Source organism: Mauremys mutica, chromosome 15, assembly GCF_020497125.1.
Source record: "Mauremys mutica isolate MM-2020 ecotype Southern chromosome 15, ASM2049712v1, whole genome shotgun sequence".
In the NCBI taxonomy this organism is placed as follows: Eukaryota; Metazoa; Chordata; order Testudines; family Geoemydidae; genus Mauremys; species Mauremys mutica.
The window spans coordinates 1,598,462-1,872,871 of NC_059086.1; the positions used below are offsets into that span (position 1 = coordinate 1,598,462).

At 57.5% G+C, this 274,410-nt stretch overlaps 14 protein-coding genes, 2 long non-coding RNA genes and 1 pseudogene across 26 annotated transcripts in view; 8 read left to right on the forward strand and 9 right to left on the reverse strand.

The window, feature by feature from the left end:
* Window positions 1-2,964: 2,964 nt before the first annotated feature.
* Window positions 2,965-13,944, reverse strand: LOC123350071 (cytochrome P450 2F3-like). Its single transcript, XM_044988424.1, has 10 exons — window positions 13,801-13,944; window positions 11,526-12,217; window positions 10,651-10,813; window positions 9,302-9,451; window positions 8,647-8,807; window positions 7,735-7,911; window positions 5,849-5,990; window positions 5,341-5,528; window positions 4,102-4,243; window positions 2,965-3,216 (listed from the first exon to the last, which is right to left on the reverse strand). The coding sequence occupies exons 2-10, from the start codon at window positions 11,700-11,702 to the stop codon at window positions 3,035-3,037; spliced, it is 1,482 nt and encodes a 493-aa protein (XP_044844359.1). The 5' UTR covers window positions 11,703-12,217; window positions 13,801-13,944; the 3' UTR covers window positions 2,965-3,034.
* A 1,913-nt stretch (window positions 13,945-15,857) lies between these two features.
* On the forward strand, window positions 15,858-20,340 carry LOC123350075 (cytochrome P450 2C29-like). 6 transcript variants are annotated; one of them, XR_006573705.1, is made up of 5 exons: window positions 15,858-15,994; window positions 16,257-16,419; window positions 16,976-17,125; window positions 18,897-19,037; window positions 19,983-20,340. XR_006573705.1 is itself a non-coding variant. In XM_044988428.1 (4 exons), exons 1-3 carry the CDS (start codon window positions 16,386-16,388, stop codon window positions 18,968-18,970), a joined length of 258 nt encoding a protein of 85 aa, XP_044844363.1. In that variant the 5' UTR covers window positions 16,288-16,385; the 3' UTR covers window positions 18,971-19,037; window positions 19,983-20,340. The 6 variants fall into 6 exon arrangements, 5 of the variants coding, with proteins under 5 accessions (XP_044844363.1, XP_044844365.1, XP_044844366.1 ...); XM_044988428.1 differs by lacking the exon at window positions 15,858-15,994 and having other exon boundaries at window positions 16,288-16,419; XM_044988430.1 differs by lacking the exon at window positions 15,858-15,994 and having other exon boundaries at window positions 16,288-16,419; window positions 19,988-20,340.
* Window positions 20,341-31,773: 11,433 nt separating this feature from the next.
* On the forward strand, window positions 31,774-40,010 carry LOC123350072 (cytochrome P450 2G1-like). The gene is made up of 9 exons (XM_044988425.1): window positions 31,774-31,999; window positions 32,930-33,092; window positions 34,245-34,394; window positions 34,482-34,642; window positions 35,431-35,607; window positions 36,627-36,768; window positions 37,072-37,259; window positions 38,214-38,355; window positions 39,696-40,010. The coding sequence occupies exons 1-9, from the start codon at window positions 31,823-31,825 to the stop codon at window positions 39,875-39,877; spliced, it is 1,482 nt and encodes a 493-aa protein (XP_044844360.1). The 5' UTR covers window positions 31,774-31,822; the 3' UTR covers window positions 39,878-40,010.
* An 8,858-nt stretch (window positions 40,011-48,868) lies between these two features.
* Window positions 48,869-66,003, reverse strand: LOC123350070 (cytochrome P450 2A13-like). The gene is made up of 9 exons (XM_044988423.1): window positions 65,778-66,003; window positions 65,184-65,346; window positions 63,002-63,151; window positions 62,152-62,312; window positions 55,320-55,496; window positions 54,644-54,785; window positions 52,645-52,832; window positions 51,500-51,641; window positions 48,869-49,776 (listed from the first exon to the last, which is right to left on the reverse strand). The coding sequence occupies exons 1-9, from the start codon at window positions 65,955-65,957 to the stop codon at window positions 49,595-49,597; spliced, it is 1,485 nt and encodes a 494-aa protein (XP_044844358.1). The 5' UTR covers window positions 65,958-66,003; the 3' UTR covers window positions 48,869-49,594.
* Window positions 66,004-68,089: 2,086 nt separating this feature from the next.
* Window positions 68,090-80,965, reverse strand: LOC123350067 (cytochrome P450 2A13-like). The gene is made up of 9 exons (XM_044988420.1): window positions 80,735-80,965; window positions 79,981-80,143; window positions 77,796-77,945; window positions 74,241-74,401; window positions 73,784-73,960; window positions 73,220-73,361; window positions 72,157-72,344; window positions 71,051-71,192; window positions 68,090-69,586 (listed from the first exon to the last, which is right to left on the reverse strand). The coding sequence occupies exons 1-9, from the start codon at window positions 80,912-80,914 to the stop codon at window positions 69,405-69,407; spliced, it is 1,485 nt and encodes a 494-aa protein (XP_044844355.1). The 5' UTR covers window positions 80,915-80,965; the 3' UTR covers window positions 68,090-69,404.
* LOC123350076 lies at window positions 69,263-96,061 on the forward strand. Its single transcript, XR_006573706.1, has 2 exons — window positions 69,263-69,352; window positions 95,876-96,061. It is a non-coding gene; the product is annotated as an uncharacterized LOC123350076 (long non-coding RNA).
* Window positions 95,630-110,376, reverse strand: LOC123350069 (cytochrome P450 2A13-like). The gene is made up of 9 exons (XM_044988422.1): window positions 110,126-110,376; window positions 109,515-109,677; window positions 106,448-106,597; window positions 105,229-105,389; window positions 102,616-102,792; window positions 102,277-102,418; window positions 101,575-101,762; window positions 98,800-98,941; window positions 95,630-96,119 (listed from the first exon to the last, which is right to left on the reverse strand). Exons 1-9 carry the CDS (start codon window positions 110,303-110,305, stop codon window positions 95,938-95,940), a joined length of 1,485 nt encoding a protein of 494 aa, XP_044844357.1. The 5' UTR covers window positions 110,306-110,376; the 3' UTR covers window positions 95,630-95,937.
* Window positions 110,377-116,552: 6,176 nt separating this feature from the next.
* On the reverse strand, window positions 116,553-125,577 carry LOC123350074 (cytochrome P450 2G1-like). The gene is made up of 9 exons (XM_044988426.1): window positions 124,898-125,577; window positions 124,367-124,529; window positions 123,587-123,736; window positions 122,148-122,308; window positions 121,592-121,768; window positions 120,275-120,416; window positions 119,457-119,644; window positions 118,800-118,941; window positions 116,553-117,841 (listed from the first exon to the last, which is right to left on the reverse strand). The coding sequence occupies exons 1-9, from the start codon at window positions 125,072-125,074 to the stop codon at window positions 117,660-117,662; spliced, it is 1,482 nt and encodes a 493-aa protein (XP_044844361.1). The 5' UTR covers window positions 125,075-125,577; the 3' UTR covers window positions 116,553-117,659.
* Window positions 125,578-129,003: 3,426 nt separating this feature from the next.
* Window positions 129,004-137,867, reverse strand: LOC123350064 (annotated as a pseudogene).
* Window positions 137,868-146,754: 8,887 nt separating this feature from the next.
* On the forward strand, window positions 146,755-155,071 carry LOC123350488 (cytochrome P450 2G1-like; the record flags this gene model as incomplete). The annotated part of the gene is made up of 7 exons (XM_044989104.1): window positions 146,755-146,923; window positions 147,083-147,243; window positions 148,245-148,421; window positions 149,967-150,108; window positions 150,608-150,795; window positions 151,089-151,230; window positions 154,920-155,071. Coding segments are annotated over 7 exons (1,131 nt in total), but the record flags the coding sequence as incomplete, so codon positions are not given.
* On the reverse strand, window positions 154,288-165,298 carry LOC123350066 (cytochrome P450 2G1-like). Its single transcript, XM_044988419.1, has 9 exons — window positions 165,091-165,298; window positions 163,361-163,523; window positions 162,724-162,873; window positions 160,347-160,507; window positions 159,879-160,055; window positions 159,487-159,628; window positions 158,765-158,952; window positions 158,404-158,545; window positions 154,288-155,581 (listed from the first exon to the last, which is right to left on the reverse strand). Exons 1-9 carry the CDS (start codon window positions 165,268-165,270, stop codon window positions 155,400-155,402), a joined length of 1,485 nt encoding a protein of 494 aa, XP_044844354.1. The 5' UTR covers window positions 165,271-165,298; the 3' UTR covers window positions 154,288-155,399.
* A 19,157-nt stretch (window positions 165,299-184,455) lies between these two features.
* LOC123350063 (cytochrome P450 2G1-like) lies at window positions 184,456-227,089 on the forward strand. Of its 6 annotated transcripts, none has more exons than XM_044988414.1 (10): window positions 184,456-184,824; window positions 185,522-185,652; window positions 186,425-186,587; window positions 187,123-187,272; window positions 187,432-187,592; window positions 188,593-188,769; window positions 190,323-190,464; window positions 190,964-191,151; window positions 191,446-191,587; window positions 226,012-227,086. In XM_044988414.1, the coding sequence occupies exons 2-10, from the start codon at window positions 185,632-185,634 to the stop codon at window positions 226,335-226,337; spliced, it is 1,470 nt and encodes a 489-aa protein (XP_044844349.1). In that variant the 5' UTR covers window positions 184,456-184,824; window positions 185,522-185,631; the 3' UTR covers window positions 226,338-227,086. The 6 variants fall into 6 exon arrangements, with proteins under 6 accessions (XP_044844349.1, XP_044844346.1, XP_044844350.1 ...); XM_044988413.1 differs by lacking the exons at window positions 184,456-184,824; window positions 185,522-185,652; window positions 186,425-186,587; ... (4 more) ...; window positions 190,964-191,151; window positions 191,446-191,587 and adding exons at window positions 218,082-218,160; window positions 218,816-218,946; window positions 219,718-219,880; ... (4 more) ...; window positions 224,197-224,384; window positions 224,676-224,817; XM_044988411.1 differs by lacking the exon at window positions 184,456-184,824 and having other exon boundaries at window positions 185,316-185,652; window positions 226,012-227,089.
* Window positions 194,749-204,513, reverse strand: LOC123350068 (cytochrome P450 2G1-like). Its single transcript, XM_044988421.1, has 9 exons — window positions 204,304-204,513; window positions 202,586-202,748; window positions 201,943-202,092; window positions 199,562-199,722; window positions 199,072-199,248; window positions 198,680-198,821; window positions 197,958-198,145; window positions 197,596-197,737; window positions 194,749-196,041 (listed from the first exon to the last, which is right to left on the reverse strand). Exons 1-9 carry the CDS (start codon window positions 204,481-204,483, stop codon window positions 195,860-195,862), a joined length of 1,485 nt encoding a protein of 494 aa, XP_044844356.1. The 5' UTR covers window positions 204,484-204,513; the 3' UTR covers window positions 194,749-195,859.
* Window positions 227,090-229,354: 2,265 nt separating the features above from the next.
* Window positions 229,355-243,853, forward strand: LOC123350489 (cytochrome P450 2B4-like). Its single transcript, XM_044989105.1, has 11 exons — window positions 229,355-229,422; window positions 231,696-231,843; window positions 232,429-232,677; window positions 233,710-233,872; window positions 234,623-234,772; window positions 236,176-236,336; window positions 237,211-237,387; window positions 238,188-238,329; window positions 240,381-240,568; window positions 241,625-241,766; window positions 243,546-243,853. Exons 1-11 carry the CDS (start codon window positions 229,355-229,357, stop codon window positions 243,725-243,727), a joined length of 1,770 nt encoding a protein of 589 aa, XP_044845040.1. The 3' UTR covers window positions 243,728-243,853.
* A 3,764-nt stretch (window positions 243,854-247,617) lies between these two features.
* On the forward strand, window positions 247,618-259,074 carry LOC123350065 (cytochrome P450 2G1-like). Its single transcript, XM_044988417.1, has 9 exons — window positions 247,618-248,095; window positions 249,710-249,872; window positions 252,675-252,824; window positions 253,317-253,477; window positions 254,637-254,813; window positions 255,601-255,742; window positions 257,009-257,196; window positions 258,071-258,212; window positions 258,430-259,074. Exons 1-9 carry the CDS (start codon window positions 247,916-247,918, stop codon window positions 258,609-258,611), a joined length of 1,485 nt encoding a protein of 494 aa, XP_044844352.1. The 5' UTR covers window positions 247,618-247,915; the 3' UTR covers window positions 258,612-259,074.
* Window positions 259,075-265,326: 6,252 nt separating this feature from the next.
* LOC123350293 overlaps window positions 265,327-274,410 on the forward strand; it is a 16,121-nt gene continuing 7,037 nt past the window's right edge. Inside the window, exons 1-2 of the long non-coding RNA XR_006573744.1 lie at window positions 265,327-266,227; window positions 267,539-267,645. This is a non-coding gene — a long non-coding RNA (uncharacterized LOC123350293). The remainder of the gene's footprint in view (window positions 266,228-267,538; window positions 267,646-274,410) is intronic.
* LOC123350292 overlaps window positions 272,058-274,410 on the reverse strand; it is a 7,079-nt gene continuing 4,726 nt past the window's right edge. The window contains exons 4-5 of the mRNA XM_044988789.1: window positions 274,348-274,410; window positions 272,058-272,685 (exon numbers count right to left, since the gene is read on the reverse strand). The exon at window positions 274,348-274,410 is cut by the window's right edge and continues 49 nt beyond it. Coding sequence (XP_044844724.1) covers window positions 272,381-272,685; window positions 274,348-274,410 — 368 coding nt within the window. The 3' untranslated portion in view covers window positions 272,058-272,380. The remainder of the gene's footprint in view (window positions 272,686-274,347) is intronic.

A 274,410-nucleotide genomic window follows, 5' to 3' on the forward strand; every position in this document is an offset into this window, starting at 1 on the left:
TGACCTCCGCAGTCGCCTGAGCCATGGGACTCTGGGAGCTCTGCTTGTGTTTTGGTTTGGGTTTTTTTAAGCCCATTTCTAGTCTTCACGGTGGCAGAGAAAATGTGACGTACGAAACCGGAAGCCAAAATATATTCTATACCCGACGCTCCTCATTTCTGTTAAGCCGACCTTGCCATTTGTTTGTGTGGTTTTGTGGTCCCAGCGTCATGCTGTCTTTGAGTTCTGCACGACTGGAAAAAAATGGAGTGGCAGGTGGGGCGTAGCGCCCAGGAGCTAAGTGAGCCTGACCTCAGCTCCACCTCTTCTCCTAGGCTCTAGTGTTTTAAGCGCCGTGGAGTCCAACCGGGTTGGCTTGTCGGTGTTCGCATGCTATGAATGTCCAATAATAATCAACAGACCGAGCGTTCGTATAGTGCGTTTGATCAGTCGCTCTCAACACACTTTACAATGGAGGGCAATAGCATCGTCCCTGTTTAACAGATGGGGAAACTGAGGCAAAGAAGTGGGGGAGAGAAGCGACTGCCCGCGGTCACCCAGGAAGCCAGGGGAAGAATCCCACGTCAATGCTTTATCCACTAGGCAACACTGCTGCCCATAAGAAAACATACTCCATGCGTAGGATATAAATAATTAGCTCCACTATTGCCAAGAGACAATTATGTAAGTAGTCTTGTAATTCCACACCTAGGCTTCGTTAAGCTGTTGCGTGACCCCCGCGATACCGCCAACATGCCGATGTACACCCAACCCTTTTCAAATATTACTCAACGGCTTGGCTGGCTCCCTGTTAAAACCACTTGAGATGGTTTGCTTCTTTCACACCTTTGTCCTGCTGGCTGGCTCGTGTGGGCTGCAGGTGAACGTTATGTAAGCTGGGTGCTGTGTTCCTAGTTCAATAAAACTAGGTTTATAACGCCAGGTAGTGTTTCCCCTTCCCCTGGGCTGCAGAACTGCAGGCTCATTGATTTAAGCGGGGGGAAGACAGGTCACCATGGGGGCAAATAGGACCGATCGGCTTCTGCAAGGTGGTAGATTGAACCATGCAGCTCCTAGTGATGCTGGTAGAGTGGGCCCATGTTTTAAAAAATAGGCTTCATTGACTGTATAATCAACCTGGTTGATTAATGAAGATGTGCTATGGGATGCGAAGCCAGTCGATGTTACTGAGTCAGATTGGCTAATATTTGTGAATCACAATAGCAGACGAAGGACATCTTTTTTTATACTCATTGTAAGGTTAACCTGTGGAACTCACAGCCGCAGGATACTGTTGAGGGAAGCAGGTGACATTACTGGATGCTGTACTCTTCCAGACCATTGCTGGAATAGTAATAACCTCGTTCTTTTCATCCGTAGCTCTCAACATCTTTTACAAAGGAGGCTGGGATCATTGTCCAGATGGGGAAACTGAGTCACAGACCAGTGAACTGATTTGTCCCAGCCGGCAGAGCTAGGGCTAAAATCCATGGCTGTAGAATAACATTGTACCTTTGATAAAGGAAGGCTAATGACAGATGTTCTTATTGCCAGGACAGTCTAACTCCGCTATTAAAACCAAATCTGGCCGACCTCCTGGCCTCATTAATGTCCAGTGGGGCTGAAGCTGGGATTGACGTGCCCAGGCTGCGTGGGGCGAATTGGGCAGGACGTAATTTTCTCCTCAACAAATATTTTTGAGAGTTTGAAATCCCCCCGCTCAAATCAGGATGAAAAGTCGAAATCTCAAACAAATCTTTGCAAACTGAACCCCGCCCCCCCAACCCCATTGACTTTTGTGTGTTGTTTTGGGCTGATCAAACCCGTTTAATCATTTCAAAACACTTGGACTTTTTTGGTTTTTGGGTCTAATCTGCTTCAATTTGGAAAGGAAAATAGGAAACCCGGGCTGGTTTCTATAGAAAATGTCAAACCGTTTAACCGAGCTCAACCCCCCCCCCCGACACTTTTATTTAAGTCAGTAAATCCGTCAAACCCGACCCTGCCTTACCAATTGTTTGGACCAATCGGCATTTTTCAATAGAAGGGAAAAAAAACCAATTTGTCAAAAAAGTCCCACCCAGCTCGCTCAGTGGCGCCTCGGCCAGAAGCCCAAAGCCCTTGAGAGGTCAGTGTCCCACCGCACACCCAGCGGGTGCCAGGCAGAGATGGCCCCACAGGACTCCCTTCTTGTGCGGGGCTGGTCCATGTGTCTTCTCCCATCCCCCGGTGTAGGGGGCTGCACACAGCCCTATATCTATTCACCGCTTCCCCAAGGGCTGCTGGGCGGCAGAACGTGAGTTAGAACCTGGGCTGGCTGAAACTTTTCCTTCTCAACATAGGGGAACACCAGGGTGCATCATGGGAAATGTAGTCCTCCTGGGGAGATTGGCCTATGGAGGGATGGGGGCCCATGAGCCACCTGAACTACAACTCCCATGAGGCACTCCTGACTCAACATATTTCTGGTTTTGATCCCCTCCTCCCCAAAATCACACTTTTCTGTGGGAAAATGTTGATGACACATTTCACCCCCTCCCCTCTCCTTGTCAAATTTTCACCAGGGAAGTGGGGGGGAAATGTCCATCTCTAGTTAGAGCAGCCCCGAGGCTGCTCTGAGATACATAGGGTCCAGAACACAGGCCCTGCCAAAGGTTTGAAAATCTCTGTGCGACGTCCCAGGTGACTACTAGACCCGTGTCTGCTGTGAAAAGGCTGCTGGGCCTCACTGCAGACGCTCGGGGAGCTTGCGTTGCTCCCGGATGAGCGGACAAATCTCAGCCTGGGAGTCTAGCGCGGTTGGACTCCATGGGCAGAGCTCACAGGCGGGACCCCCTGGGGGGGGCTGGCACGGAAGGGGGATCCCCCAAGGGATGGTTTCAGAGTTGGGGTGCAAGACCGCTCCTGTGGCCTCGCTGACGTTGGGCGTTATGGGGCTTTTCCCTGCACAGCCCTTCAGGAAAACCCACCGAGCGGGATGCGAGCTGGCGAAAGGCAGGTCACTTTATTGGGGAGCGAAGGGGGGGAGCAGCCGGGGGGGGCTGGGAGGCGGAGCTCAGCGGGGAAAGAGGCAGAACTGGTAGGGCCGCGGGATGCTCCCCAGGCCGCTGGACTCGGGCGTGATGTCGATCTCCGCGGGCGCCACCAGGGCCTGGAGGGTGAAGTTCTGCAGGATGGCGGTGAGGAAGATGAACAGTTCCATGAGGGCCAAGCTCTCGCCCAAGCAGACCCGCTTCCCTGTAAGGGAGAGAGGCCGAGGCGCTGGGGAAACGGAGCCGGCCTGCCCGGCCTCACCCCAGCCCCAGCCGCCCGTCTCCCCGCCGCTCAGTGACAGCCGCGAGCCCTGCCAGGGGGGAGGGTCCACGCAGGGAGCTGGCCTGGGGGGTGTATCATGGGGAAATGTCCGGGGGGGGGGGGCCGGGCGGGGCTGTGCCAGCGTCAAGCCTTGGCGAGTCCCTGGAAGCTGCTGGGGCGACGCTGGCGTCAGTTAACGGGGGCGGGGGGCATGATCCTGCGTGGTGACAGGAGGCTGCTCCTCAGAGCTGTGTCCTGGCTCCCAGCCACCCCTGCTCTAACCACCAGCCCCCACTCCCCTCCCAGAGCCGGGGAGAGAACCCAGGAGTCCTGGCTCCCAGCCACCCCTGTTCTAACCACCAGCCCCCACTCCCCTCCCAGAGCCGGGGAGAGAACCCAGGAGTCCTGGTTCCCAGCCCCCCCCCCCGCTCTAACCACCAGCCCCCCTTCCCCTCCCCTCCCCTCCCCTCCCAGGGCTGGGGAGAGAACCCAGGAGTCCTGGCTCCCAGCCACCCCTGCTCTAACCACCAGCCCCCACTCCCCTCCCAGAGCTGGGGAGAGAACCCAGGAGCCCTGGCTCCCAGCCCCCCCTGCTCTAACCCACCAGCCCCCACTCCCGTCCCAGAGCCGGGGAGAGAACCCAGGAGTCCTGGCTCCCAGCCACCCCTGCTCTAACCACCAGCCCCCACTCCCCTCCCAGAGCCGGGGAGAGAACCCAGGAGTCCTGGCTGTGGGGGGGGGCTCACTCTGCCCACAGCAATGGCAGAGGCTCCTGCTCTCCAGTGTCCTGGCGGTGCCCCCGGCCCGGCTCTGCCCCAGTGGCGCTACCTGCCGAGAAGGCCATGAAGGCGTCGTTCCTCCGGAAGCGCCCGTTCTCGTCCAGGAAGTGGGAGGGGTCGAAGCAGGTGGGGTTCTTGAACTGGGTGGGGTCAGCCTGGGCCGTGCACAGCAGCGGGATGATGTTCAAGTCCTGCGGAGCCGGCAGGGGGTGCAGCCATGAGACCCAGATCTCCCGATATTACTGGGCCCTTCCTGATATTAGGGGCTTTGTCTTCTAGAGGCGACTATCTCCCCTCCCCCCGCCCGTGACTTTTCACACTTGCGATCTGATCACTCTAGGCCGGGACGAGGGCTTGGAGATGGCCACATGCCCTGCAAGCGGGCTGCGGGGCTGGCTTCACCGCCCCAGGTCAGCTCGCTCCAGCCCACAGCGCCTCCTGTGGGCTGAGCTCTGCCACCAAGCCTACTGCAGGTGGGGCAGGGAAAGGGGGCGTGGCTAGTGAATGGGGCGTGGTTGGAGAAGGTGGCGTGGCTAGTGAAAGGGGCGTGGTTTGATAAGGGGCGTGGCTAATGAAAAGGGGGTGGGGTGAATAAGGGGGCGTGGGTAGTTAGAAGGGGTATTGTTGAAGAAGAGGGCGTGGCTAGTGAAAAGGGGTGTGATTGGGGGAAGGGGCGTGGCTAGTGAAAAGGGGTGTGGTTGGAGAAGGGGGCGTGGCTAGTGAGAAGGGGTGTGGTTGGAGAAGGGGGTGGCCAATGAAAAGGGGTGTGGTTGGAGAAGGTGGCGTGGCTAGCGAGAAGGGGTGTGGTTGTAGAAGGGGCGTGGCTAGTGAGAAGGGGTGTGGTTGGAGAAGGGGGGTGGCCAATGAAAAGGGGTGTGGTTGGAGAAGGGGCGTGGCTAGTGAGAAGGTGTGCTCGGAGAAGGGGCGTGGCTAGTGAGAAGGGGTGTGGTTGGAGAAGGGGGGTGGCCAATGAAAAGGGGTGTGGTTGTAGAATGGGGCGTGGTTAGTGAAAAGGGGTGTGGTTGAGGAAGGGGTGTGGCTAGTGAGAAGGGGTGGGGTTGTAGAATGGGGCGTGGTTAGTGAAAAGGGGCTTGGCTGGTGAAAGGGGTGTGGTCAATGAAAGGGGGTGTGGTTGGAGAAGGGGCGTGGCTAGTGAGAAGGGGTGTGGTTGGGGGAAGGGGTGGGGCTGGGGTGCCCTCCCAGTCTGTGATTTCAGCCCCTGCAGCCGTCCTTGCCCAGCGCAGGTCAGAGCAGCCCCCAGGCTCCCGCGTGGGGGGGCCCCACCTACCTTGGGCAGCGTGTAGCCGCGGAACTGAATGTCCCGGGTGACGGTGTGGGGCACGCCCATGGGGACGATGTCCGCGAAGCGCTGGATCTCGTGGAGGACGGCGTCCGTGTAGGGCATCCGGCTCCGGTCCTCCATGCAGGGGCTGCGGTGGGGGCCGATCACCCGGTCGATCTCCTCGTGCAGCTTCTCTGGAGGGAAGGGGGCAGGGTCAGGCCGGGGCAGGGTCAGCACCCGATATAAAGGCCCAGGGCCAGGAGCCTCGCTGGTGTTGCTCCACATCACGTCGTTGCAGCCTGCAGAGACGCCGGCGGGGGACCCGGGCCTCCCCTGGGCGCCAGCTCAGATCCGGCCCCACTGACGCCCATGGAGCTAGGGCTGGGGACATTGAACCAGCAAGTCTCTTTGGGTGAGTTACACACGTGAGCCCCTCCTGCCCCCGTCTCCCCCCCACCTACGCTGGGATACTCCCGGCCTCTGGGAATTCTTCATCCCTCCGCCCCGGGGCTACCTTCTATCTCAGGGTGTCGGAGTAAGATGCGGAGCCCGTATCTCAAGGTGGAGCTGACGGTCTCCGTCCCGGCGAAGAACAGGTTCACGGTGGTTTTAGACATCGTCTCGTCGTTAAAGTGTGTGTTGGGGTTGTTCTTTTCCTGTGGAGGAAGGATGCGAGAACGTTTAGTGGGTGTGTGGGTGTGAGACACCACCACGTACTAGGATTCTCTCTGGGGGTGTGTGACCCCATTGGGGGAGATTTCCTACAGTTAAGTGAAACTTTTCAGCTGCAACTTTTATTCGGCAAACAGGCCGCACTGAAGCACCCGGCCACTTTGCATCGATTTTACCACGTTGGGCGTTAAAAGAACATCGGAGGGGGAAAGTCGCAACGTTTCCTTCGTTTTGGTTTGAAACGACTTTGTTTCAACACGTCCTTTAATTTTAGGAAGGAAAAAACATGTAAAGTGTTTGATGGTCAAAATCAAAATGAAAGGAAAACGTTCCCGACTTTTCGATTTGGCAGGAAGTTTCAATTCTTTTCCTCCTGATTTCTTTCAAAATTGCCAAGAAACAGAAAAATCTGTTTCCCACCCAGCTCTGTGTGAGGCTCCTAAGCGAAGTGGGGCTGGGTGTGGGGCCTGGAGCTCTGGGTTCTGGCGTGCGATTGGCTTAGCGGGAGGAGCTCTCCCTCTGCATCACAGCTGACCTGCTCAGCGGTGCTGTTGACTGGATCAGTTGTACAATTGAGGGCCTCTTGCGTAGAGATGGACAATCCCCCCCGCCCCCGGCAAATAGTCGCCTTTTCAGGGCACCAGAACTGTTTGCAAATTTCGGTTGAATCCAGCAAATAGTTTTGGCCAAAAACAATAAGATTTTTTCCCCAGGAAATGTTGAAACGGCTCATTTCAGCTGTTTCAGAATGGGTCACTTCGATTTTTCATTTCAAAATGGAGTTTCATTGAAAAAGAAGAAAAGGCAAAGACACCTGAAAATGTCCTGAAACTACATGAAACAAGACTAATAAAAATGATTTGGGTTGAATGAAACATTCAGTTTGACCTGAAACTATTTTTTTTGTTTGTTTCAGCAAGAACAATTTTTAAAAAATCCAGTTTTGGTTTGAACCAAACCAATGTTTTTTTCTCGTTTCAGGCCCTGAACCAACCGTCAGCTCTGCTCTTCATGGCTTGTGCTCGTGAAAGATCGACTGGTGTTTTCTTGCAAGTATTTTGCGACCACAGTGACTTGTCAGATTCCAACTCAGAGAATTCTGTGCAGCCTGCTGCCATCCCCCGTGTGCATGGAGACTCTCTCTCTCCTCACCCCCCACCCCCCAATCCCTTTTTAAATCCACCAATTCTTTCAAATGAAGTGGAAAAGGACCAGCAAACCCCAACCAGTTTTTAAAACCCAACCCAGCCCATTCAAAAAATAGTGTGGGAGCTTCATAACTCAGGTCCCCCTGCGACTCCACTAAATTAGGAACGTAGAACTAGAAGGAACAATTAGGAACATAAGTTCCCTGCTATCAAATTCACCCATCTCTGCTTCAAATCCAGCCCACGTGAAATCCTAGAATCTCAGGGTTGGAAGGGACCTCGGGAGGTCTCTAGTCCAACCCCCTGCTCAAAGCAGGACCAACCCCCAGACAGATTTTTGCCCCTGGGGAAGATGCGTCCTGGCACCCTCTTTTGGCTGATCCAGCGAGAGGGTAACAGCTTACTACTGCTGCCAAGGAATGGGATTGTCCCGCAGCTCAAGTGGTGGAATTCTGGGCTTTGGGGCCGGGTTGAAGGTGTGTGACCAGCAGTTGGTAGTTTGCTGGGAGCGGCACCCTTTTTGCTATTGTTCGGGCTGGGGCCAGCTCGGGGGGGTTCTCCTGCTGGCCAGGATGGCTACCTGCTGGATTTTGATGAGGAAGCAGTCAATGAAATCCCGCGGGTTGTTGGGATCCAGGATCTCTTTATGCATCTTCAGCTGCTCGCCCACGAAAGCCGCCAGCTTCAGGTAGTTCTTGTAGATTTGCCTGTGGGGCCCGGGGACGTGTCTCATGATCTTGGGGAACGTGAACAGCAACTGGAAAGAAGCCGGGGGGAGGGGACAGACCTGTTAGTGGCTCTGTTCTCCCGGGACACAGCCAGGGGCCGTGTTCCCGTCTAGGGACAGCAGCGGCGCGTGGATCTCCCACCGGCCCTCGGCTTGAGGACTCGTGGTCATGGCTGTTCTGGCCAAATCTTGATCAAGGGTTTCTGGGCAGACTGGGCTGGGGTCCCTGGCTGGAGAAGCAGAGTAGGGGTAGCGTGGTCGTGCGACCGTGCTATGGGGCATGAGTGAGACTGGAATCCTGTGTCCAGCCTGGGGCCCGCCCTGCACACAGGCCGTGGAGAGCGGCCAGAGGAAGACGACTCGCGGTCTGGAAAACCTGCCTCGCAGCAAGAGGAAGTGCCATGTCTGTAGCTTCTCCAAGAGAAGGCGACTGCAGCACGGTCCGTACGTACCTCCGGGGGGGAGATTTCGGACCGCGGAGGGATCGCTAATCTAGCAGACAAAGGCTGAGTGAGCTCTAAAGGCAGGAGGCTGAAGGCAGAGAAATCCAGACAGGAAATAAAGAGCAAACATTGAATTGTCAGGGTGATTAGCCCTGGGGATGGGCTGGTGTCTCTGGCATGGGGAGTCTTTAAGGCAACCCTGAAAGACACCGGCCAGCTCACCCATCAGGTATGGGCTGGATGCAGGAATTGTCAAGTGAGGGTCTCAGGGCTGTATCGTGGGCTGGGAGAGGAGCCCCCCCCATTCCGAATCCTCTCTCACCTGCCCCCAGGTGGAGCTCATGAGTTTCCAGTTGCTGTTGATCAAGTTGAGCAGAGTGAGGAACGTCTCGTCGGTGTATTCGAAACGCTCCCCGAAGACCAGGGTGCAGATGATGTTGGAGCCAGCGCAGCTCAGGAAGAAGGTGGGGTCAAAGGCTTTGCCTAGAGGGGAGAGCGAGGGCCTGCTGTTAACCCCAGGCCTTGTGGCCTCAGCTGTCTCCAGGGATCTCAAAAGACCCTAAATTAATTTAGCCGCACTTTTCCCTGGCAAGCAGGGGTTCCCACTGCCTGTCAGATGGGGAAACTGAGGCACAGAGCCGGGCACTGACCCAGCCCAGGTCACAGAATCAGTGGAATGGAATCCGGTGTTCCTGACTCCCAGCTCGACCCAGGAGATGACAAGCTGTACCCAGATGCAGAACCCAGGAGTCCTAGGCCCCTCCCCCTGCTCTAACCACTAGACCCCACGCCCCTCCCTGAGCCGGGATAGAACCCAGGCGTCCTGGCTCCCCCTGCCAAAGAACCTAAGTAGGTTTGTGCAGACTGGGGGCAGATCCCCAGTGTTTGCATCAGGATGCAATGTTTGGGTCCTGGATCTCTGGGTTTCCTGGTCACTGCCCCTCCCCTGCCCGGCTCATCCGTGAACGGAACCGAACCTTCTGTTTTCCGGAACTCGGACACCAGGTACTGGGCCTCCTCCTTGATCCGCTCCTCCATGCTCCTCTTCCCCATGCCGAAGTTCTTGAAGGTGGTGATGGCAAATCGGCGCAGCTGCCGCCACCGCTCCCCGGTGCCGTAGACAATCCCTGGGCAAAGGAAATTCAGTGCTGATTATTGCAGAAGCAACACGCAGTGGACAACATAATCCCAGCTCTCCATACACAGCGATCAGGTCTGTGGGCTGTTACCACGCAAGACAGAGATCTTGGAGTCACTGTGGATAGTTCTCTGCAAACATCCACTCACTGTGCAGCGGCATCAAAAAAGGAAACAGAACGTTGGGAATCATTAAGAAAGGGAGAGATAATAGGACAGAAAATATCATGTTGCCTCTATATAAATCCATGGGACGTCCACAGGTTGAATACTGCAGGCAGATGTGGTCGCCCCATCTCCAAAAAGCTCTATTGGAATTGGAAAAGGTTCAGAGAAGGGCAGCAGAAATGCTGAGGGCTTTGGAACGGCTGCTGTGTGCAGAGAGAGTAATCAGGCTGGCACTGTTCAGCTTGGAAAAGAGACGACCAAGGGGGGATATGACAGAGCTCTATAAAATCATGACAGGTGTGGAGAAGGTGAATAGGGACGTGTTATTTACCCCTTCACTTAACAAGAACCTGGGGTGAAATAATTAATAATCATCAGGTTTTAAACAAACAAAAGGAAGGACTTCTGCACCCAACACGGACAACTTGTGGAACTCCTCGCCAGGGGATGGTGTGAAGTATAACTGGGCTCAAAAAAACAACTAGTTCAGTTCCTGGAGGACAGGTCCATCAACGGCTATTAGCCAGGATGGTCAGGGACACAACCCTGTGCTCTGGGTGGCCCCTAAACCTCTGACTGCCAGAAGCGGATGACAGGGAATGGGTCACTCGATAACTGCCCTGTTCTGTTCATTCCCTCTGAAGCAGCTGGCACCGGCGGCTGTCAAAGACAGGTTACTGGACCAGACAGATCATTGGTCTGACCTAGCCTGGCCATCCTTAGGCACCACACACTAGACACCACTGCTTTCTGTGACCTGGGGATAGAACCCAGGAGTCCTGACTCCTGGCTCCAACTCACTGGACACCACTCCCCTTCCTGACCTGGGTAGAGAACCCAGGGGGCCTGGCTCCCGGCCCCCCCTGCTCTAACCACTAATGAGCGAGGTCTCTCTGAGGAAGGGGAAATGGACGGGGAATCGTCCGTGATCGCTGCCCCGGGGTTTCACACCCGTCTGTGGTACGATTCCAGAGCCAGGGGCCAGGAGACTGAGCCGTGTGGGTGTCCGCCCGTGCCTCACCATTCCCGTGACTCCACATCTGCACTGCCGGGAAGGCTCCTCTGCCGCTGAACTCCTCGGCCTTATCGATCAGGGCTTCCTTCAGCACCTTGTACCCAGAGAGCACCACGCAGGGCCGGGAGCCCAGGTGAAAGGTGTAGATCGGGCCGTAGGTTTCGCTGAGCTGGACGGAGTAAAGGAAGGCGGCTGTTAACCCCCGGCTGCAAGGTCAGCGCTCAGGGCGCGTGGCCGGGAGTCAGGACACCTGGGTTCCTGCCACTTACGTGCTGTCTGACTTCGACAAGTCATTTCCCCTTCTGTTTCTCCTCCTACCCTTTGTCTGATCCGACTGCGAACTCGCTGGGAGCAGGGCCTGCCCCCAATGCTGTATCTGTGCAGTGCTGGGGGCCTGGGAGCCAGGACTCCTGGGTTCTCTCCCCAGCTCTGGGAGGGGAGTGGGGTCTAATTGGTGGAGCAGCGGGGGCTGAGAGCCTGGACTCCTGGGTTCTCTCCCCAGCTCTGGGAGGGGAGTGGGGACTAGGGGTTAGAGCAGGGGGGCTGGGAGCCAGGACTCCTGAGTTCTCTCCTCAGCTCTGGGAGGGGAGTGGGGTCTGGTGGGTGGAGCAGCGTGGGGCATTCTCAGAGTCTAGGCTCCTGAGTTCCCCTGCGATACTAATAATAATTCAAGCTGGGTGACAAAGAGAATTCCATTTTTGAGACAAAGGGTTTTTGTTTTGCTGAACTCCACGAGGGTTCGGCCCCCAAATGCCTGTGAGGCTCTGGGCCCAGACGCCCGCCTTGAGGTCGCGTCCGGCCACCCATTTCTATGAGTCTATGAAAAGCCTCGTTTCTGCCCACTCGAACCATAATACCGAGCAAACCGAGGCCCGGCTCACCTTCCGCAGAGACTTTATCAGCTCCTTCACCTCCACCTGCAGCATGTTCCCCAGGAACGGGACGGGGGGCGGCCCGGGCGGCAGGTTGCGCCAGCTTTTCTTCTTCCGGGTTGAGAGCAGTAACAAGCCCATGATGCACATTGCCAGGAGGATGCTGAGGGTCCCACTGGAATCCATCCTGGAGCCGGCCTGTCTGCTCTGCTGCTCTTCGTGTTAGTTAGACCCTGGCTGATGCTGGCATGAACCCTGTCTATATAGCCCCCCGCCCCCAGGGGCCTTGCTGATAACGCCCCTCTTTGCATCACAGCTCTGGGTAAATCATTGCAAACTCTGCTGGATGGCGAAATTTGGAATTTCCCCCCGGGGCCCCTTGCACCATCCATGGTGACCACCTGGAACAGCTCCTCAGTGGGGGCTTGAACGCACGACCTCGCTCGCAAGCCTCCGCGGACTGAGCTGAGGGAGCAAGACCCGCCGTGTCCTCTGCATGGTGGACTCGGTTGCCTCGGCTCCGGGCGAGGGAAGGACTCAGCGTGGGCTGAGGTGTGTTTCTATGGTGGGTGACAACGGGCTGGGGCGTTAGTCACCAGTAAGGATTCTGCCACACGAGCACTTTATTCACTATGGGAGGACCAACTACCACCAGCTCCTTCGGTGCGTCACTGGCTCGCTCTGTGCCTCAGTTTCCCCACCTGTAAAACAGAGAGTATAGGCTCCCGCGTTTGTCGGTTCAGGATGAAATCTCTTTAGGTTGGAGTCTGGCTGTAGCCAAACGGCGTCTTGAACTCGGTTGGAGGCCTTAGGCGCTACTAAAACAGTGCACGGCGCGATCTGGTGAAAGAAATAACAAGATCTTTACAGACGGGGAAGTGGGACACAGAGAGATTCACAGCGGGGGCAACCTGACAGCCAAAGGCAGAGCTGCTCGTCCATCGTATCTCACCGCAGCTGGTGTCCGGAGTTCACTGCTAAGCCATTTCATAGGAGGGAGGAGGGTGATTCTACGGCCAGACACCACCCCTTTCCCTTCCGTTAATGGTTCCACTTTCCCCTGCCCTCAAGTGGCAGGAGGGGACATGCGATTAGATTTTTAAAAAATGGTAAAAAGGAAAAAAGTGTTTTTTCACCAGTTTTTCTGACCTGTGAGTGAGCTGAAAAACCTCCCTTCTTTGCACAACTCTGCTCAGACCCAGAGTGGGGTTTGTTTTAGCAGGAGACCAAACGTTTCAGAGCAAAAGGATTTTAGCAGCACACACGTCTGTCTCCCCTAGAGCGCTCCCTTCCCCGAGGGTAACTGAGCAGGGCCGGCGTCTTCAGATACGCCCCCCGGGGCGTCGCGCGGCGCGGGCCGGGCCCCACACTTGGCCCCTTTGACTCCTTTTTGACTCCCCACCGACTTCCCAGTGACTTCCCCGAGCTCTGCCCCAGCAACGTAACGGCTGAGCAAAAACTGACTCCAGCCTTCACTACTGGGCCCATATTCAATTGTCTCCCAACCAAGGGGGGGGGCTCAGGGTGGAGTTCGGGTTCCTGGGACCCCCCCCTTGGTTGGGAGACAATTGAATATGGGCCCAGTAGTGAAGGCTGGAGTCAGTTTTTGCTCAGCCGTTACGTTGCTGGGGCAGAGCTCGGGGAAGTCACTGGGAAGTCGGTGGGGAGTCAACAAGGAGTCAAAGGGGCCAAGGGGAAGTCAATGGGGAGTCAACAGGAAGTGAACGGGACATCAATGGGACATCAACAGGAAGTCAATGGAGCCACTGGGGAGTCAATAAGGAGCCAACAGGAAGTCAATGGAGCCACTGGGGAGTCAATAAGGAGCCAACAGGAAGTCAATGGAGCCACTGGGGAGTCAATAAGGAGCCAACAGGAAGTCAATGGAGCCACTGGGGAGTCAATAAGGAGCCAACAGGAAGTCAATGGAGCCACTGGGGAGTCAATAAGGAGCCAACAGGAAGTCAATGGGGTGTTGACAGGCAGTGAATCGGGAAACCCACCTGGAAGTCAGCGAGACCCTGGCTTGGCTACGGGCCACAGGATCCCCCACAATGAGACCTCGGTCTTTGCCGGGTCCTCCAGGCTCTACCGTAATACTCTAATAGCCATAGTGTAATTAACACGGCTCTCACTCTTGAGCAATGTTTCCCTACCGAATCGCTGGCAGAACTGACGCTGGCAGGAGACGCCCGCTCCAGCCGAGGCAGGAAGATAAAGGGATCCGGCGGGCGAAGCTGTAACTGCAATAGTCTGGGCGAGCGGCCCAGCAGTTAATTATTACCTGTCCTGCCACCGGGCAGCTCGGGCAGCTCACCCGGCCGGAGAGGCCGAGCCCCATTCCGCCATGGAGCTGTCTGGAGTCCTTGCTCCGCTCCTGGGGCTCTGCAGCTCATGCCTCCTGTCGGTTGCCTTGTGGAGAAAGGTGCGAGCGAGGAGGAAGCTCCCCCCGGGTCCCACACCGCTTCCCTTCGTCGGGAACATCCTGCAGCTGGACACCAAGGCACTGGCCAAATCAATCCTGAAGGTGGATGACCATTACGCAGGGCCAGACATCACTTGGGAGGGAGCAGGGTCTAGCGGTTAGAGCCAGGGGCTGGGGGGCTGGGAGTCAGGACGCCTGGGTTTTCTGGGTTCTCACCACACTTGTGGGAGGGGGTAGGGGCTAGTGGGTTAGAGCAGGGGGGGCTGGGAGCCAGGACTCCTGGGTTCTGTCCCAGCTCTGGGAGGGGAGTGGGGGCTGGTGGTTAGAGCAGGTGGGGCTGGGAGCCAGGACTCCTGGGTTCTCTCCCCAGCCCTGGGAGGAGAGTGGGGGCTAGTGGTTAGAGCAGGGGGGCTGGGAGCCAGAGCTCCTGGGTTCTATCCCAGCTCTGGGAGGGGAGTCAGGTCTAGTGGTTAGAGCTGAGAGTCAGAACTCCTGGGTTCCTCTCCTGTCTCTGGCAGGGTGGTGGGGTTTAGTGATCATTCCAAGTCACTTTGCCCCTCTCTTCCTCAGTTTCCCCAGCTGTCAAACTGACCACACCACCCCCTTCCCTGAGCGCTGCAAACCCTGAGGTCTGCAGAGCACTGGAGCCCGTTGAAGGCAGGGTACCTCGCCGCCCGGGGCTGGGGAGAGCCAGTCCGCCTCACAATCTCAGAACTTCACGTGCACTAATGACACACGTGTAAGGATGGAACAGTGACTTCCAGCCGGCCAGAGCCTATCCCCCGATACTGCACGCGGCCTGCTTTAGATGCGAATCCCAGTTAGACGCGAGGAATAATGGGGGTTATGCCCCCCCCCCGGTACAGAAGCTCACACCAGGGTTCATGTGGGACCCGGCGCAGCTCATTGGTTCTCTCTCATGGCCGGGCCTAGGATGGACGTTTGCGATTCTTTGCAGGGGTGGTTGCTTGGCTCAAGCGGTGGAAGTTTGGGCTTTTGGAGCCCGGCCGAGGTTCCCCCTTCAGCCTCCCCAGGGGTGACCTAGGTGGGGGCTTTATTGCCTGATTGTGGACCTGACACCCCCCCGGCCATGGTCTCTTACTACACCTCCACGGGGCCTGTCACCTCCGTGTTACCGTAATACACCCAATAGTGGTGACGATCCGTGCGAGGATCTGGCAGCTCTCCGTGCGACCCGTCCAATTCTCCCCACCGGGCTCCCGGAGGAAAGGAGCCGAGGCGTTTCCAGCCGGAAATGAAGGTGCAGAATGGGCGAGCGTGGCAAACGCAGCAGGAGACGGAGCGAACCCCTCCAGGAAACGGCCCGGTCCGGGCACTGGTTCGCGGCTGGCGCGGACACGCAGGGGACTGCCTTGGGCCCGGTAATGGCTGGAGGTTCGCTTTGCCTCTGGCAGTGCCAGGACTCCACCCCCAGGGAGAGGCAGGCCCTGCCGCCGGGAGCTCACAGCCAGAGGAAGGGGTCGTAGATTCCAAGGGACCCCGTCTCGTCCGGCCCCCGATGGCACCGGGCAGAGAACTGCCCCCGCAGAATTCCCAGGGCAGATCTTTTACAGCAGCTGCCAGGCTCGATGTAAGGCCGCCAGGCCTGGAGAACACACTGCGCCCACTGGCGGGTTGTGTCAGCCCCTCCTCGGCTCGCTCGTTGTTAAATATCTGCGCCCCGTGTTGGTACCGATGGACCGGGCTCTCCTGCGCTTTGCTAGGGTTTCCAGTCCGTTGCTCATTCTCGCAGCTCTTCTCTGAGACCCTCCAACTGATGAGCGTCTTTCTCGAATTGTGGGCACCAGAATCGGACACAGGATCCCGGCTGCGGTCATACCGGGGCCAGACACGGGGGAAATCACCTCTCTGCTGCCACTGGTGAATCCCCCGTGGACGTGTCCCAGGATCGCACGAGCCCTTTTGCCCCCAGCGTCGTGCTGGGAGCTCACGTTCTGCTGGTTTTCCGCCCAGATCTTTGCCCGAGTCCCTGATCCCCAGGAGAGAACCCCCCAGCCGGTCCGCATGGCCGACGACCTTGGTTCCTACATGTGTATGTTTACACTGAGCCGTGTTAAAATTCAGAGTGCGCCCAGCTCCCCAGGCAATCCGGATTATTCGCCCTGTGTTACAGAGGGGGAAATGGAGGCCCATGTACTGGATGTGACTTGCCCAACATCACAGAGTCCAGGTCTAGCCGCAGAAGCGCGCGGCTCACACCCCCACCCAGCACGCCAAGTGCCGGTTTTGGAGAGCAGCTGCTGGGGGCCCCATGGCAGCTCCCCCACCCCGGACTTTCCCGCTCTCTGTTTCAGGTCTGAGACACGTATGGCCCCGTGTTCACCCTGCATCTGGGCTCGCAGCGGGTCGTGGTGCTGTGCGGCTACACGGCGGTGAAGGAAGCCCTGGTTGACCATGGGAAGGAGTTCGGGGGAAGGAGGAACATGGCCACAGCTGCGAGGATCGTCAAAGTGTTTGGTGAGGAAAATGTTCCTTCCCGGCAGAACGTGCCCAAGCTAGGCGGGTGTGATATGGAAGAGACAGATGGTCTAATAGCTAAAGCTGGGGGCCAGGACTCCTGGGTTCTGTCCCCAGCTCTGGGAGGAGAGTGGGGGCTGGTGGTTAGATGAGGGGGAGGGGGTTAGGAATCAGAGCATCTGGGCTCTATTTTCAGCTCTGTCATTGACTCCTTGTGTGATCTCGGACATGTCACACTGTGCCTCAGTTTCCCCAGTCTCTAAAACTGGGGTAATGTTAGTGGCCTCTTTCCCCGGGGAGATGCGAATCTTAGCTTTCATTTTTTAAGGCTCTGCTGATGCTCCTCACTCCTGACCTGCAGCACCCCTGGTATCCCAGCCCTGCCCTCCCCACATACACAGCTCTGCCGGTGCCCCTCAGTGCCGACCTGCAGTGTCCCCCTGGTATCCTGTTACGGATCTGTTTGGGCCTGTCCCTTGGCGATCCCTTCCTGAGCATCTCCCGGTCAGCGGGGGACACTTTGTCCTGCTTCACCCTCCCTCCTCCCCCCCCCCAGGACTTATCTTCGCCAACGGGGAGCGGTGGTGGCAGCTGCGTTGGTTCTCCCTCACTGCGCTGCGGAACTTTGGCACGGGGAAGCGGATCCAGGAGGAGCGGATCCAGGAGGAGGTCTGGTGCCTGGTGGAGGAGCTCGGGAACACAAAGGGTAGGTGCTTCCTGTCTCACCTGCGGTCACCGGAGCCCCCCGTCCCAAGCGCCTCAGCCTGCTCGCTGGCTGTTCAGCTCTGCTCAGATCTCCCCATGAGCCAGTGGAACTCACTGCCACAAGCTCAGCAGCTCGTGTGGAGAAGGCGACCAGCCAGGATTAAAGACAGCCAAGTTCAGAGCAAGTCCAAGGGAGGACGGATGGGCTCTGGGCTGGGACTCAGAACGCCGGGGCCGGTTCCTGCCTCTGTCACAGGTTCTTGGTCTCTGCCTCGCTCTTGGCCTCATATCCCGACTCTCTGCAATGTGGATAAGAACCCCGTCCTTTGTCTGTTCACACTAGGAGCTCTTTGGGGCAGGAACTGGCTTTCACTGTGTCTGGGCAGCACCTGAAGTGACGGGGACCCCTGTTCTCTGTCACATTGTGTGCAGCGCCCGGCACGACGGGGCCCTGATCTCGGCCGGGGTCTGGGCGGCGCCCGGCACGACGGGGCCCTGATCTCGGCCGGGGTCTGGGCGGCGCCCGGCACGATGGAGCCCTGATCTCAGCTGGGGTCTGGGCGGCGCCCGGCACAACGGGGCCCTGATCTCGGCCGGGGTCTGGGCAGCGCCCGGCGCGACGGGGCCCTGATCTCGGCCGGGGTCTGGGCAGCGCCCGGTGCGACGGGGCCCTGATCTTGGCCGGGGTCTGGGCGGCGCCCGGCGCGACGGGGCCCTGATCTCACCCTGTGTCTGGGCAGCGCCCGGCGCGACGGGGCCTGGTCTTCACATTGGGTGATGCTGTCTTGTATCGTAACCCTTGGTTCCTGTCACTCCCTCTTGCTTCGGATGGAGCCTCTGTTCTTCCTTAAATCAAGTGTCTTGCGTTTTATTGTAAGGGCTCCCTGGGTGGCCTGTTACCTGGGTGTCTGAAGGGAAAAGCGGTGGAGGGGCCGGGATTTCCGTGAGGAGCCGGTGTCGGGGGCTGGCTAGCACGGGGGACTCGGGGACTGAGGGATTGTTCATCTGCCAGGCAAAGGAGGAGAGGCCTCGGACGGACCCCAGGCTGGTGCTGTTTGGGTGCTCACACCTAGCCGGCACTGGCAAGGTCCCCGTCGCTCGAGGCTGGGGGGGGTCGCAGTCCTGGGTACCCCAAGAACTGTCCCAGTCTCTGTTTAGCCCTGTGCTCCTCGCCCGCCCCCCAGGAAAAGCAGAACCCCGACACCGAGTTCACCACCGAGAACTTGGTCATGACGACACTGGAGTTGTTCTTCGCCGGGACGGAGACGGTCAGCACCACCCTGAGATACGGGATCCTGCTTCTCATGAAGCACCCTGGGATAAAAGGAAACAGGAATTTTTGATGAACGTTGTGTTTAGTCAAAACTTCCATTTTCCATCATTTTGATGGAAAATTTGCAACCAGCCCTAATGCGACTGTAACCCACACCCACGCGGTCCCCTCCAGTGCTGACTGAGGGAGCTGCACCTTTTAGCATTCTCTGCAGGGACTTTGTGCCTTAAGCTCCAGAGGTACCAGGTTCAATCCCCATGGCTGGCGACCCACACGATGCCCTGGCTGTCCCGAGCTGGTGTCCATCCTCTGCACAGGCGGGTGATTGCTCGGCTTCACTGGATGTGCACAGAGTGAAGGCCAATTGCTAAGCAACAGGGGATGGGCCATGGGGTGGAAATGATTGGAAGATGACCCTGGGCTCCCCCACGTCTAAGGGTAGGATGTGTTGGCTCTGGCCACATCCCGTCATCTCCCAGGTGTTTTTCTCTGTTACCAGGGCACCACCATCATCCCCTTGCTGAGCTCAGTCCTCCAGGATACAAGTCAGTTCAAAAGCCCAAACGACTTTGACCCTCGGCATTTCCTGGATGGGAACAGCACTTCCAGAAGAACAGTGCCTTCATGCCGTTCTCTGCAGGTAAGATATGTGGATCCACATTCAGGAGTGGGTGATGCCTAGTGGTTAGAGCAGTGGGCTGGGAGTCAGGACTCCTGGGTTCTCTCCCCGGCTCTGGGAGGGGAGTGGGGTCTAGAGGTTAGAGCAGGGGGGGCTGGGAGCAGGACTTCTGGGTTCTGTGCCTGGCACTGGGAGAGGAGTGGGATCTAGTGGTTAGTGGGGGGGGGGTCTGGAAGCCAGGACTCCTGGGTTCTGTGCCTGGCACTGGGAGGGGAGTGGGGTCTGGTGGTTAGAGCAGGGGTGGCTGGGAGCCAGGACTCCCGGGTTCTGTTCCCAGCTCGAGGAGGGGAGTGGTGGCTAGTGGTTAGAGCAGGGGTGGAGCCCAGCCGTCCGGTTTCCCTGCTCTGACTGTGCCCTGGTCTCTCTCAGAGCTGGGGCTGGAGCCTGGCCCGCATGGAGCTCTTCCTCTTCTTCCTCACCGCCGCCCGGGCGCCCTCGACGCCAGCCCCGTGCAGAGCATCCCCCACCCCTACGAACTCCGGCTGCTCCCGCGCTAGAGCGCGCCCGGCCCCCGCCTCGAACCCCCTGTGAAGCCGAGGGCCATGGGCAGCGCCGGCACCCCTAGTTCAGGGAGGCTAACCTCCTGCCCCCCCCTCCACCCAAAGCCCCGCCCCTTCCACTCGAGGCCCCGCCCCTTCTTCCTAAGGCCCCGCCTCCCAGCACCCCTTCTGCCTCCCCACTCTCGCTGGCCAGCTGGCCTGTCAGTGCAGCCCCGAACCCCAGCCAGCCTGTCGGTGCCAGAGGAATCTCAAGGCCTGGCCAGGGGCGAGCCCTGAGCCCGGGCCACCCAGAGGAGCTCTGAGCCCTGCCGAGAAGCCCCTGGAAGAGACACAGGGTAGCAAACAAACCCTCATTAAGCAAACTGCTGACTTGTGTCGCTTTCCTTCCTTGGGGTTCTCTGGGCAGAAAAGGACGAGGACGTTGAATTTGATTTTTGCAGCGTAAGCGAGACGAAGGGGCGGCGTGGTGAGATTTCTACTGGCCCGTGTCGATTTCGCTGCCCACACAAACCGATGAAAAGACACGAGCATCCGAATTCCCAGCAAGAGGCTGCGTGAGAACTTCTGGGAGTGCGAAGCTGCAGATTTGCAGGGCGTAAAGCTTTGAATCTCATCAGCTGTTGTCATTAACTAATCATTGTCTGCCTCCCCCCACACTTCTTTCCCACAACTGTGAACATTTAAATTGATACAACCAGGGGAAAATGCGTAAAACCCAGCAGCAACTGTGAAGAGTTACATTAAATAAATTGCTTAAAAATAAATTTAAGCACCAATATAATCCATCATAAATCTAAAAAAATTCTGCTAAACCGAGATCTAAGGTGGCAAAAATAGCATCGGGGTTTGGGGGGTTGGGGACCGCGGACGGGAGAATTGGTCAGTACAACACCCGGCCAGGTTTCCGGAAGCCAGTAACTCGAGCGCAACAGGGATTAACACGTCTCCTCGCCCACCAGCCTGGGAAAGTGACTTTGGTTAAGGTTTTGACTGAGTCCCTCACAACTGGGCCTCACGTGGGCTCATTGGTTCTCGGCTCTGGATTTTGCTAACATCACAGAGGAGAAAACCACCCGAAGCTAAAGCGTGAAGACAGTTTTGCCACCGACTTACCCAAGCCCTCCTGCCCCTGGCAGCTACGGTGGTCAGCCTCTGAATCTCCCTCCCCAGCGATTATATCAGCCCAGGTGCCAGCAGGTCGGTCCCTGGGTCAGTGGTTAGACACTGAATAAACTGGACTTTGCACTGATCTATTACCCAGTGCAGTGACATATTAACCCCGTGCGTTCTCGCCTGGCCACCCCTGCCAGCTGGGTCGTAGCACCACTTGGAAGCCGGAGGGAGTAGGGCAGAGATCTGGGAGCTGGATGGAAGGGGGTGGCTGACGCCTATTAATTACCTATTAATGGGATCTGTCTCCTGGATTAAAGGTTGAAGGAGCTTTTGTTTTTCCTCCCCCCTTAGATCCAATTGATCAGAGTTGGGGCACTTGTGTGGCTCTCCCTGATACAATAGAGCTGTTGGTAACAAGGATGGTGTCCTAATAGGTTTGACTGCGATATCCTTCCCTTGCAGTAGTAATGCCCCATGGGCTAGGCGAGCATTTGAGACTTGCCCATCTTTTACCCTGTTGGACAGTGAGAACTGAAGAGGAGTGTGCGATGAGTGTAATATGATCGGGCTGAGGCCAATTAGAAAAGAAAAGTGTTGTATGGCCCAACTGGTTGCCAATAGATACTTTTCACAATTATCATATTTGAGTTCAATTGATGACATTACACGTGAGGCATAGGCCACAGGTCTGATTTTCCCATGCCTTTCTTGTGAGGCCACAGCTGCCAACGCATTTACACTCACCGCTACCTCCAGATGATAGGGTATTTCAGGATTTGGTGTGATCAACACCGGAGCCTTGATAATGGCCTGTTTTAGTTGGGATACTGCCTCCGTGTGTTGCTCAGACCATTCCCACTGTACACCTTTCTTTAGTAGTTGGTACAAAGGACCTGCAATAGAAGCAAAATTAGGGATGAAATCCCTGTGGTACCCAGTTAAACCTAGAAAAGCTCTTAAAGCTGTTGGTTCCTGTGGTAAAGGCAATGTTTGGATTGCATCCATCTTCTGTTGCGCTGGGGTTCTACCCCACTTTGTCAAGGTGAGGCCCAAGAAAGAGACACAATTAGCCATTAGCTGGGCCTTGGCTGGATTGCACTTTAACCCTGCTTCCTTTAGAATTTGCAGGAGCTCGTCAAGTCTTTCTAAATGCTCCTTTTTCATCTGTGTTGCTAAACACAGGTCATCTACATATTGAAAAAGAACATTTGGTTTAGAAAATGGTGACAGTATCCGTCTCATTTGTGCATGGAATAAAGCTGGAGAGTTTTTATATCCCTGGGGCAAACGTGTCCAAGAATATTGCACTCCCTGAAAACTAAATGCAAAACGGTACTGTGAAATGTGTGCCAATGGCAATGTCCAAAAGCTGTTACTGATGTCTAATACGGGAAACCGTACAGCCTCTGGATCAAAGGATTTGATTAGATCTGGCATTTTGGCCACTGTGGGGGCACAAGTGGGTGTGACCTGGTTTAGGCGTCTGTAGTCTATTGTGAGACGCCACGAACCATCCGGTTTCTTAACAGGCCAAACAGGTGAATTTGCAGTGGAAGTACATTTTCGTAGTACTCCCTGTGTCAGCAAAGACTTAATAGTCTTTTCTATGTATGGATTTGCTTGTTCTGGGTAAGGATACTGTCTTTGGGCTGAAATTTCTCCTCCTTCTACAACAATAGTGACGGCCATGCATCCACAGTCATGTTTGTGTTTAGCAAAGGCATCTGCATGTTTGTACAGTAATGCCTGTAACTCAGGTTGGTCTGCATGTTTAGCCACTATTTTGTCCAAATCATACCCTTCAGGTTCAGAGTCCTCCACTGGAGATACCATGCCACACTCAGGTATGACTACTGGAGAGTCATCCTTTTCCTGTTCTACTGAAAGACACAATAATTGGTTACACAAATCAAGAACACATCCCTGTTTGTATAAGAAATCAGTTCCCAACAGATAATTCTTTGGGTCTGCTAATTTCATCAGTGCAAAGGTATGATCCTTTCTTAGGTGACCTATTTGTACTTCAAGGGGTGTAGAAAGTGTGGTAACAACCTGATTACTTGCAAAAGTTGCAAGTGTCGTGGTACATCCTGATGATAGAGGAGAGGATCCAGGATCTTCGACATGGAGAATACTGATTGCTGCTCCAGTATCTATAATGAGATTCCTGTCTAGTCCCTCTATCACTGCAGATATTGTGGGTCTTCCACTTGTATCTCTGCCTACAGGGTTATGACTACACTCGGGGTTGTTTGACGTCATACAGCATATGCTGACAGATAATCTAGGGGTTCTTCCTCTATCTCCTCAGAGGCAGCCAATTCTGGAGGAGTGGCTGTCCACTGGGGAAAAGAGGATGGATCAACGGAGGCCACTGGACGGTTCAAGGTTGCTGGGCCTTGGCCTTCCATCATCAGCTCATTCACACGGGCATGGAGTTCTCGGATATCCCGTCATTGAGCTTCAAGCGTCTGTTGCACTGTTCTAAACATTCCTACAACTGAGTCCACAGTTTTGTGCAGAGGCGGTGATTTAGATCTCTGCAGACGTGAATTGTTCTGTGCAGCATCTGAAAAGAAAGGAACACGATCCCGGGCTCCTGCATAGGATCCAAACGCATAACCCTGTCGAGGGGCCTGGCCACTCGAAGGTCCAGGGTTATTACGTGGGTTAGGGTCATTTTGCCAGCGTTGATACTTAGGGAATTTAGGAGTTCCTCGTCCTAATCCTGGTTGAGGTCGAGGTCCCTCAATCCTCACCGTGGGATTAGTTTGTGGTTCCTGAAGTACTGCTACCGGGGCTCCACGCCGACCTAATTTATAGCCTCCCTGTGCATATGCCTTAGCCAATAAGGCTAATACTTTTTTTAAAGAAATATCATCAGTTATGTGCATATTAACCATTTCCCTTAACTGGGGAAGAAAGTTATTAACCAGCAAACTGATGTATGGCAGTTCCTCTGTTTCCTCTTTTATATGACTCCGCCAGGCTGCACTTAACTGCAGGTGAAACTGATGTGGAGTTTCATTAGGTTTCTGCTTTAAGTTAGACAGAATACTGCTTTAAGTTACCAGGCGCTAAAATACGGGATGTGGACCTGAGGTTGAAAAGGATCCTGAGAGGAGCAGGTAAGAACCCTTTGGTCATCCTTCATGTAGGAACGAATGACACGGCTAGATTCTCGGTAGAGAGGATCAAGGGAGACTATGCCAGGTTGGGTAAGACGCTCAAGGAAATTGAGGCTCAGGTGATCTTCAGTGGGATTCTACCTGTCCCTAGGGAAGGGCGCCAAAGGGGTGACAGGATCGTGGCGATAAATAGTTGGCTGAGGGAGTGGTGTTACAAGGAGGGCTTTGGGATGTATGGGCACTGGGAGGCTTTTGGGGACAGACAACTGTTCTCACGGGATGGGCTCCACCTAAGTAGGGAAGGAAGTAGACTTCTAGGAGGGAGGCTGGCTCATCTGATTAAAAGAGCTTTAAACTAGACACTGGGGGGAGACGGTTGGGAGAGGCCCTGGTGCACTCCACGCCAAATTTATACATTGGGAGTGAGAACAACAAGATAACAACAGATATAGCCAGAGGGGGACGGGCAGGTGTAAGGAAGAGGGGGGGGACGGATACTAGATCGACAGGTCATACTGGTAGTACTGTGTCCCTACCGAGTTGGGTGAAAAGGGTGAGAGGAGCCAAACAGCAAAAATTAGGATGTTTGTTCACCAATGCGAGAAGCTTAGGTAACAAAATGGAGGAACTGGAGCTCCTGGTCCGAGAATTGAAACCGGATATCGTAGGAATAACCGAAACATGGTGGAACGGTAGCCATGACTGGAGTACAGGTATGGAAGGGTATGTGCTGTTTAGGAAAGACCGATGCAAAGGTAAAGGTGGGGGAGTAGCATTGTATATCAATAATGAGGTGAAATGTAACGAAATAACTAGCAATGCAATGGATAATACGGAGTCTGTTTGGGCAATGGTCACATTGGGGAAGAAAACTACTAGAGCCTCACCAGGGATAGTGATTGGGGTGTGCTATAGACCGCCGGGATCTAGCCTAGAGATGGATAGAGAGCTCTTTAATGTTTTTAAGGAGGTAAATACTAATAGGAACTGCTTGATCATGGGGGACTTTAACTTCCTGGATATAGATTGGGAAACAAATGCTAGTAATAATAATAGGGCTCAGCTTTTCCTAGACGTGATAGCTGATGAATTCCTTCATCAAGTAGTTGCTGAACCGATGAGGGGGGATGCCATTTTAGATCTGATTTTGGTGAGTAACGAGGACCTTGTTGAGGAAATAGTTGTAGGGGACAACCTTGGCTCGAGTGATCATGAGCTAATTCGTTTCAAAATAAATGAGAGGATAATCAATATTGCATCTGAGACTAGGGTTTACGATTTCAAAAGGGCTAACTTTACTAAATTAAGGCGACTAGTTAGGGAAGTGGACTGGACTAACATATTTAGGGATCTAAAGGCAGATGACGCCTGGGGTTACTTCAGGTTGAAGTTGCAGGAGTTGACAGAGGCATGTATCCCGAGAAAGGGAAAACGGCTCGTAGGTAGCAGTTTTAGACCGAGCTGGATGAGCAAGCGTCTTAGAGGGGTCATTAAGAAAAAACAGAAAGCGTACCGGGAGTGGAAAATGGGAGGGATCAGCAAAGACACCTACCTTATTGAGGTCAGAGGGTGTAGGGATGCAGTGAGAAAGGCAAAGAGCCGGGTGGAGATGGACCTAGCGAAGGGGATTAAAACCAATAGCAAAAGGTTTTTTAGCCATATAAATAGGAAGAAAACCAAGAAGGAAGAAGTGGGACCGCTTAAAACTTTAAACGGAGTGGAGATTAGGGATAATCTTGGCATGGCACAATGTCTGAACGAATATTTTGCCTCGGTCTTTAATGAGGCTAATGAAGGGCTAAGGAATAGTGATAGAGGGACTGATGGGAATGAAGATATGGGGGTAGACATTACGGTATCTGAGGTAGAAGCCAAACTTGAACAGCTAAACGGAAGTAAATCGGGGGGCCCGGATAATCTTCATCCTAGAATATTAAGGGAATTGGCGAGTGAAATTGCAAGCCCGTTAGCGATGATTTTTAATAAATCTCTAAACTCGGGGATTGTACCGTTTGACTGGAGATTAGCTAATGTAGTTCCCATATTCAAGAAGGGGAAAAAAAGTGACCCAGGTAACTACAGGCCTGTTAGTTTAACATCTGTAGTATGCAAAATCATGGAAAAAATTTTAAAGGAGAGAGTGGTTACGGAGCATGAGGCCGATGGCAACTGGGACAGATTACAGCATGGATTTACGAAAGGTAGATCGTGCCAAACCAACCTGATCTCCTTCTTTGAGAAAGTAACAGATTTTTTAGACAAGGGAAATGCGGTGGATCTAATATATCTTGATTTCAGTAAGGCGTTTGATACGGTACCGCATGAGGAATTATTGGTTAAATTGGAAAAGATGGGGATCGAAATGAAAATCCAGAGGTGGATAAGGAGCTGGTTAAAGGGGAGACTGCAGAGGGTCGTATTGAAGGGGGAACTGTCGGGTTGGAGGGGGGTTACCAGTGGAGTTCCTCAAGGTTCGGTTTTGGGTCCGATTTTATTCAATCTATTTATCGCTGACCTGGGAACCAAGAGTAGGAGTGGGCTGATAAAGTTTGCGGATGACACCAAGTTGGGAGGTATTGCAAATTCGGAAAAGGATCGGGATATCCTCCAGGGAGATTTGGATGACCTTGTAAACTGGAGTATTAGTAACAGGATGAAATTCAATAGTGAGAAGTGTAAGGTTATGCATTTAGGGATGACTAACAAGAACTTTAGTTATAAGCTGGGGACGCACCAGTTGGAAGTAACGGAGGAGGAGAAGGACCTCGGAGTCCTGGTTGATCGCAGGATGACTATGAGTCGGCAATGTGATGTGGCCGTTAAAAAAGCTAATGCGGTCTTGGGATGCATTAGGCGAGGTATTTCTAGTAGAGATAAGGAGGTGCTAGTCCCGTTATATAAGGCGTTGGTGAGACCTCATTTGGAGTATTGTGTGCAGTTTTGGTCTCCCATGTTTAAGAAGGATGAATTCAAACTGGAACGGGTACAAAGAAGGGCCACTAGAATGATCCAAGGAATGGAAAGCCTGTCGTACGAAAGGAGACTTGAGGAGCTCGGTTTGTTTTCCTTAACCAAAAGAAGGATAAGAGGAGATATGATTGCACTCTTTAAATATATCGGAGGGATAAATACCAGGGAAGGAGAGGAATTATTTCAGCTCAGTGCTAATGTGGACACGAGGGCAAACGGATATAAATTGTCAGTCAGGAAATTTAGGCTTGAAATTAGACGAAGGTTTCTAACCATCAGAGGAGTGCGATTCTGGAACAGCCTACCGAGGGAAACAGTGGGGGCGAAGGACCTCCATGACTTTAAGATTAAGCTAGATAAGTTTATGGAGGAGATGGTATGATAGGATAACGGGCTTAGTCAATAGGTCAATTAAGTGCCACACTGGTAATTAGTACAATGGGTCAATGATAGGATATTGTTAGCCTTTTTCCAGAGGGTCTGGCTGGAGAGTCTTGCCCGCATGCTCGGGGTTCAGCTGACCGCCATATTTGGGGTCGGGAAGGAATTTTCCTCCAGGGTAGATTGGCAGTGGCCCTGGAGGTTTTTCGCCTTCCTCCGAAGCATGGGGCAGGGGTCGCTTGCTTAAGGAGTGGGTGGATCGGCTTATGTGGCCTGCATCTTGCAGGAGGTCAGACTAGATGATCATAATGGTCCCTTCTGATCTTGAATTCTATGATTCTATGATTCTATGAATTGCTTCTCCAGCTTGCCCTGGGTGCTGGTTATGTTCCAATAGGGCTACTGTTTCCTCAAAAGTTTTCTCTCCTATCCTATACTTAAGTGGCAAAGTACTCCACAATGCTCGATTCACTGTGAGTTGTAAGATTTTAACCCAATATTCCCTTGGTAAGCCAAACACTTTTGCTGTCTCTTGCACACGTTGTGCATGCATAGCAACTGAACAATCTTCCATCATTCCTACTTGCTTAGCTACTAGGTCTAAGGTCTTAATATCTGTAACAACTGCTACAGGACAATCAGAATTGGAACCTGCAGTTTCTTCTTCTGGATCTGAATCTGAGCTTTCATCTGAGCTTGAATCTACAATTTCTATTTCTTGACTCCTTCTACCTAGATTCACAATTTCCTCATCTGAACCATCAAAACTTTCCACTGGAGATAATCCTGGATATATAGGATAACTTTCCATGAAATGTCTATGACTTACATTCAGAGCATCTCCACACTGACGCAGGACATCCCTTAGTCCACTAAAGTCTGGTGCAGTAGGGCGTTCTACCGATACACCAGGTGATACCAGCATATACCATGGGGGTGTAGGGGACCCACGAAATTCTTGGGGTCTAGGCAATGTTGATTGCCCAAATGCCAATAAATGTCCACCCAAAGGGACTGGATCCTCTACTCTATATGGTGCTAATGTAATATTGGGTGGAGGAGCAGGAATTCTATTCCCTGGTTGTTGTAGCTCTCTTTGTAACTTAGAGATTACTACATCACATGCACTAGCTACACGTGTTACCTGTGATACGGCATCTTCCAATCCCTGAACAATGACCGATTCTAAAGGCACTGCTTCTTCACTAACAGAAGCTGGCATTAACGAAGAAGAGGATTTTTTCTCTCTCTCTGCTTCACTTATTTTCTCGTTTGTGTCACTAATCCTTTCTATGACACTTGTCTCCACCTCCTGTGGTGCCACCTCAGAACTTTCTTCTTTTATCAGCAGACTGTCAGTAGCTTCTGCACTGCCAATTTCCTCTTCTGACTCATCCTGTGGCTCTACAGATTCAATCTCCAACTCCGCTTCTAAAGGTACTGTGTCAGCCTGAGCTAATTCTCTTGTTTTACTTCTAGTTACTGGTACAGTAGATTTTTCTACCTCTGTCGGTTCCATCATACCAATAGAGATGGGAATCGATTCTTCAGCCTCCTCTACTATATTTTCTCCCTTTTCTAGTTATTTAATCTTTTCCAACAGCCGACCACGGTCTACCGTATAGGCTACCAGCATTTGCTGAACTTCCCTGAGTAACTCCATCTTTTTATCCAATTTCTTTCCCAATGAACTACAAGCCACAAGCAGGCATTCAACAGCTATTCCCTTACCCACTTTAGCTCTTTTCTTTTTCTGCTCCGTTTCTTCCTCAAATACATTGCTCACAAAACCCCACGGGTTTCTCTGCTCAGAAATCATTCCACTATTTCTCAGCTGTTCCAAACCGCCTCCATGTTCCTGAATATATTTCCTGGCAAAGTTTTCTAAAGCCAGACTACTGGCAACTCCGACAGACTCTACTCCTGCCCTTTCTTCACTTTTAACACTCTTAATACGAAATAGAGAATTCATCTCTATCTTTTTCTAGTATATTCACTAGAATAAATACTCTGTTGGTTTACTCTGACACGGAAGGCGTCCCTTCACAGAAACAACAGGAAATAACACCCCTTAACCGGTTTAACACTTTATATCTTAAAAGTCCCAAGTAATAGAGGGATTGGGGGTAAGTTCCCTCTCTTCTCTCGATGGCTTATAGCAGATCGAGAGGTCTTTCCCCTCTGTCGGGACCTACCAAATATCGGGGGAATACTGAGGCAGACGGATCAGAGGTGCAGTCCGGGAGAGTCCAGGGGACTGAGATAAGGTATCTTTGAACTGTTTAAGTTCTGACTGATTGCGGCCTTTCTGGCGGCGATTAATACCTTGCTTTGTCAACTCCCCCGCCACCACTAGTGTGAGTCATCGGATCCAATGCAACTGCTAATATCTTATCGGTACCATTCGTTATAACTTCAACCTTACAAAACCCCTTCAGCGTGCGTATCACTTTAAACAATATCACCTTTATATTCTTATTAGTCAAAACCTTAAGTTAAACCACAATACAAAATGGAAATACTGGGCTTGCTGCCAAGCCGCAGCCACAAGAAGTTAATCTTACTCTGTTTAAGAGTGACTCAGAGTTTGCAAATCACTGAAATTTAACCATTTACTTACGTTTCAAGGGAAAATTCAAGGGTCCAGGAATGCCTGGAATCTCTGAAAATTCCTGTCACACACTCCTCAAATCTCCTGCCCGGCTCACCAGCCTGTAGCCTGATTTGGGGTGGGTTAGTAGGGTCGGTGGAATTTAAACACTTAATTTAATTTTATTTGATAATTAATTTTCTAATTAATTAGTAATATTAATAATAATTAATAGATATTAATAATATGGGTATGGCTCGGCAATGTGTATGATCAGAAGATAAAGTTCGTCCTGAATCAGGCTTCACAGAGTTTATAAAAGGAGCTTCGGGGTATATGACAGGAACTTACACTGAGACAGAAATAGTCATCAAGACCTTTTATTAAAATCAATGAAACAATAAGTAAATGTAAAAATGTTAAAACAGTTCGAGATTACAAAGTTACAAAATATCATAGTTCTTTAAGAGATATATTTATGATAATACACTGTTATAAACTCACTCTGTGCAGTAGCACTTCGGGTGTTGTTCACACTTCTGACAGAGGAAGTGGATAATATGGGTTTGACTTTAACCCTATATAAACTAAGTGCTTTAAAAGGTAAAGCAGAAATTAGATTCCTTTATACTTACAGCTTTGAAAAGAAATAATACCACGGCCTATCAATAGTTAATAGCCTTTGTAGATGGGTAGCATCGATGCATAGATGGGGTGGAGGCAATGGGTAAACAGGAACAGATAGGTGGGTGTATCGCCTCCCTCATGGTGACTTGTTTCACCTTTTATAGAGCATTATTCGGAAATCCTTCCTCCTATGCCCAAATTTCATCTTTCCCCCCACAGAAATGTTAGGGTACACTTGTCTCATAGGCTAAGATGTCTGGGCGTAGGAATGACAGGTATGTACGCATTTGTGGTGTACTTGTTAGATTTGTGGGCAAAAATCCCTATTTCCACCCTTTACTGTTATTGGTTCAGTTAAAGGTCTCCAGACATCTGCGTAGGTATTTTGTCTTATTGTCACTTTTCTGAGTAAGGGTCCCAAAGGTTGCCTTCAGCGTCACAGGATGTCTGACCTGGAGGTATCTTGCATTTCAGCTATTGCAAATCTATAAATCTATAAACCTATTACATACTTAAATTTATCAAAAAGACATTTTATACAGACCAACAGATTAATCCTCAGGGCTACACAGGAGACATGGAAACAGGCCGGCACTTCGGGCACGGCAGCAACCCGAGTGTGTATCAGGTCTCTGGCAGAGAGGCCCCAGTTCTCAGCCACGTTCACCCCCCTGCCAGGATTGGTGCCCTGAGAATCTGCTCCCCTCTGCAGGCGCCTCCCCAACCAGTGTGGAGCTGGCATAAGGACCCTGCTCCCAGTGTATGTGTGTGGGGGAGTGATCGGGGGTGTACCTGGAACACACTGTGCAGTGGCTAGTCCCTGTCTCACAGGGGCCAGAGCATGAGTTAGAGCAGCCCTGAGGCTGCTCTAGCTTCCCATGGCCCAAGTGGTAAACAGCACAAAGGGGATTTAAAGCACCAGCTTCCTCCCCATTCCTAGAGTAGGAATAACTGAGACCTGGGCCCTGAGGTTAGAAGCCAGAACCCCGCAGGCGGGTCCTGGGCTGGGTGGGACTCCACAGGGCATGTCGACACTGCAAAAGAAAACCTTGGTGCAGCGCGTCCCAGGGAGTGGGGCTCATCCCCACGCCCCAGCCAAGCGGCCGTGGCTACGCGGCCCGAGCTCTCAGACCGGCGGCCTGGCATATTTTGGGGATGGTTTTGCAGTGTTAGACATATGCAAGAGGCTGAGGGGGGCAGCCACTCAACTTTCCCCTGGAGAAAGAGCCTGGCGGTGGGGTCGTGGCCATGGGGGGAATTTTGTAGCGACGCCAGCAATTAATATCTAACGCCGATTAGTGAGCCACCCGGGCGCATCAGAAAGGATTGCACAACCGCCCCCGGGCTGGAGCACACGGGCCTTATAACCCGGCCGTCCTGCTGCCGCCTCAGGGGTTCAGCGCCCGGGGACGCCCGCTGCCCACCGGATCGTCTCCAATGGAGCTGGTGTCGGCCTCCCTTCTCCTCCTCCTCGGCCTCTGCTGCATCCTGCTGGGCTCGGCGTGGAAGAGCCGGAACCAGCCAGGGCAGCTGCCGCCGGGCCCCACCCCCCTGCCCCTGCTGGGGAACGTCCTCCAGCTGGGCAGGACCAAGGTTATCCACTCCTTGGAGAAGGTGAGTTCTGATCCCCCGCTGGGGCGGGGCAGAGCGGCCCTGCTCCCCCGAGGCGCCGGGGGCCGAGCCCCAGCTGCTGGCGACTGGCCACAGCTCCATTGGGGGATACCTATGGGAATGGGCTGGAGGGAGGCATTGATCGGATGGAGGCAATCCAGGGATGGAGGCAGGGATGGAGGGGTGTGGGGAGGGATGGGTGCATGGGGGGATGGATGGAAGGAGGTAGGGATGGAGGGGTGCGTGGAGGGAGGAATGGATGGAGGGGTGCGTGGGGGGATGGATGGAGGGAAGGAGAGATGGATGGATGGATGGATGGAGGGGTATGTGGAGGGATGGGTGCATGGTGGGATGGCTGGAGGGAGGGACGGACGGATGGATGGAGGTGTGCGTGGGGGGATGGAGGGAGAGATGGATGGAGAGAGGGAGGGATGGAGGGTGCATGGTGGGATGGATGGAGGGATGGATTGATGGAGGTGTGCATGGGGGGATGAATGGAGGGATGGAGGGGTGCGTGGTGGGATGGAGGGGTGCGTGGGGGAGTAGATGGAGGGAGGGAGGGATGGATGGATGGAGGGGTGTGTGGTGGGATGGATGGATGGATGGATGGATGGACGGAGGGGTGCGTGGTGGGATGGATGGATGGAGGGGTGCGTGGGTGGGTAGATGGATGGAGGCAGGGATTGATGGCTGGCTGGATGGAGGGGTGCGTGGTGGGATGGAGGGGTGCATGGGGGGGGTGGATGGAGGGAGGGAGGGATGGCCAGCAGGAGAGATGGGTGGGTGGGCCCATGTTGCTCTAGCGTATGGAGGTTTAGCCATCGTTCCATGCGCCGGTCCAGCGGGACAGGCCATGGAGCGAACACAGCCAAGCCCCACCATGCTGATGGATGCTCAGAAACTCAGCCCCTTTCTCCCTCCCCGTCTGCGCAGCTGCGGGAGAAGTACGGCCCGGTGTTCACGGTGCACCTGGGCTCCCGGCGGGTGGTGGTGCTGTGCGGCTACCAGGTGGTGAAGGAGGCCCTGGTGGACCAGGCTGAGGAGTTCAGCGGGCGCGGGGAGATCCCGGCGTTCTCTAAGGATTTCAACAGGCACGGTGAGCGCGCTCCACCCGGGTCTCCGCCAGCGTCCCATGTGCAGGGGGGAAGGCAGCAGGGAGGTGTAGGGGGCAGGAGCCTGGTGACCTGGGATCTCTTCCCCTCTCGGCTGCTTGACATGGGCAGGTCGCTTTGTCTCCCCGCTCATGCGGCCCTAGGCGGGGGCCTGTATAAACCCACACCGGACCCAAAGGGCCTGCCCTCGCCATAGACACTCTGTGTATCGGCTCCGCGCCAGCCCGTCTGCTGGGGTGTGCGGTCAGAGGGTCCCAGGCCAGACGGGAGCACCGGGATGGTCCGCTCTGACCTCCTGCCTCCCTCCGGCCCAGAGACCTGCCCTGACTCAATTCCTATTGAGCTAGAGCCGAGCTGTCAGAAAAAACAGCCAGTGCCGGCTGCGTCAGAGGGACCGAACATCGCGTGGTCCATCCCCCGTCGTTCAGCCCCAGCTTCTGGCCGTCGGCGGCGAGGGGCACCAGGAGCCTGGGGTTGTGTCCTGACCCCCTTGGCTAATAGCCACCGATGGGCCCGTCCTCCAGGAACTGATCCCGTTCTTTGCTGAACCCCGTTGTACTTTTGGCCTTTACAACATCCCCTGGCAATGAGTTCCGCAGGCTGTCTGTGTGCTGCGGGGAGAAGATCTCGTTAGCAGTTCGTGACTGTAACCCAATGAAAAGTGTGGGGCTGGTCAAAAATTCCCTGTTGAAATTGTGATTCAGTGGCAAATGGGGTTTTTTTTTAATTAAACAAAATGTTTTGTGAAAAGTGTCTCTTTTCTGCAGAAAACAGAGATGGACTACATCTCCCAGGATGCACCATGGCAACACAACTGCCATGAGGTGCCACCTCCCCCACAGCAAGACCAAGGTGCATCCTGGGAGATGTAGTGTGGGCGTCTCCTGCGCTCATGGGCCGGGCTCCCTCGCTGCACAACGTCTCCCATGACGCACCAGGAATCGAAAAGAATTGAAGCCGTTGGGATTTCGGCTTTCTGCCAGACCCTTGACATTTCTGACAAAAGTGAAATTTTGTGTGTGTGTGTGAACAGCCTGATTTTCTGTGTGTGTGCGTGTGCGTGCGTGCGTGAGACCAGCCCGATCTCCCATCCACCGCCCGAAAAGCACTAAGCTTCTCCATCATCCGCTTGCCAGGGGTGGTTTTTGCCAACGGGGAGCGGTGGCGGCAGCTGCGCCGGTTCTCCCTCACGGCGCTGCGGAACTTCGGCATGGGCAAGCGGAGCATCGAGGAGCGGATCCAGGAGGAGGCCCAGTTCCTGCTGGAGGAGTTCAGGAAAACCCAAGGTCTGGCCAGTTTATCTCTCTCCGTTCCCCTGAAATATGCCCAGAGCATTGGCCCGGTCCCATTGCTCTGTCCTTCCTTTCCACTAGGGGCACCCTTTGATCCCATCTTTCACCTGAGCCGGGCCGTCTCCAACATCATCTGCTCCATTGTCTTCGGGAACCGCTTTGACTACGAGGACGAGAAATTCATCGCCCTGAACAAGCTCATATTCAAGCGGTTCCGTTTCGCAGGTTTAACCTCGGCCCAGGTATGGCCGGCAGGGACCCTGACCCCCGTCCATGGCATTTTCCCCCAGGCTTCCAGAACTGAACCGTCCACTGATCAGCGTCAACCCAGAGCTCTGGCTGGTTACAATCCCCTTCCGCCCTGTACAAAAATTCCCCATCCTCACTTCCTGTCCTAAACTGTTGCTGCTAAGCTGCTGCTGTGTTCCACCCCAGACATGGCTGCATTTTAGTGCTGGGCAAGTGAGCCCCATTTTCCCTAATCTCGGAGGCAGCTGCATCACAGCACTGTGTGGGGGCCCTGTTATAAACAGTTGCCACACCCCCCCCCCACACACCTCAGAAGTGGTTGTATTTCAATGCTGGAGGAGCGAAGCTGCCAGCTCCACCCCAGAGATGGCTGGATTTTTACCGATCGCTGATACCGTGTATTTCAGATCAAATCTGGGAAGGCAGGTGAGGCGGAGGGTGCGGCAGAAATTGAAGATGATCTAATATTTATTAAACAAAAACAGGCCAAAGTCACCCGTTGACATTGTCTAAAGTGTCTAGCTGGGACGAGTGGTTGTCTAATAATCCAATGCATAAAAGAGCTAACGAAGCACAAGCTCCCCTATGGGGCAGCAGCAGGATCAGAACCCCCAAACTTAAGCCCCAGAGCACAGGCCCCACCACTGCAGGGAAAGGGATGGCACCAGCAAGCAGCAGAAATAGTAGGTTGTTACCCTCAATGCGGAGCAGTCACTAGTGAGGGACGAGACCCCCTAGTGAAAGCTGAGCTGATTAACCCGCCGGATTCCCCTCCTTACAGCTGTACAATGCCTTCCCTGGCATCCTGGGGAAGATCCCTGGGCCTCACCAAACGGGAAGCAAATGCTCCCAGGAGATAATCAGCTTTATTTTGGAGAGAATCAAACTGCAGCAGGCGACCCTGGATCTCAACGCCCCCCAGAACTTCATCGACTGCTTCTTGGTTAAAATGGAGCAGGTAATTATCAAGGGGGCCTCGCCCAGAGCTCAGCTCGGCTCGACCGTAAACTGTGCCCCTCCCTCGCCAGCCAGGCTTGACCCCGTGTGCGGAGCGGAGCTAGACCTGCTGGCTTGACTGGCCGACTACTGACTAGGCCAAAAAAAAACAATAAAAAAATTCATTTCCGGCTGACCGCAAAGGAGAATTTTTTGGCAAACTGAAAACAATTTGAGCCTTTAATGCTGGGGCGCGCGGCCTGATTCACGTCAGACTTGTAACCTTTAGAACAAATGAAAAGATCAAACCACTTTGTTTTGAAAATGGTTTTTCAGAATTTTGTATTGGCTGAAACAATTGCGCAAATTGACCATGAGTTCGCTGCGTGTTTTGGTCGACCCCTGAGCTGCATTTCGGGGTGAACATTTCAGCCGAAAAGTTTTGCTCTGCTTGAGTAGCTGCTCTAAGAGTTCACTAGGGTCGGTTGAAAACCTCTCATTGGGATTTTCAATAAATTCCGGTTCCGACACCACAGATCGTTCTGTGGGAAACACCCGCTTTCCTTGAAACTTTTTCTTTTAATGAGGAAAAAAGCAAAACCCGGCCTCATTTTTTTGGCAGCAGGTATTTGACTTCAAACCTTCAGCTCAGCTCTCAGCTCCATGAGCTCCAGGAGTAATCCTGTTTGCTGGCAGCAGTAGTAGGTTGTCATCCTATCTGTGGACCAGCCGTGAGACAGGACACATGCTCTGCCAGGGTGTTAAATCAGCAGGATGGACCAATAACTGCAGCCACTGAGAATGTTATATCCTAAAGGAGGGACGTTTGCTAACAGGACCCTTTAGGGAGGCAACGTGGCCTAGTGGATAGAGCCCAGGACTGGGACAGAGTCTGCCACTCCTTGGGTCATTTTGGGAAGGGCACCTCCCTGTCTGTGCGTCCATTTCCCCATCTGGATAATGGTACCGACCCGCCTTGGGACAGAGGGGACGCGCTGGATAGGAGCTCGTCGGGAGGGTGATGTTTCTACCTTTCTCCAGGAGAAGCAGAATCCAGCTACCGAGTTTTCCATGGAGAACCTGGTCATGGCCACCTTCAATTTATTCTTTGCCGGGACGGAGACCGTCAGCACCACCCTGCGCTACGGCTTCCTGATCCTGCTGAAATACCCGCAGGTCCAAGGTGAGGCGGAGAAGCGGCCCTAAGAATGGCAGGAAACATTTCCCCGGCTTAGTCGAGATTTCCCCGTTCCCCTGGGGGCAACCCCCCCAAGAGCCCAGCTGTAGCTCCATGGATGTCAGGGCCACAGATCCCCAGCGGTCAGCTCCCTGCCAGCGGCCGGGCCACCCCGAGACCGTGGCGAGGATCCCAGGGACCAGCCTGCGTTATAGCTCAGGAACGGCCCTGCCCGCAGCCCCCGCCCAGCGCTGAGCTTTGCCCCTGCTGCGAGGCTGCTCATTCCCCTCTCTCCCGCCCCCCCCCAAGAGAAAATCCATCAGGAAATCGACGCGGTGATCGGGAGAGACCGAGTGCCCACCGTGGAGGACCGGGGCAGGATGCCGTACACGGACGCCACGCTGCACGAGATCCAGCGATTCAGCGACATCCTGCCAATGAGCCTCCCGCACACCGTGATTAGAGACACCCGGTTCCGGGGGTACCTCATCCCCCAGGTGAGGCCACCCGGGAGAGGGGCTGGGCACGGCTAAAGCAGTGATTGCCCAGGGGGAGCTGCGATCCGAACCCAGCCCGGGCCCCACTGCAATTGGTAGTGACTCTGGATTGACCCCTGGGAGGCTGAGATCAGAATCCAGCCCGGCCCCCCCATTGCACTGGATTGACCCCCGGGAGGCTGAGATCAGAATCCAGCCCGGCCCCCCATTGCACTGGATTGATTCCCGGAGGCTGAGATCAGAATCCAGCCCAACCCCACATTGCACTGGATTGACCCCCGGAGGCTGAGATCAGAATCCAGCCCAGCCCCCCCATTGCACTGGATTGACCCCCGGAGGCTGAGATCAGAATCCAGCCCAACCCCACATTGCACTGGATTGACCCCCGGAGGCTGAGATCAGAATCCAGCCCGGCCCCCCATTGCCCTGGATTGACCCCTGGGAGGCTGAGATCAGAATCCAGCCCAACCCCACATTGCACTGGATTGACCCCCGGAGGCTGAGATCAGAATCCAGCCCAACCCCACATTGCACTGGATTGACCCCCGGAGGCTGAGATCAGAATCCAGCCCGGCCCCCCATTGCCCTGGATTGACCCCCGGGAGGCTGAGATCAGAATCCAGCCCGGCCCCCCATTGCCCTGGATTGACCCCCGGAGGCTGAGATCAGAATCCAGCCCAGCCCCCCATTGCCCTGGATTGACCCCCGGAGGCTGAGATCAGAATCCAGCCCGGCCCCACATTGCACTGGATTGACCCCCGGGAGGTTGAGATCAGAATCCAGCCCGGCCCCACATTGCCCTGGATTGACCCCCGGAGGCTGAGATCAGAATCCAGCCCGGCCCCCCATTGCATTCACTGGGTGATTCCGGATTGCCCCGGGGGAGCTGAGATCGGAAAACACTCCCTTCGGCAGAGTCCCAGCGGCTCATTCTGGTTTCCGTTGCTTTCCCAGGGGACGTACGTCTACCCCCTGCTGAGCACGGTGCATTTCGACCCAGAAGAACATAAAGACCCCGAAGCTTTCGCCCCCGAGCGGTTTCTAAATGAGAACGGCAGCTTCAGGAGACAGAACGCCTTCCTGCCCTTCTCCGCAGGTGTGTCCCTCTAGGCGTCTGGGCTCCGGCCCGGCTCCTCCGTTTGCCCGGCTGTAAAACGGGGCCAGGGCTTTCCCGCCCCTCCTGCCCCGGTGTGGGGACGTGCTGGGAGGTGGGCGGGGTGGCTAAGGGTGAGGCTGTTGCTCTCAGGTTATTTGGGGGCTTGTGAAAATTCCAGCTCGGCCGTGATCCGTTTTTGCTCTTTCTACTGCTCTTTCTAATGTCGATCCCCAGAGCCCCGCGGGAACGTAGGGCCGGAGGGGAACCACGAGGCTCCCGCCTCTGGGGACTAGAAACTTTCTGCTCATTTCTAGCCTCTGCTGTTGGTTCCTGGCCTGTTCATCCCCATTTGTTTCTGGCCTTCCCCGTCCCTGGGTGTAACCCCCTGATGGATTTATACAGAGCGACCAGCTTCTCCGCAGCCTTCATGTTACTAGGCTGTTTAGCCAGCCCCCGGCTGGTTTCCACGGGGAGGAGAAATCAAAGCCAAGTCTGTCGTCAGTGGACAGAGAACACCCACAAAGTCCTGTTTCTGTGCACGCTGGAGAAACAAACAGCAGCAGGCAGTTTCCTGGTTCAGAAATATCCCCGTCTGCCCCTCCAGCAGGCTCTGTGCCCAAAAAGCTCTCTCTCTCTCTGCTTCCTCCCAGAGGTCCGTTCTCAGCTTTCCTTGCAGGGCTTGTCTACCCAGGGACACTGACCTGAGGCAGCCATCCCCATGGGGACCTATTCTGCACTAGCCGTTTCAGTCAGTGTAGACAAGGGGTGAGGGGTTAGTGTTGACCCTGCAATGCCCTTCGGAGCTGCCCTTCCTCCAGAAGAGAGGAGTCATTGCTCCTCGCACTCAGCACAGCCCGTTAGCCTTAACGAGCTCTGTGATTGTCTTTGTAGTAAGGACTCACCGGCTGGCAGCACCTGGCCCCGGGCTGATCTGTGGCTCCCCCGTCACAGAGTCTGTCGTTCCGTGTGCCTGGCTGACGGGCACCTGTGTCCTCGCTGGTGCCGGGCTGACCGGTGTGTGTTGCTAGGACCCCGGGGGGCAGCTCCCCTGGGTTAACGCTGGGGGGCGGAGCCGCGTGGATTCTGTCCCGTGACCAGTGGGAGAACTGGCCTGGCTCTGGTGCATGTGGCGGGGCAGGCGCTGGAGGAAGACGGGCGCTGGATGGCCCTCGCCTGCTTTCACACTGCAAAGTGGGCGGGTTACCCGCCCCGGTGGCACTTGGCTCCCGCCCAGGTGGGAGGGGTTACGGGGAAAACCCCCAGTAAGAGCCAGGGCTGCGGAGATTGTCCCGGGATTGCCGGGCCCGGCCGGTCAGTGCTAACGACGTGTTATTGCCCAGGGAAGCGGGTGTGCCTGGGCGAGGGCCTGGCCCGCATGGAGCTCTTCCTCTTCTTCACCTCCATCCTGCAGCGCTTCGCCCTCCGCTCGCCCGTCGACCCCCAGCAGCTCAGCCTGGCCCCCGACGTCAGCAATTTAGGGAAGGTGCCGCCACGCTACCAGCTCTGCCTCCGCCAGCGCTGACGGTGGTAGAGTTGCCAACTCTCCGACTGGAAAACACCAAACGCTCCTGCCCCGCCCCTTCTCTGAGGCCCCGCCCCCTGTTCACTCCATCCCCCACCCTCTGTTGCTCGCTCTCCCCCACCCGCTCACTCGCTCCTCTTCACTGGGCTGGGGGGATTGGGGTGCAGGAGGGGGTGCGGGCTCTGGCTGGGGGTGCAGGCTCTGGGGTGGGGACAGAAGTGAGGGGTTTGGGGTGCGGGAGCAGGTTCAGGGTGCGGGCGGCTCTTACCTCAGGTGGCTCCCAGAAGTGGCTGGCATGGCCGGCTCCTAGGCGTAGGGGTGGCCAGGCGGCTCTGCGCGCTTCTCCCATCCAGAAGCGCTGCCCCTGCAGCTCCCATTGGCCGCAGTTCCCGGCCAATGGGAGCTGCGGAGCTGGTGCTTGGGGCGGGGGCAGCGTGTGGAGTCCCTTGGCCACCCCTATGCCTAGGAGCCGGACATGCCGGCCACTTCCGGCAGCAGCGCGGGCCAGGCAGGTAGGAAGCCTGCCTTAGCCCCACTGTGCTGCCAACCAGACTTTTAACGGCCAACTCAGTGGTGCTGACTGTAGCTGCCAGGATCCCTTTTCGACCAGGCGTTCCAGTCAAAAACCAGGTGCCTGGCAACCCTAAACGCTGGCAAGGGGTCCCCGCAGCTGCCCTCGGCCTGTTGGGATTGTTATGTCTCAGATTCACCTCTGAAGGGGTTTTCTGGCCTCCCCCAGCCATTCTGTGTAAAACAGATTTCAGTTGTATGCTGTGCTCAGCCAGGCCTGGTGTCAGGACTCCTGGGTTCCATCCCCGGCTCGGGGAGGGGAGTGGGGTCTAGTGGTTAGAGTGGGGGTGCTGGGAGCCAGGACTCCTGGGTTCTCTCCCTGGCTCTTGGAGGGCAGCAGAATCTAGTGTGTTAGAGCAAGGGGAGGGAAGCTGGGAGTCAGGACTCCTGGATTCTATCGATGAAAGGGAGAATTGTCTAGTAGTTAGAGCAGGAGCTGGGATTTCTGGGTCTAGTAATTACAGCTCGGGGCTAGGAACCAGGACTCCTGGGTTCTCTCCTCAGCTCGGCCAGTGACCTGCTGCGTCACCTTGGGCACATGACTGCCTGCTTCCTCAGTTTCCCCCTCTGTAACACGGCCATAATGTTAGGTCTGAAGCCTTTCTCCACAGTAAGCAGCAGCAGCCACGTGAGGAGAGCAGCAGCCGTGAGCTAAGAAGCAGAAAGTCACATCCTCACATCCCATCTAAATTGCATCAGCCCCGTGTAATCGGGGGCCGTGGAGAAGGTGCCTGGCCTAGCAGTGTCCACCGCTACCAGCTAAAGACATCGATCTGAAGTTGTTTACAGAAAACTTTGGTTGAGAGCATCTGTCTGGCAAGGAACCGCTGGGATTGTGAAATCTGGCTTGTTCTGCCTTCACGGTCCCCACTGCCCTCCAGTTTCTCTGTGTGGTTTCTGGCTGGTTCTGCGATTGTTGTTCTCTGTTGTTTAACTCAGTTTGGGAGGTTGTTCCTGTCTCGTTTTGGAAAGTTTAGAGCCACTAAGGGGCTGGGCTGGGGTTGAGTGAAGAATTGTTTTGCTGTCTGTTAGGACTGGACGCAGAATTCGCTTGGAACATTTTAGTAAAACGCTTAGTGAAGGTCTAGTGAAGCAGGACTCACGTTTAGCAATTTAAATTGGGGTCCAAAAGAAAATTCTTTGGAACCAACTCCAGGCCCCAGCCCAAGCTCAGAGCTGCCAGACCTCAATCCCCTGCCAAGGACACCGGGCAGAAGCTGGAGTCCCCAGACGATCTAGTTGTGACTGGCCACTGGGAAAAGTTTGTCTGCCCTGTTGGGAGCGGCGAGCAGTGTATGTGCAGCGGGTGCCTCCTGCTTTGGTGATTGTTAATAAATAAATAGAGGTTTGGGATATTACTGTGTAAGGCTCCTTCACTGGTAAAAGGACCCTGATCTCGGCCAGGATCTGGGCGGCTCCCAGCGCGACGGGGCCCTGATCTCGCCCGGGGTCTGGGCGGCTCCCGGCGCGACGGGGCCCTGATCTCGGTCGGGGTCTGGGCGGCTCCCGGCGCGACGGGGCCCTGATCTCGCCCGGGGTCTGGGCGGCTCCCGGCGCGACGGGGCCCTGATCTCGGTCGGGGTCTGGGCGGCTCCCGGCGCGACGGGGCCCTGATCTCGGCCGGGGTCTGGCCGGCTCCCGGCGCGACGGGGCCCTGATCTCGGCCGGGGTCTGGGCGGCTCCCAGCGCAACGGGGCCTGATCTCAGTCGGGGTCTGGGCGGCTCCCGGCGCGACGGGGCCCCGATCTCGGCCGGGCTCTGGGCGGCTCCCGGCGTGACGGGGCCCTGATCTCGGCCGGGGTCTGGGCGGCTCCCGGCGTGACGGGGCCCCGATCTCGGCCGGGGTCTGGGCGGCTCCCGGCGCGACGGGGCCCCGATCTCGGCCGGGGTCTGGGCGGCTCCCGGCGCGACGGGGCCCCGATCTCGGCCGGGGTCTGGGCGGCCCCGGGCGCGACGGGGCCCCGATCTCGGCCGGGGTCTGGGCGGCTCCCGGTGCGACGGGGCCCCGATCTCGGCCGGGGTCTGGGCGGCTCCCGGCGCGACGGGCCCTGATCTCGGCCGGGGTCTGGGCAGCATCCGGCGTGACGGGGCCCTGATCTCGCCCGGGGTCTGGGCGGCTCCCGGCGCGACGGGGCCCTGATCTCGGTCGGGGTCTGGGCGGCTCCCGGCGCGACGGGCCCTGATCTCGGCCGGGGTCTGGGCAGCATCCGGCGTGACGGGGCCCTGATCTCGGTCGGGGTCTGGGCGGCTCCCGGCGCAACGGGGCCTGATCTCGGCCGGGGTCTGGGCGGCTCCTGGCGCGACGGGGCTCTGATCTCGGCCGGGGTCTGGGCAGCATCCGGCGTGACGGGGCCCTGATCTCGGCCGGGGTCTGGGCGGCTCCCGGCGCGACGGGGCCCTGATCTCGGCCGGGGTCTGGGCGGCTCCCGGCGCGACGGGGCTCTGATCTCGGCCGGGGTCTGCATCTTACCCGCAGAAAATGGCACAAAGGCCCTGTTCTCTTTGAAGGTGCAGTTTTCATGCAGGAAACCCTTGGGGTTAAATTTATCTGGGGGTTTAAAGTCCTTGGCGTCGAGGTGCAGAAGCTGGTGGCGAGGCAGCGGCGCGGAGGTGGAGGGATTGCCTGGGGCCCAGCAAGTGCCATGCCAGCGCTACGTACTTAGCGAGCAAGGCGCCGCTGGGCCGCTCGGGAGGTCAGCTGTGAGTGTAACGACTGATGACAATGAACCACAGTGATTAGCAAATAGCGAGCTGCAGTTAGCAAGTGCTCATTAACCATTAATGCTAATTACAGATAAAGCACCTTGTAGGCATGTGAGCCAGGAGTAATTACTGACAGTTGAAAATCAATAAACGATTAGGAATTTGAATGTATTCACAATTAATAAATCCATACCCTGCTAATTATGCACATCGGAAATGAATAATTATGGATTGTTAAAAAGCAATAATTATTAGCAATTAACAAGTATTCATTAGTAATTAGCGCTTAATAGACCCAATTATTAATAGTTAGCAATTAGTAGCAACTGTTATTTATTGAGCATGAATGCCAATAATAGAACGAATCAGCAATTAACAGGAGCATGTTATAATTAGGACTAAGTGAATGTAAAGCTTTGCTACCCACAGCAGGCACTGATCAGAGTGTTAGCAATTAACAGTCACTAGAAATGACCTCGTTAGGAATGACTAGGAGCAAAGCCCATAGAGCGTCACTCGCACTCGGGTCTCTTTGCCCACGGCAAGGTCAATAGACCCCTGTGGGTCTGGCTACGGTAACTGTATCAGCCGCAGCGCCGCTGGGGTCAATGGGGCCAGACCCTCTGCGGGTATCAAGCAGCCAGAGCTCCATGGGCGGGAGTGGGCCTAGCCCCCTGTGCTGGTGCACTTGGCTCCACGGACGTCGCTGAGGCAGACCCTCGGTGGGTGGCTGTTGGCACCGTCCCAATGGCGCCAGGCTGATTTACACTCGCTGAGGCTCCGGCCCCGGGATCTGCACCGGCTGGAGTTGTACTGAGTCCTGCGTGGCCCTTGCCAGCTGGCGGGAAGCCCCCCTGCCGGCGCACTCAGCCCGGCCGTGGATTAGTGCCGCAGTGACCCCGCTGCAGCTGGACGGTGCCACCCGCTTGGAGCCGACGGACACCAGGAACGCCGGCCCGAACGCCGCACTCAGCTGCAGAGACGCGAGCACCGGGGCGGGTACAGGGTGAGGCAGAGAGCGGGGGCATCGCCTCCACGCAGGGGATGGCTGGCCAGAGCGATGGGGGGGGATTTGATGGCATCGAATCCAAACCCAGACCTGCAGTGCACTCAGACAGGCGCCCCAAACCTGAGCCTTAAACACATCTGATCGCGCCTCAGAATCCATCCGTCCGTGCTAGAGCCATCACCCATCCGTTCCCATACAGAGCCTCCATCCATCCATCCATCCATCCATCCGTCTATCCATCCATCCGTCCGTGCTAGCCTTCCGTCCCCATTCAGAGCCATCACCCATCCATCCCCATATAGAGCCATCACCCATCACCCATCCATCCCCATACAGAGCCATCACCCATCCCTCGCCGCCATCCATCCATCCATCCATCCGTCCGTGCTAGCCTTCCATCCCCATAAAGAGCCATCACCCATCCATCCGCATACAGAGCCATCACCCATCCATCCATCCATCCATCCATCCATCCGTCCGTCCGTGCTAGCCTTCCATCCCCATACAGAGCCATCACCCATCCATCCCCATACAGAGCCATCACCCATCCATCCCCATACAGAGCCATCACCCATCCATAGCCTCCATCCATCCATCCATCCATCCGTCCATGCTAGCCTTCCATCCCCATAAAGAGCCATCACCCATCCATCCGCATACAGAGCCATCACCCATCCATCCATCCATCCGTCTATCCATCCATCCGTCCGTGCTAGCCTTCCGTCCCCATACAGAGCCATCACCCATCCATCCCCATACAGAGCCATCACTCATCACCCATCCATCCCCATACAGAGCCATCACCCATCCATAGCCTCCATCCATCCATCCATCCATCCGTGCTAGCCTTCCGTCCCCATACAGAGCCATCACCCATCCATCCCCATACAGAGCCATCACCCATCTATCCCCATACAGAGCCATCACCCATCCATAGCCTCCATCCATCCATCCATCCATCCATCCATCTGTCTGTGCTAGCCTTCCATCCCCATACAGAGCCATCACCCATCCATCCCCATTCACACCCATCATCCATCCATCCATCCATCCATCCATCCATCCATCCGTTTCCATTCAGAGCCATCTATCTACCTCCATTCACACCCATCAGCCATATATCCATTCTATCCTTCCATCCCCATACAGAGCCATCACCCATCCATCCGCATACAGAGCCATCACCCATCACCCATCCATCCCCATACAGAGCCATCACCCATCCATCCCCATTCACACCCATCCATCCATCCATCCATCCGTTTCCATTCAGAGCCATCTATCTACCCCCATTCACACCCATCAGCCATATATCCGTTCTATCCTTCCATCCCCATACAGAGCCATCATCCATCCACCCATTCCCATTCAACCCCATCATCCATCCATCCCCATACAGAGCCATCTATCTACCCCCATTCACACCCATCAGCCATCCAGCCATCTGTTCTATCCTTCCAGCCCCATTCACACCCATCATTCATTCATCCATCCATCCATCCCCATACAGAGCCATTTATCTACCCCCAGTCACACCCATCATCCATCCATCCATCCATCCCCACACAGAGCCATCACCCATCACCCATCCATCCCCATACAGAGCCATCACCCATCCATCATTCCCATACAGAGCCATCTATCTACCCCCATTCACACCCATCATTCATCCCTCCATCGCTGTGAGATGGGAACAATGGCTCACCCGTATTGCTCACCTCCTGGGCTTACCAGAGGTTCTTCGGGGAGGCAGGCGCCGGCGGGGCCCTCAGATGCTTTGCCTGGAATTTTCTCCAAAGGCCCGATCTGGGAAGTCCCCCTCTTTCAGAGCGCTGAACTGGCCCCCAGTGGGATGTGAACACAAAGGGTTGTTACAAGTTCTCGTTAAGCTCTGAGGACAGGACAAGCAGCAATGGGTTTAAATTGCAGCCAGGGCGGTGTCAGCTGGACATTAGGAAAAACTTCCTGACCGTCAGGGTGGTGAAGCCCTGGGATAAACAGCCCAGGGAGGTTGTGGAATCGCCGTCATTGGGGATTTTGAAGAGCAGGTTGGACAAACTCCTCTCAGGGATGGGCTAGATAACGGTGAGCCCTGCCGGGCGTGGAGGGGACAGGGCTGGACGACCTCTCGGGGTCCCTGCCTGTCCCACGATTCTCCGATCCTGTGTGCTCCTGGGCTGGCCTGAGTAGCAATGGGCTCAAGCACATGCTTAAACGCATTCCTGAATCGGGGCCTAAGGCTTGTGACCTGCTCATGCCCCACGTCAGCCTCCGGCATGGACTTTAACAGGTGCCCCCAGCGCTGACCCCACGGCACTGGGTGAATTCTGCCCTTATGATCACCTGCTGAGGGGGCCACACGGGATGAGGGTTAATGATTGATGAAAGCGCACAGATAAGAAAGGCAATGGCCCTTGGGTCATTCCCAGACCGAGATCAGGGCCCCGTTGTGCTGGGCGCTGCCCAGACCCCGGCCGAGATCAGAGCCCCGTCACGTCAGGCGCTGCCCAGACCCCAGCCGAGATCAGGGCCCCGTCGCGCCGGGCGCTGCCCAGACCCCAGCTGAGATCAGGGCCCTGACGCGCCGGGTGCTGCCCAGACCCCAGCTGAGATCAGAGCCCTGACGCGCCGGGCGCTGCCCAGACCCCGGCCGAGCTCAGAGCCCTGACGCGCCGGGCGCCGCCCAGACCCCGGCCGAGATCAGAGCCCCGTCGCGCCGGGCGCTGCCCAGACCCCGGCCGAGCTCAGAGCCCTGACGCGCCGGGCGCTGCCCAGACCCCCGCCGAGATCAGAGCCCTGACGCGCCGGGCGCTGCCCAGACCCCGGCCGAGATCAGAGCCCCGACGCGCCGGGCGCTGCCCAGACCCCGGCCGAGATCAGATCCCCGACGCGCCGGGCGCTGCCCAGACCCCGGCCGAGATCAGAGCCCCGACGCGCCGGGCGCTGCCCAGACCCCGGCCGAGCTCAGAGCCCCGACGCGCCGGGCGCTGCCCAGACCCCGACCGAGCTCAGAGCCCCGACGCGCCGGGCGCTGCCCAGACCCCGACCGAGCTCAGAGCCCTGACGCACCAGGCGCTGCCCAGACCCCAGCCGAGATCAGAGCCCCGACGCGCCGGGCGCTGCCCAGACCCCAGCCGAGCTCAGAGCCCTGACGCGCCGGGCGCTGCCCAGACCCAGAGACAGTCCCTGCCCCAAAGAGCTCCCAGTCTAACCGGATTCTCTTATGAAATTTCCACTTTCTTCCTGGGTTGGAATTGCTCCTACATGGTAATTCAGGTCACAGTCTGAGCCAATGGGCCTGATTCTGTCACCCTGGGGCCCCTCAGGGCCAGTGTAAAGGGGGTTTGATGTGGAGGAAACGGCCCCTGAGAATTCCCCCTGCGTGTGGGAGCTGCTGTAAGGGGCCTGCTCCCAACCCTTGGCGCAGGGGTCAGCTCAGGGGTGTGGCCAGAGCACAGGGCTGCGTGGCTATTCTGTGCTCCCCAGGGCCCACAGGGCAGGACGTGAGTTAGGGGAGCCCTGAGGTTGCTCTAACTAACACAAAGACCCGCAAAGGGGAGCTGCAGCCGCAGGGAGGGGTAAACGTGAATGAGGCCATGGCCTTTAGGGGTTTTTGTGGTGATGCAGCAGCAGAAGCAGCGTCTGACCTTTCACCCTACTTCAGAGGGTTTCAACCTGTGGGCCGCAGCCCCCTGGGGGTCCGCAGACTGGCTGAGATTTAACGGGATCCAAACCTCCAGCTGAAATTTTTCAGGGGGTCTGCAAATGGAAAAAGGTTGAAAACCCCTGGCCCAGTGCCATGTGAAAAGCACATGATTTGGGCATCACAAATCCTCATGATTTTCTGGGTTTGGCTCGCACCAGCTCTCCGTGCAGGCTGGCCAAAGGTCGGGGCGGCTGCTGCCAACACGTGGGGCCAGAGTGTCCTGCCCCTGGGAGCTGGTTCTGGGAACGTTCGCTGCCCTTTGCTAACATGTCCATGGAGCAGGGCCAAGGCACCCGTCCAAGGATCCACGGGGCTGATCCCCCCCTGCTCTGTGCCCGGGGGCGGCTCGAACACTGGGGGACGGTTTTCCAGTGAATAGTGAATTTGCCCCAGAAATGCAGAGTTGGGGGCAGCCAAACCGTCCATGAACTTGGGTCAAATTCAGTAAATAGTTTGGTCTGAAAAAAAACCTTGATTCCTCCCCCCCGACAAAGCAGCTGTTGATCCTTCCCAGCGCGTGTTTCGCCTTTTCATTCTGTTTGGAAGTTTGTTTTTCCATTTTGGGTGGGTTTTTTCTTGGTTTTTCATTCTGCTGAAAAAAATTCACTTTCAGATTGAAACGAACTGATCTCCCCCCCGCCCCCCCGCCCCTGCACTCAGCATCTCGTACACCGGGACAAAGTGAGCACAAAGCTGGACCCCTCTGGAGCGCGTTACGTTCCCCTTTGCACTGGTGCAAGTGACCACGCCCCCGACCGGGATCAGGGCCCTGTTGTGCCGGGCGCGGCATAGATCCTGGGGGAGAGCCCGTCCCCGCCCCAAAGAGCGATGCCTGCACTGCACCCTCGCTACAGGGGGCCATGAAGAGTCCCCCCTCCGGGCGGCACGGCCTTCCCTGGCCCCAGAGCAGCAACAATTTACTGCTGGCCGGTGTCAGCCATTGTCACCCACTCTCTGCCCACCTGCTCCGGGGAGAGGCTGGTTGGCAATCAACAATCTCTGCTCCGCAAAAAGTGGGGTCTGACCCACTCCAATTTATTAGCTAATTGAAAGGCGGCAGCGAAGCCAACTTCCAGGGGTGTTAGTGCAGGAGGAAACTGAACAGCGTCTCAGAGCGGCGCAGTGACCGAAACCGTGAAACCGGCCCTGCAGCCATGAGGTCGGAGCCACCCGGTTCCGATAACCCGCCTGCCCCAGACCGCGGCCTCTACGCTTCTCACTAGCGCGGCTCCGGACCGAGGCTGATTTCTGGAACCGAAACGTGACCGATTTCTCACTGCGTAGTCAGGGCTCTGCTGCTTATTCAGGATCTCCCGGTCGGGTGCGGTTTGCACCCTGCTGACTCCACCAGGAGAGCAGGGCGCTGGCTGCAAAGTCGGCCTCCTAGTGCGAGCAGCAAGCGGGTATTCCGGGGACCCCAAAGCACCGCGCTGCTCTGCCTCACGGCCTGGCTACGAACCTAGCAAGGGACTGGCCCAGCAGGAAACAGATTTTGGAGCAGCCCGGGCCAAGGACGGGAGGTGGGGGGGATGTAAAGGTGTCGGGGAGCCGGGATTCCCTGGCGCAGGGGGAAAATACAAGGTATCAGCCAGGCCTACGCGGCACGTTCACACAGCCAGATCCCCCCGTTAGCTCCGTTTCCTGACAGTGCCACTTCTCCACCTAAGAAAGGGCTGGTTCCTTTGCGTTTCCCCCTCCCCAAGGCTGCCCCGGGAGATCCCGTCTGCTCCTAGCGCGGGAGCAGGCAGATCTCGTAGCTGCGGGGCAGGGTGGCGAACCCGACCAGCCTCGGGGAGATGTCGATGTCCTTGGGCTCCACGGAGGAGCGGAAGCGGAAGTTCTGCAGGATGCTGGTGAGGAAGAGGAACAGCTCCATGCGTGCCAGCATGTCCCCGAAACAATACCTCTTCCCTAGGAGAGAGGCCAAAGCAGGCGTCATGGCCCGGCCGGAGCAGGGCGCCAGGGGCAGGTGGGACTCTGCGAGGGGGTCTCCCCCCTTGTCCAAACTCTGCCCCAGTCTGGAGCAGCGGCGGTGGCGACTGTTGGGGAAATTAGGCACCGTTCGTTTGAAGAACCGTAGAGGGGGCAGCTGTGCTGGGAGGGGTTAATGAGGCAGATCGTTGAGCTCCAGACAGTCACTGACTCTGTGAAAGCGGCTGGACGCTCTGAGCCCTTCAGCTGGGCGAACAACAGGGGAGAAAAGCCCCCCTGATCTGTTCAGTGACCCTGACCCGGGACGGACGGCGAGGACCCGGAGGATGGAGAAATAACACGCTCAGGAGGGAGATATTACAGTCAGAAGGGATCACTGAGATCATCTAGCCTGACCCCAGCTGCAGGAGAATCGCCCGCAGTTACTTCCGCGACTGAGCCCAGTAATCTGTGTTCAGCCAAAGCGTCTCTTGCGGAAAGGCAGCCAGCCTGGCTCTGCAGCGCCAAGCGCCGGCGACGCCCCCCCTGTTCCAGGGGCTAATTCCGCCCAGTGTTAAAAACTGGCCCGTTATTTCTAGTTGGGATTTACCACCAAGCTGCAGCTTTCGGTCTTTGGCTCCCGCTCGGCCTTTGCTGGATTAGGGCCCCCGCGGCTGTCAGAACCCTCCTCCCCCAGGCGGTGCTGAGAGACCGGGATCAAATCGCCCCTTAACCTCCTCTCCCCTGAGCTCCGCGGCTTCCCCAGACCAGTGCAGCCTGGTGCTCCTCTCCGAACCCTTTCGTTTGTCAGCACCTCCTGTGAGGCCTGGACACTGGAACCGGCCGCGGCGTCCCAGCCCCGGGCTCAGCAATGCTGCAGTCAGAGGGAACCTCCCCTGGCTGCTCCTAGGCCATATTCCCCACGGCGCCCTGGGCAGGAACCCGCCCGATCGCGCCGCCGGGAGCCTGGCATCACTGGAGCGAGGGGCACACGACCGAGCCTGGTTCGGAGAAAAGGAACCGGCTACTCCCGTGGGATGGCACAGATGGTAATTACCCCAGGTGTGTCCATCGGCCTCACCCGAGGTCAGGGCGCCACTGTGCTAGGCGCTGGACAGACCCCCGGGGAGGGACGGGCCCTGCTCACAAGGCCTCGATTCCCCAAGGGGCTGCAGCGCACACCTACCCCGGAGTGTGTGTGAACAGCCCCCTTCACCCCAATGGAGTGACACCGATTTACACCGGCTGGGGGTCTGGCCCCACCGACTCCAGTGGAGTGACACTGATTTACACCGGCTGGGGGTCTGGCCCCACCAACTCCAGTGGAGTGACACTGATTTACACCAGCTGGGGGTCTGGCCCCACTGACTCCAGTGAAGTGACACTGATTTACACCGGCTGAAGATCTGGCCCCATTGACTCCAGTGAAGTGACACTGATTTACACCGGCTGGGGATCTGGCCCCACTGACTCCAGTGGAGTGACACTGATTTACACCGGCTGAGGATCTGGCCCCACTGACTCCAGTGAAGTGACACTGATTTACACCAAGGGGTGATCTGGCCCCACTGACTCCAGTGGAGTGACACTGATTTACACCGGCTGGGGATCTGGCCCCACTGACTCCAATTCTCTGCACGCAGGGTGAGGTCTAGTGGCCGGGCCAGGCCTGGATCTCGCTGCTTGGGGCGCTGGGAACCGAGCTCTGCGGAGGGATTCCTACCTATTGAGAAGGGCACGAAGGCGTCGCTCTTCTTAAACTGGCCGTTGCCATCCAGGAAATGGCCGGGGTCGAAGGTGTCGGGGCTGCTGAATTGCGTGGGGTCATACAGCACGGATCCCAGCATTGGGTACACCTCCGTCCCCTGCGGGAGGAGAAGGCCACACGCAGCAGGGCTTAAACGCAGATAACCCACAGCACTGGGACAGGATTTAGGGTCATTCTAACCACGGGAGGCATTTGCAATACAAGCAAATATCAAAATTTGAGCGGCCAGGAGAGGCCAGAATCCAAGGTTCATATCTGGTGTCGCCCAACGCCTCTGCTCTAGCTACTGCACTCTGCTCCTCCCGGAGTAGGGAAGGAAACCCAGGACTCCTCGTTCTCACCACTGAACCATGCTGCCCCTGCATACAGCTGTTGTCCAATACTTGGACTATAAGCTCTGTGGAGCAGCGGCTTTGTGTTCTGTGCATGTACAGCACCGAGCGCGGTGGGGTCTGGTCCGTGACTGGGGCTCCGAGAGACTCTGGGAAAACCAACAGTAAACACAGGACACAGTGGGCCAGATCCCCAGCTGATGGACCTACGCTGATTAGTACCAGGTGCCTAGACCGAGATCAGGGCCCCCCTGTGCCGGGCGCTGCCCAGAACTCAACTGAAATCAGGGTCCCGTCGCGCCGAGCGCCACCCAGACCCCAACCGAGATCAGGGCCCCGTCATGCAAGGTACTGCACAGACATGGTGAGAGACACTCCCTGCCCCAAAGAGCTCCCAGACTAAACAGACAAACAAAAGCTCATTAACAGCATGTATGTTAATTTAACAGATGGGGAAACTGAGGCACAGAACAATGCCCAAGGTCACATGATGAGTCGGTGGCAGAGCTGGGAATTGGACCCAGACAGAGGGTGGGAGGGAAAGAGAGTCACTCACGGTCCTGTAGCAGGGCTGGGAACAGAAACCAGGTCTCATAAGACCCAGTCCGGGGCCCAGCCCGCTAGACCACATGACTTCCCAGAGGCAAGCAGAGAACCCAGGCATCCTGAGCTCCAGACCACCCCGCTGCCCGCTGCACCGCACGGGGGTAATGCTGAGCCCTGCACAGCCATGGGGCGGGGCGGGGGATGGACGCCCCAGGACCCTACCTTGGGAATAGTGTATCCCCAGAACTGGGTGTCCCTGGTCACCCGGCGCGCCAGGCCCATGGGGATGATGTCACAGAACCTCTGGAACTCATGGATGACGGCGTCGGTGTAGGGCATCCGGCTCCGGTCCTCCATGCTCGGGGCGCGGTTCCGCCCGATCACCCGGTCGATCTCCTCGTGGATCCTTTCTGCAGAGACGTCAGCACAGCTCAAAGGGGGGCCCTGTGCGAATCCAGGCTGACCCCTGGGGAACTGAGATCAGAATCTGGCCCTGCCCCCACTGCCATCAGGGGGTGGCTCTGGATTAGCCCCGGGGGAATTGAGATCAGAATCTGGCCCTGCCCCCACTGCCATCAGGGGGTGGCTCTGGATTAGCCCCGGGGGAATTGAGATCAGAATCTGGCCCTGCCCCCACTGCCATCAGGGGGTGGCTCTGGATTAGCCCCGGAGGAATTGAGATCAGAATCTGGCCCTGCCCCCACTGCCGTCAGGGGGTGGCTCTGGAGTAGCCCCAGGGGAATTGAGATCAGAATCTGGCCCTGCCCCCACTGCCGTCAGGGGGTGGCTCTGGATTAGCCCCGGGGGAACTGAGATCAGAATCCGGCCCCTAGAATTGGAATCTGAAATAGCCACACTGGCCCGGCTGACCCGGTGTTCCCTGACCATCGGCTTCCTTTGAATCACGATGGAGCGACACAGCCAGGACCCTGCTCCCATGTCAAACTCGCTGCCGAGCTGTGACTGACTGGCCCCATCCGGAGCTGGTGTAAATGGAGGAACCGCCGCTGCCCTCAGCAGAGCCCGGCTGATTTACACCAGCTGAGGATCCGGCCCTTTGTGGTTCCTTTGTCCCCCTGTGAGGTCGCACTCCATACGATTTCATGGAACTATGCTAATGAGGGTGAAGATGATGTAACTGGACTATGCTCCATGCGGAAGGGCTCTGGTGAGGGGTCGGGACAGAGCCCCCGCGTGGGGCAGCCTGTTTGTCTGAACGGACCAGGCCTGGATCTGGAACTGGGAACAGGAACTAGAACCCTGAGGCCTCTTGTCATTATGCAAAGTGGGGCCACTAATGGTGGCTTGGAATCGGCTCCCACAGGACAATTGGGTGTAAATGGCCGTTTACTCCCAACCCTTCCTGGGAGTCAGGCCGGAAGGATGGAGGGGGGGTGGGGGGGTCTCACAGGACATGTGACCGTGTCACCTGGTGCTGGAATCCATCTTAAACCTGGGGCTGTTCCATTGAGAAGGGGGGGCAGAGAGACAAAGGATCCCGCCTTGGGCCAAGCTGAAAACGGGGGTGGAGCAGAACAAGGGGGGCTGCAGCCATGAGAACCCCCCTAGGCACCACCTGAGCTGGGCTAACAGGGGCTGTTACCGGGGCAGGATCCGGCCAGGCTAGGGAGGAGTCTAGGCTGGGGAAGACACGGATTGGAGCATCTCTGAGGGGGAGATTTACCTGGATTCAGTTTCCTAACGTATTAGGCTCAGACTTGCGTGTTTTGTTTTATTTTGCTGGTGACTTACTTTGTTCTGTCTGTTATTACTTGGAACCACTTAACTCTACTGTTTATCCTTCATAAAATCACTTTTGTTTATTAATTAACCCAGAGCAAGTGACTGATACCTGGGGGAGCAAACAGCTGCGTATCTCTACCAGTGGTATAGAGGCCGGACAGGTTCTGAGTTCACCCTGTCTAAGCTTTATACCGAGTAAAACGGATTCATTTGGGGTTTGGGTCCCGTTGGGAGCTGGGTGTCTGGGTGCTGGAGATAGGTGACCTGCTGAGCAGTTTTTGGTTAAAGTCTGGAGCTTTGGGGCGTGTGGTTCACACCTGGTCTGGGTTGCAGCAGGCTGGCGTGTCTGGCTCAACCAGGCGGGTTCTGGAGTCCCAGGCTGGCAGGGAACACGGGCTCAGTGGTAGTCTCAGCTCACCAGGTGGCAGTCCCAAGGGGGGTCTCTGTGACCCAACCCATCACACCCCCTTCCAGTTACCTTCGATCTCTGGGTATTTCAGCAGGAGGAGGAAGCCGTAGCGCAGGGTGGTGCTGACGGTCTCCGTCCCGGCGAAGAAGACGTTGAACGTGGTCAGAACAATGTTCTTCAGGAAAAACTCGGAAGAAGGATTTTCCTTTTCCTTTAACAGAATGAGAGAAAAAAAAAATGCCAGGGTGCTTGTGAGAACTCTGGGGATGTGGCTGGGAACGGAATCTGTCCGGGACTCCAGTGCCCTGCACAGACACCAGGTCAGCGCCCATTAGTGTGGGGAGCTGCATGGACCCCAGCCGAACTCAGGGCCCCTGTTGGGGTGGGTGATAGACTGAGGGAGAATCCCTGCTCCAAGGAGCTCACAGTCTCAGAGGATGGCTCTCCATCCCCATTGTATAGGTGGGGAAACTGAGGCACAACGCAATGCCGTGATTCGACTAAGGCCACATGGGCGGGGGGGGGGGGTCAGTGGCAGAGCCCCGATCTCCTGAGGTCCAGCCCAGTGCTTTCACCAAAGCCTCTTGTTCTTCGCTATCTCTGGGGCTCGATTTCTCTGCCCCAGAAGGTTTGAGGCCTGAACTGACCCCGTTACCAGTTGAACCCCTGGTTACGATCGGGCCATTTGGTCTCTCAGGCCTGATGCCGACCAAGCTGAGCCGTCCCCTCCGGCAACGGCCGGTACCTGCTGCATTTTGACCAGGAAGCAGTCGATGAAATCCCGAGGGGCGCTGGGGTCCAGGGTCTCCTGATTCGCCTTCACCTTCCTCTCGATGAACTTCTCCAGCCCTGCCAGCTGCTTGAACGCTGCGCGCTGGGGGCCGGGCAGGTAGCGCATGGTGCCCGAGAACATCTCGTAGAGCTGGGGGGCAGGGAGAGCGGAGACCCCGCTGAACACAGGGTGGGTTGAGAGCCAATCTGTCTGCCTATACCCATCCCCAGCCCACCGACCTATCTATCTATCCCCACACACCCCTGTGACGGAGCGATTCTGGCGGGACCCAACTGAGAGTGCCAAATCAGGACCAATTGCTCAAACAGGGCAGTCACAGCCCTAGGCTGGGGTTTTTCCACCTCTAAGGCCAACCAAACCAGCCAGACAAAAAGGACTTTGGTCTCACCCCACTGGCTAACCACAAGTCACACAAGCAATTTCCTTAGACACTCCAGTCTCCCAGCATCACCACCAGTGCACTCGTCCTGGGGATGAATGGTTATGAAAACCAACACCCCAATAAAAGAAAACGGTTCCCTCGATCCCAAAGGACCAAGCCCCAGACCCAGGTCAATATACACATCAGATCTTACCCACAAATCACGCTGTTGCCAATCCTTTAGAATCTAAAATCTAAAGGTTTATTTACAAAGGGAAAAAGGTGGAAATGAGAGGTAGAATTGGTTAAATGGAATCAATTCCGTACAGTAATGGCAAAGTTCTTAGTTCAGGCTTGCAGCAGTGCTGGAGTAAACTGCAGGTTCAAATTGAGTCTCTGGAATACACCCCCACTGGGATGGGTCGTTCAGTCCCTTGTGTAAAGCTTCAGTTTGTAGCAAAGTCCTTCCAGAGGTCAGAAGCAGGATTGAAGACAAGATGGAGATGAAGCATCAGCCTTATATAGGCTTTTCCAGGTGTAAGAATCTCTTTGTCTTCACTGTGGAAATTTACAGCAAGATGGAGCCTGGAGTCACATGGGCCAGTCCCTGCATACTTTGCCGAGTCACAAGGCGTGTCTGCCTTCTCTCCATGGGTCCATTGTGTCCTTAATGGTCCTTAATGGGCCATCAAACAGGCTAGGCAGAGCTAACACCAGCTTGTCTGGGAGGCTTCCCCCAGAAGCACAGCACAAACTTGAAATACAGACAGCATAGAGCCAACATTCATAACTTCAACTAAAAATGATACAGACATACAGACAGCATAATTATAATCAGCAACCCAGAACCTGGTCTTAGACACCTTATATGACCCCTTTTACTTAGGATTTGGTGCCACTACAGGACCTTGGTTGCAACCCATGTTCTATATGGTCCCCATTTATATCAATAACGTCACACCCCCAACGCAAAATTGATGCAGGAAGGGATGACAAAACATCGCAGACTGCATCCCAAGAGCCCCCTTTCCTTGGGTCTGTCTCACTACAGCTAGTGTTGGGCTAGAGGCCGTACCAGTGTATAACCGAAATGGTTTATCAAAGTCCTGTTCAATAACATGAATGGATCTCTTTACAAACTCAAGGTATAACTTGGTTAGCTTTTGCAGCATGGTTCCTGTATGTTTCAGGTGATCTTGCCAAGAGCTAAAGAAAACAGCTACTTTATCCATACCAGCTTTGGCCAATGTTTTGAACCCAATTAACATTAAACCAATGTAGATATTGATGTTGTTCATAGTACAGGACTTTTGGCATTTAGCCATGAACGCAATATGGTAGTGTGCCTCAGTTTCCCCTTTCATACAGCACATCAGGTCTGGAATGTATTTTCCCCTGTGAAAAGTTCCAACACTGTTTACAGGCATTAACTGTGAAACATCAGTATAGCAAGGCCCTTTAACATAAAGTGTGTTTTCATGTATTCCTTTCAACATGTTCAAGGGATTTTCCAAAAGATTAGGCACATTATACATTATTACAGTTAGCATTAGCAATAACAACAAATTGATTGCAAGTGTCCATCTACAAACATGTTTGTCATGCCACACCCTTGGCTCAATACCATTGGAGTTTGGGCCTTTTAGGGTTAACCTGTGGCTTCCCTTTGCAAAATTCAGTCTTCTCTTTCCTTCTTGTCCTGCAGGATTAAACCCTGACTTCTCTTGCTTAACAGAATTCACTGGCTGATGGGGTGGGCCCTCTGTGCTAACAGCTATTAGCAAGTCTTTCTTCTCCCTGCCAGCCAAGTAATTCGCATCAACACAGACACTAGCTTTTAACTTCTTAGCTGCTATGGATTCCACGGCTGGACTTTGTCTAACAGAGATACCACACAAATCCCAAGAGTCTGAGGGTGAGAGCTGGCTTGCTCTCCCCTGCCGCCTCAAGCATTTAGCCATAAAACTGTTCTGCTTTGAAAAACCAGTAACTGAATCTGTCCTCAGATCCTGAAGCACAGACTGCTCACTTACCGATTCAGCCTGGAGACATTCCTGTCCCAACAGCATTGTCTCCCCAACAAGCTGGCTACACACAGCCAGGTGGTTATAGGGCTGCTCAACTTCCTTAACAGCTTCTACTCCACCTGAGACCTTTTCAAAGCTGCCCACACTGGATCTTTCAAAAGGAAAGTCAGTGGATCCATTCACAACAGAAAATTTCTGGCTGTTAGGAACTGAAACTTCCCTGATTAAATCACTTTTACACCCTTCAGTTGCAGTAAACTGCTTGCACAGGCTACCATGAGGATTCCTTTCCCTAGGAGCTTCTCTTAGCAGCAATTCACCCCTCACAGAAATTCTGCCCTTCCCCTCTCCACCTAGGGCTTGCTTTACAGGAACACTTCCCTGAGCAACCACAGCCGCTTTCTGGGTCTCACTTACATTTAGACTCACTTCAGGCCCAACAGGCAGATCTTTACACAATCCCCTTTTAGGCACACCTACAGACTTTCTAGATAACAGGTCAGAAGCAGTCTCCTTCCCTTGGCCATGAACAAGTTCAGGAATCTTTTCCTTCTTGCTACAAGTTGTCAAACTGTCAGTAAGTAACACCCTTAAATTACTTTCATGCTCTCCTTGTGCCTTGGCTAGGGTATCTCCCTGATCAGACAGAGTTGCTGCACCCTTTTCCAACCACACATTAGCAACTGGCAAACTACAAGCACCAGAATTGTCTGTTCTCTGGGATTTTGCTATGACACTAACTGGATGCAACCTAGTCACAGTGCCATTCTCCCCAGCAGACACAAACTCAGGACTATTCCCTTCCTGGGCTTTAGCTGTATTTACAACCAACTCCGAGACAACTGAATCACCCTCAACCATCACAGGCTGAAAGGCCCCTTCTGTTTGCTCCACAGACACAGAAGAGCCGGAGACACATTCTCCTTCACCAGACACACAGCTTGGGATTTCACTTCCCTTGTCCCAGCACACAGGGCTGTTCACAGACAACTGCTTGGAGACTGGGGTAGCTTCCTTCATAGGCAAGTCAATACTCCTGACAGAGACAGGCACATTCCCTCCACTGTCACATTTCTCCACACAGGAAACAGGTAAGGGATATGGACACTCATTTTCCACTATCCCTCCCTTCCCAAACTGCTGATTAGACAAAGCCATCAGCTCACAAGGCTGCCTAGGCTCCTTCAAACTTTCCCTTCCAGGCACATTGCCTCTCCCAACAGATAAGCTGCTGCTCTTTTCACTACACTGAGCTACTTTTAGCAAATCACAGTTACCCATTTCAGGTTTACTTCTACAAGCTGCACTAGCCAACAATTCATTACCCATTACAAATTTACCCTTTCCTTCCTCAGTTAGGGCTTTAACCTGACCATTTACTTTAATCTGCTCCTGAGAAACATTTTCCTCATCCATGAGATCTTTCTGCTCTTGATCTAACTCCAGATTCACTTCTGAGACATCAGACAGACATTCAGAAACTTCATTCCCAGACACACTGCTTCTTGGCACAGACAAACCTTTGGAGCAACCCACCTCAGGCAAATCATTGCCCACAATAGACACAGGTTTAAGATCATTCCTCTCCTGTGACTGGCTACCTGGACTGAACCAATCTTTAACATTTTCCCCAATTAAAAGATCTTTAGGCAATAACTTCCTGACGCCAGCTATCACTTCATGCTGAGCCCCATTCCACTCAAGGTGGATTCTGGCTAAAGGCACACGGACAGTAAACTCACAGAGGATCACAACATTCACACTCTGATTTGGTAAATAATCTTCCTCTTTGACCAGATCTGCTCTAACAAGAGTGATGTTAGAAGCCATAATTTGCCCTAAACAGCTTTTACCATTGACTTTTACACACTCTATGAATTTTCCATTCCCATTCCCATCCATAGCACTGGCACAATTTATGGGGCCACCCCCTACTGAACACACAGTAACAGCATTGACATAAAAGGTGGCATTGTTGGGGTACATTTGGTTACCCCCAGACAACTGCTCAGAGTTATACAACATACCAACATTGTTACAAACTGGACTTTCAAGAGGATACAGTCTCTGCTGTTCTTCCATTGCTTTTTTGACTTGGAGTTGGAGTCTAGCTGTCTCCTGTTGCATCTGTCGAGTTTTCTCCTCAGCAGCCAGCAGCTCCAGACGCCTCTTACGAGCTTTTTCTTCTCTCTTAGCAACTTCTTTCTTTCTCTCATCAGCCTCTTTCTCCATTCGAATTTCTGCCAGTTCTTGCTCATAATCAAACTGCAGGCTGTCTCTCAAGGCTTGCAGTTTCCTTGCTTTTCCTGATGCTTTCTGTCTCATGGTCACTGACCTTTAACCAACCAAACTCTCAATCCCAAAGTTAAAATTTGGATAGCGTGGGGTTCTGACCCAAAGCTTAATTGACCTGGTTCTGTGGATCCAAGCACGACTACGCCACTGTGACGGAGCGATTCTGGCGGGACCCAACTGAGAGTGCCAAATCAGGACCAATTGCTCAAACAGGGCAGTCACAGCCCTAGGCTGGGGTTTTTCCACCTCTAAGGCAAACCAAACCAGCCAGACAAAAAGGACTTTGGTCTCACCCCACTGGCTAACCACAAGTCACACAAGCAATTTCCTTAGACACTCCAGTCTCCCAGCATCACCACCAGTGCCACTCATCCTGGGGATGACTGGTTATGAAAACCAACACCCCAATAAAAGAAAACGGTTCCCTCGATCCCAAAGGACCAAGCCCCAGACCCAGGTCAATATACACATCAGATCTTACCCACAAATCACGCTGTTGCCAATCCTTTAGAATCTAAAATCTAAAGGTTTATTTACAAAGGGAAAAAGGTGGAAATGAGAGGTAGAATTGGTTAAATGGAATCAATTCCGTACAGTAATGGCAAAGTTCTTAGTTCAGGCTTGCAGCAGTGCTGGAGTAAACTGCAGGTTCAAATTGAGTCTCTGGAATACATCCCCCACTGGGATGGGTCGTTCAGTCCCTTGTGTAAAGCTTCAGTTTGTAGCAAAGTCCCTCCAGAGGTCAGAAGCAGGATTGAAGACAAGATGGAGATGAAGCATCAGCCTTATATAGGCTTTTCCAGGTGTAAGAATCTCTTTGTCTTCACTGTGGAAATTTACAGCAAGATGGAGCCTGGAGTCACATGGGCCAGTCCCTGCATACTTTGCCGAGTCACAAGGCGTGTCTGCCTTCTCTCCATGGGTCCATTGTGTCCTTAATGGTCCTTAATGGGCCATCAAACAGGCTAGGCAGAGCTAACACCAGCTTGTCTGGGAGGCTTCCCCCAGAAGCACAGCACAAACTTGAAATACAGACAGCATAGAGCCAACATTCATAACTTCAACTAAAAATGATACAGACATACAGACAGCATAATTATAATCAGCAACCCAGAACCTGGTCTTAGACACCTTATATGACCCCTTTTACTTAGGATTTGGTGCCACTACAGGACCTTGGTTGCAACCCATGTTCTATATGGTCCCCATTTATATCAATAACGTCACAACCCCTCTATCATCTATCTATCTATCTATCTATCTATCTATCTATCCCCACACACCCTATATCTATCTATCTATCTATCCCCACACACCCCTCTATCTATCTATCTATCCCCACACACCCCTCTATCTATCTATCTATCTATCTATCTATCTATCTATCTATCCCCACACACCCCTCTATCATCTATCTATCTATCTATCTATCCCCACACACCCTATATCTATCTATCTATCTATCCCCACACACCCCTCTATCTATCTATCTATCTATCCCCACACACCCCTCTATCATCTATCTATCTATCTATCTATCCCCACACACCCTATATCTATCTATCTATCTATCTATCTATCCCCACACACCCTATATCTATCTATCTATCTATCTATCTATCCCCACACACCCCTCTATCTATCTATCTATCTATCCCCACACACCCCTCTATCTATCTATCTATCTATCTATCTATCTATCTATCTATCTATCTATCCCCACACACCCCTCTATCATCTATCTATCTATCTATCTATCTATCTATCCCCACACACCCCTCTATCTATCTATCTATCTATCTATCCCCACACACCCCTCTATCATCTATCTGTCTATCTATCTGTCTATCTATCTATCTATCTATCTATCTATCTATCTATCTATCTCCATTCACACTCTCTATCCACCCACCGACCTTCTCATTTATCTATTTCACACCCATCACTGCTGGTCCCAGGTTTTCCTGTTCGCTGCGCTCCCAGCGTTCTCGCATCCCCCTCCGCTCCCCTAGCTAACCAGCGCTCCCCCTGATCCCGCAGCCCGGGGCAGGCAGATCTCGGAGCCGTGGGACGTGGCCTGGGGCGCCCCCCCCCGGCGTACCTGCCCCCAGGCCGTGGCGGTGAAGCGGAAGCTCTCGTTGATCATGTGGAGCAGGGAGAGGAACTCCTCGTCCTCGTAGTCGAACCGGTCTCCGAAGACCACAGAGCTGATGACATTGGACACCGTGCGGCTCAGGAAGTAGGTGGGGTCAAAGGGCAAACCTGGGGGGGTACAACCAGCGTTGGGTGGGGCACAGGCGAGCCGGGGGGCTGTGCCACGGACCGTCTCTGCTGCCACAGCCCCCGTGGTCCCCAGGGACCCCCTTCTCCATGATCTCGCAGCTGCCACCTGCCACGTGGACACACGCCTGTAAGCGCCGCCCTGGGCAAAGGGGGCCACGAAGCCGAGAGGCGAACACTGGACTGGTTCCCCCCAGCCAGCAGCACCATCGGTGCCTCTGCCCCACTCTGGTTCCCAGGACCGGGGGCATCTCAGCACCGCACCGTCTCCACCCTATTCCCGACCCCCCTTCTCGGCAGGACCGGGGGCATCTCAGCACCGCACCGTCTCCACCCTATTCCTGACCCCCCTTCTCGGCAGGACCGGGGCTCTGTCCTAGAGCTGGGAAGTGAACAGAGATCTCCTGACTGCCTCGCTTGAGCCCTGCCGGGATGACCCATGCCTCAGTTTCCCCACCTGCCTAATGGGATAATGCGTCCAACCTCCTTTGTAAACCACTTTGGGAGTGACAGTTAATTGGTGTGGGGTGGAGAGATGGCTGATTAACTGACGCTGTGGGGCTGGCCCCATATTGACCCCAGTGGAGCTACGGCCAGTTCACACCAGCTGGGGGTCTGGAGCCTCCCTGACTCCGTGGCCCTGGCACTGGAGGAACAGGACACAGACAAACCTTTCATGCCCCGCAAGGCTTCCAGCAGGAAATGCGCCTCCTCCAGGATCCGCTCCTCGATGCCTCGCTTGCCCACCCCGAAGTTCCTCAGCGTGGTGATGGAGAGTCGGCGAAGCTGCTTCGCCCTCTCCCCGTTGCTGAAGGCCACGCCTGGGGCGAGCAAAAGAGCAGAAGGAACCAAATAATGGGAGGGTAGCTAATGTGAGGCCAATTTTTTAAAAGGGCTCCTGAGGTGATCCTGGCAATTACGGGCCGGTACGCCTGACTTCAGTACCGGGCAAACTGGTTGAAATTATAGTAACAAAATTGGCAGACACACAGATGAACATAGTTTGTTGGGGAAAAGTCAACATATTTGTTGTAAAGGGAAATCATGCCTCACCAATCTACTAGAATTCTTTGAGGGGGTCAGCAAGCATGTGGACAAGGGGGATCCGGTGGATATAGTGCACTTCAATTTCCAGAAAGCCTGTGACAAGGTCCCTCACCAAAGGCTCTTAAGCAAAGTGAGCTGCCACGGGATAAGAGGGAAGGTTCTCTCATGGGTTGGTAACTGGTTAAAAGACAGGAAGCAAAGGGTCGGAATAAATGGTCAGTTTTCAGACTGGAGAGAGGTAAATAGTGGTGTCCCCCAGGGGTCTGTGCTGGGCCCAGTCCTGTTCAACATATTCATAAATGATCTGGAAAAGGGGGAAGCAGTGAGGTGGCAAAATTTGCAGCTGATACAAAACTAGTCAAGCTAGTTAAGTCCCAGGCAGACTGCGAGGAGCTACCAAAGCATCTCACAAAACAGCAGATGAAATTCAGTCTTGATAAATACAAAGTGATGCACATTGGAAAACATCCTCCCACCTGTACATACAACATGATGGGGCTGAATTAGCTGTTCCCACTCAAGGAAGAGACCTTGGAGTCACTGTGGATAGTTCTCTGAAATCATCCACTCAATGTGCAGCGGCGTCAAAAAAGTGAACAGAACGTTGGGAATCATTAAGAAAGGGAGAGAGAATAGGACAGAAAATATCATGTTGCCTCTATATAAATCCATGGGACGTCCGCAGGTTGAGTACTGCGGGCAGATGTGGTTGCCCCATCTCCAAAATGATACATTGGAATTGGAAAAGGTTCAGAGAAGGGCAGCAGAAATGATTAGGGGATGGAACGGCTGCCGTATGAGAAGAGATTAACAGGACTGGGACTTTTCATTTTGGAAAAGAGATGAGTAGAGGGGGATATGATAGAGGTCTATAAAATCCTGCCTGGTGTGGAGAAAGTCCATCAGGAAGTGTTATCTACTCCTTCTCATAACACTAGAACTAGGGGTCACCCAATGACATTAACAGGCAGCAGGTTTAAAACAAACAACGGGAAGTATTTCTTCACCCAGCGCACAGCCGGCCTGTGGAACTCCCTGCCAGAGGATGTTGTGAAGGCCAAGACCATAACAGGGTTTAAAAAGAACCAGATAAATTCCTGGAGGACAGGTCCATCAATGGCTACTAGCCAGGCTGGGCAGGGATGGTGTCCCTGGCCTCTGTTTTCCAGAAGCTGGGAATGGGCGACAGGGGCTGGATCACTTGATGATTCCCTGTTCTGTTCATTCCCTCTGGGGCACCCGGCATTGGCCACTGTCGGAGGACAGGACCCTGGGCTGGATGGACCTTTGGTCTGACCCAGTCAAGCTGCTCTGATGTTCTTATGAGGACTCAAAAGTTGACCACTCCTGAGTTTTGAAAGTTTATTGAGGCTTTTTCCTTCGGGGTGGGGAGCAAGTGCAAAATGCCAAATGAAATGTGGAGGGGGGATTTTTTAAAATGATGCCCCCCCCATCTAAATGAGAATCCCTCCCCCCCTCCAATTGAATTTGGACCCACTCCACAGATCGACGACTGAACTGAGACGCTCCCTCGCCATAGCCCGGCGGAGCTGAGCGGTGGCTCTGTCTCCCAGGATCTAGCAGGTGGGAGGCTGGTCCCTACGTCGATCGGTGGTTACATAAAGACAGATATTTCCAGGATTGCTGGGAACGGCCCAGCCAGCCCCCTGCTCTGCTCTGCCCCAAGCTATTGGGCAGGTCCCCAGATGGAGCAGGTCGAGGTCGGCATTTAGCAACTCTGACCCGGCTGGGAGCTGCCCCCTCTGCGCCCCCCGGGCTCGCTCCCCTCCCGCGCCCGTGACTGACCGTAGCCCTGGGCGATCCAGTCGAAGGTGGCTTGTTCCCCGCGCCCGCTGAAGTCCTCGGCCTGGTCCACCAGGGCCTCCTTCACCGCCCGGTAGCCGCACAGCACCACCACCCGCCGGGAGCCCAGGTGGAGGGTGTAGACGGGCCCGTAGCGCTCGCTGAACTGAGACGGAGACGCCGTGTGGGCCGGGGGGACGGAGCGTCGGGGACACACAGACACGGGCCCTGCCCCTCCTCACCCCCCACAGAGCACCCCTTTCCCGCCCCAATGCCTGCCCATCCCCCGCTCCCCCATCCCCATCCCCTGCCTTTCCCCTCCCTGCCACCCATCCCCCCACCCCAAGATCCTCCCTACCCCCCAGCACAGCCTGCTCTTCGCCCCTCCCCCCGGACACATCCCCCTCCATCCTGCACTGCCCCAGTGCCCCTCCCCAGCACACCACCCCCAGCCCCAGAGATACCCAGAGTCACTGAGCTTTAAGAAAGCTCCTAAAGGCTGAGCAGGTTGGCGGCTCGGAGGGGGTGTTGGTGGGAGCTGGAGAGCCCCTCATGGGGTCAGGGCTCCCTGGGATGTCCCGGGACGAGCCCACCTACCTTCATCAGCGACTTGCGCATGTTGCTGAGCTCGACCTGCAGCAGGTTCCCGAGGAGGGGCAGCGGGGTGGGTCCTGGGGGCATTTCCCCCCGGCCCTGCATTTGCCGCCAGGTGGAGAGGAGCAGGAGGCAGGAGAGGCAGATGACCAGGAACAGGGTGACGGCTCCCAGCAGATCCATGGCTGGCTGGGAGCCTCCTCCACTCCACTGCCCTTCTCCGCAATCCAGCGCTGCAGGCGGTTATATACTCGGCCAGCAGGGCTCTGGCATCGCTGCCTCTTGCACAACCCACTTGTGCAACTGAGGGTTGGCTTCCCTCCACCCCTGGGGAGGGCTGGTGGAACAAGGGATTCAGGATTCCCGGGACACAAAGGCTCCAGCAGAGTCAGTTTGTCCATCCTCCCATTGTAGAACTGATAAATGAAATTGTTTTTAATTGTTCACTTTATTAATGTAACGTCAGAAGTAAAGTTTTGTGAATGAAACAACGTTCATTCATAAAACCGGTTACCCCAATAACTGGCTAAATGACAATGAAAATGCTTGTTAAGAGCCAGAGCTGTTCAGTCAGCTGCCTTGGTAAGTTTCACTATCAGTCCAATTCCTGCTTAAATCACTGAGACTTGCACTGTTTCAGTATTGTAACTTCTGTTCACCATTTACTACACTTGCCTACATTGTAACTTCTGTTCACTGTTTGCCATATTATAATTCAAACCCCATTTTAAAACGCTCACTCCATTTTGTAAAAGCTTCCTCCAACCTTCATGTTTGCAAACCCTGCTGTAATCTTATTAGTTTAGGTTAGATGTGTGACTGAGGCATGGATGGGTGATGGAATCAGCCTCCAGCCCCAGCCTGTCCTGATGAAACGGAGTTCAAACCCCACCGGCTGAAGCTGCAGACAAGAGCCCTAACAAAGTGAGCAGAGTCCACCCTAAAGAGAAAAGGTGCAATAGAAGGAAGATCAAAGCCAGGTCCCAGGCTGAAAGTCACGCCTGCAATTGACGGGTGATCAATCACCAAACCCAGAGGCAGCAAGACCCATAGACTCTTGTTCAAACTAAAGCCTACAAAAAGGATGGGTGAGATGGGAGACTTTGGAGGGTAACATTCTGCTGCCAACATGGAAGGACATCGGTGCAGGCCCAACAGAGACCCAGCTCGTCCTTGTGCCCGGCTTTCCTGGCCAGTTACTGCCACAAGCTACGAACCCAAGCTGGGAAATCAAGCCACAGACTCAAGCTATGTCCAGGACTGGTAACTATACAGCAGCTGCAGAACATCTGATGCGTGTGTGTGTGTGTGTGTGTGTATAAGGATTAAAATATTAGTTATTGGTCTTAAATCAGATTGTTACCATAATAAATGTGGCATCTTTGTCTTGCCTCCAAAAAGATCCTGTGTAGTTTTGTCTGTACACCACCATCGGGCCACTCCCATCTTGACCAAACATCGTGCTCGGGGGTTGGGGGGGATACTAGCCACCCGAGCCCGGAAACGCTTCAGCCAAGGACATTGGACTGGAAGGAGTCCCCAGTTCCCCTGGTCTGCACCGGGAGTTACTGAGCTGTGCGCATTCTGGGCCTCTTCTCGCCTGGCGCTGCGGGAGGCGTAGGGGAAGCCAGTGGAATTCAATACAAGAAAGCAAGGGGCAGACAGGCAAGCTAGGCTGGGAAGTTATTCCCCAAGATGGCCCCTGAGTCTTTTCTAGAGCCGGGCGAAATGTTTTCAGCCCAGAGTAAATTTGCCCCAAAGTGCATTTTTCAGGGCACCAAAACTAGTCATGAATGTGGGTCCAATTCTGCAAATAGTTCCAGCCACAAAAAACCTGATTTTTTCCCCTTTAAAGTCGAAAGAGTTTGTGTCTGTCCGTTCGCAAGGAAATGTCCTGACTTTTCATTTCGAAACGGTGCCTTGTTCTGAAATGTAGCTAGATTTCTATAAAAAACAAAAAACGGGTTTAAAAAAAAAAACAGCTGAAAAATTAAACAATGAAAACTGGACAAACTGCGTTTTGGATGAAAAGCCACCCTGAGGAACTAATCGAAAAACGCTTCAAATGGCAGGTTGGTTTTTTTCATTTCAAGTTTGGGTGGTTTTTGGTCTGGGACAATTATTTGTCGGGTTTTTATTCCGGTGAGAAACTGAAAGAAAAAACCTCGGGTGAACCAGTGTAAACCGCCCGAGTGAGACCAAAGTCAACGGCGTTACTTCAGATTTACACGGACATAATGGAGAACAGAATTTTCCCGAGGAGCATATTCCTCCAGGCGGTCGCGAATACCGGGTAACAAAGGGGAAAGCGGGAGTTGCATTGCAGCTTTATTTAAGAAGGTGACCAGTGACGGATGCACACTCCAGTGAGAGACAGCGGCATGGTCAGATTCATCATCATCCCGGTGCTGAGAGCAAGCCGAAGTCCTGTCACTCCCACGCAAATGATCCCCACCCCATCTGAAGCCAGCTGGAGGGTACAGCTATGGGAAAAGGTTTCTGTTTGAAAGGGAACCTGTCGAATTTGCGGCCTGGCACAAACCTTCACCTCCAAATTCACCATTAAAGCTGTGGGATTTCAACACAATTCACTTCCCCGCCCCCTAAAGAGCCTGAACTGATAAGGCCCAAAATTGGGATGTTGGAAAGATACTGCGAATTTTGAAATTCGGCTGGCAACAGATTTGTTTGCCCTGAAATTCCCCCTGTTTGTAAATGCCCCCCCCCAATCTTCACAAAATCGAAAGATCCCCAAAGTTTCACACAATCTGCAAGATGCTTGGAATGGAATTGTGTGTGTGTGTGTGTTTGTGTGTGTTTGTGCGTGTGTGTGTGTGTGAGAGAGAGAGAGAGAGAGAGACTGAGCCCAGGGCTACGCTGCACCGTTAGGTCCACAGAAGGCAGCTTGTGTGGGTCCCATGATGTCAGTGTCCACACTACAGCCTTCGCCCCACAGATGTGAGTGTCCTACTACACAGACCTGCCTCCCTTACATCAGCTGTCTCGTCAATTGCACGGCAGGAGCAGTGAAACTGACAGGAAAGTCCCTTCCCCAACCCCACTCCCCTGGAGAGCTGGGTGGCTGGACACTGCTTCCGGCTGCGAGCCGGGGTGAGACGCCCGAGCAGCCCCTGCCGAGAGCCGGGCAGCCGTGTGAGCTGTGAAATGCACAGGGCTGCCCGGCTCCTAGCGGGGAGTGGGCTGGGGGAGGCTGAGACGCCCCGAGAGACGTGCTCCTGCTCCCGGCGGGGAACAGGGAGGGAGGGAGCTGCCAGCGGGGCAGAGAGACGGGGCTCTCAGCCCCCCACACTGCCCCTCGTAGGTGGGGGGAAGCGCCCCTGGTGAGGGTAGGGTGGACATGCACCATGGCTGTAAGTTGGCAACCTAGAGGTCGAGTTTGGTGGGTCATGTAGACGAACCCTCAGAGACAGTGTCTCGTTAGGGGAGATCTCGTTCCCTTGTGCAGCCGGAAAACAGCAGCCGGATTCCCCCAGGAGATTCACCCCCTTGGGTCCTTCTTCTGATGGGCCCAGTTCTCAACATGATACATGGCCGGGCCTTTCCTTCCCCACCCCCAGGTTGGTCCCTTCCCTCCCTCCCCAAGGCTGCCCCCAGGAATCCCGTCTGCTCCTAGCGCGGGAGCAGGCAGATCTCGTAGCTGCGGGGCAGGGTGGCGAACCCGACCAGCTTCGGGGAGATGTCGATGTCCTTGGGCTCCACGGGGGAGCGGAAGCGGAAGTTCTGCAGGATGCTGGTGATGAAGAGGAAGAGCTCCATGACAGCCAGCATCTCCCCGAAACAATACCTCTTCCCTAGGAGAGAGGCCAAAGGAGGCGTCATGGCCCGGCCGGAGCAGGGCGCCAGGGGCAGGTGGGACTCTGCGAGGGGGTCTCCCCCCTTGTCCAAACTCTGCCCCAGTCTGGAGCAGTGGGGATTGCTGGGGAAATTGGGTGCTGTTCATTTGAAGGTCTGTAGAGGGGACAGCCGCATGCCATTCCCGTGCTGGGAGGGGTTAGTGGTTTTTGCCAGGCCCGACTTTGACGGAGAAGCACTCACAGGCCTGGTTCAAAGGGTGGGTCGGGTGCTCTCAGCCCTGCAGCTGGGCGAATAACGGATTTTTCAGAAAAACTGGAAAAAACATTGTTTCGCACCGAAGTGAAATGAAACTGTTCGAGATTTTCGTCACATCGAACGGTTGGAAAAAATTTCATCTCGGCCCGACTGAAACATTTCGTTTTGACTCAATCCAAGTTTCGATTGAGTCAAAACGAAACGTTTGAGTTGAGCCGAGATGAAATTTTTATCAACCTTTGGCTTCGTTTGAAACATTTTTGACTTAAAAAAAGTTAGAGGAAATTTTGAACCTCTAACTAGTTTCTCACTGAAAAATGCAAACGCCTGGTTTAGAAAGTCTTGCAACGTTTTGATTTGTTCAGAGTTCTGGCTCCTTTCTTTCTGACACAAACAATTTGGCGACATCGATTTGTGACATGGTAATAAGGTAATTGGAGATATACCAATCTCCTAGAACTGAAAGGGATCTTGAAAGGTCATTAAGTCCAGCCCCCTGCCTTCACTAGCAGGACCAATTTTTGCCCTAGATCCCTAAGTGGCCCCCTCAAGGATTGAACTCACAACCCTGGGTTTAGCAGGCCAATGCTCAAACCACTGAGATATTGCCAATAAAGGTGCCAATGAAGAATTACCCCCATCGCCCTGTTTAATGATACTGAGCTGGGATGGACGGCGAGGACCCAGGAGGACAGAGAACTAACACGCTCGGGACCCAGATCCTCTGGCCAGAAGGGCCCATTGGGATCATCTAACCTGATCGGTCCCTGCTCACAAGGCCCCGATTCCCAAGGGGCTTCAGCGCACACCTACCCCAGAGTGTGTGTGAACGGCCCCCTTCACCCCAATGGAGTGACACTGATTTACACCAGCTGAGGATCTGGCCCCACTGATCCCAATGGAGTGACACTGATTTACACCGGTGGAGGATCTGGCCCCACTGACTCCAGTGGAGTGACACTGATTTACACCAAGGGGTGATCTGGCCCCACTGATTCCCGTGGAGTGACACTGATTTACACCGGCTGGGGGTCTGGCCCCACTGACTCCAGTGGAGTGACACTGATTTACACCACTGGGGATCTGGCCCCACTGACTCCAATTCTCACAATTCTCTGCACGCAGGGTGAGGTCTAGTGGCCGGGCCAGGCCCGGATCTCGCTGCTTGGGGCGCTGGGAACCGAGCTCTGCGGAGGGATTCCTACCTATTGAGAAGGGCACGAAGGCGTCGCTCTTCTTAAACTGGCCGTTGCCATCCAGGAAATGGCCGGGGTCGAAGGTGTCGGGGCTGCTGAATTGCGTGGGGTCATACAGCACGGATCCCAGCATCGGGTACACCTCCGTCCCCTGCGGGAGGAGAAGGCCACACGCAGCAGGGATTAAACGCAGATAACCCACAGCGCGGATGTTGGGGCACCATTCAGGGTCATTCTAACCACGGGCGGAATTTGCAGCAAAAGCAAATATTAAATCGCAGGAGCCTGGTCAGGCCACAATCCGATGGTCACGTCTCGGCACGTGTCTCCCAACGCCCTCTGCTCTAGCTACTGCACTCGGCTCCTCCCGGAGCTGGGAAGGGAACCCAGGAGTCCGGACTCCTCGTTCTCACCACGCTGCCCCTGCGGATTGACACTGAGATTGCCAGCTCTGTGGGGCGGCGTCTTTTGTGTGTATTTGTACCGCACCGAGCGCGGTGGGGTCCTGGTCCGTGACCGCGGCTCCTCGGCACGATGGGAACACAAAATACAGCCAGTAACTATCCTGGGCCAGGCCCTCAGCGGCTGTGCCTGTATTGATTACACAGCGTGAACCTCCTGGCTTTCCGTACCCACCGTGTGCATTTTAAGATGGCACTAGAAGTCAGGCTAAGGGTATTTATCCACATGGATGAGTGTTATTGTTAGGTGTATTACGGCACCTCCCAGAGGCCCCAGCTGCAATCAGGGCCCCGTCGTGCCAGGCGCTGGACAAAGGGAGCGATATTCCCTGTCCCAAAGGGCTTCCGGTGTAAATAGAAAAGTGTTGGAGAGTCCTTAACACCATTTGTTCATTTAACATGTGGGGGAAACTGAGGCACGGGGCGATGCCCTCGATCACATGCTGAGCTAGTAGTTGAGCTGGGAATAGAAACAAGGTCTCGTGAGTCCCAGTCCGGTGCCAGGCCCACTAGGTGACCCGACATCCCAGAGGCAGCATCGAGCCCGGTCCGCTGCCCTGTCTGCGGCACTGCGCCGGCCTCCAGAGAAAGCGACAGTGCCGAGCCCTGCACAGCCATGGGGCAGGGCGGGGGATGGACGCCCCAGGACCCTACCTTGGGAATAGTGTATCCCCGGAACTGGGTGTCCCTGGTCACCCGGCGCGCCAGGCCCATGGGGATGACGTCACAGAACCTCTGGAACTCATGGATGACGGCGTTGGTGTAGTGCATCCGGCTCCGGTCCTCCATGCTCGGGGCGCGGTTCCGCCCGATCACCCGGTCGATCTCCTCGTGGATCCTTTCTGCAGAGACGTCAGCACAGCTCAAAGGGGGGGGGCCGTGCTGAGGGCTCAGTGTGGGGCTGGCATGGAGCTGGCATGCAGCTCTGTGGCTACCTGGGGACACTGCCAATTCCACCAATCTTCCCGTGGGAGCTGAGATCAGGATCCGGCCCTGTCCCCACTGCTGTCAGGGAGTGACTCTGGATTGACCCCAGGGAGCTGAGATCAGGATCCGGCCCTGTCCCCACTGCAGTCAGGGAGTGACTCTGGATTGACCCCAGGGAGCTGAGATCAGGATCCGACCCTGTCCCCACTGCAGTCAGGGAGTGACTCTGGAGTGACCCCAGGGAGCTGAGATCAGGATCCGGCCCTGTCCCCACTGCAGTCAGGGAGTGACTCTGGATTGACCCCAGGGAGCTGAGATCAGGATCCGGCCCTGTCCCCACTGCAGTCAGGGAGTGACTCTGGAGTGACCCCAGGGAGCTGAGATCAGGATCTGGCCCTGTCCCCACTGCAGTCAGGGAGTGACTCTGGATTGACCCCAGGGAGCTGAGATCAGGATCCGGCCCTGTCCCCATTGCAGGCAGGGGTTAACTCTGGACTGACCTCGGGTGAACAGAGGTCAGAATACGACCCCTGGCATTTCAGCTTGCCATAGCCACACTGGCCCGGCTGGCCCGGCGTTCCCTGACCGTCAGCTTCCTTTGACTCACGATGGAGCAACACAGACAGGACCCTGCTCCCACGTCAAACTCGCTGCCGAGCTGTGACTGACCGGCCCCATCCAGAGCTGGTGTAAATGGAGGAACCGCTGCTGCCCTCACCAGAGTCTGGCTGATTTACACCAGCTGAGGATCTGGCCCTTTGTGGTTCCTTTGTCCTCCCTTTGCAGTTACCTTCGATCTCCGGGTATTTCAGCAGGAGGAGGAAGCCGTAGCGCAGGGTGGTGCTGACCGTCTCCGTCCCGGCGAAGAAGATGGTGAGCGCCGTCAGAACAACGTTCTTCAGGGAAAACTCAGAGAAAGGATTTTCCTTTTCCTTTAAAAGACCACAGGGGAAGAATTCACTGTGCTCACAGCCGCCAGCTGGGAGCAGCCCCCCCCCCGCTTCAGGATGCTGCACAGAAATGGAGCAAAAGACAATCCCTGCTCCCAGGCGCTTGCAGTGTGAGAGGATGGCCACCCATTGTACGGATGGGGAAACTGAGGCATAACACAATGCCGTGATTCGACTAAGGCCACACCGGGGGTCAGAGCCCCGATCTCCTGAGGTCCAGCCCAGTGCTTTCACCAAAGCCTCTTGTTCTTCGCTATCTCTGGGGCTCGATTTCTCTGCCCCAGAAGGTTTGAGGCCTGAACTGACCCTGTTACCAGTTGAACCCCTGGTTACGATCGGGCCGTTTGGTCTCTCAGGCCTGATGCCGACCAAGCTGAGCCGTCCCCTCCGGCGACGGCCGGTACCTGCTGCATTTTGACCAGGAAGCAGTCGATGAAATCCCGAGGGGCGCTGGGGTCCAGGGTCTCCTGATTCGCCTTCACCTTCCTCTCGATGAACTTCTCCAGCCCTGCCAGCTGCTTGAACGCTGCGCGCTGGGGGCCGGGCAGGTGGCGCATGGTGCCTGAGAACATCTCGTAGAGCTGGGGGGCAGGGAGAGCGGAGACCCCGCTGAACACAGGGTGGGTTGAGAGGTGATCTAGCCATCCCCGGACACACCCCTCTGTCTGTCCATCTCTCCCCACTCAGACTGTCCACCCATCGCTGCTGGTCCCAGGTTTTCCTGTTCGCTGCCCTCCCAGCGTTCTCGCATCCCCCTCCGCTCCCCTAGCTAACCAGCGCTCCCCCTGATCCCGCAGCCCGGGGCAGGCAGGTCTCGGAGCCGTGGGACGTGGCCTGGGGCGCCCCCCCCCCCCGGCGTACCTGCCCCCAGGCCGTGGCGGTGAAGCGGAAGCTCTCGTTGATCATGTGGAGCAGGGAGAGGAACTCCTCGTCCTCGTAGTCGAACCGGTCTCCGAAGACCACAGAGCTGATGACGTTGGACACCGTGCGGCTCAGGAAGTAGGTGGGGTCAAAGGGCAAACCTGGGGGGGGTACAACCAGCGTTGGGTGGGGCACAGGCGAGCCGGGGGGCTGTGCCACGGACCGTCTCCCCTCCATGGATTCCACAGCGTCCCCGAGTCGCTGCTGTCCCACCACCTGCCGTCTTCACACGTGTGTCAGCAGGGGAATGGTACTGCTATGCACACGGGCTGCATGGATCCGAGTTCTCGCTCCCACTTCCTTCACCCTCCCGCGCAGCAGAGTCCTCGTAACCCCGACAGGGCTGGGCCCCAGATTCTGGGGGGCTGCACCCTGATTCTCATCAGGGTCACTTCGGAGAGGGGCCAGGGTGCCTCCACTGCGGGGTCCTCGCTTCCTCGACTCACGGATCCGAGCATTACAGTCAAACCTACCCCTAACCCTAACCCTATTAAACACCTGTCAGAGCTCAGGTGCAATGGGAGAGGTAGGGAACAAGGACATGGGCACGGGGCCCTTGCAACCGGACGGCTCTGGGATGTGAGACCTGTTCACCGCCTGTCCCAGGCCCTGGCTCTGCTGTGGTGACCTCGGGTCGGACCCCTGCTCTGGCAGTGCCCAGGTGGCAGGACTCTTCTCCCCAGCGTCGCCCCCCCATTTGGGTCACAGCCCCCCTCTGAGTCCAGCCTGCAAGATCTCTGGTCTGGAGACATCTCCCTGCCCAGGGCCCCGCTGGCTTGCCCCAGCCGCTTGGCTGCAGGGTTACGTGTGGCCGGGCCGGTGCCTCTTATCCCGGCTCTGGCCCCGTGGCTCCCCTTGCAGCTCGGCCCGGGCTACGCCTCGGTGTGGCTGCCCTGGCTCCCGGCTGCTCCAGCTCCCCAGCTCTGCCTCCAGCCCAGCTACTTTACCCTTAGCTCTGCCCTCCTCTGCTTCTGACAGCTCCCGCTCACATGGAGGATGGACCCCCGGGCTCTTAACTCCCTCATTGGCCAGCCTGCCCCGTCAATCGGGCTGACCTTCAGCAGTGGCCTCTCCCCATTGGCCCGGGGGACTGTCAGTCTCAGGATCTTGATTTCTCATTGGACCTACCCCTTTCTTTTTGTACAGGGAGAAGGCCACCAAATAACGCACTGAGCATTCGTGGGGGACGACATATTACACCTGGCTGAACTGTACCTGGAGGGTCGACCCTGCAGCGCCATGCAGAGGCAGCGAGGTGGCGTGGGGGAAAACTAGCCCCGCCCTCGTGAGCCGCCGGTTCTCTCCCCGGCCCTGCCGCCGCCTGAGCCCGTCACCGGGATCCCAGGTGGACCCCAGGCAGCGTGTCAGCAAGAGACCAACACGCCAACACACGAGCCTTAAATCCACAGTTCCAAAGTTCTATTGACAAAGGCTTTTTCTGCCTAGCACGGAGGTTTGTTTGCTGGCTGTTTATCTGCTCGGATCGCTGGCCCACCTGTTTGCCTGGCTCCTCCCCTTCCCTGCCAGACACGCAGGCAGCTTTTCACATGTCCTGACACCTCACAGACACAGGCTACATATTACATGCTATGGTGGCGTCCTGGTCACAGAGGTAATCAGGCGGAGCAGGGATTTGAGCCCACACCTCCTAGGCTGGAACCCCACTCGCTGGCCTGCGGGGTGAGCACGTCCCTGCTCCGTGACTCAGTTTCCCCACCTGCACAATGGGCGCTATGACACTGACCAGCTTTACACAGGTCCGCAGGTCAGACCCTCAGCCGGCGTCAACTGGTGTTGAGGTCAACGGAGTGATGACAATTTGCACCAGCTGGGGGTCTGGCCCCATTGACCCCAGTGGAGCCCTGGGCGGTTCCCACCAGCTGGGGGTCTGGCCCCATTGACCCCAGTGGAGCCCTGGGCGGTTCCCACCAGCTGGGGGTCTGGCCCCATTGATCCCAATGGAGCCCTGGGCGGTTCCCACCAGCTGGGGGTCTGGCCCCATTGACCCCAATGGAGCCCTGGGCGGTTCCCACCAGCTGGGGGTCTGGCCCCATTGACCCCAGTGGAGCCCTGGGCGGTTCCCACCAGCTGGGGGTCTGGCCCCATTGACCCCAATGGAGCCCTGGGCGGTTCCCACCAGCTGGGGGTCTGGCCCCATTGACCGCAGTGGAGCTCCGGGCGGTTCCCACCAGCTGGGGGTCTGGCCCCATTGACCCCAATGGAGCCCTGGGCGGTTCCCACCAGCTGGGGGTCTGGCCCCATTGACCCCAGTGGAGCCCTGGGCGGTTCCCACCAGCTGGGGGTCTGGCCCCATTGACCCCAATGGAGCTCTGGGCGGTTCCCACCATCTGGGGGTCTGGCCCCATTGACCCCAATGGAGCCCTGGGCGGTTCCCACCAGCTGGGGGTCTGGCCCCATTGACCCCAGTGGAGCTACGGCCAGTTCACACCAGCTGGGGGTCTGGCCCCAGTGGAGCTCTGGGCGGTTCCCACCAGCTGGGGGTCTGGCCCCATTGACCCCAGTGGAGCCCTGGGCGGTTCCCACCAGCTGGGGGTCTGGCCCCATTGACCCCAGTGGAGCCCTGGGCGGTTCCCACCAGCTGGGGGTCTGGCCCCATTGACCCCAATGGAGCCCTGGGCGGTTCCCACCAGCTGGGGGTCTGGCCCCATTGACCCCAATGGAGCCCTGGGCGGTTCCCACCAGCTGGGGGTCTGGCCCCATTGACCCCAATGGAGCCCTGGGCGGTTCCCACCAGCTGGGGGTCTGGCCCCATTGACCCCAGTGGAGCCCTTGGCGGTTCCCACCAGCTGGGGGTCTGGCCCCATTGACCCCAATGGAGCCCTGGGCGGTTCCCACCAGCTGGGGGTCTGGCCCCATTGACCCCAATGGAGCCCTGGGCGGTTCCCACCAGCTGGGGGTCTGGCCCCATTGACCCCAGTGGAGCCCTGGGCGGTTCCCACCAGCTGGGGGTCTGGCCCCATTGACCCCAATGGAGCCCTGGGCGGTTCCCACCAGCTGGGGGTCTGGCCCCATTGACCCCAATGGAGCCCTGGGCGGTTCCCACCAGCTGGGGGTCTGGCCCCATTGACCCCAGTGGAGCCCTGGGCGGTTCCCACCAGCTGGGGGTCTGGCCCCATTGACCCCAATGGAGCCCTGGGCGGTTCCCACCAGCTGGGGGTCTGGCCCCATTGACCCCAGTGGAGCCCTGGGCGGTTCCCACCAGCTGGGGGTCTGGCCCCATTGACCCCAATGGAGCCCTGGGCGGTTCCCACCAGCTGGGGGTCTGGCCCCATTGACCCCAAAGGAGCTCTGGGCAGTTACCACCAGCTGGGGGTCTGGCCCCATTGACCCCAATGGAGCCCTGGGCGGTTCCCACCAGCTGGGGGTCTGGCCCCATTGACCCCAGTGGAGCTCCGGGCGGTTCCCACCAGCTGGGGGTCTGGAGCCTCCCTGACTCCGTGGCCCCGGCACTGGAGGAACAGGACACCGACAAACCTTTCGTGCCCCGCAAGGCTTCCAGCAGGAAATGCGCCTCCTCCAGGATCCGCTCCTCGATGCCTCGCTTGCCCACCCCGAAGTTCCTCAGCGTGGTGATGGAGAGTCGGCGCAGCTGCTTCGCCCTCTCCCCGTTGCTGAAGGCCACGCCTGGGGGGGGAAGGAGCAAGGAACCGGACTGTGATGCAGGGGGCCCGAGTGGCGCTGTTTGCAGTACCCCACACCGCAATCAACCACTAGGGGACGCTAACGAGAACCCTTTCCGCAGGCCGGTCCTGCCCCGAGCTGGGCTGCGGATTTATTTTATTCGCTATATCGTGGGGGCGGCTGGCAGCTGGGATCCGATGGCATTAGATGCTGAACAAACATATAACACGGAGAACCAGTTCGTGCCCTGAAACATCTGCCGGGTGGGGCGGGGGGGGAATCCCTCTCCTGCCGTCCATCTCCACCCTCTGACAAACAGAGGCCAGGGACACCCTTCCTTACCCAGCCTGGCTAATAGCCAGTAACCTCCATGCATTTATCCAGTTTTCTTTTAAACCCTGGTATAGTCCTGGTCTTCACAACCTCCTCAGGCAAGGAGTTCCACAGGTTGACTGTGCGCTGTGTGAAGAAGAACTTCCTTTTATTTGTTTTAAACCCACTGCCCATTAATTTCATTTGGTGGCCCCTAGTTCTTGTATTATGGGAACAAGTAAATAACTTTTCCTTATCCACTTTCTCCACATCACTCATGATTTTATAGACCTCTATCATATCCCTCCTTAGTCTCCTCTTTTCCAAGCTGAAAAGTCCTAGCCTCTTTAATCTCTCCTCATAGGGGACCCTCTCCAAACCCCTCATCATTTTAGTTGCCCTTTTCTGAACCTTTTCTAACACCAGTAGATCTTTTTTGAGATGAGGAGACCACATCTGTACACAGTATTCGAGATGTGGGCGTACCATGGATTTATATAAGGGCAATAAGATATTATCCTTCTTATTCTCTGTCTCCTTTTTAGTGATTCCTAACATTCTGTTTGCTTTTTTGACCGTCTCTGCACAGTGCGTGGACATCTTCAGAGAACTATCCACGATGACTCCAAGATCTCTTTCCTGACTCGTTGTAGCTAAATTAGCCCCCATCATGTTGTATGTATAGTTGGGGTTATTTTTTCCAATGTGCATTACTTTACATTTATCCACATTAAATTTCATTTGCCATTTTGTTGCCCAATCACTTAGTTTTGTGAGATCTTTTTGAAGTTCTTCACAATCTGCTTTGGTCTTAACTATCTTGAGAAGTTTAGTATCATCTGCAAACTTGGCCACCTCACTGTTTACCCCTTTCACCAGATCATTTATGAATAAATTGAATAGGATTGGTCCTAGGACTGACCCTTGGGGAACACCACTAGTTACCCCTCTCCATTCTGAGAATTTACCATTAATTCCTACCCTTTGTTCCCTGTCCTTTAACCAGTTCTCAATCCATGAAAGGACCTTCCCTTTTATCCCATGACAGCTTAATTTATGTAACAGCCTCTGGTGAGGGACCTTGTCAAAGGCTTTCTGGAAATCTAAGTATACTATGTCCACTGGATCCCCCTTGTCCACATGTTTGTTGACCCCTTCAAAGAACTCTAACAGATTAGTAAGACACGATTTCCCTTCTGATGGGGCAGGATTTCCTGGGAACCCCGTGTCCCTAGTCTGCTTCTCCTGCACATTCATGTGTCTTTGAGGTCATTTATCCCCTCATTTCTTAAATTCAAGGAGGTTTTCACCGAAAACAAATGGAAACGCCGCCGAATGAAATGTAGAAGGGGAGGGAATTTCATTGACTTTCTGCCCCCTTCTAAAGGAGAGCTTTTGCCCTAAAAAAATTCACTTTGGACCCACGGAGACGTTCCCCTTGCGTAGCCTGGCGGAGCTGAGCGGTGGATCTGACTCAGTATCTAACAGGTGGGAGGCTGGTCCCTGCGTCGATCGGTGGTTACATAAAGACAGATATTTCTGGGATTGCTGGGAACAGCCCCACCAGCCCCCTGCTCCGCTCTGCCCCAAGCTTTGGGCACATCTCCAGCTGGAGCAGGTCAGGACTAAGCGGATGAGCCACAAGATTTTCACCAGCCGCAGCCCTGGCTGGGACCTGCCCCCTCTGCTCCCCCCGGCTCGCTCCCCTCCCACGGGCGCCACTGACCATAGCCACGGAAGATCCAGTCAAAGGTGGCTTGTTTCCCACGCCCACCGAAGTCCTCGGCCTGGTCCAGCAGGGCCTCCGTCACCGCCCGGTAGCCGCACAGCACCACCACCCGCCGGGGGCCCAGGTGGAGGGTGTAGACGGGGCCGTAGCGCTCGCTGATCTGAGACGGAGACGGAGACGTCGTGAGACATGGGGATGGAGCATCGGGGACACACAGAGACACGTGCCCTGCCCCTCCATGCTCCCCACAGAGCATCCCCAAACCCCACCTCTCCCCGTCCCATCAACCAACCCCTCCCCTTCTGCACCCCCATCCTATGCCACCACCTTTCCCTTCCCACGACCCCCCACCCCATGACCCCCCTCCCCACACCCCCAACCCTTGCCCCCTCCCCCCCACAGCAAACCCTGCCCCACCCCACCCAGTCTGCCCCTCCTCCATGCCCCACCTCTGCCCCCCGACTGCCCCCTGCACGTCTCCCCAGCACAGCTCCCCCTCCCCACCCAGAGATACCCAGGGTCAAGCTCGTCACCGAGAATTAATAAAGTTCCTAAAAACTGAGCAGGTCGGAGGCTCTGCGGTAGGGTTGCCAATTTTGGTTGGACGCATTCCTGGAGATTTCATCACTTGAAATAATCTTTAATTAAAGATTAATCTTTAATTCCTGGAGATTCCTGGAGGGTTGGCACCATTATCTGTGGGGCTGTCGGGGGGTCAGGCCTCCCCAGAACGTCCCCAGAGCCCACCTACCTTCATCAGTGACTTGCGCATGTTGCTGAGCTCGACCTGCAGCAGGTTCCCGAGGAGGGGCAGTGGGGTGGGCCCTGGGGGCATTTTCCCCCGGCCCTGCATTTGCCGCCAGGTGGAGAGGAGCAGGAGGCAGGAGAGGCAGATGACCAGGAACAGGGTGACGGCTCCCAGGAGATCCATGGCTGGCTGGGAGCCTCCTCCACTCCACTGCCTTTCTCCGCAATCCAGCGCTGCAGGCGGTTATATACCCAGCGGGCAGGGCTCTGGCATCGCTGCCTCTTGCACAACCCACTTGTGCAACTGAGGGTTGGCTTCCCTCCACCCCTGGGGAGGGCTGGTGGAACAAGGGATTCAGGATTCCTGGGGCACAAAGGCTGCAGCAGTGTCACAGTTTGCATGGCCTCCCATTGGGCCACTCCCAGTTTACAGCAGGGAAGTTTTTCTAGTTGACTAAACTTCGGTGCGGGGGTGGAGGGGGATGATATTGGACACCCGAGGCTGGAAAAGCCTCAGCCGAAGACATTGGGCTGGAAGAGGCCTCCTGGCCCAGTCTCCAGCTAACGCAGGCCACCCCGGCGGAGAATCCTGTGCAGCAGCTCACCAAACTCCATCTTCCCGCTAGTTCGGTGGTTCTCCCCCCGCCGCTCCAGAACCTCTCGGCTCTGACAGTTAGGAGCCTCCTCATTCCTAGCCGCTGTTGATTCGTGGCCAGCTCCTGTGCCAACATTGTCCTGTAGCTTCTCCAACTCTTCTCCCTGCCTGGCGTCCCCCCCGATGCATGCAGAGAGGGCAATCGGATTCCCTCGCAGCCTTCATTCTCCCTGGTAGGGTGAGGATTTTAAAGCACTCAAAACCAACCAACCAGTTTGCAACAAAATACTTGCAAAGAACGCCGCCTCTTTCTCCTGCAGGTGCCCCGAAATCAGACACGGCAACAATTTAAGCATCAAAAGCAACTTTTAAAAATGGTTTTAAAACCACTTCTTGCACAGAGTAAAACCCCAAGTGGTTTGAACACTGAAAGCCACTTTGCAGCAAGTACTTTTCAAGAAACCCACACGTATCGCCTGCACGTGCCCTTAAATCACAAACAACTTGAACCATTTTAAACAGACACGCAAACCCCACATTTTGCGCAGAGTAAAACACCTGGGATTTCAAACACTCAAACCAAACCAACAGTTTGCAACAAAATACTTTTAAAACCCACAAACAATTGAAGCATCAAATGCAGGTAGATTTGCTTTAAATCAATTTGATTTCAGTCATGATTTCAATTACTAGTCAGGAAGACTCGATTTAACCATGGATTTCTACATAAAAGTGCATTCTGGTTGGTTAAAGCAGCAAAGAATCCTGTGGCACCTTATAGACTAACAGACGTTTTGCAGCATGAGCTTTCGTGGGTGAATACCCAATTCTTCGGATGCAAGTAGTGGAAATTTCCAGGGGCAGGTATATATATATATATGCAAGCAAGAAGCAAGCTAGAGATAAGGAGGTTAGTTCAATCAGGGAGGATGAGGCCCTGTTCTAGCAGTTGAGGTGTGAAAACCAAGGGAGGCGAAACTGGTTCTGTAATTGGCAAGCCATTCACAGTCTTTGTTTAATCCTGAGCTGATGGTGTCAAATTTGCAGATGAACTGAAGCTCAGCAGTTTCTCTTTGAAGTCTGGTCCTGAAGTTTTTTTGCTGCAGGATGGCCACCTTAAGATCTGCTATTGTGTGGCCAGGGAGGTTGAAGTGTTCTCCTACAGGTTTTTGTATATTGCCATTCCTAATGTCTGATTTGTGTCCATTTATCCTTTTCCTTAGAGACTGTCCAGTTTGGCCGATGTACATAGCAGAGGGGCATTGCTGGCATATGATGGCGTATATTACATTGGTGGACGTGCAGGTGAATGAACCGGTGATGGTGTGGCTGATCTGGTTAGGTCCTGTGATGGTGTCGCTGGTGTAGATATGTGGGCAGAGTTGGCATCGAGGTTTGTTGCATGGATTGGTTCCTGAGCTAGAGTTACTATGGTGTGGTGTGCAGTTACTGGTGAGAATATGCTTCAGGTTGGCAGGTTGTCTGTGGGCGAGGACTGGCCTGCCACCCAAGGCCTGTGAAAGTGTGGGATCATTGTCCAGGATGGGTTGTAGATCCCTGATGATGCGTTGGAGGGGTTTTAGCTGGGGACTGTATGTGATGGCCAGTGGAGTCCTGTTGGTTTCTTTCTTGGGTTTGTCTTGCAGTAGGAGGCTTCTGGTTACACATCTGGCTCTGTTGATCTGTCTCCTTATTTCCTCATGCGGGTACTGTAGTTTTGAGAATGCTTGGTGGAGATTTTGTAGGTTTTGGTCTCTGTCTGTGGGGTTAGAGCAGATGCGGTTGTACTTCAGTGCTTGGCTGTAGACAATGGATCTTGTGGTGTGCCCGGGATGGAAGCTGGAGGCATGAAGGTAGGCATAGCGGTCGGTAGGTTTTCGGTATAGGGTGGTGTTAATGTGACCATCACTTATTTGCACCGTGGTGTCTAGAAAGTGGACCTCCCGTGTAGATTGGTCCAGGCTGAGGTTGATGGTGGGGTGAAATGAGTTTTTAATTTTTTTAAAAAAATCATTGATTTTTTTCCACCCTGATGAAAAGCAACCTTTAAAACCATTCGAACACGCACACGCCACATTCTTCAGATAGAGTTGGATGTATTCCTGGAGGTTTCATATAATCTTTTAATTAAAGATTAAGCTCTACTTCGTGGAGGGTTGGCAAGCCATATATGCAGAGAGTTTAAAACCTAATATTTTAAGAAATATATAAACCAACAGTTTGCAACAAAATACTTAAAAACAAAACAAAACAAAACAACCCCCCACCTGTCTCCTGCATATGCCTCTAAATCACGAACAACAATTTAAACGCACTTTTTAAACCACACACACAAAACACATTTTGCAGGGTAAAAGCCCCATTATTCCCCTGGCCGTGGCTGGGGAAAACAGCTTGAAGTTGCTGCTGCTCCATGCCAAACAGATCACACCTCTCATTATTAGTAGGACAAAGAGTGACATTATAGTAGGGTCAGGGGCGGCTCTAGGAATTTGGCCGCCCCAAGCACGGCGGCATGCTGCAGGGGGCGCGCTGCCGGTCGCCAGTCCCGCGGCTCCGGGGGACCTCTTGCAGACGTGCCTGTGGAGGGTCCGCTGGTCCCGCGGCTCCGGTGGAGCATCCGCAGCCATGCCTATGGAAGGTCCGCCAGAGCCGCCTGCTGCCCTCCCGGCAAAATGCCGCCCCAAGCGCGCGCTTGGCGCGCTGGGGTCTGGAGCAGGCCCTGAGTAGGGTGACCAGATGTCCCGTTTTTAAATGGACAGTCCCATTCACTGGGACATTTTCTTATATAGGTGCCTATTGCCCCCACCCCCCCACCACCACACACACACACACACACACACCTGTCCTGTTTTTTCACAGTTGCTCTCTGGTCACCCCTACATTATAGAATATACATGTTGAGAGTGCAGAAGGCAAGCAGCATAGCTGGTCTTGCAGTCCCGCAGCAGGCATTCTGGTCAAACTAGTTTCTGTTGTAAGGAGACAGTCTCCCCCTCTCAAAACCCCCTCAGGTTTTCATACCATCCTAACTCTTTGTTTCAAACCAAGGTCCAAGTCTGTAGCTAGCAGGCTGATTTGATCACTACAACTCGGCATTCATAAGGAATTTACGCAGCCTCTCCCCAAACGTTCCCTTTTGTGATCTGTGGGTCAAAATTAAGTTGTCTGCACAACTGGGATGCTTTGGGCTAACTTTTAGTGAAAAGACATTTTCCTCTTTTCAGTGACGAAGCAGAGCACTGCAGGGCCTTCTCACACCACTCACAAAGCTCCTTAGTATCCATGTTCCCTCTCCGGCCGGGAGGCCTTGCAGACGTCAGGGAACGAACGACTTAGGGTGTTTTTATCATTTTAAACATGTTTCTTTCCTGCTCAAAGTTCAGGTTTGTTTCAAAATGAAAATGGAGCTGGCGCAACCATAGTAAACACCCTACAAATCCTCATCGCTTGTAAATGTCTGAGCATTCGTGCGGCACGTTCTGATTTGATCCAAGTACGCGGGAGGTTTGTGAACCCCTCCAGCCTTTCGGTTTGGGGTCTGGCCCTTGTTTGGTTCTGAAGCGCTCTTATTTTTAAACTCTTAAGGACTTTGAGCAGCTAGACAGCCTGAACCCTCGTGTTTTATTTTATTTAATACATTAATCAGAGCTCCCCATTCCCACCCAGCCCTTACGGCTCCAGCAAACCTCATTACTGAGAACTAATCTGTTTAACCTCGGTGGACATAATGACATCTTGACTGAAGTCCACAGACTCACCGAAGGCGACAGAACCACCCCAGCTATTTCAGTAGGAGGTGGTTAAATCAAATCAGCTCCGGAGGGTTGAGTCAGCGCAATTGTATTCAAACATCCCGGAGTCAGACTGAAGAGTGGAGCCTTTTTTCCCTTTATTTTAAACACCTTTTGTGCATCCCCTTCAACCTCCCCAGGATTCCACGACCCACATTTCAGCCCTTTGCTGTAAATCGCTCTTTAATCCAAGGCCCAACAGCTGGGTTCTCACAAACGCTTTGCATTTAAAAGCCATTGGGCCCCAAAGCGAGGGGCCCCGTCACCATTTGTCTCTGATTTACGAACGGGGCCACGCAGAGCGTGGAACAGAAGCACAGACCGGCACCAAGCATCATGCGAGGTTTGTCCGCTGGCCAGTCTCTAACTCGATGCGTTAAGATTTCTTACAAATTGCCAAGTATCGGGGGAGCCGTGTTAGTCTGTATCCACAGAAACAACCAGGAGTCCGGTGGCGCCTTAAAGACTAACAGATTTCTTTGGGCAGAAGCTTTTGTGGGTAAAAACCCCACTTCTTCAGCTGCACGGTTGCCTTTTTCCTAGGCAGGGCACTGTAGGTCTTTGTGCGGCCCAGAGGGTCGATATAACGCACTACGGGGGTCCCCTCCGGGCTGGTATTTTTCTTTCAGACACCGTCAGGGTCTCGAGCGCTTTGCACAGCATTTGCCTTGTGCTGAATGGCCTCGGGTTAAGCACAGACATTGCATCGCTTAACTTACGGCACTAACCGCGGTTAATGAGCTGCCCAGGGCCCTCTGGAGTGCAAGTCGCACGGTCACGGCACCGCCGGGCAGGTGCGGCTCTGACAGCCCCCCAGGCTGGGGAACGCTGCGCCCTGAGCCAGGGATGAAGGACAGCGTGAAGAGCAGCATGGACACTAGACCCGCTTGGCACCGGCTCAGTGAGGTCCACTCCAAGGGTCCCCCTTAAATCCCCGTCCCCGTCCCGCTCGTCCCACTCGGCCGCCTCGCGCACAATCTGTCCCGGCCTTGAGCAACACCAAGCGGGGCCCACGTCACCTTCACGCGCTGGGGGAGCCTGAGGGGATGGGGAAGGGGGGTCCTGGGGGAGGAGGATCCTGAGGGGATCCAGAGCTTCTAGGGCTGGAAGGGACCTCGAGAGGTCATCGAGTCCAGTGCGCTGCCCTCAGGGCAGGACCAAATACTGTCTAGACCATTCCTGATAGATGGGGGGTTGGGGTGCCCAGGGGGAGGGGGGATCCTGGGGGGTTGGAGTGCCCAGGGGGATCCTGAGGAGATGGAGAAGGGGTGCCCAGGGGGAGGGAGGATCCTGAGGAGATGTGGAGTTGCGGTGCTCAGGGGGAGGGGGGATCCTGGGGGGTTGGGGTGCCCAGGGGGAGGGAATCCTGAGGGATAGCGGTCAGCGTGCCCGGGGGAGGGGGGATCCTGAGGGGATAGGGGTCAGGGTGCCCAGGGGGAGGGAATCCTAAGGGATAGCGGTCAGCGTGCCCGGGGGAGGGGGGATCCTGAGGGGATAGGGGTCAGGGTGTCCAGGGGAGGGGGAATCCTGAGTGGATGGGGGATCCTAAGGAGATGGGGGGTCAGGGTGCCCAGGGGGAGGGGGGATCCTGAGGGGATAGGGGTCAGGGTGCCCGGGGGAGGGGGGATCCTGAGGGGATGGGGGTCAGCGTGCCCGGGGGAGGGGGGATCCTGAGGGGATAGGGGTCAGGGTGCCCGGGGGAGGGGGAATCCTGAGGGCATGGGGGATCCTAAGGAGATGGGGGGTCGGGCTTCTCAGAGGGAAGGGAATCCTGAGGGAATGGGGGGATCCTGAGGGGATAGGGGTCTGGGTGCCCAGGGGGAGGGGGGATCCTGAGGGGATAGGGGTCAGGGTGCCCGGGGGAGGGGGGATCCTGAGGGGATGGGGGATCCTAAGGAGATGGGGGGTCGGGGTTCCCAGAGGGAGGGGAATCCTGAGGGAATGGGGGGATCCTGAGGGGATAGGGGTCAGGGTGCCCAGGGGGGGGATCCTGAGGGGATAGGGGTCAGGGTGCCCGGGGGAGGGGGGATCCTGAGGGGATAGGGGTCAGGGTGCCCGGGGGAGGGGGGATCCTGAGGGGATAGGGGTCAGGGTGCCCGGGGGAGGGGGGATCCTGAGGGGAGAGGGGTCAGGGTTCCCAGGGGGAGGGGGGATCCTGAGGGAATGGGGGGATCCTGAGGGGATAGGGGTCAGGGTGCCCGGGGGAGGGGGGATCCTGAGGGGATAGGGGTCAGGGTGCCCGGGTGAGGGGGGAACCAGAGGGGATATCGGTCAGCGTGCCCGGGGGAGGGGGGATCCGGTGGGGATAGGGGTCAGGGTGCCCGGGGGAGGGGGGAACCTGAGGGGATAGGGGTCAGGGTGCCCAGGGGGAGGGGGCATCCTGAGGGGATAGGGGTCAGGGTGCCCAGGGGGAGGGGGCATCCTGAGGGGATAGGGGTCAGGGTGCCCAGGGGGAGGGGGGAACCTGAGGGGATAGGGGTCAGGGTGCCCAGGGGGAGGGGGGATCCTGAGGGGATAGGGGTCAGCGTGCCCAGGGGGAGGGGCGAACCTGAGGGGATAGGGGTCAGGGTGCCCAGGGGGAGGGGGGAACCTGAGGGGATAGGGGTCAGGGTGCCCAGGGGAAGGGGGGAACCTGAGGGGATAGGGGTCAGGGTGCCCAGGGGGAGGGTGTATCCTGAGGGGATAGGGGTCAGGGTGCCCAGGGGGAGGGGGGATCCTGAGGGGATAGGGGTCAGGGTGCCCAGGGGGAGGGGGGATCCTGAGGGGATAGGGGTCAGGGTGCCCAGGGGGAGGGGGGATCCTGAGGGGATAGGGGTCAGGGTGCCCTGGGGGAGGGGGGATCCTGAGGGGATAGGGGTCAGGGTGCCCAGGGGGAGGGGGGATCCTGAGGGGATAGGGGTCAGGGTGCCCGGGGGAGGGGGGATCCTGAGGGGAGAGGGGTCACGGTGCCCGGTGGAGGGGGAATCCTGAGGGAACGGGGGGATCCTGAGGAGATGGGGGGTCAGGGTGCCCAGGGGGAGGGGGGATCCTGAGGGGATAGGGGTCAGGGTGCCCGGGGGAGGGGGAATCCTGAGGGAACGGGGGGATCGGGAGGAGATGGGGGGTCAGGGTTCCGGGGGGAGGGGGGATCCTGAGGGGATAGGGGTCAGGGTGCCGGGGGGAGGGGGGAGCCTGAGGGGATAGGGGTCAGGGTGCCCGGGGGAGGGGGGATCCTGAGGGGATAGGGGTCAGGGTGCCTGGGGGAGGGGGGATCCAGAGGGGATAGGGGTCAGGGTGCCCAAGGGGAGGGGGGATCCTGAGGGGATAGGGGTCAGGGTGCCCGGGGGAGGGGGGATCCTGAGGGGATAGGGGTCAGGGTGCCGGGGGGAGGGGGGATCCTGAGGGGATAGGGGTCAGGGTGCCTGGGGGAGGTCGGATCCTGAGGGGATAGGGGTCAAGGTGCCCGGGGGAGGGGGGATCCTGAGGGGATAGGGGTCAGGGTGCCCGGGGGAGGGGGGATCCTGAGGGGATGGGGGTCAGGGTGCCTGGGGGAGGGGGGATCCTGAGGGGATAGGGGTCAGGGTGCCGGGGGGAGGGGGGATACTGAGGGGATAGTGGTCAGGGTGCCCGGGGGAGGGGGGATCCTGAGGGAACGGGGGGCTCCTGTCCAGATGGGGGGTCAGGTTGCCCAGGGGGAGGGGGTATCCTGAGGGGAGAGGGGTCAGGGTGCCCGGGGGCGGGGGGTTCCTGCGGCGCTGGGGGGTCAGGGTGCCCGGGGGGGGGGGGCTCCTGAGGGGATAGGGGTCAGGGTGCCCGGGGGAGGGGGGATCCTGAGGGGATAGGGGACAGGGTGCCCGGGGGAGGGGGGATCCTGAGGGGAGAGGGTACAGGGTGCCCGGGGGAGGGGGAATCCTGAGGGCATAGGGGTCAGGGTGCCCGGGGGAGGGGGGATCCTGAGGGGATAGGGGTCAGGGTGCCCGGGGGAGGGGGGATCCTGAGGGGATAGGGGTCAGGGTGCCCGGGGGAGGGGGAATCCTGAGGGAATGGGGGGATCCGGAGGAGATGGGGGGTCAGGGTGCCTGGGGGAGGGGGGATCCTGAGGGGATAGGGGTCAGGGTGCCCAGGGGGAGGGGGGATCCTGAGGAGATGGGGGGTCAGGGTGCCCGGGGGAGGGGGGATCCTGAGGGGATAGGGGTCAGGGTGCCCGGGGGGAGGGGGGATCCTGAGGAGATGGGGGGTTAGGGTGCCGGGGGGAGGGGGGATCCTGAGGGGATAGGGGTCAGGGTGCCCAGGGGGAGGGGGGATCCTGAGGAGATGGGGGGTCAGGGTGCCTGGGGGAGGGGGGATCCTGAGGGGAAAGGGGTCAGGGTGCCCGGGGGGAGGGGGGATCCTGAGGAGATGGGGGGTCAGGGTGCCTGGGGGAGGGGGGATCCTGAGGGGATAGGGGTCAGGGTGCCCAGGGGGAGGGGGGATCCGGAGGAGATGGGGGGTCAGGGTGCCTGGGGGAGGGGGGATCCTGAGGGGATAGGGGTCAGGGTGCCTGGGGGAGGGGGGATCCTGAGGAGGTCTGGGGTCAGGGTGCCCGGGGGAGGGGGGTTACTGAGGGGATAGGGGTCAGGGTGCGGGGGGGGCGGGGGGATCCTGAGGGGATAGGGGTCAGGGTGCCCGGGGGCAGGGGGGATCCTGAGGGGATAGGGGTCAGGGTGCCTGGGGGAGGGGGGATCCTGAGGGGATAGGGGTCAGGGTGCCCCGGGGAGGGGGGATCCTGAGGGAACGGGGGGATCCTGAGGAGATGGGGGGTCAGGGTGCCCAGGGGGAGGGGGGGATCCTGAGGGGATAGGGGTCAGGGTGCCGGGGGGCGGGGGGATCCTGAGGAGATGGGGGGTCAGGGTGCCTGGGGGAGGGGGGATCCTGAGGGGATAGGGGTCAGGGTGCCCGGGGGAGGGGGGATCCTGAGGGGATAGGGGTCAGGGTGCCCGGGGGAGGGGGGATCCTGAGGGGATAGGGGTCAGGGTGCCCGGGGGAGGGGGAATCCTGAGGGGATAGGGGTCAGGGTGCCCGGGGGAGGGGGGATCCTGAGGGGATAGGGGTCAGGGTGCCCGGGGGAGGGGGGATCCTGAGGGGATAGGGGTCAGGGTGCCCGGGGGAGGGGGAATCCTGAGGGAATGGGGGGATCCTGAGGAGATGGGGGGTCAGGGTGCCGGGGGGTGGGGGGACCCTGTGGGGATTGGGGTCTGGGTGCCCAGGGGGAGGGGGGATCCTGAGGAGATGGGGGGTCAGGGTGCCCGGGGGAGGGGGGATCCTGAGGGGATAGGGGTCAGGGTGCCCGGGGGGAGGGGGGATCCTGAGGAGATGGGGGGTTAGGGTGCCTGGGGGAGGGGGATCCTGAGGGGATAGGGGTCAGGGTGCCCAGGGGGAGGGGGGATCCTGAGGAGATGGGGGGTCAGGGTGCCTGGGGGAGGGGGGATCCTGAGGGGATAGGGGTCAGGGTGCCCGGGGGGAGGGGGGATCCTGAGGAGATGGGGGGTCAGGGTGCCTGGGGGAGGGGGGATCCTGAGGGGATAGGGGTCAGGGTGCCCAGGGGGAGGGGGGATCCTGAGGAGATGGGGGGTTAGGGTGCCTGGGGGAGGGGGGATCCTGAGGGGATAGGGGTCACGGTGCCTGGGTGAGGGGTGATCCAGACGAGATTGGGGGTCAGGGTGCCCGGGGGAGGGGGGAACCTGAGGGGATAGGGGTCAGGGTGCCTGGGGGGAGGGGGGATCCTGAGGGGATAGGGGTCAGGGTGCCCAGGGGGAGGGGGGATCCTGAGGGAACGGGGGGATCCTGAGGGGATAGGGGTCAGGGTGCCCAGGGGGAGGGGGGATCCTCGTCTCTTAGTGGGCACGACTGGGAAGGCGAAGGGGGGCTTGACACACAGCGCGCTGGCGTCGGGGTGTCTGGGCTCGCTCAGGGAAGCAGCCACGCCCTGATGCTGGGGAGTACGGACCAGCTAAGCCTAGAATGTAACGACCAGGTCCCAGGACACCTGCAGTGGGGGGACGGGTTCCTGCAGAGTAACCGAGCCAAGCCCAAACGGGGCGATTTAGTGCACAGCACAGGCAGCGGCGCGTGTAAATGCACCTGAGGTGTGTGTGACACTGGCTGTGGGGTGCGTCCTACGCCCATCCCCTGTGCCTGCGTCTGGGCCACTCCCAGGGCCGGCTTTAGGCCGATTCCACCAATTCCCCCGAATCGGGCCCCGCGCCCAGTGACAATCCCTTCCCTGGCTAGAGGCGCCTTTTTCATTTTTACTCACCTGGCGGCGCTTTGGGTCTTCAGCGGCACTTCAGCAGCGGATCCTTCACTTTCTCTGGGTCTTCGGTGACACTTTGGCAGCGGGTCCTTCAGTGCCGCTGAAGACCTGGAGTGAGTGAAGGACCCACCGCCGAAGTGCCGCCGAAGACTCAGAGCACCGCCGGGTGAGTACAAGCCCCTCGTGTTTTTTTACATGTGCTTTTTTTTTAAGTCATCCCTGCCGGGGCCCCATCGAAACTGTTTGAATTGGGCCCTGCACTTCCTAAAACCAGCCCTGGCCAGTCCACGTCGCTTTGCTGCATGGCCAAGCCGGGAGCCCGAGGGAGGAAACCCGGAGGGGAGCTGGGCGCTGTGGATCCCGGAGAGCTGGAGGACGTGTTCTCCCGGAACTGGACAAGCTGCTCTGGAGAAGCCGCGTGGACGGGTCTCGGCGGGACTCCCAACACAGCGTGGGAACGAAAGGGGACGGCGTGGGCCGGAGGAGGGAGGGGGATGGTGCCCAGCTCGCATCCACCTATAATGGCGGCGGCCAGGGTGACCAGCCAGCAAGTGTGAAAAATCAGGATGGGGGTGGGGCGCAATAGGAGCCTATAGAAGAAAAAGACCCCAAAATGGGGCCTGTCCCTGTAAAATCAGGACATCTGGTCACTCTAGCTGCGGCCGCAAGGCCCCCAGAACATAAATCAGCACAGCGCCAAAACCCAAAGCAGCTGCCCCTGGTGAGAACATCTGGTGCCGAGTCCCCCTCCTGCCCCGCTCTGTGGTGTCTCCAGAGTTAGGTGCCATTTTCCAGCCAATGGTCAGTTTGCCAAAAAGGGCATTTTTCAGGGCACCAAAGCTAGTCACGAAGTGGGGTGAAATTCGCAAATAATTTCAGCCCCAAATTTGTTCTTTAAAATTTGTTTTGATCGTTTCGAACCGAAATGCATTGACTTTTCATTTCAAAACCACAGTTTGTTTTAAAATTCAGCCACAGTTTTTCAAACAAACCAAAAAAGGGTAAAAAAAACACAACAACCCACCCCCCATAACAAAACAAAACAAAAAACCAGAGAAATGTCATTGTGGACCGAAAGCCACTCCACAGAAATACACAAAAACCTTCCCACATTTTATGTTGGGTTTTTTTGTTTCAGATGTTTTCCATCCAAGACAATTTGTTGTTGGTTTGTTCTGGTGAGAAACTGGAAAAAAAAATCAGTTTAAAAACAAACCAAGTTTTGTCCCCCTGGATTTTTCGGTTTGGTCCCTGACCTGAGACGTCAATTATTCACTCGGCTCTAATTGTCTCTGTCAAACAGGGCTACTCGGATGCACCGTCTGCTACTGTCCCCTTTGCACTGGCCACGCATGAGGCTGCTCAGCGGAGAATCAGACTCATTCTTCCCACGGCAAAATGTAGCTCGATTTCTTCGTTGGTTCTTAGCCACCCTCTTCTCCTGCTTGACCCAGCTTTGTCCATCACATTTCCTGACACTGCCAAAGTCTCTGAGATCCTCAGCTGCACTCCAGCCGGCGATACTGGCTCCTCGTGGGCCCTCTCTGTTCCTGGCCCTCTTGAGAATCTTCCAATCCAACCGTCACTTTCCTAGCACAAAATAAGCCACATCCTCTGCTGGGCTAAATCAGCGTGATCCCATTGCCTTCCGTGGAGCTTAATCCAGAAAAACTACACTGAACTCAATGGCATTGCACCCCGGTACAAATGGTGTAAGTGAGAGAAGAATCGACTCCTAGGCGGCCGTCCGATAGCCATCCATTTATTGTTTGCATTGTGATAGCGCTCAGGAGCCCCCGGCATGGGCCAGGCGCCCATGGTGCTAGGTGCTGTACAAAGACAGACCACAAGGACAGTGCCTGCCCCAATGGGCTTACAATCCAAATCTAAGGCACGAGACAACAGACGGCTAGAGACAGTGCAAGAAAACAAGGAGACGACACTGCTCAGCGTGCCGGGCAGTGGTTAGCAGGTTTTGGTAGGCGTGATGGAAAAGGAGAGTGCGGGTTATATTCCATCCAGAACCTCGCCCACTCGCCCCAAATGGGTCCAGTTCTGCTCTCAAGGAAATCAGTGTAAACCCAAAAAGCCAGTGGAATTACTCCAGATTTAGAGCAACACAACGCGGAGCAGAATTTTCCACCAAGCTGCCAGAAAAGATGCTGGTCAATGCCACGTAGCCAAAGCGATAGAGAAAGTTGCACTGTAGGGTGTATTTTAAAAGGTGCCAGGAAGAGGTGCCAGGAGGAGAAACCCACCCCCCCGGGCGATACAGTCCTACTGACCTAGCTCCGGTGTGGGCAGCGCTAGTTTGGCAGGGAAGCTTCTCACATCGACATCGCTAGCCCAGCCTGGCGAGAGGCAGCAGCTAACCCAATGGGAGAAGTTCTCCCGTCAGGATCGTAGCGCTACACTGGCGCGGCTGCAGGTTTTTAAGTGTCAACCAGCCCTCAGGCGCCACAGAAGGCGAACGTGTTGTGCAGACAAAACTACACAGGATCTTTTCAGGGAGCAAGACAAAGATGCCACATTTATTATGGTAACAATCTGATTTATGACCATAACTAATATCTTAATCTTTCTACACACACATTATACCTAATGCCTACACACACACACACACACACAGAGTCACACACACACACCCCCATCAGATGTTCTGCAGCTGCTGCATAGTTACCAGTCCTGAACATAGCTCGAGTTTGTTAGGTGTTAGTTTGAATCCAGAGTCTCTAGGTCTTGCTGTGTCAGGCTGCCTCTAGGTTTGGTGATTGATCACCCGTCAATTGCAGGCCTGACTGTCAGCCTGGGATCTGGCTTTGATCTTTCTTCTATTGCACCTTTTCTCTTTAGGGTGGACTCTGCTCACTTTGTTAGGGCTCTTGTCTGCAGCTTCAGCCAGTGGGGTTTGAACTCCATTTCATCAGGACAGGCTGGGGCTGGAGGTGGATTCCATCACCCATACATGCCTCAGTCACACATCTAAACTAAACTAATAAGATTACAGCAGGGTTTGTAAAAATGAAGGTTGGAGGAAGCTTTTACAAAATGGAGTGAGCGTTTTAAAATGGGCTTTGAATTACAATATGGCAAACAGTGAACAGAAGTGACAATGTAGGCAAGTGTAGTGAACAGAAGTTACATTAATAAAGTGAACAATTAAAAACAATTTCATTTATCAGTTCTACAAACGGAGCCCTTTCTGCAATCCAAGCAGCTGTGGAGAAAGGTGGTGGCCGCTTGGCAGGGCAGCGCTGAGGGTTAACAGAGGGTTCCCGGTTGCGAATGCAGGGCTGAGGAGCTGGCTGGCGTGTGCCTTAGGAGAAGGTTAAGAGAAGCCGCCGTGGAGGGAGGAAGATGAGCGACAGGCTTCTTGGGCACAGAGCCTGCTGGAGTGGCAGGCAAGGGACAGATCTGACCCAACACACTGGATGCCTGAGTGGGAACTGGGCTCTGTTGGAAATTGGGCTCATGAGGGTACGGACACCTTCATGGCTCTCCCCATGAGTGATCTCCACCCCATACGAACGCACAGGCCCGGGTGGTGCTCCCTGACCATCTAGCTGCGTGAAAAGGTTTCTATTTAAAAGGGGAGTGCTCACCCCCCCTCCCCTGTGCAAATGGGAAACCTAAGCCCCCCTCTAGCCCTGAATGGCCGTTTCACACAGCCAGAGGGACCCTATTGGCTCCGTCTTCCGTCGGGTCCTGTTCACAACATGGTAAAGGGTTGGGTCTTTCACTCCCCATCCCCTGTTGCCCAGCAGGCCGTGGGCGGGCCGGCCAAGTGTCGAAGGGGGAGTTGGGCCCACCGGGTAGAGCTGGGTGCAGGGTGGGCGGACTCCAGGAAACGAGCCGAGGGTCAGTAGAACCGAAGCCAAATGCCAGCGCCGGCGGGGGGTCAGCCACAGTCGTAAGCCAGGGATCAGGAGCGGAGAGACAGAAGCCAAGTGCTGGCACCGGCGGCTCATCCGGAGTCGGGAGCCAGAGGGTGGAGCTGGGGGTTGAAGCCAGAAGTCTGAAGGAGGGAGCAGAAGGTGCAGCAGAGATGAAGCAGGCTGGAGCGGGGCTGGAGCGGGGCTGGAGCAGGGCTGGAGCAGGGCTGGAGGAGGGACAGGAACAAGGGCTGGAGCAGGGCTGGAGCGGGGCTGGAGCAGGGCTGGAGCGGGGACAGGAACAAGGGCTGGAGCAGGGCTGGAGTGGGGCTGGAGCAGGGCTGGAGGAGGGACAGGAACAAGGGCTGGAGCAGGGCTGGAGCAGGGCCGGGAACAAGGGCAAGCACAGCTGTGGCCTGGCATGCGTTGGGCAGCCTCTGATCTGCTGCAGGGGGCCAATAAGCCGAACTGCTAAACTAGCAGCCAGTCAGCGGCTGTGGCCACTCGAAATGTTCATGCTGTGTGGCGGGGCTTGTGGGTGGCTGAGCAGCGCGGTAAGCCAGGGAGCAGGCCAGCAGCCATCCCCGGCTGCTCTGGCCCCTGACATCCCCAGGTTGGTCCCTTCCCTCCCTCCCCAAGGCTGCCCCCAGGAATCCCGTCTGCTCCGTGGGGCTGCTAGCGCGGGAGCAGGCAGATCTCGTAGCTGCGGGGCAGGGTGGCGAACCCGACCAGCCTCGGGGAGATGTCGATGTCCTTGGGCTCCACGGGGGAGCGGAAGCGGAAGTTCTGCAGGATGCTGGTGAGGAAGAGGAACAGCTCCATGCGTGCCAGCATCTCCCCGAAACAATACCTCTTCCCTAGGAGAGAGGACAAAGGAGGCGTCATGGCCCGGCCGGAGCAGGGCGCCAGGGGCAGGTGGGACTCTGCGAGGGGGTCTCCCCCCTTGTCCAAACTCTGCCCCAGTCTGGAGCAGCGGCGGCAGGGCTCTCGTGAGGCGAACGGCCAGACTGCGGGGAGGCAGGGGATGCCACTAGGACCCAGAGTGTAGGAACTTGTGTCTGGTGCTGGTGCAGATGTTCTCTCTAGATGCACAGAGCTGGTGGAGGGCTGGGCTGGAGGCAGGGGGCACAAGAGACATAACAGGCAGGCAGGAGAAAGGGGAGAGGGAAGAACAGAAAGCAGCAGGAGCCGCAGGGAGAGAGAGGAGGAGGAGCCTCTTATGTACCTCTGGAGCACCCCCGGAGCCTGGACTGATTCACACCAGCTTCTCCGGGAGCTTCCTGGCTCCTGCTGCTTCCCTGAACCCACTTGAGGAGAACAGACAGTCAACTGAAGTAGTAGGAGCCAGTTAGACCCTTAAGAGGCTGAGATCTTCCCTCACTCAGGCCCGGCTACCAGCCTGCTTATTTGTCCCCTTCAACTGAGTGTTGAGAGCCGCTATACCTGGCACAGAACAGCAGTCACGAGTGAAAGAAGAAAACGCCCCTCTGGGGCAGCATTCAGAAAAAGAAAGAAAGCAAAGGAAGCTTTTCTATCTAAGCAGGAAGGAGCTCTCCTGAGATACAGAGACACACATGTTCACGCTGAGCCTTCCGGCCCCAGCGAGGATGTGAGTGGTGAGGAGATGCCTGATCTCCCAGGTAGTCAGAGTGCAGGAGACCTGGCAGCTACTGCAGCATCCATTCCTGAAGAAAAGTGTAGCTCAGAGAAGAGTGTGGTGGAGGCACAAGAAACAGCTGCTGCTGAGTTTAGTTCCTTAAGAAGCAGCAAAGAATCCTGTGGCACCTTATAGACTAACAGAAGTTTTGCAGCATGAGCTTTCGTGGGTGAATACCCACTTCTTCGGATGCAAGAATACCCACTTCTCTGCTTGCATCCGAAGAAGTGGGTATTCACACACGAAAGCTCATGCTGCAAAACTTCTGTTAGTCTATAAGGTGCCACAGGATTCTTTGCTGCTTCTACAGAACCAGACTAACACGGCTACGCCTCTGATACTAGTTCCTTAAGATGATCCAGGACTGTGGACCCACTTGAGCAGTAGCCCAGGGGCCTTCCTTGTACTGCCTGGGCCACAGCAAGTGAAAAAGAGGCCATGGCTTAGGCACTCAAAACCCCAGAATGCTGCAGACTGGTTTTGTTGCAAACTCCTCCAGTCTCATGTTCCAGCCACATTGGGTTCTACAGGAACAAAGGGCTGGAAACATCTGGCTAGAAATCTGTCATGCCGTGAGAAGGCAGCAAAGCACCAGAGAGCTTCCAAAAGTGGAAAGAGCTTGTGTCTATGGGACATTTGTGTTCACTTGAGTGACCAGTTCTGTGGCACACAGCTGATAATTACCCAGATGTGTCCATCGGCCTCACCTGAGGTCAGGGCGCCGCTGTGCTAGGTGCTGGACAGACCCACGGGGAGAGACGGGCCCTGCCCCAAAGAGCTCACAAGGCCCCGAGTCCCCACGGGGCTTCAGTGCAGACCTACCCCCGAGTGTGTGAGAACAGCCCCCTTGACCTCAGTGGAGTGACACTGATTTACACCGGCTGGGGATCTGGCCCCCTTGACCTCAGTGGAGTGACACTGATTTACACCGGCTGGGGATCTGGCCTCACTGACTCCAGTGGAGTGACACTGATTTACACCGGCTGGGGATCTGGCCCCGCCAACTCCAGTGGAGTGACACTGATTTACACCATAGGGGTGATTTGGCCTCACAATTCTCTGCACGCAGGGTGAGGGCTAGTGGCCGGGTGGCCGGGCCAGGCCCGGATCTCGCTGCTTGGGACACTGGGAACCGAGCTCTGCGGACAGGGCCGCCCAGAGGATTCCAGGGGCCCGGGGTCTTCGGCGGCGGGGGGCCCTTCCGTTCCGGGACCCGCCGCCGAAGTGCCCCGAAGACCCGCGGCGGGAGCCCCCCGCCGCCGAATTCCCGCCGAAGCGGGACCCGCCGCCGAAGCGCAGCCCGGTGTTCGGGGCAGGCCCCGCTTTGGCGGTAATTCGCCAGTGGGGGGTCCTTCCGCCCCTATCCACCCCCCGCAGAACACCCACAATCCAAACCCCCCCATTCCCTGCCCCCTGACCGCTCCCCCAACCTCCGCCCCCTCCCTGTGCCCTGACTGTCCCCGGGACTCCCTGCCCCTTAGCCAACCCCCCCAGCCCCAGCCTCTTACCCCCGGCTCCCTCCTCACCCGGCGCCTCAGCGCCTCGCCCAACAGCTGCAGCGTGTCCCCGGCGGGGCCTGAGCCCCGCCCCGCTCCGAGCCGCGTGGGGACGGGGCGGGGCTGGGAGCTCCACGCCGAGCGGAGGCAGCTGAGCTCAGCCCGGAGCTCCCAGCCCCGCCCCCTCACCACGCGGCTCTGAGCGGGGTGGGGCTCAGGGGCCCCGGCGGAGACTCGGCGCTTGACGCGCTGAGGCTCCAGGAGAGGGGCGGAGGCGGGAGCCTCAGCTGTTCTCTTGGGGGCCCCTGCGGAGCCCGGGGCCCGGGGCAAATTGCCCCCTTTGTCCCCCCCTCGGGGCGGCCCTGTCTGCGGCGGGATTCCTACCTATTGAGAAGGGCACGAAGGCGTCGCTCTTCTTAAACTGGCCGTTGCCATCCAGGAAATGGCCGGGGTCGAAGGTGTCGGGGCTGCTGAATTGCGTGGGGTCATACAGCACGGATCCCAGCATCGGGTACACCTCCGTCCCCTGCGGGAGGAGAAGGCCACAAGCAGCAGGGATTAAACGCAGATAACCCACAGCGCGGATGTTGGGGCACCATTCAGGGTCATTCTAACCACGGGCGGAATTTGCAGCAAAAGCAAATATTAAATCGCAGGAGCCTGGTCAGGCCACAATCTGACGGTCACGTCTCGGCACGTGTCTCCCAACGCCCTCTGCTCTAGCTACTGCACTCGGCTCCTCCCGGAGCTGGGAAGGGAACCCAGGAGTCCGGACTCCTCGTTCTCACCACGCTGCCCCTGCGGATTGACACTGAGATTGCCAGCTCTGTGGGGCGGCGTCTTTTGTGTGTATTTGTACCGCACCGAGCGCGGTGGGGTCCTGGTCCGTGACCGCGGCTCCTCGGCACAATGGGAACACAAAATACAGCCAATAACAATCCTGGGCCAGGCCCTCAGCGGCTGTGCCTGCATTGATTACACAGCGTGAACCTCCTGGCTTTCCGTACCCACCGTGTGCATTCTAAGATGGCACTAGAAGTCAGGCTAAGGGTATTTATCCACATGAATGAGTGTTATTGTTAGGTGTATTACGGCACCTCCCAGAGGCCCCAGCTAAGATCAGGGCCCCATCGTGCCAGGTGCTGCACAGACCCTGGTGGAGATTGGGGTCCTCTATTGTGCCAGGCGTCGTGCAGAGTGAGCGATATTCCCTGTCCCAAAGAGTTTCCAGTGTAAATAGCAAAAGGGGGAGGGATCACTAACACCATTTGTCAATGTGTGTTCATTAACGATCTGGAGGATGGTGTGGACTGCACCCTTAGCAAGTTTGCAGATGACACTAAACTGGGAGGAGTGGTTGATACGCTGGAGGGTAGGGATAGGATACAGAGGGACCTAGACAAATTAGAGGATTGGGCCAAAAGAAATATGATGAGGTTCAACAAGGACAAGTGCAGAGTCCTGCACTTAGGACGGAAGAATCCCATGCACTGCTACAGACTAGGGACCGAATGGCTGGGTAGCAGTTCTGCAGAAAAGGACCTAGGGGTTACGGTGGACGAAAAGCTGAATATGAGTCAACAGTGTGCCCTTGTTGCCAAGAAGGCTAATGGCATTTTGGGTTGTATAAGTAGGGGCATTTCCAGCAGATCAAGGGATGTGATCATCCCCCTCTACTCAGCACTGGTGAGGCCTCATTTGGAGTACTGTGTCCAGTTTTGGGCCCCACACTACAAGAAGGATGTGGATAAATTGGAGAGAGTCCAGCGGAGGGCAACAAAAATGATTAGGGGGCTAGAGCACATGACTTATGAGGAGAGGCTGAGGGAACTGGGATTGTTTAGTCTGCAGAAGAGAAGAATGAGGGGGGATTTGATAGCTGCTTTCAACTACCTGAAAGGGGGTTCCAAAGAGGATGGATCTAGACTGTTCTCAGTGGTAGAAGATGACAGAACAAGGAGTAATGGTCTCAAGTTGCAGAGGGGGAGGTTTAGGTTGGATATTAGGAAAAACTTTTTCACTAGTAGGGTGGTGAAGAACTGGAATGGGTTACCTAGGGAGGTAGTGGAATCTCCTTCCTTAGAGGCTTTTAAGGTCAGGCTTGACAAAGCCCTGGCTGGGATGATTTAGTTGGGTTTGGTCCTGCTTTGAGCAGGGGGTTGGACTAGATGACCTCCTGAGGTCCCTTCCAACCCTGAGATTCTATGATTCTATGATTCTATGATTCTATGTGACACCTGGGGGAAACTGAGGCACAGGGCAGCAGCCAAGGTCACACAGTGAGCCAGAGCTCAGAATAAAAGCCAGGTCCTGTAAGTCCCTGCCCACTAGGTCACACGACTTCCCAGAGGCAGGCTGCGACGGGGTGTGCATACCCCGCACTGGACGAGATAGGGCTGATCCCACATTAAGTCCCGCCCCTCGGACCGAGCTGGGCATGCTCCATGTGCTGCCTCAGTATAAAAGGGAGCAGCCCAGCTCGTTCTAGGCTGGCCACCGACGAGAAAGGATGCTTGGTGGAGGCTCCAGCCCAGGGGCTGCTTCAGCCCAGACTGCAGAGCCAGAGACCCTGGGGCCCAGAGCGGAGACCTGTTGCCTACGGCCGGGCGGCTGGCGTCGGAGTCCCAGCCAGCTGCTGGCGCCGAGGCGCTTGGAGCCCTCGACGGTGAACGGAGCCCGGCATCAGGACTCACGGCAGGAAGTGGCCCAGGGAGGCGGGGTGAGCGGTACCTGCCACCCAAGGAAAGTCAGCATGTGGCGGTAGGATCCCCGCTGGCTGGGTGCTGACCACACCCACCAGTGACAGGGCCCTGGGCTGGGACCCGGTGGAGCAAGGAGGGCCCGGGACCCCCTACCCTGGCTGCCCCAGGACGGCGACCCCTGACTCTGGCTATTAGGCCACACGGCTCTGCACCCGAGGGCAGCTATCTTGACTCTGGCCACTGAGCCGGGCTCGTTCCAGTCTAGGGTTGTCTGGCGATCTGGTCTCACGATCCAAAAAGAGGACGGGGTGCGCACACCCTGCGACGCAGGCGTAGACCCAGGTGTCCTGAGCTCCAGCCCTGTCTGCGGCACTGCGCCGGCCTCCAGAGAAAGCGACAGTGCTGAGCCCTGCACAGCCATGGGGCGGGGCGGGGGATAGACGCCCCAGGACCCTACCTTGGGAATAGTGTATCCCCGGAACTGGGTGTCCCTGGTCACCCGGCGCGCCAGGCCCATGGGGATGATGTCAGAGAACCTCTGGAACTCATGGATGACGGCGTCGGTGTAGGGCATCCGGCTCCGGTCCTCCATGCTTGGGGCGCGGTTCCGCCCGATCACCCGGTCGATCTCCTCGTGGATCCTTTCTGCAGAGACGTCAGCACAGCTCAAAGGGGGGCCCTGTGCGAATCCAGGCTGACCCCCGGGGAACCGAGATCAGAATCTGGCCCTGCCCCCACTGCCGTCAGAGGGTGGCTCTGGATTAGCCCTGGGGGAACCGAGATCAGAATCTGGCCCTGCCCCCACTGCCGTCAGGGGGTGGCTCTGGATTTGCCCTGGGGGAACCGAGATCAGAATCTGGCCCTGCCCCCACTGCCGTCAGGGGGTGGCTCTGGATTTGCCCTGGGGGAACCGAGATCTGAATCCAGCCCCTAGAATTGGAATCTGAAATAGCCACACTGACCTGGTGTTCCCTGACCGCCGGCTTCCTTTGGAGTGACACAAACAGGACACAAACTCACTTCCGAGCTGTGACTCTCTGGCCCCATCCGGAGCTGGTGTAAATGGAGGAACCGCCGCTGCCCTCAGCAGAGCCCGGCTGATTTACACCAGCTGAGGATCCGGCCCTTTGTGGTTCCTTTCTCCTCCCTTTGCAGTTACCTTCGATCTCCGGGTATTTCAGCAGGAGGAGGAAGCCGTAGCGCAGGGTGGTGCTGACGGTCTCCGTCCCGGCGAAGAAGACGTTGAGCGCCGTCAGAACAATGTTCTTCAGGAAAAACTCAGAGGCAGGATTTTCCTTTTCCTTGAAAAGAACAAGGGGGGGAAAAATCACAGGCTAAAACCAAAGAACTCTGGGGATGTGGCTAAGCTCAGAATCCGGCTGTGACTCCATTGCTCTGCATCAGTCGGGGTCTCCGTTGTGCCGGGCGTGGCCCAGACAGGTAGCCAGCGACTGCCCCCCTTCCCCCCATCACCTTCCCACAACCCCCCTGCCGGTACCTGCTGCATTTTGACCAGGAAGCAGTCGATGAAATCCCGAGGGGAGTTGGGGTCCAGGGTCTCCTGATTCGCCTTCACCTTCCTCTCGATGAACTTCTCCAGCCCTGCCAGCTGCTTGAACGCTGCGCGCTGGGGGCCGGGCAGGTAGCGCATGGCGCCCGAGAACATCTCGTAGAGCTGGGGGGCAGGGAGAGCGGAGACCCCGCTGAACACAGGGTGGGGTTGAGAGCCCCCATACACATCCTCTACCTGTGCCTCCATCCCCGGACCTTCCTTCTGGCTCTTTATCTCATCCATCCCTGCAGATCTCACTCCCTGGGCTGGCTGGAGAGTCCCCTAGTTAATCAGCTCTCCCGCCCTATCCCTGCAGCCTGGGCCAGGCAGGTCTCAGGGCCCTGGGCCTCACAGCCACAGGATCCCAGCAGCGGCCGCACCACCAGTGCCAAATCCACAGGGAAAATCACCTCTCTGCGCCTACTGGAGATTCCCCTGTTGATCCCTCCCAGGATCGCGTTCGATCTCACGTCCAGCTGATGGTCCACCATGAACCCCAAATCTTTTTCAGTCACTGCTTCCCAAAGCAGAGTCCCCCATGGCATGTGTGCGGCCGACTGTCTTTGCTCCTGGACGGATCTCTTTACACTTAGCTGTACTGACATGAATGTGGTTCGCCTGTTCCCAGCTTATCAAGCGATCCGTGTCGCTCTGTACCAGAGAACTTCCCTCTTCATTATTTACTCCCAATTCATGGGCCATCTGCAAATGTTATCAGTGATGATTTGGTGTTTTCTTCCAGGTCATTGATAAGCGTAGGGCCTTGAGAAATAGACCCACTCAATGATAACGACCCCCTTTGCTATTACATTTTGAGATCTATCAGTTAGCCAGTTTTTAATCCATTTCATGTGGGCCATGTTCATTTGATTGCTTTCTAGTTTTCTAATCAAAATGTCATGCGGTACCAAGCCAAACGCGTTATAGAGATCTGACTACAGATTCCATCAGCACTATTAACTTCAACCACACTTGTCACCTCCTCAAAAAAAGATCCCAAGTTGGTTTGACGGGATCTTTTCTCATACACCCACAGTAATTTGCATTAATTACATTTCTCTCCTTGCGTTCTTTATTAGTCAAGTCCCGACTCAGTCACTTGCCTTTGATCAAGGTCAGACTCACAGGCGATAACTACCCGGATCATCCCATTTACCCTTTTAAAAATTTGCCACACCTTAGCCCTTTGCCAGTCGTCTGGCAGTTCCCCGGTAGGGTCCCCACCAGCCCTGTATTACAAGGGATGTCCCTTATGTCATGGTGTGGCCTGTACTCCATCAGCCCAGGATGCTTTTCCTCCTGTATTGCAACAGCAGGGTGCCAGTACTCACGGGGGCATCTTTCCACTCCTCCAGGCTTTGCACACAGTCCTGTGCAGGCTCTGTGTGCCGTAAAGCTGCACTGAAGGGCCAGGGTCGGGGGGGGGGGGCTGTCTGGCGGAGGGGGGGTCAGTACTCCCTGAGGTGTAGCCTAGAGTTACCACCTTTGAACTGCAAAAAAACCCGGCACCCCCACCCACAAGGCAACTCTGCAATCGCCTTCCAACAGCCACTTCTAGCATCCAGACAGAGAACGTCACGGGGGCAACCAGGTGTTTGTTTTCTCAGCCCGTTTTGCCAGCCGGTCTTTGCCAGGCTGTTCCGCTTCGCCAGCTGTCACTGAATGTGCAATTTCTGATGCGAACCTTTTCCCCCCGGGGGTGTAGGAGGATCACTCGCACCATCGCCCTGACCTGCCGCTAGTTATTACGGCTCGCACGTCTCCTCCCTCTCTCGCACGCCCACACGGGGCACTGCCTGTGGGTGGGCAGACGGCTGCCGTCGTTTCGCCGGGTGTGAGCTGTGATCGCTTTAACTGCGGACGTGGGAGAGCGGCAGCATCGTTAGCCGGGCAGAAACGTTTCACAGTAGCGAGCCCGTGTATTGTGAGATTAATGCAAATCTTTAGAGCCACGTTAAAAAAAAACAACCCCAAACCAGTAGGTTAAATTATTTTTCTGGCAACTGGCAAATCCATAAACCCCCCCAGCCAGGCTGGTAAAATACCAGCCAAGCGGTAACCCTGGTGCAGTCTGCCCGCTTGCAGAGTCTCTGCCGTCGTCCCCAGCAGCAAGAAACACTCCCGGCGAATGTAGGTGAGTCCTGCTTATTATGAACCATCTCGGGATGGGGCGAGGGGTATCAAAGCGGCCCCTTCGTTTGGAGATGCAGTGTTTGGTGCCCTGCCGCCAGCACGCCAAGCCTCGCTGGAAACGGGTACGACTGGCCCGGCGGGGGACTCAGCCGGCTCTTTGGAAACTTTCGCTGTGTGATCTGTCAGTTCAGACCCGGCCCCGCTCAGAGCTCCTCGGGGCTGGCTGCAGGACTGTGGTCATTAGGAAACCGTCATCTCTCCATGCCTGGGGGGTGTCTGTGCTGGCAGCGCGGTGCCTGCAGCGTTTGCCTCTCAAACTCTTGTCCCCCAGAATCATGCTGTGCTTTCTCCTACGCCAGCTCACGCCCCCACTGGTGCTTTCTCTGGGACATGGCCTGGGGTGCTCCCCCCCCCCCCGCGACGTACCTGCCCCCAGGCCGTGGCGGTGAAGTTGAAGCTGTCCATCATCATGTGGAGCAGGGAGAGGAACTCCTCGTCCTCGTAGTCAAACCGGTCCCCGAAGACCACGGAGCTGATGACGTTGGACACCGTGCGGCTCAGGAAGTAGGTGGGGTCAAAGGGCAAACCTGGGGGGTACAACCAGCGTTGGGTGGGGCACAGGCGAGCCGGGGGGCTGTGCCACGGACCGTCTCCCCTCCATGGATCCCACAGCCAGGGCAGGGCTATCTGATGGGGAACCGAGGCCCAGAGTGACTAAGCCCCGGTCAGACAGGCAATCGTCGGCGGAGCAGGGAACTGAGCCCACACCTCGAGTCCTAGGCTAAAACCCCACTCGCTGGCCATGGGTAGGGCCCCATCCCGCTCCGTGACTCAGTTTCCCCATCGGCGCAGTGAACGTTATGACACTGACCATCTTTGCAAAAGTCCACAGGTAAGAACCACCAGCTGGGGGTCTGGCCCCATTGACCCCAGTGGAGCCCTGGGCGGTTCCCACCAGCTGGGGGTCTGGCCCCATTGACTGTAATGGAGCTCTCGGTGGTTCCCACCAGCTGGGGGTCTGGCCCCATTGACCCCAATGGAGCTCTGGGCAGTTACCACCAGCTGGGGTCTGGCCCCATTGACCCCAGTGGAGCTCTGGGCAGTTTGCGCCAGGTGGGGGTCTGGCCCCATTGACCCCAGTGGAGCTCCGGGCGGTTCCCACCAGCTGGGGGTCTGGCCCCATTGACCCCAGTGGAGCTCTGGGTGGTTCCTACCAGCTGGGGGTCTGGCCCCATTGACCCCAGTGGAGCTCTGGGCGGTTCCCACCAGCTGGGGGTCTGGCCCCATTGACCCCAGTGGAGCTCTGGGCGGTTCCCACCAGCTGGGGGTCTGGCCCCATTGATCCCAATGGAGCCCTGGGCGGTTCCCACCAGCTGGGGGTCTGGCCCCATTGACCCCAGTGGAGCTCTGGGTGGTTCCCACCAGCTGGGGGTCTGGCCCCATTGACCCCAATGGAGCCCTGGGCGGTTCCCACCAGCTGGGGGTCTGGCCCCATTGACCCCAATGGAGCTCTGGGCGGTTCCCACCAGCTGGGGGTCTGGCCCCATTGACCCCAGTGGAGCTCCGGGCGGTTCCCACCAGCTGGGGGTCTGGAGCCCCCCTGACTCCGTGGCCCCGGCACTGGAGGAACAGGACACCGACAAACCTTTCGTGCCCCGCAAGGCTTCCAGCAGGAAATGCGCCTCCTCCAGGATCCGCTCCTCGATGCCTCGCTTGCCCACCCCGAAGTTCCTCAGCGTGGTGATGGAGAGTCGGCGCAGCTGCTTCGCCCTCTCCCCGTTGCTGAAGATCACTCCTGGGGGGCGGGGAGAGCAAGGCACATTTCCCAACCAGAACATTATGAACAATCTCGGGATGGGGATGGGGGGAGGTGCTGTACAAGCATATCACTGTAACAGACAATTCCTGCCCCCCAAAAGGCGGGGGGTGGGGGGGGGCGTGCACCTGGGCATGGACACACACGTGCACGGTCGGGAATTGTGCAGTAATTTCCCAGGTAATATTGTCCCTATTTTCCCCCCTCCAGCTCTGAGTGTCGAGCCGGTAGGAGGCAGCTCCCTGCTTTGATCTGCGGCTGCATAAAGATGGCAAATATTTTCGCAGTTGCTGGGAACGGCCCAGCCAGACACCCTGTGACGTTACTCACATAACCTGTGACCGTATACCGTAGATCATTGTTGCCACTGCTGTTATACAGCTGCAGCAAGTCTTGTACAGAGGTTGTCGTGTGAGGTGTCTCTGGAAAGGTTCTGGTTTGCTGGGTGTGGTGATGCTGTCTGTGGGGGTGTATCGGTTTTGTAGTTGAAGTTATGAATATTGGCTCTGTACTTGTATCTCAGTGTGTTTTGATTCTAAGGAGCCTCAGCGAAGCGTTTGGGCAGCTTCCCGAGAAGGGACTGTTCTCAGTCAAGGAACACTTAACGGACAATGGACTTTGGGAGACACCAATCCACCTCTGAGCTTTCCTGGGAACATTCAAACTAACATAGCCTGGAAACTGAGTCATGCCTGGACATGTGACTTTCCCATGTGACTCCAGACTCCATCTTGCTGTGATTTTGCACAGGAGAACCAAGGGGTTTCCACCCACAAGAGAAAGCCTATAAAAGGCAGCTGCATCTCCTCCATCTGGTCTTCAACCCTGCTTCTGACCTCTGGAGGGACTTTGCTACAAACTGAAGCTCTGCACAAAGGACTGACTGACCCATCCCAGCGGGGGATGTTCCAGAGACTTGATTTGAACCTGCAGGTTTCTCCATCACTGCTACAAGCCTGAACGAAGAACTTTGCCATCGCTGTATGGAATTGATTCCATTTAACCACCTCTAGCTCTCGTCTAGATCCTTTTCCTTTTATAAATGAACATTTAGATTTTAGATTCTAAGGGATTGGCTGCAGTGTGATTTGTGGGGAAGATCTGACTGGTAGATTGACCTGGGTCTGGGCCTGGCTCTTTGGGATCGGGAGACCCTGATTTCTTTTACTGGGGCGCCAGTTTTCATAGCCAGTCGTGCCCATGACGGTGGCCCTGGTGGGGATACCGGGAAGCTGGAGTGTCTGAGGGAATTGCTGGTGTGACTGGTTAGCCAGGGGGTGAGCCCGAAGTCCTCCCTGGCTGGCGGGTCGGTTTCCTTGGTGTGCAGAGAAACCCCAGCCTGGGGCCGTGACTGCCCTGCTCCGAGCAATCTGAACTGGTACCTCAGAAGTGTCCCACCAAAGGCAGCATCGTTACACACCCCACCCCAACCATCCCTGCGATGCTGGCACAGCAGGTGCCAGCTCGTGCCAAGGACCCCGAGCCTCAGTGGATCCCTGGCAACTGCCTGGCTGGTGCCAAGCTGGCTCAGCTGTGAGAGTATTGTTAAAACAGGGATTAGAATCCGAAAAATGGGTTTAGTGTTTCGACTTTCTTCCATCCCCGTAAACTGCTGCCTGCATTCATCTCACCTGGAATATCTGCGTCCCACGGTGTCCGGCACTATTTAAGTGTTTGTATTATAAGCTGCTGTGACTGCAAATCTCCAGACAGGAGAGAGACAGCAACTACCGAGCCGATCTCTCCCCGAAGGTCTGTCATGTCCTGCCCCGCCCGCAAGGCCCCTCGCCAAAGAGACGAACTCTGGCAGAACGTCAAAGAGGCCCAGAGACGGTGCTGATTGCTCTCCCTGCTCCAAGCAGATGAATTCCTTCCACCCCCTGAGTTTGCAGCTGCCCGCACAAAGGGGGAAAGGAATGAAAAGCCCGAAGCAGGAGGAACTGCTTTATGCTGGTTGGATTCGGAGACGGAAGGATCATTCGGCATAAACAAAAGCTCCCCAGTGCTTAGCCTGGGTTAGCGCTAAAGGACAGATCGATTGGGCTTCCAGTGGTTCTCAGTCTGTCCCCCTTTCAGGAGCCTGGTCTGTCTTGCGAACCCCCACGTTTCACCTCATCTGAAAACGACTTGCTCACAAAACCAGAAAGAGAGAGAGAAAAACGAATCCCAGCCACCCGGTTACTGAAAATTGGCCGACTCGCTCATGTTTCCACGTAACGATAAAATAAATCAAATGGAATCTAAATATGGCACTTACATGTCCGTGGACAGTGCACAGAGCAGAATAAACAAGCCATTGTATGAAATTTCTGCTTGTTGTGACCTCGCTAGCGCTTTGTACATAGCCTGGGGTCAATGTCTAGGAGACGGGCCCCCGGGAACTTTCCCTAGTTCATAGCTCTTCCCGCTGGTTAGTACAAGCGGCAGCTTTGGGGCAGGACCTACGGTGCGGTGGACGAGGGGTGCGGGACGGCTCCTTTGGGAGGAACCTGAGCAGTGCTGTGCTTCGTGGCGTAAGGGACCGTCTGCCGCAAAGGTGGGCTCCCCTGGGCGGCGAGAGAGATCGGAGCAGGGCAGCCCGTTTTGGTTGGACGTATTCCTGGAGGTTTCGGCCCGTGGCTCGTTAATTAAAGACAGTCCTGGAGGGGTGGCAGCCCTAGCTCGGAGGAGCCCAGGGGACGGCCTGTGACTCCACGTTCAGGCTGTATGGTGCCTGAGGACGATCCGGGGCGAACGCCGAGCAGAGAGCTCACAGCCGGTTCAGGGTGGGTGTCCCGCTTCCCATCTGTCTGCCCTGCGGCGGGACTCGAACTCCTGGGCTGTCGCAGGACAGCTCAGCACCCCCCAGCCGGACGCTTCCCCCCCAGCTCGCCCCCCTCCCGCGCACGCGACTGACCGTAGCCCTCGAAGAGCCAGCTGAAGGTGGCTTGCTCCCCGCGCCCGCTGAAGTCCTCGGCCTGGTCCAGCAGGGCCTCCTTCACCGCCTGGTAGCCGCACAGCACCACCACCCGCCGGGAGCCCAGGTGGAGGGTGTAGACGGGGCCGTAGCGCTCGCTGATCTGAGACGGAGACGCCGTGTGGGCCGGGGGGACGGACGTGTGCCCTCTCCTCACTCCCATGTACCAGCCCAGCCCCCCAACCACAGGGCACCCGCTGTCCCTCCCCCTCCTTACCCCACACGCATCCCCCTGGCCTTCCCCCAACTCAGCAGCCTCTCGCCCGTACATACAGAGCCCCCCCTCTCCCCTGCCTGTAGCCCCCTCCCCTTACAGCACCCCCACCCCTCCGGCGCCCCCTCCCCCAATTGCAGCACTCCGGCCCTTGCTCCACCCCACCCCATCCCCTCCCCACCCCCAGTTCCCCTCCCCCAGCACAGCACCCCTGCCCCGTAGCTACCCTAGGGCGAGGTCGTCACAAGGTATTAATAAAGCTCCCTGGCTGCCGAGGGGCGGGGTCACCCATACGGGGTCAGGACACCCTGGGTCATCCCGGGACGAGCCCACCTACCTTCATCAGCGACTTGCGCATGTTGCTGAGCTCGACCTGCAGCAGGTTCCCGAGGAGGGGCAGCGGGGTGGGCCCCGGGGGCATTTTCCCCCGGCCCTGCATTTGCCGCCAGGTGGAGAGGAGCAGGAGGTAGGAGAGGCAGATGACCAGGAACAGGGTGACGGCTCCCAGGAGATCCATGGCTGGCTGGGAGCTTCCACCGCTCCTGTGCCCGTCTGCGATCCAGTCGGCTCTGCGGGTGGCTAGTGCGATTGCACAACTCGATTTTGCAATCAGGGTTTGGGCTTCTTCCAGAGAAAGCCCCGGAGTCCAAATTCCACATGTGCAGAAGAGCTGCGGCGATATCTCCTCTGTCTGCGGCGAGGGATTGCTGACGTCCCTGCTCCGCTCCCCATCTTCAGCCGGGACGTGGACGGGGGGCAGGTAACCGGAGGAATCAGAACTTTAAAATGCTTTACACAAGAACACAGGCGTGGACGGGCCCTGCTGCGCACCAGCCCCTGCCAGCTCTACAGTCCTGGGCAGACACTTCTCAAGCCCCAACTTCAAACTATTTCGGTTGTTTTCCTGCTGCCGCCTCTGCAGCGTCCTGGCCGGACCAGGCCAGAGCACCCCGCACCCCCAGATACCACCGGGGATGTGAGACTCTGGGCTGGTCTGCACTAAAGCGAGGTCGACCCAGCTGTGTCACTCAGGGTGCAAAAAATCCACCCCCCTATGCAAGGTAGTTAAGGCAACCGGGGCCCTGGTGTAGACCAGGGGTAGGCAACCTATGGCCCGGGTGCCGAAGGCGGCACACGAGCTGATTTTCAGTGGCACTCACACTGCCTGGGTCCTGGCCACCGGTCCGGGGGGCTCTGCATTTTAATTTAATTTTAAATGAACCTGCTTAAACATTTTAAAAACCTTATTTACTTTACATACAATAGTTTAGTTCTATATTATAGACTTATAGAAAGAGACCTTCTAAAAACGTTAAAATGTATGACCGGCACGCAAACCCTTAATTTAGAGTGAATAAACGAAGACTTGGCACAGCACTTCCAAAAGGTTGCTGACCCCTGGTGTAGGCAGAATTCCTCCATCCACCTAGCTACCGCCTCTGGGGGTGGTGGATTAACCACACCCAGGGGAGAACCCTTCCTGGCAGTGCCATTTTTCACCCAAGGTGGGACTTGAACCCCCAATCCCTGGCTTAGAAAGCCATTGCCTCAGGTATCGCAGCTGCATTGCTTGGGGTTGCCCGTTGTGGCTGGCCGTGTTCCTGGTGGTGTCACAGCATGACATGATCTCTAATTAAGCTGTAATTCCTGGAGACTCCAGCACAGTCCTGGGGGGCTGGCACCGGTGCAGCAGTTCAAGTGTAGACAAGCCCTTAGATGTCCCTCTGCTTTCCCCAGTGTGTCCTTTTCCTTCCCTGTCCTTCTTCTCCGCTTTCCACCCCTCTCCCTTTCCTCCTGGCTGGGAAGAATCTGGCTTCGCTGGCCAAGGCTGCCTATTCCACAGCGCCGCTGGGAGCCGGCAGACGTTTGCGAGGTCCCAGAGCTGGTTTTCCAGCCCTCAGGCTGCAGCTGCACTTTCGGCCTCTTACTTCTGGCCCCTTTTGCGTGGGTTTGTCTCATGTCGCTTCCTAGAAAACAGCAGCAACGCCCACTCCAGCCCGGCGCCGTCGAATTCCCTCGCGCTCAGAGAGTCCCGGACAAAGGAGACCCTGTTACCATCTCCCATCTCCCCCCAGGAAACAACCAAAGACCAAGGGTCAGGGTTAAGAAACCTAACTCGACCCTTACACTCCAGAGGCTGCAGGGTTAATACAAAGTTTAAAGGCGTGTTAATGGCGTGTGCCGGGGGGGGGGGGCTAGGCAGGGTGAGGTCCCCGCGTCTCAAACCCCAAACCTGGTTTAATCGACGTTGACAGTGTCAGGGTCATTTTAGCACCTTTGACCCTCAGGGCTGATTGATTCCAGCTAAATGAATGCAAGACACCCCCCCCCACCCCGTCTGTGTGTCCATCCTCCCAGACCCTTTCTCACTGGCACACACCATCGTTCCCTGGCACCCCGTCCGTGGTGGACACCTCTCGCCGGCTAACCACACCCTCCCTTCCTCGCTGGAGCTGTGGGACCTCCCTCGGGCTGTAGCCGGGTCCATCCCCTGGGACTCAGCAGAAGGGTTTTGTTCCCACAGCAGCCAAGCGAACGGCTGGCACTGCCCGGCGAAAGTAGCCGTGGCCGTCCTTGTGTGCCAGCCAAGCCCGGGTGAGATCACCCCTCGGGGCACCTGTCACCAGGGCCAGCCTCCTTGGATCCAGCGCCTCCTGAGTCTGACCTCGGCACATTCAGCCGCCCCGTTCCATGCCGGGAGCTCCCCGCAGGGAGTCCCCCCGGATGGGCCACTTGGGGAAGCTTCCACACACCCCCCCAAGGGACCCTGCACCCATGGGCGCCAACTTATATGGGCTCTTGGAGCTAAAGCCCCAGGAATATTCATAATCAGGGGCTCTGCTCCACCAATATTTGGAAATATTAGATTTTTCCCCCTCCCCGGAGTTTCCCTGCTTGAATGTAAAGAGAGCACACAGCATGTCTCTCTCTCTCTCTCCTTTGCTGCTGCTGCAGGTAGCCTAAGGGCTGCAGCATTAACATAAGAGGAATGTGCTAACGATTGCTGAAGCACTCAGGACGGGGAGGGGAGGGGAGGGGAGGGGAGGGGAGGGGGCCTCCCCTCCCGCCCTTACCTGGAGGAGACACAAACGGGCCAGGAGACAGACATCATTCACCTTAGCAGCAGTTGGGACTTTCGTGAGTGTTTGACCCTATGATTTTTTATTATGTTTGAGTGTTTGACCCTATGATTCCCCCCCTGCCCCAGCCCCAGTCCCAGCCCCCCAGTGAGGCACAGCAGGCTGCACAGGGGAGGCAGGAAGCCACATGTGAAGGCAATGGCCCCTCCCCCAGCACCCACCAACCCACCCGCCACAGGAGGGATGGGAGAGGGAGGCTTCCTAGACCTGAGCAGCTGGGGCTTGGGTGAATTTTATGACACCCTGCTCCCCCACCCCATAGCCAGCCACCACCCTGCCTACCCCACTTCTGCCCCATGCTGGGCAAGGGGCAGCCCCATCCCCCATCCACAGTGAAGTTATGGTGAGGGGCAACATGGAAGGCCACCTGTGCCCCCCCCCAGTACCCATCATAGGGGAGGGGAGTGAGCTTTCTGGACCTGAGAGGGGCTCTAGGAGCATGTGCAGAGTGTGTGTGCCATGGGGGGCAGGAGGGGACCCTCCCCTGGAGCTTGCTGCTGCCAGTGGTGGTGATGGGGAGTCCTCTCTGGCCCTAGCCCTGGGGCAGCCTGTCTGCACCCCAAGTTCCTCATCCTCAGCCCTGCCTCACTCCAAAGCCTGCACCCCCAGCACCGAGCATGCTCCTGCACTGTGAACCCCTCATCCCCAGCCCCACCCCAGAACCCTCACCTGAGGGGAAAAACATGCAACTTAAATTTGGTGGTCAGTTTGGAGTATCATTGTATTTAGCACAATATTTGATTATTTTACACCCTTCAAAGTATGTAACTGGTCGTATACAGGTGTTTTCTCTGAATACTGTCTGTGTGCCTCAGTTTCCCCAATGCATTTCTTAAGGCTCTAGATGGTGGGATAAGGGGGTGTGATTGTTGTAAAGCCCTAGAGGGCCAGTGTGATGCTGTCTGCACAGAGAATGGCTGACACCCTGTCTCCAGGCAACTGATGGCCTGGGCCACTCTCCTGCAAGGTGCCAACTGAAGGTGTTTGGAGTATCATTGTATGTAGCACAATATTTGATTATTTTACACCCTTCAAAGTATGTAACTGGTCGTATACAGGTGTTTTCTCTGAATACTGTGTGGGTGCCTCAGTTTCCCCAATGCATTTCTTAAGGCTCTAGATGGTGGGATAAGGGGGTGTGATTGTTGTAAAGCCCTAGAGGGCCAGTGTGATGCCGTCTGCACAGAGAATGGCTGACACCCTGTCTCCAGGCAACTGATGGCCTGGGCCACTCTCCTGCAAGGTGCCAACTGAAGGTGTTGGAGAACAAAGAGATCAGGTGGCCTCCTAATGCCTGGAAAAGAGACAAAGGCCAGAGGAGGGAGTGTCAGTGCCTGTGCAGACTTCCGGGAAGCGCATGGTGTGGAAGGGGATGCTGGGATGCTTTGGAACAACTCCATACAAAGCCAGTCAGGACTCTGGGGGAGCCTCCTCTCTTTGAGCAGACTGTCTCCAGGGCAAGAAGCTTACACCTTCCTGGGTCTGACCTCGGAGCATTCAGCCCTTCCACACCGTGCGCTTTCCACAGCGAGTCTGCCCAGGCGGGTCCTGGGGCAACCAGAGGTCCCTGCACCCCAACTCCGCAGTCAGACGTGACTCTCAGCCAGACAGTAAAACAGAAGGTTTATTAGATGACAGGATCACAGTCTAAAACAGAGCTTGTTGGTACAGAAAACAGAACCCCTCTGTCAGGTCCATCTTGGGGGGTGGGGAGCCCAGACCCAAGTTCTGGGCCTCTCCCGATTTCCCCAGCCAGCTCCAAACTGACACTCCCTCATCTGCCTTTGTGTCTCTTCCGGACAGGGAGGCCACCTGATCTCTTTGTCCCCAACACCGTCAGTTGGCACTTTGCAGGGGAAACTGAGGCACCCACACAGTATTCAGAGAAAACATTAAGAACATTCCCACTTTGTCACAACAGGTGCAACAAAATTTAATACCGTATATTAGGTATTAATAGGCAAGTGCTGCTTCTGACTTTCCACTTTTAATTGACCCTTGTAATCTTGTGGTGCTGACGCATTGTAGCTTCATTTTATATCAGCTTACAGGGTGAGAGCGGGGGGGGGGGGGGGGGACACACCACCATTTTGGGCCCCACCAAAAATTATATGAACCTGCCGCCTATGCCTGCACCCCAACTCCGCAGTCAGCCGTGACGTTCAGCCAGCGTGTAAAACAGAAGCTTTCTCAGTTTCCCTCCTCCATCCTTTGCCTCTTTGTTCTCCGGCTGGCCCCTGGCAGCGGAGGGGCCCTGACCATCAGTTCCCAGGCTACAGAGTGTCCGGCTATTGTCTGGGACCAGAGAGCCAGCCGGTCGTCAGACCTGCCCTCCAGGGGTCTCTGCAATGATCACACACCCTTCTCCTGCCACCTGTGCCACACATAGGGGAAACTGAGGCACCTACAATAGTCCTAGAGAACATTAAGGAAATTCCCACTTCGTCACAGCCACTGACCGACATGCCGTCATGCGCCAGTGAGGACCCACCCACCCGCTAGTCCATTATGTGATTGTTGGACAGCCGCAAACACACGAACGCTTCTTTAATGCTGCTCAACAAGCGGGATCGGTCTCTGGGCTGGAGGGACCCCAAGGACCCCCAAGGTGCGACCTACGCTGGCCTCAAACCCCCGGGGTTTTGGGTCAAAGCCCACAAACAAAAGTCTTTGCTGGAAATCCAGCCCCTGATTAAATCAGCCCCCTTCTCCCTTGTCTCCATGATCTAATATGACGTGTAAATTGCACGTCAAATCTCCCTTGAGTGACTGCTCCATGTAGTGGATAGCAGCTTACTACTGCTGCCGGTTGGTGGGAGTTGCTCCTGGGGCTCCAATCTACGCTGGGATGCGGAGAGGTAAACCCTGCTGGCCAGGGATGGTTGGCACTTCAATAAAAGAGGATAATCTGTATCACAGCAGCTCCTAGAGCCAAGCTTGGGGTCCCCATTGGGCCGGGGAGTGAGAGCAGGTTTGGACTCGGCTTTGTTCGCACTATTGAATTAAACGAAGTGTCTGAGCGGGAATCTCATGTGGTCTCAGGAACAGAAGGGGTCCTGCCACGAAGAAACAACGAATAGCGACCAGAGCCATCCTGTGCCTCGTGGGACCCGGTCACATTGTGCCCTCAGCACAGGTCGGTTCCCTTTAATCTGCCGCTTGGTTCATTTGTTCCGACCGCCGGATCCTGGAGCTGCTGAGACCTGGGCGGGTCGGCACGGCTAGCAGACCGACAACCTCTTTCAGCCCAACAGCGGCCAGGTCTGAGCAGCTTCTTCGGCAGGGGAAGCACGGGCCATGTCTCCACTGGATCAACGCGAGTTCATCGGGGTGAAAACGCTCGTGTACACACGCTGTAACCCCTCCCTGTGCACTAGCTCCGCGTTTCTCAGGGAGCGCCCTTGCAAAGTGGATGAGGTTTTTTCGGATTGGAATCACTGGGGCTTAGAAGTAACTTTACCAAAACCTGTTTCTGAGGGTAACTTCCACAGAGCTCCGCAATCCCCCTCACTGCGCAGCCCCGGGTTGCTCCCGGAGCCGGTAGCCTGCCGCCTCGCCTATAAAAAAGTTGTGAGCTTCTAAAGAGGAAAGTGAAGTAAACGCTCTTGGCGTATGAGGCAGCGCTGCAAACAGAACGCAAGTCTCCTGGCTAGTCACACAGGGGCTCGTTTATTTACATTAATTGCAAAATTAAGCTCTGCAGAAGTCCCAGATAAAGAACAACCAACGGGCAGGGGGAGTCTGCCACGGACAGTCACTGGGGATGGAAAGAAGCAATCGGACTTTCCTTTGCACCGGGGCAGGTCAAAAGATGCAGTGAAAACGATCCCTGTTGGAATTATTTGGGTAAACGTCCACTTAAAAAATAATATTGATTCCTTTGTCACTGCTGCCTTCTCTCTTCGTGCCTCTGCCCGTCACTTGACTTTTTTTTTAGGTGAAGAAAAGGAGGGGAAAGACCAAAGACTGACAGACGCGAATGGAGAGAAAGTGAAAAAAGTCTGGCAAAAATATTGAAAAGTCTCTAATGATTTTAGGTGGGGGGTGGGGTGGGGAAGAAAGGTGGGTCTGTTTCCAACCCTGAGCAATTGAAACGGCTCCAAAATTTCCAGCAAACCTGTGTCCCCTCCGTGGGCGGGTTCCAGTCGACACTAGAAAGTTGTGCTCCTGAATGGCTACGTTAACATCCTGTGGCTCTGTCTCCTTCTGCTTTTAGGCCCACAGACCCTGCCTTCCAACCCCCCGGAATAACCCACCCACGGGGCCGTCACGGCCACGTCAGTCCAGCTCCGCAGCTGGTGGCTGGGGGACTCCAGCTGGACAAAGGTGGTGAGCACGGAAGCATCAAACCCGGCCTCCCCTCAGCCGGCCCCACCCGGTCGATTCTTCACGGCTTGGAGACTTCACACTGCAACTGGGTGTCTCGTTCTGCGCTCCAGCTCAACCACAACTTATGGGCTGGATGCAGGAACCACTGGGGGCTTTTCTAGTTTTCATATCTAGGAATCGAGCCTCAGTGGAGCCCTCTAAGGACCGGACCGGTTTTTGCGCTAGGAAGAAAAGCCCTTGGAAGGCTGCTAAGCGGAACTGATCTGAGCTCCTGGCAGAGATCTGCCCATTGCTGAAGATGAACTAACGCAGGGTGCAGCAATTTTCCAACTAGCTCCTAAAAGGCTCGGCAACTGGTCGCTATCCTCCCCTGCGGCCTCCCCACCTGGTAGCTGACGTTCTTCAGCGAGGGACCAGGCACATCTCGTACGTGGGGGGCACGTTCCCGAACCCACTCACTTTTGGGCTGATGTCGATGTCCGTGGGGGGCAGGAGGGGTTTCAGCGAGAAGCTCTGCAGGGTGGTGGTGAAGTACAGGAAGAGCTCCATGCGGGCCAGCGCCTCGCCCAGGCACACCCGCTTCCCTGGAAATACACAGACACGGGGGGACGGACGGAATGGGACTTAGTGCTCGTCACCCCGGCAGGCCAAGTCGGTGTCATTGCAGGTGGGGAAACTGAGGCACGGGGGGGGGGAAAGGGATTCGCCCAAGGGCAGTGGCACAGCTGGAAATAGAACCCAAGAGTCCTGGCTCCCAGCCCCCCTGCTCTAACCACCAGCCCCCACTCCCCTCCCAGAGCTGTGGAGAGAACCCAGGAGTCCTGGCTCCCAGCCCCCCCTGCTCTAACCACCAGCCCCCACTCCCCTCCCAGAGCTGGGGACAGAACCCAAGAATCCTGACTCCCAGCCCCCGCACTCTAACCACCAGCCCCCACTCCCCTCCCAGAGCTGGGGAGAGAACCCAGGAGTCCTGGCTCCCAGCCCCCCTGCTCTAACCACTAGCCCCCACTCCCCTCCCAGAGCTGGGGACAGAACCCAGGAGTCCTGGCTCCCAGCCCCCCCTGCTCTAACCACCAGCCCCCACTCCCCTCCCAGAGCCGGGGACAGAACCCAGGAGTCCTGGCTCCCGGCCCCCCTGCTCTAACCACCAGCCCCCACTCCCCTCCCAGAGCTGAGAGAGGACCCAGGAGTCCTGGCTCCCGGCCCCCCCCATATCTAACCGCTAGTCTCCACTCCCCTCCCAGAGCTGGGAGAGAACCCAGGCGTCCTGGCGCCCAGAGTCTAAGCAGCAGACCTCACACATTGACGAGTCGGGAATAGGTGTTAGGTCTCCTGAATGTTATGGACTGGCCCACACAGCTAGTCCTGGGCCGTGGACCGGCGATATTAGGTCAGACTATGGTGGAACCGCAGCTGCGTTAGGGCTGGTCAGTGGGAGGGGGTCTGTAAGGAAGCCCCCGGGCTGCTCCTCAGCCCAGCCCGGGACGACCAGCTCCAGAGAGCAGGGGGCGAGCGTTAAAGGACACGAGGCAGGTTCTGTACCTGAGGAGAACGGCACGAAGGCGTCGTTCTTCTTAAAGCGGCCGGTCTCGTCCAGGAAGTGCCCCGGGTTGAATTCTTCTGGGTGGCTGAAGTATTTCGCGTCCCGTAGGACAGAGCCCAGTAAGGGGAACACGTTGGTGCCCTGGGGGAATGGAGAAGAGAGAGGTAAGAATTAAATACACCCGTATCTCTTCCAACCTCACCCTGCCCCCACCCACAGGAGATACCCCTAGAGTGCCCATTGCAGCCGCTCTTCCGGGGACCACAACGGGGCACGTTGTGTAAACGGGACGGAAAGACAGTGTGGGATTCCCCGACCCTGGCGTCCTGAGTCTCGAATCGCCGCAGTGCTGTGAGACATGCCCACGCCTCCTTTGGCGAGACTGGAGGGTTCTGTAAAATCTTGACCCACGGCTGACGGCCCCTTCCGCCGTAGGGCTGTTTCGTCTCGGTTTGGGCGGATCGTTTATTCCTGTGACGCCGTTCTTGGGGGAAGTTTGTGTGGCCGGAAACGGGGACGGGTGTTTGCAGCCACTGTCACTTTCTAGTCGCTATGAACATCTGGGGTGGTTCGCACAACCGGGGCTCACCCCCAAACCACCTTTCCCGGGAGGTTTTGCGATTTCAAACCTGCCCGTTTGCCCCCCGGCCCCGCACCTTGGGGAGGGTGAACCCCCGGAACTGGGTGTCCCGGATCACCGTGTGCGGCACCCCCATGGGCACGATATCCGTCACCCTCTGGATCTCGTGGATCACCGCGTCCGTGTAGGGCATCTTCATCCGGTCCTCGCTGGCGGGGACGCGGTTGCGGCCGATGACGTGGTCGATTTCCTGGTGCACCTTTTCTGTGGAGAGGCAGGCAGAGCTCTGCGGGAACTGCGCGGGCACCACAGCCCCAGGCCACGTGGGAGAGCGGCACCACCAATCCCGCTGTGTGCCGGGGCTGAGCTGCGGAAGGGCCGGCTGCCACGGGGGGCTTCTAGTGGGCTGGCCACTGGAGCAATTAATAGTTTAGAGAAAGAGCCGGGCACGGGGGCGGGGGAAGCGGCCACCAGTGGGATTTCTGGGGCAGCACAGGGCAGCGGTTGCAGATTTCGGTGGGGCTAGCAGGGTGCGGGTCACAGGGGTGTATTTGGGGCAGCATCAGACGACCCTGGCAGCCAGTCCTTTAGCAGAGGCAGTTTTTAGAGAAGAGATCCAGGGTTCAGTTCTACGCAGAGAGAACTCACCAAGGGCCTCATTAGACGCACATTAGTAGGTCTGAACGTCGCTGCCCTCTGCAGGGTGGGAATGAACTGCCTAACTATGTGCCATAGCCCCTACACTGCAGTTAATGGAGATTCTCCTTATCAAGTGGTAGGGGCCTGGGCAGAAGGATCTGGGTTCCATCCCTGCAGCCAATCACAAAAGCTCTAGGTAGCTCATGGAAACTCGCATCTCACTCACTAAACGATCCAGCCTTTTCCTTCCTTTACCTTCGACTTCCGGGTACTTCATGAGGAAGAGGAACCCGTATCTCAGGGTGGAGCTGACGGTCTCCGTGCCGGCGAAGAACAAGTTGAGCGTGGTGAGCACCAAGTTCTTGGTGTTGAACTCACTGTCGGGGTTTTTCTTTTCCTGGGGGAGAAGGACACGGGAAAGGGCGGTGGGTGACATCCCTGGATAAAGGAGGATGTCGCTGCGGGCACAACCTGCGCGCTGCCTCCTGACATGAACACCTCCCCAGCTCACCAGACAAGGAGCAGGGGAGGGCCGGCAGGTCTGCGGAACGCTTCCCGGGGCTCGGCAGAGAGCGGGCCGGGCGCATCGGGTCAGCACAGAGCCGTAGCTCGCTTTTAGAGACCTCAGAGTGCTGTACGAAGGCAGTAAGCATCATTAGCTCCATTTTACACATGGGGAAACTGAGGCACGGACTTAAAGGAAGAGCCGGGAATTGAACCTCGGTATCCTGAGTGCTATCTGCTAGGGAGCACGGCCCAGCATCTCTGCCCTGCTGTTATGGTATCAAAGAAGCACCTCCGGCAGGGCCCCACTGCTCGGGGTGCTGCAGACACAGCGCGAGAGAGGCTCCCTGCCCCTCAGAGCTCAGTCTGACTAGCCAGAGGAAGGAGCAGGAGCCTCAGACAACAGCTGGGTCTGCTGAGGCCCACGGAGAGGCAGGGACTCACCCAGGGAGCCTGTGGCTGAGCTGGGATTTGAACCCAGGTCTCCTGAGTCTCGGTCCAGGGCCGTAACCACAAGCTCCCTGTGTTATTGGCAGTATTTATTATCTGCTTTACTGCAGCACCAAGGAACCCAAATCACGGAGCAGGCCTCCATTGTGCCAGGCGCTGTATGTCCTTATTGCTATTAGGTGGATTATGGTAGCACTGCACCGGTCCCAGACCAGGAGGTCATGGTGTCAGGTGCTGTACGTCCTTATTGCCATTAGGTGGATTACGGTAGCACTGCCCCAGTCCCGGACCAGGACGTCATGGTGTCAGGTGCTGTACGTCCTTATTGCCATTAGGTGGATTACGGTAGCACTGCCCCAGTCCCAGACCAGGACGTCATGGTGTCAGGTGCTGTACGCCCTTATTGCCATTAGGTGGATTACGGTAGCACTGCCCCAGTCCCGGACCAGAATGTCATGGTGTCAGGTGCTGTACGTCCTTATTGCCATTAGGTGGATTACGGTAGCACCGCGCCAGTCCTGGACAGGTTGCCAGGTGCTGAACAAACACAGACCAAAGAGGAAGCTCCCGCCCCAAGAGCTCCCAAGCCGGCGGTTTGCAAGCCCTGCCAGCCGGTACCTTTTCCATCTGGATGAGGAAGCAGTCAATGAAATCCCGCGGGGCGTTGGGGTCGAGCGAGGCCTGGTTGATCTTCACCCGCTCGGCGATGAAGGCCTTGAGGTCCTCGATGAGGTGGTAGATGCGGTGATGGCGCCCGGGCAGGTACTGCATGACGCAGGAGTACATGTCGTAGAGCTGCAGGGGGGCAGACGCCAGGGTCACCCATCGCCCCAGAGCTGGCTGCGGCCAGGCCCCTCCTCAGCAGAACCAGCTGGGGAGGGGGCCCGTACCCAGCCCCCCCAGACCATTTCCTGCCTCGCCTCAACTTCCCAACAGAGATCATGTCTGGAGCCAGGCCTCCCGCCCCCTGCCAGGCTCGTCCCCGAACGCCCCCGGGGCCTGTCAGGGGACAGCGCATGCTCTGCGGCTTTCCGACAGTTTCAGGGATTGTCTGACTTCCTGTATAACCAAGACCAAGCCCCACAGAGCCCCTGACGGCGTCTTTTCGAGAGGCCGCCAGCCCATCCGTAGGGACGCCCGTGGCCACGGGCGGGAATTCTTTGCCCAGCGGTACCTGGGCCCAGGGAGTGCTCATCTCTACGAAGCTCTCATTGATCATGCGCAGCAGGGACAGGAACGTCTCGTCCTCGTAGTCGAAGCGGCTCCCGAAGACGACGGCGCTGATGACGTTGGAGACCGTGCGGCTCAGGAAGAAGATCGGGTCAAAGGGCAAACCTGACACGGACAGAAGAGGATGCGGCGGATATTCCCCCAGCACGGTCTTCAACCGCGACTGACCCGCCCACTTGCTGTGACCCCGCCCCTTCTTGGGGTGGAGGCAGCAAGGTTTAGAGTAGCAACTCACCCCTTTTGGAGCAATCGTTTCAGGCTCTCTGCAAACTCAGGCAGAAACCACAGCATTGTTTATAGCTGGGTCACATTTTCAAGCCTCTAGAAACTTTAATATTATATAGATATAGATATAAAATAAATACACACACACACACTGAGATTCTGATTCCGCGGGACACCCAGCACTGGGGGTGTGGGATGCCCCTTAAATTCTAGCAAAAGCATTATGCCAATTGATTAGCAAGTCTTCCGATCCTCATAGAAATTGAGGCACAAAGCGGGGGAGCGAGCGACACAGAAACAAGGGACAGAGGCAGGAGTAGAAGCCTTGTATTCCAGGCTCCCGGACCCATGTTCAGGCCACTAGGCAGCACTGCCCCTTGGCTCCCTCCTGATTTGCTGGGCTCAGTTCGCCAAATGCAGCTAACTCGCGCTACAGCCCAGCCGCAGAGGAGTGAGTCCGTCCGCGCTGCGAGGCGGCAGGACAGCTCGTTTGCTCGTTGATCACGGGGCCTAGCCCGGGGCGGGGTCTCGTGGGACAGGCGCGGGCTGGGGGAATGAGGAGAGCTGGGATCTAGCCCCACCTATTTCACAATCGAAAGGTATTTCTATGGGCCCCTGTCTCACCCTAGCATCTGATCACCTCGCCCTCTTCAAGCTGCAACGGTCACCACGCCGCCTGCCCCGAAGCAGAGCTCTGTGGCTGCAGAAGCTGGTCAGTAAAAGATGGCACCGCCCCCACCTCGTCTCCCTCACCTCCTCTTCCCCTCCCCCCCGACAAGGTGCTGCTATCAAACCCATTTTACAGCAGGGGAAACCGAGGCACAGCGTCTCATCCAAGGTCACCTGGGAAGGCTGCGGCAGAGCCGGGAACTGCACCTGGGCTGCTCACAGCTCAGGCTCCCACCCTCACCACTTGGCCACGCTCCCTCTGCCGCTCCCGTGTGACCGGATGAGTCCCGTCCTCTCACTCTGCGCCTCGGTTTCCCCTTCTGTAAAATGGGGAGAATCGTCCTGCCCAGGGGAGGGTGAGTAGCTGGGAGGTGCTCGGTTGCCATGGCGACATCAGCCCTATCAATACCTAGATCAGGAGAAAGGGTGGCTGATAAAGCGGCTGTAAAGCCGCTCCCCGGCCCTGGCCTTGGGGGGCGGGACACAAACCTCGGGTTTTCCTGAACTCCTCCAGCAGGAACTGGGCCTCCTCCTGGATCCGCTCCTCGATGCTCCGCTTGCCCATGCCGAAGTTCCGCAGCGCCGTGAGGGAGAACCGGCGCAGCTGCCGCCACCGCTCCCCGTTGGCCAAAGCCACCCCTGGGAACGGCGGGAGAGAGCCGCGGGGGTCAGCCCTGGGGACGCCCCCGATGAGCCCCCCACCCCGCTGCCCGCGGCACTGTGCCCCCGCGCGGTACTGACTACCGGGGGGGAGCGCCCCAATGAGCCCCCCCCGCTCCCCGCGGCACTGTGCCTCCGCGCGGTACTGACTGCCGGGGGGGAGAGCACCCCCTGCCAAGCCCCCCACCCCGCTGCCCACGGCACTGTAACCCCTCGCGGTACTGACTGCCGGGGGAGAGCGCCCCGATGAGCCCCCCCCCCGCTCCCTGCGGCACTGTGCCCCCGCGCGGTACTGACTGCCAGGGGAGAGCGCCCCGATGAGCCCCCCAGCCCCCGCTCCCCGCGGCACTGTAACCCCTCGCGGTACTGACTGCCGGGGGAGAGCACCCCCTGCCAAGCCCCCCCGCTGCCCGCAGCACTGTGCCCCCGCGCCCCCGTGGGGCTAGCCCTGCCTGCCGGGGAGAGCGCCCCCTGCCGAGTCACCCACACGGCTCCCTGCAGCGTGTGTAATGTCTCCCATCCGACCGCCGAGCCCCGTATCAGCAGCCCCCCGCTAACACGAGCCGCTGCCCCCGGTGCACACGTGCTGAGCCTGGCTCCGCCGCTCACCGAAGCCCTTGAAATTCCGGTCGATGGACGCCAGCTCCCCTCTGCCGCTGAACTCCTCCGCGTGATCCACCAGGGCTTCCTTCACGGCCTCGTGCCCGCACAGCACCACCACCCGCCGCGGGCCCAGGTGCACCGTGAACACCGGGCCGTACTTCTCCCGCAGCTGCAACAGAAATCAGAGCAGAGAGGCCGTGCGAGCCCGTCGGGGCGCGTGGGCTGGGGCACCCTCAGGGCGGCACAGGCGAGGGGCCAGATCCTGAGCCGGCGTAACCGACGCGCTCCACTGCAGTCAAGAGAGCGAGGCTGGTTCCGTGCATTCTGCGGCACGTTTAGACCAGATCCCCATGGGACCCCGATTCTTGAGCGGCCACATACACCACAAACCTGCCGTGCAAGACCCCTCTGCTGCGACGTGCTGGGGGAGCGCAGAATGGTGGGTGTCCCTTTGCCTAGCCCCCGTGGTGACCGAGATCAGCCGCACACCCCACCCCGCCAGGGCCCTACACCAAGGCTCCCTGGGGCATGACTTACCGCCATGAACGACTTGAAAGTCTCGGTCTTCAGCTGCAGCAGGTTGCCGAGGAAGGGCAGAGGGGTCGGCCCCGGGGGCAGCTTCCCTCCCTTGTGCATTTTCTTCCACGCCGAAAGGAGAAGCAGGCAGGAGAGGCAGAGAGCCAGGAATATGGTCACGGCTCCCCCGAGCTCCATGGTGGACACAGCCGGTGAATGGCCAAGAGCCAGTGCCGGCTCGGCTGTTATAGGCAGGCTGGTTGGTAAGGGGAGACGGTGCCATTCTTGGCATCCTGAAACTCTACCAGGTAAACAGGGTTTGGTTTCAGAAGTGCCAGGGCACTAATCGGCTTGGGAGATTCCAGGGTGGAGGGTGTTAGGCTCCCGTGAGAATCTCTCTTGTGCTTTTCACACCCTCGGCTGTAATGCACTGGGCAGAGTGTCGAAAGGACAGCAGGGGTTGTGTTTGTACAGCCCCAAGCACGGGCCGGGGCAGGGGCAGCGTGGCCTAGTGGCCAGCCCGCAGCCTGTGCTGGGGTGTGTTCTGGGCTTTACGGCCTGGCATTTTGCAGCCTTGTAGCCCTGGCTTTTGCATGGCTGTGAATGACTCCAGGCCCGGTGGCGTTAGGCCAAACGACGCCCACAGGGGATCTGGCCGGGACGGGCTGAACACACTGGCCCAACCAAAAGCTGTAGTTTAATCAGACTCTCACAGTGTCTTTATTTACTGCTCTAGTCTCTGCCGCCTTGCTAAGTCCCACGTCAGCCTGGGCCCCACCGGGCCCCCTTTGCCCAGGATTGTCCCTTTTCGGAGGGAGCCACCAGAGAACCACAGAATCTCAGGGTTGGAAGGGGCCTCAGGAGGTGTCTAGTCCAACCCCCTGCTCAGAGCAGGACCAACCCCAACTAAACCATCCCAGCCAGGGCTTTGTCAAGCTGGGCCTTAAAAACCTCTAAGGAAGGAGATTCCACCACCTCCCTAGGGAACCCATCCCAGTGCTGCACCACCCTCCTAGTGAAATAGTGTTTCCTAATATCCAACCTAGACCTCCCCCACTGCAACTTGAGACCATTGCTCCTTGTTCTGTCACCTGCCACCGCTGAGAGCAGCCGAGCTCCAGCCTCGTTGGAACCCCCCTTCAGCTATCAAATCCCCCCTCATTCTTCTCTTCTGCAGACTAAACAATCCCAGTTCCCTCAGCCTCTCCTCATACGTCTCGTGCTCCAGCCCCCTGGTCATTTTTGTTGCCCTCCGCTGGACTCTCTCCAGTTTCTCCACATCCTGCTTGTAGTGTGGGGCCCAAAACTGGACACGGTCTCCAGATGAGGCCTCACCAGTGCCGAATCGAGGGGAATGATCCCGTCCCAGGGACGCTGTCCAGGTGCCCAGCGGAGGGCTCGGGATCAGCCCAGGTGCCCAGGGGGGTTGTACCTCGGAGGTGGCACCCGGAGGCCCAGCACAAGGCCAGAGCCGAGCACGTGTTGGTCCCTGGGCTGCAGCAGGAGCGAGGTGGTAGGTAGGCCGGGCGCTGGCCTCTGCCCAGAGTGGGAATTTCCCCCCATGGGATTATGTAAAAGGGGATCGAGTTCAGGACTTGCATAACCATGAATGTGCCAATTCTCTCCTCACCCTTGCGGTGAGCTCCCCTCTTAACCCTGCCTGTTGACCCATTAAACACTCGCTGCAGCTACGTGAACCTCCCTGAACCAGAGCTTGGCTGGACCTGCCTGGGAGCCGGTTTGCCGACCGGCTGAGCGATGCCTGGGCTGCTGAGATTCCACCTCCCCCTCCCGAGTGTGGGGCAGCACCGCAGGACGCTGGCAAGATCTCGTAAACACGCTCTTCAGAAACGCTCCCGCATTCCTCGCCTGGCTGCGCCCTGGCCCCGCACTTGAGAGGATTCAATAATAACCAGCAGGGCCCCACAGGGAGACAGCGAGAGGCCCCATCGTGCCGGGCGCCGCCCAGACCCCAACCGAGATCAGGGCCCCGTCGCGCCGGGCGCTGCCCAGACCCCGGCCAAGATCAGGGCCCCATCGAGCCGGCCGCCACCCAGACCCCAACCGAGATCAGGGCCCCGTCGCGCCGGCCGCCACCCAGACCCCAAGCGAGATCAGGGCCCCATCGAGCCGGGCGCCACCCAGACCCCAGCCGAGATCAGGGCCCCGTCGCGCCGGGCGCCGCCCAGACCCCGACTGAGATCAGGGCCCCGTTGCGCCGGGCGCCGCCCAGACCCCAGCGAGATCAGGGCCCCATCGAGCCGGGCGCCACCCAGACCCCGGCCAAGATCAGGGCCCTGTCGTCCCGGGCGCCACCCAGACCCCGGCCGAGATCAGGGCCCTGTCGTCCTGGGCGCCACCCAGACCCCGGCCAAGATCAGGGCCCCGTCGCGCCGGGTGCTGCCCAGACCCCAACCAAGATCTGGGCCCCGTCACGCCGGGCGCTGCCCAGACCCCGGCTGAGATCAGGGCCCCGTCGCGCTGGGCGCTGCCCAGACCCCAACCGAGATCAGGGCCCCGTCGGGCCGGGCGCTGCCCAGACCCCGGCCGAGATCAGGGCCCCGTCAGGCCGGGCGCTGCCCAGAGCCCAGCCGAGATCAGGACCCCGTCAGGCCGGGCGCTGCCCAGAGCCCAGCCGAGATCAGGGCCCCATCGAGCCGGGCGCTGCCCAGACCCAGGAGGGGGCAGTCAGGGGACAGGGAGCAGGGGCGTTGGATGGGGGTGGGGTCCCGGGGGCGGTTAGGGGCGGGGGGTCCCAGGAGGGGGCAGTCAGGGGACAGCGAGCAGGGGCGTTGGATGGGGGTGGGGTCCCGGGGGGGGTTGGGGCGGGGGGGTCCCAGGAGGGGGCAGTCAGGGGACAGGGAGCAGGGGCGTTGGATGGGGGTGGGGTCCCGGGGGCGGTTAGGGGCTGGGGGGTCCCAGGAGGGGGCAGTCAGGGGACAGCGAGCAGGGGCGTTGGATGGGGGGTGGGGTCCCGGGGGCGGTTGGGGTGGGGGGTCCCAGGAGGGGGCGGTCAGGGGACAAGGAGTGAGGGGGGTGGATGGGCTGGGGGCTCTGAGGGGGGAGTCGGGGGGCAGGAAGTGGGAGGGGGCGGACGGGGGCAGGGGCCAGGCTGTTTGGGGAGGTGCAGCCTTCCCTCCCCGGCCCTCCAGACAGTTTTGCAAAGCCGATGTGGGAAAGTTTGCCCCCCCCCCCCGCTCTAAACACCCAGGACGGAGCCATTATCCTGATTTTACAGGTGGGGGTCCTGGGGCCCGGGAAGATGAACTGACTCTCCCAAGGTCACCCGGGGAGTCCGCGGCAGAGACCGGGAATTGCCTGTCCCAGCCCAGCACCTCGAGAGAGCAGGGGACAGGGATTTGTTCACGCCCAGAGCCTGGGAAACCTGCTGCTCCCCGAGATCCCACTTTGCGGAGCGGCCAGGCTGCCAGGCGGCTCCGTTGGCTCTTGAAATCTGCTTCCTCCCCCCTTCTGGAGAGGCTGGAAAATTCCACCTGCCGGATCCCGCCCTGCCCCCCACCTGAGAGGGAGGAAGGCAGGGCCCCGTTGCATAACGAGCCTCCAAGCTGCTGTTTGCCTAGCACGGGGCAGCCAGGTTTGCCAGAGCATCTGCCCAAAGCCAGCCAAGCCCCTGGCCCCAGAATAGAAAAGAAAGAAACCGGAGAAAAGATCAAGAAAAGCCACTGAGGTCTTGGATTAGTTCTGTGTAAAGGAACCCAAGGCGGGTAAGGCTAAAAGACAAATATTGCAGGTGATTAAATCAACACCTCTTGTTTCCTGGACAAAGGGAGAAGTTTATAAGGTATTTGGGTGTTGCAGCAATTCCTAAATCCCTCCTGACAATGAGACTCCCCTGGGTCTGTTAGATGTTGCAACGCCTAAAACCCTTTAAAAACCTGGGCCACAAGGTCTTGTTTGGTAGCTACGGACAATCTGAAAACCGGCGCCAGCCAGCCCAGCGAGATAGACGGGCGTGTACGGGGGGAGAGAGGTGTGGGCTATGGGGGTGGACAGATAGATCCAGGCAGCCGTCCACCCCCATATCTAGCTATCGACGCTTGGTAGATAACAAGGCGGGTTGTGAACAAGCAAGCACACGAACCAATACACGACGTGTTCTCCGAGCCTTCTTTTGCAACCAGGGTTTTAGGGTCTTTAATAAGCTGGATGCTGAAGCAGTTACAAGCAAACCCCGAATGAACACGAACTAAGGAAGCGCAGGGTCAGCTTTCCTCCCCGGGGGACGCAGGAAGCGTCACCGTCGTTATGAGCCCAGCACGTTTTCAGGAGAACATCCAGTAACGGCCGAGAGCCTCATCGCGGGGACGTCCCGTTGAGCCCCGCCAGGAGCGTCTGCCTCAGCAGGCGTCAAGCGGAAACCGCGTTAAAATCTCAAGCCGGGGGCGCACGACGGGGCTCCCTGCTTCCCAGCCCCAGTGCAAGGCCAGCACATGACAGGGCTGCTGCCTCCCTGAGCCCACCCGGGGCCAGGAGCAGGTTAATGGGTTTGGGTTACGTCGGCGGCGAATCACCCCCGGAGCTGTTCTGACAGCCCAGCTGTTCCGGCCAGGCCCGCTTGAAAGGCTTCGGTGGAGACACAGCAGCGGTGGGCGGGGGGCTCCCGTTGGCGGATTTCATCCCTCTCCGCGAGAGGCCTCGCTGGGTGGAGGGAAGAATTCGTCCCTCCACCTCGCGCTGTCTGCACCGGGGCGCAGGCTGGTATCGCGACGTCACTCCTGCCTGTGGATTGCGCAGCCCACGAGATCCCTGCTCCTGGGCTGAAGGAGACCCCGGCCCTGGCTTTCGTTCTCACTCACGTAACTCCGAGCAATGCAGTTACATCAGTGCCAGCCAGGCCCCCGAAGATCCCACCCCCCCATTGCACAAGGGCCTTCTACCGGTGTGAGGGCCCTGCTCCCACCACACTGCTCCCAGCCCCGGGTGCAGAGGGCAGCCAGAGAGCACTGTGCTGTGGTTATTCTCTGCCCCCCAGGGCCCACAGGGGGCTGTTCTGTGTCCCCCAGCGTGAGTTAGAGCAGCCCCGAGGCTGCTGTAACTGACACCAGCACCACACAGAGTCCATAATAGGTAAGAGGAGTTTAAAGCTACTTGAAACCAAGCACAGGGACGGGGGAACTGAGAAGCAGGCCTGATATGTTGCTCGTGCCCCTGGCACCTGTGGTTTCTCAGCCAGACGGGGGCCCCTGCCTGGGCCTTGTCTCCGTCTGTCGCCGTCAGCGAGGGACCACGCAGAGCTGGTAGAAGGGGGGGATTTTGGCAAAGCCGCTCTCCAGTGGCCTGGTGTCGATGTCCTCCGGGGCCACCAGGGGCTTCAGCGTGAAGCTCTGCAGGATGGTGGTGAAGAAGAGGAAGAGCTCCATGCGGGCCAGCGCCTCGCCCAGGCAGATCCGCTTCCCTACGAGGGACAAGAGGGAGGGCGCCGGGGTGGGGAGTGAGCCGCACGCCTGCCGCATGGATGCGCCGGGGCGGGCGGGCGGGCGGGCAGGGGCCGGCCTACGCTGGGAGCAGCCGTGCGGATTGTCAGCCGCCCAGCGCACACACGGACGGGATGCCTAGCGCGAGGAAGGAATGTGGGGGGGAGGTCGAGCTGTGCAATCATTGTTCTGATTCCACAGCGTTTGGTGCATGGAGAGAGAGAGTGTGTGCAGGGGATAGATAGATAGATAGATAGATAGATAGATAGATACGGGGGCTGTGGGGATAGATAGAGCAGTGAGGATTAGGGGCACTGCAGCGTGTCTGGGGACGGACGGGCAGACAGGCCGAGGAGTGAGGATTAGGGGCACGGCAGCGTGTCTGGGGACGGACGGACAGACAGGCTGAGGAGTGAGGATTAGGGGCACCGCAGCGTGTCTGGGGACGGACGGACAGACAGGCTGAGGAGTGAGGATTAGGGGCACGGCAGCGTGTCTGGGGACGGACGGGCAGACAGGCCGAGGAGTGAGGATTAGGGGCACTGCAGCGTGTCTGGGGACGGACGGGCAGACAGGCCGAGGAGTGAGGATTAGGGGCACTGCAGCGTGTCTGGGGACGGACGGACAGACAGACAGACAGGCCGAGGAGTGAGGATTAGGGGCACTGCAGCATGTCTGGGGACGGACGGACAGGCAGACAGACAGGCCGAGGAGTGAGGATTAGGGGCACTGCAGCGTGTCTGGGGACGGACAGACAGACAGGCCGAGGAGTGAGGATTAGGGGCACCGCAGCGTGTCTGGGGACAGACGGACAGGCAGACAGACAGGCCGAGGAGTGAGGATTAGGGGCACCGCAGCGTGTCTGGGGATGGACGGACAGGCAGACAGACAGGCTGAGGAGTGAGGATTAGGGGCACCGCAGCATGTCTGGGGACGGATGGACAGGCAGACAGACAGGCCGAGGAGTGAGGATTAGGGGCACTGCAGCGTGTCTGGGGACGGACGGACAGACAGGCCGAGGAGTGAGGATTAGGGGCACTGCAGCGTGTCTGGGGACGGACGGACAGACAGGCCGAGGAGTGAGGATTAGGGGCACTGCAGCGTGTCTGGGGACGGACGGACAGACAGGCCGAGGAGTGAGGATTAGGGGCACTGCAGCGTGTCTGGGGATGGACAGACAGGCCGAGGAGTGAGGATTAGGGGCACCGCAGCGTGTCTGGGGACGGACGGACAGACAGACAGACAGGCCGAGGAGTGAGGATTAGGGGCACTGCAGTGTGTCTGGGGACGGACGGACAGGCAGACAGACAGGCCGAGGAGTGAGGATTGGGGGCACCGCAGCGTGTCTGGGGACGGACGGACAGACAGACAGACAGGCCGAGGAGTGAGGATTAGGGGCACTGCAGTGTGTCTGGGGACGGACGGACAGGCAGACAGACAGGCCGAGGAGTGAGGATTAGGGGCACCGCAGCGTGTCTGGGGACGGACGGACAGGCAGACAGACAGGCCGAGGAGTGAGGATTGGGGGCACCGCAGCGTGTCTGGGGACGGACGGACAGGCAGACGGAGGACTCCGGATGAGGCAGCTCACCTGAGGAAAAGGGCACGAAGGCGTCGTTTTTCCGGAACCGCCCCGTCTCCTCCAGGAAGTTCCCGGGGTTGAAGTTTTCGGGGGTTTTGAACTTGCTGGGGTCGCGCAGGACGGTGCTGAGCACGGGGTAGATCTCGGTGCCCTGGGAGCAGAGCGCCAGGCGGTCAGAACGAGACGAGCTGGGTGGGAGCCGTCCCCCCCATCCCCCTCCCGGGCCTGCCCTCCCCTCTCTGCCCGCACGCTGGGATTACGCAGGAACAGAGCCGCTCAGCGGGCAGGTCTCGGGTAGCTGCCAATGGGGTCAGAGCTGCTGAGAATCGGACCCGGACTCCCCCCTGTGCCCCCACCCGCTCGCCCCTCACCTGGGGGATGGTGTAGCCTCTGAACTGGGTGTCCCGGGTCACGATGTGGGGCACATCCATGGGGATCAGGTCGCTGAACCGCTGGATCTCGTGGATCACGGCATCGGTGTAGGGCATCTGGCTCCGGTCCTCGATGGCCGGGACGCGGCTCTGGCCGATCACCCGGTCGATCTCCTCATGCATCTTCCCTGCCAGCGCCACAGACAGAGCTTAACCCCCAGCCCGGCGGCTCCCGGGAGCTGCTCAGGAGTGGGGAGAGCGGGGACCCCCAGGGCCTAGGGGGCAGAGCCCCGGACTGGACACGGAAGACCCAGATTCTCTTTCCGGCTCTGCCGCTGACCTCAGGCCCCGTGCCTCAGTTTCCCCATAATGATACTGATCTCCACCTGCAAATCAGTCTGACTCGGGTCAGCAAGCGCTCAGGACCTGGGTCCTCGGACCCTGCTGGGGAGTGGGGTCAGAGCCCCAGGCCCTCTGTAACTCCAAGCCCTGTCCCATTGTGCAGTGCGGACGCAGCCCAAAGCCGCAGACCCGCATCAGGGTCTCCGGGTTAGCACGGCTGGGAGACCTGCGTCCAGCAAACCCAGGCAGAGGCTCAAACCCGGGCTTGGAAACGCCAAGCCCACAAGCCAAAGTCCCACCGGTGCATGGGCCTTTTGCAAACCTCCCCCGGGGTTTGACCCGTGCAATTCAGCGACTGCTTATGAATGTTTCTTAGTTACCTAGGACCCCCGGGTGTTTCATCAGGAGCAGGAACCCGTATCTCAGGGTGGAGCTGACGGTCTCCGTGCCGGCGAAGAACAAGTTGAGCGTGGTGAGCTCCAAGTTCTTGGTGTTAAATTCACTGGAAGGGTTTTGCTTTTCCTTGGGGAAAATCAACATAGGCTGAAACCTCAGCATGGGGACTTCCACAGCCACAGGAGAGCTGGTCTTAAAAGTTCAGATTTGCACAACGATTCCTGTCTGAACTCTGCAAAGTCACTTTGCTGCTGTTTTGGGGTGGGGGGATCCTGGTATTTGTTATGGGTGAAAATTGCATGACTCATGGGGCCCCTAGCGCTGTGTTTGCTCGAAGATCGTCCGAGCCATTCACTCAGCTCCCAGAGCACCGTACCTTTTCCATTTGGATCAGGAAGCAGTCGATAAAATCCCGGGGGGAATTGGCATCCAACGTTGCTTGGTTCTGCTTCACTCTCCTCTCAATAAATTTCCTCATGTCTTCCAGTATGTAGTAGATCTTCATGTGAGGGCCAGGGAAGTATTTGAGGAAACTCGCATACATGTCATAGAACTGGAAAGAGAAGAGACACACAGAGAACAGGTTTTGGTGCATCCCCAGAGCCAGACTGTCAGTCACGCCGGGGTGAATCTGGAGTCGTGCCAGGGTGAATCTGGAGTCACGCCGGGGTGAATCTGGAGTCATGCCGGGGTGAATCTGGAGTACCTTCACTGAAGTCTATCGCATTACTCTGCATTTGCTCTGGTGGCCCAGAACACAGTTATCTGCAGTAACCCACGTGCAATGAAAATACCGACCGTTTCATTTCGAGCAGGACATACCTGTGACCACGGGGTGCTGATCTCCCTAAAGCTTTCATTCATCATCTGCAGCAAGGACAGGAATTCTTTGTCTTCGTAGTCAAAGCGGTCGCCAAAGACGATGGAGCAGATGACGTTGGAGACGGCCCGGCTCAAGAAGAAGGTCGGATCAAAAGGTTCCGCTGGCGCAGGGGGGAGAGAAGGGAGAAGGGGCCGTCGGTCATTGGGGGAAGCGGAGCAGCCAGCATGCAGGGAGTTTTGGAGCGGACTCGGATGCTTCATAACAGTTCAAACAGGAACCGTTCCGGGGACTTCTCGGGCCAGTGTTATGCCCGAGGTCAGACTGGATCTTTGGAGTGGTTCCTCCTCCCCTTGGAACCTGTGACTCCGCACAGAGACGCCACGGGGGGTCCAGAGGTGTCCCGTATGCTACACAAGCTTTCAATCCAGATCTATCTGCCCGAGCCGTTCCAGCCCGACATTGCTACGATGCCGTGGGGTGAGCGATCTCGAGAGGTCACCAACTCCTGCCCCCCGTGCCGACTAACCCTAGCCCAGCCCTACAAGGGTTTGTCCCACCTGTTCTTAAAAACCTGCAGTGGCGGGGACCCCACAGCCTCCTTCTCTCACCTGTCCCAGGGCTTCGCTCCCCGGCGGGGGAGAACGTTTTCCCCAATATCTAACCTAGGTCTCCCTGGCTGCAGATTAAGCCCAGGACGTCTTCTTCGACCTTCAATGGACACAGAGAACAGCAGATCCCCGTCCTCTTTGTAACAGCCCTTCCTGGCTATTCTCTGCTCAAGTGGTTGGTTTTTTAACCTCGCTCTGCACGTGGATGAAACGCAAAGCGGGTGAGGTTCATCCCTGTGCAGAAAGGCAGCCAGCAGCCCTGCCACCAGGGAAATCCTCAAACCGGGGTTTGAGCGGGACTTGGGTGGTGCCCGGGCTGGAGCTGATCCCCGGGGGGGCGGGGGCAGGGCACCACTCCGCTGAGTCACCTTTTGTATTTCGAAAAGTTTCCAGCAGGAACTGGGCCTCCTCCTGGATCCGCTGCTCGATGCTTTTCTTCCCCATGCCAAAGTTCCGCAGGACGGTGAGGGAGAACCGGCGCAGCTGCCGCCACCGCTCCCCGTTGGCAAAAACCACCCCTGGAGGGAGACGAGGGGTTTCAGCCCAGGAAGATGAGCGGCCGTTGAAATGAGCCAGGTGCCGTGGCGCGGGCCAAGCGGGAGGGTGGTGAAGGGAAGGTCCCAGCTCTGGTCCAGTGATGCAAAAATGCACCAAGCCGGCTCTTCTGGGGGTGCAATCGGGCTGGGGGGGTGGTTGCATGGGCTCGCGGCGAATCTGGACACACAATGGCGTGATAGGACCATGTGTGTTTAAAAGGGAACCACCTCCTGCCCCACCCCCGTGAAACATGCCAAGCTTCACACTCAGGGAGCGGGAACACTTTAGCATGGGGGTTCTTTGTTCTCCTGATCCCCCAGAAGTCCCACAGCCCGTCAGCCTGGGGCTCACGTCAGCAAACGCTGGAAGTGAGCCAGCTCGGCGCTGGCGTCGTTCCACTATCTCGATCTGGCCCAGCTGGGGGTCTGGCCCTGTAAGTCTGGGGAGGTTCATTGCACCTCGCCGGCTCCTCACCAAAGCCGTGGAAGTTCTTCTCGACAGTCGGCATGTGGGCTCTGCCGCTGAACTCCTCGGCCTGGTCCACCAGCGCCTCCTTCACCGCCTCGTGCCCGCACAGCACCACGATGGGCTTGGACCCGAAATAGACGGTGAACACCGGGCCGTACTTCGCACTCAGCTGTACGGGAGAGGGGATCAGAGGGGGGCGGGAAATGGCAAAAAAACAAAAAACAACCAAAAAATTCCAACCCCCCCCTTAGCACCCCCTCCCCCCAATACCCTGCCAAAGCCAGAAACCATTTAGGCTGAAAACAGAAACATTTTTGGCTTGAAATGGAATATTTTTTGGCCAAAACCTGAAAAAAGTTTGCCCTGAAAACTGCCGAAAATGGAAAAATTCTTGGCTGAAAATTGACAAACTAAATATATATATTGGGCCAAATCCTTCTGGAAACCAAAACAGTTTTAATTTTCAGCTGAAATTATTTGTTTTCCTGCCCCCACCCCTGTGTTCCTGCCCCCACTCGGCAACGTTCACACCGAGCCGACCTTTCCACAAACAACGATACTGGGTTGAAAACTCAACTTTCTGTTGGGAAATCTCGCCACGAAAATCTTTTTATTCCCCACCCCATGACTATCCTTTATGAGCTGCATTGCAAACCCCGTCTCCTGGAGCAGGACCCCAGCGCGCCAGGTGCTGTACAAGACGCTCAGTGCTATTCTTAGCAGTGAAAAGAGACGTCCATCGGCACCGGCCTGGTGGTTGATTTGGAGGCTGCTGAAGCCTCATATACACAGAGTTGCCAAGTGGGTAACACGGCAGTCGATCAGCAGAGATCCGTTCCCCGCACCCCTGGCGGGCCAGGTGCAATCTGAGAAATGGAACCGTCTCCGTTTCATTCAGTGCATGTGGGACTGAACCCCCGAGGGGCCGAGACACAACTGATCTGAATGCAGAGTGTGTTCACGTTCAAGAGACAGACACATACAGACATAGCTGTGGGGATTTACATAGAAAGACACAGAGACAGCGCATGGTATCTATGGTGGCTGGTATATAACTAGACACAGAGAGGGCTAGGGAGTGGTTAGCCAGTTAACTAGCTAGCCCAAAGGTCGGCAGCCTTTCAGCAGTGCTGGGCCGAGTCTTCATTTAGTCACTCTAAGTTAAGGTTTCACGGGCCAGTCATACATTTTAATGGTTTTAGAAGGTCTCTTTCTATTAGGGTACGTCTTCACTACCCGCCGGATCGGCGGGTAGCAATCGATTTCTCCGAGTTCGATATATTGCGTCTCATCTAGATGCGATATATCGAACCCCGAACGCGCTCCCGTCGACTCCGGAACTCCACCGGCGCGAGTGGCGGTAGTGGAGTCGACAGGGGAGCCGCGGACGTCGATCCCGCGCTGTGAGGACGGGTAAGTAATTCGAGCTAAGGTACTTCGACTTCAGCTAGGGTACCTTAGATCGACCCCCGCCCCTAGTGTAGACCAGGCCTAAGTCTATAATATAGAACTAAACTATTGTTGTGTGTAAAGTAAATAAGGGTTTTAAAATGTTTAAGAAACTTCATTTAAAATTAAATTAAAATGCAGAGCCCCCCGGACCGGTGGCCAGGACCCGGGCAGTGTGAGTGCCACTGAAAATCAGCTCGCGTGCCGCCTTCGGCACCTGTGCCATAGGTTGCCTCCCCATGAGCTAGAGGGTGTAGATACATAGATAGACAGACAGACAGATAGGGTGTATGGGGATTAAATAGATAGATAGACATGGGGGTGGACAGAGTTAGATGGCAGGGTGTCCGGGGATGGGTAGATGCAGAGACGGGGTGTCTGGGGCTGGGTAGATGGGGTGTCTGGGGCTGAGTAGACACAGAGACAGGGTATAGACAGGTATATATAGGGACGGACAGACAGACAGACGGGGTGTATGGGGACAGACAGACAGACAGACGGGGTGTATGGGGATTAAATAGATAGATAGACATGGGGGTGGACAGAGTTAGATGGCAGGGTGTCCGAGGATGGGTAGACGCAGAGACGGGGTGTTCACAGGTATATATAGGGATAGACACACAGACTTTCAAATGAACTGGTCTCCCCAAGAGCTGGCTCCTGAGCCAGTGGCTGCGGGTCGCTGTGACTCACCTTCTCCAGTGATTTCAGGGTTTCTCCCACCTTCATCTGCAGGAAGTTCCCGATCAGCGGGAGGGGAGTGGGCCCGGGGGGCAGGTTCTTGTAGCGCGACTGCTTCCTCCAGGCAGAGATGACGAGGAGGCAGGACACGTAGATGCCCAGGAAGATGGTGATGGCTCCAGCCAGCTCCATGGTGCGTGGAGTCACTTCTCCGGTGCGTTGGCCAGCCTGGAAAGCCCTCGCTTATATCCACTCCCAGGTGGGTTTGGCCCTGCCTCCTGCATTGCATAACGGCCCTGGGCAAACACTTCTCTAATCCGCCAGTCACATGCCACTAATTATCTCCTTGTTTGTCAACATTGTGAAAGCCTCTGGTGCTGGCGACGGTCTCCCCGGCTTCGCCATAACCCACCAGCGGCTTCTTCGTGTCTCTTGTTCCGCCCTGCACGGAAAGCGAGGGGAGGCGGGCGAGGAGGGGGCAGGGGCCGGTGCTCGGAGCTGGGGGGGTCTGAAGTACGCCAGGGCGTTCACTCAGGCCAGCGAGCAGGATGGGCTGTGCCCCGTCCTCCGCTCGCTGCAGACTCACCAAAGTCCAGCTGCGCCTGATACACAGAACTGTCCAATAACGGCCAGGAAACGCTGAGCACAGCGAGGCTGGTGCCAAGCAGGACACCGGGGGTCAAGTCGGGGGGGAGCCTGAGGGGGAGTCACAGGTTGCTGGGGCCAGGGCCAAGAGCTGGCAGAACTGGGACAAAAGCCACTGAAATGTCTCGGGAGGAAGCTGCTCCCTTCCCGGACACGGGGTCTCTCGACGGGCCAGTGTGGACGATCGGGGAGAGCAACGTGGCCGCTGGGGGGTTAATTTAGACTCAGGCGCTGTCCAATAACAAGCAGCGGGTTCGATACCCGGAGATCTCAGCCGGGTTAGTACCAGGGCCCGCACCCCGGGCAAAACATCGAAACCTCGTATTAAATATACAGGGCGGGGACGGGACGGGGACGGGGCGGGCGGGGTCAGAGCCTGGGAATGTCAGGTAGCGACTGAGCTTTGTGTTCTAACACCGTCCGGAGATCCCGCCCCTGCCGCTGGCGAGGGCCAGGGACCGGTCGGGGGCCAGGGGACATCGGCTAGAGCAGGAGACCAGCGTCCCGCCTTGCACTGAGCTCACACGCTCGGGTCTCGGCTCCAGAGCTCGTCCCGCCCACCAGCAGACGCTGGTCCAATAACAGATATCACCTCGCCTACCTAACCTGTCAATCATATTTGTAGCGCATCTATCTACCCATTGATGGTTGTTCACTATCTATCCCCACATCCCCTTTATCTCTCCATCTATCCCCATAGACACCCCTCCACCCACCCACCCACCCATCCATCCCTCCATCCACCCACCCATCCACACATCCATCCATCCACCCCTCCATCCCTCCTGCCCATAGACACCCCTCCATCCACCCACCCATCCATCCCTCCACCCACCCATCCATCTCTCCATCCCGCCATCCACCCCTCCATCCACCCATCCCTCCATCCATCCCTTCTGCCCATAGACACCCCTCCATCCACCCACCCACCCATCTCTCCATCCTCCCTCCCTGCCCATAGACACCCCTCCATCCACCCACCCATCCATCCATCCCTCGATCCCTCCTGCCCATAGACACCGCAGGACAATGAGCCAGAAAGGCTTAATGACCCAACCTCTACCTTTCAGGACATGCGAAGGAAGGAGATGAATGGGAATCAGGGCTGTTCGTTGGCCATGGCTAGCAGCACCATGTTCGAGCAGCAAGTTTGCAATGGGGACTCGTATGGTGGGAGAACTGGAAGAAGACAGTGAGTGTAGCAGCCTCTGTTTACTTAGATCTTGTTCGAGGTTAACAATGGCACCAGCCGGCTCCGCTCTGTCCCTGCGTTCTCGTCACTCAAAGAGCAGAAGGGAAGATTAACCCAAAAGAAATAGTATAATTGTCCCAGTCTAGCTCAAGGGCCAAGAGCTGGGGATCTGGCCCCATTGACTGCAGTGCAGCCACTGCCCATTCACACCAGCTGGGATCTGGCCCCATTGACTCCAGTGCAGCCACTGCCCATTCACACCAGCTGGGATCTGGCCCCATTGACTCCAGTGCAGCCACTGCCCATTCACACCAGCTGGGATCTGCCCCATTGACTCCAGTGGAGCCACGGCCCATTCACACCAGCTGGGATCTGCCCCATTGACTCCAGTGCAGCCACTGCCCATTCACACCAGCTGGGATCTGCCCCATTGACTCCAGTGGAACCACGGCCCATTCACACCAGCTGGGATCTAGCCCCATTGACTCCAGTGGAGCCACGGCCCATTCACACCAGCTGGGATCTGGCCCCATTGACTCCAGTGCAGCCACTGCCCATTCACACCAGCTGGGATCTGGCCCCATTGACTCCAGTGCAGCCACTGCCCATTCACACCAGCTGGGATCTGCCCCATTGACTCCAGTGGAGCCACGGCCCATTCACACCAGCTGGGATCTGCCCCATTGACTCCAGTGGAACCACGGCCCATTCACACCAGCTGGGATCTGCCCCATTGACTCCAGTGGAGCCACGGCCCATTCACACCAGCTGGGATCTGGCCCCATTGACTCCAGTGGAGCCACGGCCCATTCACACCAGCTGGGATCTAGCCCCATTGACTCCAGTGGAGCCACGTCCCATTCACACCAGCTGGGATCTGGCCCCATTGATTCCAGTGAAGCCACGGCCTATTTACACCAGCTGGGATCTGGCCCCATTGACTCCAGTGAAGCTGCAGCCGATTCACATGAGCTGGGATCTGACCCCATTTACTCCAGTGCAGCCACAGCCCATTCACACCAGCTGGAATCTGGCCCCATTGACTCCAGTGGAGCTGCAGCCGATTCACATAAGCTGGGATCTGACCCCATTTACTCCAATGGAGCCACGGCCCATTCACACCAGCTGGGATCTAGCCCCATTGACTCCAGTGGAGCAACGGCCCATTCACACCAGCTAGGATCTAGCCCCATTAACTCCAGTGGAGCCCACTGCCCATTCACACCAGCTGGGATCTGGCCCCATTGACTGCAGTGCAGCCATTGCCCATTCACACCAGCTGGGATCTGCTCCATTGACTCCAGTGGAGCCACGGCCCATTCACACCAGCTGGGATCTGGCCCCATTGACTCCAGTGGAGCCACGGCCCATTCACACCAGCTGGGATCTAGCCCCATTGACTCCAATGGAGCTACGGCCCATTCACACCAGCTGGAGATCTGGCCCCATTGACTCCAATGGAGCCACAGCCCATTCACACCAGCTGGGATCTAGCCCTATTGACTCCAGTGGAGCAACGGCCCATTCACACCAGCTGGAGATCTGGCCCCATTGACTCCAATACGGCCCATTCACACCAGCTGGGATCTGGCCCCATTGACTGCAGTGCAGCCACGGCCCATTCACACCAGCTGGGATCTGGCCCCAAAATTCTGCTTATTCATCCTTGTAACCTCAGGATCATGGCAATCTGTGTTGCTTTTCCCCTCTCTGCTTTTCTTTATTTTGCTTTGTTTTGCTAATCGATTCACCATTAACCTCCCTCTTATCAATCAGCGGGTTGCACATTAAGTCCATTCGGTTAATAGATGATTAAAGACCATGAATGAACTTGACTGACACATAAGGAGCTTGCAGCTCTAGAGCTGCATTACTCTCAATTAGCTTTCAATGAGCTATATTCCATGCAACTCTGGCACGCGCCCTGAGTGCAGCAGCGCCAGTCGGGTTAATTAACCCGAATTAATGGTGTTACATGTGCAAATGAATTTCAAATGCTGCTGTTTCTCTTTGACGTCTGTTTGTGAAGGTGTTTTTGTTGCAGGATGGCTCCTTTTAAATCTCTTATAGACTGTCCAGGGAGGGTTGACAGGTTTTCCTACTGGCTTTTCTATGGTACCAATCCTGATGTCCGATTTGTGTCCATTTATTCCTTTACGGAGGGATTGTCGGGGTTGGCCAGTGTACGTGGCAGGGGGGCATTGCTGGCACATGAACAAAATATACTTGAACAAAAAAAACTTCAGAAACAGACGTCAAAGAGAAACGGCAGAACTAAAACTCATTTGCAAATGTAACACCATTAATTTGGGCTTGGATAGGGCCTGGGAGTGGCTGGCTCATTACAGAAGCAGCTTCGCCTCTCCTGGAATTGACACCTCCTCATCTGTTATTGGGAGTGGATCACATCCACCCTGATCGAATTGGCCCTGTCAGCACTGGGTCCCCACTGGTGAGGTAACTCCCTTCTCTCCATGTGTCACTATGTCACGCCTGCAGCTGTAACTCTCACTCCAGGCATCCGAAGAACCAGTCTGAACAGGGCTGCGCTGGTCAATGGTTATTACTCGTTAGTAGCACGGCAGCATCTGTGGATCTCAGCTGAGAGTGGGCACAGGGCAGCCAGGGAGTGAGAGGCTGCCCCTGCCCTGAAGAGCCCACAGCCTACATGTAGACAAGGGTGTGAGGGGAAACTGAGGCAGAAAGAGGGGAAACAAACACATATTGCACCTCTTCCCCCCGGCTTTTCCTGCACCCTTTGGGAATCAGATCCAGTTAGGGAGGCAGAATTGCATCACCTGCCAAACCATTCGGAGTTACAGCTCTCCACTGCTCTGATATCAGTACCGCCCCAAACACACCTTTCTGACGGGCCGATCACAACCTGGGGGGACCTCATCCACCGCACGACATAACACCCCTGCGGGGGAAGGGATGCCCAAAGCCCTGTCACCTGAATGAACTCCCGCAGGAAACCAAGAACAGGCAGAAACCCCCCAGATCTGGCCTCTCAGGCCTCATCCTCCCAGGAAACGTGCCCGACACCTTCACCAGACGAGCCCGGGAGCGCCAAGGATCCGAGCCTGAGTAGACGCACTGGGCTGACAGTTCTCTGCCACGCTCCGTAACCCACCAACCCCGCTTCGGCCTGACTGATCTTGTGCAAGGTGTTCGCTCTGGCTCTATCGCGTAGGCCTTGCTGGAGCCCTGGGCATAGCCAACCGTGTGACCCAAAGGCTGGGAACCAGAGCTTGGCAGAAGAGCAATGCAGTCCAGCAAGCCAAGGATACCTGCTGGGTGCAGAAAGAGCCCAGATCTCTCCAGTAGCTCGGTAAACAGATTCCTAGGCGATTGCACCAGACCTGCCCGACCCCTCCTGAGATAAGGAGAGATTGACAGGGGTGTTTTGCTCCAAGTAGCGGGTAGGAGGAGACGGGTGGTAACCGGGAATGCCTGGAGCGAGCGTGAGATGTAACCTGTTTGTATCAGTGCATGAAAGGAGCCGTCCTAGGAGGGGCGTCTCTGTAGGAGCCAGGACCCTGGTGTCCGACTGAGCCTTTGCCTGTCACGGGCAGACGTGTGACCCATCGGACAGGCGCTAGGACCATGCTTTGCTGACAGTAAACTGGCCGAGCGCCTTGGCCGCCGACCCGAGCCTGGGATCCGTCCTCACGGAAAGCCTGGGCTGCTGGCTCGGTGACTGCCGGGCGCTCCGAGAACACGGCACCGAGCAGCTGGCACAACCCGGCTGGTTGGCAGCTCGCCGCGGCGTGAACCCCTGGGACGTGCCGAGCACCTTCCCCGGGCCTGACGAACAGCTCCACGGAGCTGGCGCGTGTGGCCCGAGCCCGTGAGTCTCACAGCAGATGGTGACCGAGCAGGGGGCACTGGGGCAGTGTTACAGCACACGCCGGTGCACACTCGCTTTGCACGCCCACAGCTCAGCCCGGTGCAGACAGACGGGGGAGCTGCTGCACGGCTGCCGCTGCACACACAACCTTGCCGTGACAGGTGGGGGGAGGGCAGTGGCTGGTGTGCCTGGGGGGGTAGATCAGGTTCTACCACCTTGCTGCTTCTCCCCTCCTCAGTGGGGCTGGGGAGATTCTTCTCTGTCCTCCGCTTGGGCAAACTCAGCCAGTCCTGCCTCAGCCGCTGGCTCTTAGCTCCCCTCCGCCCGAGCAAGGACAGAGTCTACAGCAGGGCCTGGCGTCAGTATTTGGCTCTGGCAGGTGGGGGAATGACGCAGCAGAAAAAATGCAAACAGCTGCCCGCATCCATCGCACATAGCTGGGACAGAACCCAGGAGTCCGGGCTCCCAGCACCCCTGCTCTAACCACCAGACCCCACTCCCCTCCCAGAGCTGGGACAGAACCCAGGAGTCCGGGCTCCCAGCCCCCCCACTCTAGCCCACCAGCCCCCACTCCCCTCCCAGAGCTGGGAGAGAACCCAGGAGTCCGAGCTCTCAGCCCCCCCGCTCTAACCACTAGACCCCACTCCCCTCCCGGAGCTGGGACAGAACCCAGGAGTCCGGGCTCCCAGCCCCCCTGCTCTAACCACCAGACCCCACTCCCCTCCCAGAGCTGGGAGAGAACCCAGGAGTCCGAGCTCTCAGCCCCCCCCGCTCTAACCACTAGACCCCACCCCACTCCCCTCCCAGAGCTGGGAGAGAATCCAGGAGTCCTGGCTCCCAGCCCCCCCACTCTAACCACTAGCCCCTGCAGTAGGATAGGAGGGAGATCCGGCTGGTGTAACACGCTGCTTTACAAGCCCATTGGCTGCATCGCAGGCCGACCAAGTCCTGCACCGGCCTCAGTTTCCACCCAGATTTCAGCCGTGGGGCGGGGAGCCTGGCAGGGGCCGGGGGCCGGGGGCCGGGGCTCAGACCGCGGCAGGCGTGAGCGAGGGCTGTGAGAGAACAGCGCTCAGGAGCCGCCCGGGTTGGCACAGACACGCACAGCGCCTGGCGCAGCTTTGGATCCAGCCCGGCCAGTTCGGGGTGACAAATCGCGGAGGGTTTGAAGGCCGGGGGGACGGAACGGTGACCCCTGTTGTATGAGGAAAGGGCACCGGGGCTGAATGCAGCAGGCCCGGCTTGGGGGGGGGGGTCACCCTAAAATGCCCCTCGCTGGCTACGCGGGGGGCCGGGATGGGGGTTTCTCCCTGTGTAAAAAGCCCCAGGCAGCGCTGGGGCCGCCCCTCGCCAGCGGTGCAGGACAGAGCTGATGAGACTCGGTGGAGGGGGTCGTAGAGCGGGGAGCCGGCCTGGGGGGGCAGCGAAGGACGCCCCAGAGATCGCTCTGGCTGCACGGTTCCCCCGAGGGCTGGGGGAAGTGGCGGGACATGGGGCCGGGCTGTCCCGCGAGCGGCGGTGGCTAGCGCTGGGCGGGAGCCGGGTGCGTTGTTCGATCCCCCGGGAACCCTGGCTCTTCGCTAACCGACCGAGGTGGCGTGTTCAAGGGACAGTCCTGCCGTTTCCCTTTCTTTGCTGCACACAGACTCCGGGCTCGCGAGAGGGGAGCTCCTGCCTCCCAGAGCAGCCCCGGGAGGGCGGGAGGTTTCCCCAGGTCACGGGGTCGGGGCTCGGGCCGGGTCTGTTTGCTGTTCTTAAGGGCCTGACCCCAGCCTTGGCTGCGCTTGTGTGCACAATGGCCCCCGCCCACACGGTGCTCCCCCGCGGGAGAAGCAGAGAGAGACAGAACCACCGCGGACAGACGTCAGTCGTGTGGCTTCATGCACAGCTGGTGCTGAGGACGCCTGGCTTCAGACGCTTCGTATTACAGGTATTGTGGCTGCATCTTGAAGCCCCAACCGAGATCAGGGCCCCGTTGTGCCAGGCCTGGGCCAGACCCCGACCGAGATCAGGGCCCCGTTGTGCCAGGCCTGGGCCAGACCCCGACCGAGATCAGGGCCCCGTTGTGCCAGGCCTGGGCCAGACCCCGACCGAGATCAGGGCCCCCGTTGGGCCGGGTGCTGCACAGACAAAGGGCAAGAGACAGTCCCTGCCTCCAGAGAGCTCCCAATCTAATAGAGAAAGGGAAGGGAATAAGATTCTCTTCACAAATGGGGAAACTGAGGCACCGAGAGGCAGGTGCTTGCCCAAGGTCTCGCAGGGACTCTGGGGCAGAGAGGTATTGCAGCCAGATCCCCCGAGGCTCAGCCCAGGCCTCCATCGCTTTGGTCTGAGCCAAACCCGCTCTGGGCTGCGCCCATGTTTAAACAACGCCAGCGGCCCCAGATAAGAACCGAATGCACCCAACGCATGTTACAACCCTCCTGGGTAAATACCGCCCAGCCGGCCTGAAACCAGCCATTATAAAGCCTGGGATCCCCGGGCTGCCGAGACGCCTCCTCCGAGCAACTCGGCTGTTTCTCGCGGATGCTACGGCCAGCGCGGGGTTATTTGATCATCCAGTCGGAGTTCCCGCAGAACGCGGGCCAGAGACCCTCTCCCGGCTGACACAACCGCAGGACCCGATGGGGGGCGGATACGTAACCACTCTTCTGCTGCTGGTCTGCATTTCAGGCCTGATCTACCTCCTCGTGCGCAGACCGAGGTCCCAGAGAAGCCACCTTCCCCCCGGCCCCGCTCCCCTGCCTTTCCTGGGCAACGCGCTAGAGCTGAAAGCGGAGGGGATGGTGAATTCGCTCAGGGAGGTAGGTCACGTCTGCCTGCATCCCGCGTTTGCTCTTCCTGGGGAGCGGTTAGGAGCCTGCTACTGCGGCTCTGAAAGAAATCCTGGCATCCTTCACCACCACCGGGAACCGTTCCCACACGAGCTGCGGTATCCTCAGCTCAAATTCTCTCCCCTGTGCTGCTAGGTGGCATGGCCTCTTGATTTATTTCCTCCCTTATTACGTAGGCCCGGGAGCCCCAAACAACGCTCAGGACCCCGGTGCGCTAGGGGAGTGGGGTCTGGTGGTTAGAGCAGAGGGGGCTGGGAGCCAGGACTCCTGGGTTCTCTCCCCGGCTCTGGGAGGGGAGTGGGTCTGGTGGTTAGAGCAGGGGGGCTGGGAGCCAGGACTCCTGGGTTCTCTCCCCGGCTCTGGGAGGGGAGTGGGGGGGTCAGAGCAGGGGGGGCTGGGAGCCAGGACTCCTGGGTTCTGTCCCTGGTTCCGCCACTGACTCAGTGAGCCAGCTTGGGCACGTCCACCTCTGTCTCCTTTCCCCCAGCTACAGACTCACCCGTGGGGCTGTGAGGTCATTGAACGCGTGTGTCTCACACGCACGGAGCACCTTGGCGTGCCAGCAACGTGCGGGGTTCTCACCAGCGCTCTGCCCGCGCCCCTCCAGGCTGGCCACTCACCGCGCTGCCGGTTCCCTTTCCGGTGCCCTTGACGGGACACTTTGCACAATCCTCCGATCCCCAGGGCTGCTCTTCTCCAACGGGGAGCGGTGGCGGCAGCTGCGCCGGTTCTCCCTCGCCGCGCTGCAGGACTTCGGCACGGGGCAGCGGAGCGTGGAGCCGCAGATCCAGGACGAGGCCCAGCGCCTGGTGGAGGAGTTCAGGAAAACCAAGGGTTCGTCTCTTTGTGGGTTCCTCTGTCCGGCCGGGTCAGGGTGTGGGGAGCCGCTGCGGGAGCTCCCCGTTCATGCCCCTCCCTGCTGGAAGCCGTCAGACGTTCCGGTCCCAGAGCTGCTGGACGGGCTGAATGTCCCGTCCCCTCTTCTCCTTCCAGGTTCGCCCTTCGACCCCACCTTCTTCCTGAGCCGCTCGGCCTGCAGCGTCATCTGCTCCATCGTCTTCGGCCAGCGCTTCGATTCCGCGGACGAGAGCTTCCTCGACTTGCTGGCCAAGACCAACCAGCTCTTCGTGCGGTTGAGCTCCACCTGGGGACAGGTGAGCGGCCCTGGAGCCAGGGATAGGACCCAGCGCTCCCAGACACCCCCTGGAGGGGGATCCCCGGGGGGCCACCCCGGCCCCCTTTATCCTGCAGGAGTGGGGCAGAGAAGCCTGAGAATCAGCCCCACAGACTCAGACGTGGGGCTGGAAGGGACCTCAAGAGGTCACCGAGTCCAGCCCCCTGTGCTCAGGCAGCACCAAGTCAACCTAGATCGATCCCGGCAGGCGTCTCCCCGACTCGCTGTTAAAAACCGCCAGGGTCGGGGATTCCACAGCCCCCACGTCGCCTGTTCACAACTCCCCTCAGAGTCGGGAAGTTTTTCCTAATCTCTAACCGAAAACTCCCTTGCTGCAGTTCAAGCCCTTTACTTCTTGTCCTACCCTCAGTGTATCACCGGCCTCGTTCAGAGCCAGAGGGTTAGAAGGGACGGCAAACAGGGGTGCTGGAGCAGGGGGCGCCGGGCCCCCCATCACTTTTAAATAAGGGCGAGCGATGGGGGGGAGGGGCAGAGAGGAGCAAGTGGGGGGCGGGGTCCGGAGGGGGAAAGAGGTGGTGTGGGAGAATGACAAGAAACGGGACATATAGAAGGAGGAGATCAGACTAGAGAGTAATCTTCTGGCCTTGAAACGCTGGTGCTCGAGAGAAGCCGAGTTTGGAAGGTCGCATGTGCGTCCCCCTGGTTTTCTCTGCCCTATATATTATGTTCACGACACACCGACAGAGAGGCTGGATAGAAACATCAAACACTCTTGGGGGAAGGTTGCAATGTCACCCTGTTTCGGAGAATTTGGAATGATAACACACGAGAACCCAGAAACAGAGAGAGACAAAACAGGCTGCTCTTCGAGCCCTGAGGCACAGCTCCCCCCACCCTCTCCAGGCTGCCTGTGATTAGACACTTCCCTCTAGAGCCACATGCCTGCCAGCAGGACTAGGAAACCCCAGAGCTTTTAAAGCTGCCCCATTTTAACACAGTTTTCGATACCCCACTCTACAGCTCTACGAGATGTTTTCCTGGGTCATGCGCTTCCTTCCAGGAGCCCACAAACAGATCTTGCGAGACCTGGAGGACATCAACAGCTTCATCATGGAGAGGATCAAAGCGAACCAGGCGTCTCTGGACCGTGATAACCCGCGGGACTTCATCGACTGCTTCCTCCTCCAGATGGAAAAGGTCTGGCAAGAGAGAAGCTGAGACGGCCCCAGTGGCCTTTGTTTCACACGTACAGTTCAGGCATCGCCACGTACTTCAGGGAATCAAAGCAAGTTTTCCAACTCCCCTTTGTCCTGATGCCCACACACTGACCACTGTTTGGCCGCTGGTGCACTGGAACCGCGGCCCATCATGCTGGCCCACATGGCCTCAGGGATTCCCTGTGTTCCCTGCGTGCTCTCTTGCCTGATCCTGAGATCGGAAGCTCTTTGGGGCAGCATCTTTTTGTTCTGTCTTTGTAACCACCGAGCACAATGGGGCCTGACCCACGACTAGGGCTTGCTAGCGCTATGGTAGCACACGTGAGTAATTAATTAGTAAATATCTGAGTCCATCCACGATACCTTAGCACCTCCAGGACCTCTGAGTGCCTCCATGGAAACCTAGAATCTCCGTGGTCTCTTAGTGCCGCCATGGAAACCTAGAATCTCCACGGAAACCTAGAATCTCCATGGAAACCGAGAATCTCCACGGAAACGTAGAGCTGATGTGGGTACTGTAACCCACTCGGGCTCAGACACCCAGATGTAGGGATGCAAACCTTGATTTGAACCACAAACGTTTCTTGCGGTTAACAACTACCATTAGGACAGTGAATAGGCAAAATGAATCCATAACTATAATGATCAGTTACCTTCTCCCGGCGCGTAGGCGGGTCGGGATGGATTGTTCCTACGATGCTCCAAATACCCCCTTATATTTTAGTACGTATGTACCCCCCCATGTATTCATTATCCTTCTCCCCGTCGCCATTAAGGTTAGATATCTTCCAATCAGCATGAAACCCGGCGACACCCACACGGCACACGCCCCACCCATCTGCGCGATTAGCCATGTCACTGGCTGATTCTCAGCTCACCTACAACCCAGGAGCGACCACGCCACAGATTGGCTGCCTGCCGCAGGCTTATTCTTCCCTTCTCGGCTTTCCTGTTCTTGTCCTTCATGGCACTTTCTTGTGTATCTCAACTGCTTCTCCTGGCCACGGGCCGGGGCGGGGGTGGGGGCTCTTATAAACCCACCAGCATCAGTTATTTAGCCAGCAACTCGCTCCGTTTTACCGCGGGTCCCTCAGGTGCTTTTAACAGACCCTTACATCCCCTCCTAGCCCATAACCAAGTCCCTGTGGAAATACTCGTCAAACCTTAAGACACATGGTGACTTCCCGCAGCCGTAGGCCATTATTGTTCCTAAGTAACCTGCACGTTTCAGCTCTCCAGCAGGGCCTCCATAGTCACCTGGACTCTCCTCGGTCCCTTACTGCCTCCTTGGTAACCTGGCAGCACCATGGTAACCAGGCAGCACCATGGTAACCGGGCAGCACCATGGTAACCGGGCATCAGCTCAGTCTCTCACCCCGTCTGTGCCTGTCAAAGGGGCAGTGGCCTACGGGGTTGGGGGTGGATCCAAAGGCCATTGAACTCCATGGGGCTAGGCCGACTTGCACCAGCCGAGGATCTGTCCCTACCCCGGTGATAACCCGTGTACCCGCCTGTGCTTTACAAGGACATCCTGAACCCCGCCACGGAATTCCACCTCAGAAACTTGGCCCTGACGGCGTTCAACCTCTTCTTCGTCGGCACCGAGACCGTCAGCTCCACCCTGCGCTACGGACTCCTGATCCTGCTGACACACCCGGAGGTAGAAGGTAACCGAGTGGGCGGGAAGCTGGGGATTAGGTTGCAAGCTTGGAATAAATGGGCCAGATCCCCCGCTAGCGTCAACGGGCCTCGCTCCCTTGACTCCGGTGGAGCTGAGGATCCGGCCTGAGTGGGTGGTAACTTTTGGCCCCATCTGGAGTATTCAGACGTGGAAGGAGTTTGATGGTTCCTAGCATCCCTTACCCATTTGTTAGCATCCTCCACCCTTCCCAAGGGTCCCTCCGGGTCATACCTTGGCCAGGAGCTAACGAGCAGGGTCTGTCTGCCTCCAGCAGCCTGAGTAGACAATCCCCCGTGCCGTCACCCCGGCAGAGTTCTCGCTCTTCTCCGCGGTGAGGGACCCATGGGGCGTCACTGGCTGGCTGACCCCCGGAGGGACACACCGGGCTGCGTTATCCTGGCTTCTCTGAACGTGGGGGCCGTGCTCCTCACCCCGGGGGTGTCAGATCTGCAGCTGATGTACCCCGTCTCCGCTGACCTCCCTAGAGAAGATGACCCAGGAGATCGACCGGGTGATCGGGCGTAGCCGCATGCCGGCGGTGGAGGACCGGAGCTGGATGCCCTACACCGACGCCGTCATCCATGAGATTCAGAGGTTCAGCGACGTTATTCCCATGAACCTCCCGCATGCCCTGACCCGGGATACCCACTTCAGGGGCTACACCATTCCCAAGGTAACAGCTCACGATGTCCGTACGGGGCCGATTCCCTTCCCGCTCCTGCCCCCCCCCCCCCCCGAATGTCAGCCCGGAGTAACTCCACTGGAGCCAGCGTTACACCCATCTCAATCCGGGGTAACCGAGCGGAACTGTCGCCCATCACTTCATGCAAAGCAAGACTGGGATCACTAGACCCATTTTGCAGAGAGGGAGACTGAGTCAGGGGCTGCTCCAGGAATAGAACCCAGGAGTCCTGAGTCCTCGTCCTCCCTGCTCTACCCATTGCCTCTGCTCCTCTCTGCTGCCAGGGCACGGAGGTGTTCCCGGTGCTGAGCTCTGTGCTGCGGGACCCCAGCCGCTTCAGGGACCCCGAGAGATTCGACCCCGGGCGCTTCCTTGACGAGCAGGGTCAGTTCAAGGCGAACAAGGCCTTCATGCCGTTCTCCACAGGTACAGAGCCAGGAGGGGGGAGGGGACGTCGCATGAGCCCGGCTGCCCCCCAGCTGCGGTTTCTGAGACACGGGGAAGGGGCCCCTCGTGGGCAGATATAGAATAACACGCCTGACAGGGACATTCCTTCTACCCCATTTCAGTTACAGGTCCCCTGACGCAGGAAGGTTCGTATTCAGCTCCCATTGCAGTAAGAAAGTGGGACCCCCGTCGGGCCGGGCGCCGCCCAGACCCCGGCCGAGACCGGGGCCCCGTCGGGCCAGGCGCCGCCCAGACCCCGGCCGAGATCAGGGCCCCGTCGCGCCGGGCTCCGCCCAGACCCCGACCGAGATCAGGGCCCCGTCGCGCCGGGCGCCGCCCAGACCCCGGCCGAGATCGGGGCCCCGTCGGGCCGGGCGCCGCCCAGACCCCGGCCGAGATCGGGGCCCCGTCGGCCGGGCCGGCCAGACCCCGGCCGAGATCAGGGCCCCGTCGGGCCGGGCGCCGCCCAGACCCCGGCTGAGATCAGGGCCCCGTCGCGCCGGGCGCCGCCCAGACACAGTAAGTCACAGCCTTTGTCCCCAAGAGTTCACCCTCTAAATCAGAGGTGGGCAAACTACGGCCCGGAGACCACGTCCAGCCCGCAGCCCTTCAGATCCCGCACAGGGACGCTGGCACCGGCCCCTCCCCTGCTGTGTTCCCGCCCCCCCCCAACAGGTGGGGGGGGGTTGCACGCTCCTGCAGGGCAGCGCTCTGGGTGGGGGGGGGTTGCACGCTCCTGCAGGGCCGTGCTGGGGGGGGGGGGGCGGTTGCACGCTCCTGCAGGGCAGTGCTCGGGGGGGGGGGGGGTTGCACGCTCCGTCTGGCAGCGCTCTGGGGGGGGGGGGGGGGGGTTGCACGCTCCTGCAGGGCAGCGCTCCGGGGGCGGGGGGGTTGCACGCTCCTGCAGGGCAGCGCTCCGGGGGGGGGGGTTTGCACGCTCCCGCAGGGCAGCGCTCGGGGGGGGGGCGGTTGCACGCTCCCGCAGGGCAGCGCTCGGGGGGGGGGGGGTTGCACGGCACTGCAGGGCAGCGCTCCGGGGGGGGGGGGGGTTGCACGCTCCTGCAGGGCAGCGCTCTGGGTGGGGGGGGGTTGCACGCTCCTGCAGGGCAGTGCTCGGGGTGGGGGGGGGTTGCACGCTCCTGCAGGGCAGTGCTCTGGGTGGGGGGGGTTGCACGCTCCTGCAGGGCAGTGCTCTGGGTGGGGGGGGTTGCACGTTCCTGCAGGGCAGTGCTCTGGGTGGGGGGGGTTGCACGCTCCCGCAGGGCAGTGCTCTGGGGGGGGGGTTGCACGCTCCTGCAGGGCAGTGCTCTGGGGGGGGAGGGGGGTTGCACGCTCCCGCAGGGCAGCGCACCAGCATGGCTGGCTCCGGCTGGGCGGCGCGGCTGCCAGATATGCAGCTCTGAGCCGCCCGGTAAGGGGGCCGGGGCGGGGGGGTTGGATAAGGGGTGGGGGGTCCCGCGGCAAGCAGGGGACAGGGAGCAGGGGGCCTGTCAGAGGCCAGAGGTTCTGGAGGGCAGTCGGGGGATGGGGGGGTTGGGTAAGTGTGAGAGTCCCTGGGGGGCTTGTCAGGGAGTGGGGGTGTGGATGGGGGTTGGGGCAGTCAGGGGACAGCAAGCAGGGGCATTGGATGGGGGTGGGGTCCCGGGGGCGGTTAGGGGTGGGGGGGTCAGGGGACAGGGAGCAGGGGCGTTGGATGGGGGTGGGGTCCCGGGGGCGGTTAGGGGCGGGGGGGTCCCAGGAGGGGGCGGTCAGGGGACAGGGAGCAGGGGCCTTGGATGGGGGTGGGGTCCCGGGGGCGGTTAGGGGTGGGGGGGTCCCAGGAGGGGGCAGTCAGGACAGCGAGCAGGGGCGTTGGATGGGGGTGGGGTCCCGGGGGGGTAGGGGTGGGGGGGTCCCAGGAGGGGGCGGTCAGGGGACAGCGAGCAGGGGCGTTGGATGGGGGTGGGGTCCCGGGGGCGGTTAGGGGCGGGGGGGTCCCAGGAGGGGGCAGTCAGGGGACGGCGAGCAGGGGCGTTGGATGGGGGTGGGGTCCCGGGGGCAGTTAGGGGCGGGGGGGTCCCAGGAGGGGGCGGACAGGGAGCAGGGGCGTTGGATGGGGGTGGGGTCCCGGGGGCGGTTAGGGGTGGGGGGTCCCAGGAGGGGGCAGTCAGGACAGCGAGCAGGGGCGTTGGATGGGGGTGGGGTCCCAGGGGGGGTAGGGGTGGGGGGTCCCAGGAGGGGGTGGTCAGGGGACAAGGAGCGAGGGGGGTGGATGGGGGTGGGGGTCCCAGGAGGGGGCGGTCAGGGGACAGCGAGCAGGGGCGTGGGATGGGGGTGGGGTCCCGGGGGCGGTTAGGGGCGGGGGGGTCCCAGGAGGGGGCGGTCAGGGGACAGCGAGCAGGGGTGTTGGATAGCGGGTGGGGTCCCGGGGGCGGTTAGGGGTGGGGGGGTCCCAGGAGGGGGCAGTCAGGGGACGGCGAGCAGGGGCGTTGGATGGGGGTGGGGTCCCGGGGGCGGTTAGGGGCAGGGGGGTCCCAGGAGGGGGCAGTCAGGGGACAGCGAGCAGGGGCGTTGGATGGGGGTGGGGTCCCGGGGGGAACCCGAGAAAAGATCAAGAAAAGCCACTGAGGTCTTGGATTAGTTCTGTGTAAAGGAACCCAAGGCGGGTAAGGCTAAAAGACAAATATTGCAGGCGATTAAATCAACACCTCTTGTTTCCTGGACAAAGGGAGAAGTTTATAAGGTATTTGGGTGTTGCAGCAATTCCTAAATCCCTCTTGACAATGAGACTCCCCTGGGTCTGTTAGATGTTGCAACGCCTAAAACCCTTTAAAAACCTGGGCCACAAGGTCTTGTTTGGTAGCTACGGACAATCTGAAAACCGGCGCCAGCCAGCCCAGCGAGATAGACGGGCGTGTACGGGGGGAGAGAGGTGTGGGCTATGGGGGTGGACAGATAGATCCAGGCAGCCGTCCAGCCCCATATCTAGCTATCGACGCTTGGTAGATAACAAGGCGAGTTGTGAACAAGCAAGCACACGAACCAATACACGACGTGTTCTCCGAGCCTTCTTTTGCAACCAGGGTTTTAGGGTCTTTAATAAGCTGGATGCTGAAGCAGTTACAAGCAAACCCCGAATGAACACGAACTAAGGAAGCGCAGGGTCAGCTTTCCTCCCCGGGGGACGCAGGAAGCATCACCGTCGTTATGAGCCCAGCACGTTTTCAGGAGAACATCCAGTAACGGCCGAGAGCCTCATCGCGGGGACGTCCCGTTGAGTGCCGCCAGGAGCGTCTGCCTCAGCAGGCGTCAAGCGGAAACCGCGTTAAAATCTCAAGCCGGGGGCGCACGACGGGGCTCCCTGCTTCCCAGCCCCAGTGCAAGGCCAGCACATGACAGGGCTGCTGCCTCCCTGAGCCCACCCGGGGCCAGGAGCAGGTTAATGGGTTTGGGTTATGTCGGCGGCGAATCACCCCCGGAGCTGTTCTGACAGCCCAGCTGTTCCGGCCAGGCCCGCTTGAAAGGCTTCGGTGGAGACACGGCAGCGGTGGGCTCCCGTTGGCGGATTTCATCCCCCTCCCCGAGAGGCCTCGCTGGGTGGAGGGAAGAATTCGTCCCTCCACCTCGCGCTGTCTGCACCGGGGCGCAGGCTGGTATCGCGACGTCACTCCTGCATGTGGATTGCGCAGCCCACGAGATCCCTGCTCCTGGGCTGAAGGAGACCCTGGCCCTGGCTTTCGTTCTCACTCATGTAACTCCGAGCAATGCAGTTACATCAGTGCCAGCCAGGCCCCCGAAGATCCCCCCACTCCCATTGCACAAGGGCCTTCTACCGGTGTGAGGGCCCTGCTCCCACCACACTGCTCCCAGCCCCGGGTGCAGAGGGCAGCCAGAGAGCACTGTGCTGTGGTTATTCTCTGCCCCCCAGGGCCCACAGGGGGCTGTTCTGTGTCCCCCAGCGTGAGTTAGAGCAGCCCCGAGGCTGCTGTAACTGACACCAGCGCCACACAGAGTCCATAATAGGTAAGAGGAGTTTAAAGCTACTTGAAACCAAGCACAGGGACGGGGGAACTGAGAAGCAGGCCTGATATGTTGCTCGTGCCCCTGGCACCTGTGGTTTCTCAGCCAGACGGGGGCCCCTGCCTGGGCCTTGTCTCCGTCTGTCGCCGTCAGCGAGGGACCACGCAGAGCTGGTAGAAGGGGGGGATTTTGGCAAAGCCGCTCTCCAGTGGCCTGGTGTCGATGTCCTCCGGGGCCACCAGGGGCTTCAGCGTGAAGCTCTGCAGGATGGTGGTGAAGAAGAGGAAGAGCTCCATGCGAGCCAGCGCCTCGCCCAGGCAGATCCGCTTCCCTACGAGGGACAAGAGGGAGGGCGCCGGGGTGGGGAGTGAGCCGCACGCCTGCCGCGTGGATGCGCCGGGGCGGGCGGGCGGGGAGGGGCCGGCCTACGCTGGGAGCAGCCGTGCGGATTGTCAGCCGCCCAGCGCACACACGGACGGGATGCCTAGCGCGAGGAAGGAATGTGGGGGGGAGGTCGAGCTGTGCAATCATTGTTCTGATTCCACAGCGTTTGGTGCATGGAGAGAGAGAGTGTGTGCAGGGGATAGATAGATAGATAGATAGATAGATAGATAGATAGATAGATAGATAGATAGATAGATACGGGGGCTGTGGGGATAGATAGAGCAGTTAGGATTAGGGGCACCGCAGTGTGTCTGGGGACGGACGGACAGACAGGCCGAGGAGTGAGGATTAGGGGCACTGCAGCGTGTCTGGGGACGGACGGACAGACAGGCCGAGGAGTGAGGATTGGGGGCACTGCAGCATGTCTGGGGACGGACGGACAGACAGGCCGAGGAGTGAGGATTGGGGGCACTGCAGCGTGTCTGGGGACAGACGGACAGACAGGCCGAGGAGTGAAGATTAGGGGCACTGCAGCGTGTCTGGGGACGGACGGACAGACAGGCCGAGGAGTGAGGATTGGGGGCACTGCAGCGTGTCTGGGGACGGACGGACAGACAGGCCGAGGAGTGAGGATTAGGGGCACTGCAGCGTGTCTGGGGACGGACGGACAGACAGGCCGAGGAGTGAGGATTGGGGGCACTGCAGCGTGTCTGGGGACGGACGGACAGACAGGCCGAGGAGTGAGGATTGGGGGCACTGCAGCGTGTCTGGGGACGGATGGACAGGCAGACAGACAGGCCTAGGAGTGAGGATTAGGGGCACCGCAGCGTGTCTGGGGACAGACGGACAGGCAGACAGACAGGCCGAGGAGTGAGGATTAGGGGCACCGCAGCGTGTCTGGGGACAGATGGACAGACAGGCCGAGGAGTGAGGATTAGGGGCACTGCAGCGTGTCTGGGGACAGACAGACAGACAGGCCGAGGAGTGAGGATTAGGGGCACCGCAGCGTGTCTGGGGACAGACGGACAGACAGGCCGAGGAGTGAGGATTAGGGGCACTGCAGCGTGTCTGGGGACGGATGGACAGGCAGACAGACAGGCCGAGGAGTGAGGATTAGGGTCACTGCAGCGTGTCTGGGGACAGACAGACAGACAGGCCGAGGAGTGAGGATTGGGGGCACTGCAGCGTGTCTGGGGATGGACAGACAGACAGGCCGAGGAGTGAGGATTAGGGGCACTGCAGCGTGTCTGGGGACAAACGGACAGGCCGACAGACAGGCCGAGGAGTGAGGATTAGGGGCACCGCAGCGTGTCTGGGGACGGATGGACAGGCAGACAGACAGGCCGAGGAGTGAGGATTAGGGGCACTGCAGCGTGTCTGGGGACGGACGGACAGGCAGACAGACAGGCCGAGGAGTGAGGATTGGGGGCACTGCAGCGTGTCTGGGGATGGACAGACAGGCCGAGGAGTGAGGATTGGGGGCACTGCAGCGTGTCTGGGGACGGATGGACAGGCAGACAGACAGGCCGAGGAGTGAGGATTAGGGGCACCGCAGCGTGTCTGGGGACGGACGGGCAGACAGGCCGAGGAGTGAGGATTAGGGGCACCGCAGCGTGTCTGGGGACAGACGGACAGGCAGACAGACAGGCCGAGGAGTGAGGATTAGGGGCACCGCAGCGTGTCTGGGGATGGACGGACAGGCAGACAGACAGGCCGAGGAGTGAGGATTAGGGGCACTGCAGCGTGTCTGGGGACGGACGGACAGACAGGCCGAGGAGTGAGGATTGGGGGCACTGCAGCGTGTCTGGGGATGGACAGACAGACAGGCCGAGGAGTGAGGATTAGGGGCACTGCAGCGTGTCTGGGGACAGACGGACAGACAGGCCGAGGAGTGAGGATTAGGGGCACTGCAGCGTGTCTGGGGACGGACAGACAGACAGGCAGAGGAGTGAGGATTAGGGGCACCGCAGCGTGTCTGGGGACGGACGGACAGGCAGACAGACAGGCCGAGGAGTGAGGATTAGGGGCACTGCAGCGTGTCTGGGGATGGACGGACAGGCAGACAGACAGGCCGAGGAGTGAGGATTAGGGGCACTGCAGCGTGTCTGGGGACGGACGGACAGACAGGCCGAGGAGTGAGGATTAGGGGCACTGCAGCGTGTCTGGGGATGGACGGACAGGCAGACAGACAGGCCGAGGAGTGAGGATTAGGGGCACTGCAGCGTGTCTGGGGACGGACGGACAGACAGGCCGAGGAGTGAGGATTAGGGGCACTGCAGCGTGTCTGGGGACGGACAGACAGACAGGCCGAGGAGTGAGGATTAGGGGCACCGCAGCGTGTCTGGGGACGGATGGACAGGCAGACAGACAGGCCGAGGAGTGAGGATTGGGGGCACCGCAGCGTGTCTGGGGACGGACAGACAGACAGACAGACAGGCCGAGGAGTGAGGATTGGGGGCACCGCAGCGTGTCTGGGGACAGACGGACAGGCAGACAGACAGGCCGAGGAGTGAGGATTAGGGGCACCGCAGCGTGTCTGGGGACGGACAGGCAGACCGAGGAGTGAGGATTAGGGGCACCGCAGCGTGTCTGGGGACAGACGGACAGACAGACAGACAGGCCGAGGAGTGAGGATTAGGGGCACCGCAGCGTGTCTGGGGACGGACGGACAGGCAGACAGACAGGCCGAGGAGTGAGGATTGGGGGCACCGCAGCGTGTCTGGGGACGGACGGACAGGCAGACCGAGGACTCCGGATGAGGCAGCTCACCTGAGGAAAAGGGCACGAAGGCGTCGTTTTTCCGGAACCGCCCCGTCTCCTCCAGGAAGTTCCCGGGGTTGAAGCTTTCGGGGGTTTTGAACTTGCTGGGGTCGCGCAGGACGGTGCTGAGCACGGGGTAGATCTCGGTGCCCTGGGAGCAGAGCGCCAGGCGGTCAGAACGAGACGAGCTGGGTGGGAGCCGTCGCCCCGTCCCCCTCCCGGGCCTGCCCTCCCCTCTCTGCCCCCACGCTGGGATTACGCAGGAACAGAGCCGCTCAGCGGGCAGGTCTCGGGTAGCTGCCAATGGGGTCAGAGCTGCTGAGAATCGGACCCGGAGTCCCCCCTGTGCCCCCACCCGCTCGCCCCTCACCTGGGGGATGGTGTAGCCTCTGAACTGGGTGTCCCGGGTCACGATGTGGGGCACGTCCATGGGGATCAGGTCGCTGAACCGCTGGATCTCGTGGATCACGGCATCGGTGTAGGGCATCTGGCTCCGGTCCTCGATGGCCGGGACGCGGCTCTGGCCGATCACCCGGTCGATCTCCTCATGCATCTTCCCTGCCAGCGCCACAGACAGAGCTTAACCCCCAGCCCGGCGGCTCCCGGGAGCTGCTCAGGAGTGGGGAGAGCGGGGACCCCCAGGGCCTAGGGGGCAGAGCCCCGGACTGGACACGGAAGACCCAGATTCTCTTTCCGGCTCTGCCGCTGACCTCAGGCCCCGTGCCTCAGTTTCCCCATAATGATACTGATCTCCACCTGCAAATCAGTCTGACTCGGGTCAGCAAGCGCTCAGGACCTGGGTCCTCGGACCCTGCTGGGGGGTGGGGTCAGAGCCCCAGGCCCTCTGTAACTCCAAGCCCTGTCCCATTGTGCAGTGCGGACGCAGCCCAAAGCCGCAGACCCGCATCAGGGTCTCCGGGTTAGCACGGCTGGGAGACCTGCGTCCAGCAAACCCAGGCAGAGGCTCAAACCCGGGCTTGGAAACGCCAAGCCCACAAGCCAAAGTCCCACCGGTGCATGGGCCTTTTGCAAACCTCCCCCGGGGTTTGACCCGTGCAATTCAGCGACTGCTTATGAATGTTCCTTAGTTACCTAGGACCCCCGGGTGTTTCATCAGGAGCAGGAACCCGTATCTCAGGGTGGAGCTGACGGTCTCCGTGCCGGCGAAGAACAAGCTGAGCGTGGTGAGCTCCAAGTTCTTGGTGTTAAATTCACTGGAAGGGTTTTGCTTTTCCTTGGGGAAAATCAACATAGGCTGAAACCTCAGCATGGGGATTTCCACAGCCACAGGAGAGCTGGTCTTAAAAGTTCAGATTTGCACAACGATTCCTGTCTGAACTCTGCAAAATCACTTTGCTGCTGTTTTGGGGTGGGGGGATCCTGGTATTTGTTATGGGTGAAAATTGCATGACTCGTGGGGCCCCTAGCACTGTGTTTGCTCGAAGATCGTCCGAGCCATTCACTCAGCTCCCAGAGCACCGTACCTTTTCCATTTGGATCAGGAAGCAGTCAATAAAATCCCGGGGGGAACTGGCATCCAGCGTTGCTTGGTTCTGCTTCACTCTCCTCTCAATAAATTTCCTCATGTCTTCCACTATGTAGTAGATCTTCATGTGAGGGCCGGGGAAGTATTTGAGGAAACTCGCATACATGTCATAGAACTGGAAAGAGAAGAGACACACAGAGAACAGGTTTTGGTGCATCCCCAGAGCCAGACTGTCAGTCACGCCGGGGTGAATCTGGAGTCGCGCCGGGGTGAATCTGGAGTCGCGCCGGGGTGAATCTGGAGTCGCGCCGGGGTGAATCTGGAGTCGCGCCGGGGTGAATCTGGTGTACCTTCACTGAAGTCTATCGCATTTCTCTGCATTTGCTCTAGTGGCCCAGAACACAGTTATCTGCAGTAACCCACGTGCAATGAAAATACCGACCGTTTCATTTCGAGCAGGACATACCTGTGACCACGGGGTGCTGATCTCCCTAAAGCTTTCGTTCATCATCTGCAGCAAGGACAGGAATTCTTTGTCTTCGTAGTCAAAGCGGTCGCCAAAGACGATGGAGCAGATGACGTTGGAGACGGCCCGGCTCAAGAAGAAGGTCGGATCAAAAGGTTCCGCTGGCGTAGGGGGGAGAGAAGGGAGAAGGGGCCGTCGGTCATTGGGGGAAGCGGAGCAGCCAGCATGCAGGGAGTTTCGGGGCGGACTCGGATGCTTCATAACAGTTCAAACAGGAATCGTTCCGGGGACTTCTCGGGCCAGTGTTATGCCCGAGGTCAGACTGGATCTTTGGAGTGGTTCCTGCTCCCCTTGGAACCTGTGACTCCGCACAGAGACGCCACGGGGGGTCCAGAGGTGTCCCGTATGCTACACAAGCTTTCAATCCAGATCTATCTGCCCGAGCCGTTCCAGCCCGACATTGCTACGATGCCGTGGGGTGAGCGATCTCGAGAGGTCACCAACTGCTGCCCCCCGTGCCGACTAACCCTAGCCCAGCCCTACAAGGATTTGTCCCACCTGTTCTTAAAAACCTGCAGTGGCGGGGACCCCACAGCCTCCTTCTCTCACCTGTCCCAGGGCTTCGCTCCCCTGCGGGGGAGAACGTTTCCCCCAATATCTAACCTAGATCTCCCTGGCTGCAGATTAAGCCCAGGACGTCTTCTTCGACCTTCAGTGGACACGGAGAACAGCAGATCCCCGTCCTCTTTGTAACAGCCCTTCCTGGCTATTCTCTGCTCAAGTGGTTGGTTTTTTAACCTCATAAGAACATAAGAACATAAGAAAGGCCGTACCGGGTCAGACCAAAGGTCCATCTAGCCCAGTATCTGTCTACCGACAGTGGCCAATGCAAGGTGCCCCTGAGGGAGTGAACCTAACAGGCAATGATCAAGTGATCTCTCTCCTGCCATCCATCTCCATCCTCTGACGAACAGAGGCTAGGGACACCATTCTTACCCATTCTGGCTAATAGCCATTTATGGACTTAGCCACCATGAATTTATCCAGTCCCCTTTTAAACATTGTTATAGTCCTAGCCTTCACAATCTCCTCAGGTAAGGAGTTCCACAAGTTGACTGTGCGCTGCGTGAAGAAGAACTTCCTTTAATTTGTTTTAAACCTGCTGCCTATTAATTTCATTTGGTGACCCCTAGTTCTTGTATTATGGGAATAAGTAAATAACTTTTCCTTATCCACTTTCTCAACATCACTCATGATTTTATAGACCTCTATCATGTCCCCCCTTAGTCTTCTCTTTTCCAAACTGAAGAGTCCTAGCCTCTTTAATCTTTCCTCATATGGGACCCTCTCTAAACCCCTAATCATTTTAGTTGCTCTTTTCTGAATCTTTTCTAGTGCTAGAATATCTTTTTTGAGGTGAGGAGACCACATCTGTACACAGTATTCGAGATGTGGGCGTACCATGGATTTATATAAGGGCAATAATATATTCTCAGTCTTATTCTCTATCCCCTTTTTAATGATTCCTAACATCCTGTTTGCTTTTTTGACCGCCTCTGCACACTGCGTGGACATCTTCAGAGAACTATCCACGATAACTCCAAGATCTTTTTCCTGACTCGTTGTAGCTAAATTAGCCCCCATCATGTTGTATGTATAGTTGGGGTTATTTTTTCCAATGTGCATTACTTTACATTTATCCACATTAAATTTCATTTGCCATTTTGTTGCCCAATCACTTAGTTTTGTGCGATCTTTTTGAAGTTCTTCACAATCTGCTTTGGTCTTAACTATCTTGAGTAGTTTAGTATCATCTGCAAACTTTGCCACCTCACTGTTTACCCCTTTCTCCAGATCATTTATGAATAAATTGAATAGGATTGGTCCTAGGACTGACCCTTGGGGAACACCACTAGTTACCCCTCTCCATTCTGAGAATTTACCATTAATTCCTACCCTTTGTTCCCTGTCCTTTAACCAGTTCTCAATCCATGAAAGGACCTTCCCTTTTATCCCATGACAGCTTAATTTACGTAAGAGCCTTTGGTGAGGGACCTTGTCAAAGGCTTTCTGGAAATCTAAGTACACTATGTCCACCGGATCCCCCTTGTCCACATGTTTGTTGACCCCTTCAAAGAACTCTAATAGATTAGTAAGACACGATTTCCCTTTACAGAAACCATGTTGACTATTGCTCAAGAGTCTGCACGTGGATGAAACTCAAAGCGGGTGAGGTTCATCCCTGTGCAGAAAGGCAGCCAGCAGCCCTGCCACCGGGGAAATCCTCAAACCGGGGTTTGAGCGGGACTTGGGTGGTGCTGGGGCTGGAGCCGATTCCCGGGGGGGAGGGGGGGGGGGCACCACTCCGCTGAGTCACCTTTTGTATTTCGAAAGGTTTCCAGCAGGAACTGGGCCTCCTCCTGGATCCGCTGCTCGATGCTTTTCTTCCCCATGCCGAAGTTCCGCAGGACGGTGAGGGAGAACCGGCGCAGCTGCCGCCACCGCTCCCCGTTGGCAAAAATCACCCCTGGAGGGAGACGAGGGGTTTCAGCCCAGGAAGACGAGCGGCCGTTGAAATGAGCCAGGTGCCGTGGCGCGGGCCAAGCGGGAGGGTGGTGAAGGGAAGGTCCCAGCTCTGGTCCAGTGATGCAAAAATGCACCAAGCCGGCTCTTCTGGGGGTGCAATCGGGCTGGTTGGTGCAAAGCTCGCGGCGAATCTGGACACACAATGGCGTGATAGGACCATGTGTGTTTAAAAGGGAACCACCTCCTGCCCCACCCCCGTGAAACATGCCCAGCTTCACACTCAGGGAGCGGGAACACTTTAGCATGGGGGCTCTTTGTTCTCCTGATCCCCCAGAAGTCCCACAGCCCGTCAGCCTGGGGCTCACGTCAGCAAACGCTGGAAGTGAGCCAGCTCGGCGCTGGCGTCGTTCCACTATCTCGATCTGGCCCAGCTGGGGGTCTGGCCCTGTAAGTCTGGAGAGGTTCATTGCACCTCGCCGGCTCCTCACCAAAGCCGTGGAAGATCTTCTCGACGGTCGGCATGTGGGCTCTGCCGCTGAACTCCTCGGCCTGGTCCACCAGCGCCTCCTTCACCGCCTCGTGCCCGCACAGCACCACGATGGGCTTGGACCCGAAATAGACGGTGAACACCGGGCCGTACTTCGCACTCAGCTGTACGGGAGAGGGGATCAGAGGGGGGTGGGAAATGTCAAAAAAAACCCAAAAAATTCCAACCCCCCCTTAGCGCCCCCTCCCCCCAATACCCTGCCAAAGCCAGAAACCATTTAGGCTGAAAACAGAAACATTTTTGGCTTGAAATGGAATATTTTTTGGCCAAAACCTGAAAAAAGTTTGCCCTGAAAACTGCCGAAAATGGAAAAATTCTTGGCTGAAAATCGACAAACTAAATATATATATTGGGCCAAATCCTTCTGGAAACCAAAACATTTTTAATTTTCAGCTGAAATTATTTGTGTTCCTGCCCCCACCCCCGTGTTCCTGCCCCCACCCCTGTGTTCCTGCCCCTACTCGGCAACGTTCACACCGAGCCGACCTTTCCACAAACAACGATACTGGGTTGAAAACTCAACTTTCTGTTGGGAAATCTCGCCACGAAAATCTTTTTATTCCCCACCCCATGACTATCCTTTATGAGCTGCATTGCAAACCCCGTCTCCTGGACCAGGACCCCACCGCGCCAGGTGCTGTACAACACACTCAGTGCTATTCTTAGCAGTGAAAAGAGATGTCCATCGGCACCGGCCTGGTGGTTGATTTGGTGGTTGCTGAAGCCTCAGAAACACAAACTGAGTTGCCAAGCGGGTAACACGGCAGTTGATCAGCAGAGATCCATTCCCCGCACCCCTGACGGGCCAGGTGCAATCTGAGAAATGGAACCGTCTCCATTTCATTCAGTGCATGTGGGACTGAACCCACAAGGGGCCGAGACACAACTGATCTGAATGCAGAGTGTGTAACATTCAAGAGACAGACACATACAGACATAGCTGTGGGGATTTACATAGAAAGACACAGAGACAGCGCATGGTATCTATGGTGTCTGGTAAGTAACTAGACACAGAGAGGGCTAGGGAGTGGTTAGCTAGTTAACTAGCTAGCCCAGGGGTCGGCAGCCTTTCAGCAGTGGGGAGCCGAGTCTTCATTTAGTCACTCTAAGTTAAGGTTTCCCGTGCCAGTCATACATGTTAACGTTTTTAGAAGGTCTCTTTCTATAAGTCTATAATATAGAACTAAACTATTGTTGTATGTAAAGTAAATAAGGCTTTTAAAATGTTTAAGAAGCTTCATTTAAAATTAAATTAAAATGCAGAGCCCCCCGGACCGGTGGCCAGGACCCAGGCAGTGTGAGTGCCACTGAAAATCAGCTCATGTGCCGCCTTCGGCACCTGGGCCATAGGTTGCCTCCTCCTGAGCTAGAGGGTGTGCCTGGGGACAGATACATAGATAGACAGACAGACAGACGGGGTGTATGGGGATTAAATAGATAGATAGACATGGGGGTGGACAGAGTTAGATGGCAGGGTGTCCGGGGATGGGTAGACGCAGAGACGGGGTGTCTGGGGCTGGGTAGACGCAGAGACGGGGTGTCCGGGGCTGGGTAGACGCAGAGACGGGGTGTACACAGGGATATATAGGGATAGACACACAGACTTTCAAATGAACTGGTCTCCCCAAGAGCTGGCTCCTGAGCCAGTGGCTGCGGGTTGCTGTGACTCACCTTCTCCAGTGATTTCAGGGTTTCTCCCACCTTCATCTGCAGGAAGTTCCCGATCAGCGGGAGGGGAGTGGGCCCGGGGGGCAGGTTCTTGTAGCGCGACTGCTTCCTCCAGGCGGAGATGACGAGGAGGCAGGACACGTAGATGCCCAGGAAGATGGTGATGGCTCCAGCCAGCTCCATGGTGCGTGGAGTCACTTCTCCGGTGCGTTGGCCAGCCTGGAAAGCCCTCGCTTATATCCACTCCCAGTCGGGTTTGGCCCTGCCTCCTGCATTGCATAACGGCCCTGGGCAAACACTTCTCTAATCCGCCAGTCACATGCCACTAATTATCTCCTTGTTTGTCAACATTGTGAAAGCCTCTGGTGCTGGGGACGCTCTCCCCGGCTTCGCCATAACCCACCAGCGGCTTGGGGCCAGGGACCGGTCGGGGGCGAGGGGACATCGGCTAGAGCAGGAGACCAGCGTCCCGCCTTGCACTGAGCTCACACGCTCGGGTCTCGGCTCCAGAGCTCGTCCCGCCCACCAGCAGACGCTGGTCCAATAACAGATATCACCTCGCCTACCTAACCTGTCAATCATATTTGTAGCGCATCTATCTACCCATTGATGGTTGTTCACTATCTATCCCCACATCCCCTTTATCTCTCCATCTATCCCCATAGACACCCCTCCACCCACCCACCCATCCATCCCTCCATCCACCCACCCACCCACCCACCCACCCATCCCTCCATCCACCCACCCACCCATCCATCCACCCACCCATCCCTCCATCCACCCCTCCATCCATCCACTCATCCATCCATCCTGCCCATAGACACCCCTCCATCCACCCACCCACCCATCCATCCCTCCATCCACCCACCCACCCATCCCCCCATCCATCCATCCACCCACCCATCCATCCACTCATCCATCCCTCCTGCCCATAGATACCTCTCCATCCACCCACCCATCCATCCCTCCTGCCCATAGACACCCCTCCATCCATCCACCCATCCACCCATCCATCCCTCCTGCCCATAGACACCCCTCCATCCACCCACCCATCCATCCACCCATCCATCCCTCCTGCCCATAGACACCCCTCCATCCACCCACCCACCCATCCATCCCTCCATCCACCCACCCATCCATCCACCCATCCCCCCATCCATCCATCCACCCACCCATCCATCCACCCACCCATCCCTCCTGCCCATAGACACCTCTCCATCCACCCACCCATCCATCCCTCCTTCCCACAGACACCCTTCCATCCCTCCATCCCTCCTGCCCATAGACACCCCTCCATCCACCCACCCACCCATCCATCCCTCCATCCACCCACCCATCCATCCACCCATCCCCCCATCCATCCACCCACCCACCCATCCATCCACTCATCCATCCCTCCTGCCCATAGACACCTCTCCATCCACCCACCCATCCATCCCTCCTGCCCACAGACACCCTTCCATCCCTCCATCCCTCCTGCCCATAGACACCCCTCCATCCACCCACCCATCCATCCACCCATCCATCCCTCCTGCCCATAGACACCCCTCCACCCACCCACCCATCCATCCCTCCACCCACCCACCCATCCCCCCATCCACCCCTCCATCCCTCCTGCCCATAGACACCCCTCCATCCACCCACCCATCCATCCCTCCATTCACCCACCCATCCATCCCCCCATCCATCCATCCACCCACCCATCCCTCCATCCACCCACCCATCCATCCCCCCATCCATCCATCCACCCACCCATCCCTCCATCCACCCATCCATCCATCCTGCCCATAGACACCCCTCCATCCACCCACCCATCCATCCCCCCATCCACCCCTCCATCCATCCCTGCCCACAGACACCCCTCCATCCACCCACCAATCCACACATCCATCCACCCATCCATCCCTCCTGCCCATAGACACCCCTCCATCCATCCACCCTCCCATCCATCCCTCCATCCACCCCTCCATGCATCCATCCCTCCATCCACCCCTCCATGCATCCATCCCTCCATCCATCCCTCCCTCCCCATAGGCACCCCTCCATCCATCCACCCATCCATCCCTCCTGCCCATAGACACCCCTCCATCCACCCACCCATCCATCCACCCACCCCTCCCTCCATCCCTCCACACCCATCCATCCCTCCATCTCTCCATCCACCCCTCCATCCATTCATCCCTCCATCCATCCCTCCCTGCCCATAGGCACCCCTCCATCCATCCACCCATCCATCCCTCCTGCCCATAGACACCCCTCCATCCACCCACCCATCCATCTCTCCATCCTCCCTCCCTGCCCATAGACACCCCTCCATCCACCCACCCATCCATCCATCCCTCCATCCCTTCTGCCCATAGACACCGCAGGACAATGAGCCAGAAAGGCTTAATGACCCAACCTCTACCTTTCAGGACATGTGAAGGAAGGAGGTGAATGGGAATCAGGGCTGTTCGTTGGCCGTGGCTAGCAGCGCCGTGTTCGAGCAGCGAGTTTGCAATGGGGACTCGTATGTTGGGAGAACTGGAAGAAGACAGTGAGCGTAGCAGCCTCTGTTTACTTAGATCTTGTTCGAGGTTAACAATGGCACCAGCCGGCTCCGCTCTGTCCCTGCGTTCTTGTCACTCAAAGAGCAGAAGGGAAGATTAACCCAAAAGAAATAGTATAATTGTCCCAGTCTAGCTCAAGGGCCAAGAGCTGGGGATCTGGCCCCATTGACTGCAGTGCAGCCACGGCCCATTCACACCAGCTGGGATCTGGCCCCATTGACTGCAGTGCAGCCACTGCCCATTCACACCAGCTGGGATCTGGCCCCATTGACTCCAGTGCAGCCACGGCCCATTCACACCAGCTGGGATCTGGCCCCATTGACTCCAGTGCAGCCACGGCCCATTCACACCAGCTGGGATCTGGCCCCATTGACTGCAGTGCAGCCACGGCCCATTCACACCAGCTGGGATCTGGCCCCATTGACTCCAGTGCAGCCACTGCCCATTCACACCAGCTGGGATCTGGCCCCATTGACTCCAGTGCAGCCACTGCCCATTCACACCAGCTGGGATCTGGCCCCATTGACTGCAGTGCAGCCACGGCCCATTCACACCAGCTGGGATCTGGCCCCATTGACTGCAGTGCAGCCACTGCCCATTCACACCAGCTGGGATCTGGCCCCATTGACTCCAGTGCAGCCACGGCCCATTCACACCAGCTGGGATCTGGCCCCATTGACTGCAGTGCAGCCACGGCCCATTCACACCAGCTGGGATCTGGCCCCATTTGACTGCAGTGCAGCCACGGCCCATTCACACCAGCTGGGATCTGGCCCCATTGACTCCAGTGCAGCCACTGCCCATTCACACCAGCTGGGATCTGGACCCACTGACTCCAGTGCAGCCACAGCCATTCACTCCAGCTGGGATCTGGCCCCATTGACTGCAGTGCAGCCACGGGCCATTCACACCAGCTGGGATCTGGCCCCATTGACTCCAGTGCAGCCACGGCCCATTCACACCAGCTGGGATCTGGCCCCATTGACTCCAGTGGAGCCACGGCCCATTCACACCAGCTGGGATCTGGCCCCATTGACTCCAGTGGAGCCACGGCCCATTCACACCAGCTGGGATCTGGCCCCATTGACTCCAGTGCAGCCACTGCCCATTCACACCAGCTGGGATCTGGCCCCATTGACTCCAGTGCAGCCACGGCCCATTCACACCAGCTGGGATCTGGCCCCATTGACTCCAGTGGAGCAACGGCCCATTCACACCAGCTGGGATCTGGCCCCATTGACTCCAGTGGAGCTGCAGCCGATTCACATGAGCTGGGATCTGGCCCCATTTACTCCAATGGAGCCACGGCCCATTCACACCAGCTGGGATCTGGCCCCAAAATTCTGCTTATTCATCCTTGTAACCTCAGGATCATGGCAATCTGTGTTGCTTTTCCCCTCTCTGTTTTTCTTTATTTTGCTTTGTTTTGCTAATCGATTCACCATTAACCTCCCTCTTATCAATCAGCGGGTTGCACATTAAGTCCATCGGTTAATAGATGATTAAAGACCATGAATGAACGTGGCTGACACATAAGGAGCTTGCAGCTCTAGAGCTGCATTACTCTCAATTAGCTTTCAATGAGCTATATTCCGTGTGTAAGCGGGGGAATGGTCCCGCTATTGTGGGGAACTTTCCTGGCTTCTGTGCTACCCCGGTGAAGTGGGCTAGCGAAAGGATCTGAGTCCTCGCTCCCACTTCCTTTACCCAGAGGCCTCCCTGCCCTTGAGGACTCTCCTGTTTGGCAGAGTTCTCGTAGCCCCAACAAGGCTGGGCCCAGGATTCCTGGGGGGCTCAACCCCCAACCCTGCTGTGGCCACCTAGGACAGGGGCTAAGGTGTCCCCACTCCGGGGTACCCTCTCTGCACTGGGCACCTCCCTGACCCACTGATTATTCCAGACAACTTAAAGCAAATACAAGTTGTTTACTTAACAATCAATTTGAAGAAAAGAATAAGAATAAATGGGAACGGTTACAGGGAAACACATCACCCTGCTCTGTGGCAGGGAACATTACAAACAATGTCTCTGGACATCAAGGCACTTTCCAGTCTGTTCCTTGTAGGCCCCAGGCCTCCTTCTCAGGCCCTGGCTGTGCTGCAGGGATGCTGTGGGTGGGACACTTGAAATGGTGGTGACCACACACCTCCGGGCTTTGGGTGGTGGGATCCTTCTTCCCAGTGCCAGCCCCCCGGCAGGTTAAGGTCCCCCTCCCAGCCTGGCCTGCATGGACCCTTGGCTGGGGGTGTCTTTTTGTGCTGGGCCCTTTGCCCAAGGTCCCCCCTTGGCTGGCCCCAGTTGCTCACTACACCTGGCTCTCTGGCTGCAGCTCCGCTCCCAGCACGGGGTCTGCTCTCTCTGCGCTGTGCCTCTGGCTCTCTGGCTGCAGCTCCGCTCCCAGCACAGGGTCTGCTCTCTCTGCGCTGTGCCTGTGGCTCTCTGGCTGCAGCTCCGCTCCCAGCACGGGGTCTGCTCTCTCTGCGCTGTGCCTGTGGCTCTCTGGCTGCAGCTCCGCTCCCAGCACGGGGTCTGCTCTCTCTGCGCTGTGCCTCTGGCTCTCTGGCTGCAGCTCCGCTCCCAGCACGGGGTCTGCTCTCTCTGCGCTGTGCCTCTGGCTCTCTGGCTGCAGCTCCGCTCCCAGCACAGGGTCTGCTCTCTCTGCGCTGTGCCTCTGGCTCTCTGGCTGCAGCTCCGCTCCCAGCACGGGGTCTGCTCTCTCTGCGCTGTGCCTGTGGCTCTCTGGCTGCAGCTCCGCTCCCAGCACGGGGTCTGCTCTCTCTGCGCTGTGCCTGTGGCTCTCTGGCTGCAGCTCCGCTCCCAGCACGGGGTCTGCTCTCTCTGCGCTGTGCCTCTGGCTCTCTGGCTGCAGCTCCGCTCCCAGCACGGGGTCTGCTCTCTCTGCGCTGTGCCTGTGGCTCTCTGGCTGCAGCTCCGCTCCCAGCACAGGATCTGCTCTCCCTGGGCTGTGCCTCTGGCTCTCTGGCTGCAGCTCCGCTCCCAGCACGGGGTCTGCTCTCCCTGCGCTGTGCCTCTGGCTCTCTGGCTGCAGCTCTGCTCCCAGCACGGGGTCTGCTCTCTCTGCGCTGTGCCTCTGGCTCTCTGGCTGCAGCTCCGCTCCCAGCACGGGGTCTGCTCTCTCTGCGCTGTGCCTCTGGCCCCTCTGGATCTGGCCTGGCTCTGTTCTCCAGCTCAGCTTGGGCCCCTGCTTCCTCCTTTGCTCGGCCCCACTCCGTCTGACTCCGGCACATTCCTGCTCACATGGAGGACGGGACCCACCCTGGCCTTCTTTTAGTGCTGGGAGCTAGCAACCAAAACACCCCCACTGAATGTTAGTAAGGGGGCAACAGTCCCCTTACATTCCCCCCTGCTAAAATTCTGCCACAGCCACAATATTCACACCAGTACATCCGGGCCCCATAAAAACAACATAAATCCACATCATATTATATTAAAACCCCATTAACAATTACGAAAAGGATATTCAACATAGTTAATGCTCCATATCTACTTCTTAATACTATACATAACAATATTTATTAACACACTACATAGAACCAATAACATAATTATCTCTAAGTCTAACAGGAAGTACACCTTTATTAGCCCTCTGGGACCTTCTTAAGACTGGTGGTTCATTACCCATATTTTCTATTTTCCTGTCCTTGGGTAATACTAGGTCAGTTTGAGGGATCTGCCCATTCTCATTAGGGTTTGGGTTTACCCCATTGGTTTCAGTCTCCTCGGGAAATTCTGCACTATGCCTCCTACGAGCCCTGGTCAGATTAATAGTCCAACGCTTTAGCTGGTCCCTATGTACTACTCTCTCTGCACCTCCTTGTTCAGGCTGGTTAGCGTACACTGGCAGTTCGGGATTGTTGTGGGCGACCACAGTGTGGGGATTTGGCTTCCATTTGTCCTGTATTTTATTACATCTCCGGCGTCTACTGCTACGAACTGGTGCACAGTCACCAGATTGGATGAGAGCCCCACTGGATTTGCGATCATAAGTCCTTTTCCTACTTTGGGCTGTGTCTTTAGTTGTACTGAGAGCAACTTTCCAGGCTACCTTTGACTTGGTCATCATAATTGGTCACCTCATCCTTAGAAAAGATTTCTTGATGCTTCTCTGGCAACGCCCTTATGTTAGCCACATGTGCAGGAATCAGCCCTTGGCGTGCCACTTGAACAGGAACTGGCAGTCTCCCATCACATCTTTCTTGAAGAAAGGTAACTCGTCCTCCCTTCTCGCTCATCACCTGCAGCTCATTTTCTGGTACACAGCGGTGTTCATCAAGGATCTTCCCTTTCCACGGAGGAATAATGGTCTTCCGTTTTCTGCCCACTTTAACATTTCCAATATGCCTTGTGGGGCCCAGGGAATGACTCTGCCTCTCCGCTCGAGCCAGTACTCTACTCAGCACAGCATTCTTCGTAGAGTTCTCGTGACAGTTCATCCTCCTGGTTCCTTCTCCTGGTTCGAGTAGCTCCTTCAGCTCACTAATGATGTTCATTCCTAGAATCCCTGGGACGACTTCTCCCATATGGCTCCCTTTTGAGGCTGTGTCTTTCAGGATGAAGATGCATTTTCCTGGCAGCGTTTGGCCCATATACTCTATGTCTGCTTCAAGGCACCCCACCACTGGGATTGCCAGTCCATTAACAGCTGTTAGACGTACAAACCGTGTGCTGTGCATGGTCAGGTCCTTGTCCTTCAAATATTTTTTAAAATGCGACTCTGTAATGGTGGTGACTTCGGAGCCAGTATCTAACAAATATCTGGTCTTCACCCCTGCTATACATACTTCAGCAGTTAGACAGTCTCCAAATACTCGCTTACAGAAGTCGCTAGATATGCTGGCACTGACCACGTTCCTCTCACTGTATGCAGAGGGATTTTCCACCAAGGATAGGCCTAGGAATCCTTCTGCCACTGCTTGGCCTTCTACTCTAGATGGACCACTCGCTCCTGGTGCCCCATTGGTTTCGAGTGCCTGGGACTCTGTTCTCCTTCTCAGTGAACATTCTCGGCTAGTATGTCCTGGCCTGTCACAAGTGTAACAAATGTATCTTCCCAGCTCATCCTTCAGTGGGGCTCTTCCGGATCCCGGTGCCCTTGGATACTTTGGCATACTAATGGGATTTTTTTCTTTCATCAACTCGGTCATCACTTTCAGCATCTCCCCCTGTTGGACTATCAGTTTTTGGACAGCTTCACTTAAGCTTTCCAATGTTAGCTCTGTTTGGGACAGGGCCTTTTCCCCAGCAGCTGCATTCACTAGGCCCTCACTTTGTGTACGGGGCTTAGGCTTGGCTGTCTCTGCCACAGGAACTTCCTCTTCTTCTGACCACATAATGGCAGCCTGCATGAGTTGATGGAACTTCTTACTGGGCTCTTCTTTAAACCTCCTTTTCATTTCACGTCGGAGGGAGTCATCACGAAGCCCCAACACCAGCTGCTCTTTCAGAGCTGTATCTGGGTCTGGAACTCGCTGAGGGTCTCGTCGCTCCACTTTGCTCATTCTCTCCTGGAGGTCGTATGCGTATGCCCGGACAGTTTCACCAGGCTCCTGCTTTCTCTCAAAGAACTCCTTTAGTCGGGTTCCAACAGGTACCTTGTCTCCATACACTTCTAGGAGGAGTTCAAATACCTTTTCCACATCTTTCTTGTGTGCCGTTGCCATGAACTTTACTGTGGCCTTGGCCTGGCCCTTGAGGTGCTCCTCTATGAAGTCCACATGATCTTCTTCAGTTACTCTTAGCACACGCAGAGCCGCCTTCACAGCCTTGACCCACTCCTCTACCGTAATGTCTCCTGGTCTAGTTGGGAAGCCACCAAACTCCGTGACCTTCCACTCCCGTGGGACATAAATAGTAGGGGGTTTCTTAGCTTCTGCTGTCTGTTGGTCTATTACTGCCTTAGCCAGTGATAAGGCTTCTCTCTGTTCAGTTCTAGCTTGTTGTAATGCCTCCGCTTGGTCTGATAATTTGCGCTGAAGTTCAGCAAACTGGGTTCGTAGTTCTTCAATTCCAGCCATGGTAGAGTGCTCAAACAGGCCTGGACAGTGCTACTAGAACTCAACCAGTAAACCAATGGGGTGGACCCTGTGGATAGGATCCTGTTCGTGACGCCAATTATGTAAGCGGGGGAATGGTCCCGCTATTGTGAGGAACTTTCCTGGCTTCTGCACTACCCCGGTGAAGTGGGCTAGCGAAAGGATCTGAGTCCTCACTCCCACTTCCTTTACCCAGAGGCCTCCCTGCCCTTGAGGACTCTCCTGTTTGGCAGAGTTCTCGTAGCCCCAACAAGACTGGGCCCAGGATTCCTGGGGGGCTCAACCCCCAACCCTGCTGTGGCCACCTAGGACAGGGGCTAAGGTGTCCCCACTCCGGGGTACCCTCTCTGCACTGGGCACCTCCCTGACCCACTGATTATTCCAGACAATTTAAAGCAAATACAAGTTGTTTACTTAACAATCAATTTGAAGAAAAGAATAAGAATAAATGGGAACGGTTACAGGGAAACACATCACCCTGCTCTGTGGCAGGGAACATTACAAACAATGTCTCTGGACATCAAGGCACTTTGCAGTCTGTTCCTTGTAGGCCCCAGGCCTCCTTCTCAGGCCCAGGCTGTGCTGCAGGGATGCTGTGGGTGGGACACTTGAAATGGTGGTGACCACACACCTCCGGGCTTTGGGTGGTGGGATCCTTCTTCCCAGTGCCAGCCCCCCGGCAGGTTAAGGTCCCCCTCCCAGCCTGGCCTGCATGGACCCTTGGCTGGGGGTGTCTTTTTGTGCTGGGCCCTTTGCCCAAGGTCCCCCCTTGGCTGGCCCCAGTTGCTCACTACACCTGGCTCTCTGGCTGCAGCTCCGCTCCCAGCACGGGGTCTGCTCTCCCTGGGCTGTGCCTCTGGCTCTCTGGCTGCAGCTCCGCTCCCAGCACGGGGTCTGCTCTCTCTGCGCTGTGCCTCTGGCTCTCTGGCTGCAGCTCCGCTCCCAGCACGGGGTCTGCTCTCTCTGCGCTGTGCCTCTGGCTCTCTGGCTGCAGCTCCGCTCCCAGCACGGGGTCTGCTCTCTCTGCGCTGTGCCTCTGGCTCTCTGGCTGCAGCTCTGCTCCCAGCACGGGGTCTGCTCTCTCTGCGCTGTGCCTCTGGCTCTCTGGCTGCAGCTCCGCTCCCAGCACGGGGTCTGCTCTCTCTGCGCTGTGCCTCTGGCCCCTCTGGATCTGGCCTGGCTCTGTTCTCCAGCTCAGCTTGGGCCCCTGCTTCCTCCTTTGCTCGGCCCCACTCCGTCTGACTCCGGCACATTCCTGCTCACATGGAGGACGGGACCCACCCTGGCCTTCTTTTAGTGCTGGGAGCTAGCAACCAAAACACCCCCACTGAATGTTAGTAAGGGGGCAACAGTCCCCTTACATTCCCCCCTGCTAAAATTCTGCCACAGCCACAATATTCACACCAGTACATCCGGGCCCCATAAAAACAACATAAATCCACATATTATATTAAAACCCCATTAACAATTACGAAAAGGATATTCAACATAGTTAACGCTCCATATCTACTTCTTAATACTATACATAACAATATTTATTAACACACTACATAGAACCAATAACATAATTATCTCTAAGTCTAACAGGAAGTACACCTTTATTAGCCCTCTGGGACCTTCTTAAGACTGGTGGTTCATTACCCATATTTTCTATTTTCCTGTCCTTGGGTAATACTAGGTCAGTTTGAGGGATCTGCCCATTCTCATTAGGGTTTGGGTTTACCCCATTGGTTTCAGTCTCCTCAGGAAATTCTGCACTATGCCTCCTACGAGCCCTGGTCAGATTAATAGTCCAACGCTTTAGCTGGTCCCTATGTACTACTCTCTCTGCACCTCCTTGTTCAGGCTGGTTAGCGTACACTGGCAGTTCGGGATTGTTGTGGGTGACCACAGTGTGGGGATTTGGCTTCCATTTGTCCTGTATTTTATTACATCTCCGGCGTCTACTGCTACGAACTGGTGCACAGTCACCAGATTGGATGAGAGCCCCACTGGACTTGCGATCATAAGTCCTTTTCCTACTTTGGGCTGTGTCTTTAGTTGTACTGAGAGCAACTTTCCAGGCTATCTTCAGCCTGTCATGGTGACCTTTGACTTGGTCATCATAATTGGTCACCTCATCCTTAGAAAAGACTTCTTGATGCTTCTCTGGCAACGCCCTTATGTTAGCCACATGTGCAGGAACCAGCCCTTGGCGTGCCACTTGAACAGGAACTGGCAGTCTCCCATCACATCTTTCTTGAAGAAAGGTAACTCGTCCTCCCTTCTCGCTCATCACCTGCAGCTCATTTTCTGGTACACAGCGGTGTTCATCAAGGATCTTCCCTTTCCACGGAGGAATAATGGTCTTCCGTTTTCTGCCCACTTTAACATTTCCAGTATGCCTTGTGGGGCCCAGGGAATGACTCTGCCTCTCTGCTCGAGCCAGTACTCTACTCAGCACAGCATTCTTCGTAGAGTTCTCGTGACAGTTCATCCTCCTGGTTCCTTCTCCTGGTAAGAGTAGCTCCTTCAGCTCACTAATGATGTTCATTCCTAGAATCCCTGGGACGACTTCTCCCATATGGCTCCCTTTCGAGGCTTTGTCTTTCAGGATGAAGATGCATTTTCCTGGCAGCGTTTGGCCCATATACTCTATGTCTGCTTCAAGGCACCCCACCACTGGGATTGCCAGTCCATTAACAGCTGTTAGACGTACAAACCGTGTGCTGTGCATGGTCAGGTCCTTGTCCTTCAAATATTTTTTAAAATGCGACTCTGTAATGGTGGTGACTTCGGAGCCAGTATCTAACAAACATCTGGTCTTCACCCCTGCTATACATACTTCAGCAGTTAGACAGAAGTCGCTAGATATGCTGGCACTGACCACGTTCCTCTCACTGTATGCAGAGGGATTTTCCACCAAGGACAGGCCTAGGAATCCTTCTGCCACTGCTTGGCCTTCTACTCTAGATGGACCACTCGCTCCTGGTGCCCCATTGGTTTCGAGTGCCTGGGACTCTGTTCTCCTTCTCAGTGAACATTCTCGGCTAGTATGTCCTGGCCTGTCACAAGTGTAACAAATGTATCTTCCCAGCTCATCCTTCAGTGGGGCTCTTCGGGATCCCGGTGCCCTTGGATACTTTGGCATACTAATGGGATTTTTTTCTTTCATCAACTCGGTCATCACTTTCAGCATTTCCCCCTGTTGGACTATCAGTTTTTGGACAGCTTCACTTAAGCTATCCAATGTTAGCTCTGTTTGGGACAGGGCCTTTTCCCCAGCAGCTGCATTCACTAGGCCCTCACTTCGTGTACGGGGCTTAGGCTTGGCTGTCTCTGCCACAGGAACTTCCTCTTCTTCTGACCACATAATGGCAGCCTGCATGAGTTGATGGAACTTCTTACTGGGCTCTTCTTTAAACCTCCTTTTCATTTCACGTCAGAGGGAGGCATCACAAAGCCCCAACACCAGCTGCTCTTTCAGAACTGTACCTGGGTCTGGAACTCGTTGAGGGTCTCGCCGCTCCACTTTACTCATTCTCTCCTGGAGGTCGTATGCGTATGCCCGGACAGTTTCACCAGGCTCCTGCTTTCTCTCAAAGAACTCCTTTAGTCGGGTTCCAACAGGTACCTTGTCTCCATACACTTCTAGGAGGAGTTCAAATACCTTTTCCACATCTTTCTTGTGTGCCACTGCCATGAACTTTACTGTGGCCTTGGCCTGGCCCTTGAGGTGCTCCTCTATGAAGTCCACATGATCTTCTTCAGGTACTCTTAGCACATGCAGAGCCGCCTTCACAGACTTGACCCACTCCTCTACCGTAATGTCTCCTGGTCTAGTTGGGAAGCCACCAAACTCCGTGACCTTCCGCTCCCGTGGGACATAAATAGTAGGGGGTTTCTTAGCTTCTGCTGTCTGTTGGTCTATTACTGCCTTAGCCAGTGATAAGGCTTCTCTCTGTTCAGTTCTAGCTTGTTGTAATGCCTCCGCTTGGTCTGATAATTTGCGCTGAAGTTCAGCAAACTGGGTTCGTAGTTCTTCAATTCCAGCCATGGTAGAGTGCTCAAACAGGCCTGGACAGTGCTACTAGAACTCAACCAGTAAACCAATGGGGTGGACCCTGTGGATAGGATCCTGTTCGTGACGCCAATTATGTAAGCGGGGGAATGGTCCCGCTATTGTGGGGAACTTTCCTGGCTTCTGTGCTACCCCGGTGAAGTGGGCTAGCGAAAGGATCTGAGTCCTCGCTCCCACTTCCTTTACCCAGAGGCCTCCCTGCCCTTGAGGACTCTCCTGTTTGGCAGAGTTCTCGTAGCCCCAACAAGACTGGGCCCAGGATTCCTGGGGGGCTCAACCCCCAACCCTGCTGTGGCCACCTAGGACAGGGGCTAAGGTGTCCCCACTCCGGGGTACCCTCTCTGCACTGGGCACCTCCCTGACCCACTGATTATTCCAGACAATTTAAAGCAAATACAAGTTGTTTACTTAACAATCAATTTGAAGAAAAGAATAAGAATAAATGGGAACGGTTACAGGGAAACACATCACCCTGCTCTGTGGCAGGGAACATTACAAACAATGTCTCTGGACATCAAGGCACTTTGCAGTCTGTTCCTTGTAGGCCCCAGGCCTCCTTCTCAGGCCCTGGCTGTGCTGCAGGGATGCTGTGGGTGGGACACTTGAAATGGTGGTGGCCACACACCTCCGGGCTTTGGGTGGTGGGATCCTTCTTCCCAGTGCCAGCCCCCCGGCAGGTTAAGGTCCCCCTCCCAGCCTGGCCTGCATGGACCCTTGGCTGGGGGTGTCTTTTTGTGCTGGGCCCTTTGCCCAAGGTCCCCCCTTGGCTGGCCCCAGTTGCTCACTACACCTGGCTCTCTGGCTGCAGCTCCGCTCCCAGCACGGGGTCTGCTCTCTCTGCGCTGTGCCTCTGGCTCTCTGGCTGCAGCTCCGCTCCCAGCACAGGGTCTGCTCTCTCTGCGCTGTGCCTCTGGCTCTCTGGCTGCAGCTCCGCTCCCAGCACGGGGTCTGCTCTCTCTGGGCTGTGCCTCTGGCTCTCTGGCTGCAGCTCCGCTCCCAGCACGGGGTCTGCTCTCTCTGGGCTGTGCCTCCGGCTCTCTGGCTGCAGCTCTGCTCCCAGCACGGGGTCTGCTCTCTCTGCGCTGTGCCTCTGGCTCTCTGGCTGCAGCTCCGCTCCCAGCACGGGGTCTGCTCTCCCTGGGCTGTGCCTCTGGCTCTCTGGCTGCAGCTCCGTTCCCAGCACAGGGTCTGCTCTCTCTGTGCTGTGTCTCTGGCTCCAGCTCCACTCCCAGCACGGGGTCTGCTCTCTCTGCGCTGTGCCTCTGGCTCTCTGGCTGCAGCTCCGCTCCCAGCACGGGGTCTGCTCTCTCTGCGCTGTGCCTCTGGCTCTCTGGCTGCAGCTCCGCTCCCAGCACGGGGTCTGCTCTCTCTGGGCTGTGCCTCTGGCTCTCTGGCTGCAGCTCCGCTCCCAGCACAGGGTCTGCTCTCTCTGGGCTGTGCCTCTGGCTCTGTGGCTGCAGCTCCGCTCCCAGCACAGGGTCTGCTCTCTCTGCGCTGTGCCTCTGGCTCTCTGGCTGCAGCTCCGCTCCCAGCACGGGGTCTGCTCTCTCTGCGCTGTGCCTCTGGCTCTGTGGCTGCAGCTCCGCTCCCAGCACAGGGTCTGCTCTCTCTGCGCTGTGCCTCTTTCTCTCTGGCTGCAGATCTGCTCCCAGCACGGGGTCTGCTCTCCCTGGGCTGTGCCTCTGGCTCTCTGGCTGCAGCTCCGCTCCCAGCACGGGGTCTGCTCTCTCTGCGCTGTGCCTCTGGCTCTCTGGCTGCAGCTCCGCTCCCAGCACGGGGTCTGCTCTCTCTGCGCTGTGCCTCTGGCTCCAGCTCCGCTCCCAGCACGGGGTCTGCTCTCTCTGCGCTGTGCCTCTGGCTCTCTGGCTCTCTGGCTGCAGCTCCGCTCCCAGCACGGGGTCTGCTCTCTCTGGGCTGTGCCTGTGGCTCTCTGGCTGCAGATCTGCTCCCAGCACGGGGTCTGCTCTCTCTGCGCTGTGCCTCTGGCTGCAGCTCCGCTCCCAGCACGGGGTCTGCTCTCTCTGCGCTGTGCCTCTGGCTCTCTGGCTGCAGCTCCGCTCCCAGCACAGGGTCTGCTCTCTCTGCGCTGTGCCTCTGGCTCTCTGGCTGCAGCTCCGCTCCCAGCACGGGATCTGCTCTCACTGGGCTGTGCCTCTGGATCTGGCCTGGCTCTGTTCTCCAGCTCAGCTTGGGCCCCTGCTTCCTCCTTTGCTCGGCCCCACTCCATCTGACTCCGGCACATTCCTGCTCACATGGAGGAGGGACCCACCCTGGCCTTCTGTCTTCCTGATTAGCCGGCCTGCCCTGTCAATCAGGCTGACCTGGAGCATTGGCCTCTTGCCATTGTTCCTGGGGACTGTCAGTCTCAGGGTCCTGATTTGCCATCGATCCCTCCCCTTTTAGTGCTGGGAGCTAGCAACCAAAACACCCCCACTGAATGTTAGTAAGGGGGCAACAGTCCCCTTACACGTGCAACTCTGGCACGCGCCCTGAGTGCAGCAGCGCCAGTCTGGTCTGGAGCAGGGCAGTGTGTTAGGATCAGTTGGCAGAGCTCCCTTGTACAGTTACCCTCATTCACACCAGCTGGGATCTGGGCCCATTGACCCCAGTGGAGCCACGGCCCATTCACACCAGCTGGGATCTGGGCCCCATTGACCCCAGTGGAGCCACGGCCCATTCACACCAGCTGGGATCTGGGCCCCATTGACCCCAGTGGAGCCACGGCCCATTCACACCAGCTGGGATCTGGGGGGAGCCGTGTTAGTGTGTATCCCAAAAAACAACCAGGAGTCTGGTGGCACTTTAAAGACTAACAGATTTACTTGTGCATAAGCTTTTGTGGGTAAAAAAAACCCACTTCTTCACATGCCTGGAGTGAGAGTTACAGCTGCAGGCGTTATATAGTGACACATGGAGAGAAGGGAGTTACCTCACAAATGGGGACCCAGTGCTGACAGGGCCAGTTCGATCAGGGTGGATGTGGTCCACTCCCAATAACAGATGAGGAGGTGTCAATTCCAGGAGAGGCGAAGCTGCTTCTGTGATGAGCCAGCCACTCCCAGGCCCTATCCAAGCCCAAATTAATGGTGTTACATTTGCAAATGAATTTTAGTTCTGCTGTTTCTCTTTGACGTCTGTTTGTGAAGGTGTTTTTGTTGCAGGATGGCTCCTTTTAAATCTCTTATAGACTGTCCAGGGAGGGTGACAGGTTTTCCTACTGGCTTTTCCATGGTACCAATCCTGATGTCCGATTTGTGTCCATTTATTCCTTTACGGAGGGACTGTCGGGGTTGGCCAGTGTACGTGGCAGGGGGGCATTGCTGGCACATGAACAAAATATACTTGAACAAAAAAAACTTCAGAAACAGACGTCAAAGAGAAACGGCAGAACTAAAACTCATTTGCAAATATAACACCATTAATTTGGGCTTGAATAGGGCCTGGGAGTGGCTGGCTCATCACAGAAGCAGCTTCACCTCTCCTGGAATTGACACCTCCTCATCTGTTATTGGGAGTGGATCACATCCACCCTGATCGAATTGGCCCTGTCAGCACTGGGTCCCCACTGGTGAGGTAACTCCCTTCTCTCCATGTGTCACTATGTCACGCCTGCAGCTGTAACTCTCACTCCAGGCATCCGAAGAACCAGTCTGAACAGGGCTGTGCTGGTCAATGGTTATTACTCGTTAGTAGCACGGCAGCATCTGTGGATCTCAGCTGAGAGCGAGCACAGGGCAGCCAGGGAGTGAGAGGCTGCCCCTGCCCTGAAGAGCCCACAGCCTACATGTAGACAAGGGTGTGAGGGGAAACTGAGGCAGAAAGAGGGGAAACGAACACATATTGCACCTCTTCCCCCCGGCTTTTCCTGCCCCCTTCGGGAATCAGATCCAGTTAGGGAGGCAGAATTGCATCACCTGCCAAACCATTCGGAGTTACAGCTCTCCACTGCTCTGATATCAGTACCGCCCCAAACACACCTTTCTGACGGGCCGATCACAACCTGGGGGGACCTCATCCACCGCACGACATAACACCCCTGCGGGGGAAGGGATGCCCAAAGCCCTGCCACCTGAATGAACTCCCGCAGGAAACCAAGAACAGGCAGAAACCCCCCAGATCTGGCCTCTCAGGCCTCATCCTCCCAGGAAACGTGCCCGACACCTTCACCAGACGAGCCCGGGAGCGCCAAGGATCCGAGCCTGAGTAGACGCACTGGACTGACAGTTCTCTGCCACGCTCCGTAACCCACCAACCCCGCTTCGGCCTGACTGATCTTGTGCAAGGTGTTCGCTCTGGCTCTATCGCGTAGGCCTTGCTGGAGCCCTGGGCATAGCCAACCGTGTGACCCAAAGGCTGGGAACCAGAGCTTGGCAGAAGAGCAATGCAGTCCAGCAAGCCGAGGATACCTGCTGGGTGCAGAAAGAGCCCAGATCTCTCCAGTAGCTCGGTAAACAGATTCCTAGGCGATTGCACCAGACCTGCCCGACCCCTCCTGAGTTAAGGAGAGATTGACAGGGGTGTTTTGCTCCAAGTAGCGGGTAGGAGGAGACGGGTGGTAACCGGGAATGCCTGGAGCGAGCGTGAGATGTAACCTGTTTGTATCAGTGCATGAAAGGAGCCGTCCTAGGAGGGGCGTCTCTGTAGGAGCCAGGACCCTGGTGTCCGACTGAGCCTTTGCCTGTCACAGGCAGACGTGTGACCCATCGGACAGGCGCTAGGACCGTGCTTTGCTGACAGTAAACTGGCCGAGCGCCTTGGCCGCCGACCCGAGCCTGGGATCCGTCCTCACGGAAAGCCTGGGCTGCTGGCTCGGTGACTGCCGGGCGCTCCGAGAACACGGCACCGAGCAGCTGGCACAACCCGGCTGGTTGGCAGCTCGCCGCGGCGTGAACCCCTGGGACGTGCCGAGCACCTTCCCCGGGCCTGACGAACAGCTCCACGGAGCTGGCGCGTGTGGCCCGAGCCCGTGAGTCTCACAGCAGATGGTGACCGAGCAGGGGGCACTGGGGCAGTGTTACAGCACACGCCGGTGCACACTCGCTTTGCACGCCCACAGCTCAGCCCGGTGCAAACAGACGGGGGTGCTGCTGCACGGCTGCCGCTGCACACACAACCTTGCCGTGACCGGTGGGGGGAGGGCAGTGGCTGGTGTGCCTGGGGGGGTAGATCAGATCTTTGCTGCTTCTCCCCTCCTCAGTGGGGCTGGGGAGATTCTTCTCTGTCCTCCGCTTGGGCAAACTCAGCCAGTCCTGCCTCAGCCGCTGGCTCTTAGCTCCCCTCCGCCCGAGCAAGGACAGAGTCTACAGCAGGGCCTGGCGTCAGTATTTGGCTCTGGCAGGTGGGGGAATGACGCAGCAGAAAAAATGCAAACAGCTGCCCGCATCCATCGCACATAGCTGGGACAGAACCCAGGACTCCGGGCTCCCAGCCCCCCTGCTCTAACCACCAGACCCCACTCCCCTCCCAGAGCTGGGACAGAACCCAGGAGTCCTGGCTCCCAGCCCCAACCACCAGACCCCACTCCCCTCCCAGAGCTGGGACAGAACCCAGGAGTCCGGGCTCCCAGCCCCCCTGCTCTAACCACCAGACCCCACTCCCCTCCCGGAGCTGGGACAGAACCCAGGAGTCCTGGCTCCCAGCCCCAACCACCAGACCCCACTCCCCTCCCAGAGCTGGGAGAGAACCCAGGAGTCCTGGCTCCCAGCCCCCCCACTCTAACCACTAGCCCCCACTCCCCTCCCAGAGCTGGGACAGAACCCAGGAGTCTGGGCTCCCAGCCCCCCCACTCTAGCCCACCAGCCCCCACTCCCCTCCCAGAGCTGGGACAGAACCCAGGAGTCCGAGCTCTCAGCCCCCCCGCTCTAACCACTAGACCCCACTCCCCTCCCGGAGCTGGGACAGAACCCAGGAGTCCTGGCTCCCAGCCCCAACCACCAGACCCCACTCCCCTCCCAGAGCTGGGAGAGAACCCAGGAGTCCTGGCTCCCAGCCCCCCCACTCTAACCACTAGCCCCTGCAGTAGGATAGGAGGGAGATCCGGCTGGTGTAACACGCTGCTTTACAAGCCCATTGGCTGCATCGCAGGCCGACCAAGTCCTGCACCGGCCTCAGTTTCCACCCAGATTTCAGCCGTGGGGCGGGGAGCCTGGCAGGGGCCGGGGGCCGGGGGCCGAGGCTCAGACCGCGGCAGGCCTGAGCGAGGGCTGTGAGAGAACAGCGCTCAGGAGCCGCCCGGGTTGGCACAGACACGCACAGCGCCTGGCGCAGCTTTGGATCCAGCCCGGCCAGTTCGGGGTGACAAATCGCGGAGGGTTTGAAGGCCGGGGGGACGGAACGGTGACCCCTGTTGTATGAGGAAAGGGCACCGGGGCTGAATGCAGCAGGCCCGGCTTGGGGGGGGTCACCCTAAAATGCCCCTCGCTGGCTACGCGGGGGGCCGGGATGGGGGTTTCTCCCTGTGTAAAAAGCCCCAGGCAGCGCTGGGGCCGCCCCTCGCCAGCGGTGCAGGACAGAGCTGATGAGACTCGGTGGAGGGGGTCGTAGAGCGGGGAGCCGGCCTGGGGGGGCAGCGAAGGACGCCCCAGAGATCGCACTGGCTGCACGGTTCCCCCGAGGGCTGGGGGAAGTGGCGGGACATGGGGCCGGGCTGTCCCGCGAGCGGCGGTGGCTAGCGCTGGGCGGGAGCCGGGTGCGTTGTTCGATCCCCCGGGAACCCTGGCTCTTCGCTAACCGACCGAGGCGGCGTGTTCAAGGGACAGTCCTGCCGTTTCCCTTTCTTTGCTGCACACAGACTCCGGGCTCGCGAGAGGGGAGCTCCTGCCTCCCAGAGCAGCCCCGGGAGGGCGGGAGGTTTCCCCAGGTCACGGGGTCGGGGCTCGGGCCGGGTCTGTTTGCTGTTCTTAAGGGCCTGACCCCAGCCTTGGCTGCGCTTGTGTGCACAATGGCCCCCGCCCACACGGTGCTCCCCCGCGGGAGAAGCAGAGAGAGACAGAACCACCGCGGACAGACGTCAGTCGTGTGGCTTCATGCACAGCTGGTGCTGAGGACGCCTGGCTTCAGACGCTTCGTATTACAGGTATTGTGGCTGCATCTTGAAGCCCCAACCGAGATCAGGGCCCCGTTGTGCCAGGCCTGGGCCAGACCCCGACCGAGATCAGGGCCCCGTTGTGCCAGGCCTGGGCCAGACCCCGACCGAGATCAGGACCCCCGTTGGGCCGGGTGCTGCACAGACAAAGGGCAAGAGACAGTCCCTGCCTCCAGAGAGCTCCCAATCTAATAGAGAAAGGGAAGGGAATAAGATTCTCTTCACAAATGGGGAAACGGAGGCACCGAGAGGCAGGTGCTTGCCCAAGGTCTCGCAGGGACTCTGGGGCAGAGAGGTATTGCAGCCAGATCCCCCGAGGCTCAGCCCAGGCCTCCATCGCTTTGGTCTGAGCCAAACCCGCTCTGGGCTGCGCCCATGTTTAAACAACGCCAGCGGCCCCAGATAAGAACCGAATGCACCCAACGCATTACAACCCTCCTGGGTAAACACCGCCCAGCCGGCCTGAAACCAGCCATTATAAAGCCTGGGATCCCCGGGCTGCCGAGACGCCTCCTCCGAGCAGCTCGGCTGTTTCTCGCGGATGCTACGGCCAGCGCGGGGTTATTTGATCATCCAGTCGGAGTTCCCGCAGAACGCGGGCCAGAGACCCTCTCCCGGCTGACACAACCGCAGGACCCGATGGGGGGCGGATACGTAACCACTCTTCTGCTGCTGGTCTGCATTTCAGGCCTGATCTACCTCCTCGTGCGCAGACCGAGGTCCCAGAGAAGCCACCTTCCCCCCGGCCCCGCTCCCCTGCCTTTCCTGGGCAACGCGCTAGAGCTGAAAGCGGAGGGGATGGTGAATTCGCTCAGGGAGGTAGGTCACGTCTGCCTGCATCCCGCGTTTGCTCTTCCTGGGGAGCGGTTAGGAGCCTGCTACTGCGGCTCTGAAAGAAATCCTGGCATCCTTCACCGCCACCGGGAACCGTTCCCACACGAGCTGCGTATCCTCAGCTCAAATTCTCTCCCCTGTGCTGCTGGGCGGCAGGGCCTCTTGATTTATTCCCCCCCTTATTACGTAGGCCCGGGAGCCCCAAACAACGCTCAGGACCCCGGTGCGCTAGGCGCTGTACGTCCATATAGTGCAGCACACTGGGCGACTGATGTGCTCTGCCCCAGAGGTCGCTGCATCTCAGCTTTGTGCGCTGTTGCACAGGCTCGGGCGTGGGTGCAGGAGGATATTTGGGGCCAAGGAGAGTTTAGGGGCTGGGTGCGGCGAGCGGGCATGGGGGAGGACACGGGGCGGCTGCTCGTATAGATAAATAACCGTGAAAGGGTTTTTGCACGGTTCACCAGCCGAGCCGGGTGGTGGCTGCACGAACAGGGTGTCAGCGAGAAAGCCGATCGATACGCTCAGCGACTGCAAACCAGGGGTGTCACCTCAGAAAAATGCCGAGGGCGGGAATGTGTGTCGGCGTGTAGAGCTTGGCACGGGATTAGAGTCTAGCCTGAAAAGTCTGGCAGGGGAGGAGGGCAACGCGCAGCGCGTGCAGGCCTCTGAAAAGCCGGGCATGGGGACAAGCAAGGCCCCTAGTCAATCACGCCCCTAGTGCGGCTCAGTTCCACCCCCACCCTGCTTTCTACCGCAGCTCAGGGACACGTACGGCCCGGTCTTCACGGTTCACCTGGGCCCCCGGCGGGTCGTGGTCCTGTGGGGGTACGAGGCCGTGAAGGAGGCCCTGGAGGATCGAGCCGACGAGTTCAGCGGGAGAGGGAAGCTGGCGGCCTTCGAGGAGGTTGTCCAGGGGTTTGGTGAGTTCCGCAGGCCACGTATAAGGCATGTGGTCTGATGGCTGGGAGCCAGGACTCCTGGGTTCTCTCCCCGGCTCTGGGAGGGGAGTGGGGTCTGGTGGTTAGAGCAGAGGGGGCTGGGAGCCAGGACTCCTGGGTTCTCTCCCCGGCTCTGAGAGGGGAGTGGGGGGGGTCAGAGCAGGGGGGGCTGGGAGCCAGGACTCCTGGGTTCTCTCCCCGGCTCTGAGAGGGGAGTGGGGGGGGTCAGAGCAGGGGGGGCTGGGAGCCAGGACTCCTGGGTTCTGTCCCTGGTTCCGCCACTGACTCAGTGAGCCAGCTTGGGCACGTCCACCTCTGTCTCCTTTCCCCCAGCTACAGACTCACCCGTGGGGCTGTGAGGTCATTGAACGCGTGTGTCTCACACGCACGGAGCACCTTGGCGTGCCAGCAATGTGCAGGGTTCTCACCAGCCCCTCCAGGCTGGCCACTCACCGCGCTGCCGGTTCCCTTTCCTGTGCCCTTGACGGGACACTTTGCACAATCCTCCGATCCCCAGGGCTGCTCTTCTCCAACGGGGAGCGGTGGCGGCAGCTGCGCCGGTTCTCCCTCGCCGCGCTGCAGGACTTCGGCACGGGGCAGCGGAGCGTGGAGCCGCAGATCCAGGACGAGGCCCAGCGCCTGGTGGAGGAGTTCAGGAAAACCAAGGGTTCGTCTCTTTGTGGGTTCCTCTGTCCGGCCGGGTCAGGGTGTGGGGAGCCGCTGCGGGAGCTCCCCGTTCATGCCCCTCCCTGCTGGAAGCCGTCAGACGTTCCGGTCCCAGAGCTGCTGGACGGGCTGAATGTCCCGTCCCCTCTTCTCCTTCCAGGTTCGCCCTTCGACCCCACCTTCTTCCTGAGCCGCTCGGCCTGCAGCGTCATCTGCTCCATCGTCTTCGGCCAGCGCTTCGATTCCGCGGACGAGAGCTTCCTCGACTTGCTGGCCAAGACCAACCAGCTCTTCGTGCGGTTGAGCTCCACCTGGGGACAGGTGAGCGGCCCTGGAGCCAGGGATAGGACCCAGCGCTCCCAGACACCCCCTGGAGGGGGATCCCCGGGGGGCCACCCCGGCCCCCTTTATCCTGCAGGAGTGGGGCAGAGAAGCCTGAGAATCAGCCCCACAGACTCAGACGTGGGGCTGGAAGGGACCTCAAGAGGTCACCGAGTCCAGCCCCCTGTGCTCAGGCAGCACCAAGTCAACCTAGATCGATCCCGGCAGGCGTCTCCCCGACTCGCTGTTAAAAACCGCCAGGGTCGGGGATTCCACAGCCCCCACGTCGCCTGTTCACAACTCCCCTCAGAGTCGGGAAGTTTTTCCTAATCTCTAACCGAAAACTCCCTTGCTGCAGTTCAAGCCCTTTACTTCTTGTCCTACCCTCAGTGTATCACCGGCCTCGTTCAGAGCCAGAGGGTTAGAAGGGACGGCAAACAGGGGTGCTGGAGCAGGGGGCGCCGGGCCCCCCATCACTTTTAAATAAGGGCGAGCGATGGGGGGGAGGGGCAGAGAGGAGCAAGTGGGGGGCGGGGTCCGGAGGGGGAAAGAGGTGGTGTGGGAGAATGACAAGAAACGGGACATATAGAAGGAGGAGATCAGACTAGAGAGTAATCTTCTGGCCTTGAAACGCTGGTGCTCGAGAGAAGCCGAGTTTGGAAGGTCGCATGTGCGTCCCCCTGGTTTTCTCTGCCCTATATATTATGTTCACGACACACCGACAGAGAGGCTGGATAGAAACATCAAACACTCTTGGGGGAAGGTTGCAATGTCACCCTGTTTCGGAGAATTTGGAACGATAACACACGAGAACCCAGAAACAGAGAGAGACAAAACAGGCTGCTCTTCGAGCCCTGAGGCACAGCTCCCCCACCCTCTCCAGGCTGCCTGTGATTAGACACTTCCCTCTAGAGCCACATGCCTGCCAGCAGGACTAGGAAACCCCAGAGCTTTCAAAGCTGCCCCATTTTAACACAGTTTTCCATACCCCACTCTACAGCTCTACGAGATGTTTTCCTGGGTCATGCGCTTCCTTCCAGGAGCCCACAAACAGATCTTCCGAGACCTGGAGGACATCAACAGCTTCATCTTGGAGAGGATCAAAGTGAACCAGGTGTCTCTGGACCGTGATAACCCGCGGGACTTCATCGACTGCTTCCTCCTCCAGATGGAAAAGGTCTGGCAAGAGAGAAGCTGAGACGGACAGACGTGGCCCCAGTGGCTTTTGTTTCACACGTGCAGTTCAGGCATCGCCACGTACTTCAGGGAATCAAAGCAAGTTTTTCAACTCCCCTTTGTCCTGATGCCCACACACTGACCACTGTTTGGCCGCTGGTGCACTGGAACCGCGGCCCATCATGCTGGCCCACATGGCCTCAGGGATTCCCTGTGTTCCCTGCGTGCTCTCTTGCCTGATCCTGAGATCGGAAGCTCTTTGGGGCAGCATCTTTTTGTTCTGTCTTTGTAACCACCGAGCACAATGGGGCCTGACCCACGACTAGGGCTTGCTAGCGCTATGGTAGCACACGTGAGTAATTAATTAGTAAATATCTGAGTCCATCCACGATACCTTAGCACCTCCAGGACCTCTGAGTGCCTCCATGGAAACCTAGAATCTCCGTGGTCTCTTAGTGCCGCCATGGAAACCTAGAATCTCCACGGAAACCTAGAATCTCCATGGAAACCGAGAATCTCCACGGAAACGTAGAGCTGATGTGGGTACTGTAACCCACTCGGGCTCAGACACCCAGATGTAGGGATGCAAACCTTGATTTGAACCACAAACGTTTCTTGCGGTTAACAACTACCATTAGGACAGTGAATAGGCAAAATGAATCCATAACTATAATGATCAGTTACCTTCTCCCGGCGTAGGCGGGTCGGGATGGATTGTTCCTACGATGCTCCAAATACCCCCTTATATTTTAGCACGTATGTACCCCCCCATGTATTCATTATCCTTCTCCCCGTCGCCATTAAGGTTAGATATCTTCCAATCAGCATGAAACCCGGCGACACCCACACGGCACACGCCCCACCCATCTGCGCGATTAGCCATGTCACTGGCTGATTCTCAGCTCACCTACAACCCAGGAGCGACCACGCCACAGATTGGCTGCCTGCCGCAGGCTTATTCTTCCCTTCTCGGCTTTCCTGTTCTTGTCCTTCATGGCACTTTCTTGTGTATCTCAACTGCTTCTCCTGGCCACGGGCCGGGGCGGGGGTGGGGGCTCTTATAAACCCACCAGCATCAGTTATTTAGCCAGCAACTCGCTCCGTTTTACCGCGGGTCCCTCAGGTGCTTTTAACAGACCCTTACATCCCCTCCTAGCCCATAACCAAGTCCCTGTGGAAATACTCGTCAAACCTTAAGACACATGGTGACTTCCCGCAGCCGTAGGCCATTATTGTTCCTAAGTAACCTGCACGTTTCAGCTCTCCAGCAGGGCCTCCATAGTCACCTGGACTCTCCTCGGTCCCTTACTGCCTCCTTGGTAACCTGGCAGCACCATGGTAACCAGGCAGCACCATGGTAACCGGGCAGCACCATGGTAACCGGGCATCAGCTCAGTCTCTCACCCCGTCTGTGCCTGTCAAAGGGGCAGTGGCCTACGGGGTTGGGGGTGGATCCAAAGGCCATTGAACTCCATGGGGCTAGGCCGACTTGCACCAGCCGAGGATCTGTCCCTACCCCGGTGATAACCCGTGTACCCGCCTGTGCTTTACAAGGACATCCTGAACCCCGCCACGGAATTCCACCTCAGAAACTTGGCCCTGACGGCGTTCAACCTCTTCTTCGTCGGCACCGAGACCGTCAGCTCCACCCTGCGCTACGGACTCCTGATCCTGCTGACACACCCGGAGGTAGAAGGTAACCGAGTGGGCGGGAAGCTGGGGATTAGGTTGCAAGCTTGGAATAAATGGGCCAGATCCCCCGCTAGCGTCAACGGGCCTCGCTCCCTTGACTCCGGTGGAGCTGAGGATCCGGCCTGAGTGGGTGGTAACTTTTGGCCCCATCTGGAGTATTCAGACGTGGAAGGAGTTTGATGGTTCCTAGCATCCCTTACCCATTTGTTAGCATCCTCCACCCTTCCCAAGGGTCCCTCCGGGTCATACCTTGGCCAGGAGCTAACGAGCAGGGTCTGTCTGCCTCCAGCAGCCTGAGTAGACAATCCCCCGTGCCGTCACCCCGGCAGAGTTCTCGCTCTTCTCCGCGGTGAGGGACCCATGGGGCGTCACTGGCTGGCTGACCCCCGGAGGGACACACCGGGCTGCGTTATCCTGGCTTCTCTGAACGTGGGGGCCGTGCTCCTCACCCCGGGGGTGTCAGATCTGCAGCTGATGTACCCCGTCTCCGCTGACCTCCCTAGAGAAGATGACCCAGGAGATCGACCGGGTGATCGGGCGTAGCCGCATGCCGGCGGTGGAGGACCGGAGCTGGATGCCCTACACCGACGCCGTCATCCATGAGATTCAGAGGTTCAGCGACGTTATTCCCATGAACCTCCCGCATGCCCTGACCCGGGATACCCACTTCAGGGGCTACACCATTCCCAAGGTAACAGCTCACGATGTCCGTACGGGGCCGATTCCCTTCCCGCTCCTGCCCCCCCCCCCCCCCCGAATGTCAGCCCGGAGTAACTCCACTGGAGCCAGCGTTACACCCATCTCAATCCGGGGTAACCGAGCGGAACTGTCGCCCATCACTTCATGCAAAGCAAGACTGGGATCACTAGACCCATTTTGCAGAGAGGGAGACTGAGTCAGGGGCTGCTCCAGGAATAGAACCCAGGAGTCCTGAGTCCTCGTCCTCCCTGCTCTACCCATTGCCTCTGCTCCTCTCTGCTGCCAGGGCACGGAGGTGTTCCCGGTGCTGAGCTCTGTGCTGCGGGACCCCAGCCGCTTCAGGGACCCCGAGAGATTCGACCCCGGGCGCTTCCTTGACGAGCAGGGTCAGTTCAAGGCGAACAAGGCCTTCATGCCGTTCTCCACAGGTACAGAGCCAGGAGGGGGGAGGGGACGTCGCATGACCCCGGCTGCCCCCCAGCTGCGGTTTCTGAGACACGGGGAAGGGGCCCCTCGTGGGCAGATATAGAACAACACACCTGACAGGGACATTCCTTCTACCCCATTTCAGTTACAGGTCCCCTGACGCAGGAAGGTTCGTATTCAGCTCCCATTGCAGTACGAAAGTGGGAACCCCGTCGGGCCGGGCGCCGCCCAGACCCCAGCCGAGACCGGGGCCCCGTCGGGCCGGGCGCGGCCCAGACCCCAGCCGAGATCAGGGCCCCGTCGCGCCGGGCTCCGCCCAGACCCCAACCGAGATAGGGGCCCCGTCACGCCGGGCGCCGCCCAGACCCCAGCCGAGATCAGGGCCCCGTCGGGCCGGGCGCCGCCCAGACCCCAGCCGAGATCAGGGCCCCGTCGCGCCGGGCGCCGCCCAGACCCCGGCCGAGATCAGGGCCCCGTCGGGCCGGGCGCCGCCCAGACCCCGGCTGAGATCAGGGCCCCGTCGGGCCGGGCGCCGGCCAGACCCCGGCCGAGATCAGGGCCCCGTCGCGCCGGGCGCCACCCAGACCCCGGCCGAGATCAGGGCCCCGTCGCGCCGGGCGCTGCCCAGACGCAGTAAGACACAGCCTTTGTCCCCAAGAGTTCACCCTCTAAATCAGAGGTGGGCAAACTACGGCCCGGAGACCACGTCCAGCCCGCAGCCCTTGAGATCCCGCACAGGGACGCTGGCACCGGCCCCTCCCCTGCTGTGTTCCCGCCCCCCCCCCAACAGGTGGGGGGGGAGGTTGCACGCTCCTGCAGGGCAGCGCTCTGGGGGGGGGGGGGGGTTGCACGCTCCTGCAGGGCAGCGCTCTGGGTGGGGGGGGGGGGTTGCACGCTCCTGCAGGGCAGTGCTCGGGGGGGGGGGGCGGTTGCACGCTCCGTCTGGCAGCGCTCTGGGTGGTGGGGGCGGGGGTTGCACGCTCCTGCAGGGCAGCGCTCTGGGTGGGGGGGGTTGCACGCTCCCGCAGGGCAGCGCTCCGGGGGCGGGGGGGATGCACGCTCCCGCAGGGCAGCGCTCCGGGGGGGGGGGTTTGCACGCTCCCGCAGGGCAGTGCTCTGGGTGGGGGGGGTTGCACGGCACTGCAGGGCAGCGCTCCGGGGGGGGGGGGGGGTTGCACGCTCCTGCAGGGCAGGGCTCTGGGTGGGGGGGGGTTGCACGCTCCTGCGGGGCAGTGCTCTGGGTGGGGGGGGGTTGCACGCTCCTGCAGGGCACTGCTCAGGGTGGGGGGGGTTGCACGCTCCTGCAGGGCAGTGCTCTGGGTGGGGGGGGGTTGCACGTTCCTGCAGGGCAGTGCTCTGGGTGGGGGGGGTTGCACGCTCCCGCAGGGCAGTGCTCTGGGGGGGGGGTTGCACGCTCCTGCAGGGCAGTGCTCTGGGGGGGGAGGGGGGTTGCACGCTCCCGCAGGGCAGCGCACCAGCATGGCTGGCTCCGGCTGGGCGGCGCGGCTGCCAGATATGCAGCTCTGAGCCGCCCGGTAAGGGGGCCGGGGCGGGGGGGTTGGATAAGGGGTGGGGGGTCCCGCGGCAAGCAGGGGACAGGGAGCAGGGGGCCTGTCAGTGGCCAGAGGTTCTGGAGGGCAGTCGGGGGAGGGGGGGGTTGGGTAAGTGTGAGAGTCCCTGGGGGGCTTGTCAGGGAGTGGGGGTGTGGATGGGGGTTGGGGCAGTCAGGGGACAGCAAGCAGGGGCATTGGATGGGGGTGGGGTCCCGGGGGCGGTTAGGGGTGGGGGGGTCAGGGGACAGGGAGCAGGGGCGTTGGATGGGGGTGGGGTCCCGGGGGCGGTTAGGGGCGGGGGGGTCCCAGGAGGGGGCGGTCAGGGGACAGCGAGCAGGGGCCTTGGATGGGGGTGGGGTCCCGGGGGCGGTTAGGGGTGGGGGGGTCCCAGGAGGGGGCAGTCAGGACAGCGAGCAGGGGCGTTGCAGGGGGGTGGGGTCCCGGGGGGGGTGGGGGGGGGGGGGGTCCCAGGAGGGGGCGGTCAGGGGACAGCGAGCAGGGGCGTTGGATGGGGGTGGGGTCCCGGGGGCGGTTAGGGGGGGGGGGGGTCCCAGGAGGGGGCAGTCAGGGGACGGCGAGCAGGGGCGTTGGATGGGGGTGGGGTCCCGGGGGCAGTTAGGGGCGGGGGGCGCCCCAGGAGGGGGCGGACAGGGAGCAGGGGCGTTGGATGGGGGTGGGGTCCCGGGGGCGGTTAGGGGTGGGGGGGTCCCAGGAGGGGGCAGTCAGGACAGCGAGCAGGGGCGTTGGATGGGGGTGGGGTCCCGGGGGGTAGGGGTGGGGGGTCCCAGGAGGGGGTGGTCAGGGGACAAGGAGCGAGGGGGGTGGATGGGGGTGGGGGTCCCAGGAGGGGGCGGTCAGGGGACAGCGAGCAGGGGCGTTGGATGGGGGTGGGGTCCCGGGGGCGGTTAGGGGCGGGGGGGTCCCAGGAGGGGGCGGTCAGGGGACAGCGAGCAGGGGTGTTGGATAGCGGGTGGGGTCCCGGGGGCGGTTAGGGGTGGGGGGGTCCCAGGAGGGGGCAGTCAGGGGACGGCGAGCAGGGGCGTTGGATGGGGGTGGGGTCCCGGGGGCGGTTAGGGGCAGGGGGGTCCCAGGAGGGGGCAGTCAGGGGACAGCGAGCAGGGGCGTTGGATGGGGGTGGGGTCCCGGGGGGAACCCGAGAAAAGATCAAGAAAAGCCACTGAGGTCTTGGATTAGTTCTGTGTAAAGGAACCCAAGGCGGGTAAGGCTAAAAGACAAATATTGCAGGCGATTAAATCAACACCTCTTGTTTCCTGGACAAAGGGAGAAGTTTATAAGGTATTTGGGTGTTGCAGCAATTCCTAAATCCCTCTTGACAATGAGACTCCCCTGGGTCTGTTAGATGTTGCAACGCCTAAAACCCTTTAAAAACCTGGGCCACAAGGTCTTGTTTGGTAGCTACGGACAATCTGAAAACCGGCGCCAGCCAGCCCAGCGAGATAGACGGGCGTGTACGGGGGGAGAGAGGTGTGGGCTATGGGGGTGGACAGATAGATCCAGGCAGCCGTCCAGCCCCATATCTAGCTATCGACGCTTGGTAGATAACAAGGCGGGTTGTGAACAAGCAAGCACACGAACCAATACACGACGTGTTCTCCGAGCCTTCTTTTGCAACCAGGGTTTTAGGGTCTTTAATAAGCTGGATGCTGAAGCAGTTACAAGCAAACCCCGAATGAACACGAACTAAGGAAGCGCAGGGTCAGCTTTCCTCCCCGGGGGACGCAGGAAGCATCACCGTCGTTATGAGCCCAGCACGTTTTCAGGAGAACATCCAGTAACGGCCGAGAGCCTCATCGCGGGGACGTCCCGTTGAGTGCCGCCAGGAGCGTCTGCCTCAGCAGGCGTCAAGCGGAAACCGCGTTAAAATCTCAAGCCGGGGGCGCACGACGGGGCTCCCTGCTTCCCAGCCCCAGTGCAAGGCCAGCACATGACAGGGCTGCTGCCTCCCTGAGCCCACCCGGGGCCAGGAGCAGGTTAATGGGTTTGGGTTATGTCGGCGGCGAATCACCCCCGGAGCTGTTCTGACAGCCCAGCTGTTCCGGCCAGGCCCGCTTGAAAGGCTTCGGTGGAGACACGGCAGCGGTGGGCTCCCGTTGGCGGATTTCATCCCCCTCCCCGAGAGGCCTCGCTGGGTGGAGGGAAGAATTCGTCCCTCCACCTCGCGCTGTCTGCACCGGGGCGCAGGCTGGTATCGCGACGTCACTCCTGCATGTGGATTGCGCAGCCCACGAGATCCCTGCTCCTGGGCTGAAGGAGACCCTGGCCCTGGCTTTTGTTCTCACTCACGTAAGTCCGAGCAATGCAGTTACATCAGTGCCAGCCAGGCCCCCGAAGATCCCACCCCCCCATTGCACAAGGGCCTTCTACCGGTGTGAGGGCCCTGCTCCCACCACACTGCTCCCAGCCCCGGGTGCAGAGGGCAGCCAGAGAGCACTGTGCTGTGGTTATTCTCTGCCCCCCAGGGCCCACAGGGGGCTGTTCTGTGTCCCCCAGCGTGAGTTAGAGCAGCCCCGAGGCTGCTGTAACTGACAGCAGCGCCACACAGAGTCCATAATAGGTAAGAGGAGTTTAAAGCTACTTGAAACCAAGCACAGGGACGGGGGAACTGAGAAGCAGGCCTGATATGTTGCTCGTGCCCCTGGCACCTGTGGTTTCTCAGCCAGACGGGGGCCCCTGCCTGGGCCTTGTCTCCGTCTGTCGCCGTCAGCGAGGGACCACGCAGAGCTGGTAGAAGGGGGGGATTTTGGCAAAGCCGCTCTCCAGTGGCCTGGTGTCGATGTCCTCCGGGGCCACCAGGGGCTTCAGCGTGAAGCTCTGCAGGATGGTGGTGAAGAAGAGGAAGAGCTCCATGCGGGCCAGCGCCTCGCCCAGGCAGACCCGCTTCCCTACGAGGGACAAGAGGGAGGGCGCCGGGGTGGGGAGTGAGCCGCACGCCTGCCGCATGGATGCGCCGGGATGGGCGGGCGGGCGGGGAGGGGCCGGCCTACGCTGGGAGCAGCCGTGTGGATTGTCAGCCGCCCAGCGCACACACGGACGGGATGCCTAGCGCGAGGAAGGAATGTGGGGGGGAGGTCGAGCTGTGCAATCATTGTTCTGATTCCACAGCGTTTGGTGCACGGAGAGAGAGAGTGTGTGCAGGGGATAGATAGATAGATAGATACGGGGGCTGTGGGGATAGATAGAGCAGTGAGGATTAGGGGTGCTGTGTGGTGCGTCGGGGGATGGACGGGCAGACAGAGACAGGCCGAGGAGTGAGGATTGGGGGCACTGCAGCGTGTCTGGGGACGGACGGGCAGACAGGCCGAGGAGTGAGGATTGGGGGCACTGCAGCGTGTCTCGGGACGGACGGACAGACAGGCCGAGGAGTGAGGATTAGGGGCACCGCAGCGTGTCTGGGGACAGACGGACAGACAGGCCGAGGAGTGAGGATTAGGGGCACCGCAGCGTGTCTGGGGACAGACGGACAGACAGGCCGAGGAGTGAGGATTAGGGGCACTGCAGCGTGTCTCGGGACGGACGGACAGACAGGCCGAGGAGTGAGGATTAGGGGCACCGCAGCGTGTCTGGGGACAGACGGACAGACAGGCCGAGGAGTGAGGATTAGGGGCACCGCAGCGTGTCTGGGGACAGACGGACAGACAGGCCGAGGAGTGAGGATTAGGGGCACCGCAGCATGTCTGGGGACAGACAGACAGACAGGCCGAGGAGTGAGGATTAGGGGCACCGCAGCGTGTCTGGGGACAGACGGACAGGCAGACAGACAGGCTGAGGAGTGAGGATTAGGGGCACCGCAGCGTGTCTGGGGACGGACAGGCAGACAGACAGGCCGAGGAGTGAGGATTAGGGGCACCGCAGCGTGTCTGGGGACGGACAGGCAGACAGACAGGCCGAGGAGTGAGGATTAGGGGCACCGCAGCGTGTCTGGGGACGGACGGACAGGCAGACAGACGGGCGGAGGAGTGAGGATTAGGGGCACCGCAGCGTGTCTGGGGACGGACGGACAGACAGGCCGAGGAGTGAGGATTAGGGGCACTGCAGCGTGTCTGGGGACGGATGGACAGACAGGCCGAGGAGTGAGGATTAGGGGCACTGCAGCGTGTCTGGGGACGGATGGACAGGCAGACAGACAGGCCGAGGAGTGAGGATTAGGGGCACCGCAGTGTGTCTGGGGACAGACGGAGAGACAGGCCGAGGAGTGAGGATTAGGGGCACTGCAGCGTGTCTGGGGATGGATGGACAGACAGGCCGAGGAGTGAGGATTAGGGGCACTGCAGCGTGTCTGGGGACGGACGGACAGACAGGCCGAGGAGTGAGGATTAGGGGCACCGCAGCGTGTCTGGGGACAGACGGACAGACAGGCCGAGGAGTGAGGATTAGGGGCACTGCAGCGTGTCTGGGGACGGACAGGCAGACCGAGGACTCCGGATGAGGCAGCTCACCTGAGGAAAAGGGCACGAAGGCGTCGTTTTTCCGGAACCGCCCCGTCTCCTCCAGGAAGTTCCCGGGGTTGAAGCTTTCGGGGGTTTTGAACTTGCTGGGGTCGCGCAGGACGGTGCTGAGCACGGGGTAGATCTCGGTGCCCTGGGAGCAGAGCGCCAGGCGGTCAGAACGAGACGAGCTGGGTGGGAGCCGTCGCCCCGTCCCCCCTCCCGGGCATGCCCTCCCCTCTCTGCCCCCACGCTGGGATTACGCAGGAACAGAGCCGCTCAGCGGGCAGGTCTCGGGTAGCTGCCAATGGGGTCAGAGCTGCTGAGAATCGGACCCGGAGTCCCCCCTGTGCCCCCGCCCGCTCACCCCTCACCTGGGGGATGGTGTAGCCTCTGAACTGGGTGTCCCGGGTCACGATGTGGGGCACGTCCATGGGGATCAGGTCGCTGAACCGCTGGATCTCGTGGATCACGGCATCGGTGTAGGGCATCTGGCTCCGGTCCTCGATGGCCGGGACACGGCTCTGGCCGATCACCCGGTCGATCTCCTCATGCATCTTCCCTGCCAGCGCCACAGACAGAGCTTAACCCCCAGCCCGGCGGCTCCCGGGAGCTGCTCAGGAGTGGGGAGAGCGGGGACCCCCAGGGCCTAGGGGGCAGAGCCCCGGACTGGACACGGAAGACCCAGATTCTCTTTCCGGCTCTGCCGCTGACCTCAGGCCCCGTGCCTCAGTTTCCCCATAATGATAGTGATCTCCACCTGCAAATCAGTCTGACTCGGGTCAGCAAGCGCTCAGGACCTGGGTCCTCGGACCCTGCTGGGGGGTGGGGTCAGGGCCCCAGGCCCTCTGTAACTCCAAGCCCTGTCCCATTGTGCAGTGCGGACGCAGCCCAAAGCCGCAGACCCGCATCAGGGTCTCCGGGTTAGCACGGCTGGGAGACCTGCGTCCAGCAAACCCAGGCAGAGGCTCAAACCCGGGCTTGGAAACGCCAAGCCCACAAGCCAAAGTCCCACCGGTGCATGGGCCTTTTGCAAACCTCCCCCGGGGTTTGACCCGTGCAATTCAGTGACTGCTTATGAATGTTCCTTAGTTACCTAGGACCCCCGGGTGTTTCATCAGGAGCAGGAACCCGTATCTCAGGGTGGAGCTGACGGTCTCCGTGCCGGCGAAGAACAAGCTGAGCGTGGTGAGCTCCAAGTTCTTGGTGTTAAATTCACTGGAAGGGTTTTGCTTTTCCTTGGGGAAAATCAACATAGGCTGAAACCTCAGCATGGGGATTTCCACAGCCACAGGAGAGCTGGTCTTAAAAGTTCAGATTTGCACAACGATTCCTGTCTGAACTCTGCAAAATCACTTTGCTGCTGTTTTGGGGTGGGGGGATCCTGGTATTTGTTATGGGTGAAAATTGCATGACTCGTGGGGCCCCTAGCACTGTGTTTGCTCGAAGATCGTCCGAGCCATTCACTCAGCTCCCAGAGCACCGTACCTTTTCCATTTGGATCAGGAAGCAGTCGATAAAATCCCGGGGGGAACTGGCATCCAGCGTTGCTTGGTTCTGCTTCACTCTCCTCTCAATAAATTTCCTCATGTCTTCCACTATGTAGTAGATCTTCATGTGAGGGCCAGGGAAGTATTTGAGGAAACTCGCATACATGTCATAGAACTGGAAAGAGAAGAGACACACAGAGAACAGGTTTTGGTGCATCCCTAGAGCCAGACTGTCAGTCACGCCGGGGTGAATCTGGAGTCACGCCGGGGTGAATCTGGAGTCGCGCCGGGGTGAATCTGGAGTCGCGCCAGGGTGAATCTGGAGTCGCGCCGGGGTGAATCTGGAGTCGCGCCGGGGTGAATCTGGAGTACCTTCACTGAAGTCTATCGCATTTCTCTGCATTTGCTCTGGTGGCCCAGAACACAGTTATCTGCAGTAACCCACGTGCAATGAAAATACCGACCGTTTCATTTCGAGCAGGACATACCTGTGACCACGGGGTGCTGAGCTCCCTAAAGCTTTCGTTCATCATCTGCAGCAAGGACAGGAATTCTTTGTCTTCGTAGTCAAAGCGGTCGCCAAAGACGATGGAGCAGATGACGTTGGAGACGGCCCGGCTCAAGAAGAAGGTCGGATCAAAAGGTTCCGCTGGCGCAGGGGGGAGAGAAGGGAGAAGGGGCCGTCGCTCATTGGGGGAAGCGGAGCAGCCAGCATGCAGGGAGTTTCGGAGCGGACTCGGATGCTTCATAACAGTTCAAACAGGAATCGTTCCGGGGACTTCTCGGGCCAGTGTTATGCCCGAGGTCAGACTGGATCTTGGGAGTGGTTCCTGCTCCCCTTGGAACCTGTGACTCCGCACAGAGACGCCACGGGGGGTCCAGAGGTGTCCCGTATGCTACACAAGCTTTCAATCCAGATCTATCTGCCCGAGTTGTTCCAGCCCGACATTGCTACGATGCCGTGGGGTGAGCGATCTCGAGAGGTCACCAACTGCTGCCCCCCGTGCCGACTAACCCTAGCCCAGCCCTACAAGGATTTGTCCCACCTGTTCTTAAAAACCTGCAGTGGCGGGGACCCCACAGCCTCCTTCTCTCACCTGTCCCAGGGCTTCGCTCCCCTGCGGGGGAGAACGTTTCCCCCAATATCTAACCTAGATCTCCCTGGCTGCAGATTAAGCCCAGGACGTCTTCTTCGACCTTCAGTGGACACGGAGAACAGCAGATCCCCGTCCTCTTTGTAACAGCCCTTCCTGGCTATTCTCTGCTCAAGTGGTTGGTTTTTTAACCTCATAAGAACATAAGAACATAAGAAAGGCCGTACCGGGTCAGAGCAAAGGTCCATCTAGCCCAGTATCTGTCTACCGACAGTGGCCAATGCCAGGTGCCCCTGAGGGAGTGAACCTAACAGGCAATGATCAAGTGATCTCTCTCCTGCCATCCATCTCCATCCTCTGACGAACAGAGGCTAGGGACACCATTCTTACCCATTCTGGCTAATAGCCATTTATGGACTTAGCCACCATGAATTTATCCAGTCCCCTTTTAAACATTGTTATAGTCCTAGCCTTCACAATCTCCTCAGGTAAGGAGTTCCACAAGTTGACTGTGCGCTGCGTGAAGAAGAACTTCCTTTTATTTGTTTTAAACCTGCTGCCTATTAATTTCATTTGGTGACCCCTAGTTCTTGTATTATGGGAATAAGTAAATAACTTTTCCTTATCCACTTTCTCAACATCACTCATGATTTTATAGACCTCTATCATGTCCCCCCTTAGTCTTCTCTTTTCCAAACTGAAGAGTCCTAGCCTCTTTAATCTTTCCTCATATGGGACCCTCTCTAAACCCCTAATCATTTTAGTTGCTCTTTTCTGAACCTTTTCTAGTGCTAGAATATCTTTTTTGAGGTGAGGAGATGGTACGCCCACATCTGTACACAGTATTCGAGATGTGGGCGTACCATGGATTTATATAAGGGCAATAATATATTCTCAGTCTTATTCTCTATCCCCTTTTTAATGATTCCTAACATCCTGTTTGCTTTTTTGACCGCCTCTGCACACTGCGTGGACATCTTCAGAGAACTATCCACGATAACTCCAAGATCTTTTTCCTGACTCGTTGTAGCTAAATTAGCCCCCATCATGTTGTATGTATAGTTGGGGTTATTTTTTCCAATGTGCATTATTTTACATTTATCCACATTAAATTTCATTTGCCATTTTGTTGCCCAATCACTTAGTTTTGTGCGATCTTTTTGAAGTTCTTCACAATCTGCTTTGGTCTTAACTATCTTGAGTAGTTTAGTATCATCTGCAAACTTGGCCACCTCACTGTTTACCCCTTTCTCCAGATCATTTATGAATAAATTGAATAGGATTGGTCCTAGGACTGACCCTTGGGGAACACCACTAGTTACCCCTCTCCATTCTGAGAATTTACCATTAATTCCTACCCTTTGTTCCCTGTCCTTTAACCAGTTCTCAATCCATGAAAGGACCTTCCCTTTTATCCCATGACAGCTTAATTTACGTAAGAGCCTTTGGTGAGGGACCTTGTCAAAGGCTTTCTGGAAATCTAAGTACACTATGTCCACCGGATCCCCCTTGTCCACATGTTTGTTGACCCCTTCAAAGAACTCTAATAGATTAGTAAGACACGATTTCCCTTTACAGAAACCATGTTGACTATTGCTCAAGAGTCTGCACGTGGATGAAACTCAAAGCGGGTGAGGTTCATCCCTGTGCAGAAAGGCAGCCAGCAGCCCTGCCACCGGGGAAATCCTCAAACCGGGGTTTGAGCGGGACTTGGGTGGTGCTGGGGCTGGAGCCGATTCCCGGGGGGGAGGGGGGGCACCACTCCGCTGAGTCACCTTTTGTATTTCGAAAGGTTTCCAGCAGGAACTGGGCCTCCTCCTGGATCCGCTGCTCGATGCTTTTCTTCCCCATGCCGAAGTTCCGCAGGACGGTGAGGGAGAACCGGCGCAGCTGCCGCCACCGCTCCCCGTTGGCAAAAATCACCCCTGGAGGGAGACGAGGGGTTTCAGCCCAGGAAGACGAGCGGCCGTTGAAATGAGCCAGGTGCCGTGGCGCGGGCCAAGCGGGAGGGTGGTGAAGGGAAGGTCCCAGCTCTGGTCCAGTGATGCAAAAATGCACCAAGCCGGCTCTTCTGGGGGTGCAATCGGGCTGGGGGGGTGGTTGCATGGGCTCGCGGCGAATCTGGACACACAATGGCGTGATAGGACCATGTGTGTTTAAAAGGGAACCACCTCCTGCCCCACCCCCGTGAAACATGCCCAGCTTCACACTCAGGGAGCGGGAACACTTTAGCATGGGGGGTCTTTGTTCTCCTGTTCCCCCAGAAGTCCCACAGCCCGTCAGCCTGGGGCTCACGTCAGCAAACGCTGGAAGTGAGCCAGCTCGGCGCTGGCGTCGTTCCACTATCTCGATCTGGCCCAGCTGGGGGTCTGGCCCTGTAAGTCTGGAGAGGTTCATTGCACCTCGCCGGCTCCTCACCAAAGCCGTGGAAGATCTTCTCGACGGTCGGCATGTGGGCTCTGCCGCTGAACTCCTCGGCCTGGTCCACCAGCGCCTCCTTCACCGCCTCGTGCCCGCACAGCACCACGATGGGCTTGGACCCGAAATAGACGGTGAACACCGGGCCGTACTTCGCACTCAGCTGTATGGGAGAGGGGATCAGAGGGGGGCGGGAAATGGCAAAAAAAAAACCAAAAAATTCCAACCCCCCCTTAGCGCCCCCTCCCCCCAATACCCTGCCAAAGCCAGAAACCATTTAGGCTGAAAACAGAAACATTTTTGGCTTGAAATGGAATATTTTTTGGCCAAAACCTGAAAAAAGTTTGCCCTGAAAACTGCCGAAAATGGAAAAATTCTTGGCTGAAAATCGACAAACTAAATATATATATTGGGCCAAATCCTTCTGGAAACCAAAACAGTTTTAATTTTCAGCTGAAATTATTTGTGTTCCTGCCCCCACCCCCGTGTTCCTGCCCCCACCCGGCAACGTTCACACCGAGCCGACCTTTCCACAAACAACGATACTGGGTTGAAAACTCAACTTTCTGTTGGGAAATCTCGCCACGAAAATCTTTTTATTCCCCACCCCATGACTATCCTTTATGAGCTGCATTGCAAACCCCGTCTCCTGGACCAGGACCCCACCGCGCCAGGTGCTGTACAACACGCTCAGTGCTATTCTTAGCAGTGAAAAGAGACGTCCATCGGCACCGGCCTGGTGGTTGATTTGGTGGTTGCTGAAGCCTCAGAAACACAAACTGAGTTGCCAAGCGGGTAACACGGCAGTTGATCAGCAGAGATCCATTCCCCGCACCCCTGACGGGCCAGGTGCAATCTGAGAAATGGAACCGTCTCCATTTCATTCAGGGCATGTGGGACTGAACCCCCGAGGGGCCGAGACACAACTGATCTGAATGCAGAGTGTGTTCACGTTCAAGAGACAGACACATACAGACATAGCTGTGGGGATTTACATAGAAAGACACAGAGACAGCGCATGGTATCTAGGGTGGCTGGTATGTAACTAGACAGAGAGAGGGCTAGGGAGTGGTTAGCTAGTTAACTAGCTAGCCCAGGGGTCGGCAGCCTTTCAGCAGTGGGGAGCCGAGTCTTCATTTAGTCACTCTAAGTTAAGGTTTCCCGTGCCAGTCATACATGTTAACGTTTTTAGAAGGTCTCTTTCTATAAGTCTATAATATAGAACTAAACTATTGTTGTATGTAAAGTAAATAAGGCTTTTAAAATGTTTAAGAAGCTTCATTTAAAATTAAATTAAAATGCAGAGCCCCCCGGACCGGTGGCCAGGACCCAGGCAGTGTGAGTGCCACTGAAAATCAGCTCATGTGCCGCCTTCGGCACCTGTGCCATAGGTTGCCTCCTCCTAAGCTAGAGGGTGTGCCTGGGGACAGATACATAGATAGACAGACAGACAGACGGGATGTATGGGGACAGACAGATGGGCTGTATGGGGATTAAATAGATAGATAGACATGGGGGTGGACAGAGTTAGATGGCAGGGTGTCCGGGGATGGGTAGACGCAGAGACGGGGTGTACACAGGTATATATAGGAATAGACGGGGTGTACACAGGTATATATAGGGATAGACACACAGACTTTCAAATGAAGTGGTCTCCCCAAGAGCTGGCTCCAGAGCCAGTGGCTGCGGGTCGCTTGCAGCGGCTCTCGGTGACTCACCTTCTCCAGTGATTTCAGGGTTTCTCCCACCTTCATCTGCAGGAAGTTCCCGATCAGCGGGAGGGGAGTGGGCCCGGGGGGCAGGTTCTTGTAGCGCGACTGCTTCCTCCAGGCGGAGATGACGAGGAGGCAGGACACGTAGATGCCCAGGAAGATGGTGATGGCTCCAGCCAGCTCCATGGTGCGTGGAGTCACTTCTCCGGTGCGTTGGCCAGCCTGGAAAGCCCTCGCTTATATCCACTCCCAGGCGGGTTTGGCCCTGCCTCCTGCATTGCATAACGGCCCTGGGCAAACACTTCTCTAATCCGCCAGTCACATGCCACTAATTATCTCCGTGTTTGTCAACATTGTGAAAGCCTCTGGTGCTGGGGACGCTCTCCCCGGCTTCGCCATAACCCACCAGCGGCTTGGGGCCAGGGACCGGTCGGGGGCCAGGGGACATCGGCTAGAGCAGGAGACCAGCGTCCCGCCTTGCACTGAGCTCACACGCTCGGGTCTCGGCTCCAGAGCTCGTCCCGCCCACCAGCAGACGCTGGTCCAATAACAGATATCACCTCGCCTACCTAACCTGTCAATCATATTTGTAGCGCATCTATCTACCCATTGACGGTTGTTCACTATCTATCCCCACATCCCCTTTATCTCTCCATCCATCCCCATACACACCCTCCACCCACCCATCCACCCATCCCTCCGTCCACCCCTCCATCCATCCACTCATCCATCCCTCCTGCCCATAGACACCCCTCCATCCACCCACCCATCCATCCCTCCATCCACCCACCCATCCATCCCCCCATCCACCCATCCATCCATCCACCCACCCATCCCTCCATCCACCCCTCCATCCATCCACTCATCCATCCCTCCTGCCCATAGACACCCCTCCATCCACCCACCCACCCATCCATCCCTCCATCCACCCACCCATCCCCCCATCCATCCATCCACCCACCCATCCATCCACTCATCCATCCCTCCTGCCCATAGATACCTCTCCATCCACCCACCCATCCATCCCTCCTGCCCACAGACACCCTTCCATCCCTCCATCCCTCCTGCCCATAGACACCCCTCCATCCACCCACCCATCCATCCACCCATCCATCCCTCCTGCCCATAGACACCCCTCCATCCACCCACCCACCCATCCATCCCTCCATCCACCCATCCATCCACCCACCCATCCACTCATCCATCCCTCCTGCCCATAGACACCTCTCCATCCACCCACCCATCCATCCCTCCTGCCCACAGACACCCTTCCATCCCTCCATCCCTCCTGCCCATAGACACCCCTCCATCCACCCACCCATCCATCCACCCATCCATCCCTCCTGCCCATAGACACCCCTCCACCCACCCACCCACCCATCCATCCCTCCACCCACCCACCCATCCATCCCCCCATCCCTCCTGCCCATAGACACCCCTCCATCCACCCACCCATCCATCCCTCCATCCACCCACCCATCCATCCCTCCATTCACCCACCCATCCATCCCCTCATCCATCCATCCACCCACCCACCCATCCCTCCATCCACCCATCCATCCCTCCTGCCCATAGACACCCCTCCATCCACCCACCAATCCACACATCCATCCACCCATCCATCCCTCCTGCCCATAGACACCCCTCCATCCATCCCTCCATCCACCCACCCATCCATCCCTCCATGCATCCATCCCTCCATCCATCCCTCCCTCCCCAGAGGCACCCCTCCATCCATCCACCCATCCATCCCTCCTGCCCATAGACACCCCTCCATCCACCCACCCATCCATCCCTCCACCCACCCATCCATCCCTCCATCTCTCCATCCACCCCTCCATCCATTCATCCCTCCATCCATCCCTCCCTGCCCATAGTCACCCCTCCATCCATCCACCCATCCATCCCTCCTGCCCATAGGCACCCCTCCATCCATCCATCCCTCCTGCCCATAGACACCCCTCCATCCACCCACCCATCCATCCCTCCATCCACCCATCCATCCACCCACCCCTCCCTCCATCCCTCCACCCACCCATCCATCCCTCCATCTCTCCATCCACCCCTCCATCCATTCATCCCTCCATCCATCCCTCCTGCCCATAGACACCCCTCCATCCATCCACCCACCCATCCATCTCTCCATCCTGCCTCCCTGCCCATAGACACCCCTCCATCCACCCACCCATCCATCCATCCCTCCATCCCTTCTGCCCATAGACACCGCAGGACAATGAGCCAGAAAGGCTTAATGACCCAACCTCTACCTTTCAGGACATGCGAAGGAAGGAGGTGAATGGGAATCAGGGCTGTTCGTTGGCCGTGGCTAGCAGCGCCATGTTCGAGCAGCGAGTTTGCAATGGGGACTCGTATGTTGGGAGAACTGGAAGAAGACAGTGAGCGTAGCAGCCTCTGTTTACTTAGATCTTGTTCGAGGTTAACAATGGCACCAGCCGGCTCCGCTCTGTCCCTGCGTTCTCGTCACTCAAAGAGCAGAAGGGAAGATTAACCCAAAAGAAATAGTATAATTGTCCCAGTCTAGCTCAAGGGCCAAGAGCTGGGGATCTGGCCCCATTGACTGCAGTGCAGCCACTGCCCATTCACACCAGCTGGGATCTGGCCCCATTGACTGCAGTGCAGCCACTGCCCATTCACACCAGCTGGGATCTGGCCCCATTGACTCCAGGGCAGCCACGGCCCATTCACACCAGCTGGGATCTGGACCCACTGACTCCAGTGCAGCCACGGCCATTCACTCCAGCTGGGATCTGGCCCCATTGACTGCAGTGCAGCCACGGGCCATTCACACCAGCTGGGATCTGGCCCCATTGACTCCAGTGCAGCCACGGCCCATTCACACCAGCTGGGATCTGGCCCCATTGACTCCAGTGGAGCCACGGCCCATTCACACCAGCTGGGATCTGGCCCCATTGACTCCAGTGCAGCCACGGCCCATTCACACCAGCTGGGATCTGGCCCCATTGACTCCAGTGCAGCCATGGCCCATTCACACCAGCTGGGATCTGCCCCATTGACTCCAGTGCAGCCACGGCCCATTCACACCAGCTGGGATCTGGCCCCATTGACTCTAGTGGAGCAACGGCCCATTCACACCAGCTGGCATCTGCTCCATTAATTCCAATGGAACTACGGCCCATTCACACCAGCTGGGATCTGGCCCCATTGACTCCAGTGCAGCCACGGCCCATTCACACCAGCTGGGATCTGACCCCATTGACTCCAGTGGAGCCACGGCCCATTCACACCAGCTGGGATCTGGCCCCAAAATTCTGCTTATTCATCCTTGTAACCTCAGGATCATGGCAATCTGTGTTGCTTTTCCCCTCTCTGTTTTTCTTTATTTTGCTTTGTTTTGCTAATCGATTCACCATTAACCTCCCTCTTATCAATCAGCGGGTTGCACATTAAGTCCATCGGTTAATAGATGATTAAAGACCATGAATGAACTTGGCTGACACATAAGGAGCTTGCAGCTCTAGAGCTGCATTACTCTCAATTAGCTTTCAATGAGCTATATTCCGTGTGTAAGCGGGGGAATGGTCCCGCTATTGTGGGGAACTTTCCTGGCTTCTGTGCTACCCCGGTGAAGTGGGCTAGCGAAAGGATCTGAGTCCTCGCTCCCACTTCCTTTACCCAGAGGCCTCCCTGCCCTTGAGGACTCTCCTGTTTGGCAGAGTTCTCGTAGCCCCAACAAGGCTGGGCCCAGGATTCCTGGGGGGCTCAACCCCCAACCCTGCTGTGGCCACCTAGGACAGGGGCTAAGGTGTCCCCACTCCGGGGTACCCTTTCTGCACTGGGCACCTCCCTGACCCACTGATTATTCCAGACAATTTAAAGCAAATACAAGTTGTTTACTTAACAATCAATTTGAAGAAAAGAATAAGAATAAATGGGACCGGTTACAGGGAAACACATCACCCTGCTCTGTGGCAGGGAACATTACAAACAATGTCTCTGGACATCAAGGCACTTTGCAGTCTGTTCCTTGTAGGCCCCAGGCCTCCTTCTCAGGCCCTGGCTGTGCTGCAGGGATGCTGTGGGTGGGACACTTGAAATGGTGGTGGCCACACACCTCCGGGCTTTGGGTGGTGGGATCCTTCTTCCCAGTGCCAGCCCCCCGGCAGGTTAAGGTCCCCCTCCCAGCCTGGCCTGCATGGACCCTTGGCTGGGGGTGTCTTTCTGCGCTGGGCCCTTTGCCCAAGGTCCCCCCTTGGCTGGCCCCAGTTGCTCACTACACCTGGCTCTCTGGCTGCAGCTCCGCTCCCAGCACAGGGTCTGCTCTCTCTGCGCTGTGCCTCTGGCTCTCTGGCTGCAGCTCTGCTCCCAGCACGGGGTCTGCTCTCTCTGCGCTGTGCCTGTGGCTCTGTGGCTGCAGCTCCGCTCCCAGCACGGGGTCTGCTCTCTCTGCGCTGTGCCTCTGGCTCTCTGGCTGCAGCTCCGCTCCCAGCACAGGGTCTGCTCTCTCTGCGCTGTGCCTGTGGCTCTGTGGCTGCAGCTCCGCTCCCAGCACGGGGTCTGCTCTCTCTGCGCTGTGCCTCTGGCTCTCTGGCTGCAGCTCCGCTCCCAGCACGGGGTCTGCTCTCTCTGCGCTGTGCCTCTGGCTCTCTGGCTGCAGCTCCGCTCCCAGCACAGGGTCTGCTCTCTCTGCGCTGTGCCTCTGGCTCTCTGGCTGCAGCTCCGCTCCCAGCACGGGGTCTGCTCTCCCTGCGCTGTGCCTGTGGCTCTCTGGCTGCAGCTCCGCTCCCAGCACAGGGTCTGCTCTCTCTGCGCTGTGCCTGTGGCTCTCTGGCTGCAGCTCTGCTCCCAGCACGGGGTCTGCTCTCTCTGCGCTGTGCCTCTGGCTCTCTGGCTGCAGCTCCGCTCCCAGCACGGGGTCTGCTCTCTCTGGGCTGTGCCTCTGGCTCTCTGGCTGCAGCTCCGCTCCCAGCACGGGGTCTGCTCTCTCTGCGCTGTGCCTCTGGCCCCTCTGGATCTGGCCTGGCTCTGTTCTCCAGCTCAGCTTGGGCCCCTGCTTCCTCCTTTGCTCGGCCCCACTCCGTCTGAGTCCGGCACATTCCTGCTCACATGGAGGACGGGACCCACCCTGGCCTTCTTTTAGTGCTGGGAGCTAGCAACCAAAACACCCCCACTGAATGTTAGTAAGGGGGCAACAGTCCCCTTACATTCCCCCCCTGCTAAAATTCTGCCACAGCCACAATATTCACACCAGTACATCCGGGCCCCATAAAAACAACATAAATCCACATCATATTATATTTAAACCCCATTAACAATTACGAAAAGGATATTCAACATAGTTAACTCTCCATATCTACTTCTTAATACTATACATAACAATATTTATTAACACACTACATAGAACCAATAACATAATTATCTCTAAGTCTAACAGGAAGTACACCTTTATTAGCCCTCTGGGACCTTCTTAAGACTGGTGGTTCATTACCCATATTTTCTATTTTCCTGTCCTTGGGTAATACTAGGTCAGTTTGAGGGATCTGCCCATTCTCATTAGGGTTTGGGTTTACCCCATTGGTTTCAGTCTCCTCGGGAAATTCTGCACTATTCCTCCTACGAGCCCTGGTCAGATTAATAGTCCAACGCTTTAGCTGGTCCCTATGTACTACTCTCTCTGCACCTCCTTGTTCAGGCTGGTTAGCGTACACTGGCAGTTCGGGATTGTTGTGGGTGACCACAGTGTGGGGATTTGGCTTCCATTTGTCCTGTATTTTATTACATCTCCGGCGTCTACTGCTACGAACTGGTGCACAGTCACCAGATTGGATGAGAGCCCCACTGGACTTGCGATCATAAGTCCTTTTCCTACTTTGGGCTGTGTCTTTAGTTGTACTGAGAGCAACTTTCCAGGCTATCTTCAGCCTGTCATGGTGACCTTTGACTTGGTCATCATAATTGGTCACCTCATCCTTAGAAAAGACTTCTTGATGCTTCTCTGGCAACGCCCTTATGTTAGCCACATGTGCAGGAACCAGCCCTTGGCGTGCCACTTGAACAGGAACTGGCAGTCTCCCATCACATCTTTCTTGAAGAAAGGTAACTCGTCCTCCCTTCTCCCTCATCACCTACAGCTCATTTTCTGGTACACAGCGGTGTTCATCAAGGATCTTCCCTTTCCACGGAGGAATAATGGTCTTCCGTTTTCTGCCCACTTTAACATTTCCAATATGCCTTGTGGGGCCCAGGGAATGACTCTGCCTCTCCGCTCGAGCCAGTACTCTACTCAGCACAGCATTCTTCGTATAGTGCTCGTGACAGTTCATCCTCCTGGTTCCTTCTCCTGGTAAGAGTAGCTCCTTCAGCTCACTAATGATGTTCATTCCTAGAATCCCTGGGACTTCTTCTCCTATATGGCTCCCTTTTGAGGCTTTGTCTTTCAGGATGAAGATGCATTTTCCTGGCAGCGTTTGGCCCATATACTCTATGTCTGCTTCAAGGCACCCCACCACTGGGATTGCCAGTCCATTAACAGCTGTTAGACGTACAAACCGTGTGCTGTGCATGGTCAGGTCCTTGTCCTTCAAATATTTTTTAAAATGCGACTCTGTAATGGTGGTGACTTCTGAGCCAGTATCTAACAAACATCTGGTCTTCACCCCTGCTATACATACTTCAGCAGTTAGACAGTCTCCAAATGCTCGCTTACAGAAGTCGCTAGATATGCTGGCACTGACCACGTTCCTCTCACTGTATGCAGAGGGATTTTCCACCAAGGACAGGCCTAGGAATCCTTCTGCCACTGCTTGGCCTTCTACTCTAGATGGACCACTCGCTCCTGGTGCCCCATTGGTTTCGAGTGCCTGGGACTCTGTTCTCCTTCTCAGTGAACATTCTCGGCTAGTATGTCCTGGCCTGTCACAAGTGTAACAAATGTATCTTCCCAGCTCATCCTTCAGTGGGGCTCTTCGGGATCCCGGTGCCCTTGGATACTTTGGCATACTAATGGGATTTTTTTCTTTCATCAACTCGGTCATCACTTTCAGCATCTCCCCCTGTTGGACTATCAGTTTTTGGACAGCTTCTCTTAAGCTTTCCATTGTTAGCTCTGTTTGGGGCAGGGCCTTTTCCCCAGCAGCTGCATTCTAGGCCCTCACTTTGTGTACGGGGCTTAGGCTTCGCTGTCTCTGCCACAGGAACTTCCTCTTCTTCTGACCACATAATGGCAGCCTGCACGAGTTGATGGAACTTCTTACTGGGCTCTTCTTTAAACCTCCTTTTCATTTCACGTCGGAGGGAGTCATCATGAAGCCCCAACACCAACTGCTCTTTCAGAACTGTATCTGGGTCTGGAACTCGCTGAGGGTCTCGCCGCTCCACTTTACTCATTCTCTCCTGGAGGTCGTATGCGTATGCCCGGACAGTTTCACCAGGCTCCTGCTTTCTCTCAAAGAACTCCTTTAGTCGGGTTCCAACAGGTACCTTGTCTCCATACACTTCTAGGAGGAGTTCAAATACCTTTTCCACATCTTTCTTGTGTGCCACTGCCATGAACTTTACTGTGGCCTTGGCCTGGCCCTTGAGGTGCTCCTCTATGAAGTCCACATGATCTTCTTCAGGTACTCTTAGCACACGCAGAGCCGCCTTCACAGACTTGACCCACTCCTCTACCGTAATGTCTCCTGGTCTAGTTGGGAAGCCACCAAACTCCGTGACCTTCCGCTCCCGTGGGACATAAATAGTAGGGGGTTTCTTAGCTTCTGCTGTCTGTTGGTCTATTACTGCCTTAGCCAGTGATAAGGCTTCTCTCTGTTCAGTTCTAGCTTGTTGTAATGCCTCCGCTTGGTCTGATAATTTGCGCTGAAGTTCAGCAAACTGGGTTCGTAGTTCTTCAATTCCAGCCATGGTAGAGTGCTCAAACAGGCCTGGACAGTGCTACTAGAACTCAACCAGTAAACCAATGGGGTGGACCCTGTGGATAGGATCCTGTTCGTGACGCCAATTATGTAAGCGGGGGAATGGTCCCGCTATTGTGAGGAACTTTCCTGGCTTCTGTGCTACCCCGGTGAAGTGGGCTAGCGAAAGGATCTGAGTCCTCGCTCCCACTTCCTTTACCCAGAGGCCTCCCTGCCCTTGAGGACTCTCCTGTTTGGCAGAGTTCTCGTAGCCCCAACAAGGCTGGGCCCAGGATTCCTGGGGGGCTCAACCCCCAACCCTGCTGTGGCCACCTAGGACAGGGGCTAAGGTGTCCCCACTCCGGGGTACCCTTTCTGCACTGGGCACCTCCCTGACCCACTGATTATTCCAGGCAATTTAAAGCAAATACAAGTTGTTTACTTAACAATCAATTTGAAGAAAAGAATAAGAATAAATGGGAACGGTTACAGGGAAACACATCACCCTGCTCTGTGGCAGGGAACATTACAAACAATGTCTCTGGACATCAAGGCACTTTGCAGTCTGTTCCTTGTAGGCCCCAGGCCTCCTTCTCAGGCCCTGGCTGTGCTGCAGGGATGCTGTGGGTGGGACACTTGAAATGGTGGTGGCCACACACCTCCGGGCTTTGGGTGGTGGGATCCTTCTTCCCAGTGCCAGCCCCCCGGCAGGTTAAGGTCCCCCTCCCAGCCTGGCCTGCATGGACCCTTGGCTGGGGGTGTCTTCCTGCGCGGGGCCCTTTTACCAAGGTCCCCCCTTGGCTGGCCCCAGTTGCTCACTACACCTGGCTCTCTGGCTGCAGCTCCGCTCCCAGCACAGGGTCTGCTCTCTCTGGGCTGTGCCTGTGGCTCTCTGGCTGCAGCTCCGCTCCCAGCACGGGGTCTGCTCTCTCTGCGCTGTGCCTCTGGCTCTCTGGCTGCAGCTCCGCTCCCAGCACGGGGTCTGCTCTCTCTGCGCTGTGCCTGTGGCTCTCTGGCTGCAGCTCCGCTCCCAGCACGGGGTCTGCTCTCCCTGCGCTGTGCCTGTGGCTCTCTGGCTGCAGCTCCGCTCCCAGCACGGGGTCTGCTCTCTCTGCGCTGTGCCTGTGGCTCTTTGGCTGCAGCTCCGCTCCCAGCACGGGGTCTGCTCTCTCTGCGCTGTGCCTGTGGCTCTCTGGCTGCAGCTCCGCTCCCAACACGGGGTCTGCTCTCTCTGCGCTGTGCCTCTGGCTCTCTGGCTGCAGCTCTGCTCCCAGCACGGGGTCTGCTCTCTCTGCGCTGTGCCTCTGGCTCTCTGGCTGCAGCTCCGCTCCCAGCACGGGGTCTGCTCTCCCTGGGCTGTGCCTGTGGCTCTCTGGCTGCAGCTCCGCTCCCAGCACGGGGTCTGCTCTCTCTGCGCTGTGCCTCTGGCTCTCTGGCTGCAGCTCCGCTCCCAGCACGGGGTCTGCTCTCTCTGCGCTGTGCCTCTGGCTCTCTGGCTGCAGCTCCGCTCCCAGCACGGGGTCTGCTCTCCCTGGGCTGTGCCTGTGGCTCTCTGGCTGCAGCTCCGCTCCCAGCACGGGGTCTGCTCTCTCTGGGCTGTGCCTCTGGATCTGGCCTGGCTCTGTTCTCCAGCTCAGCTTGGGCCCCTGCTTCCTCCTTTGCTCGGCCCCACTCCGTCTGACTCCGGCACATTCCTGCTCACATGGGGGACGGGACCCACCCTGGCCTTCTGTCTTCCTGATTAGCCGGCCTGCCCTGTCAATCAGGCTGACCTGGAGCATTGGCCTCTTGCCATTGTTCCTGGGGACTGTCAGTCTCAGGGTCCTGATTTGCCATCGATCCCTCCCCTTTTAGTGCTGGGAGCTAGCAACCAAAACACCCCCACTGAATGTTAGTAAGGGGGCAACAGTCCCCTTACACGTGCAACTCTGGCACGCGCCCTGAGTGCAGCAGCACCAGTCTGGTCTGGAGCAGGGCAGCGTGTTAGGATCAGTTGGCAGAGCTCCCTTGTACAGTTACCCTCATTCACACCAGCTGGGATCTGGGCCCATTGACCCCAGTGGAGCCACGGCCCATTCACACCAGCTGGGATCTGGCCCCATTAACCCCAGTGGAGCCACGGCCCATTCACACCAGCTGGGATCTGGCCCCATTAACCCCAGTGGAGCCACGGCCCATTCACACCAGCTGGGATCTGGGGGGAGCCGTGTTAGTGTGTATCCCAAAAAACAACCAGGAGTCTGGTGGCACCTTAAAGACTAACAGATTTACTTGTGCATAAGCTTTTGTGGGTAAAAAAAACCCACTTCTTCAGATGCCTGGAGTGAGAGTTACAGCTGCAGGCGTCACATAGTGACCCATGGAGAGAAGGGAGTTACCTCACAAGTGGGGACCCAGTGCTGACAGGGCCAATTCGATCAGGGTGGATGTGATCCACTCCCAATAACAGATGAGGAGGTGTCAATTCCAGGAGAGGCGAAGCTGCTTCTGTGATGAGCCAGCCACTCCCAGGCCCTATCCAAGCCCAAATTAATGGTGTTACATTTGCAAATGAATTTTAGTTCTGCCGTTTCTCTTTGACGTCTGTTTGTGAAGGTGTTTTTGTTGCAGGATGGCTCCTTTTAAATCTCTTATAGACTGTCCAGGGAGGGTGACAGATTTTCCTACTGGCTTTTCCATGGTACCAATCCTGATGTCCGATTTGTGTCCATTTATTCCTTTACGGAGGGACTGTCGGGGTTGGCCAGTGTACGTGGCAGGGGGGCATTGCTGGCACATGAACAAAATATACTTGAACAAAAAAAACTTCAGAAACAGACGTCAAAGAGAAACGGCAGAACTAAAACTCATTTGCAAATGTAACACCATTAATTTGGGCTTGGATAGGGCCTGGGAGTGGCTGCAGCTGTAACTCTCACTCCAGGCATCCGAAGAACCAGTCTGAACAGGGCTGCGCTGGTCAATGGTTATTACTCGTTAGTAGCACGGCAGCATCTGTGGATCTCAGCTGAGAGTGGGCACAGGGCAGCCAGGGAGTGAGAGGCTGCCCCTGCCCTGAAGAGCCCACAGCCTACATGTAGACAAGGGTGTGAGGGGAAACTGAGGCAGAAAGAGGGGAAACGAACACATATTGCACCTCTTCCCCCCGGCTTTTCCTGCCCCCTTCGGGAATCAGATCCAGTTAGGGAGGCAGAATTGCATCACCTGCCAAACCATTCGGAGTTACAGCTCTCCACTGCTCTGATATCAGTACCGCCCCAAACACACCTTTCTTACGGGCCGATCACAACCTGGGGGGACCTCATCCACCGCACGACATAACACCCCTGCGGGGGAAGGGATGCCCAAAGCCCTGCCACCTGAATGAACTCCCGCAGGAAACCAAGAACAGGCAGAAACCCCCCAGATCTGGCCTCTCAGGCCTCATCCTCCCAGGAAACGTGCCCGACACCTTCACCAGACGAGCCCGGGAGCGCCAAGGATCCGAGCCTGAGTAGACGCACTGGACTGACAGTTCTCTGCCACGCTCCGTAACCCACCAACCCCGCTTCGGCCTGACTGATCTTGTGCAAGGTGTTCGCTCTGGCTCTATCGCGTAGGCCTTGCTGGAGCCCTGGGCATAGCCAACCGTGTGACCCAAAGGCTGGGAACCAGAGCTTGGCAGAAGAGCAATGCAGTCCAGCAAGCCGAGGATACCTGCTAGGTGCAGAAAGAGCCCAGATCTCTCCAGTAGCTCGGTAAACAGATTCCTAGGCGATTGCACCAGACCTGCCCGACCCCTCCTGAGATAAGGAGAGATTGACAGGGGTGTTTTGCTCCAAGTAGCGGGTAGGAGGAGACGGGTGGTAACCGGGAATGCCTGGAGCGAGCGTGAGATGTAACCTGTTTGTATCAGTGCATGAAAGGAGCCGTCCTAGGAGGGGCGTCTCTGTAGGAGCCAGGACCCTGGTGTCCGACTGAGCCTTTGCCTGTCACGGGCAGACGTGTGACCCATCGGACAGGCGCTAGGACCGTGCTTTGCTGACAGTAAACTGGCCGAGCGCCTTGGCCGCCGACCCGAGCCTGGGATCCGTCCCCACGGAAAGCCTGGGCTGCTGGCTCGGTGACTGCCGGGCGCTCCGAGAACACGGCACCGAGCAGCTGGCACAACCCGGCTGGTTGGCAGCTCGCCGCGGCGTGAACCCCTGGGACGTGCCGACCACCTTCCCCGGGCCTGACGAACAGCTCCACGGAGCTGGCGCGTGTGGCCCGAGCCCGTGAGTCTCACAGCAGATGGTGACCGAGCAGGGGGCACTGGGGCAGTGTTACAGCACACGCCGGTGCACACTCGCTTTGCACGCCCACAGCTCAGCCCGGTGCAAACAGACGGGGGTGCTGCTGCACGGCTGCCGCTGCACACACAACCTTGCCGTGACAGGTGGGGGGGAGGGCAGTGGCTGGTGTGCCTGGGGGGGTAGATCAGGTTCTACCACCTTGCTGCTTCTCCCCTCCTCAGTGGGGCTGGGGAGATTCTTCTCTGTCCTCCGCTTGGGCAAACTCAGCCAATCCTGCCTCAGCCGCTGGCTCTTAGCTCCCCTCCGCCCGAGCAAGGACAGAGTCTACAGCAGGGCCTGGCGTCAGTATTTGGCTCTGGCAGGTGGGGGAATGACGCAGCAGAAAAAATGCAAACAGCTGCCCGCATCCATCGCACATAGCTGGGACAGAACCCAGGAGTCCGGGCTCCCAGCCCCCCTGCTCTAATCACCAGACCCCACTCCCCTCCCAGAGCTGAGAGAGAACCCAGGAGTCCTGGCTCCCAGCCCCAACCACCAGACCCCACTCCCCTCCCAGAGCTGGGACAGAACCCAGGAGTCCGGGCTCCCAGCCCCCCTGCTCTAACCACCAGACCCCACTCCACTCCCAGAGCTGGGAGAGAACCCAGGAGTCCTGGCTCCCAGCCCCCCCACTCTAACCACTAGCCCCTGCAGTAGGATAGGAGGGAGATCCGGCTGGTGTAACACGCTGCTTTACAAGCCCATTGGCTGCATCGCAGGCCGACCAAGTCCTGCACCGGCCTCAGTTTCCACCCAGATTTCAGCCGTGGGGCGGGGAGCCTGGCAGGGGCCGGGGGGTGGGGGCCGAGGCTCAGACCGCGGCAGGCGTGAGCGAGGGCTGTGAGAGAACAGCGCTCAGGAGCCGCCCGGGTTGGCACAGACACGCACAGCGCCTGGCGCAGCTTTGGATCCAGCCCGGCCAGTTCGGGGTGACAAATCGCGGAGGGTTTGAAGGCCGGGGGGACGGAACGGTGACCCCTGTTGTATGAGGAAAGGGCACCGGGGCTGAATGCAGCAGGCCCGGCTTGCGGGGGGTCACCCTAAAATGCCCCTCGCTGGGTACGCGGGGGGCCGGGATGGGGGTTTCTCCCTGTGTAAAAAGCCCCAGGCACCGCTGGGGCCGCCCCTCGCCAGCGGTGCAGGACAGAGCTGATGAGACTCAGTGGAGGGGGTCGTAGAGCGGGGAGCCGGCCTGGGGGGGCAGCGAAGGACGCCCCAGAGATCGCTCTGGCTGCACGGTTCCCCCGAGGGCTGGGGGAAGTGGCGGGACATGGGACCGGGCTGTCCCGCGAGCGGCGGTGGCTAGCGCTGGGCGGGAGCCGGGTGCGTTGTTCGATCCCCCGGGAACCCTGGCTCTTCGCTAACCGACCGAGGTGGCGTGTTCAAGGGACAGTCCTGCCGTTTCCCTTTCTTTGCTGCACACAGACTCCGGGCTCGCGAGAGGGGAGCTCCTGCCTCCCAGAGCAGCCCCGGGAGGGCGGGAGGTTTCCCCAGGTCACGGGGTCGGGGCTCGGGCCGGGTCTGTTTGCTGTTCTTAAGGGCCTGACCCCAGCCTTGGCTGCGCTTGGCTCCGCGGGAGAAGCAGAGAGGGACAGAACCACCGCGGACAGACGTCAGTCGTGTGGCTTCATGCACAGCTGGTGCTGAGGACGCCTGGCTTCAGACGCTTCGTATTACAGGTATTGTGGCTGCATCTTGAGGCCCCAACCGAGATCAGGGCCCCGTTGTGCCAGGCCTGGCCCAGACCCCGACCGAGATCAGGACCCCCGTTGGGCCGGGTGCTGCACAGACAAAGGGCAAGAGACAGTCCCTGCCTCCAGAGAGCTCCCAATCTAATAGAGAAAGGGAAGGGAATAAGATTCTCTTCACAAATGGGGAAACTGAGGCACAGAGAGGCAGGTGCTTGCCCAAGGTCTCGCAGGGACTCTGGGTCAGAGAGGTATTGCAGCCAGATCCCCCGAGGCTCAGCCCAGGCCTCCATCGCTTTGGTCTGAGCCAAACCCGCTCTGGGCTGCGCCCATGTTTAAACAACGCCAGCGGCCCCAGATAAGAACCGAATGCACCCAACGCATGTTACAACCCTCCTGGGTAAATACCGCCCAGCCGGCCTGAAACCAGCCATTATAAAGCCTGGGATCCCCGGGCTGCCGAGACGCCTCCTCCGAGCAGCTCGGCTGTTTCTCGCGGACGCTACGGCCAGCGCGGGGTTATTTGATCATCCAGTCGGAGTTCCCGCAGAACGCGGGCCAGAGACCCTCTCCCGGCTGACACAACCGCAGGACCCGATGGGGGGCGGATACGTAACCACTCTTCTGCTGCTGGTCTGCATTTCAGGCCTGATCTACCTCCTCGTGCGCAGACCGAGGTCCCAGAGAAGCCACCTTCCCCCCGGCCCCGCTCCCCTGCCTTTCCTGGGCAACGCGCTAGAGCTGAAAGCGGAGGGGATGGTGAATTCGCTCAGGGAGGTAGGTCACGTCTGCTTGCATCCCGCGTTTGCTCTTCCTGGGGAGCGGTTAGGAGCCTGCTACTGCGGCTCTGAAAGAAATCCTGGCATCCTTCACCGCCACCGGGAACCGTTCCCACACGAGCTGTGGTATCCTCAGCTCAAATTCTCTCCCCTGTGCTGCTGGGCGGCAGGGCCTCTTGATTTATTCCCCCCCTTATTACGTAGGCCCGGGAGCCCCAAACAACGCTCAGGACCCCGGTGCGCTAGGCGCTGTACGTCCATATAGTGCAGCACACCTGGCGACTGATGTGCTCTGCCCCAGAGGTCGCTGCATCTCAGCTTTGTGCGCTGTTGCACAGGCTCGGGCGTGGGTGCAGGAGGATATTTGGGGCCAAGGAGAGTTTAGGGGCTGGGTGCGGCGAGCGGGCATGGGGGAGGACACGGGGCGGCTGCTTGTATAGATAAATAACCGTGAAAGGGTTTTTGCACGGTTCACCAGCCGAGCCGGGTGGTGGCTGCACAAACAGGGTGTCAGCGAGAAAGCCGATCGATACGCTCAGCGACTGCAAACCAGGGGTGTCACCTCAGAAAAATGCCGAGGGCGGGAATTTGTTGGCGTGTAGAGCTTGGCACGGGATTAGAGTCTAGCCTGAAAAGTCTGGCAGGGGAGGAGGGCAACGCGCGGGGCGTGCAGGCCTCTGAAAAGCCGGGCCTGGGGACAAGCAAGGCCCCTAGTCAATCACGCCCCTAGTGCGGCTCAGTTCCACCCCCACCCTGCTTTCTACCGCAGCTCAGGGACACGTACGGCCCGGTCTTCACGGTTCACCTGGGCCCCCGGCGGGTCGTGGTCCTGTGGGGGTACGAGGCCGTGAAGGAGGCCCTGGAGGATCGAGCCGACGAGTTCAGCGGGAGAGGGAAGCTGGCGGCCTTCGAGGAGGCTGTCCAGGGGTTTGGTGAGTTCTGCAGGCCACGTATAAGGCATGTGGTCTGATGGCTGGGAGCCAGGACTCCTGGGTTCTCTCCCCGGCTCTGGGAGGGAAGTGGGGGGGGTCAGAGCAGGGGGGGCTGGGAGCCAGGACTCCTGGGTTCTCTCCCCGGCTCTGGGAGGGGAGTGGGGGGGTCAGAGCAGGGGGCGCTGGGAGCCAGGACTCCTGGGTTCTGTCCCTGGTTCTGCCACTGACTCAGTGAGCCAGCTTGGGCACGTCCACCTCTGTCTCCCTTCCCCCAGCTACAGACTCACCCGTGGGGCTGTGAGGTCATTGAACACGTGTGTGTCACACGCACGGAGCACCTTGGCGTGCCAGCAATGTGCAGGGTTCTCACCAGCGCTCTGCCCGCGCCCCTCCAGGCTGGCCACTCACCGCGCTGCTGGTTCCCTTTCCGGTGCCCTTGACGGGACACTTTGCACAATCCTCCCATCCCCAGGGCTGCTCTTCTCCAACGGGGAGCGGTGGCGGCAGCTGCGCCGGTTCTCCCTCGCCGCGCTGCAGGACTTCGGCACGGGGCAGCGGAGCGTGGAGCAGCAGATCCAGGACGAGGCGCAGCGCCTGGTGGAGGAGTTCAGGAAAACCAAGGGTTCGTCTCTTTGTGGGTTCCTCTGTCCGGCCGGGTCAGGGTGTGGGGAGCCGCTGCGGGAGCTCCCCGTTCATGCCCCTCCCTGCTGGAAGCCGTCAGACGTTCCGGTCCCAGAGCTGCTGGACGGGCTGAATGTCCCGTCCCCTCTTCTCCTTCCAGGTTCGCCCTTCGACCCCACCTTCTTCCTGAGCCGCTCGGCCTGCAGCGTCATCTGCTCCATCGTCTTCGGCCAGCGCTTCGATTCCGCGGACGAGAGCTTCCTCGACTTGCTGGCCAAGACCAACCAGCTCTTCGTGCGGTTGAGCTCCACCTGGGGACAGGTGAGCGGCCCTGGAGCCAGGGATAGGACCCAGCGCTCCCAGACACCCCCTGGAAGGGGATCCCCAGGGGGCCACCCCGGCCCCCTTTATCCTGCAGGAGTGGGGCAGAGAAGCCTGAGAATCAGCCCCACAGACTCAGACGTGGGGCTGGAAGGGACCTCAAGAGGTCACCGAGTCCAGCCCCCTGTGCTCAGGCAGCACCAAGTCAACCTAGATCGATCCCGGCAGGCGTCTCCCCGACTCGCTGTTGAAAACCGCCAGGGTCGGGGATTCCACAGCCCCCACGTCGCCTGTTCACAACTCCCCTCAGAGTCGGGAAGTTTTTCCTAATCTCTAACCGAAAACTCCCTTGCTGCAGTTCAAGCCCTTTACTTCTTGTCCTACCCTCAGTGTATCACCGGCCTCGTTCAGAGCCAGAGGGTTAGAAGGGACGGCAAACAGGGGTGCTGGAGCAGGGGGCGCCGGGCCCCCCATCACTTTTAAATAAGGGCGAGCGATGGGGGGGAGGGGCAGAGAGGAGCGAGTGGGGGGCGGGGTCCGGAGGGGGAAGAGGCCGCGTGGGAGAATGACAAGAAACGGGTCATATAGAAGGAGGAGATCAGACTAGAGAGTAATCTTCTGGCCTTGAAACGCTGGTGCTCGAGAGAAGCCGAGTTTGGAAGGTCGCATGTGCGTCCCCCTGGTTTTCTCTGCCCTATATATTATGTTCACGACACACCGACAGAGAGGCTGGATAGAAACATCAAACACTCTTGGGGGAAGGTTGCAATGTCACCCTGTTTCGGAGAATTTGGAACGATAACACACGAGAACCCAGAAACAGAGAGAGACAAAACAGGCTGCTCTTCAAGCCCTGAGGCACAGCTCCCCCACCCTCTCCAGGCTGCCTGTGATTAGACACTTCCCTCTAGAGCCACATGCCTGCCAGCAGGACTAGGAAACCCCAGAGCTTTTAAAGCTGCCCCATTTTAACACAGTTTTTGATACCCCACTCTACAGCTCTACGAGATGTTTTCCTGGGTCATGCGCTTCCTTCCAGGAGCCCACAAACAGATCTTGCGAGACCTGGAGGACATCAACAGCTTCATCATGGAGAGGATCAAAGCGAACCAGGCGTCTCTGGACCGTGATAACCCGCGGGACTTCATCGACTGCTTCCTCCTCCAGATGGAAAAGGTCTGGAAAGAGAGAAGCTGAGACGGCCCCAGTGGCCTTTGTTTCACACGTACAGTTCAGGCATCGCCACGTACTTCAGGGAATCAAAGCAAGTTTTCCAACTCCCCTTTGTCCTGATGCCCACACACTGACCACTTTTCGGCCACTGGTGCACTGGAACCGCGGCCCATCATGCTGGCCCACATGGCCTCAGGGATTCCCTGTGTTCCCTGCGTGCTCTCTTGCCTGATCCTGAGATCGGAAGCTCTTTGGGGCAGCATCTTTTTGTTCTGTCTTTGTAACCACCGAGCACAATGGGGCCTGACCCACGACTAGGGCTTGCTAGCGCTATGGTAGCACACGTGAGTAATTAATTAGTAAATATCTGAGTCCATCCACGATACCTTAGCACCTCCAGGACCTCTGAGTGCCTCCATGGAAACCTAGAATCTCCGTGGTCTCTTAGTGCCGCCACGGAAACCTAGAATCTCCACGGAAACCTAGAATCTCCATGGAAACCGAGAATCTCCACGGAAACGTAGAGCTGATGTGGGTACTGTAACCCACTCGGGCTCAGACACCCAGATGTAGGGATGCAAACCTTGATTTGAACCACAAACGTTTCTTGCGGTTAACAACTACTATTAGGACAGTGAATAGGCAAAATGAATCCATAACTATAATGATCAGTTTCCTTCTCCCGGGGCGTAGGCGGGTCGGGATGGATTGTTCCTACGATGCTCCAAATACCCCCTTATATTTTAGCACATATGTACCCCCACCACCACGTATTCATTATCCTTCTCCCCGTCGCCATTAAGGTTAGATATCTTCCAATCAGCATGAAACCCGGCGACACCCACACGGCACACGGCCCACCCATCTGCGCGATTAGCCATGTCACTGGCTGATTCTCAGCTCACCTACAACCCAGGAGCGACCACGCCACAGATTGGCTGCCTGCCGCAGGCTTATTCTTCCCTTCTCGGCTTTCCTGTTCTTGTCCTTCATGGCACTTTCTTGTGTATCTCAACTGCTTCTCCTGGCCACGGGCCGGGGCCGGGGGTGGGGGCTCTTATAAACCCACCAGCATCAGTTATTTAGCAAGCAACTCGCTCCGTTTTACCGCGGGTCCCTCAGGTGCTTTTAACAGACACTTACATCCCCTCCTAGCCCATAACCAAGTCCCTGTGGAAATACTTGTCAAACCTTAAGACACATGGTGACTTCCCGCAGCCTTAGGCCATTATTGTTCCTAAGTAACCCACACGTTTCAGCTCTCCAGCAGGGCCTCCATAGTCACCTGGACTCTCCTCGGTCCCTTACTGCCTCCTTTGTAACCTGGCAACTCCACGGTAACCTGGCAACTCCACGGTAACCTGGCAACTCCACGGTAACCGGGCATCAGCTCAGTCTCTCACCCCATCTGTGCCTGTCAAAGGGGCAGTGGCCTACGGGGTTGGGGGTGGATCCAAAGGCCATTGAACTCCATGGGGCTCTGCCGACTTGCACCAGCCGAGGATCTGTCCCTACCCCGGTGATAACCCGTGTACCCGCCTGTGCTTTCCAAGGACATCCTGAACCCCGCCACGGAATTCCACCTCAGAAACTTGGTCCTGACGGCGTTCAACCTCTTCTTCGTCGGCACCGAGACCGTCAGCTCCACCCTGCGCTACGGACTCCTGATCCTGCTGACACACCCGGAGGTAGAAGGTAACCGAGTGGGCGGGAAGCTGGGGATTAGGTTGCAAGCTTGGAATAAATGGGCCAGATCCCCCGCTAGCGTCAACGGGCCTCGCTCCCTTGACTCCGGTGGAGCTGAGGATCCGGCCTGAGTGGGTGGTAACTTTTGGCCCCATCTGGAGTATTCAGACGTGGAAGGAGTTTGATGGTTCCTAGCATCCCTTACCCATTCGTTAGCATCCTCCACCCTTCCCAAGGGTCCCTCCGGGTCATACCTTGGCCAGGAGCTAACGAGCCAGAAAGAACCGCAGGGTCTGTCTGCGTCCAGCAGCCTGAGTAGACAAACCCCCGTGCCGTCACCCCGGCAGAGTTCTCGCTCTTCTCCGCGGTGAGGGACCCATGGGGCGTCACTGGCTGGCTGACCCCCGGAGGGACACACCGGGCTGCGTTATCCTGGCTTCTCTGAACGTGGGGGCCGTGCTCCTCACCCCGGGGGTGTCAGATCTGATGTACCTCGTCTCCGCTGGCCTCCCTAGAGAAGATGACCCAGGAGATCGACCGGGTGATCGGGCGTAGCCGCATGCCGGCGGTGGAGGACCGGAGCCGGATGCCCTACACCGACGCCGTCATCCACGAGATTCAGCGGTTCAGCGACGTTATTCCCATGAACCTCCCGCACGCCCTGACCCGGGATACCCACTTCAGGGGCTACACCATTCCCAAGGTAACAGCTCACGATGTCCGTACGGGGCCGATTCCCTTCCCGCTCCTGCCCCCCCCCCCCCGAATGTCAGCCCGGAGTAACTCCACTGGAGCCAGCGTTACACCCATCTCAATCCGGGGTAACCGAGCGGAACTGTCGCCCATCACTTCATGCAAAGCAAGACTGGGATCACTAGACCCATTTTGCAGAGAGGGAGACTGAGTCAGGGGCTGCTCCAGGAATAGAACCCAGGAGTCCTGAGTCCTCGTCCTCCCTGCTCTACCCATTGCCTCTGCTCCTCTCTGCTGCCAGGGCACGGAGGTGTTCCCGGTGCTGAGCTCTGTGCTGCGGGACCCCAGCCGCTTCAGGGACCCCGAGAGATTCGACCCCGGGCGCTTCCTTGACGAGCAGGGTCAATTCAAGGCGAACGAGGCCTTCATGCCGTTCTCCACAGGTACAGAGCCGGGAGGGGGGAGGGGACGTCGCACGAGCCCGGCTGCCCCCCAGCTGCGGTTTCTGAGACACGGGGAAGGGGCCCCTCGTGGGCAGATATAGAATAACACACCTGACAGGGACATTCCTTTTACCCCATTTCAGTTACAGGTCCCCTGACGCAGGAAGGTTCATATTCAGCTCCCATTGCAGTAAGAAAGTGGGACCCCCGTCGGGCCGGGCGCCGCCCAGACCCCGGCCGAGACCGGGGCCCCGTCGGGCCGGGCGCCGCCCAGACCCCGGCCGAGACCGGGGCCCCGTCGGGCCGGGCGCCGCCCAGACCCCGGCCGAGACCGGGGCCCAGTGGGGCCGGGCGCCGCCCAGACCCCGGCCGATCCCGGTGCCCCGTCGGGCCGGGCGCCGCCCAGACCCCGGCCGAGACCGGGGCCCCGTCGGGCCGGGCGCCGCCCAGACCCCGGCCGAGATCGGGGGCCCCGACGGGCCGGGCGCCGCCCAGACCCCGGCCGAGATCGGGGGCCCCGTCGGGCCGGGCGCCGCCCAGACCCCGGCCGAGATCGGGGGCCCCGTCGGGCCGGGCGCCGCCCAGACCCCGGCCGAGACCGGGGCCCTGTCGGGCCGGGCGCCGCCTAGACCCCGGCCGAGATCGGGGCCCCGTCGGGCCGGGCGCCGCCCAGGCACAGAGTGAGACACTCCCGTCCCTGCCCCAAAACAGATCAAAGTCTAACGGGTTAAAAGAGCCTGAGCCGGCAGCCGCTCAGTGTGTCCCTCGGATTAGCAGCTCTGGTCTCTCAGGTTCCCTAGGGGCTTGAAGGAGCTGCCGTGTCTTTCCCGCGGTTTTAACCTGGGGGCTCGAGGTCGCGGTGCAGGAAATGCGCCTCCCCGGCAGGTGGTAGCTGCTGCGGGCAGAATTCTTCCCTCGCCCTCGTGCTGCGCGACACAGGGCCGGGGGCCGGCTAGGCTGCCTCACCCGAGCGCCGGAGCTGGGTCGGTCTCATCGTCCAGCGCAGAGCAGCCGAAGTCACACACACACCGAGGCCATGGCGCAAAGCCAGGCCCAGAGCCCGCTCTGCCTGCCTCCCCCGAGTGCCGCTCCCTTCGCCTGCCCCGCCAGCTCGCCAGGGACGGGGCTGGGAGCCATTCGCTGGGTTATGAAATAGCCAGGCTGGTTAATTCCATCCCTCGGTTTCCGACCCAGGGAAGCGAAGCTGCGTGGGCCAGGAGCTGGCCCGAATGGAGCTGTTCCTCTTCCTGACCGCCATCCTGCAGACCTTCACCCTAACGTGCCCCGTCCCCCCGCGGGACATCGACCTCCCGCTGCGCGGCGCCGGCTTCGCCCACGGCCCTCCCTGCTACCAGCTCTGCGCGGCGCCGCGGGGCGGAGGGAGCCGAGCGCAGGAGGAGCGGCCCAAAGACCGTCCGCAGGGGACAGCGGGGGCCGCACCCAGCAACGTAAAGACGGACTCGCCGCTTCTTGGCCTTGAGTCGCCAGCCAAAACGCAGGGTCGGGGGCCGTTCCCGTGAGGAGGAGCAATGGGGGCGGGGAATCCGGTAGCGCTTCCATGCTCCGTTTAGGGACCAAGCCCCGTCTCCCCGAATACAGGAGGGGGGTTTCTTCGCTCAGATTTCCACGCCGCCTTGCAGACAGCTCTCCCCATCCCGGGGCGCCGCCCCTGTTCCCGCCAGGGTCCCCCCGCCTGCTGCGGCCCCAAGACTGGAGAAGCTCTGTCCCTCCAGCACAGCCCCAGGCCACAGCGGGGAGTGAGAGCACCTCCCGTCCCGGGGCGGCTGGGGGGGACCGGGTGCTGGGGCATCCTCTGCCGGGGACAGGGTCGGGGGGTGCCAGGGGCTTCCCTCACTGCCGTGCCTGCCCGGCGCTGCCGCTGGGACCGGGGTCGGGGCGTGGGGGCTTTCCGCACTCAGCCAGGGCTCTGGCCCCCCAGTTGGCTGTGTTGTGCAGACAAAACTACACAGGATCTTTTCAGGGGGCAAGACAGAGATGCCACATTTATTATGATAATCTGATTTATGACCAATAACTAATATCTTAATCCTTCTACACACCCATTATACCTAATGCCCACACACACCCCCATCAGATGTTCTGCAGCTGCTGCATACTTACCAGTCCTGGACATAGCTTGAGTCTGTGGCTTGATTTCCCAGCTTGGGTTCGTAGCCTGTGGCGGTAACTGGCCAGGAAAGCCGGGCACAAGGACGAGCTGGGTCTCTGTTGGGCCTGCACCGATGCCCTTCCATGTTGGCAGCAGAACGTTACCCTCCAAAGTCTCCCATCTCACCCAGCCTTTTTGTAGGCTTCAGTTTGAATCCAGAGTCTCTAGGTCTTGCTGTGTCAGGCTGCCTCTGGGTTTGGTGGCTGATCACAATAAATAAATAAATAAATAAATGAAAATAATTTATATTCTTACTTTGTTACCTATCTTGCAGAGCGAGAGCCTGGTTTCCATCCGAGCTCTGGGGGAGGGAGTGGGGTCTAGAGAATCGCAGCGAGGGGCAGAGACATTTGGGATCTAGATAAGAACAGCTGCATGGCCGCACTGGGTAGCTGCAGTTCCATGGATGCTTTCACTAGCCACTCCTGAACCAGCAATAGAGAGGACCCAGCCCCCCCGCCTAGGACCCCAGAGCTGAACCTTCTTGCCCTGGTCACGAGCCTGACCAGGGTCATTTTATTATCCAGGGCACCCCCCTCTCACTGTGGGGAGAAGATTGCATCAGCCCCAGCTCCGGAGCAGGTTTCCTTTCTGCATTTCAAACAACCCAGTGTATTAACAAAAACAATCGCAGGCCTGACTGTCAGCCTGGGACCTGGCTTTGATCTTCCTTCTATTGCACCTTTTCTCTTTAGGGTGGACTCTGCTCACTTTGTTAGGGCTCTTGTCTGCAGCTTCAGCCGGTGGGGTTTGAACTCCGTTTCATCAGGACAGGCTGGGGCTGGAGGCTGATTCCATCACCCATCCATGCCTCAGTCACACAGCTAACCTAAACTAATAAGATTACAGCAGGGTTTGCAAAAAGGAAGGTTGGAGGAAGCTTTTACAAAATGGAGCAAGTGTTTTAAAATGGGCTTTGAATTACAATATGGCAAACAGTAAAGAGAAGTTACAACGTAGGTGTGACGAGGCGGTTCTGGCGGGACCCAGCTGAGGTGCCAATTCAGGACCAATTGCTCAAACAGGGCAGTCACAGCCCTAGGCTGGGGTTTTTCCACCTCTAAGGCACCAAACCAGCCAGACAAAAGGACTTCGGTCTCACCCCACTGGCTAACCACAAGTCACACAAGCAATTTCCTTAGACACTCCAGTCTCCCAGTATCACCACCAGTGCACTCGTCCTGGGGATGAATGGTTATGAAAACCAACACCCCAATAAAATAAAAAGGTTCTCTCGATCCCAAAGGACCAAGCCCCAGACCCAGGTCAATATACACATCAGATCTCACCCACAAATCACGCTGGTGCCAATCCTTTAGAATCTAAAATCTAAAGATTTATTCATAAAGGGAAAAAGATAGAGATGAGAGCTAGAACTGGTTAAATGGAATCAATTACATGCAGTGATGGCAAAGTTCTTAGTTCAGGCTTGTAGCAGTGATGGAGTAAACTGCAGGTTCAAATCAAGTCTCTGGAACATCCCCCGCTGGGATGGGTCATTCAGTCCTTTGTGCAGAGCTTCAGGTTGTAGCAAAGTCCCTCCAGAGGTAAGAAGCAGGATTGAAGACAAGATGGAGATGAGGCATTAGCCTTATATAGGCTCTTCCAGGTGTAAGAACCTCTTTGTTCTTACTGTGGAAAATTACAGCAAAATGGAGTCTGGAGTCACATGGGCCAGTCCCTGCACTTTGCTGAGTCACAAGGCGTGTCTGCCTCCTCTCCATGGGTCAATTGTGTAGCTGATGGTCCTTAATGGGCCATCAAGCAGGCTAGGCAGAGCTAACACCAACTTGTCTGGGGTGTCACCCAGAAGCAGAGCATAAGTTTGAAGTACAGACAGTACAGAGCCAATACTTATAACTTCAACTACAAAATGACACATGCACCCAGACAGCACAATCCTAACCAGCAACCCATAACCTGGTCTTAGACACCTTAGATGACCCCCTTTACCCAAGATTTGGTGCCACTACAGGACCTTGGTTGCAAACCATGTTCTATATGGTCCCAGTTTATATCAATAACGTCACAGTAGGCAAGTGCAGTGACTGGTGAACAGAAGTTACATTAATAAAGTGAACAATTAAAAACAATTTCATTGATCAGTTCTACAGCTGGGGCCCCTGGGCACGGGCGCCAGTGGCTAATCCGCTTCCCCCCATCCACTAGGCCAGCACCCTGCCAAAGAGGCAAATCAGATAAGGGCTAATGGGGCTACATCCACTCCTACCCCCAGTCCAGCTCATTGTGCTTAGCACCCAGCAGGACTCTTTTCCATTTAGGCTCAAAACGCTGATCGATATCAAACCTTCCCTCTTCGACACGCCCCGGCCTGAGACGCCGCGGGGGAGGGAATTTGCTCACCCAATGACAGCACGACGCTCAGCCGTGATCCGGGCACATCTGCTGCCGCTGGCCCCAAGGACCGAGCGACGGTGGGACCGAGCGACGGTGGAACCGTGCGCCAGCAAGACGGGCAGCCATTGCTGGCAGAACGGTTTCCACGCAGGGCTGCCAAGTGACTAGAGGGCTGGGCTTCGGGGGACCTGGCTCTGCCCCCAGCCTGCGTCCCCGCTCCGTGCCTCAGTTTCCCCACCTGTAAAATGAGGCTAATCATTCTGGACGGCTTTGAAATCTACTGCTGGAAAGTGCTGGGCAAGAGCTTGGCATTAATTGTTTCATCCTCTGCTGTGAAATCAATAAAACCCCATTCAGAAGTGGTGTCTACCCCGATAACTCGTGTAGTGCGGGCTGGCGGCCTGGGGGGCCGCGGCGTGAGGCCCGGCCTGGAACCGGAAGCAGTAACTCGCCGCTTGTACCCGCTAGATTCAGAGCAGGACCCCTGTGGTCAGCACAGCTAGCGGGGAAAGGTCGTCTGGCCCCCGACAGACACTCCAGCCCAGGAACTGATCCTCGTGCCAGTGATTCAGTAGTGCCGGGGGGGCTATTTGCAATGAACTGCCCCCTCCCACCCTCATCAGAAAATGCTGATTCGTCATAATGAAAGTGTTCCACGGAAATGTCTCTGTTTCAGTGACAGGCCGGGGGTGGAATTGCTGGTGAAAACCAGAGCCAGAAACTGAGCCCCTCAAACAGCCGATAGCTCAGGAGCCGCAGGTAAAAGACCCAGGCCCAAGACCCTGACTCAGACATTGCTGCGATTTACACCTGGGGCTGCTAGGTCCCATGTGCGGGGCCCAGAGCTGGGGGAGCAAAAGGGAGCTCCCCCCGGTGATTTCGTTCCGCTGCGGCGCGAAGTCCTCACCCTCTCTCAGGCCGTGAAATTCCCGCTTTCCGGCCAGCCTGGTCCCGCCGCGGCGCGAAGTCCTCACCCTCTCTCAGGCCGTGAAATTCACGCTTTCCGGCCAGCCGGGTCCCGCCGCGACGCGAAGACCTCACCCTCTCTCAGGCCGTGAAATTCCCGCTTTCCGGCCAGCCGGGTCCCACCGCGGCGCGAAGACCTCACCCTCTCTCAGGCCGTGAAATTCCCGCTTTCCGAACAGCCTGGTCCTGCCGCGGCGCGAAGTCCTCACCCTCTCTCAGGCCGTGAAATTCCTGCTTTCCGGCCAGCCTGGTCCCGCCGCAGCGCGAAGACCTCACCCTCTCTCAGGCCGTGAAACTCCCGCTTTCCGGCCAGCCGGGTCCTGCCGCGGCGCGAAGACCTCACCCTCTCTCAGGGGTGAAATTCCTGCTTTCCGGCCAGCCTGGTCCCGCCGCAGCGCGAAGACCTCACCCTCTCTCAGGCCGTGAAACTCCCGCTTTCCGGCCAGCCGGGTCCCGCCGCGGCGCGAAGACCTCACCCTCTCTCAGGCCGTGAAATTCCCGCTTTCCGGCCAGCCGGGTCCCACCACGGCGCAAAGACCTCACCCTCTCTCAGGCCGTGAAATTCCCGCTTTCCGGCCAGCCGGGTCCCGCTGCGGTGCGAAGACCTCACCCTCTCTCAGGCCGTGAAATTCCCGCTTTCCGGCCAGCCGGGTCCCGCTGCGGTGCGAAGACCTCACCCTCTCTCAGGCCGTGAAATTCCCGCTTTCCGGCCAGCCGGGTCCCACCACGGCGCAAAGACCTCACCCTCTCTCAGGCCGTGAAATTCCCGCTTTCCGGCCAGCCGGGTCCCGCTGCGGTGCGAAGACCTCACCCTCTCTCAGGCCGTGAAATTCCCGCTTTCCGGCCAGCCGGGTCCCGCTGCGGTGCGAAGACCTCACCCTCTCTCAGGCCGTGAAATTCCCGCTTTCCGGCCAGCCGGGTCCCGCCGCGGCGCGAAGTCCTCACCCTCTCTCAGGCCGTGAAATTCCCGCTTTCCGGCCAGCCGGGTTCCGCCGCGGCGCGAAGACCTCACCCTCTCTCAGGCCGTGAAATTCCCGCTTTCCGGCCAGCCGGGTCCTGCCGCGGCGCGAAGACCTCACCCTCTCTCAGGCCGTGAAATTCCCGCTTTCCGGCCAGCCGGGTCCCGCCGCGACGCGAAGACCTCACCCTCTCTCAGGCCGTGAAATTCCCGCTTTCCGGCCAGCTGGGTCCCGCCGCGGCGCGAAGTCCTCATCCTCTCTCAGGCCGTGAAATACCCACTTTCCGGCCAGCCGAGTCCTGCCGCGGCGCAAAGACCTCACCCTCTCTCAGGCCGTGAAATTCCCGCTTTCCGGCCAGCCGGGTCCTGCCGCGGCGCAAAGACCTCACCCTCTCTCAGGCCGTGAAATTCCCGCTTTCCGGCCAGCCGGGTCCTGCCGCGGCGCAAAGACCTCACCCTCTCTCAGGCCGTGAAATTCCCGCTTTCGGCCAGCCGGGTCCCGCCGCGACGCGAAGACCTCACCCTCTCTCACGCCGTGAAATTCCCGCTTTCCGGCCAGCTGGGTCCTGCCACGGTGCGAAGACCTCACCCTCTCTCAGGCCGTGAAATTCCCGCTTTCCGGCCAGCCGGGTCCCGCCACGGCGCGAAGTCCTCACCCTCTCTCAGGCCGTGAAATTCCCGCTTTCCGGACAGCCTGGTCCCGCCGCAACGGTCACCAGTTCACTGGTATCGGCGGGGGCCAGAACGGGCTGATTGCTCGGCGCGATTTTCTAGCAGGGCGTGTCCGGGAGCTGCCCGGCCTGGCTTCCAATAGCCCTGCTGGTTTTTAACTCTCTCCATTCCCAGGCACCCGGGATTTCTACCCAGGACAGTCCCTTTACACAGCTGGTGCTGCTGTCCGAATCCCCCCACCCCCCGCTGGAAAATTACAATGAAAATTAAACAAATATTATTGAAAGTTTCAGTGGAAAAATGCCAATTTTCATCAACAAACATTTTCCCCCCAATTTGGGGGGAGGGAGGGGTCTGAAAAACAAACGTTTGGGGGGGGCGCCGATGCCTGGTGCAGTCGTGTCTCCTGTGGGGAACGTTCCAGCCAGGCCTGCGTGCGAGGCCCGTGGGGCTGGGAATCCGACCGACGCCGTCTCTGCTCGTTCAGTTCCTGCTCCTGCTCCTGGTCGAACTCCACCCGGGGGTGTGTACAGATCACTTCCTCCTTCGCTGCACCATGGATCTCTGGCCCGGCTTCACCTTCCCGCTGATCCTGCTCACGGCCTGCTTGCTGCTTCTGCTGTGGAGGGGGCACCAGGCCGGGCGGAAGAGCCTCCCCCCGGGCCCCTGCCCGCTGCCCCTCCTGGGCAATTTGCCGCAGTTGTGGGGACCGTCGTTGTTAGGATCCCTGCGGGGGGTGAGTTCAGTTCTGAGTGACTCCTTCCCCTCCGCCCCAAGGAGAAGGAGCCGTCGGGCTCCGGGGAGTTGGCTCAGGGTGGCAGAGGGAGACACAACCCCGAGTACAGGGACTCGCTCTGCCTGGCGTGTGGGGGGCCGGCGGAGGGGGAGGCTGCCCCCGGTTCCTCCTAGAACCAGCAGCCCGGAGCTGGGGGGGCAGCAGCTTCTCCTGAATCCAGCGTAACCCGCAAAGGGCCCAGCCACCCTGCCCTGCCACTTCCCTGCGCCCCCGTGGGCGGAGAGGCGGGAGATTCCGACAGGCCAATCTGGGCGCGGGCAGATCTGTAGCTGGTGTAAGTAGAGCTGTGCTGATTTACACCCGCTGAGGCTCTGGCCCCGGGCGTGTCCTTTCGGAGGCTGCGATGGGACAGATGCCCGAACGGTTTTGGCTACAGAGCAGCCCTTACGGCTCACAGCTCGTCTGCTTGGCCGTGTTTAATGCGCAGCCGGGAACGGGCTGCTCCCTCGCTGGGTGTTACTTTGAGCTGGGTGGGGATATTTGCACGGGCCGCGTAGTCCCGTTGAGGCTTGGCACGTCCGGGAAATACGGCTCTGCCTGAATTACTCCCACCGCGCAGTCCAGTACGTTACCCGGCGGGACGGGCACACGTTGTAACCCAGAGCGGATCTGAAGCAAGTTTCTCTGGTTGGTTGGGTTTTTCCACCTTGTGGAAAAATTTGACTTTTTGTCAAAAAGTGAAAAGCTCTGGGGCGTTGGCAACTGCAAACCAAACATTTCCAGCCCCATCTGTCCGGGCTTCTCCAACCAGGAAAAATAACAATTGGGCAGAAGTTTTTCGACCAGCCCAGTGCGTGGCCGTGGATGAACCCGTTTGCTTTGGTGCCTCAGTTTCCCTGTCTCTAGAACAGGGTCGGTGATAATGCTCACCCACCCGCTGCCACCCGGGGTTAAGTAGCTAAACGTCGGCCCAGCGTATGCACGCGTAGGAGACCCAAGTATCCGAAAGTAACATCCACTTCCCCGCTGCAGCTCAGAGACAAGTACGGCCCCGTGTTCACCATCTACCTGGGGTCGCAGCGGGCCGTGGTGCTCTGGGGCTACGAGGCGGTGAAGGAAGCCCTGGTGGACCAAGCGGAGGAGTTCGGTGGCCGAGAGGGGTTAGCTCTTGTGGAGAGGACCAGCAAGGGCAATGGTGAGGAACAGTCTGGTTCACGGCGTCACGGCAGCTCAGGTCGGGATTCAGCGTCCTTGGCTGCTGACAGAAAACCCCAAAGGCACCCAGCCCCGGACCAAAGCAACCCCAAGGTGAAATCCAGATGACACCCTCGCCCTCCAGCAGAGGTTTCACCCCACAAAGGAGCCTCAACACAGGGCCTGGAGTCCACGGGGGCTTTGCTCCTGCTATCGATTTCCCCAGGGGAGCGCTCAGGCACTCTCCTCGCGGGTGTCGGGGACGGAGACACAGACGGAAGGGGGTGTCCGGAGACACAGAAAACCTGTGATTCTCCCCGAATGAGTCTGGGCCAGCCCCAACCATTCAAAATTTCATGAGCCAGCTGCCAAAAAACCCTGAGGTGTTTTTTTAAAGCCAAACCACCGGCTATTTTAAAAATAACAAATGTCAGGTCATTTTCTTTCACCTCCTGTTTTCTGAGCCTCTAGGGGTCACCTTTTCAAGCTTTTCCCCCCACACCCATTAGGGGTAGGACCTTCTTTAAATAAAAGCTGAGGTTCTCCGCTAGTCACAGGACTCCAGGAGCTGGAGCTTTAAGGAAAAGCTCCCAAAGCCGCGAGAAACGGCAGCACGGCGTTTTAGCCACGATCTCTTGCAGAACTTTTCTCTGCAGTGATGGGCGGGGGAAGCTCATTTCCGGCGCAGGGCTGAGACTCGAGCCCCGTTCGCTGGGAGGCGCGTGCCCACCGAGTGCCTTTCTGTGCTCAGGGCTTTTCTTCAGCAACGGGGAGACGTGGCGGCAGCTGCGCCGATTTGCCCTTAGCACCCTGAGGAATTTCGGGATGGGGAAGCGATCCATCGAGGAGCGGATCCAGGAGGAAGTCCAGTACCTGCTGGAGGAGTGCAGGAAGACGGAAGGTATCCTGGCTTTGGTATTTTCCAAGAACCGGGGTTGGTCCAACGTGGGTGATGAATTGTCTCGCACTTTCCCCCCCGTTCCTTGTCCCATGACTCCAGACTCCCGGGAATTCCCACCTCCTTTTCCCTGTGTTCTTACTCGAGCTCGGGGGCTGCCCAGGGAAAATTTTGACTGTAAAATACCCTTTCAAAATGCCGCTGCAGGGCCTCATGGGAATTGTAGTTCGGGTACCTCATGTTCTCATTCTCCTCTACAGCCTGGGCAATCTGGCCAGACTACGCCTCCCACAATGCATCACTTTCTGCCCTCTTGGTGGGGGCGTGTGTCCAAGCCCTGGTGCATCATGGGAGATGTAGTCCCATCAGAGCCAGGCCAAGAGAAGAGAACGGAAGCATGAGGCACCTGGACTACACATCCCAGGAGCAAGGTGACCAGAGGTCCCGTTTTTAAAGGGACAGTCCCGTTTTGGGGGGATTTTTCTTACATAGGCGCCTATTACCCCCCATCCCCTGTCCCGTTTTTTCACCGTTGCTCTCTGGGCACCTACCCAGGAGGCACCACAGCACCAATACTTCCTTTTGGGGGGACAAAATATCAGAATCAGACGCTTTTTGCAACCAATTTCCCTTCGTTGGAAGCCCAATTTTCCATCCAAAGACGGTTTGGGGAATTTTTGGACCAGGCCTCACCAGTAAATCCCGTCTCCGGAGCGTTCGGCGAGACCCCAGCCACGGCCCAGGCCCCCCGCCCTGCGAGCGCTGAGCAAACACGGAACAGGGAGCTGGCAGGCTAAGGCACGGGGTCCCCTTTACTCACACGAGGAGGCCAGGTGACATCAGTGGCTGACGTCCTCCCCGCCCCTCGCCAGACCTGGCACCAGGGTTAGCACAGCGCTAGCTCTGCTGGAGCCGTGGGGGATCCGGGCAGCCCACCCCCAGCCCTGCGGCCCACTGAACTCTGCCCCAGCCTCTACCCAGGGAAGCAGAGAGGCCAGGAGCTCGGGGAGCGGCAGGCGATGAGAACGGAGAGAAAGGCTGAGCGAGGAGGTTGGATTTCAGCTGGAAGGAGCATGGGCTGGGGCTTCAGGAGTGGGGGAGGCACCGCCCAAGCAGAGACTCAGGGCCTGGTTTTGATGCAAACCATGTGCACCTCCCGCACTGCAGCAGCCCTGGGGCTGCTCTAAGTTACGCCCCTGCTGCCACAGGGCAAGGTGGGATCTCCGGAGTGCAGACCCGCTCCAGCTCTGCCCCTGGCATTTGAGGCTGGCGTGGAGGAGGCTCTCCACGGCTGTGTGCCCAGGCTCTGTGTGCTGGGAGGGGGGGGGCTTCCTCTGCTCCTCCAGCCCCATTGCACCGGTGGGACCGAGCCCCACGACTAAGCGGCTCTCGGCCCTTGCTGCCAGGGACGCCCTTGGACCCCACCTTCATGCTGCGACGCTCCGTCTCCAACGTCATCTGCTCCGTGGTCTTCGGGGCGCGGTTCAGCTACGAGGATGAGGAGTTCCAGACGCTGCTCGGCCTGATCCAGGCGAACTTCCGGCGCGTGGACACCGTCTGGGTGCAGGTAGGAGCCGCTGCGGGGTGGGGTAGTGAGGCCCGGCCCTTTGCATCCCCCCAGGTGGGTCGTCAGCAGGGACTGGATCGGAGAGCTCCAGCCCCAGTGCACAGGCCGCTCTGCCGGTTGAGCTAAAGGAGCGGCTCCCTCAGCTGGTAGCGGTAGTAGCTCATATCTGCTCTGTGGATCAGCCAATAGAGGGGGAAAGGTCGTTGCTGCCGAGACCCTGGCCAAGATCGGGGCCCCATCACACCAGGCGCCGCCCAGACCCCGGCTGAGATCGGGGCCCCGTCGGGCCGGGCGCTGCCCAGACCCCGGCCGAGATCGGGGCCCCATCACACCAGGCGCCGCCCAGACCCCGGCTGAGATCGGGGCCCCATCGGGCCGGGCGCTGCCCAGACCCCGGCCGAGATCTAATCCTGTCCTCCAACCCCTCCCAGCTGGGTGTCACCGCAGATTTTCCAAGCACCAGCATCAAACAAGAATTGAACCCCACTGGCCTGAGCATGCACCGCCCCCTTCCCCCCCGTCCTCCTGCCCTGGAGCCGCGGGCAGACGCCCCGATGCACAGGCCTGGCTTGAGCCATCCCAACTCTCTCCACTTGCTTTGGAGTTTAGAGGTCACTGATTAATCACTCCCCGCCCAGGCCTAAGGGGTAATTAGCCCCCCACCACCACCTAGATGCTGCTTGGTTCCCCCCCCCGACAGCTGCTTAACCACCTCCCCCGGCCCCACTTAACACCCCCCAGGCCTAGGCATGGCTGCAGGGGGACCTCAGTGGTGCCCTCGGCCTCGTGCTGAGCCCTCTGCTCCGGGGGATCTTGCCCCACGCGCGAGGGAATCGCTTGGCACCCACTGCGACCCCTTCGTTACGCCCGGCAGCTCTACAACCTCTTCCCGGCCGTCATGAACCACCTGCCCGGCCCTCACAACCGGCTCTTTGAGAACTTCGAGGAGCAGAAGCGCTACGTGGCCGGGGTCGTCCGGAAGCACAAAGAGACCCTGGACCCTGCCTCCCCGCGGGACTACACGGACGCCTTCCTCCTCCGGATGCAGCAGGTCAGGGCCCTTAGCGGCAGTGACGGCAGGGCTGGCCCCTCACCGGCTGCCACTCCTAGGTTCTTTGACTGCAAGCCCAGAGGGTCCTAGTGTGATCATCTAGTCTGACCTCCTGTGTAAACCAGGCTGGGTTGGTTAAACTAGATTAGCCCAACTGGGGCGAAGCCCCCGTGTAGACACATTGATCTGGTTTAGCTTCCACCTGTTCCTATCGCTAAGGCCGGTTGGGAATTCAGCGAGAAAAACATTTGATCGTTAAGAAATGCCCATTTGGCAAAACCGAACCGTTCCACAGGAAAGGGTCGGTTTCAAGGAATTTCTCAATGTAGAAAAAATATGAAGGTTCAAAATTGTGCGTATGCCCCGTTTCCAAATGAAATTTTTCAGTTTTCCAGCTGAACGTGACTTTTTGTTTTGAAATTCAAGCTGAGTATTAAATATTTTTTGGTTTTTTTAAAAACAAACACTCAAAATTGAAGCAAAACGACCCGTTTTAGTCAGATTTTCAATTCCTGAAAATGTTCCATATTTTCACAGGAAAAAAAAAAGTCCAAAATCTCGAACATTTTCACAAGACAGGAAAACTGCTTCCCAGCAAGATCTAGGACAGGCTCGGGTGACACTAACCCAAAGAGGGTCTGGGTTGCAACCAACATCAGAACAGCTGAATTTATCCAGCGTTATCAGAATATCCACCTTGATAGTCCATCCTCCCAGAGCTTGAAATCAGGCGCTCGATAAAGCCACAGTTCTGCCCTGCAAGGGACTCACGACCTCTCCTCTGCAACCCTTGTCTCTAGGAGGAAAACGATCCGGACACCAAATTCCACCACGAAAATTTGATCCTCTCGGCACTGGATTTATTTTTCGCGGGCACGGAAACCACCAGCACCACGCTGAGATACGGGCTGTTGATTCTGCTGAAGTATCCTCACGTCACAGGTCTTTACTAGATCTGCCTAGGGGCTCCGGCTGGCTGCTTCACAAACAGCCCCCACCCAGCACCCTGGGGAAACAAAACAGCCTCCCTGGGAACCCTGCATCGGTCACTCCTGCGGCGCCTCCTGCTGGTGACTTCCGGGAATTAGCTCGTTCCAGCTCTGGAGCGCCCTCTGCAGGCCGGTGATCTGCCTGTCCTCCGGCCCCCGTGTCCCTCCCTGGACCCGGTGCCCCTTTAGCTGGGGTGCTGCCCCCTAGCAGTACCCCACCGATCTGGGTCTCCCCCTCCCAGGGGAACCCCCAACCCACTATCCCACCTGGCCTCAGTCCTTAGCCCCCGTTCCGTGGGGCAGACTGCCGTGTATCAGCCACTCATCACAGGCAAAGGGGTCTGGACCTGCTGCCGCTGCCTACCCATGGGCTGCCCCTTTGCAACCCCAGCACCCAGTGGGCCTTCTCCCTCTAAAGGCAGCGAGAGACCCAGACTGCTCCAGCCCTGCAGTCCCTTCACAGGGCAGCTGAGTCCGTTTGGGGCGTGGCCCCAGCTGCGGCTGTTTCCCCACTCGGCCTGGGCTGGTCCCCCAGCCTGCCAGGCCTCTCCCAGGGCTGGAGCGGGTCACTGCCCCGCTACAGGGGGGTTAAAACAAAGAAAACTTTATTCCTAGGTTCCAGGGCCGGAAGGGACCCCTAGGGCCATGGAAAGTCCCAGGGAGAAGCCCTCTGAACTGGAGCCGAGCTTTTAGAGAAACAGCCAATCTCGGCTGGAAAATGGCCAGTGATGGAGAAGTCCCCGGCCCTTGGGAAGCCGTCCCACCCGCTAAGGGCCCTGCCTGAAAAAGTGCCACCAAATTTTCAGGCTGATTTTGTTGCGCTTCAGCTGGTGGGGGGCGGGGGGAGGGTGGCCAGACTAAAACTGGGGAAAACCAGCAATTAATAAATCAACAGCATCTGTTAGGTAAGATCCATCCCCCCCCATGCCCCCAGGGTAACTCGACCTTCCATCTCAGCTACAGCTGCGAGTAGAAAGGTTGAGGCAATGCGCTCTAGAACTAGCCGCATCCCTTCTCCGCTGTGCCCCACTTACTGGTTGTTAGCCAAGGCTGGCCAGGTGCAAACCACAGGCAGGTCCATCTCAGGCCCCTACAGGAATTTGGGGGCGCAGTGAATACCGCATTGGTAGCAGCTAAGCGGTTGCTCTGCACAGCTGCAGCCCGAGCAGCTCGTCGTTCCTCTCGCATTGGTGCCTGTCCTGAAGACACCTCAGCTCTATGTTCACACTAAAAACAAGAGTGAACCAGACCCAGCACAAAGCCCTTGCACGCAGCATCCAATGCACATTCACTACCCCTCCTCTTTCTCTGCTTTGGGTTGTGTGCAGAGTCTACTGACCCACCCACACCGGACTACTATTCTGGTTATGGTGAGCCCTCCCCTGGCCACATTCGGTGCAGTTCTCTTGTCCTTTCATTTCCCAGCTGAGATAAACATGTTTGATTAGCCCCAGATTTAAAACCTAACTGATTTTTGACCAACTTGCCCCAAACTGTCACATGAGTAAAATGCAAATGAGGCTTGGCCCATTTGTCCCCATGCTCACCAGCAGATGGCAGCAGAGAGCTCCCACTCCACCCAGCCTCTGTCCGCCTATTCTCCAGGGCACCAAAACACCCCCCCAGAGAGGAGGAACCCAGCGCTGCCCAGACACTGCCCCCAAAGAGCTTCCAGTCCAAACAGCGAAAGGAAGGAAGCCGCGGCCTGGAGATTGTCCCAGGAATGGAGCCTGCCACTCCTGACTCCAGCCTGGCTGTCCTGAGCAGGAAGCCATGTCACCAGTCTAAGGACTCGCTTACCCCCTCCCCGGGGCTGTGTATTATGCAGGGCTGGCTGGGACCTGGCCCTCGCTCACCTGAGCGTTCACCCGTTGCCGTCACCATAAGACCAGCCTTGGAGAGCGTTGACGGGCTGGCACTTGAAAACACCAGCACCTCAGGGTAAGGGAACGACAGGAAAAGTGACCTTTGCCCGGCTCATGTCTCACCTCTCTCGTTGTACAGAAAGAATTCAGGAGGAGATTGAGCGAGTCGTCGGCCAGGACCGCGTCCCGTGCATGGAGGACAGGTCCCAGATGCCCTACACTGACGCCGTGATCCATGAGATTCAGAGGTTCGCCGACATCATTCCTCTGGGCGTTCCCCACTCGGTGACCCGGGACACCCGGTTCAGGGGATACGCCATCCCTAAGGTACGCGTGACACGGACCCCTTCGTCCTAACCCCGAGCTGGGCGTCTTCTAGCTAGAACGGGGCGGAGCCAGGATGGCTCCGTTCTTGGGTCTTTTCAAAAAGCCGGGGTAAAAAATTGTTTCAGGCTGGACCCAAAATGAACCATTTCTGCAGAGAACTGAAAAGTAAAAAAAGAAAAAGAAAATTCTTTCTGGTCGAACGAAAGGGTTTGTCTCAGTCTGGCCCATTGGTAGATGTTTATAATTCTTTCTGCAATAACAGGACATTTTGAAATGAAAAGTGGTCTCAGGCTGAGAAAAACAACACGTTTCCGTTCAGAACTATTCCAGCGAAACAGAGTTTGTCCGAGTTTTCCCCCAAAGTGACCAATCTGGCACAATGGCCACGAATTCCTGAACCATTTCAGTGTCGCTGTAGCTGTGTTTTTCACCAAACAAAGGTCCAGACGGAAAGGGTCGGGCGGCTGCCGCTCTGTCCTTATGGGGCCCGTTCCCCAGCACCCCGCCCCCGGTGTTGGCGGCTGCACTTGTGCAAGGGAGCTGTGAGATCGGACTGATCAGCCTGGTTCACCACCTTTCACGGGTAGAAATGACAGCACGAGGCCTGGTGTAACTTGCTGGCAGAGCTGGTTTTGCTGCCCTCTAGTGGCTGGTCCCCTCAAGAAGAGCTGCTGCTGGTTTGAGAGTGAGGCTGAAAGTCACGGGTTCAAACCCTGCTAACGACCGCTGTAGGGGGTTGTTACCGTGAAACTGGCATGGTTTAACGAGCGGGGGGTGGTTTATAGCACAGCCAAGCCGTGGGGCTAAGGATCCTGCCTTTGGTTATGTAGATTGTAGCTCGCTGGGGCAGGGACCGTCTCTCGCTCTGAGTCTGTGCAGCGCCCGGCACAAGGGGGGCTGCAGGAAGGGCCCATGAGAAAGCCTCAAGCCCAGCCCTGAGCCAGACCAAAGACCTCTGGGGAGGCAGACGCCGGCCCATCTCTGGGGAAGGAGCAAGGAACCGCTCCTGGATCTGGAGCCGTTTCCGCTAAGCCGGCTGCGAACTCTCCCCCCCAGGGCACGGCCGTGTTTCCCGTCCTGCATTCCGTCCTGCACGACCCCACGCACTTCGAAGACCCGGAGACCTTCGACCCTGGGCATTTCCTGGACGAGGCGGGTGGATTTCAGAAGAACGCGGCGTTCGTGGCCTTCTCTGCAGGTCGGTTCTGGGCTCGCTTCAGCAGCCGCGTTCGCGGGGTGCCCGCCTGGGGGCAGAAGCAGAGCTCCCTCTCCCGGCGGCGCAGTGCCACCCGTGCCGGAAACGCTGCTGTTTGCGAGTCCGCCAGCATAGATCCTGCCCCTGTGCGCAGGCCTAGGCACCCAGAACGGCCTCGTCTGGGGCGTAGGGCTTGCGTCGGCCCCCTGTGCTGGGGGAACATCGGCAGACGAGCGAGGGCTCGGCGGGATGTGGGAGGGGCGGGTGGCAATGTGGGATTTTTGAAGGACGGGGTCTCCTTGTCTCCCCAGCCCCCTCCAGACTCCAAGCCGGGGAGCTGTTCCCTCAGGTCGGTCCCTGCTGGTTCTTCATACAGGAAAACCCACCGCCCCGGGGGCTGAGCAAGGCTCCCGCGCTCTGGGGAAGCACCCGATGGTTCCAGAGCGGGGCCCCTCGCCCTGGCGTCGGAGCGCCTCCTCTCTTCATTAGCTGGGCAAATTGAAGTCCCCAGGGGACTCCCTGGAGTCCTTGGCTTGTGTGCGGGAAGCTGAACCCAGGTGTGGTCAGGACAGGGCATTAAACCCCCTTGTGCACCACACAGCCTGGAGCTGCCGGGTCTGGGTGTCACTTACAGCAGCCTCAGGGCTGCTCTAATTGATGATCCGCCCCCTATGGGCCCTATGGGGCAGGGAATAGCCACAGCAGCGCACTCTGACCACGCCCCCAATCCCCCTCTATGGGCCCTACGGGCAGGGAATAGCCCCAGCGCAGTCAGTGCGCTCTGACCACGCCCCTGATCTGCCCCCTATGGGCCCTATGGGGCAGGGAATAGCCCCACCGCAGTGCACTCTGACCACGCCCCCGATCCGCTCCCTATGGGCCCTATGGGGCTGGAATAGCCGCAGCGCAGTGCACTCTGACCACGCCCCGATCTGCCCCCTATGGGCCCTGCAGGGCAGGGACAGCCGCAGTGAACTCTGACCACACCCCCAATCCACCCCCTATGGGCCCTATGGGGCAGGGAATAGCCCCAGCGCAGTGCACTCTGACCACGCCCCCGATCCACCCCCTATGGGCCCTATGGGGCAGGGAATAGCCCCAGCGCAGCGCGCTCTGACCATGCCCCCGACCCGCCCCCTATGGGCCCTATGGGGCAGGGAATAGCCCCAGCGCAGTGCGCTCTGACCACGCCCCCGATCCGCCCCCTATGGGCCCTATGGGGCAGGGAATAGCCCCAGTGCAGTGCGCTCTGACCACACCCCCGACCTGCCCCCTATGGGCCCTATGGGGCAGGGAATAGCCCCAGTGCAGCGCACTCTGACCACGCCCCCGATCCACCCCCTATGGGCCCTATGGGGCAGGGAATAGCCGCAGCGCAGTGCGCTCTGACCACGCCCCCAATCCGCAGCGCAGTGCGCTCTGACCACGCCCCCGACCCGCCCCCTATGGGCCCTATGGGGCAGGGAATAGCCGCAGCGCAGTGCGCTCTGACCACGCCCCCGACCCGCCCCCTATGGGCCCTATGGGGCAGGGAATAGCCGCAGCGCAGTGCGTTCCAGGCACGCTCCGATCCGCCCCATGTGCTGGCGGCTGTGCAGGGTGGGTGCAGGGCCGCTATGCCAGCGCCACACCGGGCAGGGAGGCCCCCGCTTGGGAGGATTCTGAGGGAGCCGTTCCTACCCAGAGGGGCTGGGACTCGGGCCCCGGGGAGGTGCATCCGCAATCTTCTTTATGGGGGCTGCACAAAGCCCCCAAGCAAATAACGCCCGTGGCTCTTGGCAGGGAAGCGGGCGTGTCCCGGCGAGGGCCTGGCCCGCATGGAGCTCTTCCTCTTCTTCACCTCCATCCTGCAGCGCTTCGCCCTCAGCTCGCCCGCCCGCCCGCAGGACCTCGACATCACCCCGGAGTACCACGGCTTCGGCAAGGTGCCACGCGGGTACCAGCTGCGGCTCGTCCCCCGCTGAACGCCAGCAGCCGTGCCACGGCGGCCAGGCCCGGTGCCCCGGCGGCCTGCACCTCGCACAGCGCGTCACACTGGTGCAAAACACTATCGGGGCGAGACAGGAGCATGGCTGTGGAGGAGCCCGCGTGGGTGTGTGAGCCCAGCTGTGTGTGTGTGTGTGTGTGTGTGTGTGTGTGTGTGTGTGTGTGTGTACTGCCCCCGCTGGAGGGACTGAGTCCTGCTGTGTGTGTGTGTGTGTGTGTGTGTGTGTGTACTGCCCCTGCTGGAGGGGCGGAGCCCTGCTGTGTGTGTGTGTGTGTGTGTGTGTGTGTGTGTGTGTACTGCCCCTGCTGGAGGGACTGAGCCCTGCTGTGTGTGTGTGTGTGTGTGTGTGTGTACTGCCCCCGCTGGAGGGACTGAGTCCTGCTCTGTGTGTGTGTGTGTGTGTGTGTGTGTACTGCCCCTGCTGGAGGGACTGAGCCCTGCTCTGTGTGTGTGTGTGTGTGTGTGTGTGTGTGTGTACTGCCCCCGCTGGAGGGACTGAGCCCTGCTCTGTGTGTGTGTGTGTGTGTATCCCTGCTGGCAGGGGCAGGGGGGCTGAGCCCTTAGTGTGTGTGTGTGTGTGTGTGTGTGTGCAAGGCACGCTAGATACACTGGCCGTGTCCGTGGTCTGTCTGAAGACGACTCCCCTTTGGGGAAGAGAAGCGGTTGAAATACAATCCAGTTTCGTTGTGCTCCGAGTGTCTTTTTACATCTTCAGAGGGGAGCCGTGTTTGTCTGTATCAGCAAAAACAACGAGGGTCCTTGTGGCACCTCAGAGACTGGCAAATGTATCTGGGCCTAAGCTTTCGTGGGATGCCTGGAGTGGAACATACAGTAGGAAGATACACCCCCCCCGCCGCCCCGCTATAACGCGCCCCGCTGTAACCCGGATTCGGCTATAACGCGGTAACACAGCGCTCCGGGAGGTGGGGGGGGGGCTGCGCACTCCGGCGGATCAAAGCACGTTCGATATAACGTGGTTTCACCTGTAACGCGGTAAGATTCTTTGGCTCCCGAGGTCAGCGTTATATCGGGTAGAGGTGTGTGTACACACAGAACATGAAACAATGGGGGCTGCCATATCAGCTGTAACGAGACTAATCAATGAAGGTGCTGCTGTTATCAGCAGGAGAAAAACCCTTTTGTCTGCTAATCAGGGTGGGCCATTTCCAGCAGTTGACAAGAAGGTGGGGCCGGCCCCCTGCCTGGGTGAATGGGCTGTAGGGGAAAGATCACTTTGTGTAATGACCCAGCCACTCCCACTAAAACTACAGCCATTCGCCCCGGCCGGGGGCCCGCCCCATCGACCCCAATGGAGCTACGGCCCGTTCGCCCCGGCGGGGGGCCGGCCCCATCGACCCCAATGGAGCTACGGCCCGTTCACCCCGGCGGGGGGCCGGCCCCATCTACCCCAATGGAGCTACGGCCCATTCACCCCATGGACCCCAATGGAGCTATGGCCCATTTGCCCCACCGACCCCAATGGAGCTACGGCCCATTCACCCCGGCGGGGGCCGGCCCCACCGACCCCAATGGAGCTACGGCCCGTTCGCCCCGGCAGGGGGCCGGCCCCACGGACCCCAATGGAGCTACGGCCCGTTCGCCCCACCGACCCCAATGGAGCTACGGCCCGTTCGCCCCGGCGGGGGGCCGGCCCCACGGACCCCAATGGAGCTACGGCCCGTTCGCCCCGGCGGGGGGCCGGCCCCACGGACCCCGGGGCTGTTTCGTGTTTCAAGTGGGAAGGGTCTCTACGCACTCGTCCCAATGGAGCTACGGCCCAATGGAGCTACGGCCCGTTCACCCCACCGACCCCAATGGAGCTACGGCCCGTTCGCCCCGGCGGGGGGCCGGCCCCACGGACCCCGGGGCTGTTTCGTGTTTCGAGTGGGAAGGGTCTCTACGCACTCGTCAGTGGGGTTCGCTCCTGCACACGCCTGCTTCCCCCTGAGCCCAGCAAGAGCCGAGTCGGGCGTCCCGCCGGTGGCCCCTCCCCAGAGCTGTGAGAGGAACCAGCCACTGGGTCCCTGGGGGTTTTAAACTCCCGGGGCCTAAAGTTCCCTCTATGCTGCGCAGGCGCTCGGGGCTGCAGCGGGGAGAGATGCCTCCCCCCAGCCCCAGCCCCAACCCAGCCCAGCCCCGGACCTGCCCTGGGCCCTGGGCGGGGGGAGAGCCGCCGTCCCGGGGCCCCTGCCCAGCCCAGCTGCTGCTCGGGGGAGTCCTCTCTCCCTGCCTAGCCCTGGGGCAGCCTGCACCCCAAGCCCCTCATCCCCAGCCCCACCCCAGAGCCTGCCCCCAGCTGGAGCCCTCGCCCCCCCTCAGCGCTCACCTCAGCTGTCCTCTCTTCTGGTGCCGCAGCACCCCCTGGTGGGCAGACCGTGCAATTGCAGCACTTCCCCTGTATGCTCCATTATTGGGGGGGATCTGCAGGGGACATGAATTCTGCACTTATGTTTCTTTTGTTGAAAAGGGGGGGGGCTATGGCCCCCTTCTCCCCTCCCCCCAGTTCTGGCCCTGGTGGGTCAGTCCTTTTACAATCCGCTTTTGCCATCTGTCTCTTTGTCCTCCCTGGGGAATTCCCCTTCACTTCCCATGTCTCCCTGCAGACAAGAGAAGGATGCATCTTCTCCCAGCCCCTGGAGGGACGGCCACTGCGCTCAGACGACTCTCGTTCCTCCAGAGAGGCCGGCACAAAGGCTGCCCAGCCATGGGGCACACAGAGAGACGGGAGTTTTCAGAGCCCCAACTCCCGAATCTCGTTGCGCCGTTTTGACCCAAGCGGCCAGGGGAATTTGGGGGACCTGCAGGCTGTTGCAGCCGGGAGGAGCCGTTGACAATGGAGTCTCGAAGTCCTGCTTCTCCGAGCACAGGAGGCAGCTTCCTCACTCCCAGCACCGGACGCTTTCCGCCAGCTTGCTCAGGCCGTCTGCGTTTGGCTTTCCTGCTGCTCTGTTGGCTTCTCCTTCCTGTCATGCTGCAGCTTGTCCCGGGTCTGCGCTTGCACGCACGCCCACCAAAAAACTCCCACCGCCAATCAAAGCCCCGGCTCCTGAATTCAAAACCCCTTCACCGCGGGATCCAGTTTTTCCATGTGCCTGGGGTGGGGGGGGTAGGGGGTCATAGATTCATAGACTTAAGGTCAGAAGAGACCATTCTGGTCATCTAGCCTGACCTCCTGCAAAACACAGGCCACAGAATCTCACCCACCCGCTCCTGTAACAAACCCCTAACCTGTGTCTGAGCTACTGAAGTCCTCAAATCGTGGTTTAAAGACCTCTATGAATCTATGAAGCCCGGGGTCTCCTGGGAGGGGGGCCAACTTCACCTCCCCGCCCCACGCCAGGCAGAGCGGGGAGGGGAGCTGCCCACATCCTGGCAGAGCGCTGGAGCTGCTGGGCTCCAGGTGACGAGGGGAGTGCCTCCTCCTCCGGCCCTTTGATGTGGTTTAGGTGGGCTCGGAACACGCCTACCACATCAGTCGCTGCAGGCAAGCGAGGCCGGGAACGCCCAGCTAGAGGATGCCTGGCCGTGTACTCCTAGAAACTTCAGCGCTTGCTTGGCGACTGCAGGCAGCAGCCGAGCAGCGGGCTTGGAGGATCTCCGGGGTGCCTACACGTCGGTGCCCGTGTCCTTTTCTGGAGCAGGGCCCAGCTTTCTCTCTTTTAGCACCGGCTGGACACGCAGAGACTTAGCTGCACCTGTTACTGCAGAGGCGGCGTGAGGGAGCTCGGCGTTCGGCTCAGTGTCCCACCCACAGAAATATCTGTGTGGGTTCTTTGGCGGTCGCTGCCCATCCCCAGCTATCTTGCATGGGTGTTTTTTGGAAGATAATCACTCTGCTGCCTAGATCATAAGACTCGGCTACATGGCCTGGGCTTAAACAAGCAAACAGAACAGCCCCGAGGCCCTGGATCCCAGAAGAGCTTTGACACAGGATGTTTTCCAATCCCCTCGTGATTCCAAAGGCGTTAAAAAGGCCAGTGCCCCAGTGACTGGCTGGCAAAACCGCCCCCGGACTGTCAATTTCCGAGTTGCGCCCAGCTCTGGGGAACACGGACACAGCCCACATCAGGTGAACTAGATCATCCTTGCCAGGTGCCACGAGATTCAGATCCTGGAACCTACGTCTGACGCTCCGGCTGCTCCTGGCCCACGGGTGGCTGGCGCGATGGAGCTGGGGGGAGCAGCCACTCTTGTCCTGGCTGCTGGTGTTCTGTGCCTGGCTCTCCTCTGGGACTGGAAACGGCAGCAGGAAAGCAGCAAATTTCCCCCCGGACCGACGCCTCTGCCGCTTCTGGGCAACGTGCTGCAGCTGAGCGGGGGGGACCTGTTCACCTCGCTGATGGCGGTAAGTCAGCGGCACGTGAAAATCAACCCTTTGGATATTCCCAGGGAAAAGCTACAGGCGAGGAGCTGAGGTTCAGAGTCCTCACCTGTACCTCAGGCAGTGTGACCAGATGTCCCCATTTTATAGGGACAGTCCCGATTTCAGGGTCTTTTTCTCATATAGGCTCCTATTACCCCCCACCCCCTGCCCTGATTTTTTACACTTGCTGTCCGGTCAGCCTAACCTTAGGGTAAAAGAATTTTCCTACAACCGACCATTATAAACCCAATTCAGGTTACACTTCAAAGAAATCTGAACATGTTAAATAACCTTAACTCTGTACTTTGACACCCCCCAAAACACGTATGATTAAGTTCAGTGTTTGTGAGCAAAGATGAAGCAGATTTTTACACGCACATTAGACATTTTTCCCACTTATTTTGTCCCAAGACAGAGTTACGTTAACGCTGAATTTCCTGGGTTTATAATGCGTTGTTAGGGGCTAGTTGCAATTTCCCTATATCATGTATTTTACTGGTGTTTTCTCAACCGTAATTCCATCTTCACGGAGTCGTTGTCTGGGAGTGTCCCCGTGTGTGTGTTTCACTTAGTAATGCCCGACATCGGCAGTAAACGAGAAGCTGAGTGCGGACGTTAGTTACCATGGGATATTTTGGAAGATATCAGTGATCAATCTTCAGTCTTGTAATGGAGTTGAAGGGTCAGATCCGCTGGTATGTGCTCACTGCTCTCACCCTCCGGAGCAGCGAGAAGCGGCCAGAGCTGCTATTTAGGGATGGTTTGTATTGTCAGAGAAGTGCAAAGCAGCCCCCCGGAGTGGGTATCTGTTTTCCCCTCTGCCTCCTGGCCTTCGGTTCCCCCCACCTGCCCGGCCAGCTGAGACGATCTGGTGCAACAAGCAGCGTGTTTGGGCGGGGAATACGATGAACAGTCACTTTTTGCCGTTTTTCACAACTGAACGTCAGTTTGTCAACCGAGGCTGATGCGTCAGAGCGTCAGAAAAGCTCGCACAGAGTTGCCCTCTCTCGAAAGGGCCCATTGTTCTCCAGGCGGGTGAAGCCAGGAGCCTGCCGTGAGTCCAATTCTCCCAGCCCTTTCCAAGCCCCAGGGAGCTCAGCCACTGGCTAACAGCGGTCGAGGTTTGAGCCCCGCTGAGCGAGTGCCGTTCCCTCGTTAAAAGCTTTTTCTACGTATATTCTTCTGTGGAGAATGAAGCAAGAACCATAATTCCACTTCCCACCTGACTGCCCCGTGAGCAATCGGCCTCTCGGTGGTGTGATACGTTTGATAAATGCACAGACAAAATCGTATTGTTGTGTAATCTAGGCAGGTTTTCGCATCACACCCAGCCCGGTGATAACTGGGCCAGGGGCGCGTCACAGGAATGAAAAGAGAATCACGCAGGGTCGCTGAGTCACCCCGGGGAAAAATGTAGGTGCCAAATCCTCAGCCGTCGCTTTCGCTGATTCCCAAAGGGCCTCCCTGGACTAGGAAGGGGGGAAGTTTTCACAAGGGATATTGAGCCTCACATCCTTCCTCTAGACCCGTCTGCCTCCCTCGTCGGGGCAGCGTCTGTTCTTTCCTTCTTCCCATTGACACTCCTTCCCCTTGCAGCTGCGGGAGAAGTACGGCCCGGTGTTCTCGGTGCTCCTGGGCTCCCGGCGGGTGGTGGTGCTGTGCGGGCACGAGGCGGTGAAGGAGGCCCTGGTGGATCACGCCGAGGAGTTCAGCGGCCGAGGAGGCATGCCCACGTTGGACAGGATCTTCCACGGTTATGGTGAGCGGGAGGGCGGAACTGGGTTGCAACCTGGGCAGCCATCGCGTTCCTCTTTGTGGATGGTTGTCAGCCCCCGAACCTTGCCGAAGCATCGTCCCGCCCTCTACCCAGCTCACCAGCCGGTCGGGAATACGGCCCTCGTCTGGGTTCACCTCGCTGCTCCAATCGGGCAGAGCAGGGACGAGACGCTGGCTCCGGCACGACCCAGGGGAGCACCCCACCCCCCCCGTGGGGCTATTTGGGGGTCACGGGCACTCGCTCGCACACGTTTCCTTGTGTCTGGCTGGCGGGTTTTTTGGTGACAGGTTTCCAAAGGGCTTGGAACAAAGACACATTTCAAAACTTTCTAACTGCACAAAGCCGAACACTCCTTCCCCACCCCTGCCCCAAGGCCCCGCCCCGTCCCCTCCCCTTCCCCAAGGCCCCGCCCCCATCCCCTCCCCTGCCCCAAGGCCCTGCCCCTGCTCACTCCATTCCCCCCACCCACACTCACCAGGGGGGTGAGGACTCTGGCTGTGAGTGCAGACTCGGGGGTGGGACTGGGATGAGGGGTTTGGGGTGCAGGGGGAGCTGGGGCAGGGGGTTGGGGCATGGGGGGGGGGCTCCGGGAGGGAGTTTGGGTGTGGGAGGGGGCTCAGGGCTGGGGCAGGGGGTTGGGGCATGGGGGGGGCTCCGGGAGGGAGTTTGGGTGCGGGAGGGGGCTCAGGGCTGGGGCAGGGGGTTGGGGCAGGGGGGGGGCTCCGGGAGGGAGTTTGGGTGCGGGAGGGGGCTCAGGGCTGGGGCAGGGGGTTGGGGCATGGGGGGGGCTCCGGGAGGGAGTTTGGGTGCGGGAGGGGGCTCAGGGCTGGGGCAGGGGGTTGCGGTGCAGGAGGAGGTTTGGGGTGCAGGGTCCTGGCAGCACTTACCGTGGCTCCCAGGAAGTGGCCGCCAGGTCCCTGTAGCCCCTCGCCCAGGGGGTCTCAAACTTCATTGCACCACGACCCCCTTCTGACAACAAAAGTTACTTCCTGACCCCAGGAGTGGGACCAAGGTCCAAGGGCTTCACCCCCAGGCGGGGAGCTGTAACCTGAGCCCTGAGCTTCAGCTTCAGCCCTGGCCAGTGTCCCCAGCAAGTCTAAACCAGCCCTGGTGACCCCATTAAAACAGGGTCGCGACCCACAGTTTGAGAACCGCTGCCCTAGACGCCGGAGGGCCCGGGAGGCTCCATGCACTGCCCTCGCGCCCAGAGGCACCGCCCCCACAGCTCCCATTGGTCACGGTTCCCAGCCAATGGGAGCAGCGGAGCCGGCACTAGGGGCGGGGGCAGCACATGGAGCCTCCCTGGCAGCCCATGTGCCTAGGGGCCACAAGCACCTGGCAGCTGCTTCCGCGCGAAGGTAGGGCAGGCAGGGAGCCTGCCTTAGCCCCAGGCCCCTGCTGCGCTGCCGACCAGACTTTGAACGGCCAGCCGGCCGTGCTGACCGGAGCCACCAGCGTCTCTTTTCGACTGGGCAACCCTACGCCGCAAGCACCGAGCTTTGGGGCTCACGTGGGATTCACTTCTGGATCTCTTTGCCATTGGCCCGTCCTCCCTTATTGGGGTGGGTGTCACGGGGCTGGGAGGAAGTGACAGATAATAAATGCCAGAGGTCCCCTGGGGAACTATCCAACTTCCCCCGAGAGCCACCCGGAATCAGGGGCCAAGACCATCAGAAGGAGCCAGTGGTATTGCGGGGCTTGGTTTTGGGGGGCTCAGAGGTGCCGCACCCACAACTTCAAGTGGGGGCGATGGAAGCTGCTGGTGCTGAGCACCTCTTTAAATTCAGACCCCAGGGATCTCATGCTGGGCAACCATAATCAGTGGCCATGGAGTCCCACCCAGTTCATCCTCTGTTCCTTCCTAAAGTGCATTCACCTGGGCTTTGCCCCATAACGTTCCCACGATTTCAGCCCAGGGCTCCCCGTTAGAACCCCTGGGCTTCATGCTCGACCGCGGCTCGTCACCCTTCTGATCCCCGTTGTCTCCCCTGGGCCACGCGACGCAGGTTAGTCTCCGGAAGGCCTCACACGGCCGCCCTCCCGAGAGCTTCTCACAGAGCTGATCCCCAGTGCACCCCGGGAGGTGGGTGCGTAGCTGGATTTGCATTTTACGCATGAGAAACCGAAGTGCTTATGTGTGAGTCACTTCCCCTGTAAGTACTTCAGTTACTCGTCTGGGAAATGGGGATTCTACAGCAGACAGGGGGGCTGGTGGCAAAATCGGCCCCCGAAGCTAGACCGGCACCTTAACTATAAGGCCAGTCTTCCTGTAGCTCCTTTAACGTTTCTCCTGGGTCGGTGTCTGCCCCGATCATGCCTGTGGCTGTTCTCCAAACACCTCCCAGCTCGGGAATAACTCCTTCCACACAGTTAGCATGTCCCAGCCTGGACCCACCATGTCTAGACTCGCTGTGTCTCCTAACGCTGGAGATCAACATTCAGGAGCGGGAAGATGCAAAGACAGAGTCAAACTGCGTGATGAGAACTTACCCGCTGGGTTAGAAGAATGTGTCGGATGCCAGGAAAGCCAGCGAGATGCCCTGGGGGGTTCCTAAGCAGCGTTCAGCCGGTTTCACCGGATGCAGCAGTTAGCAGAACTGGGCCTGTTTTGCAACAGCAGCATTCGAGAATAATGAGTTTGAAGGGTCCAACCCAGTTTGACCATCCCACTGGTCCACTTCATTTTCCGTTCACAAGCATGTTCTTGCTGACACCCCTCCGTTCTCTCGCTGGCTGGTTGTCATTGGTCCCTCCGCCCCGTCTGTTTCCCTCTCTCGTCCTCAGGGGTCATCTTAGCGAACGGCGAGCGGTGGAAGCAGCTCCGCCAGTTCTCTCTCGCCACCCTGCGGAGTCTGGGGATGGGGAAAAGCAGCCTCCAAGAAAGGATCACGGAGGAAGCTCGGTGTCTGGTGGAGGAGATCAGGAAGACCAACGGTTTGTGTCTGCTGCGTTGGGGCTGACGGAGGGTCTAGGTTCTCCACACGCGGAGGAGGGGCAGGGGGTCTCTGTTGCTCTCGCTGGAGACTCCCGGTGTTGAGCTTTTCTGAAAACCTGGCCCGTAGAGCCGGGCCTGCTGGGCCCTGTTCCTCTCCCGGCCTCTCCCTCACCTCGTGCCTTGGGTGCCCATCAGCTGCCCAGCCGTCGGCCTCCTCAGCTCCAGAGCAGAGGGGGTCACCTGGGGAGCGGAACGGGGGCAAGTTTGTGCATCGAGAGATTTCAGTTTCTATCTCCCAAGAGTTGGAAAAGGATGAAAAATCCCCCTGGTCCCAGCTTGGCGCCGAGGAGGGGGCGCGGCCCGTCCCCACACTTCGGTGCCCCTCGCGGTGAAGCATTAACCCCGGGCGGCTCCGATCGGCTAGGGATATTCCCCTTCCTGCCGCTCCCGGAGTTCCCGGTGGCTCAGCGCAGTCTGTTCTGCCACCCTAGGTTCTCCCTTCGACCCCAGCCGCCCCCTCAGCCACACCGTCGGCAATGTGATCTCCTCCATCGCCTTCGGGCTCCGCTTCGACCACCAGGACCAGACCTTCCTGAGCTTACTCGACGTCATCCAGAGCCTCTTCCTGGAGCTGACCAGCCCCTGGACGCAGGTGGGTGCTGCTTGCTGGGGCCGCGGGGGGTCTGTGCAGCCTGGGACAGGTCCTGGAGTGGCAGCAAGCGAAGGGATCCTTGGAAGGAGAGCAGGGAGGGAGCTAGGAATCCAGGCTGGATTTTCCAAGGTATTTAGGTGCCTAAAGATGCTCCTAAGTACGCTAGGCACCCCGCCCCCAGTGTGAGTTGGGTGCCTGTCTGCATCTTTGCAGATCTGGCCCTTCATCCCTGACCGCTCCCCACCCTCCTGCAGTAGGATGGAAGCCTTCAGCCGGGGCTCGGACCTACACAAATGCCAAGGCCTTATCCCTCCCAGTGGCCCAAGTGCACCACCAGACACCTGCTACTGAGGGCAGCGAACTTCACAGCTGCTGGCGTCCCCCCCAGGCTCATCCCTCGTCCCTTGAGCCCTCCTGGGGCCCAGTCTGACCCCAAGCCAGTGGGCTCCTGGGTGTAGGCGTGGTCCAGGAAGCCTGACTGCGGCAGAGCTTCATGCCTGTGCCTTTGGGGTGCGGAGCAGCCAGCCTGTCGGATCTGGAGCGCACACATGTGACTAACTCCATCCAGGCCTGGCACAGAAACCGGGCCCGGCCAGCAACTCGCAAAATCAGACTGTTGGATCCCAGCCGAGCAGGTGGGATGTCTCGGAGGGGCAGAAGCAGGGTTCCTCCCAGCCCAGAACCAACGACGCAGGCAGGGATTCCAGGGCTGGCCCCCGCTGGCGATTCTATCACCATCCGCTGGGGCTCTGGTGTCTGTTCTAAAAGCCCCAGCTCCTGGAGTCACGGGTTCTGGGGCAGACTCGTAGCCCGCCGCTTTTTTTTCTCACGTGAGTTTGCCCTCGTGTGTGCCGAGAAGAGCGTGAAGGCGCGGCGACGAGCAGCCGGCCCACGGAATGCTCTCCAAAGCCGTCATTAATCTTCTTTTAAAATCTCATGATTTCCGAATGCTTGGGGATGGCAGCCCTGTCCTCGCCACTTGCTGCTGCTTCTGGGCTGCCCTGAGCCAGCCATGGGAGCAGCGAGACGGAGGTCAGCTGGCTGCCTGCGCCGCCCGTTCTCACGTGACATCCAGTCGGGGCGGCTCACGAGTGACCACCCACTGCTTCTCCGCGCTGCTAATGGAGCTTTCCACGTCTCTCCCACCTTCCCCCTGCAGCTCTACGAGATGTTTCCAGGCATCATGCGCTTCGTACCCGGCCCCCACAACCGGATTCTTCAGCACGTCGAGGTGCTGCACAACTTCGTCACCGAGCGGGTGCAGAGGAACCAGAAGACCTTGGATCCTGGCTCTCCCCGGGATTACATTGACGCCTTCCTCATCAAGATGGAAGAGGTACAGAGCTGTGGGGGCCAGGGCGGTATTTTAGGGAGGGGGTCTTCAGTGGACTCTGGGATGTTCCTTCGCATAGGCTGGGAACCACAGAGTCAGAGAGCATCACCACATCTGTCTGCGACCAACGGCCCGTGGAAAGAATCCCCTTTATCTTCATCCCGGCCAAGCCCTGGCTTTCCTTTCCCTTGAGGAATATCGCAAGTGACGGGCAGTCCATAACTCCCTGGTGTCGCTTTCCAGGGGCAGGAGTTCAACGCACTGGCCCCGATTCTCCGCTGCCCTGCACCCAGGGCAGTCATTTACCCCCAGTGCAACGTGACTTAGACCCGCTCGACTCGTTCCAAGGCAAACAGCCCCGCCAGGTGCAGGGCACTGGAGGGTCAGGCCCATGGTTACCAGACAGCGTTTCCTATGCAAATTATCCACGTGCTCAAGCAACGGCATTGCAACCCCTTCACGCTCACAAGACAGCACCCGCGAGAGATGTGCACACCCAGGCAATGCTGTGTGCATTCAAGCAGCCTCCATCCTTTGATCTCGGGTATTTGATCTGAGGCTTTAAGGCTGCTTGTTGAGTCAAAATACTACGTTAGAAATATTGAAAGATCAAATTAACGTCCTCATGAGTTTTTCAGGTTAACTCACAAGTGTATTGGTCTGGCCGTGAAACCAGAGACCTCAGCCATGAATTCTGGTGGTGCAAATATTTCTCTCCTGTTTGTCACCCTGCTGTTTGAGTATCATCAGCTATGAGATTTTTGGGGGTTTTTTTATTTCCTCTTTCAAGGAAAAGCAAAATCCACAGAGTGAATTCCACACAAAGAACCTGACGCTGAGCGTAGTCCACTTGTTTTTCGGTGGGACGGAGATGGTGAGCGCCACCTTGCGATATGGGTTCCTGCTCCTGATGAAGTACCCAGAGGTACAAGGTAAGTCGTAGGGCTGGTTAAAGGTTTCTGACAGAATGGGTTTCTTCCCCTCTATTTCCACAACCCTGCGTTTAGAAAAGAGAGATCAGAAGGAAGTGTTCAGTAAGCAGCCGTGTCCCACTTCAACAGGTTTGGAGCAAAATATTCCAACTATTCATCTCGATTTTTCTTAACTTTATATGATTACAACTCAGAATGAAATGAAAATGTTCAGAATCGAAACCAAAGGGTTTTGACCCAAAATGATTTTTTTTTGGCATTATTTTTGCCAGGAAATTCCTACATTCTTTTGTGGCTCTGGTGGTTCCATTTTGGAATGGAAACCAATTTTGAAATCACCAAATTGCCCACAAAATGGATATTCCAGTTGCCACTGTTTTGCTACCAGCTGTTACTCCAACTGTGCCAATCGGGATGGAGACCGCGTGGACCAGAGAGCAAATCCAGAGCCCTTGTCTGTCCTCTTTCGCTGTCTTTAGCCCAGGGGTCGGCAGCCTTTCAGCAGTGGGGAGCCGAGTCTTCATTTAGTCACTCTAAGTTAAGGTTTCACGTGCCAGTCATACATTTTAGCGTTTTTAGAAGGTCTCTTTCTATAAGTCTATAATATAGAACTAAATTATTGTTGTATATAAAGTAAATAAGGTTTTTAAAATGCTTAAGAAGCTTCATTTAAAATTAAATTAAAATCCAGAGTCCCCTGGACCGGTGGCCAGGACCCAGGCAGTGTCAGTGCCACTGAAAATCAGCTTGCGTGCCGCCTTCGGCACCAGTGCCATAGGTTGCCTACCCCTGCTTTCGCCTCTGTAATGAAAGCATTGGCTTTTAAGAAACTCTTCTGCTGTATATAAGAGTGGAGCTGGGGCGGGGGCTGGGTTGGAATCTGGAGCACCCCAGCCCCACCCCACCCCGGCTCTCACGGATGGGGTGGACTTTGTGGTTAATTCACTAGACCCTTGCGTGAACTGCCCTCAGTCACTAAGTCCATGCTGGTTAGTTCTCCGCCTGTCAAACAGGGGTGGTACTCCTTTGTGTCTTGTCTACTGAGATTTTAAGCTCTTTCAGGCAGCAACGGTCTTACCATGAGTACGTACAACGGGACCCTTGTCTCAGCCAGGGCCTCTCGGTGCTACCGAAATACTAATAAGAACGGTTCAGGCAGCAGCGGGGCAGATACCGTGACCTGCCCCTAGACCACAACTTTGCTGGGGTGTTTCCTGCCACATGCTCCCTGTGCCCGTAACGTGCCTTCCGCTGATGTCTCAACAGAAAAGGTGCATCAGGAAATCGATGGTGTCATCGGCCGGAACCGCAGCCCCGCTGCTGAGGACCGAAGCCGGATGCCCTACACCCACGCCGTGATACACGAGATCCAGCGATTCAGCAACATCATCCCGCTGGGGATTCCACATGCAGTGATCCGAGACACTCAGTTCCGCGGGTACATGCTCCCCAAGGTACCGAGTCCAGAGCTTAGTGTGAACGCCCCGTTTACGTTTTAAAATACAACAAACACACACACACACCCGGCAGCCACCCTTTATGGGAGCTTTCCGTAGCGTCCGTGAACATTTCTGTTTCCCTCTCCTCGCGTTACACTCTGCTTAGCTATCGCCCTGCACCCCAGAGACAGCTGCATTCAAAACGTGGCTTTGAACAGACACCAGGATAAGATGATTTTCAAGTGGGCTTGCTCAGGACAAGAGGAACTATGTGCATGTGCACACATGTGAAATACAGTTACAGGGGCGCTCTCGGGCATTGGCGGCCTGGATCTCCATCGGCCTCTCTTTCTTTCGCTAAAAGATCACAACAAATCTCTGTTTCCGTGGGTGGGACAATCAGGCTGGGGTGTTGGGATTTCCCCAACCACTAAGAGGCGCCATTTCTCCATAATTCACAGCTGTGATGTGGCTCAGAGGAGAGGGGTCAGGACCTGGCCTGGGGAGACCCGGGGGTGCAATTCCTGACGGGCTGGGTGTGGCTGGCAGTGCACGGAGGCGAAGGAGAGCTCTGATTGCAAACCAAGCACCTCGCGCCTGGCTAGCCGCTTTGTACAAGCCACGTGCCCATACTCTATGGGGCTGCACTGCTGACTCCGGCTCATGGGGAGAAGGTAAAGCAGGTTTGCTTTGTGGAAGGGAGTGACAGCCTAGCAGTTACAGCAGAGGACTAGGTGTCAGGACTCCTGGGTTCTTTCCCTGCCTCCGCTGTATACGTGGGTCCCAATCCTGCAAACACTCACACGGGTGCCATGGCTAAAATAGATTGAAACTGATGAGGAAACTCTCGCTGCAATAGCCAAACAACCAGACCCACCTCTCTTACCAGGGAACAGATGTTTTCTGCGTGCTGGGCTCCGCCCTCCGGGACCCCAGACACTTCAGCGACCCAGAACGCTTCGACCCTGGGAATTTCTTGGATGAGAATGGCGGCTTTAAGAAGAACCAGGCTTTTGTGGCTTTTTCCTCAGGTACCAGCACAGCTCCCCCTTCCCCAGCCCCCACAGATCAGGCCTCATGCCTAACAAATGAACTCCTTGAAGGCTAAGTTGGGGGAGCGTGGGCATGACTGTGGTAAGGTTTAACTCGCTGCAGGGTGCTGAGGTCTGTGCATGGAAGGGACGGGGTGTCTTGTTCAATCTCCGGGACAGTCAGCCAGGATTCCTTTACTTGCCTTTGTTCCCCTAGGGAAGCGGGTGTGTCTGGGTGAGGGTCTGGCCCGCATGGAGCTCTTCCTGGTCTTTACCTCCGTCCTGCAGCGGTTCACCTTGCAGTCGCCCATCGACCCCCAGGACATTGACCTCACCCCAAAAGCGAGTGGGTTTTGGAACATACCTCCTGAGTACAGGGTCTGTGCCCTCCCACGCTGAGGAGTCGTCAGCGGACATGCCAGGAGAGCAGTTCCTGATCGTGAAACAAACAGGGTAAGCGTGTGATGGCCCCAAGGCTGGACCTGTGTCAATGAGGAAGCTTTTCCATGGTACAATCTCATTTGCAGGTCTTGACGCTGCACATTCCTGGACAAGTTACCGCAGGCGTTCACTCATGTTTTTTCTTTTTAATGCCAAGATATCCCTGAAGCCATGTACAGTTCTGGTATGGAGAGAGCCCTCGGATGGGGAATGTTCATGGCTTAGTGGTTGACGCGCAGGACTCGGGGCATGACTCGGGGGGTTCTGTTCTCACCTTTGAAAGAGTGTGGTCTAGTGGTTATAGCAAGCACCTGGTAGTCAGGATGCCTGGGTTCCATTCCTGGCTTAGGTGGTGGGGCTCGGGAGTGTGGCTTATTAGAGGAGAGGATTGGGACGTTGTGATCATGAGAGTCTGTAGGATTGGGACCCAAGTATATGGCAGAGGCAGTAAAAGAACCCAGGAGTCCTTACACCTACGCCCCTGCTCTAACCACTAGATCCCCTGCTACTTTCCTAGAGCTAGAAATCCTCAGAATTGCTGGCTCTGGGAAGGAAGTAGGTGTCAGGACTCCTGGGTTCTTTCCCTCTCTCTGCCATATACCTGGGTCCCAATCCTGCAAACACTCCCGCATGCACGATGGCTGAACTCGATTGAAACTGACGTGGGAGCTCTCACAGCGACAGCTCGAGCTGACCAAAACAAACGGACACGTCCTTCGAGAAAAAAATTAACTATATATTTTTATTTCGGAAAGCTGTGAGTGGGGGAGGGGGAATAAAAAGGGGAGAGAGTGGGGCTCACCAAGATGATGTGAAACATTTTGACATGTTTTGCCGTCGGATAAAAACTTTGGACTAAATTTGTATCTTGGTCAAAGACATTTTTCATCAGAAAAAAACCTTGCCGTGGGAACAGCAGATTGACGCCGAAAGAGGTGACACCCAGAGGGGAAGGGAAACTCTGCTTCTTCAGGTCGGGAAGAACAGGGTAACCCCCCTGCTTCACTGATTAGAGCTTGCAACGTGCTTTGAGATCCGCACATGCCAGGGACTAGAGACGAACAAAATATGAGCATCCGCTCGGATTGAGAAGCATGAGCTGAGCTGTGGGGGAGCGTGGTCTAATGGTTAGAAAGGCGGACGGGGAAACAGGACCGACGGATTCTGTTCCTGGTCAGGTACTGTGTGCCGGACCTCGGACAGGTTCTCACTCGGTGAACCCCACCGGTTACTTCCCATTTCTTTGTACACACATGGATAGCTGGGGGCTTCAGGGGCTGAATCTCTGTCTATTGTATTCCCTGCTCCAAACGCGGGGCGTGCAGATCAATAAACTCTATTTTGGTACCAGGCCAGAGAACAGCTGTTTTGCTTCTTATTCTAGACAACCAAAGCCCTCTCCCCTTCCCCCTCTGCTGTTCGCAGGCCAGCACTAAGGAAATAGCCAGGTGGCTCCTAGGTTTGACACTTAGCACTTCCCAGTATCAGTGGGTCTCTGACGGCCATCTACGCACATCCCCTTCCATTTAGCACACCAGACTGTGGAGTTCTGCTCTCGGGGCTGGAACAGAACAGGAGGCTACGGGTCAGGGTTGTGGGGCATCAGCAGGACTTTGTGTGAGGGGAGCCCTAGGACTGGAACGGCCGGGGGTGCTGTGGTGCAGGGCTCTGTGGAAGGGGCTCCCCAGAAGAGGAGTAGAGAGGGGTGCTGCATATTACAGCTGAGAGGCATTGACGAAGCTGAGTGAGGGGCACACATGAGAATGAAGGCGCGTTGGCAGTGGAGTGGAGACTAGGACTGGAATAGCCCGGCCTGCCAGATAAACCAACCCCTCAGCCCATTAACCTCCGTTACACCCACAGCCCAGAGGGTAAGCAGACACAGCTACCGTCCTGCGAGAGAGCAGGGAATGTTACCAGCGTTGTTCACCCAGAACATCCAGGCTTCACCTGCAGGAAAGGGCATGAAAGCCACGTTCTTCTTGACGTTGGAGGAAAGGGTCGGGATTAAATAGCTCCGGGTGCTGCCAGATGCTTGGATCGCTCAGCGCAGAGGATAAGGCAGGAAACACAGAGGTACCCTAAGAAAGCAGGTTGGGAGAGAGGTTTCCTTCCACCCACTTACACGCAGACACGGCAGGGAAGGAACATGTGCGTTTAGGGATGTTGATCTGCCTTACCCTGCCGCCCGGGGCAGAGATGCGGGGTGCCCAGCAATGGAATTACGTGCCGTTGGCGATGGCCTTGGACGAGCGGGGAGCTTGTGCCGTGGGGCAGTGCCCGCTGCTCTGGAGCCTGGTGCGGCACAGGACACTCAGGACCCCGGGCTCGCTGAGTGGAGCGATGCAGGAGTTTGGGAGTTGGGGCACTTGGGGTCTAGGCCCAGTGTGGGAAGAGAGTGTGATGGAGCGGTTAGAGCAGGTGTCCCCCGCATCCTCTGGACCCTGGGGATGAGGCCAAAGCGCCCCGAGGGCTAGGGATGAAGCGGTGCTGGGGCTTCAGTCTCTGCTGTGCCTGGATTCAACGGCCAGCAAAGCCCCTTTGCCCCTCACCTGGGGCAGGGCATGTCCACGGACGTCGTGTCCCTGGTCACCAGGTGTGGCGCGTGGGTAGGGAGAAGGTCTGCAAAGTACTGGATTTCATGGATTGCAGCACTGGTGTCTGGCAGCTGGAGCCGATCCTCTGTCCGTGGAGCCTGGTTCCTTCCGACCACCTTGTTGAGCTCCTGGTGCCTTTTATCTGAAAATAGCCTGAGAACCCTCAGAATGTGAGCATGTGTCAGACTAATAGCCAAGGGAGGCAGTGGGGTCTAGTGGTTAGAGTGGGCAGGCTGGGAGCCAGGACACCTGGGTTCTTGTTGAGGTGGGATCCCCACTTTTTATTCCACTCTTTGTCCCCCCCATTTTTTCCAGTGGAATAAAGCAAGGAAAGGGGAGTAAACGGTAGGAGGGGAAAAATCTTGGGGTTATTTCTGGGACAAACAAAACAAGGATTTTAACTTGAAACGGGACGAACAGCTTCGTTTCCAATTTCTGGGGCCAAAATAAATTGATTTATTTCAAAACGGCAATTTCCCCCAGCGACAAAATTGGGCTTTTTTGTCCAACAGCTCCAGTGCTGGAGAGAGGTGTTGGATAAAGCAGGCCTCACCCAATCTCGTTGTTATCGCCTGGAGTTAGCGGCATCTCCCCTCTGCTGCTGAACTCGTCCCCTCGGTCCACCAGGGCTTCCTTCATGGCCTCAGATCCACAAAACAACACTGTACACAACTGTGTGCACACGACGGTGTAACTATTTCAGTAACCGCCCCACTCCAACCAGCGTCGTTCTGTCAGAACAAAACTGCGTGTTGGCCCTGGCTAAAGTTAAACACGGGCAGAAGTGTTGGCAGGATCCGTGGCCTAGTTCCCACAAAACCATCCAGCAAGCAACATGGGGCCAGGAATTCGAATCCCTCCCAACCCCTCTGGTGGGTCGAAATGAAAGCTGGTTGGAATTATTCAATCAAAACAGGCAAATGTCGGTTCGGACTAAACTTTCTCGACGGGGAAATTCAAAATTAATAGGTGTTGTTCCAAATTGGCTTTTTCATTCCTGATATCTGAAAAGTTGGGGATTTTAGGGGAGGGCCCCCCGTTTCTCTCTCTTTTCAAACATCTTCCTTTCTGTTCCCCGTGGAAAAGGTGGCAAAAGCAGAAAAAGAGTGTTGCAGCTTGGGGGGTTTAAAAACAAACTTCCCCCGCCCCAGTTTTACTCCTTTGTCTACTTTATTCTATCTTTTCCAGTGAGAAAAACTGGGGGAAAGGAGGGGAACCCCCAAACTATCAAAAACTGACACACAAATGTTCCTTTTGCTTCAAACTTTCCTGGCCCATCATCAAAATTTCCCAGCGAATGTTTGCCAGTGAAAATGTCTTGCTCAACATCTTTCCTGGGCGGCGGGGGAGGATGATTTTTCACCCCATGATGGGAAGCGCTGGAGGTCCTGTGGGGAGCCTGCCAGCCCCTTGGCCTCTCCTAGCCCCAGGAGGGTACAGGCTATGAAGCACAGAGCCAGCCCCAGACTCCTCGCCACCTCTGACTCCTCGCCACTCACTCTGGGTGAAAGAGGAACTGCTTGTCAAGTTGCAGTGAGACGCACTGGTGCATTCTGGTTGTCCTAAAAGCCAGACCTAGTCTGGACTAACCTGTTTGGGCTAAAGGAAAAGGAAGAGCGCTGTCTGTTCGCCCCTGCTCTTCAGTTCAGAGCAATCGGGACAATTAAAGACTCCATCAGTATGGAAACAGGGGTTCTACATTTAAAGAGATTCATCGAGGTGGGGATCTTCCCTCAGCTCCCCTTGTCCCAGCAAAGCCATAGTACAGGTGCCATTCAGATCTGCTGTAAAATCCAGGTAGTTTCTCTCATGAATGACCCCACCCCCACCCCAAAACTATGTGCACCCCACTGCCCTGGCTGCTTCTCAACTCACATGATTCCATTGCACCTCCGTAAATCCCCTGCTGCAGTTTTATCTGCACATCATCATCTCCTTCTCTTCAGCCCCTGTCCTGAGGCCCATCATTCTTCCCATGCCGTCGCCTTGGGAACATGTTCTCCTGCTGCTTTCGGACTTGGAGCAGTTTAAGCAGCCGATTAGCCCCCTGTTCGGAAGTTCCTGTTTTCAGGGTCTCCTGTCTGACTGGACCCAGTTTTTTGCAAAGTTTCCAGGGGGCCTTTAATTGCAAGGTCCTTGGCTAATTTTGCAAGATTCTCTTCCTTCTCAGCCGTTGTACGTCTTTACAGAAAGACCCTTCGGAAGATTCCTGGTCTCTGTCCATATTCTCTGCTGATTTAATAAACTAATGTAATCATCTAGGTAATCATTAATCCAATAATAATAATAATTAATAATTAGCTCTTATAAAACACTTTTCATCCACAGATCTCAAAGAGCTTTACAAAGCAGATCAGTATCTTTACCCTCTATTTACAGATGGAGAAACTGAGGCACGAGGCAGTGAAGTGAGATGTCCCTGGCTGTCCAGCAAACCAGAGGTTGAACTAAGAATTGGATCCAAGGAGAATTTGCCATAGTTAAAAAAGGCGGGAAACCCACCGTGCTGAGGGGATTTTAATATATCAAATATCAACGTTAGATCATTACCAAATGCCAAAATCTATTTCATATAAAACGTGCGAGGCAAAATCTGAGGGGGGGTTATATCAATATTCAATTGTTAGAGAAAGGAGGAAGTGTGAGGGCTTTGACCATCGTTTGAGAACAAGAGAGCGAAAAAGACAATATCTGGGGGATTCTCCATAATAGTCAAGAATTAAACAGAAAGGGCAAAATCTGAGGAGAAAATGAAGATGTTTCTGTCTTTGATCATTGGAGGGTAAAACCCCCTGGGATTAGATACTTATATTAATATGCTGGGCCTTTGTCACACAGCACAGCTCACACTTGGAGGCTGGCAGCTTGAAAGACGTGGGAACTGAGGGCAGCTATTTCCCTCCAGACCCAGATTAAAAAGGGAGCCAGAAAGAGGCTCCGAGCTGAGGTGATATTAGATCTGTTCAATCAATAGAGAAAGGGGCACTTTGTCCTCCCCTGCCACCGCCTTTGACACGGGCCTCAGGGAGCCCCGGGCGACACCGCTCTCCCCGGGGAAGGATGGAGCCAGACAGCTCTGGGGCCATTGGGGACAGTGAGGAAAGGGCAGAGGCTGAGAGGTTGGGCAAGGAGACCGGAAGGTTCCAGGCAGTTGGCAGGAGGCAGCCATGAGGGAAGGGCAGTTGTTAGGTTAGGAGATGAGGCCAGAAGGTTCCAGGCAGTTGGCAGGAGGCAGCCATGAGGGAAGGGCAGTTGTTAGGTTAGGAGATGAGGCCGGAAGGTTCCAGGCAGTTGGCAGGAGGCAGCCATGAGGGAAGGGCAGTTGTTAGGTTAGGAGATGAAGCCGGAAGGTTCCGGGCAGTTATCAGGGGGAGGCCATGAGGGCGGACAGTTGTTGGGATGGGAGATGAGGCCGGAAGGTTCCGGGCAGTTATCAGGGGGCAGCCATGAGGGACGGGCAGTTGCTGGGATGGGAGATGAGACCAGAAGGTTCCGGGCAGTTGGCAGGGGGGCAGCCATGCGGGAAGGGCAGTTATTAGGTTAGGAGATGAGGCCGGAAGGTTCCAGGCAGTTATCAGGGGGCAGCCATGAGGGACGGGCAGTTATTAGGTTAGGAGATGAGGCTGGAAGGTTCCGGCAGGGGCGGCTCCAGGCCCCAGCATACCAAGCGCGTGCTTGGGGCGGCATGCCGCGGGGGGCGCTCTGCCAGTCGCCAGGAGGGCAGCAGGCAGGGCTCCAGTGGACCTCCCGCAGGCGTGCCTGCGGAGGGTCCGCTGGTCCCGTGGCTCCACCGAAGCCGCGGGACCAGCGGACCCTCCGCAGGCACGCAAGTGGGAGGTCCACCGAAGCCACGGGACCAGCAACTGGCAGAGCGCCCCCCACGGCATGCCGCCGTGCTTGGGGCGGCAAAATGTCTAGAGCCGCCCCTGGGTTCCAGGCAGTTGGCAGGGGGCGGCCATGAGGGAAGGGCAGTTTTTAGGTTAGGAGATGAGGCCAGAAGGTTCCGGGGAGCTGGCAGGGGGCGGCCATGAGGGAAGGGCAGTTGTTAGGAGATGAGGCCGGAAGGTTCCGGGGAGTTGGCAGGGGGCAGCCATGAGGGAAGGGCAGTTTTTAGGTTAGGAGATGAGGCCAGAAGGTTCCGGGGAGCTGGCAGGGGGCGGCCATGAGGGAAGGGCAGTTGTTAGGAGATGAGGCCGGAAGGTTCCGGGGAGTTGGCAGGGGGCAGCCACCCATGCTGCTGCCATATAGCCCCTCAATGTAGGGTAATGACTCAGAGCATCAGTTTCTCCCCCAAAAGGGGGATTTTATCTCCTTCATTCATTAGAGAGGAAGAGGGGTGATTTGTGAGGAGACTCTGTCGCTGTTTGATAATCAGCAAGGCGAATCCAGGAGGATTTTCAAGTCAGTATTTCACCATGGAGACAAACCCAGCGAATGCAGAGGATCCAAGTTGTCCTTTGTTAATTTACTTAGTGGCAGGATCTTCCCAATTCACTCCAGGGAACAGGCCCCAGGAAGACCGAGGGCTCATTGAGGACTGCAAGGTCGCACCAGCCAACCTATCTGAGAGGGGTTTTGCAGGAACAGGGGAGAGCTGTTGGCATTCCCCTGGCCGCTAAGTGGCGTGATTTCTCCATAATTCACAGCAGCCAGGGGTTTGTTTGCTAGGAGAAAACCCAGCTGTAAAGAAGCATCAGAAGAAGAGGGTTTTTTTACCCATGAAAGCTTATGCCCAAAGAAATCTGTTAGTCTTTAAGGTGCCACCAGACTCCTCGTTGTTTCAGCTGTAAAGGGTTTAACTGTCCCATTGCTGGTGTGTCCCCACCTCCCTTATCCAGGGCACAGGTGTTTACACTGCTCTGGGCTCTGCTCACCACACTCAGAACACTTCAACAACCCACAAAGCTTCAACCCTGGTAATTTCTTGGATGAGAAAACGGCAGTAAGAAGGATGATGCCTTTTGCAACTTTCCTCAGGTACGAGAACCCCCACCTGAATGGATCAGAAAGCCTCAGGTCCAGTATCGATCCCTTCAGGGGTCAGTGGCAGAGCATCGGCGTTGTTGCAGTTATCGTATTACTAGCCCTGAGGTCCTTGTCTGATCCTCTGAAATCCAGATCCTCACCCATAGCACCAGACAGAGTGGATCAGAGCAGGCAGTTATCTATCCCGGTAGCCCATCTCCAACAGTGGCCACTACTAGACGTTTCAGAGGAAAGTACAAGAGATCCCTTAAGGGGCAGCTATGGAATAATCTGCCCATAGGGTAGTTTCTTCCTACCCCCAGTAGTTAGAGATTGGTTTATGCCTTAAAGTAGGAGAGGTGTCTAGCCCTTCCGATTCTTGGGATGCTTTTTTCCCCTTGTCCTTCCCCATGTAAGTCAGGATGTGGGCTTGTAGTTAGAAGAGGTGACCTTAGGAGTCAGGATTCCTGGGTTCTAGTCCTGTTCTGGGAATGCAAGGGGCTGTAGCAGTTTAAAACAAATGGAATTAAGACTCCTGGTTTCTAAGCCTACTTTGGGAGTGGAGTGGGATCTACTGGTTAAAGCAGGTGAAGCTAGGACTCCTGGGTTCATTTTAAAGGACGAGGAGTACTTGTAACACGGCTACCACTCTGAAACCTGGGTTTATTTTAGTTACCCATATCATGGTGTGACGAAGTGGGGGAGTTTCTTGTTTTTTCCTTGTTAGACTCTTAAGTTCATTGAAATAAAACCTTTTGCTTTGAAATGTCTATTTGAAATGAAAAATTGCATTTGGTTTGACAATTCCCATTTCATTTCTAAGTGCAAATCTTCATTCTGAATCGACACTTGAAAAGGAAAAGTTGGGTTTTGATTGTCCCCAAATTGACATTTTCCCATGGAAAATTTATATTTTGACAAAACTACATTTTCCCTTGGGAAAACTTTTTGGACAAATAATTTCAACCAGCTGTAGGAGTTAGTCACTTCCTGAAAACACCAGTTTAAGTCAAAACTGCCAGGTAATTCAGATTCATAGGCAAGGTTTCTGCTCACACATGAAACCCCAAATATACAGATAATGACCCCCAAACTACCTTTGCTATAAATCAACACAGATTCACGTACTTTCTTGGGATTCTCATTCCCAATATTAATAGCTGTATTTGAATAGTGACTTTAGGACCTACGTCCATTAACTTTCAAATTACTTTTAAAAATCAAGGCCTTAGGCATGCTTTAAAATGTTACCCTCGGACCATTTCATTTATCATGGAGAAGGTCACAAGATGACTTGATCACGGTCTCTGATTACCTACATAGGGAGAAGATAATCTAATACTAGAGGGTTCTTTAATCTACCAGACCAAGCCAGAACAAGACACAAAAGCTGGAAGTTGAAGTTGGCCAAGTTTCAGATTGGAAATAAGGTACAATTCTTTAACAGTGAGGGTAATTAAGCATTGAAACCACTTAGCAAGGGATGTGTTGGATTCTCCGTCCCTTGGCATCTTGCTATCAAAACTGGACGTCTCTTCTTAGAAGATACCCTCTAGTTCAGTGTTTCTCAACCTTCTTGATACCAGGGACCGCCTTGCTGCCTTCCTAAAATGTATCAGGAAGATCTCAGGGGCCAGCACCGGTCGATGGACCGGTCACTGAGAAACACTAGCTCACCCATAAACGATTGGGCTCAATTAAAGAATCCCTGGGTGAAGTTCTCTGGCCAGGGTTAGACAGGAGTCAGACTAGGTGATCTAATGCTCCCTTCTGAACCTCAGCACCTATCCACCGCTTGGCTCATTGGCAGACAGCTCTCAGTATATAGAGTCAAGGGGTGTTCTGGGATGAGGTCAGTGTCTCTTGGGTCCACCAGTCGCTGCCCAAGGTGAGGAACAAGAACAAATGAGCTTTGCTGGCACAGCAGAGAGATGGCAGCTGTAACAATATCTACCGTCATGCGTCAGGAGCTTTACAAAGGGTGGTAACAAAGATTGTTGTTCTCAGGGACACAGGAGGAACTTGCAGGTCAGGTGAGCCACAAGGGATAGAATCCAGGAATCCTGGCACCTAGTCCCCTCCCAGAGCCAAGAACAGAAGCCAGAAGCCTTGACTCCCACCCAGTGCTGTAGCATTATCCAGATCATCTCGCACTATCCCGGCATCCTCAGTAATAATAATACCTAGCTCTTATACAGCATTTTTCCTTGGTAGATCTCAAAGCACATCACAAACGAGCTAAGTAGCATTAACCCCATTTTATAGATGAGGAAACTGAGGCAAGGGACGGTGCTGTGACTTGCCCCAAGGTAACCCAGCAGTCCAGCGGCAGAGCAGATGTGATCTGAATAATATCACTCCGGAACTCTCTTTTTTCCACTTCGCTCTCTTAATTTCTCTCTTTTCATTGTTGATCTCGCTCCAGAAAATGTGAGGGTGAAACAGGCACCATTTTTTTTACAACATTCCCTCGCAGCAGTGTAATCCTGAGGGATTAGCCCAGGACTACTAACATCAGGGGATTAAAACCTGAAAATCAGTTAACGATGTATGTTCTGACCTAAAAACAACGGAGAATGTTCCCCCGCCTGGTGTCTGTTTAATCTGCCAGCTTTTGAACAAGGGAGTGAGTGATGCAGTGTCCCCTTCACACCAGAGAGAGCTCTGAACAACAAGAAAAACCCTTTATCTGCACACACCTAAACCTTGGAAAGAGTGTGTATTCAAATCTGGCATCTCAGTTTGCCGCTCAGTGGGCACGGCTTGTTGGCCTGCACAGTGGACAGCTTCTGGGACCGTGAAGGAATTGTAGGTTGCGAGGCAAGTGGTGTTTTTGATAGGGATGGGATAGGCTATGTAGAAGGACCGTAGAGTCGATAGATGGGGGTGCACCCAACGACGGTAGGTGGCTTGATGTGCGTACATATGGGAATGGAGGCACAGATGCATGTATATGACACTAGATATCTGTACGCACGTATTTGGCAACAGATGGACGCATACACTCGTGGCAGTAGATACACATCTATACGGTGACAGAAAGAGAGGTTAGCTAGCCATGCGGCCTACGGGCACAATCCAAACACCCCACTGCCCGGGGCTTTCAGCCTTCTCTGAGGCACTCTGCTTGTGCGTGTTGTTCGGTCAGGAGGAGCAATGGACCTAAGCCAAAAGGCAGGGCTAAGGACTCAGGCATTACCACAGAGGAGGGCGGTGTCCTCGTTTCCTGGCTGATGGGCTCTTCTGGCTCCCGTACAAGCGTGATGTCAGCAGCAGCGTGGCTGGTTTGTAAACAGCTCCTTCCTTGGGGGCTACGCCCCCCACTAGTCCTGACATGATTCCAGCAGGCAGGACACCAACAGCTTCTCACTGCTCCTGCTCCCTCCACATTGAGATCCTGCCTTTAGCTGTGGACAAGAGCTGGTTTTTCCGGGAGGGAGAGCAGGAGGAAGGCTCAGACAAATGTAACCAGCAAAACTGGTTCCTAAAGCATAGTAGTCTACACGGGAGAACTTTTAAGGTGTAACAAAGGGGTGGATTTAAACCGGTCTGGTTATTCAATTATCAGAGTGCCTGGTTTTGGTTTCATTTATGTTGCATGGGAAGATGTTTAAGCCAAATCATAAAAAAGCTACTCTGGTACTGGAATAAGAGTGTTCACACAGGCCCTTATACTGGATAACATAGCTAGACCTGGATAACAGGATTGGTATCACTGGTAACACTTCCCTGTGTAGACGCTGTTTGGTAACCCAGTGTGTGCGGTCCCTACACAATAATGCAAGATTAGACAGATGGGTATGGATTTAAATGGCTTCATAAATGGATATGTATGTGGGGGCAAGGAAGCAGGGATAGATTTTGCCCATCCATTCCTCCATCCCCAGACACACCCATCTATCCATCCATCCATTCCTCCGTCCTCAGATACACCCATCTATCCGTCCATCCATTCCTCCGTCCCAGACACACCCATCTATCCGTCCATCCATTCCTCCGTCCCCAGACACACCCATCTAGCCGTCCATCCATTCCTCCGTCCTCAGACACACCCATCTATCCGTCCATCCATTCCTCCGTCCTCAGACACACCCATCTATCCGTCCATCCATTCCTCCGTCCCCAGACACACCCATCTATCCATCCATCCATTCCTCCATCCTCAGACACACCCATCTATCCGTCCATCCATTCCTCTGTCCTCAGACACACCCATCTATCCGTCCATCCATTCCTCCGTCCCCAGACACACCCATCTATCCGTCCATCCATTCCTCCGTCCCCAGACACACCCACCTATCCGTCCATCCATTCCTCCATCCCAGACACACCCATCTATCCGTCCATCCATTCCTCCATCCCCAGACACACCCATCTATCCGTCCATCCATTCCTCTGTCCCAGACACACCCATCTATCCGTCCATCCATTCCTCCGTCCCCAGACACACCCATCTATCCGTCCATCCATTCCTCCATCCCAGACACACCCATCTATCCGTCCATCCATTCCTCCATCCCCAGACACACCCATCTATCCGTCCATCCATTCCTCTGTCCCAGACACACCCATCTATCCGTCCATCCATTCCTCCGTCCTCAGACACACCCATCTATCCGTCCATCCATTCCTCCGTCCTCAGACACACCCATCTATCCATCCATCCATTCCTCCGTCCTCAGACACACCCATCTATCCGTCCATCCATTCCTCCGTCCCCAGACACACCCATCTATCCATCCATCCATTCCTCCGTCCTCAGACACACCCACCTATCCGTCCATCCATTCCTCTGTCCTCAGACACACCCATCTATCCGTCCATCCATTCCTCCGTCCCCAGACACACCCATCTATCCATCCATCCATTCCTCCGTCCTCAGACACACCCATCTATCCGTCCATCCATTCCTCCGTCCTCAGACACACCCACCTATCTCTATCTGAGTCCCCCTGGATTTGTACACATTTGAACAGCAGTGATCTCTCTGAAAAACCATGTCTTGTCCACTGCTAGAAGCAGGATCCCTATCCAGATGGAGCCATGTTCTGAACCACTATGGCAGAGCTGGTGAAAAACGGCAGGTGTAGTGTTTGAAGCCAGTGAGTGCCAACCTGTCATGGATTTCTACCGGTTAGGAGCATGCATTTCACACGGCTAAGAGGAGCTGGGCCCCAGCAGGCTGTGTGGGCTAGTGGTGAAGGAAAACTGGCTTCTAGTCCCAGGTCTGCTACTGACCTGCCATGTGACCTGGTGTGGGTCAATCCAGGTACAACTTTCCATGGTGACTTAAGAGTCTCAATAGCACTGAAAGCCAAGGAGACCTTGGCTCCTAACGGCCTCCGTCCCATCTGAAATTGGGTCTACGCTTGGGCTAACAGGAGAAAGTTGCACTGGTATAACTGTCTTTTACCCAGATAGTTACTATATGCCCCATATGGGAATAACTCTCCCCATACAGTGCCGTGATACCAGTCCAGCGGCACGCTCACTACTAAGGGGCTGTGCGGCTTTCACGACCCTTTCTATTGTGGCAGGGCCTTAGGCTGCTAAATCACTTGGGACTTTCCATGCTTCAGTTTCCCTCTCTTTAAAATCAGGGTGTTGACCCACATTAGAGAGCTGAAGATTAATTAGCACATGCTTGTAAAGAGCTTCCTCATTAGGAAGGTCCTGCCAGGGCTGCTCTTTTCATCCCTCCCCCACAGACCAACCGACTGAGCAGAGACCACGGGGAGACGGGAGGAGATTTCTACAGTTTAATGCAAAAAAAGGTCAGAATGAACATGCCGGGGGGCCCGATCCTGCTGTGAGTTACCCCAAGGTAACATTAGTGGGGGGAGGGGACATAATCAAGGGCAGGAGTCAAGCCCGAGTCACCACGGCAGCAGGGGCACACGGGAAACCTGAGTGTTGAGGACAGTCAGACATGGTGGAGGGAGAGATTAAAAAAACAACAAACAAACAAACCAATCCCCATCTTGGGAGAAGAGAAAATCTCCCTGTTAACTCCCCCTCCCCCCCAGCTCTCCCCTGTGACACCAGTGTCAGGCTGCGTAATGCGCTGCCACTCTGAGCTGGGGGGTGACTCGTTTCTGAGGAAATCAAGCCCACCCAGTCTCTGTTTAGCCCTTTAAATCTGGGCGGGGGGAGGACTGTGTGTGTCTAGAAGGCAAAGCCCCCGAAGTCCAGCGCGTCGAAGTCCTGGTCCAGCCCTTCGTAATCCAGCATCTCATACTGGGAGGCCTCAGCATCGCAGGCGGACGGGTGATAGCCCAGTTCTTTGAAGTCGGGGGGGTGCATCTCCCCAGGCCGGCTGGCCGTGGCTGAGGTCACCATGTAGCCCATGGTGGGGCCGGCTGCTGCTCCCCCCATCAGCAGGCAGGCGGCCTTCACCCCCGCGTGCATCTGGGAGCCGTGGCGCAGGCAACGGGGCGAGCAAGGCTCCTTGCACAGGCTGCTCCTGGTGGCTGGGGCAGAAATGGCGGGAGAAGGAGGGTCAGTCGCCCAGAGCCAAACCCTGGGCCTGGTTCTATGTCAGCTCTAACGCATTGAATGGGGATTCGGGAGATCCTGGTTCCACTCCCAGCTCTGCCAGTGACCCAGTCACTTTCCCATCTCTGTGTCCCATCTGTGCACCCTGGGAAGAATGAGCCTTCCTTTGTCTGATGGGACTGTGAGCTCTTTGGGCAGAGGCTGTCTCTGGGCCTGAGCAGCACCCAGTGCCCTGGGGCCCAGATCTGATGGTACGATGCTGGCCTACCCCATAGCGCAGATGCCGCCTGCGCCAGCAGAAGCGGTTTTCTGTCAGTGTAGGAACATCACAGTCCTGCATGACAGGAGCTCAGTCAATGGAAGCATTCTTCTGTAACCTCGCTGTGCCTACACTAGGACTGGGTCGGTGTAATTATGTCAACCAAGGATTTTTTACCCCCCTGACCAAGTTAGATAGGTCAGCCTGTTTTACGTGTAGACCAAGCCTCCGCTGGAGCCTTTAGGTCCTACTGTAATACTGACAATAATGCAGCAACTCCTGATTTGCACCAGATTGTGAAATTACTCTGGTGCAAAAGGCTCTCACTTTGCACTTTACATTAGGCTTAATTTGGTTTACCTTAAATTGATTAGGAACTAGGGGCGGCTCTAGACATTTCGCCGCCCCAAGCACGGCGGCATGCCGCAGGGGGCGCTCTGCCGGTCGCCGGTCCTGTGGCTCCAGTGGACCTCCCACAGGTGTGCCTGCAGAGGGTCCGCTGGTCCCGCGGCTCCACCGAAGCCTCCTGGCGACCGGCAGAGCGCCCCCCCGTGGCATGCCGCTCCAAGCACGCGCTTGGCGTGCTGGGGCCTGGAGCCGCCCCTGTTAGGAACAGGCCTAAGCTAAGCCAAAATCAGAGCATCTGCATTGAGGTGTGAGCCAGTTTAACTCAACCAGAACAAGCTTGTGTGTAGATAAGGCCTGAGTGGAATCAAAACCAGGCCCCAAAGCTCATGAGGTGGCAAGAACCCACGTCCATTCCTGTTTTTAACTGCACTGGAGTTCAGAGCTTCCTAGATGTCAAGGCCAAAAGGAACCACTGTGATCACCTGGTCTGACCTCCTGTGTAACCCAGCCCAGAGAACCCCACCTAGGCCAGTTAACGAGGGCTAAACCCCGGAGGAAATTTGCCCGGGAAGCCTAGCTTGGTGATGGAGGAGGGCATGAGAGCCATTGAGGGGCATCAGCGGGGTGTGAACCCCAAGGAGGAACCAGTGGGGTGAAGCTGAGTGTCAGGGGGTGCTGCCTGGCAGCGAGATCTGGCAGGCTGTGGAATCGCCGCCCTGGGGTGAGGGTGAGAGCCCAGTTCGCTGGCGCATTCAAACGACCTTGGGCAGGCTCCGGGGAGACAGACTGTAGAGAACAGTCATGCATTGGGTTCGGGCCGTCTCTGCTCGAGCGTCTCATCTCTTCTGGGCAGTGTCCTGGGGCATAGAGTGTAGCAGGAGACCCTGCCTGCAGGACCTGGGGCAGGGTCCTGGTGGGAGTGCCCCAGGTCCAGTTACGGGGACTCTGGGAACAAGCCTATCATGGTAGGTCCCTGGCACCAAGACAAATAGCCAAGAAAGCCAGACCCCGCCTAACCGGGACCCAGTACCTTCTCTGTTCTGTGTGCCAGGAGAACCTCCTCCCCCTTCTTTCCAGCAGCATTTCCTAGACG

What these genes read in the sequence shown, in the direction of transcription:
- LOC123350071 (XM_044988424.1), bottom strand. Translation starts at nt 11,702, where the DNA reads ATGGATTCCAGTGGGACCCTCAGCATCCTCCTGGCAATGTGCATCATG. An exon ending in CGAGTTCCGGAAAACAGAAG is followed by an intron (nt 8,808 to 9,301) that starts GTTCGGTTCCGT and finishes TCTCCCCTCTAG; the next exon opens with GCAAAGCCTTTGACCCCACC. An exon ending in CCGACACCCTGAGATAGAAG is followed by an intron (nt 5,529 to 5,848) that starts GTAGCCCCGGGG and finishes CCTTCCCTCCAG; the next exon opens with AGAAGCTGCACGAGGAGATC.
- LOC123350075 (XM_044988427.1), top strand. Translation starts at nt 18,354, where the DNA reads ATGACGACACTGGAGTTGTTCTTCGCCGGGACGGAGACG. An exon ending in TCTTCGCCGGGACGGAGACG is followed by an intron (nt 18,393 to 18,896) that starts GTCAGCACCACC and finishes CTCTGTTACCAG; the next exon opens with GGCACCACCATCATCCCCTT. An exon ending in CTTCATGCCGTTCTCTGCAG is followed by an intron (nt 19,038 to 19,987) that starts GTAAGATATGTG and finishes TGGGCAGAAAAG; the next exon opens with GACGAGGACGTTGAATTTGA.
- LOC123350072 (XM_044988425.1), top strand. Translation starts at nt 31,823, where the DNA reads ATGGAGCTGGTGTCGGCCTCCCTTCTCCTCCTCCTCGGCCTCTGCTGC. An exon ending in CAGGTTTAACCTCGGCCCAG is followed by an intron (nt 34,643 to 35,430) that starts GTATGGCCGGCA and finishes CCCTCCTTACAG; the next exon opens with CTGTACAATGCCTTCCCTGG. An exon ending in CTTCCTGCCCTTCTCCGCAG is followed by an intron (nt 38,356 to 39,695) that starts GTGTGTCCCTCT and finishes GTTATTGCCCAG; the next exon opens with GGAAGCGGGTGTGCCTGGGC.
- LOC123350070 (XM_044988423.1), bottom strand. Translation starts at nt 65,957, where the DNA reads ATGGATCTGCTGGGAGCCGTCACCCTGTTCCTGGTCATCTGCCTCTCC. An exon ending in GAAATACCCAGAGATCGAAG is followed by an intron (nt 52,833 to 54,643) that starts GTAACTGGAAGG and finishes ACGTCTCTGCAG; the next exon opens with AAAGGATCCACGAGGAGATC. An exon ending in GGGGATACACTATTCCCAAG is followed by an intron (nt 51,642 to 52,644) that starts GTAGGGTCCTGG and finishes CTCCTCCCGCAG; the next exon opens with GGGACGGAGGTGTACCCAAT.
- LOC123350067 (XM_044988420.1), bottom strand. Translation starts at nt 80,914, where the DNA reads ATGGATCTCCTGGGAGCCGTCACCCTGTTCCTGGTCATCTGCCTCTCC. An exon ending in CTGGATCTTCCGTGGCTATG is followed by an intron (nt 77,946 to 79,980) that starts GTCAGTGGCGCC and finishes TTCCCCCCCCAG; the next exon opens with GCGTGGCCTTCAGCAACGGG. An exon ending in CCGCCACGGCCTGGGGGCAG is followed by an intron (nt 73,961 to 74,240) that starts GTACGCCGGGGG and finishes CCTGCCCCCCAG; the next exon opens with CTCTACGAGATGTTCTCAGG.
- LOC123350069 (XM_044988422.1), bottom strand. Translation starts at nt 110,305, where the DNA reads ATGGATCTCCTGGGAGCCGTCACCCTGTTCCTGGTCATCTGCCTCTCC. An exon ending in AGCCTTGCGGGGCACGAAAG is followed by an intron (nt 105,390 to 106,447) that starts GTTTGTCGGTGT and finishes TGTACCCCCCAG; the next exon opens with GTTTGCCCTTTGACCCCACC. An exon ending in GGGGATACACTATTCCCAAG is followed by an intron (nt 98,942 to 101,574) that starts GTAGGGTCCTGG and finishes CTCCTCCCGCAG; the next exon opens with GGGACGGAGGTGTACCCGAT.
- LOC123350074 (XM_044988426.1), bottom strand. Translation starts at nt 125,074, where the DNA reads ATGGAGCTCGGGGGAGCCGTGACCATATTCCTGGCTCTCTGCCTCTCC. An exon ending in TGAGCACTCCCTGGGCCCAG is followed by an intron (nt 121,769 to 122,147) that starts GTACCGCTGGGC and finishes GCCCCCCTGCAG; the next exon opens with CTCTACGACATGTACTCCTG. An exon ending in GGGGGTTCACCCTCCCCAAG is followed by an intron (nt 118,942 to 119,456) that starts GTGCGGGGCCGG and finishes CCATTCCCCCAG; the next exon opens with GGCACCAACGTGTTCCCCTT.
- LOC123350066 (XM_044988419.1), bottom strand. Translation starts at nt 165,270, where the DNA reads ATGGAGCTGGCTGGAGCCATCACCATCTTCCTGGGCATCTACGTGTCC. An exon ending in TCCTGATCCAAATGGAAAAG is followed by an intron (nt 159,629 to 159,878) that starts GTACGGTGCTCT and finishes ATTTTCCCCAAG; the next exon opens with GAAAAGCAAAACCCTTCCAG. An exon ending in CTTCGTGCCCTTTTCCTCAG is followed by an intron (nt 155,582 to 158,403) that starts GTGAGCTGCCTC and finishes TGTCCCTCGTAG; the next exon opens with GGAAGCGGATCTGCCTGGGC.
- LOC123350063 (XM_044988411.1), top strand. Translation starts at nt 185,473, where the DNA reads ATGGGGGGCGGATACGTAACCACTCTTCTGCTGCTGGTCTGCATTTCA. An exon ending in GGAGGTTGTCCAGGGGTTTG is followed by an intron (nt 186,588 to 187,122) that starts GTGAGTTCCGCA and finishes TCCGATCCCCAG; the next exon opens with GGCTGCTCTTCTCCAACGGG. An exon ending in GACACACCCGGAGGTAGAAG is followed by an intron (nt 190,465 to 190,963) that starts GTAACCGAGTGG and finishes TGACCTCCCTAG; the next exon opens with AGAAGATGACCCAGGAGATC.
- LOC123350068 (XM_044988421.1), bottom strand. Translation starts at nt 204,483, where the DNA reads ATGGAGCTGGCTGGAGCCATCACCATCTTCCTGGGCATCTACGTGTCC. An exon ending in TCAGCACCCCGTGGTCACAG is followed by an intron (nt 199,249 to 199,561) that starts GTATGTCCTGCT and finishes TTCTCTTTCCAG; the next exon opens with TTCTATGACATGTATGCGAG. An exon ending in CTTCGTGCCCTTTTCCTCAG is followed by an intron (nt 196,042 to 197,595) that starts GTGAGCTGCCTC and finishes TGTCCCTCGTAG; the next exon opens with GGAAGCGGGTCTGCCTGGGC.
- LOC123350489 (XM_044989105.1), top strand. Translation starts at nt 229,355, where the DNA reads ATGACAGCACGACGCTCAGCCGTGATCCGGGCACATCTGCTGCCGCTG. An exon ending in GAGGACCAGCAAGGGCAATG is followed by an intron (nt 233,873 to 234,622) that starts GTGAGGAACAGT and finishes TTCTGTGCTCAG; the next exon opens with GGCTTTTCTTCAGCAACGGG. An exon ending in GGGGATACGCCATCCCTAAG is followed by an intron (nt 240,569 to 241,624) that starts GTACGCGTGACA and finishes TCTCCCCCCCAG; the next exon opens with GGCACGGCCGTGTTTCCCGT.
- LOC123350065 (XM_044988417.1), top strand. Translation starts at nt 247,916, where the DNA reads ATGGAGCTGGGGGGAGCAGCCACTCTTGTCCTGGCTGCTGGTGTTCTG. An exon ending in GAAGTACCCAGAGGTACAAG is followed by an intron (nt 255,743 to 257,008) that starts GTAAGTCGTAGG and finishes ATGTCTCAACAG; the next exon opens with AAAAGGTGCATCAGGAAATC. An exon ending in TTTTGTGGCTTTTTCCTCAG is followed by an intron (nt 258,213 to 258,429) that starts GTACCAGCACAG and finishes TTGTTCCCCTAG; the next exon opens with GGAAGCGGGTGTGTCTGGGT.